Source organism: Chiroxiphia lanceolata, chromosome 7, assembly GCF_009829145.1.
Source record: "Chiroxiphia lanceolata isolate bChiLan1 chromosome 7, bChiLan1.pri, whole genome shotgun sequence".
NCBI lineage: Eukaryota > Metazoa > Chordata > Aves > Passeriformes > Pipridae > Chiroxiphia > Chiroxiphia lanceolata.
The window spans coordinates 27,490,364-27,777,234 of NC_045643.1; the positions used below are offsets into that span (position 1 = coordinate 27,490,364).

General features: G+C 43.6%; 1 protein-coding gene across 1 annotated transcript; it reads left to right on the forward strand.

The window, feature by feature from the left end:
• Window positions 1-14,079: 14,079 nt before the first annotated feature.
• Window positions 14,080-204,921, forward strand: GLI2 (GLI family zinc finger 2). The gene is made up of 14 exons (XM_032693839.1): window positions 14,080-14,160; window positions 63,810-63,972; window positions 137,972-138,077; window positions 163,077-163,279; window positions 164,965-165,156; window positions 175,588-175,789; window positions 177,881-178,094; window positions 179,625-179,738; window positions 183,159-183,290; window positions 186,899-187,048; window positions 190,456-190,620; window positions 195,016-195,297; window positions 198,390-198,726; window positions 199,779-204,921. Exons 2-14 carry the CDS (start codon window positions 63,840-63,842, stop codon window positions 202,133-202,135), a joined length of 4,587 nt encoding a protein of 1,528 aa, XP_032549730.1. The 5' UTR covers window positions 14,080-14,160; window positions 63,810-63,839; the 3' UTR covers window positions 202,136-204,921.
• The last annotated feature ends 81,950 nt before the right edge of the window (window positions 204,922-286,871 follow it).

Consider the following 286,871-nt stretch of genomic DNA (forward strand, 5'->3'; position numbering starts at 1 on the left):
CAAACTAACCAGATCTGACTAGACCTAAAGTCAGACTCTGAGCTCCCTTCTGAATACCCTGGCCACAGGGGAGGGAATTACCTGGTTGGTGATGTGTAAGAGAACTGAGAAGTGATTTGGTGCTACCTGGTTTTTTTTCCAGAGTCAGGCAAAAAAAAAAGCCCACCATCAGCAGCTGAAAGGCAATTCCAAAGATGCCAGAAATGCACATGATGGTCCACTGCAAACAACCAGTGTTACCACTAAACTTCTACAAATATGCTTACCATAAAGAAAAAGCTGGACACTTCTTTGGAAGTGCTGACCCTTATGGATTGTCCCTCCTAAACAACTCCCTCCAAAAGTAGTACCTTCCACAGCTACAGTGGTGTCTCCCACCCAAAAAAGTTGCTCTCTTCAGGGGTATCCTGGGAATTAGATTTCCTGTGCTTCAAAATGGTGGTATGTTCCCCAGGATGCTAATCAACAACATGTTGTACACCAGGTTCCTGCCATTCTGCATGCCAAAATATGGTAGGGGGTGTGTGGAAGTGGTGGGCATACTTTACTATTAGGAAAGAAGTTAGCAACATGTGCCCGGGTCTCTGTAAGCACTGGTCAGCATCACTTAGCTGCTGGCAGCAGAATGATACAGAATCCTGTGAGGAAACTTAGCTCTGCATATACATCTTAGGACTGCTCTGAAAACATGTGTAGTCTCTCTTGGTTCTATGAAATTTTGTTGTTGGGTAGCTAGAAGTTAACTTAGGCCGTGCTCAGTTATCAAATCAATGGCATACTGCATAGTGACTTCTAACAAAGTTCTGGCTAGTTGTATTGTAAATACACAAGAGCAGACACACTCATAAGTAATGTTATGAGCATCATATAAGGTATAAATACATGTTATATACACATGTTATACATTTATGGCCAGATCCACTGCCCTTGGGAGATTAAAATGCCAACCGAGGGTTATTTATCCATGGAGAATCTTGCCTGTGCATCTCCTACTTTCCTAAATAGGCCATCCACTCTTGCTAGGTTTGGAAAGATATTATTTTTAGCCCTCTCAGTGCCTGGTTAAGGTGCGATTTTAACTTTCCCACTAGATGGCAGATTGTCATAGTTGAAATCCTCATTCTTATCCGTTAATTGAGCATCGTCTACTTGCCAGCTTTGCAGTTGAACTGTTTCATGTACAGAGAAAACATTGTAAGAGTGTGATGCACTCTTCAACAATTTGTTTAGAATTTAACAAATTCGTTTATTTATTTATAGTTCCTACCTGACATCAGTCTGACATTTCAGTATCCCTACAGCAGGACGCATGGTTCCTGAGAGATGATGTGCATACAACAGATGTGTGCACTGTGCAGCTCCTCAGGACCTACACAGCTAATCCAGGGCTCCTCAGGAAGGAGTGTGTTGGCCAAACCATTCTTGTACAGACGTAGGATATGTGTGTTTTGGCTCTTTGGGATTTCTGGACACAGGGCATCTCAAAACGTCCAGCACTACGACACAAAAAAATACTTTTTCTCTCTGAATGCTAAAGGAATTGAACCTACTTTCTATAAGCTGGTAGCTCTCCAGGTTTCATATTCCAGAGTTTTTCAGTGCCCTTCTCCCTTGCAAGTGGAGAGTTCCCCTCACTAGAGCAGGTCTATGACTTCAAACAGTCCAAGCAGTAAATTCTGCAGTCCTGATGCTCCTGTGCTTGCATGAGGTTCTCCAGTTCCAGTTCAGGCTTCACAAGTCAAAGCAAACTATGCTATAACTGCCAGATTTTTCTTGTTTCACTCAAACCCATAAACTATTACAGATGACCTTGAGTCACAGGACACTTCAGTTGGGTCCAGGTTTTCTCCTCTGGAGAAATTCTGCGGGGGATGGGCTTGTGCTAGTGTCATTCACTGTGTTTAATGGACTTTTTCCTGCTTTACTTTGGTGTAAGATTGATCAGAGTTGGTCCTGGTAGCTTCCCTCTCACCAGTAACTAAGTCTGCTATAGTGCTGTCCTGGCTCTGCAGTCTGTGCTGAGGAAGTGGGTGAGCTGTTTAAGTGTCAAGGTCTCTCCATCTAAAACCGCAGCACAGATTTCTCATGCCCAGCTCAAACGCTGATGGCGATTTGAGCTCCATTAGCCACAAAGTAGCCACTGGCACCTGAAATTTCACTTCTAAAGAAGCACGTGTGATCTTTACATACAAAGGCTAATAGCAAATTACTCTTCTGGATGTGTTAGCTTTGTCATGTGCTGTTGCTTCAGCAGTGGGGGCCTTCTAACAATCCCAGAGAGGTGTGACGTACTCACACCTATCTGTATCTGTTTTCCTAACTCTAGTGCAAGTCTTTCAAACTTTAATTTGAGAGGATCAATGCTTCCTAATAGGTTTTCAAAGGCATGGAGCAACCTACCACTCTCCTGCGACCCAGGTAAGGACCTTGACATCTCACAGAGTTAATTGGAGCCTGTTACAGCTGGACTGACCTGTTGTACTGTGAAACAAAAAGGTCACCCAACTTCTTTTTTGGGGGAGGAATGATGCCTGGAACTGGCCATATCTTGAAAGGTGGTGATCTCACTTCTTCACACATCTAATTTGAATTACTGCTCTTGTGATGCATTAATGCTGATTGGACGCAATAATTAGGACAATCCTGGTGCCCCATGCTGCAGGGAGCTTTCTTACCTTTTACATGGTAATCTTTTCCTTGCATTTTGTAGATGTCAAGTTGCCAAAGCAATTCTCTGGGTTTGTTTGTTCTTTCCCTGCCTCGGGATCCTACTAGTTTGTCAATGTAAAAAGTGGATTTGCTGATCCATCCCTGGGGGAAGGTTTGGCTCTTCAGAGAGCTGTACAAGTCCAGCAAATACAGCCGTGTGGAAATACTTCATTTCCCCCAGATGTAGCCATTCCTTCAGGCTCCCAGCCTACTTAAAGCCCATTCCCATTTGTGTCCATCTGCAATTTGCTGCAGGTCTTTTGTTGCCAAATATTTTTTGACTACACGCAAACAGAAGGTCCCTAGAAACCATGTGAATTGATCTAATGGAAATCTGAAGACCTGTGGCAATGAAAAGCCCAGTTATATGGCAGTGACAGGTTTTCTGTGCATAAAAAGCCTGTAACTAAAAGTCCAATACTTCATAGACTGCAGAAGTGGGAGTTTTATATCATTTCCAGCTCACTAATAGTGTTGCCAACCCTCATGATTTTATCATGAGTCTCATGATATTCTTCTTAAAAGCTTAGTTTCTGGAGTCAGGCAATTACATGAGAATCTTTCTCTCTCTCTCTCTCTTTTTTTAACATTCTTTTCTTAGCAGCAAGTTTCTAACCCTGCTGCTTCCAAGGGGGGAAAAGAATAAAGAAGAAAAAAAAAAACAAAGCAAGCTTTAAAAGATGACCAATGTTTGTCCTGAAGACTCAAAAAGCTCAAGAGTGCAAACCAAAAGAGATACATAGATATTACTGTTTGCTTTTTTTTCTTTTTAATCTTGTGGGTTTGCTTAAAGCCAATCTTATGTCCAACTCATGATTTTTGAATGCCTGGGATTGGCAACCCTATTTTGACAGAACTAATGCCTATGTGTAGCACTGGAAGTTCTGTTGTGGTATTTATTTTTAGAAAAGCTATTTTAGCTCATTTGGCACATTCTTTATAGCTCCATCTACCTCGTGTAGTTAGACTCATGGGGCCAGATCCTTTGCTGGAGCAAATTAGAGCAAGACCCATGATTTAAACCATCTGGAGATCTAGCCCATGGTGCAGTCATCTGGCTTTACTGGCAAAGGGATACAAAATATAGTCCCAATAACATTTTTAAAAACTCTATAAAATGTGCCTAAAATAGTTTTTCATCGTTCTGGAGCAGATGTAGTATATACAGAGAACACAGGATGGAAAGCTTCGGAGGATTTTCCTGCTGCTTATCTGAGAGCATCCCCATAGCTCACTCCATCAGATCTGCCTCTTGTGGGTTTTGTACTCTTCCTATGCACTGCACCACAACTGAGCTGCTGCTTAACTGTGTCTGTGCTGGGTGCTACAAAATCATCTTTATACATGTGATTTCCATACCAGGGAGATACCTACTGTGCTTCCTTCTCTTCATAACCCTTTACACATTGCAGTGGAACCATGAAGTTTATCATGAATGAAGGAGCCCCTCAGAGAATAGCCCATATGGAAATATCTTTGTGCTGGGCTCTCAAAAACCCTCAGAGGTGAGACAAGGTCAGTGCTGCTCTGGAGTTGGATACCTCAAGGACCACAGAGGAGCTGCAGGAAGTGGGCTTGGTGACTCAGCTGGTGGCAATCCTCCTGCTGGTTCAGCATTGAGAACGATGCCCCAGCACGACGTGAGAAGGCAGTGTTTGCTTGGGCATCCTTTAGATGAAGTGCAAGGAGGGGCCTCTGACTGCTTTGTTTCTAAAAGATCTTACAAACCTTTTTTGTAGGAACAAAAATTGGTGTACCCTTTCAGGAAACTGAAACCGTCAAAGAAATGTGATTGCTGATTCAAACCTAGGGAAATGGATTTAAAAAAAATATATGTAACTACTTTCCAGCCCCTCTTCCAGATGTTCTGCAGTAAAAGTCCACACAGCATCATGCAGACCTCCTGAATGTCACTAAACCGTTCCACTTTGCTGGCTGTACTTCAGGAGGCTGAGTTCCCCTTGCTGAACTGTTAACAGTGTTAATTAGAGTTGTTCAAAGCTGCTCTTTGATTTCTGTGACTGTATTGTTGGCACCTGCGCTAGAAGCCTGTGAGCCCCTCTTCTACTTACTATTCAGTGATTCCAGTGACAATCACCAGAGAAAATCAAACATCAGTGCTCTGAGCCTCTGCTGTACCTTCTGCTCAGCTGTCTCCAGCTGAGTGTTTTGCAGCTTGCAGGAACTCTTCTCGAAGGTGGTTGTGGGAAGGTGACCACAGCTCAGCAGTTCAGTTGCAAATTGTGCAATCCCTGAACCACACTTGTGGCTGGAGCTATTCGCTCCCAGGAGAGTGTTGTATCTAGGATGGCCCATTTCCTCAGGGACTGTACCCTTGCAAGACCCAGGGCTCTCTGTGGTCTTCTGAACTGCAAGTTTTGTTTATTGTGGGCTTTCTCGTGGTTCTGCCTGCGTCATTCCTTGATTGAGTTATTCTCCTACAACACAGTTTGAGCTTTCTACTTTTTGACTACAGAGTATGCACTGTCTCAGGTTACATTAGCTCTAGCTTTTTACTGTGTTTGCTTTGTGTTTTTCTCTGGATTCATCCAGAACCTAATTAAATCACTTTGTCCTGAGCAGTTAACTCTTAAGAAAAGCTGGAGAAAATGGGCATTGGCCAGAGAGCATTTGGAAAGAACCAGAGGTGGTCTGTGCATAACACCCCTGGGGGGGTGAGGGACCCAACCCAGGCCAGTGGAAAGTGCTGTGCTGTAATACTTTGTAGACTCACTCTCTTGTCTTGGTCTCCAAAGGTGTCACACACTTCAGACTGTGACAGTCTGTGAAAGCCTAGGAAAAGGTTGGGCAAGGACAATCCTTCCAGGTGTACCTGATTACTTTTACCATGGTTTATTCTTGTGTGGTCAGAAGAGGAAAATGTAATTTAGTGGTGTAGAAAATGTTTGCTGGGTTAAGTGTGTTCATTTCAGAACACTGTGGTTTTCAGGCAAGTTGTGGGAGTGGTGTTGAGAGAAGTCTCAGGATTCAGCAAACTGTTGAGCTGTACCAGATCCCATGAGTTATCAGCCCAGTTCTGGGGGACACTAATGCTGCTTAGGGATGCTGCAACCAAATGACAGAAGGACTTTAAACAGTGTTCTTTCTGATATTTGGAACGTATTCATAAATCAGGACTACTGGGCTTTATTGAGTGGTTGTTAACATCTCCAGATGATCTTTGAAGAGAGGAATGTTGTTCTTTGCATTGATTACAATCTGCATGGTCAGTATGGAGGTGTTCATACCATAAACACCTGGCTGGGGTAAGCTCAGCTCCCCTTGGGGCTGCCTGGGTGGCTGGGGGAAAGCACAGCTCTCCAAAGAGGGATTCACAACAACAGGCTGACTTACATGCTCTGACATGGTTTGTGCACAAGTCTCTCCCTCTGCATTGATACACAAGAAGCCAAGAGCAGTAGATTAGATTCTCAGCCTGGTGCCCACATTTTTCTGTCATTCTTACCATGTTACATTTAGTATTTAGGTTGTATCATATCAACTCTGACAGCTGGAATTGAGAATTTTGCAGTGATGATAGAAGATTAATTGTCCTATTAAGAGGTCATATTACCAAAGAACCAGATTTACTCCTCATTTTTATATCAACATAATATAATGGGATTTTTTTTCTCCATGTTTGATGCTAAATAATTATTTGATTGCTGATTCTGAGGAAATCAAGGATTAATAAACTACAGTAGCCTAACCTCTATTCTCCTTGCATGTAAGACTGCTACTACAGTATATTTTGTAGCATTTGTTCACTCCAAATTTTGGAAGACATTAAGGATGGAATTTTTTTGGTCTTGGTTTGTTTATTAGTATAAATGTTGTAATCATCATTCTGTTTTGGAAAACTTTATTTGAATCCATGCATCAGAAACAATGGATTGAAATGAGTGAATGGTTAGGAGGTGGTAGAAATTAATTTCAGACTTTTGGTGAAAGTTTATATGGTCCTTGCTAGTCACCTTCTGTTAATGCCATTGTTCTATAAAGTTATTAACAGACCTAAATTGTCTTGGATTATTAAATAGCTACTGCACTTAAGACAAAGACACTTAATATTGCAGTGTGATTCTAATGTACAGAAGCTGCACGTTTATCCTGTGCATGGCTATGTGACGTAGTACATATATTACCTACCACTGAGGACTCTATCACATTTGCTTAGTCCATGAGACATGTACAGATCACCTCCTGTGTGTACAGCCAGCAGGATTTAGGCTCTGTTTTGGAAATGTCTGGGATCATTCTGGAAGAAAGAAATTATATCAGTGTTATAGAACTACCTATCTGTGCATTTTATCCTAAAAACCAATTGCAGAGAAAGAGAGAAGTGCTTTAGTTATGTGCAAAGGTTTGATGCTGTGTGCATTTCAATGGAGATAACTTTTGTCTCTGTGGATGTGTAACTTTATAGCATCAGTTCCCTAAGTATATGTAAAACCTATTCTGCTAGTAAACCACTTCTTGTGTAGTCAATATGCATATTTATTGGTAAAACATATGCACACTGTCATCTGTCAAATGTTTTACATGTTACCCAATTTCAAATGAGTAGAATAAAACAACTGCATTAGCCTGCATTATATTGGTAAAACATATTTATTCTCTTCTCACAAAAGGAAGTTCTGAAGCTCACCAGTGATTGTAGTGGTTCCTAGCACCAAACCCAATTAAATAGGGTGTAGAATCTTGCCACGGTGGCAGTTAGGTTTGTGTTCCTTTCATGCAGAGCACTAAGTAAAACATTAAGTTCAGCAGCAAATCTAGAGAAAAGGGGTATCCAAGCATTAATCATTCATTGCAATGCTTTATGAAAGAAATCTCAGTGAAAACAAAAGCAGGAAACTCAACTATTCTGAGAAGCACTTTGAGGTAGCACTAGTTTCAGCTGCCAGGTATTTGCACTATCAATCAAAATATATTTATTTATCCATTGAATCATATATTAAAAGTCTGGGCTATGCAGAATAAGAGGCAGAAGAGAAATATTGAATGTATACATACAAAAATACTGAAGCCTACACTTTCTAGAAATAATACATAAATGTCATTTGCTGACAGAAAAACAGATTGTTGTAAAAGGAACTCCAGCAATGACCTGATATCAGAATCACAATTTCCTGTGTCACAGGTTAGTGAGAAATTGCTTCTTTACAGCCTAACAATTCAAGGAATAATGACCTAACATTGTTCCACTGTGAATTGGGGCCAAGATATATATTTTTGCAGGTAGCAACAAATAAGAACAAACCTTTCAAAGAACTAGAATGCATAAATCCTAAAGCACACGGGAGAATTCACCAGTTTTGACATAAGCAATCTATAAACAATATAACCAATTTGAAATATATTACGTATGATTGCAAACGTTACTTGTCTCTTCAGCAAAACTCTGCTGGACCTCTGCGGGCAGTACATAGGAGGGCTGTTATTTAGGGATTTGGGGTCCTTCTGATGCCAGATGTTGGTGTCACTCATTTATCCAGCAAATGTAATGGATATTCACATTGGCTTGATAGAGTTTTCAGACACTTCATGCTGTTCAGGCAGCAGTTTCATACACCTGTGTCCACATTCTTTGCTCATCACCATAAGATGTTAGTCAAGATTTACAGTAAAGGATGTGTACTTTGGATGCCTTATTCGAGATAACTCACAGACATCTCATTTTCAAAGAAGGCAGACTATCTCTTAAAATTTGAATACTGAAAAATAGGAGCCCTTTCTGAAACTCTTAGGATTTATACAACTTTGACTATTGTTCTGAAACCCTTGGAGATGTTATCTTGAGAAAGGGGTCCTCAGTACACAACAAGTCTGAGATGTGGATGATATGGTCATATTCTATTTCTAATCCTTTTATTCCTTTACAACCTCCTAAAACTAGGACTAGCACAACAGTTCATGCTTTTGCTGAAATGCCATCTAGAAGATTTGTAATTCCTCCAAAAGACTTAGAAAAGTGATTTACAAAAGTAAATAAGGTGAGATGGTTTTGAATTATTTATATACCCTTAAATCAGGGCAGAAAAAAGAAGCTCTGGCAAAGGATTTCTTCATGAGACAGCATTATCTAGTAGACTGAATTTGGGTCTGTGAATTGGGATTTCCTTTACAGCTTTACCAGGGATTCTTTATCTGGCCTTGGATGAGATAAGTATTAGAAATCCTAATTAATACTTATAGAATTATAAAGGTTAAATGCATAAAGTTTTTTGGCTGGGGGAAAGCAAAAACTTTTACTAAAGTCACTGGCCACAACAGATAATGTTTCAGCAGTCTGACATCAGGGCAAATCAGTGCAAATAATTCATCAGTATATATACACTGATACACAGTGTGTACATGTAACGTAGTATAATGTGTGCAGCACCAGATTATACATTTTGTACTGACAGAGATTTCTATTTTTCTGCAAAACCTAACAAATTTTCTCTTCCTGGAGTAGAATGAAAAGTCTTCTCCTTAGTTTTCCCTCATGAAATATAAACATAGCTTCCAACAAATCTCATTAACTTCATATCAATGGCCGAGTTTTGCTTTCTGTATGTTGCTGTTGTTTGCAGTTCTTCACACGATGCCACTTACAGGTATCCCAGTTAGTATTGTGTGCATCCCACTCCCTGCTCTCTTCTCCTCCCTCTAAGAAGACAACAGACTTTGAGTAACCAAATCAACCCTGGGCAAGAAAACTGTTATCTGCCTCCTCATCAAATCAAGCATTTTGCTGGGGACAGATGAAGCCCAGAAGGAGCCCTTTTTCAAATTCCCAGGCAGGCAGAGCCCTGTGGCCCATCTCCTGGCTGGCAGAGGGGGCTGCAGTTAGAAGGGCAGGGAGAAGAAAAATAAAGAACTGGAAACTGCAAAGTCTCATGAGAAAAGACCATCCCTCAGAAGCTGCACATTTTGTTTTCACATCCATGCCAAAGAGCAATGCTTCTGCAGTGTCATTTGTTTTCCTTTCCCCACATAAGCATGATTTACTGCTGCTTTTCCACAACTGGAAACACTGTAAGAGACATAACACATCCCCGAGCTTTTCACATTAAACTTTCTGTAATTTGGGTGTTTGAGCTTGGAGTTGCTAGTCTCAGAGCAAACTGTGCTTTCTGTTTCAGACCTGAGTGAGGGAAGGGACCTCTGACCGTCCAACATCAGGCTGGGTCTGGCAAGAGTAGCCACAAGGGCGACACTTCTTGAAAACTGTGCAGACATGACAGACTCTGTGCATTTTGAAGAAGCTTCTGTCCTTCTGCTAAGACAGGTAATGGATGGCATGTATATCCTTAGTTCATGGTGAATGCCCGTTCAAATGGTTTGCTTATCATTTTACGAGCAGTAATTTCAGTGTATGTAGTCGTGTGTATAAGGTCTTGTTTTAGCGGGGCATTTCAATTTGTGTTTAAAGTTGAATAAGATCTTGCATGCTCTCTGAACTGAAAGGCAGGTTTCCAGGCTGGTTTTGCAGTAAATAAGAGTAGTGCCTCTTTTGCTGATGTAGCATGGAAGTATCGTTTTGTAATAATGGAAAAACCTTTGAGGAGTTTATGGTATTAACTAAATATTCATGATCCAATATAGATTAAACCTGGTAAGAACGGATCCTTCCAGTGCAACAACAACCAAAAAAAAAAAAACAAAAAACCAAAAAAACACAGCAACTATCAGGAAATTAGCATTGAAGTTATACTTTGGAGAGAGGAAAAATAAAATAAGGTTTAATCAAAATGTAGAATGCAGGAAGATGGCACCTGCCTTGAGAAACTTAACACTGAAGCTTTAAACAAGAAACAACACATACATGGAGGGAGATAGGAATCAGAGCTGCATATCATCCCCATGAGTATTGTCTCATTGTCTACCCACAGTTACGTTTTACCTCAGGTAACAGGGTGACTTTAAAAAAAATAAGGTAATGTACTGTGCCAAAAAATCTTTCCCATTCTCCTAGTAAAATTCTGAGCCAGCATTGCACATGACATTATTAATTCATTAAATATCATTGTGATTAATTATATGCAACAGATATGAGTTGCATTCAGGTTCAGTGCAACTTCATTGACCCCAGAGCTGGTACAGCTGTTTAAATCAGGGCAGAACTGCTCATGTACTACTTCCCACTTGGACTTAAACCAGACATCATAAAGATATGAGTTGCGTGAAACATGGTTTTAGGCCTCTCTCTCCTAGTGATCATCCCACATGTAATTATTTTCTACATTCAAAAAGAGAAACATATTTAAATGTGATTTTTTTTTCTGGTAGCTTTTACCTGTGAGTATCCTTTGGAATATTCAAATGGGCCTTTTAATTTATTATAAGGATCTATGAAGATTTATAGAAATAAGTCCTATAGACATGAACAGAGCAGAATGGAGCACCCCCATTGGTTTTTCAACAACTTTCTTTAAAGACACACTTTAATAAAAAATTACAGCTCTCTTTCAGAACTGTATTAAACATTTTAACAGCCACATTTGTGCCTTTTGAGGCTAGTCTAACTTCCAGATTTTTTCCATTGACCTAACAGAAGTGGGACAGATCCCAGACCTGGATCTAGCAATCCTGGACCTGGTGGTATGTCACTCTTTTATCATTGTGAGAGCTTTTTCTCTAAAATTGTGATTAAAAACCCCTCTTTCCTTAGTCCTGCACATTTTGGAATGTATCTTCTATATCCACATGCTCATGCTACAACAAGGTATAGTCAGTGCACGTTGTCAAATCTTTATATCCTTACTTGGTTTCATCCCTATCAAGTTGTACAAGAGCAGGAGGGAAGACCAGAGGGAAGATTTGCACTTTGACCCCTTGTTCATATTTTGGTTCTTTTATGTATACCAAATGTCAGTCATTCTGTCGTCTATTTAATCTCGGACACCTATGGAAGATTAAGAGAGGGCAGTTCAATGAGCAGAGCAGGAGAGAGAAGGACAGATGAGCTACAGCAGGCAGATAATGTAAAAGCCAACTCAAAGTTCTTAAAAAACTCCAGCCGTCATCCTTCAGACAAAAAGGAGGAGTTTCCATTCAGGCTTAAAAATTTCCATCTTCTAAAGGATTGACATGTGTGAATTCTAGAAGGGAAAACTGTCCTTCTTTACCTAACTCTGAGTTGATCCTTTAATGCTTCCTTCTTTTGATTTTCAATATGTTCTTAGCCAACAGTCTGGATTGTACATGTGTTTGTAACTGTGCAGCAGGAATTTAGAACATATCTAGTGTTAATTTTTTGCCAGCTTCTCTTTTTGATCCATCCAAAAACCTCTTATTTTAACCCATCTCCCAAGCTGCCAGGTCATCTTTCCCCAGTAAAGTAACCTGGGAATAAATGCAGGCTTTGTTTTTTGGAGATCAAAGACTTGTTTTGTTCCTACTTTTGGTAACCAAAGCCCCCTTTCCTTTGCATGGTGCTCGTCAGTAGTAGGTGCAATGAAACTCCTCTCAGCACAGAATTATCCACTTCCATAGGGTAAGGTTGTGCTGCTGTGCCAACACGGAGTGCATGTGTGCCATGGAGAGGGAAAGGGATTTTTTTGGATGAGAGAGTGGGTGCCCACTAATGCTAGACTTTGACCAAAAAAACATTCCAGTGTTGGCGGTCAGCAAAACAACTTGTTGTGTCGCAGTCCTCCCCAAGCTATCTGAATGGAATAAATGGGATTTGAGGAGCTAGTTGTCACCCTCAAATACCAGTCAAATACCAACCTTCTAATGCCATCCAAAAAAAAAGGAAAAAAGGACGTGTGCAAATTTTCAGACAAATTGGTAACAGGTTTTAGGATTAAAATTTTCGTATGGAGTGGTCCAGCCAGGTTGCTTTGCAGAGGCTAGAAGAGGAAGGTTTCTGAGTGGTTTATGCTCATTTTCCACTTGCCCGGACCTGGGTTGCGTGTCGGGCAAATCCACTGGCAAATGTTAACACTGCCCAAGGGACTGAAAGTGAAGCTGGGGGCTGATGTGGCATGCGGTTGCCATGGTACTGGCCATAATCCTGCCGGAGTCAGATACCCTGATGATACGGCGAGTTTGAGCTTGCTCTGGGGTACAGGCGCGGTGACCCTCCCCAACAACATCTGGTTGTGTTTTAAACTTTTGTTAAATTCCATAGCCAAAGAAACCAAAACAAATCGAAAAACAAGCCCAGCTTGGCCGAAGCCCAAGTTCAAAATGCTGCGTTTCTCATTGGTGCTACTGTTAACGCACCAGATCAGTGCAAAAACAAAACTACTTGGGGTGGGAGCGGGGCACTTCTTGGAGATTTTTCTTCCCCTCCTCGTAGCCTCGGTCCCAAACCACGAGGATTAACCTACATTATCGTGCTTCGGTGAGGTTGCTTATCGTGTTTTGGGAACAGTCTTTAATGAATGCTTTTCCCCCAAGATGTTCCTGGCGGGTAAAGCTGCCCGTGTGCGGGCGCTGGCTCCCGCAGGGATATGGCCGCGGTACGGGGATGTTCCGCGGAGCTCTGCTGCCCCTAGCCCTGCCGGGGCGGGGGCTTGAAAAGTCGCGCAAACTCCCGGGGAAAAAGCAAAATAACCACCAAAGTTGGAGGAAAACCACCCCCAGCTCCATCCCCGCCTCTGCGCGGGCGAATCTGCACAGGCCGAACTTCTGCTGTTCGGGGAGGAGGGCGGCTTTCCCCTAGGAAGGGGGATTTGCGTGGGTTCGCTGCAGATGCGCTCCAGCTGAGCGGAGTGCGGAGGGGCTGTCGGCTGCCGGCCCGCTCCCGGCTGGCACGGCGGGGCCGGGGCGGTGGAGCGGATCCCACCGCGCCCGCCAGAAAGCCCCACACCCAAAATGGTGCGGTTCGCCGTGGCGAGGGGGCGATCCGGGATGAAATAGGCTGGGGGTAGGAGAGAGAGAGAGAATCCGGAGCGGTGAGCTGCTCCCGCGCCGAAAGGATTGGAAGGCTTAGATTTCCCCTTTTTTTCTTAAAGGGCAGGGGAAAACAGACCCTTCAGCCAGTTGTCCTCTTATGTCAGGGCTTGAAAGCGCTCCAGCGTCTTCCTACAGGCTGCTCAACTTCATCCCGTGTGTATGCATGTGTGTGTGTATATATGTATATGTATATAAAGTACGTAAACGTGTGCGCACCGTGTCCCGCGGGCGGCCCGGGCTGATGGGCTGCAGGAGCCGCCCCGCAGCGCCCCGCACCTCTCACACCGCCCCCGGCCTTCCCCAGCCCTCCCTCCCCGCCCGCCTCCGCGGAGCTTCTCCGCGGCAGCAGCGGGGAAAACGCCGCGCCGCCGCCGGCATCCGCGGCAGCTTTTGGCGAGGAGCAGAGCGGAGCACGGGGGGGAGAGGCACAAAAGGGAAGGACGGAGGGAAGGTCCCTCCCACGCCCCCCTCCCCCAAGTTTATGATGGGGGTCCGGAGGAGCAGCGCTGCTCCGCGGCAACCGCTCGCCTGCTGAAAACTTGCTGCTCCGCTTTTCGGGTAAAGTTGCTGCTTATTGTGTCTTTTCATTGTGCTTTTTATTCTTTTTTTTTTTTTCTTCCTCTCTTCTACCGCTTTTGTCGGAGCTGCCCTGCGCGGGAGGGGGGGGGCGGAGGGGGGGACGGTGAGGGGGGCTACAAATTTGGTGAGGGTCTCTCCTCGCAGCGGGTGCCCGAGGGGGGCCCGTCCCATGTATTCCCCCCCCACCTCGCAGGTGAGCGGGGAGGATGCGGCCGCGCATGTGTCCGGTGTGCGCCCCCCTTTCCCCGTCCAGACCCCTCTGGGACTGTGCCTCCGTGGCCATTGTTTTTCCTGGGGGCTGCGGTGACAGTCCCAGCCGCGGGCCGCTGTCGGGACCGCCTTGCCCTGGGTCCCGGAGGACAGCAGGGCTCCCCAAAGCCAGCAGTGAGTTTGCCTTATTTAAAAAAAAAAAAAAGAAAAATTAAGTTACCCTCTCTCCTTCTTGTCATTCCCCCCCGGGAGGGGCAATCTTTCGACAAGTATATTTGCTGAGGAATTTAAAAAATTCCCTGCTGCAATTTGATCCCTGTGTGATGAGGAGCGGCTTGGAGAGACCCGGACTCCAATCCTATTAAGGACTTAGAGAGTTGAGAGTTTTTGCTCTGGACTCGGTGGCTTTAAAACAATCAGGGAGGAGGGGAGGGAGATGGGCTCATCTAGATGCCTTTTCTGCCTCAAGTGATTGCCATCATTTCCTGGGAAACCTGACTTTTCCCGCGCGAGGGTTTAGGATGATTTATCGGTGGTCCTGCTGCCGGCTTCTCCGATGTTTACGGGTTATTTATTTATTTATTTATTCATTTAGTTAACCTGGGCTTCAAAACTTCCCAGGCCGGGGCTTCGGCTCCGTCGCGGGTGCGGTGTGCGCAGTGATGTCCCCTGCGCGGGCCCGGGACACGGGAGGGCACCGGGCTCGGCCTCCCGGTGCATGTCCCGGGTGAGCAAATGTCCGGGGCGGGGGGGGGGCACCGCCGGCTGAGCCAGCGAAACTTGTGTCTGCCTAGAGCAGAACCCTCGCTTCTCGTACTGCTTCAGGTGCTGGAAAACTTTGTAGCATATAGAAATTAGCATTTTATTGGCGCATCGTGCTTATATTTTTACAGCCACAGGTAGAGGGACTAGTTGTAAAAACTTGTCCACCCCCTGCCAATCCCCTTCACTTTCTTTTTTAATTTTTTTTTTTTTTTTTTTTTTTGCAACTGAGGCTCTTGGGATGTACAAGAATTTGAAAGTAAGCGTTTGACTAGCATGTGCATAAAACGGCATTTAAACAAATATTGTATTGGCATTGCACTGTGGAGTTGATGCCAAAAAAGTAAAGCAAATAAGCCATGAAATTCAAAATACACAGAAGTGGAATAGACTGATTTGTTACAAGACCTGCTGATTTGATTTGTTTGTTCTAGCTGCCTTGCTTTAAGAAAAGCTTCGGAGATTTCGAGGTTTTTTGGGGGGGAGGTTGAGGGGTTTTTTGGTTTTTTTTGGTTTTTTTGTTCTAAACCTAATATACTTCACTAGAAAATAAGCTACATTCACCTGGAAAAGAGGATCCTGCTAAATAATTAAACAATTATTTATGTTCCTGGGCTATTTGAAATACAGAATTGCTGCATACAGGAACTACAGTTGGTGAATTGGTTTGGTTCAACTTTTCTGATGGGCGGATATGGTAATTTATATTTTGGCTGGAACTTGAGGAAATGTTGACACCTGTCAAACTTTGAATTGCAATGAAAATGTCATATTGAATGTTATTGCAAAACTGACAACTTTTAAGAAGTGAATGAAATTCATTATGGCTTTTCCACTGTAAACAACTCTTGGAAATTTGTCATTTGATTGAAAGCGTGACCTATCTGTAGCACTGAAAAGTGCCTGATTCACTGAAGATGAACTTGTTAATCTATGAGTATGTGTATATCTAGTCTCTGGTGTGTGTTTGTGAAAGAGCTGATCTTAAAAGCAAGGTGAGGTAAGATTCACTTGATCTTGAATGTTGTTATTGCTTAAAGTATGTGACTTTGAAGTGCCCAGAAATGCAACTGCTGTTCTTCAAAGGAAAACAGATATCGAGGACTGTTTCCAACTTCCTTTCAATGTCTTTTCTTTTTTTTTGTTTTCAGTGTGTCAAAGAGGATGTATACAGACGGACAAATACTATTTGTGTTAGGTCATTCAATTAAAGAAAAATTAGAGCCATTGACGAATTTGAACTAGATGCATATGTCAGTATAAATCTAGCATCATTTCACTGAAGCTGCTCCAGGTTATACTTGGATAAAAGAGAGCAGAACTTGACCTCAGATATCCAATGCATAGCAGCCTGCGTTCCCAAATGTCACACTGAACACTGAAGTCACATTTAGAAAAGACAGCCTTTTGGCTGCTTATATATAATGACCAGGATTTTTGTCATTGTTTTGAAAACCAGTTTAAACTTTTTATGTCAAAGAACCATTTTTGACTATGCTTTCTGTGATTCTGATGATCTTACAGGTTTATACCACAACTTCCCTTTCAGTGGCACAGTTGTATAGAAGCTGTACAGGCTCTGGGACTGTGTGATCAGAAAGGGTTATGTGATCACTACAGCGTTGAATGACTTGAAAATACGTTTTTCATGATCCCGATACTTTATTACTATTGAGAGAGTTTGAATTTTTCTAGTGAGTTTTCCAGTCCTCTGGCCCCATCTTTTTTATTTAAGGATATGGTAGAGCATCTGACCTAATAGAAACTACATTATCCTAATTTTCTGCTTCTCAGTATGGAGGACACTTGGTTAACTGCCTCCCCCTGTTTTCAGTGGCCTACTGTAAGCCAGTTGTTTGCCCTGTAGTCTGAAAGGTACACAGATACTTCATGCTTTTGTACTCTGAGAAGTGCTCTGTTCATAGTGAAGTTTCCAGTGCAGATTAGTGAAGGCAGTGGATTCAGTAAGCAGTCACCAAAATCTGTATATATTTGTGCAGCAAACACCTATCTATTGCCCCATCACAAAGCCTCCACTTAATAATCTGGCCAAGGATTTCAAGGCAGTGAGTTTTTTCAAAGAAGCTACTTAGGAACATTAGATGTGACTATAGCATCAAACTAATTAGTTGCCACTCTATTTCTATGAAGCTTCCAGGGCTTTATAGAAATGCGATATTTGCACTTCTCACTTGCTGCTAAGGCATTGAGGTTAAGCGGTCTCTGCTTTTTGTCCTCTTTTTTACTGATGGGAAAGATTCCAGGGCATTGTTCAAGAGCTGTACAAGCCCCTTATATACCTGGGTAAATATTTTAAACAGTTGCACATTTGGACAACTTGCCACAAAGCATTAAGTGGTATTTAGGGTTTACTTCAGCTCTGTTGCCAGGACCCTTTTAAAGAAAACCAAAACAACAGGAGGTATTTGGGAATTAATTAAAACAACACTAAATAAAAATAACAAAGAATGAATCCTGGTATGAGTGACGGCAAGAAGATGTTGTGTTAGCATGTAGGCAATACATGATTGCCTGTGCATATCTATGCATATGTACATACATTTGTGTGTATGCATGCAATATGCCCAGTTCTCGACCTGTGTTTACAGCAGATGCCATATCTGTGCACCATCTAGAAACTAACTGGTGTTTGATGTAGAAGTAATTCCCATTGGATCTTTCATGGTAAATCTTGATAGTTCAAGAGGCAAAATTGCAGGTTTCCCTTGTGAACAAGTGAGTGGAGTGGGTAATCAGATCTAATTTTCTACAGACCAGTTCCAGTTGGGAGTGAGTACATGTTAGATGTGTATAGTCCAGGAGAAGCCACAGAACTTTGCTTCATTCATAGTTCACTGCTGTAAAACCACACCCCATACCCTTTAACTTCCTGTAAACAAAATAAACCCAAATACACTAAAGCTGAAATGTGTTGCATGAAGGGAGCAGGAAAGTTGTCCTTTAATTCAGAAGTTTAGAGCTGTGAAAATTGTTTGGGATTTGTGAATATTGAGTACCACAGAAAAAAGAGGTCTTGGTGCCTGGAAATGGACACCCAAATGAGAAAAAAATTGAAAACAGGCTCCCTTGGGCTCCCATTGTAATGAGTGGAAGCGTTTCTGATACTGTCATGGGCACGACTGCCCAAATACATTAGTCAGTGGTGAATCTTTTCTCATCGTTTCATAATTATTTGCGATTGGCTGTCACCTTTCTGCAATTATAAATATTCTAAGAGGAAACAATACAAATTAGAATTGTAGGTACCAGGATCTTTGTACTGGATGTATTTCTTTTTACTTTCTAAGTGTTCTTTTTCATATGAAAAGAGTCTAGCAGCTTTATCCTTATTCAAGTCTTTTCTTTTTGTATCTGCTGGGGAGAAAACCATTAATTTTAAGGAATGGTGAGAGTAAGCCTTAAGCTGTCTTTGACATTTTAGTTTAACTTGAATAGGTTAATTTTTTTTTTTTTTAAAGAAAACAAGTTGGTGGGAAGTGTGTTTTAACTGTGAGCGCCCGATTTGGACCATTAGCATAAGAAAAAAAGTTTTAGTGCATTTACTATTGTATTGAATGAAGAGTTCCAACAGTCAGGGAAAAGAAAGTAAAAGGCTGTAAAGAAATGATGGTCTATTCAGATTATTCAGCAGCCCAGAGCTCTGGTCATCTGCCTCTGAAATCTGTGATCGGGATATCACTTTTATCTTCCTGTGCCTTTCTCTCGCCTTTTTCACATGTTCACTTTTGTAAAGGTTTATTGATCACGTTTTCTTCTCTGCAAATCTGTGGAAAATTTAATGAACCAAAAACAACTGAGAAATAAAAGGAACTTTTTATTCATTAGCCACTAGATTGAATTTTGTTCTATAGTCACTACCCTCTTGCCTCCCATGTGCCTCATTGTGTCACTTCTGCAGCAGTTACAGTACGTACAGTGGGGATGGCTGCATTATTAATTCTCTTCCAGAGAAAAGTTTGTTTAATGTTGTGAACTCATGGCAGCCCCAGCTCTGCTGCTTGGCTCTTCTCTGTCCTCCTGACATTCAGATTCTTGACTGTGATGCTTCTGTCACTAAATACCTTTAAGTGTGTATTCCGCAGAGCATTTACCTCTTCAAGAATGAAATGTATTTGCTGCCTAGCAATTAAACCCAAATTTAAATGATTGCAGATTAGTAGTAGTTATTTACAGTCCTGATTGTTTTGGTGCTGTGATCCTTGTTCATTACACATCTGCTTTGCCGTGGTGCTGCCCCAGAGCGCTTTGTGATGCAAATGCTTTTGTTAACTTACAAATAGTTTCAGTATCTAGATCATCTCAGGTGACATATTTAAGTCTCTTCTTTTTTCCCAGATGGACTTAAAAAGCTGTAATTAAATGTGGCTTCCAGTATGATTAAGCTTTGCTAACATTTTCCATGGAACGATTTACTTGAACTCTGGCACTTTCTGAACCTGTCACTAGAAGATTTTTCAATAAACGCCCCTTTTAACATTAATTTCATTTCATTTAGTGCAGCTTGTAAGTGTAGGAAAATGAGTTAAAATGAAGCGTATATCTGCCTGAGAGATTTCTTGGGTATTTCTTGATTCTAAAGAACTTTGCTGTTACTCTGTGTTAAATGCTAAGGTGTAAATCCCAGGGGAAAGAAAACCATAGAGTTCTGTAGAATAGTCCCAAATACTTTCCTAATGAATAGTAGCATCAATACTGATACTTTTAGGGGGTGAGCTAAAAGCTGCAAAAGGGAATCTGTACTTGAGCTTGTAATTTCAGCTACAGTAATGGCACATCTGTGACTGCATCTGTTTTTCTGTGCATGGAGTGACTCTCTGTTCTGTAGCAGTACACACCTGCAATCCTAAACTTGTCTGTAAACTAGAGAAAGGACTTTGTGGCCAGCACAATCAACCCTGCTGGGAGAATCTGGGCTTCTGTTTGAGGGGGGGAAAAAAAGGTAATAAAAAAGTCTTCCATCCTCTGTGAAATGTGGGATTTTAGTGTAGATAATTCCTTCGGATGAAACTAAGGAAATCTCTCCAGAGGAAGATACCTACTCTGGGATGCTCTGCTGCACAGTGGAAGCCAGTGTGGGTCCAGCCCCTCAGAGATGGACCCCTGTGGGTCCCTCACCCCTGCCGTGAGGTGGCAAGTACCCCACAACGGAGGACTGACTACCAGGTTCTTCCCAGGATCTGCAAGGGATGATCAACTGCACAGCTTAATTCCTGCAGTAGCAGTGGAAAAATTTCGAGTGTTACAAATGCAGTTCAGATGAGAGGAGATGCTGTAATATCACAGTGCTGTGGTTTATATTCATTACTGGGAGCTTTAAATATCCATCTTTGGAAGTTAAATCTTTTTTTTTTTAAAATGTCCTGTGTATTTAGTGATTATATTCTCTGCAAGCAAGTGGTTCAACTGGAAATTGTCTCACACTGTGTTAAGCAGTTTGATTCTGTTGCTAAAATTCATTGAAAACTCCTTGAAAACATCCCACCAATTTTTTTTTTTTTTTCAGCTTGGAAAGTGGCATCCCTGGCTAGAATCAGTATATTGCCCCCCTCCATGCTGACCTGTGGAGCTCTATTAGAGTCCTTTTATCACGCTGTCTTTAAAAGCAAGGTCTGTTGATTGCAACAGTGTTAAAAGAGCATCAGTTCCCAACACCAAGATCGCTCCTTTTCAGAGCAATCCTCAGCAATGCCTCTTTGTGCAGTAGACAATGCAATAAGTCAGACAGGACTTTCTGAGCCACCTCTATAAGGAACTGTAAGGGCTGCTGAAGTACACTTGTGTTAAGTTGAATTGATTGAAATTTAATGGCTGTTAGTAGCTATGAATGGTAATGATTTTCTAGAGTATCTTCACCATGCTTGACATTAATAACTGGAGAGTGTATATGTGTGATGCTAGTATGTTATTCATTTTTAAAGATGATTTCTCTCAGCCCTCTTTCCCATAATTTAGTTGTTTTGATGCTTCGGAAAAAAAATCTTGGGCTTCGAAGAGCACGTACATCTTGTCAACATAATTTTGTGCTCAAGATTTTTATTTTTTCCAATTCCAACATAAATCAGACTACAATATAGTGAGAGTGATGAATTTGTTTTACATGCCATCATGAATTAATGTTATGCAAATAGAAGCTTTACAGGTGCCATGATTTACTTAATAATTTCAAGTTCTAATATTTAAGCTCATTCATTATGTTTGAGTAAGAAAAAAAAAAACCACCACAGCATGTTCATATTTTAAAACATGAAATGTGAGATTTGTGTGCATTTGCTGTGTGTAGTTGCTGTGTAAGCACATTTGATAGCTAAGAAAGAATCAATCAGTGTTTGCATTCAGCATCCTATGCCTGTAGATGTTACAGAGACATTTCAAAGAGAATAATCAAATATTTGTGTGTAAGGAGAGGAAGATGGTGCTAAAACGTTCTATATGGACACAAAGAAGCAGAAAATTGCCAAAGCAAAGTTTTTTGGCCTTTCAAATTTGAGCAGGGTAGCACAATTTTGCTATGCAAAGTGGCCTTAATTTCATCCTGAGCTGTTTGCTACGAAGTGCTCCCAGACCTGCCACCTTTGCCGTATGGTGAGGATAAGCTGAGGAGCTGGTGAGAGCTATAGGCATCCTGGGTCAAAGGTGAATGCGAATGTGATCGCTGGGTTTTCAGGCTTTGATATAATTTTTAGTGTGCTTCCCAAAGGCTAAGGACAAAGGGGAGAAAGTTTGACACGTAAATACATCTTGAATCTCTGCAGATAAGAATAGATTTTGATTTTATTTCTCAAAAATTGAGGTCACTGTGGTCTGATGACAGGCTGAAAGCCCATCACTCAATTTTTTTTCTGTTTCTTACGTTTCTCTTTTTTTCTTTTCCTTTTTCCCCAAATGAACAGACAGAATCTTATTTTTTGATACATTGTACACGTTGAGTTAGTGACAGCATATTCAGGTTTTGAAGTTTGTGGCCCCAGGGTCAAGGTTTAGTTAGCACCAACACTCCCTGTCCAGGTAGTAAGAATTTTACTGATAATGCCACACAAGAATCAAAGCTCTTAAATTAGGTAACTTAGTGAATTAAAAGTGAATCTTTCCAAAATACATTTCCACCATGTGTTTCTGTGATTGCTACAGCCATTAGTTGTGGGAGTAGGCTCAAGAATTGGTCCTTGACCTCTTCAATCCCAGGAGACCACTGGCCAGGGAGCAGAGTGGTACTTGGCTTTTAGTAATTCCAACAACTTCTTCTTTTGCTCTGTGTTCTTGAGGAACTCAGAGGAGAGAAATTCATTCGGATGGGCTGTTCAAGCCAAGAATTTAGCTGGGTGTTAAAGGGCCACTTGGGAAGTGGCACATACTGTATGTACCGTGATCAAGTTAATTATGTTGCTTTGGCAACCCCAGCTTTGGTATTTCCTGACTAGGATTCGTTGATGGAGTCATATTCCAATATCTAGCGTCATCAACACTAAAATCTTTTACTAAATCAGGTCATTTTTGTAAAAAAAGTAGCCAGAGGATTTTTCTGAGAGTGTTAACAATTCATTGTTTTACAGGCTTTTAGTTGAAATAAGTTTCTGTTTAGAATTTTAAAGTATAATTCCATTGTAGGAAATACAGTAGCAATACAGTTGATTTTTCCAGTGGACTCCAAGTGATTGTTTTAGAATTCCTTTTGTGGAGAATTTCGGCATTTTGAGGTTTTATTTCAATTCACAATAAGTTAGATTTGGAAATCTTAAATTTTTTTTTAACTGCAGTAACTGTATTCCTAACTTTGCTCTTTGCTTCTGAGAACTATAAGGGAACATGGGGCCAAGCATAGTACCTATGTTACTGAACCATGTCCATGGCTAATTTTTTCGTCTTTGATTTATTGTGTGTGTTGTTGGGCTTTTTTCCCCATTTTCTTTAGAAAAAAGGGAACTAAAGAGAAAACATGGTACATATTGGGGTTGCATTATCTCAGCAAAGCACTTAATTACAGACTCTGCTACAGCATACTTAATCTCCATTTTCTATTTAAGAAAACGTTCTTACTTCTGCATTTTACTCCAAGGCCTCTGGCAGGGCTTGCTAAAATTTAAACTATGCTTTAGACTTCTTCTGAGAAATTCACTAGTGCTGCAGGTGAGTTCATCTCTCTGGGACAAAGCAAACAGGGGGAAGTGGGTGGTGAAAGGCAGGTCTGGATCTGTGTCAAGGGGACGGGGATGAAACGGGGCAGTGCTGGCAGCTGCTGGAGGTTGCACCATTCTCCCAGGAGTGTGCAGGATGAGGGATCCTCCTCTTCTGCTTTCCAGAGGGCATTTCCAAGGTACAGATGGCAGGATCTTTGCCAAGGCATTTGTTTCCTTTTATCTCTTCTCAGGGTAGAGAGACACCCTGGAGCCAGACTCCATCCAAGCTGTTGAAGGTGGGAGATGAGCAGGGCTTGCTTGGTAGAGGGGAACTCACTGACTGTGAGGTGGTGTTGCTCTCTGTTGCCCATTCTGGGCTGGCCCATTTTAGGTCACCTTGGGTTCCTCTGCACCATCTGATGGCTTGCCAGGGAGGCTCTGCCTCAGATTAGCCTGGAAACTTCTAGTGCATTGCATGCAGTCAGGTGACAATGTGCTCCAGCTTTCAGGCTGAAGGAAAGGGGCACAAAACAACTTGGGACCCCTAACCCTGGTCATCTTGGTGTATTCCTCCTTTGCTGTTGAAGAGGCAACTCTGCAGTCTAAGGCAACCTCCTGGTATCACTCTGTTCCCTCCTTCTGTCACTGCATTGGAATAACTAGTGCATTCATGGGGTTCACCAGAATCAGATCTTCATCGAAGTGTAGGAACCTCTGGTGGAAGTGAAGAAGGCAACCACTCAGGATGTCTTCTTCAAAGTGACTCTTCTTTCTTCAGACATCCTTTTCTCCAGGCGTGACACAACCTAGGTGCTGCCACCTGGGGCTGGCTGCATGCTAGCCCAGCTGTAAGGAAGGAGAGCAGTTGAGGGTTTTTTTTGCTGTTTTGGGTTTTTTTCCCCCCCCCCTTGCCATGTGTTGTTAGTTGCTAGGATGAGGTCTGTGCTCCTGGCGTGCCTTCTGGGTGTGCTAAACCACTTGCCCCACGAACCTCCCATGTAGGCTGGACCAGGAGTCCTTGGTGTAGCAGTTCAAAGAAAGTGCAGTGCTGCAGGTGCTCTTTTGCTGCCTGATTGCTTCAAATGTCACACCTACCCTCGGCTTAATGTCTGCGCTATTTCAACATCTCATGTGAGCTAATGGAATTTAGGCATCACCCCTTTCTCTCTCTCCCTGGAGGTTACAGATTTCCAGATACCCTTGAGATGGAGTTTTAAGGTCATCGGTGGCATTTTTAGGTCACAGAACTGCAAGACCTTGTCTTCTTGCCAGCTAATCAAGTGACTAATTAGTTCTTATATCGCTGCTGTTATCTTTTTCTCCAGCTTTGGTTCAGCTCTGCAGGATGAAGCCTGCAAGATGACATCTGAGAATTATTTGATTGGAAACTTAGAGACAGATATGGTCAAGAGACTCTATATGAGCAATCACTGGTGCCTGTTTTAGTCTGTGTACCTCAATTCATCCATGTATATTAAAGCATCTGTTAAAGCACAGTATTTAAAAACAGCCTTCCTATAAGCCTTTCTATGATTATGGCAGTGAAGGCACAAAATACACAGCACTTTTAATTCCACAGTAATTTCGATAATTTCTACAAGACTGTATTTTTAACAGAGTATACATATATTTTAGTTTATTTTGATGTACAAGTGTTTTTACATCAGGGCACTTTATCCTGCACCCTCTCAAATGCTCACAAATAGGAAATTGGGCAGTGCAAACCTCTGCGTGTATCACAACCACATTAACCCACTTTATTTCCCACTTTTCTCAGGTGTTGATGGCATCTGGTTGTGACAGATGCTTTCTGATAAAGCCTTCAGATCAACATGCCTTTGGAGACATCAGTGCTCTGTGTTGGTACTTGCAGACTGCTGTATCCAAATACTCTTCTTTAATTGTCTTATTAAGTAGAGAATTAAGCTCTGTGCTTTGACTGTTTTGGTGCCAGTGATTCTTATTGCAGGCTTTGGCACGGCACCACGTTGTGTTTTAAAGAGACAGCATCACTTTAATGATGTGGGAATTGAGTTGGAGGATAAAAATCCGCTGAGAAAATGGCTGACTGAAAGTACAGTACGTAAAATCTGATTTTATGTTCTTCCCCTCAGACTGTTAGGTGGGGGGTTTAGTTCAAATGCCTGCGATGATTTAAGAAATAAAAAGCAGAAATTCTCCCTGCTGCCAGACCACAGGCTCCTCAGCGCCAGACTTGCAGACGAATGTCACATGTTGCTGTATGTTTTGAAAGCATACCATGTGTTATTCTTTAGCTGTCTCAGTCTTCCCCCACAGCTATATCATCTTCTCCCTAGCCAATCTCACAGAAAAACTTCTAATGAAATAAATTTTCTTCTTCCCCCCATCCGGTGCAGACCTCAGGATGTGTTCCCCTGTACCTGTCACTCCACCTGAGGGTCTCTGCCTGCAACTGTGCAGAAGTGATTTTAATTTGACTTCATGTAACTCTGCCTCTTATGCTTTAAATCAGGCACTTTTGACACTGATATTGCAGCTTATGTTGTGCGTTAGGATCAAGAGCTCACAAATGACTAAACATATGGTTAAAACTTTTTTTTTCATGAAATATAATATGTTTCAGTTTAACTCAGCTGTGGGTCTAGATAACGAACCACCACAGCTTACCATTGGAATCATTGCATTTCCAGAAGCAACTTTTTACTCTTTATACTTTCTTGGATTAATGTTTCTTCCAGCTAATGACAGGACTGGACATGCAAACTAGATTAGAGCATAGTGTGAATAGTATGAGCTGAAAATGCTGGCATCTCACTTTATTGCCTACAAGGTTAAGCGGTTTACTGCGAGGTCACAAGAAGTAAACTGAAAGCAAATAGGCAAATTAATCCAGATCTCTTGGGTTCCTCCAGTGATGAGAGGGGCTCCCAGGGCATTTGCCTGTAAAATGTTCCTTTGAACTGTCCCCCTCCACTCTGCCTGTGCCCCCAACCTGCAGCAATGGAGCTTTCCCACTTACGGCCAACTTGCCTACAGATGGGAGGTCAGGGTCCAGCCACCTGTCAGGTACTGTGTGTCACCCCGGCAGCATGGCCACGGGATGTTACTCCTCCTCCTGATCTACGGTGCCAGGATGAATGTGGCAGAAGAGGTGGCAACAGCAGCCCAGCGCTGCAGCTCTCGTGAATGGCGAAGGCTGCTTTGCATTAGAGCTGCTCCCCAGGCCTGCCTTCCACAGGAGGTCTGCTCCTGATTTCAGCAGGGGTGGGAAGCAGCCAGCACTTTAGCTCAACATCTCTATTAAGTTCACTGCACAAAAAAAAAAAAGCTACTTGGGAAAGCCTGATGCTTGGGTTTCTGCAGAAAAGAGCGTTGAGTTGGTCTAGTGGTAGAACTGCAGATCACATCTCTGATAAGCAAGAAACTGCTGGGGAGTTACATTTGGATAAAGGGTAGATGTTGAGGGCTGGGAAGACCAGAACAGCTGGTGTGAGGGATCATATGTGCATCACACCTATGTGTGCTAGCTAGACCTCTGCTGAAAATTCATCATATTTCATTGTATTCTTTCTAGTTTTCCACTTTTTTGGTTTTGTTTTTCTTTTTTAAACACTGCCATGAGTGGGATTTATGCAATGCCTGTATCCAGCTGCACCTTGTAATTGTAGGTGGTGTTTCCACCAGCCTGGGACCTTAGATGCTGGGTGTGCCATCTGATGTCCTAGTTTGCAGCCATACTGACAACTGAATGAGTCTGCATACTTACCCTACTCAAAAGCTTAGATTTGAATCCGTGTTGAAATGCTGAATCACAGCCTGTGTCTTGAGTGTCGGCCTTGTAGTTCTCCCTTCAGTAGAAATGAAAGCTTTACTGGTTTTCTATGAAAACAATAATAGAAAGTTTGTGTTTTTCATTTAGGTGTAATTATGAGTGTGATGCTTGAAAGATGAGGTGTACTGTGTTCAGAAAAAAAGCTGGCAACATCCCATGCAAGCGCAGGGTTTCCACCAGGCTGTGTCTCTGACAGATAGGTTCAATAACTCCTGCTGTGCCTGGGCCCTCCTTCCTCACCAGTTCCTCATGTTTACTGGGCAACTGAAGTGCTCAAACCTGGCTCAGCACCAGCTGTATTGTACTGGCAGAAATATGGCTGGGACATGTAAGTGCCCGTGCTGGGCCCACCAGCCTAAGGGAGAGCGACTCCTGTGTCCTGACTGGTTGAAGTGTATACCTTGTGTCTATGGAGAGGAAGAAGATGCTCATCTCCCACCAGGGGTATCACAGGGGAGACTGCTGGAGAACAGGGGTGGATTAGGCTGCAGTGGGTTGGGGGGACCATATGGAATTGAGGTAGAAAGATATTGGAGTAGAGGGGAAGAATCACCTCCCTCAACCTGCTGGTCCCACTTCTTTTGTTCCAAAATGGGTGATTTTCTGGGCTGCAAACAAAAATTGCCAGGTCATGTTGAGCTTCTCATGAACCAACACCTCCAAGTGTTTCTCCTCAGGGCTGAGGCGAATCCATTCATTTCAATCCATTCTCTGCCCAGCCTGTGTTTATGCTTGAGATTGCCATGACTGAGGTGCAGGATCTTATTGTTGGGCTTGTTAAACTTTTATGAGGTTCACATAGGCCCATCCCTCAAGCCTGTCAAGGTCCCTCTGGATGGCATCCCTTCCCTCCAGCATGTTGACCGCACCACACAGCTTGGTGTTGTTGGCAAACTTACTGAAGATGCACTCAATGCCTCTGGCCATGTCACCAATAAAGATGTTAAATAGTGCTGATGCCAGTGCCAGCCCCAGAGGAATGCCAGTCGTCATTGGATTCCACTTGGGCATCGAGCTGTTGAATGCAACTCTTTGAGTGTGACCATCCAGCCAATTCCTTATCACTTGAGTGGTCCATCTGTCAAATCTGTCTCTCCAGTTTAGGGACAAAGATGTTGTGCAGGACAGTGTCAAATGCTCTGCACATGTCCAGGTAGATGGTGTCAGTCGCTCCTTTCTTGCCCATCAATGCTGTAACTCCATTGTAGGAGAACACCAAATTTGTCAGGGCTGATTTGTCCTTAGTGAAGCCATGCTGGCTGTCACCAATCACTCCTTAGTTTCCGTATGCCTTAGCCTAGTTTCCGGGAGGATCTGCTCCAAGATCTTGCCAGAAACAGAGATGAAACTAACTGGCCTGTAGTTGCCTGGGTCTTCCTTTTTAAAAATGGGGGTTATGTTTTCCCTTTTCCAGTCAGTGGGAACTTCATCAGACTGCCACAACTTCACAAATATGATAGATAGTGGCTTAGCCACTTCATCCGCCAGCTCCCTGAGGACACATGGCTTAGTTCCTTTGAAGTACCGGTATTTATATATATAAATTTATATATATAAATTTTGTAGATCTGGTACCCTCATTGAGAGCACACGGTTGCTCTGTATATCCCACATTCATAACAAAGAGCTAGTGAGTGATGACTGCTTTGTGAGATCATGTGTGTCCGAGATGGCTTTCTTGTGTGTTACTGTTTCCCTCTCATGTGAATCTCTGTGACCTGTTTGAACTAATGTGCTAGACATGGAGCTATGCCTTGAAACCATTCAGAGCTTGCATTAGAACAGAACAGCAGCTTACCCTGCAGGCATCCATAGACAGCCAGTAACACACATGTACTGTGCTTTGTCAGCATACAAGTATGCAGGGGCCCTTCGAGATATCTGCTATAAACTGGAAAGTTCCACCAGGTTTGGGACTTGCATTGCTGGGACAGACCTTTCCTTTGTAACATTGTCATGGTGGCACATGAGAAGCTACCTGAACCTGATCCCCTTGATTTATGAAAGAACTGGTTGTAAGTTTGGTTATTTCCCATGGGGCTTCTGAGAAAGCAATGCTTTCCCTGCCCTTTCCTTATCTGAGAGAGCCCTTCTTGTGGTCTGCAAAGATCACCTTACTTTTGGGGCATTTGTGGGACATGTATGTGTTACGGTTCTGGTTGGTAGCAATGCCTGCATGGATTATCTTAGAACTATTGCATTACTATGTAGGAAGTTCATAGAGCTTTTGCAGTCTGCTTTTTTAAGGGAGATCTTGGCCTTAAATTCATTATCTTTAGCAGAAGAGGCAGTGCCCCAATAAAAGAGAAGGCTGGCATGTGAAGTTATTAGCTCTCTGCTGCTAGACTTGTGGGCTAGCGCAAAACCACTTTTAGCTCGCAGCCAGCCACAGCATGTGGTGCCTCCTGGCTCATGTGTAGTTAAGGGACATGAAGGAGTCACAAAGAGATAGATGCCCAGACAACCTGGTGGCAGCTGGAGTAAATACTTTTGGGGAAAGAAGGGATGTAAGACACCAAACCTGTAAGAAACCAGTCTTCATTAGGTCTGCAACTCGTCTGACAACTCGTGCGCTTTTATTAACTTTTTATTACAGCAAAAGTGACTAGAATAGAAATAGTGTAGGTGCCAAGGGGATAAACAGTGAATTAAAAGGATTAAGGTCTGAACATTTTATTGCTTTTAGAAAGATGTTATTAGATTTACTAGCTTAAGTTAAATTTACATGACTGAATTACTTCTTAACTTAGTAATGAGTTTTGTGGGGAAAAAAACTTCTGTTTAGGTGTTTTAGAAGGACTTAATCCAGAATACATCATAACTCTTTAGGCCATTATGGAAGAGTAGAGCAGCTATCCTTTCTGTCATAAGATAAACGAGTGCTGACTGGGATTTGAGTCTTCTGGAAGTCAGTGTGACCTGCACTTTGTGTAGGAATTGATAGCAGCTCCAGCACATAAGATAGCAAGGGAACTATTCCCAGTGTTATGTTAGTTATATTGCCAACTGTGATAGTTTTGATTATTTCAGTTTTCATAAACTTTTGAGACACCTGATATGGTTTTTTTAAACACATAAAAGTCTTTGTTTTCTAAAGACAGCTCATGGCAAACTGATGACTGACAGTGGCAATTCTGCTTGAGATCATCTGCAATAAACTTCTCTCCTGATACCTGTCAAAATCATCAAGTCAAGCCAAACTCCAAGCTCCTGCACTTTATAAGGGTTCAGGGTTGCTGGCAGTTTGTGTGTTGGCTTCCTCTGAATCCACACTGCTTGTGTGTGGCTCTTTTTCCCCCCACAGCTCCTCACACAGCACACTTGCATATTGGACAGAGTCCAAATTTCCTCCCTCCTGGGGATTCCTTTGCTGTTAATTTAAGTGATGGCAAATGCAAACTTCTTGCCAGAGCTTGCTGTGTGTTTTTGGATGCTTTCTTTAGCTGTTCCCTGAGGGGTCAGCTTTTGTCCTTCCCCGTCATGCTTTCTGCTGTGGGGAGAGAGGCCTTAAACTGGAGCTCATCAGTCCCACCTGGCTTTGACTGCATCTCTGACGTGGCTTCGGGACCTCAGTGTCTTTCACAGTTTTGGAAGACTTTTGCTTTGCTGACGTCTGTACAGAGCTGGGCTTTATAATAACTTGAATGTATATGTAATCCTAAAAGCAGAAGGAATCATTCATGCCTATAGTAGAGTGTGTTTAAGTTCTTATTAGATGGTTGTCTGCAGCAGTGTGACTTGATGAATTTAGATACTTAGTGGAAGTTAAAATTAGGGAGGGAAATGACAATTTTTAATAGGTATACAAAATAGCTTTTTCTCTTCAAAAGTCATGTGGTGAAGACATGGTGTTAGTATGAGACAGAGTGAATGTGTTGAAGATAAGTGAATGTCCGTCTGCTGTAAGCCCAAACTGTAGATTTATGGGTCATCTTCTCGAACTGGGGATGTTCACTTAGATCAGAGCACAGTCTGGAAAAGCACTCAACGTCCTTCCAGGTAGACCAGCAGTAGCCAGGAAAGCTGAAAGGCAGGCAGCTCTTCTGTTTGAAGTCTTCTGTGCCTTTGCTCACTTCCCTCCATGGCATCTGCCCTTGTCACCGGAGGGGGCTTCATTGCCTGCCCCAGCCACAAGTTCTGCTGCCCAGAATTATTCTCCAGGGCCTTTGTCCTGCTGCATGGCTTGTACTTGCACAACTGAGAACTCATTTAGTTGTGGGTTTACCCCGTCAGCTATTTTCAGAAGTCCTTATTTGTCCAGACAGTTTTGCTGGAAGAGCTGTGCAGCAGGACATGTTCACAGGACGGGGAAGAACAACACTGCCTTTATGAAAACACAGGTGTTAGAGGAATGTAATCTGTTCATGCTTCATTTTACACATTTCAGAGTGTTTTCTGTGACCATCCAGGCTGTTTTAAAAGTCAGAGTATTTGATTTAGCACAGACGTATGTAACGCCAGTCAGTGCATAGGTGGGAAGGTCATGGTGCAGTGTCCCCTTTCCTGCTGGGTTGAAAGTCTCTGGTGGATTCATAGAAATGCTCTGTGATGGCACCTGGTAAACTAGTGGAAATGATGGTGAAGGAGTGCTCCATCATGACATCCTGGATGGAGTAATAAAACTGTCAAATCTGGAAGCAACATGGCTGGTGGACTCAGTGTTTGGCGAAGGTGATTTGTGCTTGCAAGCAGCAGCACATCACTTTAAAATGTGATACAAGTAGGAAGAACATCTAGACTATCTGGGGAAAAAAACCCCAGAGGAGTAACATCTCGGATGCAGCAACTATTGGGATACCAGGATCCGCCAGAATCAAAAGCTGAGCCTGAAGATCTTGCAAATGTGCTGCTTTTGGTAACCTAAAAAGACCACCAAAAAAAAAAAAAATGTTTGGTTGCTCGTCCTGTGCTGAGGCGGCAGCTGGGACTGAGGACATACACTGGTAACTGCAGGAAGTGTAATGCATTCAGGTCTGCTTCACTCCATTACAATAGAGATTGACAAATTGGAGAGAGTTCAGGAGAAAAAAAGAAGTAACAAGAGAGCTTGAGGGATTGACTTACAAGAGAAGACCGAAAGAGCTGAATATAGATAACTTGGCTAAAGGATGACAAATGGGGTGGTTGAGATATAAATCTACAAATATCTGAAGGGTGTAAACACCAAGGCTATGAAGAATTATTTAGAGTGGTACAATGGGGTGTAACTAGAAGTAATGGGATGAAATTTAAGAGAAGGCAAATTTCAGTTGAATAATGGGAGAAGCTTTTTGACAGTATGATGTATTAGACCATGGGATGCTCTTCCAGCAGTAGTCCTATTGCTCACTACTTAGGGCACAACCCTGTTTGCTAAGAAGCCAGAGTTTTCCAGAGTCTTTATTAAGGACAGTTTCAAATCATGCCTTTGGTGTTTTATGTATTTGATGCAGAGGCATGCAAACCATACATCAAAATTGCTGTGCCTCTCCACATGTGTACCACATCTGGGTGTGTGTAGCAACTCCTGGTATTGTGGCAGTGGAGGTGAGGGCAGGGGTGTGAGCAGCTCCTTGAGCCACAGCTCATCCCAGATGGCCTTGCTGGTATGGAAAGTTCAGCTGGGTCAGTAGTGTCTGCTCTTTGATCAGGACCTTCTTTTACCTCCCACACTTCTCCCCATCCGGATGTTGTAGTATTACCATTTGGGGGTTAGTTCAGTTATGGTCTGTGGAATAGGTATCAAAGTTATTCTGCAGCTCTGTGTAAAAAACCAAGAAATCTCCCACTTTGCTTCAAAGAAATCAGGACAAACAAGATCCCCTTGATGCACATGGTCTATAGTCTTTTATAAATCTACAATACTGTACCGTAGCTTTTTCTTTAGAAACTCCCATTTCTTCTCCTGCTTTTCACTTCACTTGAAATGCAAACTAAGGTCAGAGGATCACTTTCCTACTGGCAGAACACACTGCATTGTCTGTCATTTTAAAATGTCCTCCACAGTAACTGAGGAAAGGTTCATTTTTCTACTCTCTATCCTTAAGAGTAACTGTCTTGAATGCATTTTGCTTTTCCTTATCTAGAAGGGCAAATTAGAAAATTAGGTAAACTAGCTACGTAAATCAAGTTAGAGTATCTCAACTAAAATGGTAGTTTATCTTCGGCACAGGGAAGATGGCAGATTCATGTAATTAGAGAAACAAATGCAGCTGTAGCACTTAGCATACACTGGCAACTTGGCTATTCTGTTGAAGAACGGGAGGACAGAAAACTTTAAAGAACTGGCATTCTTGGAGCATAAATGAGACGAGCAGAAAGTGTCTTTTATAATTGTTTGTAAATGTGTTTCATGCTGCTTGTGCTGTCCCTGAAGAGGTCTGTGTCCATATGCTTCAGGGCAATTTCTGAGTTGTATCCTCTCTCAGTCTGTGGGAAGAATGAACTGCTGAAGGGTTTCATTCTCCTCTGCATGGGGATGAATATTTTCCTTGCTGAAAAATGCAGTTTTGGTCTCCTCAGAACTGGATTAATTTAGTGGATGCTTTTCATGGGGAATTTCATATGTGGGGAAATGTCAAAACAATTGTGTCTTCATTGCAGCCCTTCCCGTCACTGAGGGCTGTGGTGAGAGCACACTTCTGAGAGGAGAGCTTTGCTTTGAACCACTTTTCATATCCAGACCAAGAGTGGATGTGTGCTCAGGCCCCGTCGTCTCAGGAGAGCAGCATAACCACTAAGCTACCTCAAGTTTGCCACCTTAATCTAAGTGGTTTTTATTCAGCAGAAATAAATCATTTATGTCAGTATGACTCCAGAATTATTTTTAAAAATTGTTTGGTTTCACTACTGTACAGGAGTATCAATTATCCTCCCTACCTTATTTCTGAGGGCACTTTAAAAAGGAATTTTAATTATGCAGCTGGGGGTCACTAATAGCATTTGCAGGAGACGTCATTGGGTTTTTTTTTCCTGGAGATTGATTGATGATACTTTTGCACCTCTGTTAGCAGACTTAGGCCTTACTCATTTACAAGGCAGACTTTCCAGCCAGGTGCTCCTCAAGAGAACAGCACAAATGTGGTCAGGTTTCTTTTAATTTTTGTTTCAAACTTCTCTGAACCGCACTAGTGAAGTACATATTTTGCAAAGCCAAGCCTGGACCACACCAAGGGAAGTGTTTGGGGGAAAGGGTACCTCAGAATAAACCACAGCAAGTTTTGGGGTCACCATAGAAGTCCAGGCCACTTTCTGTACTGATGGAGGTCTTGGAGCATCCTCACAAACCATTGATATGTACTTGCAGCTTCCTGTTCCTCCTCTGTCCCCTTATAGGTGTGTCTGTACCACCCAGTTTCCAGGCTGGCATTTTAGAGCTAATCCTTCATGAAAGGGCTGTATTATGACATGGAGCATTTTGAGTATTCCCACCTTATTGGTCTGGGTTGATAACCTGCAGCTGAAGGGCCAGGAAGATGGGAGCCATGAAGTCCCAGCAGGAGCTGCAGTAGTTCAGCTCCCAGAAGCCCTGGCTTGCAAGAGCCAACCTGTGCAGTATGGCAGACTTTAAGGCACAGTAAGCACACTTTTATCAGTGCAAGAAAGAAAAGGTGTTGCGGTCCCTCCTTATCTGTTGAGGGCAATGAAAAATCTTGAGCCACCTTGTGCAGTGAAAGGATTAATTTGCTGTAGATGTTTGATTAATAAAGCAGTACTTTATCTCCTTACATTTCCCCCTAGTAATGGCAAAAGAGTTTCAGATGTGCATGGCCTTTCCTGCTCTCCTCCTGCTGTGAAATGGATGTCTCGCTGACTGCCACTCAAAAGGGCAGATCAGCACCCAAACCCTCCTTTTGGCAGGACTTGAGGAGAAGCCAAAATGGAGGGAGTCAGCCCAAGTGCAAGGAACACACCACTCTTCTGCTGCTGTATGAGAAAACACATAAGCGTGTGTGCATGAAAGCCAGGCAATGGAATTAGATTATTTTTACTTCAGCAGCATTTAAAGGCTGGAGAGTTTTTAGCTAATTGTACTGGGTAGTTGCACAGTTTCTCCACTGCCTTGTGTCTTTTCCAGGGCTTTTATTCGTCGTTATTCTCATACTAGTGCCCTGCCTTTATCTCCTCCAAGTCCTGCTCCTCAGCCTAGCACTGCAGGCCTCTGAGAATAATTGTTTATAATGTTCATTTAGCTTTCAGTGAAATCTCTTCCAGCTTTCAAAGAAAGCTCTTTAGTTTGGTCTGCATGGATGTAAACTTTCAACAGGAGAAATTCTATATGTTCCACTAATGACTTCACGATTCCAAGTGCTGCTGATGTGCTATAGTTCAGTATCCATGTAACTCCATGTAAAAACTGTGTGCTTTCTCTGATTTTGAATTTAAGCACTCCACAAGAGTGGATTTAGGCCTTCTATACTCGCAGCATATAGTAACAGCATATAGTAACAAAAATAACAAACTTATTTTTGTTTACATATAAATAAGATGCCTCTCCGCAAGATCTGTTGGAAGCCAAGTTTGGGGTTTTAAAAGGAATAAATAAGCAATGGAACAGTAATTCTGTCATAAGGTGCATTGTGTCAACAGAAGTTTATTTTATTTACCTCTTGGAATAGGAAGTGCTCTGACTTGTTAGCGTTTGTTGTTGCTTTCTGTCTTGTTGGGTGCTAACATGGTTCTCGGTGACTTTTGTGTTCTGTTTTCCCAAGAAAAGCATCATATCAGCTTCTTTTTACAGTTATTTTCCTTGGCAAAACTTAGCATTTTATTTATTGTTAGCTGCCATAGGCTACAGGTGAACTAGCTTATGCTTAGAGCTACATAGTTCACTCACTCACTTTGCACATTATTTAAAAAAATTGAGGAGATAGCACCAGCTATGATGGAAGCTTTTCCCTTGCCGCCGCCTTATTTCACAACAAATCCCGTAGTGACTGAAAGGCTGTTTGTTCTTTCCATCAGTACCCCTGCAAGGGTTTTCCACCCATACATCTCAAAGTGCTTTAAAGAAATGCTTGAGAATTATGTACCAGATGCTCATGTTAGGAAGCTGAATCACAGATGAACAGTCGGGGGTATCAGGACACTGGATAATAGTGTCTGAACCCTTGGCACTCTGTCCTGGGAATTAGACCACTGCTTCATGGTCCCCACCTGTGTCCCACTGAATCCTGCAGAAGTCAGAGATAGATGTTGCTTAAGGTCTTGGCCCCCTGCCAGCATTTCAGGATACTGTATTCTAATGCAGAACAAATTTCCCAGGATTTATTGGGATGTCCAGAAAATCAGCTGTCTTTGCAGTACGTCCACTCTGGATGAATCATTTCTTGTCACTTTTCTCTGACAAGATGAGAAACTGAATGGCCGTAACTCTGAGCTGTCCCTCGTGAGGGCCAGGAGAAAAGGGCAGTGCTGGAGCTGGACTCTCTTGGTGTGTGCTGAGGGGTGAGGTGCAGCTCCAGCACCTTTAAGCTAGCATCAGATAAGAAACTGATAAGGCAGGTTTAGCAATGTCCTGACAGCTCACTGATGAGGTCATGCAGCCTAGTACTGGATTGCCTTGGACTGGACAGCCCAGCCCAGAGGTGTCCAGTGTGTTCTATTCACAGCACAGCTGTGTCTGCAAATGACTTCCAGAGCTTGCAGGCTGGGGACTTTGACTAGGCTAAAACTCCCTTAGAAATGTAGAAATAAAGGTGAAATAATTAGCAACCAACCAGTGCTGGTCCTCTGAATCAGTCTACTTTTGTTATGGTTTACACTCATAAATCCTGATAACTGTTGTAGGGATGTGTATGTATGGGAGTGGGGAGAGGAGGAGAGAACTGCTGGTATTGATCAAACTGGATCTTAAACTCTGGTTTGTGTTGAGCCAGAAGGTCCTAATTATATATATGTAACATGCAGTGAAAAGCAACACAGGACTTGGGTAGACCATATGTCTAAGTGCTGCTTGGGATGATTGAGAGCTGCTGAACCAAGCTTTTAGATTTTGGAGATGTGGTTCAGGCACAGAATTGTGCTGGTGTCCCAAAACTTTCCTGGTTTTGAATAACATTTTTGTAACTGAGGTTTTGCAAGTATGAAGCCTGAAGCCAGCTTAAGGAAAGTTTATGATGTGAAAATTGAGTTTTCTCTAGTAAGCTGCAGTTTGTCAAAACAACAGCACACATTCCTGTTGGGCTACAATTTGGCAGGATGCAAGGACTTCATCTCTCCCTTTGAATATCCGAAGAAAATGGAAACCTGGCATTTTAATCGTGCATGGATTTCTACACATCCCTTTCAACAGCTGGGATAAGCTCCTCTGCTTTATCACACATTTCCCCTTGTGTTATGACTCACCACCTTCTCTCCAGGCAGTTCACATACAGAATTCTTCAGTCTTTGGAAGCTTGTGTGTTTGACTAAGAGGAGCAAAAAAGGTTGTAAAGGGGCTTGCCCAAGGATAAGATGGATCTCAAATCTGGTTGTCTGACAAGAATTGAATTGTCATATAATTGGAGCTAGTCCTAACTGATATTTCTGCTTTTGGGGGAAATATTTTGGGAAAATTCACTCTGTTTCCCAACAGAGCTCTTAAAAGTGTCTCACAGAAAGGAAATTCCATACGTTTTTTTTTACTCTGGAAGCAGAAAAAAAAAAAAGAACTGGTTTTAGCTGATTATTCCAAAATGAAAGAGAACAGCTGTCTGCCCTGACTCCCAGAGAAGAGGGCTTAAAGCCCCTTAAGCTTCATACAGAGCTTGAACTCATGGAGCTCACAAGCTTTCTGCTCCTGCCAGCAGACTGGGTCGGGCTTTCGGGCTCCCAGGTGCAGAAGGAACTCTGTGAGGTGGGGCTGCCTGGGAATGACAGAAGCTGGGGAGTTTGAGTGTCTCCCTGGATAGCTGGTGAGGGAAAAAAGCAGTGTTCTGACCCACCCCACAAGCAGTTACCTCAAACTGATGCACAGCCACAGACCTTTCCAGTGTAGACAACCTGATGTTTTCCACTGGAAGCCTCTTGTGACAAGAGGCTCCTGACCGTTGTTAGGTGTGTGTTGGTGTATATACAATGTTTAGCATATTGCTGATAAGGTTGTATAGAGCCATTAAGATTCAGAGTCTTGCTGGAGCAGAGCTCAGTTGTGGAGTTGCTTGGAAGGTCAGTTTTTGGATAGGAGCTAAATGGTGGTACCCAAGCAGTTGTCAGCAGGGGATCAATAAACATGAAATGTCTTGAGTTATTCCCTTTCTGTTTTGCGACCTCAGTATTTTAGAGCTTTCCCTTTATGAAACTCACCCCTGTGTGAATTTACTCACAGCTGTAAGAGCGATTTAGTTACACTCATTAGTGATGAAGCAAAGGTACATAGTAAAAATGAAAGGATAATACATCACCTACTGTATTTTGTTCCTGGGCTTGATGCATATGGAGCACTTTAAAGTATTGGTTGTTTTCAGATATAGTAGACATACTGTTGTGGGTTTTGGAAAACCTAAATGTCTAAGTAATAGGAGACCTCAGCCATGCGCTCCACTATTAAATCTTTTCTGAGAAGTATAGAAAAACGTGTTTGCTCTGTGTGTGTTTGTGTGAATTATGGGGTGCAGATCAGCAAAGTGCAAATTAGCAATCCTCTACTGTCATATCTCGACTCGCAATAGCAGAGTTCAGAAGTTCATTGCTTGGGGGACGCAACAAAAAAAATTAAGAAAATTTGCTCTGACTTATTTGTGCTTTTATGAAGACTGTCTGGAGCTGAATAACCCCTGGTGAACTTGTATCCTCCACCCCAGCTGCAGCCTTTCAGCTCCAACAAAGACCACTCACTAAATCCAGGAAATCGAGCGGCGCGTGGGTGAGTGGCTGACTCCGCATTCACACCCTGCCCGCGTTCCGGGGGGAGAGCCGCTCCGCCCCGGCCCTGCGAGCAAAACCCTCTGCGTGTGTGCCTGGAAAAAGTAATTCTTCACCATCCACAGAAAGCTGCTCGTTCCATTGAGTTTTTCCAGCAGTGCAGCTTTTTAGAAACCACAATAAAAACACGGGGCTGCAGGATGTTTTATTCTTTACATTCCTCTCTGCACAAAAAGGGGAGCCAAATGTTTTTCTGGAAGCAGGATTTCCAGCCATGAGCAGTGATTTAGGAGGGTGACAATATCAGTTTCCAAGAATGTTTCGTTTGGAAAACTTTGAGATTTACTTGAAACATCACCAATCTGTTTCCTCTGCTTTGATTACTCCGCTTCCATGTACATTTATTTAGCCACTGGCTGTTGTTCTTTTACCCTCGCAAAATCTGTTTTGATGCCCGAAACATCGTCTTCTTTGTTATGCTAAGGCGGGAGATAGAGCGGCATGCAGAGAGAGAGATAAAAGCAGTGTTGTTTTATGGATCCTACGCAGTGTACTTTGCAGGAACTTTAAAAATAATTTGCACAGTGCTCCTTGGGATAAATGTTCTCTAAGATCATTTACAAAACACGAACAAAAGAATATTAACAAAGACGAGTAAGCACAGATTTCCTCATTTCACAGGTGAAGAAACAAAGCTCTGGAAAACTTATTTGTTGCTACATGGTCTGGTCAGGGTTAAAAAGGGTGAGGCTCAACTTGAAGGGCCATCACGTCCATATGGCATGGAGTGAGATGGTAGTTTAAAGTGACTACGGAAAAGGTAGTTTAGTTGTTAGACTTGGCTGCTTGTGTAACATGGCATGTTGGGGATGTGTTTAGATGACAAGGAGTTCTATCACTGGGGTGTAAAAACAACCCAGAACCTCAACTGCCCCTGCCAGATGCTGCAATATTTTGTATTAGGGAACTTTATATTTTAAACAGAAATTTAAATTTTGTTGTTCTGGAAGATCAGAAGTTTCTTTGGGAACTTCAGCAGTGCTGTCTGAAATGAAGGAAGTGGGGCTGTTGAGCCAAGGGGGAGAAGATCCCCAAAGGAGCAGCTGGCATGGAGGAGTTCCTTGCTGGCCCTGGCACTGTCTGGTTCTCAGTTTTGTTAAAACCAATGATTAGTGGTTTAAAAATAGTTACAATAAAGCTTGTGAGAAGAGGTTAATGCAGAGTAGTTAGAGCTTTGCACATTTCTTCCTGACTGTGCTTTTCTCCAGCTGCTGCCTGGTGGCCTCTCTTGGGAGGCAGGCGACTTTCAGACTCACTGTACTTAGGGCAATGCTCGTGGCCTATGGAAGCTTTTCAGGGATGTTGTCAGAATGGGACTCAGAGCCCACATGTCCTGTCTGGAAACCACCATGAGCTCCACAGTGCAAGTGCCAGCCTTTGACAGGCTGAAAAGTTGTCCCAGGTGTTTCATGGAGGCACGTTCATGGGCCTTTCTGGCCCCTCCACTGCCACCAGGATTCCCCTGTCTCTGCTACTCATGTGAGAGGATGTATTTAGGATTTTTCCTCTGCAAGGTGTTGGTCAAAGGCAATTTAAGCTGATCCAGCTGTTACAATCCTGTTTCCATCTTTACCCCTCTGGCACTCATGTGATCATACAATATACACATTTAGATGCTGAAAACTGATCTTTTTTTCTTTTTTTTGTCTCAGAATCATGTTTTTGGCTGGATCAGTTCCCTGAACTGATTGACATGGTAATTGCATTAATGTGAGCACAGGAGAACGGGAGGGAAGATGGGGGCAGGCAGAACAATGGGATCACAGCATCCCAGGCTCAGTTTGGTGTAGACTGTCTCCTTGGTTGCTGGAACAGGCTGCATTTGTGATGGCTGGTGAGACATAAATTTGAAGATAACTTGTCCAGGAGAGTACAGCAAAAAAAAAATCCATTGATTGACATCCCAGGCCTGTATGTCAGCTACTACAGAGCCTAGATTTTATTTATTTTATTTGGTTTTAATCAGTTGGTTTTGCAGTGGTTTCAATTTACGTCATCTATGCTCAGTCTTGTTTCTGCAGAGTGATACTGCTTATCAGTAACTGGGCTTATTCTGCAGCTGGAGCTGCTTCAGGAGAAGAGCTGGTCCCCAGGGACTGGTCTGAGCAGATGTAGACCAAGAGTTTTGCAGCCTACAAACATCAGGCTGATGTTTTTTCCTTTTCTGACTGGACGTTTCTATGTTCTCATAACTGTAGGTAGAGTTACCTTTTCTTCAATTACCTACAGCATCAAGACAAAAATTACTTTGGTTTTCAGTGAACCAAAGTGGTCGGCTGGGTGATTTTTCTCCCTACTGTTTGCACAAGCATCCTGGGACACAGACTGACTGACTGTCCTGGCCTAGTCTGTCTTTGAGCTGCTCCCTGCATGCTTCTTACTGTGGTTCAGTCATGTGTCCCAATGGGCTTGACAGTAAACTGGAATCATCTGTCTTGCAAATGGTCTTGTCTTTAATTAGAAAATCTTTAATGTCTGCGAAGTCACATGTGGGTGCCAGAGTTTGCAGCTCTGTAATGTAAGTTCTGTTGCCTTGCTGGTTTTAGGCGTAAAGGTTTAAAAAAATAATCTCTTTAGCCTCAGGATAACAGTATCCATTGAACCCTGCTAGCAGATGTTCCACAGGCTAATTCTGGCCAACACCCTTCCTCCCCCCCATTCATATTTTTTCCTCCAGTGAAACACTGAAAAGGGTTTTCAATTAATTTTCTCATATTTATCCCCAATGGCTGTCTGTATGTGCAGACTATTTATTTTCACTGTCTCTGTACAAGTGCTAATGTGCTTTTTGTTGGTGATTTTTTTTTTTTTCTGTTTTTGTCCCGTAGTCAGGTATCCTGAGCCTTTTTTTCTCTGTGTCAAGCATTAGCTTGTTTTTCTACTACTTACATGCTCTTCCTGGCTGTAGCTTTTGCTGCCTGGCTGCTGCCACCAAGTTTTGTATATTGTGTGCTGGGTAGCACTGAGAGAGCAGTATGTGACCCCAAACTACAACCTCTTTCTGATGAGAGGGCTCTGTGGGAATGCTGTGACTGCAGCCAGTGCAGAAACCATGTAGGTTTCTTGGTGTACCCTCCAAATCTCTCTTCCATGTCCATCCTGTGTTATGGGAACCTATCTTGCTCCAGGCTTAGAAGGAGCCATGTCCAAGAGCAGGACTTTGAATGAGTTCTTTACAAATAAAACCCTTGAATATTTTTTCCAGTTTTGTAGGAACTAGAAAAGCATAACCATGATTCAGCTCATGTGGTTGTGGAGAAAAGACGTAGCCTAAGCCTGGATGGACCACAGGTGTTCTGTTTCCTTTGTCTTTCCTATAAATTATTTCTATATGTTGCAGCATCAGGAAAGGATGCTGCTTCTTTCCAGACTACTACTGGATACTCCCAACTCTGGGAAGCACTTTGTGGACAAAGCTTGCTGAGTTGTACAGAGAAGGCTATTAATGAAATAAAACAGCTTCATGAGAAGCAACACTTAGTGCTTTATCTGTGAAGGAATCAGTCTTTTATGAAAGACTTTGTGTTCCGCTGATTTATTTATTTATTTTTCCATTGAATGAGCAAGATTGTTTAAAAAAGGTGGTGGGGAAAGTCACTGGGGAAAAGCCCCCTCCTCTACTCACTCATCAATTCTTATAACATTAAAAAAATTAATTTAAATTACCACTTTCCTCAAAATGAAGTGTAAAGCTTTCATAGTTCTGTTGTTTAATTTCCCAACTGGATATGAAATTAAGAAAATTGTAATTGTTTGACCTCTCGCATTAGGGAGTCTAGGTATTTTTTCATCTGTTTCACAGGAGTACATCTATATGAGCATAATGGCTTCCCTAGAGGCTTCATCTCTTGTAAAATACAATCTAATGAATTAAAATATATCTCCTCTTCTTAGTGCTTTTTCACACTGTGACCTGCCATGGGTTTGAGTTCGGGGTGGCTCCTGTTGAATTGTCTGAAGGCTCTCAGCATACTTCCTCCTACTGAATTGTTCTTCCTGAAGTTTGCCCATTGATTACATCCTCTGGATTGGGTCGGTTGTCTTTCTTACACGGTTCACTAATTTTTCCTCACTAAGCATTGCTAATGTGCCTTCCACAAACTTGCAGCTTTTTAAGCTTTGGTCCAGGAACTTTTCCAAATTCAGCAAAAAAATACCAAAGAAGCTGGACTTTTTTTCCCCCTTTCTTTGTGTCCTTTGTTACTGATGAGGGCTGCAGATATTTAATACCATTTAAAGCCAGACAAAAAAACCCCCTCTCTTTTGGTGATTTCTCCAAAACACCAGTTGATTATTGTTGGCAAGGACATCACACTGGAAAGGACTAGCTGTTCTTTGTGGTTTTGAGGCCAAAATACTGCTGGGACTGTCCCTAGTGGCTGGGTGGAGCTCACTGGGTACCTGCCTGAGAGAGCAACAGTGTCACCACACAGCAGATGGACCTCTCTTGGTGGGGAGAGAATAGTTTGGCACCAAAGAATAAAGCTCTTCTCACCCAAGAATGAAAAAAAATATACTGAATATCACTGAGGAAGCAGCAAACATTGGTCTTGAGATCTCTGTGCTCTGTATATCTGATCAGATGTGTGTGAGATTTTTCAGGGGATCTAATAGACCGTCTTTTAGAGAATAGCTAGACATGTCAGAGTGTGGAGTAAGGTTGCATTTATTTTCAGGGCTCTTACAGAGAAATTTTTGTTCCAAAGTCAGCACTTAGACAGGTTTCCCACATAGGAATGGAGGCTGAGCTGACTCGCCATCAGAATAAGCATATTTTGGTCTTGAAGAAAAAAGGTGAGCAAACACCGTCCTCACTGATATATTTAGCTCATAGTGATTGTAAGGATGAGTTCAACTGGATCCACAATCCCTTGCTTAGCTCTCTCTTATTTCCCAAATGGGCCACACAAGTGGCCTCATGCACACCCATAGCAGCTGGTAAAACAGCTCCGCTTGCGTAATGGAAGAAGTTGGCAGGAGAGAACTGTCAGAAAGGTTTTGCCAGGATTTCATAGCAGAGAGGTGACTTTGTCAAGACCGCAAAAGAGTTAGTCCAGACCCAGTCAGAAGTCAGGACCTGCTCTGCCTCATTTCAGGTATTAGAAGCTCTGGTTTATGTAGCATGTGTATCTGAGTTTTTAATACATGAAAATCCTTGCATTCATTTCTCCAATCCCGATTGCTTTAGAAGGGGTGGAACTTCTCAGCGTGCCCCAAATAAGAGAGGGGCAGAAAGCAGAGGGTTGACTGTGGTTCAGGGTAAACCACTCCATCCCATGGGCTGGCAGAGGAGACTCGCAGATGTCGGTGCCCCTGGGAGCAGGGTGACGACCAGGGCTCTCCGTGCTGTGCTGCCAGACCGCACCGGTGTGTGAGCTTGCGGAGGGAGCGGGAATGGGAATGGAGCCGTGCCTGCGGCCGGCAGGCAGCTGCGAGGCTGGCAGCGGCGGCCAGCCCACTGACAGCATGGCTCTGGCACCACAAAGAATCAAGCCCTTTGTATCTAACCATCCAGACCTAATACACTGACATGGTCGTCATCAGATACAGTTGACACATGTTTAAATGGTGTATCTCTCTGCTTTGAACAAGTGGGAAAGTGTTCTTGGACTGCTTTGCTCTCCACATTTCTACGGAGTTTCCCACTGTCCATTTTCCATAGTTACTTACAGCAATTAACTGGAATCCAGGGCTGCGGCGGCTGCACGCATAGTCTCTCAAACCACACCTGTGGCTTTTTTGTGTCACATATAATTCATGACTGAGTGACGCTTCCTGCCTTGTCATCTTTAGTCCTGGATGAATGAATGGTGTAGCTAAATCAGCTTAGCGCCGAACTAAAGCGGTGGTTCATGTTTAGCTGTGGCTCTTGTACAAGTCGTGCAGAAACTTATTTGTGTTGGTACGGCTGGGTGTTCACTGGAGGCTCCAGCTCTTTTGATATCGGATCCACTCACAGCTTGCATGTCCTGCCTCAGCTTTATTTTCCCTTCCAGAGGCATAGATACTGCATGAATCACTGTGTCTTTGCAGAGGCTCCAATGGGCGAAGGTATTTGTGCTGAAACCTCACCAGGCTGTAATTAATCTGTAGACGAAAGGAAATGGTTTTGTGACAGCTAAATGAAGACCAAATAATGCAATGTGATGAAAGGTATGCGCAGCAGTCGGATTCAGGATCTGAAGTTATATGCATTTAGCTTTATGGTGAGCTGAAAAGTGTTTGAAAAAAGAATTACCTCAAGTCCCAGTTAGTAGCAGACAAAAGCAGAGGAAAACGTGCATGTAATTATATATTAATATACAGAAAACTTAACAGGGATTAAAAAAAATTGCACCCTGTTATTCAGTGTATTTGAAAACATTTGGGAAACTTACACATAAACTGCGAGTGCTGTACACAGAGAGGCACGTGCTTTCTGTGTTTGATCTGTGAGATTAGGGTATGTTCCAGTGAACAGGCTGTCTTTTCTTTGGGCTTTAGCTAAACATCTGATAACTTTTAAAAAAATATCACGGATTTTTGTAAATTAAGCTGAGGGGTTTTTTTGTTGGTTGGTTGGTTTGAGTTTTTTTCCCAGATTTGGATTGTTTTGGAGAAGGAAAGGAGTTGTTGATCATCTTGTTTGAAAGTTAAATGTTTCTGCAGTGAAAAGTTTGGGGGTTATTTTTTTGTTTATTTTTAAAGAAGGAAGTAATATTTTGAATTCATGTTTCAGCTTGTTCATCATCAGTTACACCTTTGATGCAGGTTCTCTCACATTACTTCAAGTGTAACTGGGATTGGTTTTAGCAAAAAGACACAGTGGTAAATGTGGCAGCTTCCCTGTAGTTTGGTGACTGTGACCTTTGGAATAGGCACTCTGAAATTGGTTGATGCTGAACATTTCAAGCAGCAGCAGCAGTGAATCCTTAGCTAACTGAGTGATCTTTGAGAGCACAGAGATTTCTCAACTCCACTTGTGTAGAATCACAGAATCCTAGAAATTTCAGGTGAGAGAGACCTGAGGGAGGTTCTAGTCCAACCTCCAGCCCCAATGGGGACCGTTGTCAACATCAGGTCAAGTTGGATGGGGCTTGTCTAGTGGAATCTTGCAAACCTCCAAGGTGTGTCAGCCTCTTAGGAGTGACCTGGTCCAGCATGACTTTCCCAGAGAAAACTTTTCTGAACACCCAGCCTGAACTTCCTAAGATGTGGTTTTGGGTTTGGGGGTTTTTTTAGTGGTTTTTTGTGTGTGTGGTTTTGGGTTTGGTTTTGTTTGTTTGTTTGTTTTGATGTTGTTTTGGGTTGGTTTTGGTTTTTTTGTGCTTGTTTTTGGGGTTTTTTTTACCACTACCAGGAAGGACTTGGCTCCGTCAGAGTTATAACTGTAGACTGTCATATATTTTCACTTTAAATCTAAGACTTTGATAATGAAATTGTAGTAAGACTATCTGTATTTGAGCTAAAACCACAACATTATTACAGAATTTTAATGAAATCTTAATTTCATTATGGCTATATCACGCCTATACCTTAGTAGCTTATAAGACTGTGATAGTATTGTTATTCTGACTGCGATTGTCATCTCTGTTCTTAATATGAACATACCATTTCAGGTTGCTATCCTTATTTTTGATAGCAGGAAGCAGCATTTTTTATGACTGGGCAGAGTTGGATACTGGTAGGAAAATTAGTTGAATTCTGTTATGACTTCAGCATCATCAACAAAATGATCAAGTACTGTAAATTTACATTATAATTATGATGTCAGACAGGAACAATATAACTTGGTTTTCAGGTTGACTGAGAATGTGCTCTGGGATTTTGGAGGGAATATATTCTTCTCATTTGGAAGCTGAATAAATCCTAACAGAAGTATTTCAAGAATATATTTGTAGTTCAGTGATGTTATACTCAGCAAGTATTTTATAATTAGCTCAGGTTTTAAGGCCAGAACATCTCATTTTGTTTCCTGTTTTATTTACTTGTCATAAATGAACTCAGGACTCTGCAACTTTTTTTCATTTCAATATCATTTGCAGCAATACTCCCTTTTGTCTGAGATGTGAATTATTCATTTAAGTAAGCAGGTTGTAGATAACTTGAATCTTGAGAATTGAACGTTGGAGGAAAAGCTGTTTTCTATACTTTGGTTAAGACATAGGATAGTATTTTTAAAAGAGTATAGTGAATTGACTGCTGAATTTCCTAGGGACACTCTGGAATACCTTGTATGTGCAGAGAAGGACCAGGTATCTAACTCCTCCTGGTTGCATAATATCTTTAAAATGTCTTGTCATGGACATCCAAAGTGCTCCACATGTGAATGATGGCAGTACCTGAGTCATAGTTTGTCTGCGTTGGAGAAGATGTCCAAAGCCATACAGGACCCTGGCTGCTTCTCCAAATTACCTGGAGGGAACTATTCCTCTTCAAACCAAATCTTTCTACCTCTAGTGATTTAGAGCTTCAGGAGGGCTTTGTCTGCAAGATCTTTCTGGTTCTTCCTTAGGGAAGGCCTCACTTGGTCCTACTCAGGGTTTTAGGGGTTCTTCAGGATGTGATGAAAGCAAAGGGCACAGTGATGTGCATAACAATGCCATCTCTCATACCCCAGTGGGTACGTGAACTCATCTACTGTGGCACGAAGCAATAGCTCTTACAACAGCAGCTGCTTTTGCTTCTGCTGGTGCTGGTGTCTGATACCAGTCACCTGCTTTTGAAATAGACAGCACCCACTACTGGAGCTGTGCATTCTGGCTGAGCAGCAGCATGGTTCTGTGGATTTGCTTTCTTACCTTCACGCCTCTCTTCTCCCCTTCCCCCACAGTTTCTACTACATTTTCTCTTGTAGACGGCAGTATAGGATCAGGCTGCTTTTCATTTCCATCACTTTTCCCTGCTGTGACTGAATCTGTTGCAATTAAATTTTAATTGAGATGCACACTGCTTAAATAGACACAAGACAGCTACAGCTATCGCTAATTAATTTTCTTCCAAAATGACAACATTTAATAATTATATTCCTTGTCACTTACATTATTTATACAAGTTTAACTCTGGGAATTTTTTTAAAGACACGTCAGCTGTGAAAGTGCTTTATGGTGTTAATCTCCTGTAAGGCAATTGTGATTAACTTCAGAAGTGGAAGTATGTTTATAGTGCATTTAGTAAAATAATATGTAGTTCTGCAAGTTGCAATAGAGGTATTTCTATTTCTATTAGAGATTGAGGTATTTCTACAATAAGGTAATAGTGTTTCTGGTTACAGTATTCAAATCTAGGGAAACCCTAATGATAATAATTTGTGCTCCTGTATCATCTTTGATCCGAGGATCTCTAAGTACTTTCTGCCTGTGATAAGCTCACACCTTCTGCAAAGATTCCTTCCCAGTTTCTCACTTCACCTGGCAGAGCACAAAGAGATCATCTACTGCCCCAGCTTGCAAAGTCCTTGCCGTCTGCTACCTCGCTCTAATACCAGGCAAAGAAAATAACCTTTTTGTATTTTAGTCTGAGGAATCCATCACTGGTTGCTGACAGACAGGGTGTTGGATGAGTGGGACCATTTGTCTGTTGCAGCGTGACAGTCCTGAGGCAGTGCTGTGACAATCTGGGGATTCTGTCTGTGCTTTTGATACATCATTGCTGCTTCATGGTATGACTTTGGTGTTTGTGGAGAGGTGCGTCACCAACCTCCAAACTTCAAACGTTCACCAAACCGGTAGAAATATCTTGGGACAGCTGTGAGGAGAATTTTTCCAGCCTCTCCTGCAGGGATGTAGAATGGTGATGCTCCCTCTGCAGAACAAAGGAGCTGACTGTGGAAGGTGAGATGCATCAGCCCTGGGGTTTTACTGACAAATCAGGAAACTTTGGGAATGACTGGAGTGTTGGAGAGCCTTTTTTTTTCTCAGTGAGGGTCCTGTCTAAGGTGAAAGTTTAAGCTGGAAGCTACAACAGAGGGATTTTGTGGGTCAGAGAAATAAACCTGAGAGGGCAGGACAGGTAAGACTTTGATCTCTCGAAGGACCCAAGACCAATAAAAGTCAAAACTAGATGCGAGAAGTGACTGCAAGTACCTGGGTGTGCATATTTTCTCTGCTAGCATAGAGTAACTCTTTAGAAATCTCCACACTTTTCTGGTTATCACTAGCAAAGTAAAACTGCTATGGGAACAGAGCTCTGGGAAAGTGTGTGTTTGCATTTATTAAGGGTGTTGGGAATTAGTACAGATACTGCAGAGCAGAAGGAGTTGGATGGTGCAACCCCATTCTGGGGAGACACAACAGAGAAATTTTCCAAGGATGGCATAGAAAGCAATTGTACTCTGTGCTGCTATGATCAAAGGAGGTTAAGATGATATTGATGTAGAGGGCTGATCAACAGGACACTTGGGGTGTCTCAGTCAAAGGAAATTTGATTAAATGTATTAAATGTGTATATAGTAAAACTCTCGTCTTGGACATACGGGTCTATCGTATAGTTTACCTCACATAAATTTCAGTGTCTTCTTGAGGGTAGTCATTTCAATTCCTTTTGTAGTGAATATGTAGCAAAAAAAGTACCTCCAGAACCTTTATATCTGTGTTAAGATGAATTTGAATGGCAAGCTGTCTATCTGGTCATCTGTCTATTCTCATGTATTTTCACAGCAGCAAAATTTCATTACAAAAAATTTTTTCATTGTCACTTTCTCCTCAACTTTGACAACAGCAGAAGAGACTAGGCAACAATTAGTGCTATTTCGGTGTCTGTGTCTGGTTTCCTGTGCAGTGTTGCACAGTGGCAGGATTAGATATGCCAGGGAACTGTATCCTGGATTTTTTAGAAGCAACAGAAACTTTTTGCACCTTTATTTTATCGCATCTCTGAGGAGGTCGTAGATTACTACTCTCTTCCTAAGCAGGTACTGCAGTTAATTATATACAGATTTTTGTGTTTATTGTGACCAAGAGTCACAGTTCTTGGCAAAGACGCAGATCTTGGTAGCACAGCAGGGTAGGACAATAGTGCATGCTGCCCGCTTTCTCCACAGTGGGCCTGTCCTGGGAGCCACGGTCTGCTCCATTGCACCTGAAGAGACAGGAATCATTCATTCCTCTAACAAATAGATCTCTTCCTCTGTATGTTTTCCCTGGTTATTTACACACCATGTTGTTTGCTTTGAGGTCTCGCATGCTCTATAATTTGCATGTGGTGCTGGAGTTGCTGATGGTTTGTTGCTTTGATTGCCAATTCTCACGGTCCTGAAAAATGCCTTTAGCTGCCAGTGCAGCTGAGTAGCTCTGGGCGCTGGAACCCAATATAGGTCTGGTAAAAGCTGGGAGAGTTTTCTGCATAAAGCATGATATGAGTGGTTGTGTCCAGGTCCCAACGTAAAGGCAGGGCAGAAGCCATGTGGCTTTGGGTCTATGTCATATCATTACACTGAGCAGCAAAAAGAAGGCCTAAACATTAATGAATGTTCACAGCTATCAGTCCTCTGCTCTAAAAACCTCAGCGGGGTGCAGTGATGAAAAGCCAACCCACCACGAGCTTCAGGTCTGTTTCTCTGAAGGCATCTTCCTGGTTATATTCATTAAATAAAGACCAATACTTGGCTACGAGAGTGCTGAGGGAAGACATCTACTGTTTTCTCAGTATGCCACTAATGATTTGGGGATGTCCAACAATTTTTGTTTTCAAAAGATACGTTTTTCTCTGTTGTTTTTAATTAACATTTTATAAGTTAGCAATAAACCTATGAAACTCTGAGTTTGCAGTGGGGATATTGGCTCCAAAACAGAAAGTGTGTTGAGCTGTTTCACTTACAATGCATAAAAGGCTGGGAAAAGCACAAGAGGACAAAGTGGTACCAAATGTTGGGTAGCTATGGATGTAGTTTTAGAGACAAGAAATTGTGTGGTCATCTATAGCTGGTGACAAGTCCACCATCCCTGTGCCTTCAGTTCTATGGAAGTCTGGGCTCAAATGAATGACTGTAGAGATGGGAAAGAACATATATTTAATTTCTTCGGTAGAGAAAAAGCTAACAGGCTTTTCAGTGCTAGGTTGTGACAGCAATTAGAACGAATACTTGAAGAAATGTTTCAGTATTTCTGGTGTATAATTCTGAATGTCAAGGTACCCTGACACAATGTGTTATGCAGAGGAAGGGTATATAGGAAGTATGATCTTTCTGTTAGTGAGGGACAAACGAGTTATGATAAATGAGTTATGCAAGTAATTATTCCCTTACAGGAGGAAAACTATAGTTAACTGTAGAACCCCGGTACTTCCAAAACCAGAACAGATGTGTTTGCTGGTTCCTGATTTTCCGAGGGGATCTGATTCTCATCTTGCAGACCTGTAATAAAACAGAATGCAGCCCAAGTCAGTAGTTTCACTGGAGAAAACTAGTTCTGAATGAGACTGGGAGTGGACAAATTTCTCTGGTCTGTATGACCAAACCCACTCAAAGAAAACATATTTAGGCCCTGATGGAAGCAAGTGCATATGCATTTGCTGAAGTCTTCCTAAAGCCAATGAGATTGAAAGCATAGTGTGGTAGGCTTTGATAGGCTTTGAAAGAGGAGACAATGGTTGAGGCAAAACAAAAGAGCATGCCATCAAAGGATGTAAAGCAAAGTGACAGGACCGAAGTGACAAGCTAGGAAAATGCTCTTTGCTCCCACATTCTGAATGGCTGTGAAATCAGCTTTGTACTCATTAGAGCCAATGTAAAGGAACTTGCTGTAAATGAAAATGAATGGCTTAGGAGCTGGTGTTTTGAGTTCAGCTGTGTAGGTGAGTGGCAGGAAGCTCAAGGAAGTGCCAAACTCTGAGACATTGTGCAGAAGGAAGAAGCAGGAGTCAGAGGTGGCCTAGTGGCAAAATCTTACAGTGAGATTGGAGGAACCTGAGGACCACCCCAGGTTTCAAACTTGAATAACAAAGAAGATGCTATGCTATCCACCTCTACAGCATTGCTACCATCTAACCGTGTCCAGACTGCTGTGAGAGAGATTTGAGAGACAGACTGAATTTCTTGTGTTATTGGAGGGAATTTGGTCTGAACTATGTCAATATGAGAGTAAAATGTAGGTATGATTTAGTGGAGAGAAATCCCAGAGGCACCTGAGTACAGAAGATTGGATACAGCTTAGCTGTGAATGAGGAGGAAGATGGAATGAGAGTTACAGACACAAGTGGGATTTTGTTTTTAGAGACAGGCAGACCAAGGCAGACCAGAAAAAAGAGAGAAGGGGCAAGGAGAGTAAGAAAAGTGGCTGTGACGTGGTTTAAAAGATGGTTGTGGAGGAGTGAGGTGATTAGAGGGAAAGAGGAGATTAAACTTTAGGATCAGAGAGGGAGTTGTTGATAGGCGGTAAAAGACTTATGTTGTTCTGACTGTCTTCTCTAGGAAGAACTCAACAAGCTTACATGCAGAAAAAAAGATACAGGGATAGAATATAATTATATGCATTAATAGGCAACAGAAATAATGTACAGTAACTGCAAGGTAAATAATAACTGTAATTAGCAGTACTAAAATATATATATGTGTGTATGTGTGTATACACACATACTCCTATAAAAGAGTTCTGTCCTAAAGAATTTATATTAATACTTTGTGTTTTGTCTTAAATTAGATAGTATCAGGGAACAAAAGCAAATAAGGAAGAAGTATTTACAGGGTCTTCTCAGGCTAGCCTTAATGATTTGAATCTTATGTAATGAAATAGTAAAAAGAATCTTTTTTGAGTGTATTGTCTGGTGGCCACATCAGTCACTGCCCCAAAGTCTGGTATAGCCCCTGGAAAGCTGTGGGGACCCAACAGGAGCACATGTAGTTTCCAGTGCTCAACCCCTGGCCTGGTTACCACCAAACATGGTTCTTCTGCTTCACTTGTTTCAACTGTGCAGCTGCATACGCACAACATGGTTCCTGAACTTTTCCTCTGAGCCATAGCAACCTGTCGACATTTGCTAAAGGTTCACTGCTGCCTTGTGTTTTGGTCCAGTAAGTTTTGTGGACCTGAGATGTCCTGGCATGTAAACCCAGCTTGTTTTGTATGTGAAGCAGACACTGCAGGGCAGCAGAGGACCAGACGTCCTCGTCTTTCCAGTCTCCTGTAGGCTGTGGAGACACGAATGCTGGGGTTGAGAAGGGAGGTTTTCCCCTTAGCTTTTATAACAAGGGAATGAAATAGATTACCATGTTATTTCTTTCCTTTTTTGGTGATGGCAGCTTCTTGCCAGACCAAGAAACCAAGTTAATTCTTTCAGGCTACAGAGTGAAAATTGCATGATATTCTGTTGGTGAATGGTTTTATAATCTATCAGCCATCAGAATACTTGTAGCAGAGTAGACATAACTGCATAGTGAGGAATGTATACTCGGCATCATTGGCAGGACATAAACACCTGAGAGTTTATCAGTGTTCTGGGAGATGTTTATTACTTGAGTCTGACTAAGTCCTTATCAGAAAAGAAAAAATTGAGAAGTTGGAAGGTAGAAGTTAGTTTGCTTGTCAGTAGAGGCAGGCATGGTAAAATTTAATCTTTATAAATGCAACTGTTTTGATCTGTGAAGGTATGGCAGATCAACCATTAATAACATACCGATTCATAGGTGCACAGAGGATCAAGGTGCTGATCTAGACACCACCAGAGGTGTTTCTCTGTAACACCATCAAGTACTTTCCTGTACTGAAACCCATCCACATCCCGTGATGAGTCTTAGACTATAACAAATCTTCTGGAAAAATATCTGAACAAAACGTTAGCTCTGCCATGCTACAGAGGCTGGCACCAGCGTGAGACTAGTGCTCTTTTCTGTTGAAACTTAGAGCCTTGTTTCTAATCTGAATTTCTCTAGTTTAACTTCTAGCTCTTACTCTTTGCAGTTGTTATTAGGTAACTGTAATTGGTTTAGCCATAGATTCTTTTCATGTCCCTTACCTCTATCAAAAGGCATGTGTTATCAAATTTTTACTGATTGTATGTGTATTAATTTTACTGATCAAGTCATCCTGCAAGTGCCTCTCTTTCATTTTTTGAGCTCTCTTTCATTTTTCTCATGTATGGCACTGGAGCCTTTGCAATTTTTATCTCTCTGCTTGGACTATTCCATTAAGTCAATTCAGGGTTAGGCAGAGAGGCCTTATAACCTCCCAAATTCTGTGTAGACAAACACACATTGCTTTAATTGTTTTAATACTGGCAACTTTCTTAGAGCTTGTCAGCCACTGTTTGCCCACCATAAAACTTCAAGTTGTCTCCAGTCAGTGTTTCTCAAAACACAGTCTTCATTTTAATCAGTTATTTTCCAGATGTGTGGCCTTGTATGTGGTTGCTTTAGAACCTATAATCTTTGTATAAAAGCCCATCTAAGGATGGAGAGCATGTCACTGGTACAAAGCAATCATCTTTATTTACCATGTCAACAGTCATTTGTCACTGACAGACTTCATGACTCTGTATTTGTTTCCAGTCACTGATACACAAAATGATTGTAGCTCTCCAACCATATGAATGTTTCCACCAGATTCAGTAATACTGGTCAGGATTAATTTGTGTATTAAATGAGCTATTCCACTTCTTGTTTATTACTCGTGTTCGTAGCATTAGAGTCTACACAATTAAGGAATCTCTTCTCTTTGAGTCCCTTGGTACCTTGATTAATTTTAGTCTTGACATCTTGATTTCTGGCTAAATGAGTGCTCATTTTCACCCTTGTCTTTTGTCATTAGCTTAATACCCTCCTGAATACTTTAGCCTGTCTCCTGAAAGACTTATTCCCTTCTACTGAAATGACAGTCAGCCACATCATACAGTCTCTTTTCTCTGTAGAAGATGGACTTGCACTGCTGAAAACTTTGGGGCTCTGCCATTCACCGCTTACTTGTTAAATTTTGGAAAAATATATAGCCTTGTAACTTGAGTCGCAGATCACAGAAATGAGTACTGTTCAAAGCATTGATTTCATTCTCCCACATATAAAATTCCTTGCAAGGATTTTTGGTCTTGAATTTTTCTTCACAAGCTTGGTTGTGTCCTTGCAGACTAGGCTGTGTTGTGGTTCATGAGTTCTAACTCCGTATCGTTCTCACCCCTCCTATTACAGCAACTGTCAGATATTTCAGCAGTTTTGGGGTTTTCAGATGCTCTGTTAGTTGTGAGCATAAAGGCTGAACTTGATGACCTCCATAGGTCCCTTCCAACCCTAAATACTCTTATGTTCCTCTCAGAAACTCTTCTCCCATTCTCATCTGGATGAATTTTTCTCCATTCTCTTGTTTATGAACTGCCAACCATTTTATGTGGTCTGCATCCTGCCTTCAGCTGGCAACTGTAGTCTTATAAAGACAATATGTGGAGTGGAATAAAGTGTGGAATAGCAGTTTGTGTGGTGTATGTGTTCTGCAGAGGAAAACGAGCCAACTGAAGTGTTGCTTTTTTGTTTTTAATTACATTCTTGTTTCCTTCCCAGGCTTCTCTCTTCTGCATACTTACACGTGTGCCTCTGGAGGGAGGATTCAATAGGCTGATGAACAGAACTGGAATGTTTAAAAATAAATTAAAATTTTGTAATGAAACATGTTCTGAAAGAACCTAGTTGCCATAGGGATTTTTGCAAGGATGCAGTCCTTCATCTTTCAATGGTCAAAATAAAGGTTTTTATTTCTTGAGCCAAATGAAAGGTTTCTTATCCAAGCTTTGGAGCCTGTTCAACGTCATCTGGATAGACTAGTCACTACAAAACAATATTACTCATCCCATCCCTACATAAAGCAAACCCCTTAAACTTCAGTGCATGTGGTTTGTATTTGGGGTTTCATTCATGAGAGTTGAAAGTGCCCAAAGTACTGCAGCACGGAAGTGAAACCCTGAGAGGATTCTCCTTCAGTCACCACCAGCCAACAAAACATTCCCTTCTGAAAACCTCCCTTGAATCTGATTTCAAGGCAGCTCTTTTCCTACTAGCCAAATCTCACACATTAACTCTTATCTGTTCTGTGGAATCTGCATGAACATCTCTGTTCAGAATCAGAGTTTCTGCCCCTCTCATAGTATGTGCAATTTATTTACTTAGAAGGTTTTACTCATAAACCTGATGAAAAGTCAATAGATTATTACTGATTTGCAATTAGAGTCTAATTTTGTTGTAAACAGTTTAATGGTCCTCCGCCCTGGTCTTAATACAGTCTTTTACCCACCCTGTTTAGCTGTAACCCACCCCGGCATAGCTGCCAAGCACCACAGATATTTTATCTGACATGTTAGTTATTAGCAGTTTCTGCTCTTGTTGGAGCATGAAGACTTGATGAAGGGGTTTTTTTTGTTTCTTCAATTTCTTTTTTTTTTTCTTTTCCTATTCTGTTGGGCAAAGATTTCCTAAAATGAACACAATACTACTTCATTAGATACGTGTGTGCACACATAGGTAACATTTGTCTTTTTGGTTTTGTTTTTGGAAAAAACCAGAAAATTCCATAACAGGAAACTGAAAACTTCTTTAGACTTATATCAAAAAAACAGAAAACACTTTGCCACAATTCTCTCACTTGCAACAAAACCAAACAAATAAACAAAACCCAGGTGAAGATTCAGGGACCAGTTATAATGGTGACGCATCACTTTTGAGCAATTTTTGTTTACCTGGTGGCATCCTCTCGTATTTTAGCAGCATGTTAATGCAGACTCTGAATGCAGGAGTGTCTTGATTATCTTCTTTGACATTTTTTCGCGTGTTGGAATTCGCTTAGTAGAAATTTTCTCATGATAAGACATGTAGGATTGGCTTTGTAAAAGTACAAGCATGACTTTGTTTTCCTGTTCTACCACAAAAAGCTTTCCTTCCAGCCCCCACTCCTCCATCTTCTCAGTTCTTCCAAAGTAAGAAACAAAGATAACTTCTGAGGGAAAGGAGGGAAAGTCAGGTACCCCAACCTGCATGTCTCGGCATGGACCAATGCCGATTGTGTGTCTGGCTTTGAGCTTTTATGTCTGTTTGTATGTTTTGATGATGTATTGTAATTGTTTATAATCCAGCACCTGAAAGATAATTTCTGTTCAAGGCTTTAAGGTTGGCAACTTGAAAATATACTCCGAGTGGGGAAACTATTCAAATTTATCTGGTATTTTATAAATTGGTCTCATTTGTAATGAAGCAGCAATATTAAAGTGACATTAGTGTTTGTGCAAAATAAGAAGAGCAGGCTAAACCTGAAGAATGGGTGAAATATGAGTTTCTTTATTCAATGCTTTTTCCTTTCTAATAAATGCAGCCCAGAAAGGAAATGGCTTTAGAAAGGGAAAACCCGTGTATGTTACAATAGACTGGCCTCAGTGTTGTCATCTGATGCCACAGAATGTCCTGGGATAGCCTGACCCATGGTTGACATTTCTGAAGGACGCATGTCTCCCACAGGTCCTTTGCCACATCTGTCAGCCCTGCCCAGGACCAGGGGTCCCAGAGGGCTGGGTGCCCCAGTGCAGACACCAGCATTACTGCCTTGTTGTCCAGGACACACCAGTGATTGGCCCCTGCTGGAAGGTCTCCAAGGAACATCCAGCCCCTGAATTCTAGTTGAGAAGCAAGTAGCTGAATACTTTACTTTCCACATGGTGATAATTTCTGATTGCCATCACTAACACTGCTGTCCTTGTTTGAAGGAAGGCTGAAGGAAGTGATAGGCTGTCAGTGTCAGTGTCAGTGTAAGGGGGCACAGCACTTGTGACTCTGAGGTATATCTGACATTGTTTCCTTGCACATATTTCCTTTTGCCTGGCACCATGTGAAGCAGTAGATTCTTTGTGTGCCTGGCCACAAAGTCTAGGTACTCCATCTACAAAGAGTGATAGACCATGCTGCAGGGCTGCATTCTTTGAAGCTGTTTTCAGGGCATATTTCTTCCACCAGAGACCCTTACATCTCAATTTATTTTTTTTCCCTGTGAGTTCCCTTAATGTTTTTTGTCTCTCTTCCCTCTATGCCCTGTCCTGTCCCTGCCATGTTAGATGTCATGTTGCGCCTTCCCCTGCACCAGTAGAGCATGGATCTCCATCTCCCATGGTACCAGCTCTGTCTGCAGTCTGTTTCTTCCTCTTTCCCATGCTTCTGTTCTCTCTTTCCACATGATTTGCCATTGCCTGTCTTGTGCCTGTACTTCCATTCACTCATACTCTTCAGTAAGTTTGTAAGGTTATCCCTCTATCCCCTTATTTCTTGTCTTCCAGGCTCTTCTCCATCTTGAGGGACGTCCTGCTCTTTCCACATCCACCCAGTCATCCTTGCAAACATCCCTCCTTCCCACCCTGCATTTTTCCTTTCTTTGCCTCCCTAGACAGAGTTATGTCTGGAATATCCCTGGAACCTCTGGAGCTGGTTGGAGGTGATGTTATTACAGAACAGAGAAACACTGCCAAGTACCAGGCAGTCCTGGGTGCCCTTTGACCCCTCACAGTAACACAGAGTGGCTTCTTCCTTATGCTTTTGGTTTGCTGTTGCCATATGGAAATGGCAGATGGTGTTGATCAGGAAGTTAATCTAGAAGCGTATCCGTTTCATGCCGTACGCAAAAGATTTGTTCATTAAACTTAGAAGTCTAATTTAAAGCCAATTAACAGAGTGATTTGAAGAGACTTGTTGTTTTTGAAGTTCAAAAGAGATTGTAAGTCTCTGATTTCAGCCTTTGTACATTCCAGAACCTGTATAACTATTGCAGTGTTGCCAACTCTACTGGTTTTTTTTGTCTCTCTCTCTCTTTTTTTTCTTTTCTTTTTTTCTTTTCATTTTTTTGAGTGATGGAACTTTTGCCATGGGCTGGAACTGTTTGGTGAAGCCTTGTTAACACCCAGCTTTCTTAGCAATTTTATCCTTACATTTGGGGTTGGGTGGGCAGAACTTGTGTGTGTTTCTATCCTCTTTGCTGAAAGTCAGCACAGCTCCCTCCTCCCTCCCTTTGGCAGCCTGGTATCACTCTTCTCTAAGCAGGAGTTGGGGAAGGAGGTATAAAAGCAGAATAAGCCCTGAGCAGCTCTGTGCCCTGCTAACACTGCTCCTGTCAGCACAGGTTTGTCTCTGCTTCCTTTCCTCCCTCCCCATGATGTCTCCCAGAAGCTGGTAGGGACCCACCACAGAAAGTTTCTCAAGGGGAAGGGGCAGGAGGGGCCCTGAGACAGACAGTGACTGCTCTATTCATGCATGCCCCAGCATACAGCTCTAATTTCCATGTGTAATCAACCCTGTAGGATTGGCCCAAGCAGACCATTCCTAAGAGCTGTCAAGATGGGAAACCTTGTGTCAAGAGGACCCCAAAAGTGATTAGTTCTGAATTAGTATTTATGCTGCTTTTACCTGTTTTTATTCTGTAAACACTTGTAGGTCCTTCAGCAACAGACAGCATGTTTGGATAGTCCTAACATTTAGTAGTGGCATGTGGACAGAGAAAACTTTCTTTAGTAATTTGAAGCTGTTGCTGATATAAAAGAAAATAGAGGGGTCAAGTTTTACTGTGGTATAGAGCCTATGACTTCACCGGGTTAACTGCTGCTACTTCCCTGTAATTGAGAACATAATTTGGCTCAAACCCTGGGAGACTGAAAAGGATCACAGCAGCCACTGTATTAAGCCAATGTTCAGAACAGTTGGCTCACACTGAATTTCATAAGTAGATCATGTATTCAGAAGGCTTTAAATGTATGACACAGTCCACTGCTGAAGAAGAGATGGTGGGAGTATCTCTTTGTTTATCTTAACTAGAGCAGCATGCCAGATATAGATATCAAGCCTGGGATTGTACCTACATGGGGGGGTGATGTGGCAGAACTGATCAACTATCTCCCTGTGGTTGTGTGAGAACAAACCTGGTGAGAGCTGTGCAAAGGCTGCCCTTGGTTATCCCAGCTCCCACTGGTCTTGCCAGGAGCCAGCAACATTGAAGCTGTATCCTGTCAAGATGGCTTCTGGAAGCATACTTTGGAAACCCCTTTCTGCTCCTTCCATGCGGCTACCAAGCTTGAAGGTGGCATTCAGGATTTGACCTGTGTCACAATGCTACTGGCAGTACCTGCCCTCTGCCAGAGAGGCTCACTCCCGTGGTGCTACTTAGCTGGGAGCAGAGATGGCCAAAATTGGTCATTCATTTTTCACAGGGAAAAAAAAAATGTTTCCTACCCTGTCTAGGGGAAGAGAAGGAGGTTTCCTGATGAAAGAACAATCCTGAAGAAGGAAATAATGCCTTTTCAAAAAAGGGTGTGTAGGGGGTATGGCTGATGAGTGTCTGTTTATTCCTATGCTTGCTAGCAGTCCTGCTCAGGCTGAAGCCCTCCAAAAAAGACAAGCATTTTGGGACAGCACTTTTGACCATTCCTCAAGCACTTAGTGGGAGGGATTGTTTTATTAGGAAAGTTTACAGCTTCTTGTTTTCCCTCAAAGGCAAATGTGACTTTGTTGTTTTTAATTCTGTTGGGATTTCTCCCTTTTAATATACAACACAGCTGTTAAAATAGCTGGGGTTGTCTAGGGCAAATCATATAGCACTTTCCTTGTTCAGATCTCAGATGGCTGCCTTTTTAGTGTCACTGCAGAATTATATTACAGGGCATATGAATAGTGCTGGTATTAGTGTCAAAATCAATTACCCAACCCTCCTCCTGCAGAGAAAGCTACAAACCTTAGGAACAATCTGAGTAATCCATTCTGGTTTCTAATTTTGAGTAATGACGGAGGGCAGAGAGTTGTGCTTGAATAAGTGCATAGGGTCTTTCTCCGTATAGTCACTCCTAAATGCATGCTCTTTACAGGAAAAAGCAGGCTCCCTGTGAAACCCTTTTTCATGCCAAATGGCTCGCTGCTAAGATTAATCTGTCATTGAATTTATAAATTCTGTGTGGCACAGAGCAGCAGAAAAAGTTTAGCATCGAACAGAAAGCAAAGTATGTATTGCTTAAAAAATGGATGTTGTGCTCTTGGATAGTGTGGATTGACTGCCTCCACCAATATATCTTCTTATACTGGTAATAAAAACACTTCCATAGCCTTGTGCCTCCAAGGATCTCAAAGCACTTTGCAAATAGGGCAAAGTACTATTTCCTATTTTATGGCTGTGGAAAGTAGCTGCAAGAGAGGAGTTAAGCTTTTTACCCAGGGACACAGAGAAGACTTTGGCAGATCCATGATGGGAACCTAAATCTCCAGAGTTCCAGCACTGTGTCCTGATCACACATTACACCAAAGCACTGCTGGGAAGTCTGCTGGTCACCAGCTCTCAGCCATTGTCTGTGAAATTGCAGAAGGTGGGATATGAAATCAGTGTTGGTGCTCCTTTGCTCGCTCATCTCTGTCTCAGTCTGTGGGTGAAGGTGCTGAGCAGAGCAGGATGTGGTGGGAAGGATGCTCGTGTCCTCCTAGGCTGGGATGATCAGCTCTGGTTGTGGCACACTGTGGAAGGAGAATGAATTTTGTCTACTGATGACTCGGGGAAAAGTTTGGAACCTCATCGTCAGCCTGATCTGCCCCAGGCACCTTTATGAAGCAAAAATAATTATAGACTTATTACCCTAAATCCTGTGAGATTAGAGAAGTTGCATTATTTATTTTTTTTCTAATCCAGTATTTGAGGATTTACCTGTTTAATACAACCACTTATTACAAACACTTGAATATTTTTTTTAATTCATAATTAATGCACCTGTAAAGACCAGTTTTTCAAATATGGGCCTGATCTCCTGTCACATTCCAGTTGGATAAATGACATATCTGAAAAACTGGGTCCCTACTGAGGTTTCTGTGGCAGGGATGTAGAGATTTTGCTTCAGGCACCTCTCTGGAAGAAAGCGTGGCTCTAACCTGCGTGTTTCACGGAACAATTTCTGTTACTAGTTCCTTCCTTCCCCTCGCTGGCTGCTGAGCTCTGCAGTGCCCCGAGCAAGATCCCTCACCCCTGGGGCTGCCCCCAGGGTCAGGGTAACCAGGGAAGGGGGATGGGGGTGTGAGGGACAGCGTCTGGTTTCAAACAAAAGTGCAAAGCCTTGAAAGGAGGGACTAAGAAGACACAGGTGGGGGGCTAGTAATAGAGCCTCTGAAGTTTATTTGCTTAACGAACAGAAGCCCAGGCTGTCAGACCTAGGTCAAATACTCCTCCAGTTCGAGTGTATTTATTTCATACGTGGTCTGTAACCCAACCTGATTCCTGGATTAAACCACTGTAAAGTCCTGGCCCCCAGGAGCCCATCCCGTGTTTGCCATCAAGCCCAGCACATGCCGGGGCAGGACCTTGAGGGGCCACCTTGGTATTCACTGGAGCCTAGTGTCATCAGTAAAGCCTATAATTGTGGGTCCTGTCATTTCTAATGGAAGCTTCACAATTTACAACTGCAAACTGTGACCGCAGATCCATCACTTAGTTGTCCCATTAATGCAAGCCATGCCTGGGGGCTCCTAGGATGAGCTGCTCGGGTCACAGCACACAGCCTTGGTGGGACACCATTCTGCCAGAGCTGCCACATCCACCACTCACCAGGTCCCTCTAGGGTGCCAGCAAGAGTGGGAGTTCCTGAAATCTTTGTGCTTTAAAGTTTTTAGGAGAGTTAACGTTTTAATCCAAGATGTTCAGGAGTCAGTCCTCTAGAGCGAAGGGAGAGAAGTTTGAGCTGGCACAGTGCAATAAAACTACCTGCACACACAAAGAAGTTTTCTAGTTTCCCAGACATTTTTTGCCTGATCCCATTAATTCTGGTGAGGTAAACAGCCAGTGTGCTCCAGAGTATCTCAGGAGCGGAAAAATTTGCATTTGAAAATTTGCATGTGAAAAATTGCAGATCTGCATTAAAATTAGAAAGGAAAGGAGGAATTAGCAGTGGGTTTTCCCAAGACTAGCCTGAGGCCAGTGCCAGGTAACTGTGCGGGTTCTATGATAGCAGGAGTCAGGTGGAGACATGTGAAACAAAACTAGTTAAAACGGAGTGAACAAAAGTATTTGCATTCAAAAACAAAGTATACCTCTTGGGATACTCATATGTTTGCTTTTGGGAGACCAGCTAAGTCTGAATCATGCAGAACAAATGGTCAAGCTAACAAACTTCAGGAGCTGCTATGTTTCATCGACCTAAGTTTAGAAAACCAGGTTATTTGTGCTTTGGTATCTTGTTTTGTATATCTTTCACAGAACTTATTTCACCATTTCTAATGGAGGTAAAGCTGTAGCTGATTTTCAGATGCAACTGGTCAGAATAGAAGAACTTCTTTGGGAGAGAGAGGAATCATGGCTGTTACCCTTCACCAGTGAGAACTGGATGGGCTCTGACAGACCTGCTGTGGCTTATCTGTAACCATTGTGGAAAAGTTCTGGTCAGGACACTGGTTCCAAACTAGCACACAGTGTAAGGGCCAGCTGTGGGAAAGTAAAAAACCACCTTAAATGTATGTTTCTCTATATTATATTGGAAATTTTTAGCTGACTGAGTTTTTTGTTATGATGGGCTAGGTCATGTATAGGATGGACAAATGGGATTTATACCTGGTTAATTTTTGCATCTGATCTATCTTGTCATCCTGGAAAGCGCTTTGGACTCATAAGCTTTATTGTGCAACCCAAGTTTATGTGGGGAAAATTGCTTTTTGATCCTGATCCTTTTAGGTCTGTGAGAACACCCATCCCTTCACATGGTTGTGCCCTTTGTGACTGTGACTGTTGTAGGGGCTGTGCCGCTGGAGTTAGAAACCCGGGAATTCTTTGTTGCTCGCCATTTACTTTTGAGCTCTGCCGAACCCTCTGCCGCTTCCTGGTGGAGCTGATTTTGCCTGTTTTGTGAGTGGTGACCAGAATCCGGTTTTGTTTTATGTCCTCTAGGGTTTCTGAGCTGGAAGATGCCCGTTTAAGATGGAAACCTCTGCTTCAACGGCTGCTGGGAAAAAAGAAGGAAAAGGTGCCGTTCTGGAGGGGAATGGCTTTACAGAGACGGGGAAGAAACCCACTCCTTTAGCAGCTGCGGGAGCGGCAGTGGCACAAGGAGGTACTTTATGTTTTCCACAATTTGAAAGCAGCAGGGGTGTTTTTCATTAGACTGTAAGAATTTAATAAGTATACTGGCATCTGTCTTCCTGTGAACACACTGAGTTTATTGGGGTTCTTGGCCGTCGGGGGTCAGAGGAACGGGAAGCTGTGTCACCGTGCAGCATCCGAACATCACTGCACCGAGACCGGTCACCGCCAGTCCCAGAGACTTGGGCCAGGCTGAGGCACAGGATGGGTGGTGAGAGGTGGCTGTCAGGGAGTTGGGGCATCCCATCAGTGCTTGCCACCATCTGACTGGTGCTGTGTGATGGTGGCAGCACAGTGCCCTCCACCTCTCCACCTGTGGAGATGAAGAATGACTAGTGAGGCTGGCTGGTGATGGAGAGCACCCTGTTACCGTGGTCAGGAAGGAGTGTCGTGTGCCAGCTGCGATCCTGCTAATGAGCTAAACAGACTGCACAGTCTTAGTAATTGCTGCGGGGATTTTGTGGTTAGGGAGGAATTTGGGAATGTCCAGACCTAATGCAAGAATGTTCACAAAGAAAAGCCCCCACTTGTGCCATTCCTGTTAATGTCAGAAACAGCTCAGGTCCTGATTTCTTTTTTCATCCATGTTTTAAGCAAGATTTTGGTCTTGCTGCTGTTGGAGTCAACTGGGAAGCTCTTGTGGACACCTGTAGGCATGGAGCTATTATTGGTGGATGTGCAGGGGGACATGTAGGGATGTTGCTCCTGCCTCCTCTTGCTCACTGTGGCAGGCAAAACACACATCCCTCTTTGGCCCATGTATGCTGGTGGATCTCCAAATGGGTGCCAGGGCCCATATGGTGGCACAGCTGTGGGCAAGGCTGTGCCTGCTGGCAAGGCACTGCAACTGCTCTTGCTGAGGACTGGGTGTCCTCTATGGACAGGGTATAAAGAGACAAACTTAGAAGGGGCTGCACCAGTTTGGATGTGAGAAGAGACATCTCAGCTGTGTAAACTTTGCAGGCAGCTTTTTTTTAACTCTTTAAAATATACGTTATTGCTAGCCCAATATTGCTACCTCAAAATGAACCTTTCCTCTCCCCTTCCCTCACTGCAGGGTGGTTTTTCATCACCTCAGGAGAACAGAATGACTCTTCTGAGAACTCTTCTGTTTCTTACCGAGCTCAGCTGGAGAGTCTGAGTTTTCTGTTGGCTGAGTTTTGAAGATACTTTCTAACCCAAATTGCTTAAATCTGCTTTATCTCTCCTTTTTCATAATCTTTGTGACTCAGTTTTCATTTCCCCATTGACCTGTGAAGATTCAGATGCACAGAATAAAGTAGTAGTGGCTAGATTATAATCTGTCAGATTAGTTCCTGTGTTAGATGAACTTTGTTAGGTTTTGTTAGCAAAAAGAAAGTTTTTCTTAAAAAGAACCAGAAAATGTTTTACAGAGTTGTTTGAAGGGAAAGACAGTTTCATGTCGCTGGATGGCTCTGAGGCACCTTCATCACAAGCACTGCACAAAGTGGCAGAAAGGAAAGCTTGCTAGGAAGCAGAAATAGGGAAAAGGCAGAGACAGCAGCCTGCAGAAGTGTGCCGTCCCCCAGCAGATCCCTGTTGAAGAAGCACAGGCTGTAGGAACTATTGATGCAGCGCACTTGAGGTATCATCTCAGTGGCTGGCAGACCTGAAGGGTTGATTGGCACCAACACAGTCCAAGCATGTGCTCAAACTCACAACCCATAGATGTGCTGTTTATTCATAAATGCCTTCTCCCCATTTGCCACTTGCCTTGGGAGTGCCTCCATTGAGGAAGCAGTCACCACATTTCCAGAGATCCAGTGGAAATAAGGATGCCTCGAGGTGGTGTCCCCATCAGCTCATGTGGCATCCCTGGAGACCTAATTGGTTTTTAAACGTCCAGTATAACATGTCCTGTTAGCAGTGTCCTCTCACCTTTGGAAAAAAAATTATTTATGGGCTCAGTATTTCTGCTTTTATTATGAGGAAGTGGAGAAGTAAGTTCAGGATTGTTTGAAGATGTCAGGAGAATTATGATGAAAGCATTGTGTAATGAGATGTAAAGAGTGAAATCTATGTCATGCTGTGAAAAGAAGTGCTCATAAATGACCCAAAATGGCCAACAGCGAAGCAGTGTGTGATTGGACACTGGCCCCAGGACTCTGCAGGTAATGCACATGCTTTTGTGGTTCGGCAGGCTTTCCTTTGAACTCTGATTTGAGACATAATACAGGCTCCTGAAAGGGGGCAGCATGCTTGTGCATGTGCTTGTAAGTAGAAAAAATAATACAAAGTTTTCTTCTAACATGAGTTAACTGCAAGGTATGATTTAGCAGGTGATAACAAAAAGTCTGGGTAGAGATGAGACTGTACTTACGTCGTATTCATGCTAATATAACGTTTGATTCCCTGAACTAGAGCAATTACTCATAACAGGCCAGAAATACACATATTAATGCTCTTATTTTTACAGAAGAAAGCAAAGGAGGCTTGGAGATTAATTAGGAAGTTCAGCTTAAGGAGGGGATCAGTTTTAAAGGGTGGGCCTCTGAGCTCCCCACCCTGCTTTGGGGCCATACAAACAAGTATTCATTCTCATCCAAGACAAACTCTTGATTTCATTTATTGCAGAAGTTTTACCCTTTGTACTAGCATATGAGAAAGTGGCAGTGAGGCTCAGCTAGCGCTGCAGATCGCCAAGCTGCTCTCAAGAGCCAAACAAATGTAATTCACAACACATTTCTTCTCCTTTATTCTACTGAGTCACACAGATGGAGTGCCAACACAGCATGTTTTGCATGTTTCTCAGATCGTAAGGCGCTTTTTTTCACTTGTAGAAATGATTAGATTCATAAGGTTTTATTTATAATTAAGGTAATTGAAGCAACAAACTGAATATTAGCTAAATAACTGAAGAATACTATTTAGTTATATTATTATTTAGACTACATTATCACAAGGTAATATGTTCCATCTCCACTTCTAGTTCCCCTGCTTTGGATATTTGTCCCAAATGTTTCCAGCCTCTAACAAATTAAGGTATGGGTGTAGGAAAAGAGATCAATATGGTTGATGCTGGCAGTGGAGAAGAGTCCTTTTGTACAAACAATCTGCATCCCATATTTCTATTCTTCTGAAGCTGCTGTTTTAGAGATCTTCTGTGACAGTTTTTTATAGTAACTCATTGATCAGATGTTCAGAAATTGGCCTCCCAGAAATGACATCAGGGAAATGTCTCCTAATTTTCTATTTTTCCATAAATCATGTTGGCCAAGGAATCAAAGCTCCTCTTTTCTGTTTCAGTAGGGGCACATATGTATGTGTGGCTGAGATGGAAACTATTTATAAATGGCAGTATGTAGGAGCTATAGACAAGTCAAATCTGCAGAAGAGGCTCTCAGTTTTGGTGTGTCCACTTCTAGAAGGGCAACTCATAACACTTCGAGTTTAGAGAACCCTTTTACTGAATGCAAAAGTGCACATTGCTGCATAGGGGAGGAGGCTTTGGAACAGAGCACCACATGAGTGAGACTGGGTTGTGTCCTCCAGGCTGGCACTGCAACATCCTGCATACCTGCATGCACAAGGAAGCCCCAGACACGTGGCTGGAAGGAAAATTTAAATGAGCCACTCTTTCAAAGGCAGAGATATTTAGGAAGATGGGTTTCTCATCTTATAATAAAAATTAAATACAGACTCTCCTAAATGCTAACTGCTTGACTTTAACAAGGCCCAGAATGCACCTTTCCCTCTCCACCCCACCCTCTGTATGACACAAGCACCAAGTTCCCAAATTGATGGTGTTTATGTTTGAAACATTTTTCTGATGTCTGGCTCTGTCAAGACTAATTTTAGCATTTCTAAAGCTGGGTAAAAATACAGCCTCATTACTTTGATGTCAGAGCATAGTTTACTATTAGTATATTCTGGGGTTTATCATTTTAGTCATGTTTAACACGGCTACAGCAGGCATGCACTATTAAATCTGGCTTATTTTACATTCCTGTCCGAAATTATTTATTTGGAACAATTTCCTCTCTATCAAAAGACACGGCTAATGCTGAGTTTTAATGTGTTATTTACACACAAAATAACCTATTTACAACTCAGTATCTGCCGCAGGGAGAATGAATGGGGCAGTGCTCCCTTCATCCTGTTGTATCTGAGTTTAACAATCTGGATTGCTAATAGAACCATTTATCACAGGGTGGTAATTTATTTTATGTTAGCTGCACAGGTCTCCCTGCCTCTGATCTATGGAAATACTTTGTATATAATGAAGTTCAACAAGTCATTTGGTGTAAACACGGGGAAGCCAAGCTTCAGAACTCGTAAGGTTGTTGTTGGTTTTTTTTTTTTCAGGAGGTAACGACTCTCCTCTTATATTAGAGCTTCAGCTGATGAAATACAGCTCTTTGCCCTGTGTGTGCTGCAAAGGCAGAGTATGGGGCTTTTTTGCAGTGGATCAGAGATTGGGATGGAGTTTGGTCACTTGATTTATGGGCTGGCAGGAATGCTCAGTTCTGCAGAAGTAGCACACTCAGCCCTTTCATAGGCAGAGGAGAAGGGCAGGGAGCACCTCCCATCACTCTCCAGAGGTCTTCTGTAAGCAAGCCCCAAGTGGCATTGGCAGGGAGTCCTTATGCAGTTCAGCTTATCTCAGTGCTAGATTATGGGAAGACCATGTAAATGAGGAGGAGGAAATGCCAGCATCCCAGCAGACCTCAGAGCACTGAAAAAATTTATAGTTTGTGTGGCCTGAGACTCAGACGAATTAGAATGAGAGCAGCCCCTATGAAGTCATCTTCTCTGTCCACCCTGGAAGGGCAGGGATCTTCTCCAAGGAATGTTTTTCATTCAGTTCACATTTTCCAGGAAAAGGAACATAACCAGTACAAGCACATTTTTAGCTTCCCTGCCTTGCATTGCTTTGCTGTATACAACTTAAAACGCTGAGAGATGTGTTTAACAGAAAAGCTGGGATAGGCTCCAGGAGGGAAGGGGGCAAGTGGCTAAAATTGAATAATGGGAAAATTCTGTAATTTAGACTACAAAATTCTCTTGACAGCCACTGTCTCTTCTTGTGTATCTACTGCGTATAGTTCAGTGGCCTGCACCTTGGGTAGGGCTTCAGTGCGACGCTGCCACAAGAGCAACAGCAATCAAGAACTGTACTTCTTCTCTGCCTGTTTCTGTCCTAAAACTAATTCTGTTGGGTCTTAAGGTGTATTCTTTGCTATCATAGGCCTTCAGAATGGACAGATTGCCTACAGGTCTCTCTTACATACTCACTTGTGTTCCTTTGGGCAGCTGGAATTCTCAGATGCTTAGACTGGTGCAATGCTGAGGCTGTTCCTCAGTCACAGGATATCAAGGACTGACTAGTTGCCAGCTTTGAATCATGCTGGTCACCTGACACCTGCACTTTGGGATCGTTTAGAAGGATCCATGTAGAGATGGATGAAGTTCAAGTCATGCTACACCAGTTTTATTTTCAATAAGCAGTATTTGGTGTGTGGACATTGCAGAGAGCACTCTGGGAGCAGCAGGTTTATTTCTTCATCTACATGTGGTGGAATTTTGATAATTAAGATTGGCACAAACTGCCACAAAAGCACCTTTTCTTCTGCTTGCCCTTTCTCCTCTATCCATGGTTTGCAATGCTAAGTCTCTCTAGTCCCTCCTTTAAAATACTCAGCAATACATCTTTGCCAGGTAACCCCTTGCTTTGCTTAAACAAGTGAAAGTTTGACTTGGAATCTGACTTCTTGGCCACTTGGGGATTTCTTTCCTCATGGGGAGACCCCTTTTCTGAGCCTGTATAGTGAGTTTCTCTGTGATAGCCAACCCTGTGGACAAAGGTGCCACTTCAGAGTGGATGACCATTAATGTTTACAGACTTTTTGGATGACGTTGTATAGCCCTTACATATGAAGCTAGAGTCCGTATCCCCAAAGGATTAGATAATGTAGCAGCTTTATGGTTGGACTCGATGATAATGGTCTTTTCGAACCTAAATGATTCTATGATTTATAGCATCAGCCAGTATTCCCTGATTGTGTACAGCTCCCCCAAACTGTCATACCAAGAGTTCCTATAATTTTAGCCCATTACAGACGCAGAGGTGCTTTGAAGACAGAGTAGTTTTATCTCATCCCTAACCACACTGCAGGCTTGCATGCCAAGTTGGAAAGCTTTTATGATTTTAAAATAGAAAAAGTTATTCTTTACAGGCTGGTTCTGGCACCAGTGATCCCAACCGTTAAGTACCACAGGAAAGACCTTCGTATTTTGTGAGTGTGTTATTATTACCATTAATAATAGCTGTAAGAATAATAGCTTCCACTTTTCTGTTTTGTAAGCTCCAAAAGTTTATTCTGGCAAGTACTGGTATGTCGTCTTTTCCATGGACCCAGCTTAGACTTCGTTAAAGTACCTGTCTGAGGGTAATTAAATATAACCTTTTTAACTGATGCTAAACTTACATATTGTGGATTGGTCGTTTATAATCAAGTAAGAAAATCCAGTAATGATAATGGATTATCTCCTGGACTCTCTCCTCTGCCAGCATGTCCCCATAGTTTGAATTTTTAGTACCTTTGGCAGCTTTTTACCTGAACATCTGTGAATTTGCACAGGTTTTGTAAATTAATTCTCCCAACACCATCCATTACCATGGCATTTGAGTCTGCCATATTCATGGAGGACCACAAATGGGACTTGTTTCGTCTGAAGTTGGCTACCTAAATGTCAGGTGTTGAGTTTGGGATCTATTTGCATTAGGGTGGAGTAAATTACATTGTGGAGATGCCCGCTTTATTCCCTTGAGGACTTCATGCCTGATTTAATGTTAGGGGGAAAAATGCCAGCCTTCCTAAACTTGCCAAAAATTGCAGAGTGAGGTTAAAGCAAGGAACCAAGGTGGGACTAGATTAATGCTTTAAAGCCTTTCATTCATGTTCATCAGTCCATAGACTGATGAGCAGTCTGAGAGCCCTGACTATCAGCTCTGAACTTAAATCTCACCCCATGGCTTCTCAGGTCGGAGGCAACCTCAACACCCAAGTGTGAACACAGCCAGGGGAACTGCTTCCCAGAGCTGCTCCAGGTTTACACCAGCACTGACAAAACTGGTGTTTAACAACCTGTTCAGAGAGATGGGAAATTTAAAATCCCCACTAAAAAGACAAGGGGAAAAAACCTAGTAAATTCTAAAGGCTACCAAAAGTTCCTAAAACTAACCCAAGTGGAGGAAGGCTATTAATGCAAAAGTAAATAATTGTGTTAAGGGAAGCAACTAGAGAGGCCAGTTGTGTAAATCACTTTAAGGGGAACAAGCCTTAGATAAAATCCATTCTTTTATCACATTGATTAAGTCTACCTTTTGGTGCTAAATAATTGATAGGGTTTGGCAGAGCGTTCCATGGCTGCCTACACAGAACAGTGGGACTGCTCTCGAGGTCAGGCGAGTGGCAGAGAAAAATGTTCCTTGAAATACTGTGCATCCAATACCAGCACCAAGAAACAGGGCATATACTCGCAGCACTACCTAAAGAGTTTCTGCATGGCCTTGAGAAGACATCCATATACCTTGGAGTGAAAGGAGGACTTGGCATTGTTCGTCACCTCGCTAAACTGCCCCTTATGAAACCAGGTGGTCTGTTTTCATGGTTTCATGTGGTGATGAGTGAGGTGCAGAGGCCTGGGAGAACACAGCCTGTTCCACTGCATTTATTGTTTTTTTTTTTAATTAGAGAAGATGAACTGAGCTATCTGGTGGCTTCTGGGAGCCTAGGTCCTGTGGGGGGTTCTCTTGCTTTGGTCAGCCTGAACACTGCTGGAACATTTCAGCCTCTCTCTACACATGAGCATCCTGACAAGACAGGGAGATGTCATTGCCCTCGTTCTGTAGGCAGGGAGCACAGAGGATTTTTTCCAAGGCCAGAGGGGCTTAAATGGGTTGAGCTGTTTCGAGAACTGGTGGTCTCTGCAACTTTGGAAGTTCACGTGTGGTGTACATCAGACATCCGTGGTAGTACAGAGGTCTTAGCCCAGGTTCCTTAGTTCACTCTGTCCAGTATCAAGTCCTTCCTCTCTCCATGATACACCATGTAATCATGGTCAAATGACTGAAATTCTCATGCCCATCTGCCAAACGGAGGCGTTGTTTCTTTCCCAAGAGGAGAGCTGAACACAAGTTGTCTATGCATCATACAGAGCTTTTGAGAACATCACGATGCAGCAGTCGGTTTCATTCCTTTTGATTGCATAAGGATATGAAAACCTTCAGTAGCACAAACACGATATTACTGAATTTAAACTAGTGTAGCGGTGCCTTCGACCAGAACCTAGCACAGTGGGCTCATAATTAGGGGCTACAATTTTTTCCAGAACCAAGTGGGACGTAAATTGCAGAAACCTTACATTCTGAAATAAATCAATATCCTGTGAATTCTGCGTGGGGGCTATCTTTGACAGGATCTTAATTGTAAAAACAGAGAATAAAACCTCAGCCAAAACTGTAAGTTTAGCTTTTGAAGAAATGACGGGGATACAGTATTTTCTTGCAAACTTCTTTAGGACTACGGTAAACTTGATTTTACATATGTTGGAAAATGACCTATACTGGGTGTTATACAACTCCCATCATGGTGTTGGGTTGAAATCATGGAAACCTTGCTGGAAAGAACTGAGTGAAGCTTTGGTCACATAGGCTGACTGAGTCTAAAATGAAAATAAATAAAAAAACATCAAGTGTGATCCCACACGAACACAAGAAGGGTTCCACACAAACTTGTCTGAAATCAATTCTGCCTTTTCTATAGTTTGTTAGAGAGCTCAGTGGGGTTTTTCTCCTCTTTTTTTCTACACCTCCTTCCTTCTCCTGGAATCCCACATCTTTTTAAGACCATTCCATTGCAAATGCTTCCAACTGTAAGTAAATTATAAATAAGAACGGGAGTATTTTAAGCAAAATATTTATATATACTGCCACCAATATCTGATTTTTAAAATACAGGAACATTTGCAGGGATTGAATGGTGCCATTTTGGCCAGAAAGCTGTTCTTTTCTGTTCTCTTACAGTGATCAGCTCCTCACTCTGACAGATTTTCAAAAAAAAGCACAGCTTGCAACAGATGCATCCTTAAGTAAACAGTTAAAGTAGATGTTTTGATGACTTCAGTTGTATTGATGTAAAAGATCAGTGTCTGACGTTCTTGAAAACTATCCAATAGAGAAGGTATCTTCCTGTAAGCCCCTGGCCCTGTGTGTGCTGCTTCAACAATAGTTTAATCATTTAAAGAAGGTGGAGATACTTAATGCACCTAATGAGATGCTCTGAGCCTAGAGAGAGTGGTAAGGGCACAGCACCCTTGACCCTGGAGCCAGAGCGTTGGATAATGTTTAGATTTTTTCCAAGTGAAATTTTTGTTCCATTTGTGAGGTGGAAAAATTATCTTTCTTGCCCAGTTTTTCTGCCTGAGGCTCACCTTGGTTTGTGTCTGTTCTTTGTGATGGGGGAACTAAGCAGCATCCTCTCCTATGTCCTGGCTGGCATGAATATCCATGTCCTGTGTGAATGCATGCAAAGTGCCTTCTTCGTCAGGCTAGAGGGTAAGCTAAACCTGTTCATGTCGTTTTGCAGGTACAGCTGGTGATGTTCTTTCTGAGGCATTTACAGCTACACTATAAAGTAAAAACAGAGAAACACTGAGGTGAGGACTTTAGGCATTGGTTTGCACATCCCATTTTAATGAGAGGAATTATTATGTGTTGTGGGAAGCTGATCCGACTCCCAGAGGCTGCTTGTGTGAAGATACCCAATTTTTTGGTGGCTCCCTACAGTGAGGGCACAGCACTGAGCCTGGAGAAAATTAGTTTCAGTTCCTGATGAAGTCCCGAACTTCCTTCATGATTTTGGGAAAGCTGTTTGACTTCCCTTCACTCCCTCATTTATATAATGAACCTGGGTTGTTCTTTGGGCCTTCAGGCCCATCCATCAGCATCTGGTTAGCATGTTTATGGCATCAGTCACACTGAAAAACTTAAGGGGTCAGACTGTGTGGAGATTGCCGTTCCCCGCTCCCCACTGCCTACAAGAGGGTGCTGCTGCTCTGGGCCCTGTCTTACAAGGGTGACCATGTTCATATGTCTTAGGTGTCAACTTGCTATTGTCAAGGGTGAGACAATAAAGCAGATTTGCAGGGTTGGGGAAGATAAGGTTAAGTTCTTATGGTGAAGGTATTTTCAATACTTATAGTGGAGAGACTGTTTGGGCATAAAGAGTTTGACTGTATTCCAAATGGCCATGCTGTGCTCTGGAGTAATAAAGTTTTTCCAGGTCCAGTTACCTGCAACTCAGCTGGAGAACATCATGTTAATAGCTGTGCAAATATTTTGTATCAAAACAAGAGAAAATTAATTTTCTCAGTTTAAAACAGTTTCCTGCATACATAATCTCTGGGTGAGCTCCAAGTACCTGGATGGAGTTTTGGACACACACCTGGATGAATTTGCAGAAACCATGGCGCGCTTCATGGTTTCACCCTGATCCAAGCAATAGACACCCGATAGACATTCATAGGCACTTATATTCACACAGACAAGCAACAGACAGTGGTCCTAGCAAAGTCCTATGTAATTAGGCTCTCAGGAAAGGTGTTATTCTGGGTGCCAAGTGATGAAAGGAGAATAAAATCACTGTCGTGGGGTGACAGCTTCAGAGAGAAACTTAGTTTCCTCTTTCCTTCCCATTAGCCTGCTGTGCACATGCACTCTCTAATGCTGTAATCAGCTGCAGAGGAGCTGCCAGTGCTTTTGCGTGGTGCAGTTTTTTCCCTTTGAAAACTCCAGAGGAACCTTTGTGTGCTGTTACAGAGACGTCCTTAAAACATCTTTACTGCAGAGTCCTGTATTTCAGCTGCTGCAGCAGTGACTCTTAAAATAAGTATGAGATGACTGAATGTGTGAAAAACATTTGCATCTATTTTTCTGAGCTCTGTGCATTCTGCATCACTTCTGCAAGAAAGCTAAAAGGGTTGAGAGTTTTGCAAATTTTTGTGCTGCTTTTAATTCTGCTCAGAACAATGTCTTAGCAGATGAAATAAGATCCAAGGCAATCTTTTGGTCACATAATCACTGACACTTGAAACAGACTGGATTTATATGTAGTTACTAAAAAATATATAGCAAAATTAAAGTCTCAGACACTGAGTTCATGTGCATTGGCCATTGTAAAGATAAGTAACGACTGTTATAAGAACACTTAAATGGTTACCTTTGGGACATAAAAGGGATCTTTGAAGACAGTAAGTCTTAATACAGAAATGTTTACTCATAAAAAATACATTTGGAATGGGGGAGGGGAACACATTTCCTATTAATGTGGGTTTTGCCTTTTATGGCAGGTTGTAGCAGGTCTTTAACCTCTGTAGCACTTGAGAGAGGATAGAAATGAACTTCTCTAAGTATCAACCCGAAGGGCCTTTCCTGCCTATATCTGCAATGTCTCTTGGAAAGATGGTTTTAGTTTATTCTTCCTTTCTGTGACCCAAATGAAAAACTGTTCTTTTCCAACTTCAAAACCTTCCAACAGTTAAGTCCTGAGGGCAGAATAGAAATGTCCTCCTGAATTTGCTTCACTTAACCTTGTTTTTTGAGGTATGGGACTGATGGCCGCCCAAACCATGCTCAGATATAGTGGGCATTTGAGGACAATGTCAGCTGAACAAGGTACAAGAACAGAAGAGGGAATTGGCCTTTGAATGCCATGTTTATAGATGTCACAAAGAAGGAATGATGTTTCTCTTACAAAGGGTGCGGGTGTGCCCAGCATTCCAAATCTGCCTCTGAGTGTAGATGAAGTGGGTGATGGCTCATGTCACCTCTGAGTTTTCTGGTAACAGTTCTGCAAGTAATTTTGAAATTCTTTTCCTAGGCAATTATTATGCTTCTGAGTGAGGCAAGAGAATATCAACAGTATTTGATCAGTGTGAACCCATAACTAGGGGGGGATGTGATTTCTGCTTCAAAGTTTTGCAAAATTGTTGCTTGGTGGGGTAGAATGCAAGGTGCCAGTGGTCTCAGAGTAGTAGAGAGAAGCTGAGAGTCCTTTATGGAAACTGTCAGATTATGGTCAAAACAGTTTACTCAGATACGGCAGTTCACAGAGCAGCAGAAGTAGCCTGGACCATTTGGGCAGGAGGAAGGCTGGGTTGTGCAGAGGGATTGGAAGGCCTTTGACCTGCTACTGTCCAGAGACATGAGGAACAGGAATGTAACAGCAGGGTTTGAACCAAAAGACATCATTTTGTGGGATCCTCAAGAGGAGAACTTGGTAGCAAAGGGAAAAGTTAGGAAGTGTTATGCACTTCTAGAAGCATAAAAACCCCCTGGCCTGGTGCAGAAAAAGACAAGGTAGAGAAGCCAGGAAAAAGTACATGTTGTTGTGAAGATAAGGTTATCAAGGTGAGACAACTGGATTTCTGATGAACCTTTTCTCTAAACCCATGGCCCAGTGCAAAATTAGCTCTTCATTAGCTCTTTACATGCCAGTGAAGGGCAGAACTATTGGTGGGCTTTGTTATTCTTATTCCAAAACATGATGCTCATCCAGGCAGTAATCCTTTAGGTAAGTAACAGAAATTAGGTTTTGAGTCACATACTGACCTGTCTTTGTAGTTAGTACAGCATGTTCTGGTCACGTAATGAGACAGAAGACAGATTAAATGAAAGACAGACAGGATTTTCATTCAGGAAATTGGTATGGTAATGACAGATATGGGGTCTTGGCATGTTTCAGATAGGCTTCATCTAGCCTCTTCAGGTAGGAGATACAAGCACTGCTCTCACTTATATTCACCCAGTCAAGCATGAGGAGGTAACAAGTTCTCCGGGGAGGCTGGTATTTAGTATCTGCCAGATGCCTGCTGGAGAATACTAATACAGATCCCAGATTTAGTGTGCCCTGGGAATGCAGATGGTTGGTAGCAACATGCCTGGCCCGACAACCACATTTCCCTTAGCTCCATGGCAAAGCTGCCTGGATTTTCATCCCCTGCTATTTGGATTGTAAAAGTGATGGCTTGGTCAAAGAAGCCTTTTACTGACTTCCTTGGGAGGAGGGTTAGCAGACAAGAGAGGGAATGATGCTGGGGTTTTGGTCAGGGTATCACACTGGTGCATAAGGGGAGCAACAACATGGATTGCACTGGATGTCACTTGGACCATTCTCTTGGGCAGGACAAGCCAAGTGCTGTGACGCAGCAAGTGCCACAGGCAAGGTTTGTGCTTGAGGAGAAGCTTCATCCGGCTCCCGCAGTGTGTGCATTCCCCTCCAAAGCAAGGGGAGAGGCGGGGTGGCAGTCCTTGTGGAGATCCCGCAGCTTGTCCTCAGGCTGAAGCAGGAAAAGAACTCCTAAGAGTTTTGCTTTCTTACCAAATAAAGGGAAGAAAAAAACCCTAAACCCCTGTGAGGCTCCATATAAATCAGGGCAATAAAACTGCCTGTGGTCACGATCAAATTATACGGTCTAAATCTATATAAAAGAACTGGAGCAGGTTCAGTCCAGCACTAATGTCCTTCTTGCTGTAAACAGTGAACGGGGGTGAGGAGGAAGACGGAGGGCAGGCACTGGGCTCCCAACACCAACACAGCAGGGAAACAATTTGCTGAGGTGGTTGAAGTACGTGTTTTCAGAATCTGTTTGTGTCCATAAGGATTTAAGAAAAGGATGTCATCTGCTTACTCGGTAACTTGTGTGTGGCCTACAAGTGGTTTCAGATACTTGGCCAAAACCAAATAATCTCTCCTTTTAGGAAATTTGAAAAGTATGTGTGCATCCCAAAAAAGAACAGAGATTTGCTCTGATGTCCCATGCTCCTGCCACAATGCCTTGTGTAATTGTGGCACTGTGTGTTGTCGAGGTGCGTAGAGAGAAATATTGCTGAGCCCTCTCTGCTAGAAACAGAGACCAGATATTATGATTTGGGCTTTCATGAGACTCTAAGTTAATAGATTATTTTTAATGGGAGAAAAGGATACCAGGGTATGTCGTATATCTTTAGAATTCAGCCGAATGCTGCAGAAATGTCCATATTAGGACATAGTACTTACTAGAAGTGAAATAACAGAACTAGTGAGCTTTCACATTATGAATAACTTGGAGATGAAGTTGAAATTTCTGATCTGTAGGAGTTTTTTAAACTGAAGGCTTTGGCTTCTTTTCTGAGTACCCTGGTCACGCTGACAAGTTTATAAATCTCTGGTGTTTGACTAATATCCCAGGGATCTGCACTGTCCTACTCAAAAGTGGTAGCTGCCTTCAGTATTAATTAAGGGCTGTATTAGGGAAGAGCAGAGGGAGCCAGAGGGGTCTTTCAGGTCCAGCAGCTGCTGCTTTTGGAGGAAATGAGCAGAGACTGTACACGCGCAGCCTGAAAGCCAGTGGGACTCCCCACGACTGCACAGCAGCTGTGCGGGGCCACCAGAAGGTGCGAAGGACTCATGGACTTGGGGAGAGAAACATTAAATCTCCTGGGACAAGGCAGGGGAGAAAGCTGGTAAGCTAAAAGCAGTAGCAGGTTTAGGCACAATCCATTGAAGACCACTGCAGGCTTAGATGAAGGAAATGGCACCAAGAAATTTGATAACCTGTTATATTTATGTAGCACATTTCATCCTCAAAGCATTTTGCGAACTTAATGATGTGCAAACTATGCACACACGTATCCTTTCATCTGCCAACCACTGTAGCTGCCTTCAGTGTGAAGCTGATGATGACTGCTTTGCCATCACAGCAGTATAGGACAGCAAGTGGAAAATGCCTGAAGTGCAGGCAGATTTAGGGAGGCAAAACTTAACCTTTGGGCAAGACAAAGGGATTGAGAACAGTTGCGCTGGTAAAGTGCATGGATGGCAATATCTTCTGTGGGTACGGTCAGTCAGTGATTAATCTCTTAGAGATCCCAACAGATAGAGCTCTCTTTAGGGAAAGCTGGAAAATCCACCTTAGTTGTCTGGAGATCTGGTACTAGCTTTCCTTAGTGCCACTTGGCAGTCTCCCACCTCAGAAAGTACTTGCTGACTCTCAGCAAGTGAGCTCACGTGAGCTGCTTTCCACCTGAGGCCCATTGGGATCAAATAACAAAGTTCTATGGATGGCATTGTGATGTCATCCATTTCTTAAATTTTTCCACTTAATGGCATTCTTGTCTCAAAGGAAGGGTGTTTATTTTTAAAAAGGGTCAATAAGTGAGAACTAGAGATCTTGGGCAATGCAAAAGTTAATAGCATTTCAAAGTTGTCATGAAAGAAAAAAAGAAAGCCACGCCAGCACCTTTGCCCCTGTTACCATCCCAAGGAAGTTCTGCATTTTCAGGCATGGTAGTTTTCAATGTCACCCGCCCTGTAAGAGTTTTGGTGTGCTGTCTAATCCCCCAACTTAATGAGTTCTGCAGGGATGCACCATGATAACTAAAGATCATTTACCTGAATTGCTTTTTAATTTCTGGAATGGGAAGCTGCTTGTGCAGCAGGATAATTACATTATAATTTACAGCAATCCAAAATCAATAAATTTAGTCATATTGGGATAGAGAAGGAGGATGAAAAATTCCACCACCGTTAAATTATTTCACACTCTATACTTGATGTTCCAAGAACTCAATAATAAACTTTGGGGGTTGGGAGAGACGATTGGAGAATTACTGGCTTAGTGAGGCTGGTCAGTAAATCAGCTTTGTCCAGTGATTTCTGTAGCGAAATAACACATGGTGTGTTTGCAGAAGAGGGCAAATACAGCAGATAATGTCCTCTTTCTGATTTATTTTAATTCCAGAGTATTGAAGGAGAGAAAATGCTTTGTGCTCTCTGGCCCCTTTTTCCAGTGGGGAAAAGCTGATGAACCATAGCCAGCTGCAAGGTAAACCTAGGCGTCTACCTGAGCTTTGCTCCCTGCCTGAATGTGACAGTTGGAGTTGAATAATTATTGGGATGAGCCACTAAGGGAGCTAGTGGGGTTTCAAGCTCTTGATGTCCTTATCAAGATGAGACTGGAAGCTTTTCTGCAAGTTAGCATTTTTGCCATGTATAAACCATTTGGCTTATTGCTGGGAGAGGTTAATGTAAGCCCATGACTTGTCTTGTAAGAATGGGCAATGTGGCGTGTTTCCTGAGCTTCCCTGTCCAGGAAGGACCACACAAGGGATGGTTTTTATCTTCTGGAGAGTGTTCAAAACTCAGCAGTGCTCTGGCTGCTGGAAATACTAAGGGAGGAGGGATGATCTTGCAAAGAGAAGGTTGGTCTCAGGACATTTACATCTGCTTCCAGCACCTCTTTGTTTCAAACCAAGCCCTGGCAACACCAGAGCTAATGTAGCCTGTCTTTGGGCCTCCAAATCACCAGCATCCACAGTGCTCCATGTTTTCAAAGGTCCACCTAGGAGTCAGGTTTAGTTCTGGCCGGTGGGAGGAATGGCAAATAGACACAGCTAGCCCAGACACACCCCTGCTTGATTTAAGAGAAATATTATTTGAGCAGACAGTTCAAAGGAGTTCAGTTGGGCTCATGGAGATTGGAGCTGTGGTTTTGGTTTGTTTTTTTTTTTTTTTTTCTATTTTCTTTCAAAGAAAGCTTCCTGGTTGTATTAAATCCTGCCCGTGTCTTCACTGAGGTATGGTCTGCTGAATTCATCTCACAGGAAGATGTATTAGGTGTTTCTGGACTTCCCTGGCTCAAGCTGGCTCAATTTTTATTTTTCCTGTGAAACCACAGAAAAGCTGTCGATGCTGCACCCAAAAAAGGATGTTGTATGAAAAGGAAATCACTTTGTCTCTTGCATTTGAGGAGGATTATGATCTGGCATGACCTCATTATGGGTTAGGCGAGGATATTTCTGGAAATACTAATTAAATACTTTTTCCATCCCTTGTGCCCTTGTAGCAAGTGTAGACTTTATAACAAGGAAAAGGGGGGAAAAAAAGCTGTCTGCAAGGAATTTTTTTCAAGTTCTTTCTCCAGTCAAATGAAGGAACAGTCATGGTAGCAATGTTAGAAGCTATTAAACAAAGTTTTCTTAGTTGTGATGAACTAGGGGAAAATAATTATCTGAAATTAGACAGTAAAGCTGAGATTCTCCAGATGCTTTTATCTATGCCTGACTTCAGGAGTCTGAATAATTCTTGTAATTTCAGCAAGATCACTGTGGATTGCTGAAAACATCCTTCTTTCTACAGGTTTTTTTTTACTTTAATTATTTCCCCCACATCCAGTGGTTCAGTGAGCACAAGCACTAGTGCACAGCCCCACAGACCATCCCATTGGCAACAGCTGGTGGTGAGCTGTGGCACGAGCTGTAAATCTGTTACGTTGGCACAGTCAGGGAAGAAATTACATGGCACCATGTCCTAACGTATTTATTAATGGATATTCTCCTGTTATTTCTTTTGATGGTGTTCTCCTCCATTTAGAGGTAAGCCTCTAAATGGCTTACTCATTTTTCTCTAAGAGACGTATCCTCAACTTGCAGCATTTCAGTGAGTTTTAGCAGCTCCAAATCCTGCCCTGACCGTCTGAGCTGTTTCCTATTGAGATCAGTGGGAGTCTTCCACTCAACTTCAATGGAAGTTGGACTTGGCCACTGACAAAATGTCTTTTAAAATTGCCTTCAGCAAATAAGCTTGTAAATGTTAGCACTAAAATAGCAACGTGCAGGCCCAAATACGTCTGTATTGAAAACACATGCTGTCAGATAAAAATGTGTTCTTGCAAAACCTTCAGAAATCATCATCACGTGGAGGCTGTAAAGGTGGGGGGTTTTTTAAATTGTGTATTTAGCACTTTGGTTCTCTAACCCGTTGTGTGGCACTTTACATAGGGTTGAGTCTAACGAGGCAAACACTGGACTTCTCTGAAAGAGCAGTCGGTGGCTTTTGTTTCCGGTTATTGTTCTAAATCCAGAAATATGGTTCTTTTTCTTGTGAATGTGAGATTTTGTCCAAATTGCAATATTCCACTGGTATTTAACAATATCCAGTCCTGCATTTTGTTTGAAGTCTGGTTGCCCCCGTGGATATGAAACAGGACGGCTGTATTGTAGCCAAAAGAGCAAAATGGACATTTCCTCATGGTAACTTCAGGAATTGCTTCTTGAGCTGCAAGTGGACAGCTTTACATTGAAACATCACAAATGGAGAGAAGATGTGGGGGAATTGCCCACATTTTTACACTTTTTCTCCCTTTGTCCTTCACAGTGGTTAAGGTAAATGAAAGCTGTGGTTAGGGTGGCGTGGGGCAGCTGATGAGTGGACCATGGCTTGTCTGTCATCAGCATTCTCAAGTGCTGTGCTTGAGAGTGATGGTTAAGGCAAATGGAACTGGGTGATGGCTTAAATGCCTGTTGTAAATTGTCAAGTCCCAGGAGTGGATTGATAACAGATAACTTGATTCAAGACAAAGCAGGGGCAGCTGTGGAAATAGTAATTCCATCAGCCATCCCAAGCCCTGCTGCCTCTGCCTGCCAAAGAGCCAGTGACACCCGGCCTTTGGCAGAGGGAATTCAAAAGATTTTTGTCAGGGCTCATCTGAGATGACTTGTATAACCATCTCCATCCTCCAGATTCAAGTCAGTTTGAAAAGTCCTCCCAGCCACACAGGTGATGGAAACTCTTTTGTTTCCATTATTTCTAGATCTCTTATCAGAAGTCTTTCCAGGGGTCAAAATCAAAGCTCTTCCTATAGAGTCTATTAAAATGAATTGAACCTGACTGCCTCAAACAGAAAAATTTTTGGCAGGGTAAACCATCTGGGGGAGCTAATGGAAGCTGGAACTCAACAGATAAAACATTAAGATGGGCTGGAGTTTGCCAAGACAAGCAGTTGCACTTTTTCAGACCATGTACTTGCCTCCCATGGGATATACTCGTATCAGACCTTGATGGTCCCTGTGTGTAGTGGCAGAAGCACGTTTTTGGTGCTGTTGGTTTGGTGTGACCCCCCTTTCCTCTTGTGGGAGGACTGTTCAAAGAAAATCTTCTGTTAGTCAGAAGTTTTTTTGTTATTTTGTGTTGGCACTTGTGTTATCTCAAAGAGGCCTCTCCAGCATCATCTGCGTCAACAAAGTACTCCAGTGGAGAGCACAGTTTATACCAACAGAAGGTCTCCTCCAGCTCAAACCCATTCCCCAACCCAGCACAGACTACACAGGAAAATTATATTTTCCTGCTCCCTCCATTTTTATTTTTTTTTTTACTTTTTTGGGGGAGTTGTTTGTGGTTTGTTGGGGGTTTTTTTGTTGTTGTTGGTTTGGCTTTTGTTTTGTTTTGGGCCAGTGCATCTGTCTGTGCTCAGGACTTTAGGAGGATAGAGCAGGATATGGAGGAAAGGTACTAGAACCCATCCTCCTACAAGGGAGCTGAAGACACTTGCAGTGCTTTGCAAATTTGATGCTGAGTGGCCAGCCCAGCCCATCATCTTAGAGGGAAGAAGCACGCAGAGGTATCTGCACAGAGATCTGTGCATGATACAACATTTTTGGCTTTGCAAGAGAAGAGGCCCCATTCTTCCATTTAGCATAGGAGGCTTTTGAAAAGCTCCGACCTTCTTCCTCTCAAACTCCTGAGCCGAAGTAGGGCTATTCCTTTGGGTAAGTGCACTTGTAGGATAAAGGTGCAGATGGTTCAGGTCCTAGTCACTGCTGTTGCAACGTGCTGTGAGACTAAAGCACAGCTTGGCACAGCCACTGAGCTCAAGCCGATTATGCGAAAAAGTAACACATGAGCAAATTCAGGGTGAGGCAGAAAACCAGTATGGGATTTAAAAATCTCAGCCCTGTTATTAATTTCTCTGGAAAAGGTGAATTAATGATTCTACTTTTAATTCATTAGTATATAGGCTAAGAATATGTTGGCTCTGAAAGAAAATTATAAAGTAAAGGGGAAGCTGTAATAAAATCTCCCTCCTCCTCCTCTTAAAAAAATGTTTTGCACAAAGACAATTCACTGATTAGAAATGAAAGTTGTAGTCCCGTGGGGCCAGGTTGGAATTACTGCATACCACTTGTCTTTGAAATCAAGGCCTCCAACCTTCTTAATGTCCAGGTGGGGAATTCCGGTGGCTTTACTCTAATCCAGGCAAATCTGAAATCCAACCCTGTTGGGAGGAAACAATGTGGGAAACAGATTCATCTTGATCTCGGCTTTGTGCCTTGGAAAACGATTAAGACCAACTGTTAAGCAGCTCCCGATAGAGTTCACAAACCTGCCGGCCTCTGTGTGACACAGATTTCTCAGTTCAGGCTTCACCCCCTAAAATAACAGATGGAACTGATCCGGTTAAGCTACAAAGTGGGTTTTCGTTATTCCCCAGTTGTTAAAATATTATTTCTGTAATTGCAAATGATTTTTAATCTGATTGCTTTGCTGCAATTAATTTTTTTAACTTTCCATAGTTACTTTAAAAAATCAAACCCAAACAATTTAGTGCTGCTGACAGGCAGCCACACTGACTTATGTGAGAGTGATGTCCTGAGACACTAAATCCCGTGCAGCGCTGCGGAGGTCACACACATGGTCCTATCAAACTCACGCAGTGGGGTTCCTTCTATACCCTTTTTCCTGTCCCAATCTCGGTCAAGATAACTGGTTTTATAGCAGCTTTTGAGGGTTTCAAAGTGATTTAGAAAATCAAGTCCTTTGAGGTAGAAAAGTATTCATGTTCTGCACATAAATAGAAGGGGGAAGCAGAAAAGCTGCTCTTTGTTAAAGCTTATTTTGGCAAATCCATGAAGAAAACCAAGGACTCGCAAGTCCATTTAGTGATACAGTTGTTAAGAAAATGTCCTCCAGGGAACTTTCTTCGCTAAGATCTCAGACCTGGTGAAGGCTGGAAGAACATCCTGGCCTTGCAGAAAATGAACCTTAGAAAGTGTCGAGGTCTTTATTCTCCTGTAACACTGGTTAAGGGAGGGTTGTAAGAAAATAATAACTAAACAGTAATGTAATCTTTGTTGTTTTTCTTATATTCATTGCATGTGGTTACAATCAACACCCATGGGTAGAAAAACTTGTTGCTGGTTTGATTCTTGGGTAATTTTGCAAGTAGTTACTAGCAGATTTATAAAGTTTGGCACCAGGCTGTGCTGTTTAAGGGTGGGATTTCAAAAGCTTCCAGTGGAATTTGGAGCACAGATCCCTCCATTTCTTCCCTGCAGATAGACATTTTATTCTTTATAGGGGATTTATCATTATTGCAGTTTTGCCAGGAATTTAGCAGCAAATTTTGTTTAACACCATTCCTCAGCATTCCCTTACTTAAAAGACATGGACACTTCCGTTCTTCTCCCTTCCTTTTTAGACAGCCTGTCCAATAGGTGATTTTTAAAAATGTGATTAAATATGCAGTGTCGTGCACCTCTTTTACACTATGTCAAGGATAAAGGGATTGATTCTGCTTTTTTTTCTCTATTGGAAATATTTCACTAAAACCCTCTGTGTGTGTGTGTGTGTATGTGTGCGTGCGTGTGTGTGTGTGTATGTGCATGTGCATGTGCTGGCCACCCACCCCGCTCCATCCTGTAGGTATAAAGGTTGTCTCTTGCTAGGACCAATAGGTGCTAACAAACCAGAATAATAGAATCTTAGAATCAGTAACCAATCAAGAAATGGTTTGGGTTGAAAGGGACCTTAAAGATGATCTAGTTCCAAACCCTCTGCCACATGCAGAGATACCTTCCACTAGACCAGGTTGCTCAAAGCCCTGTCCAACCTGGCCTTGAACACTTCAAGGGATGGGGCAGCCACCACTTCTCTGAAAGTCCCTTTCAGCCTTAAAATTGGGGTAGAAAGTTTTGTCACTTTATCATGGGGGAGTGTTTCTCTCACTGGTGGGTTTCCTCGAGGTCAGGTTTGTTTTCCTCTTTATCAGCCCCATTTCCTCCAAAGGTTGCCCCATTTCACCCTTTGGAGGCTGCCCAGACACCACACATTTCAGCTGAAACTGGAGCTTTCTGTTTTGCATGATGGCTTGAGGAGTCATTTGCAGACCCATTCCCAGTGCCCAGCAGGGATGAGCAGGGTAAAGCCTCACACTGATCTGATTTAGGGTGGCGGCCGGGCTGCAGGGGGCCCTGACCCCCCTTGCTTCTCCTCTGCAGGACTCCAAGCCCCTCTGTCACCAAATAGCATCCCTACTCCTGTAAGCATCAATACTCTGCTTTCAGTGCACCCTGCAGAGTTCAATGATATTTAAGCATGTAATTGAAGTTGCATTTGAGTGCAAAAGTTGGGCTGAATGGGGAAGTCAGTGTAAAAAATAAACACTCTAAAATTGTGACTGATTTTGCTCTTCACCTTTGCAATTTTGTGGAGTTGCTTGCAGTTAAGAATGGGTATTTCCTTCTTCTTACATGCTGGGAATGCAGTAAAAAACTGAAGAGCATAAAAGGGAGCTCTGTTAGCACCAAGCCAGAAGCCCGGTCATATAGTTGAGGAAAAATTGGAAAGAGTTTGAGAAAAATTCACGTCTGTAACAGAGTAGGTTTTCATGTAGCAATATACATATTTAATTTATGCTTGCAGCGACAGCAGTTGTATGTGCAAAAGCAGGCATGCAATTACATGTCCAGTACTGCTTGGGATTCCAGGACTTAAGAAAGAAGCGATTATGATCATGGATGAGTTATACTGTAACGGCTCTTCGTGTTGTATAAGGAGCATCTGTGTGCCATATTATGCACATGTGAAACTATTTTTATTATATTAATTTGATTTCCATGGGAGATTGCATAGTAACCATTTGCGTTTAATGGCTGCATAGAAATTTGTCTTGCAAAGAGTTCACTGTTTATGTACATGGTTCTTGATAAGGCAGAAGGTAGCGAGATGGTTGGCATTTACACACTTAAGAGCTAGTATTTGTACAATGAGAAATCCAGTTGGCTTGCCCCAGAGGCATTGCCCCCTGAGATTTTCATTGTAATTACAAGCATGCAACTTACCAATTATTCTATTCAGGTACGTTTCTTAATGAATAACAAATTTGTTTTGATAAGAGCTGGTCCTCTGTTCACTGATTTTATGAGAGAATGATTGGAGAAGATCAGCTGTGAAGGAACTTTTGCAGTTGCCAGTGTGAGATCGCTGCTTCTCTTTATTTATTTATTTATCTGTTTTGAACAGTCATTTCCTCTTAGACTTCTCCCCGTGATAAAACTCACTTTTCACAGATTGTAATTTCCTGCTTTTCCTGGTTCTTCTAAGGCTTAGGAAACTATGGTTCAGCAGTTCAACCTGCTATATTGAGCCACCTCCTTAAAAAAAGGGATGCACAAGACCTTGCCTCAGAGGCAGTGGAGTATTTAAACTTCTCCCTTTTCCAGATTCATCCTTTAACTTTGTCATTTACTGTCAATGGTGCTATCCATTCAGATGCAGTCAGGTCTTTTATGACTTCTCCTGAAGTCTTGTCCACACTAATTTCTTATGACAGAAGGTTCTCCTGAGGAGCCACTTGTTAAAATCCCTTAGTTTGCTAGCAGTAGTGAGTGGAGTGTTATAGCTGACCGTCTGGATTTCCAGTGGAGACTTCAGACAGTGTTGCATCTCAACAACCACCTTTGCTTCTGACTGTTTTTTCTGAGGCAGTTTCTGGTTTTGAGATTGCCTCTGACACAACTAGAAATTTTTTAATTTCAAAAAAAACTTGGGAGGAGGGTGCATGGATGATCAACTCTTCATGGTTTTCATTCTTTGCAACGCAATAGCGAGATAAAGAAATTACATGGGGAGAGATGGATTCTAAATAATTATGTTGATTCAGTACACAGAGATATGCCAAACCTTGCCGCAGAGGTACTGCTGCTCTGTTTTATGTGGCTTTTACATGTTATAGAGGGAGCCCCAAGAATACCATAACAGGCTTTCAGAGTCTTCCAAGGGCCATATCCTACCAGTCCCCTTCCACAAGAAGTGCTCAAGGGGAAAGGTGAGAACAGAAGGCTGCTGAGGATTGCAGAGAAAATTCATGTACCTTAACAGAATGTAAGATTTTTTGGTAAAGAGTTTAAGGTTATTTTTGAGACTGGTAAAATGGATGTTCTTCTCTGAGTTTTGTTAACAGAATATTTAAAGTGTAGGGGTAGTCCAGCGTTGATATATATCTCCTTTGTGGGGCTTTTCCCATGCTTTTTCAGGCTCTGGGTTTAATAATAGTAATGTTCTTCTCATATATTTTAGATAATGGTCATCATATTTTCTTGTCTCCTTAGAGACACTGTGAAAATTAATTAGCTAGTGTTTATAAAGGAGGACACTCAGATCCTGTTACTCTGACTAATTACTCTCTGAATACCTGTATTGATTTATAGCAGGAGTGCTCCCAGGATGGGATGATGTTTTGCAGGGAGAAGAGCATCTGTGTCTGGCCAGAAATGCCTTGGGGTGACATGCTCCTGATTACCCAGCCAGCTCTGACAAGTATATTGACAAATGCCTGATACTTAAATATGTCACCTTACCTTCTCCAGGCTCTGCAGGATGCATTTATTGCAACTATTATCCCCATGGTTTGTTAGACCAAATAAAACATGACTTGAGGGGGAAGTCCCCACGTTTCAGGGTCTGAACATTGGGGAAGACAGTATCTACTGTAGGCTAATATATTTTTGAGTGCGTGTGTTTGGGTGCATAGATAATGTTTGTACATGTCAGATCAGGAGAAATGTATTTCAGTATGGTTTGGTTTTTTCCTGATCTAACAAGTACAAACTTCAATTGGTTGTAAAAGCACCATTTTGTAATTGTATTTAATAAGGAGACGGCTTGGAGCCAAGCACCCGGAGATCCCAGCCCTGCTGGGTTTGAGAAGGAAGCAGGTCTTGGTCAGGGCTCTGCGGTGCGGACACATCCTTTCCCTGTACTCCATCCTGGCCAGGGCTCTGGCACCCACTCTGGGTGACAGGTACGACAGCTCCAGCTTTATTTTCTGGCCAGAGAAACCAGGGTTTTGGGCAAAAACTAGACCAGACGAACATGAGCTGAAAAGAAAAATCTAATGACTAAATAACCATGAAGTTCAGTGGATCCTTGAGTTTAGCATTTAAACCCATTATTCAGATAGCAGCAGCAGTTGAGCTTTAGTGGCCTAGACTGCAAAATCCACACCAGCACTGTGCAGAATTACTCTGTCCCGAAGCCAAACTACCACGCTTTAGCTTGCTGCCCAAACAAAAGGCAGCTTGTCACAACCACCTTGTGGCTATTGGTACAGATGAGCAGCTTCTCCTAGTGAAGGACAAAAGCCATACACTTGCTCCAAGGGGCTGGAGAGCAATCACCAGTCAGTGGTGTAAAGAGTGGGCTGTTAGCCATGGACATCCCCTGTTTCCTGGCTTGCAGTGCTCCAGATCACGGTCCAGACTGGAAAGCAAGAAGACCAGCTCCTCTACCTGACTTGTATCTCATCCTTCTCCTATCACCAGCCTCTGAAACGAAGGAGAGTTTATCTCAGGCCAGGTATGAAGTGAAGGATACACATTTCTGCCTGCTATGACTCAGAAGCAAAGTAGCAGCTTTGGTTTGGCAGAGGTGGAGCTGGGTATATGTTGCAGCCCAAGCATAATAAAGGTCTGGAGGGTGTAAGTGGGGAAAACCATTCACAGTCCTGACTTGGCAGAGCTCTTTAAAAAGAGCTCTTTGCCCCAAGCCACAGAGTCTCCCAAATCTCGGTTGGTTCCCAGAATTCAGACACCAGTGTTCCTACAAGAAATGAACACACACAGTTCGTTTTAATAAGGATAGAATTGGCAGCTGCGTGGAATATTAGTTGAAAGAACATAACAGACATGGTAGAGGGAATCTTTAAGCTGCTAAGAGTGACTACAGGGATATCCTGTCAGTCTTAGAGTCTTTTTCCTTTGCCTTCTTCCAAACAGTCATGCAGCAGAAATGTGTAATTCCAAGGAGGTGAACATGTGAATAGCCTTTCAGTGGGATAGTGCTGCTCTTGAGGCTTTCACCACTTCCTAGATTGCATTAAGGGATGTGCTTTGCTGCAGCTTTTGATATCTTTGCTTCTGTAGACTCTTTCCATGTCTGAATATATCCTGAGTGTTGTGACCTTTCAGCACAGCGTGTTTTTTGTGTGACTCTTGTGATATTGCCTCGTTTAACAGTAATGTGGCATCATCTCAGCTTCGCAGCCTCAAGGGTCAGATGTTGTGATGACTCAGTTTCAGCAGGGACAGTACTGCTCACCATTATGGAAGTTTGTTCCTGCAGAAACTCCTTGAGTGTGTGTGCGCACACATATATTTTCATGTTTTACTCTTTAAGCAGCCTGAAATCTTTGTGGATCCCTGACTAGTTGAAGGGAAAGTGTAGATGTGACTCAGTTCTAATTTTCTTTGGGGCTTAATGGCTTTGCCTGTTGGAGTAAGATATATATTGTAACAGAAAGGCCTTGGATGAGGTACTATTTCTGTGCTGCTGAGCAGAGAAGCTTTACTGAAACCACGTAAAATGTGTTTGGGGCACACTGGTGGTGATGTACAAATGAACAAACTTAAGGCTGGAGAGGTTAAGATCATGGCATTAGAGGAAGAACCTGAAAACTATAAGTTTCAGCCCATTTGACAGCTTCGAAGAGAAGAAATCAAAGTTACTGGTTCTCCTGATTTGTCCCCTAAGCACAACCACTCATGTACTGCTACAGCAAAGTGTCTTCATTGGAGGTGGTCCCCTATGTTGCCTGGGTAAACCACTGAGGATTAAACCACAACAAAATATCCTCGTCACTAAGTCTGCAGATCTGGAGGGGAAAGAAGTGAGAGATAGAAACAATGGATGTTTTTTGCTGGTTGCCAAGATTTATAATGATGATTACGATGATGATGAGTAGCTGAAGGAATGTTGCTCACATTGTAAACCACTGATCTCCTGACACTCATCAGCAGAATTTCAGCTCTCAGATATTTCAGTGCTGGGGTGTTTTCTATCCTTATTCAAGTGGTTTATTTAATACAGCTGCAGACAAACCCCCAGCATGGTGGCTTCCAGCGGCAGAGCCTGTGATCCCCCTTCCCAGGCCTCCCCTTGAGGGGCTGCCACGCTGAGAGCCCAGTGTGGAGAGGAGGAGAAAAGGTTGATGTCACCATGCAACATGTCTTGTTTATCTTTTATTTATTGCAGGTGTTTATACAGGGCAGGTCTCTCTGCTCCCAGCTCACAACTTTGCACCAGTGGCGGCTGCTGCTTGCCAGGTAGAGGCAGGAGAAAGGCAAAGGAAGGGGCATGAATAATGCAGCACAACATATTTATCGACATTGTCAAGTTGAGCCTCAGATCAAGTTTAGTGGGTAAAGAAGAGGCTTTGAATTCCTGCCGTACTACACATTAAGATTCAGATAACTTGATTTTGTAAAATAAGTGAGTCCGAGAGGCTGAAACACAGAAAGTCTGTGTACGAAATGCAGCTGGTTTTTTTTCTTTCTTCCCCCCCCCCCCCCCCCCCCCACTTCTCGTGTCACTAATGTGGGATTTGATGCGAGATGGAAATTGCCTGAAAAAGATCAGCTGGCCGTGAACACATGCCTCCTTTCTCCGCTGCACATCTCTCCCACGCTGCAGGACTGCTGCTGCGTGCGTGGAAAGCTCGTTCTTGTGCCTTCCTAGTCCTTATGTAAAATTTTGGCACTTTGATATGTACCATTGTTTGTAATTGTCTAGGCAAAACTATTCCAGTAAGTATGTGAGGGGTACAGCGCAGCTCTGGGAGATGACCATCTTGCTCCAGCAGTGGTGGAGCAGCCCCTCCTGCATCCCCGTCCTCACAGCAGCGTGGGCTTCCCTCATTGCGCTGGTCAGCTGCAGGAATGGTGCAGACTGCTCAGGCTTAGAGAACAGTGATTTATCTGTTTATTTATTTATCTGTTATGTGTTAGAACACTGGACTTAGACCTCAAGAGTTATGTTCTGTCACAAACTACTCCAGTTGTTTTGAATGTGTCATTAGGGCTGGGATTTCCTTAAAGTAGGCGGCAGCGGTTCAACTTTTCTGCTGTTTGAAAAGAATGATAGTAAGTCATGAAGAACATCAAGGGGTGGGGAGGAAAGAAGTGGAGAGCAAGTTAAATTGGCACTGAATACTTCAGAACGCCCCTACCCTTCATGTTCCTATTTTCATCCCTGTGTGACATTTTCTTACAGCGCAGAGCCTTGAAATGTAAACCATCCATAGCTGCAGTGTCTTTGCAACCCTGTGGAAACAAATAACTTATTTCAATATATCAAAAATCGAGTATATTTTTATATGCACAAGAGTGTATGTAATATTTTAATATGAGTTGCTGGTAACCTAGATTGCCCTTCTGTTTTGGGTCCTGGACACCAACAACCCTATGCCCTACCTTTTGATGTTACTCCTTGGCTTGTCCCCTGCATCTGGGGAGGCAGATGCTTGTCCTGTGCTCTGAGGTTAGGAATTCATCTGCAGCTGCTTGCCCACAGGTAGTCAGTCATTCCTTAAGGCATAATTCAGGAGACATTTATTGATTGTTATTACTTTTGGCTGCAAATAGTAATTGCAGATGAAAAAAATCACCAAACTAGCAAAGCTAGGTAGAAGGCAGACTGGCCTTTGTGTGATGTGAGATACTTACAGACTTATAGCCTCTGTTTTTTAAATGTCTGTGCAAGGACACCCTGTTGTGTGTATGTGTGTGTGAAATTAAAATGGGATTGTTATTCAGACTGCATTTTAAGTGCCTAACCTCTCCATTTTGAAGACATCCTTCTGCTTTGTGGGAAAGCTCATACTCCTTCAATTGTATTTTTCACTGGTGGGGGGAGAAGTCCACAGGGAGTTTTGTGGACAGTTCACACTGTCAACTCAGCATTTTTGCATACTCAAAAAACATAAGTCTTCACAGTCAAAAAAAAAAAAAGGAAAGAAAAAAAAGAGTCCCTGAAGAAATGATCTCAATTCTTAGCAATTTTTTTTAAAATTTAAATATGAAGGGTCTGAGATTTATTTTTTTTATTCAAACAAATAAATATTTTCCAGAAAGCAAACATAATTTCACTCTGTCTACTGCACACAAGGGAAAGAGATAAATGATTACTTGACCCCAGGACAACACGATGCTCTTTTTTTTCCGTTGTCTGGTTGTGGTGCAGGAATGTGCAATCTGCAATCAGAACTGGCAGATGCACAACTTTTGTTTGTAAAACTGACTTCATTATTCCTGCTGTAGGGGTGGGCTGGACGAAGATGTTTGGGATGCTGACAGTTTCTGGCCTTCCTGTTGAATCATCCGTATATTTGGCCTGGACTGAAGGAGTAGTAGCGTCACTAAGCTCAGATCCAGGGTCTTGGGAATCAGAGAGCAGCCAGCATGTTTTAACGATAGCTTTTTAGCATGAGTTCTCATTATCTCAGCATTATCATGGTTTTACTTCACCCCGTCCCTCCATTTTATTTTGACATCTGCTGAGACTACAAACGTTTTTGGACCGGGGTCATCTCCTCACAGCACATGCAAAGAGTAGAGCGGAGATGTTTTTTTGCTGGATCTTTACATAGCACTATCACATTACAAATAACTATGATCTAATGTTATATATCACCCTGGAGCTAAAAATCCCAGCCGCCCACCAGTACTTAGCTATATTTTACTTCTGATGGCTTGTGCAGTGCTGCACCTCCTGCTTGTATCACACTAATGACTGTCTTCCCTTATTTACCTTCTCAGATGCCTACCCTAGTCTGAAGCGATTCCCTTAAGGCTAAGAGAAAGGCACTGGGGAAAAAAATGATGTGCGATTATGTAATTAAAGCCTGTATTAATTTATGCAAGGTAGTCTGAGCAGCCGAAACTTTTGCATTTCTTCTGGAGTTCTTGAATCAATCTTCTTATTTGTCTAGTAGGAAAAACTTTTTTTTCAGTATTTCCCAAAGTGAAATTTCTTTGTTCTTTTAGTAGAAAATGCCAGTTCCACTATTCCCAAAAATGATTTTTCTGTTTCCTTTGCAACCACCCTTGGGATTTGAACCACAGACCTACAGCACTGTAACAGAGGTCTCTATCGTGTGCTAATTAAAAGAATTAAAACCAAAGTTAGACAGAAGGGGAAAGCAGCAGCTTGAGGCCAGGTGTTAAAAAGGGGGTTTGAGGCAGGGACACATCACATCCCTACCACAGCAATCCCCAGCTGATCATACTGTCACTGACCTTCTCCATTTGTTGCCTGTTCCCTTCAAAGTCTCAGCTGGAAACTTTCCCAGTGCTGTGGGACTGGCTTTCTCCTTCTCTCTCTCTGCTATTATTTATCCTCCTAACTGTGTAAAATGTTTTGGCCTGTAGTTTCTGTGGAGGATGCTATGCAGAATAAAATTGGTGCTGTAGATACAAAATTGTGATCTGTAATTTGTATTTTCTCCCCTGTATAACTCAAGTTTATTAAATAATGATGTGGCTGAATGTGGTTCTTAATATCAAATAGACAATGCAATTTGTTTTTATAATTTCCTTTTGTTTATCCCTCTTTATTACTTCTCATCTCACATGGAGGCACAGAACATTTGATTTGTGGTTTTTTGAGCATAATAACAGTGGGTCAGAGACAAGGGAGTTGGAGAGAAGGTTTAGCAGGTGTGATTTGAGTGTCTGTGACTCAAAGTGACCAGCAAACTCCCTGGGGAAAGTTTACTATCTGTGAATCTCATTAGTCTGTTTATTTTATTTTACCTTCCTAGTGTTTGGTTATTGCTAACACTTAGAAATCTTGCACTTCTGAATCTTGTTGGCTTGAGACCTAAAGCACCGAACAGCTCATTACTATAGCAAAGCTCAACTCCTTTGTGTCTCGTGACACTTCAACAGCTCAGTGACCTGGGTGGTGGCCCCAGCAAGGCCTCTGATCCTGCCTTTTTGTTAGTATAAAGAGAAAAAGAAAAAAGAAAAAAAAAAGACATTAAAATTAAAGTCTCATGACTGTAATGAAAAGGTTATTTCCCCTTCTTTTGCAAGTTAAGTTCTGTGCAATTGCAGCTCACTTTGTCCTGTCCATCTTGTAGTCTCATTAGCTGCTGGGCCACAGAGGAATTGAGGAGAGAGAGTTGGGGGTTTTATCTGCATGCCGTTCCAGTGTGGAAGATTCAATGAGATGATGGCTTGTCATTTTTTATTAATGAGTTGGAGCCTGATTCATTATAGATGTGTGGAATGAGCTCGGTGTGGCTGGAGGGGGAGGGGAGGGACTCTGCCAATGAAGAGATCCCCTCAACGTGGGTCTTTTCCTGCTTAGTCTTAAGCAAACTGGCTTACCAGTGCTGCTTGCCATTGTGTTGCAGGGCAGCTGAGTTATTGTGTGGCTCCAGTTTCCCACTGCCCAAGACCACATTTCAACATATGACAAGTAACCGCAAAGGAGAAACAAGTATTTAGAGATGCTCAACAATTAGACATTACTAAGAAGTTTCTAAGGCACTGTCCCTCAGTGTCTGGCTTTCTGGCAGGTTGGTGGCTGACAAAGTCTTCCAAAGTTTCTGTTTGAGGGTGCAGATTGGCATGGTGGATTAAATCATGTTCTCGCCAATGGAAGCAAATAGCTGTGTGTCCTTCAGTCCTTCCTTGAATGCTGATGACATGAGTCATATGTATTGTGTGTATATATAAATATATATGTTAAAAAATTATATACATATTTTTATCAAAAGCCATGTGGTCAGAAAAAAAAACCATTTGTGTTCAGCAGGAGTTGAGTGCTGGGAAGGTTGAGGGCAGGTGACACTCTTACCCTTGCCAATCCCGAATTCCCTTGAGTAGAAGTGGTCACTGACACTTTGAGGACCCTCCCTCCTCCCAGCCATGCCACCAGAGGAAACCCCTCTTGGCAGGCACAGGCAGAGGTAGGGTTATCCCCTGCAGCTGCTACCCCTTCACTGGCAGCTCCCGGCTCCGGCGGCTGCACCCACAGGCTGTGCCCATGGTGCCCCTGAGTGACCACACATGCCTCCGTGAGATGCTTCCGAGGGGGGAGAAGGAATTTGGGTAGCAAGAGCTATTGAATGTTAGAAAACAGGATTAAATACTTAAAGAGTATTTAAGCCCAGTTTAAAGAGTGTTTAAACCAGCTTAAAAAGCCCAGCACAGGCTCTTCTTGCACAAACTTAATGAATTCTGTTTCTGGTGCTTCTGTATTTCTGCCTATTGCTAGAAGAAGCCCTTAAAAGCTGCAAGAGGGGCTCCTCTCTCACACTCTTTGTGTTATTTCTATGGACCATAGAAGTGCAAGTAAATATCCCAGCTTTTGGAAGTGTCTGTGACAATAATCTGACCTTTTCAAGAGTCATAAAATTGAGGCAGAATGGGCATCATTTAGCTTGCCTGTTGCATTGTGTTTATTATGTCTTTAAATTTGTAAGCTCTGTGCTCTTTTCAGAGATAGGTAACCATTCAGCATTAATCTCGGTTCAGACTGTCAGAGAGAGCCATGCAGTTGCAGTTGTCTCTTCTTAATCTAAAGCAAAGGTCATGCAGATGAAAGTTGTCTGGCTGCTCTTTGTATACAGAAAAACATAAATTCTGTGTGTTTGGCAGTGGTCTCCCTCTGGGAAGGTGTGGTGTGTACCCCTGTGCCATGCTGCTGCGCTGACTGGCGCAAGTTTCTTCTCTGTGTCAAACCACCAACTGAGAGCGAATAAGGAAATATTCTTGAGTGTCTTAGAGGATCATTAATTTAATAGCTCTTGTTGAATAAGGGAAATTTTTCCTGCTTTGCATTTACACTTGCCTCTAGATAAATTCTGGCCGAGGTTATGTTCTGGTGATCTGCAGAGGACAGAACACGCTGTTTTTCCAGTCTTGTTATTTATAACCATGCAGTGTGGTTCAGATATTTTAGAGGTAGCTGCACAACTGGGTACACATGGAAATAAAGATATGCTGCTCCTGTCTTTGGTGAGAGCTTTCTTTTCCAGCATTTTTTCAGAACCCACAAGTATTTTGAAATGGTTGGGTGTACTATATAGAAACTTAAATATAAACTCAGCATACTGTTTGTTATTCTCTGTTTGCAAGAAAAATAAAAGATCAAACTGTCCTTGCAGTAAAAGTGCAGTCTTGAAAGGGTTAATGCAACAAACAGGCCTAAAGGAATCTTTTCCCCTTGTAAAATATGCAGCTGTAGTGACAGCAGTATTCCCAGAGTCAAGTTATCTTTTACATTAGTGAATGTTGTTCCTAAAGCTTTAGCTGGGGTAATAAATGATTCATGGTAACCACACCTTTGTGCACAGCCGTCCACTTGATGTTCAGTCCATATGCAACTTCAAGAAGCCTTGTGCAGGAGCTCCACGGCTGCAGTTCAGCAGCTTTCTCCCAGTAACTGTGACAGGGGGAAAGGCATTTGAGTAACAAATGGTAAGTCGAAGGGAAAGGTTTCTCTTCTGCCTCTTAAAGTGTAAATTAGCAGTGTTTGTTTGTGTTTTCTGTGCAACCTAAGTTTGATGCATGCTCCTGAGAGTCTGGATGTGGAGAGGAGGCTAAGGAGGAGGCGGCTGAGTCTATTCTCTTTGGAAAAGAGGAAGATAGGAAGGGAACTTTAAAAGTTCTGTGTGTCAGTTCTTCGAGCACATCCCCAACATGCTACTAATGAGACCTCCCAGTACATATGTACTGCAAGAACCCCTTGCAGAGATGCTCCAAGTCAGATGACTTTCAGAGCTGGGCTGGAGAGCGGATCTCCCACTCCCTTGCCTTCTGCTCTTGCTGTTAAATGACTGAGAGTCTGGGCTTCTCTCAGACCTTCCATGCCCATATGCAGCTATGGACCCAGGCTCCTCCTTCTAGGAGAAGGTGACTGACCCAAATGGCTTCTCAGCTCTGGGTTTTGGAAAGTTCAGTCCCTATCACCTCTGTAGTTTGCCCTGCTGGGTTAGTAATTCAACAGTTAGTTATGTGTCTTGATATGGCATGTTAGATGCGTTAACTTGACCTGACCAAAAGCACATGGTCGGTGCTAAAACCGGTTAAGCTACTGGCACAGTTATTTATAGATGCACATCCAGAGGGTTCTTCATCTGATCTGGAGGATGGATCTGTGAAATGGTCAGGAAAATTGCTTTTGGAGGATTCTTTCCACAGATGGAAAGGAAATAACAAGAAGTTACACATACAAGAGATGAATCCTATCTTTACTCTTCCTGATTGCATTTATGCAGGTGAAGAGATCAGGGCAGGACATTTTCTCTGGCCCTGTAGGCCAGTTTGACAACACTGCTCATGTCCACGCAGCTACATTGCCTTCCTCCCAAAGCAAAGTGTTCTTGTGTGTGCCACATCCTGGAAACAGCCCCAAGCCAGTGTTCCCCTCCTAGATGTGCCCTGGGCACTGCCTCCTGGGCACAGCAAGGGAGGGTAGTTGCTGTCAGTCAAACACAGGACCCCAATAGTTCCCTGGTGGGACTACAGCCCCACTGGTACTTCTCCTAGGGAGATGGCTGAGGGGGTAACCGTACGATTTTGAGACCCTGTGATTAGTAAAGATAAATTTGTCCAAGCAGTAGGACTCATGCAAGATTAAAAAAAAATAAAAATTGAAGAGTTGTCCCATTGGGAGAAACAAAGTAGGCGTGAGGTTTGACCCAATTAGAGAGTGGCTATTGCTAACAGACCATTATTGCAGGGCACTGGACAATGACGTATAACACTCATTGTGTTCTGAGATCCAAGGAGAAGTGAGTGGAAAGAGGAGGTATTGAAAAGCAGTTTTGGACTAGCCTGAGAAGTTTCTCATAAGTTATGAGAGGAACCTAGAATTAGTCAGGACAGCAGACATCTAGGAATGACAAATAATAATGAAGGGAATTTGTCCCAGTTCATTGAGTTTTCTTCACAGAATTATGTGGGGGACATTTTTTTTTTTGATCTTGAGTTGACTTCCAAACAGTCTTCATCTCATTCCTCTTACGACTGTCCCCTGCGTGAGCATGAAACGTTGTGCCGAATGTACAGCTGACTTTCCCAGAGCCTCCTTTCAGGGTGCCACAGCTCTCTGGAGCAGCAAGCGTAATGTATTGGAGACCTGCGTTTTATGTATCTCCCTCTCCAGCAGTTCATGAATAGTAAGCACAGTGGTTTTTACAAGGACAGATATGGAATAGTCTCCATTGCATTTGAGTAGAAAGCGCAGCATACAATTGACATAGCTCAGTCTTGGGCATTTGCTGGTTTAAAAGAAAAAACAATTTCCAACAATTGAGGGTTCTTTTCTTACCAGACCAATCACAAACTTTTGAAGCATGAAATGAATTTCAGTGGTCCTTGCCAATAAGCTTCTTTCTCTGATATTGGTTTTTATGAAATGGCTATAATCTTTGTAGGTAATGAATGAAAGCTACACTATGAAGTCCCACCTAACATTCTTCTTCTTGATTTATGGTGTATTGGTCAAAATAGTAAGCTGATAATGATTGCGAAATAGTGATAAATCACTATGGGATGATGTATCAGAAACAACAGAAAATGTTCTGGAGGAAGAAACTTGGAGCCAGTTGGGGAGCAGCTGGGTGTTCTGCAGATATGAAAGATACCAGGGAATCCACAAAAATACAAATTAAAATGCTCTCTCCCTTTGTTTCTGTCAAGATTGGGCTGTTCCTTCTGTATGAAATGAGCTCAAGACATTTATGATGAATTAAGGTTCCCACACCCCCAGTGTATCAAATCTAATTAGAAAGTGCTGGTGGAAATCAATTTAGGCCAAAATCCTGGCTGGATCTGAAGTTGAGATCTGGACATGATCATTCCATTTTGTGCAATTCTGCAGAACACTGGTATTTAGATCTCACTCCTGCCAAAAACAAAAATGACCCTTGTGGATAAATTTGTGTGAATGAGCAATTTTCTGAAGATGAAGCAAAGTAATTACTGTCTTATATTGCCTGAGCTTCTACATAATGCACCTTTTTTCTCTCCATCAGATGTGTTCAGACAGTCTGTATTTTTTTTGTTGGCATCATATAATCGTTATACATTCTGACTCAGATGTGCTTTATCTAATGATATGCCAATAGATAAAATAACAGATGGAGCAAAATCACTCCTGCCTAAATGTAGTTTGAGGAGACCATGATATCTCCTGAGAACCAAAAAGTTACCCAATCTCTTGGGAACTTGACCTATCCCAAACAGATCTTCTGAGAAAGGTTTCGGGTTGAATTCTCCGTGTTGTCTTGTCTCGTAATAGAAACTTTCTTTGGACTTGGTGCTAATCATACCAATGAGCCAGCTCTGATTGGTACTAGCTTGCAAAAGGCCTCTTTTGTTCTTGTTAGAGTATCTAACCTCTAAATCTATTTAATACCCTTTCCCTGGTTGTCCATCATTATGACACATGATTTTCCAAAGGATTTACTATTAGTTAGCAGCACAGGGCTTTCTCCCTGGGGTAGCAGCTACTTGCAGTGAAGAAAATGCATGTTCGATGTAGCAATTTGTCTTTTTTTATATATTTATTATAAGAGTAAATGAGTTATTGTGGGGGACTTCAATATTATTGCAAATTAGGTGCTACAAGCCAAGCCATGCACATTTGTTATGTTTCCAGGCATACACAGCATGCATAGCAGTTCAAAAATCAGCAGTCATATTATATCTAGGCCTTTTCCTGGGCAGCTGCTACTTTGCAGGTATTTTTGTAGTGTGACTGTTCCATAACTCTGCTTACTTCAAATGAAGGGAGGGGGGAATCTGTCACAAAAGTGATTGCTATAAAAAACGTTTTGATGAGCATGAAGGCATGAATTATAAAATCTCTCAAGATTTACTTTCAAAAGTAGGTATGGGCTAATGAATATACAGAGAGCATTGCTTGTCGTATATTCCTTCTATAGTAGTAATTTATTAACTGGGTTTTTTTTTCACTTGCACCTTTCTGGATGTACTTGTGAGCTGGAAACTTATCAAAATTATAAATTACTCCTTTATTCAGAAAAGTGTACAGAATTGAGCAAAGCACACAGAATCAGATTCTACCTGACCTCTGCTTCAACAAGGGGCTTAAATTAATTGCTGAACTTCAAATCAGCAGAATTAGTGCAATGTTTTGGTTTTAGCAGCTTGCCAAAGCTGGGGTCTCTGTGGTGGGGATGGAGAGAAGAGAGTTCTGCCCCAGGTCAAGTTTCTGAGTTTCTGGTTTGGGGGAAAACAGACTCTCACTAGAAAAATCTCTTTTCATGTCATTTCATCTCACAAGGATGCAGAAATGGACAACCAGGCAAGAGACCCATGTTCAGATCCACTGCTTCCCAAATTGAGCCCTTTTTTCTAGTTTAGCCATCAGCCTAATCCTGGATTTAGAGACTAATCTGGATTCAAACTTAGTTTCTTTTGATGTTTCTGCAGGACGGGTGGTGTCTGGTGGGAGGTGAAAGCACCCTGTGTGCAAAACAGTAAGGAAAAAAATTCTGAAAATCTCCTTGGCTCCAACAGCTTTCAAAAGAGAGAAATTGATAAGAACGAGGAACCCTTCTGCATCTTTTCTCTTCTAATTTTTCTTTTTTTTTTCCCTGAGAGAGCCCAATGTGTCATGTTTCGTGTAACACTGCTTATATTCATCATAGGTGACCTGGATCATTTGTACTGGTGGTTTATAGTCTCTCGACATGCATTGTTTTCTCTAGCTTGAAATATAGCACATTAATGAGGTATGTATCTGTTCAGATGTACGCAGTCAGCTCATGAAAGATGCTTTGGTAGCACTTCAACTAGTTTGTCAACAGCTAGCATTTTGGCAGCTGCAGAGAAAAAAGCATCCCAAATTCATACAAGAAACTAAGAAAATCTGACGTTAAACTTTTGTGAGCCATGTTTACACATGCTGGAGCTAACTGTGTAATTAGGCACATTGTAACCTCCCTAATCCAAGCTCCAGTGAATTAGCTATCATTTTACAATTAAATGCGCATCCACTTCTGATGTGCCTGTATCAATACTTCTCTTCCCTCTATACTGGGAATGGACTGCAGCTGGTGTAGCTGACAGAGTGAAAAGGCACAGCAATGCTACAAACTAGCACCAGGGTTGCATGCTCACAGCAGTTCATGTTGAAGAGTCAAGGATGGGTATGTTTGGTGAGAGAAACCAAGGATGCTGGCAGCATGATGGGACAGCCTGGGAAGCTGGTGCCTGTGTTGCTGCTGCAGCTGGACCAGGTTGTGACCTCCAGCATGGGAGATTCACACTAGCTTTTGGTGTGTGTGAGATGGCCCATGCAAGCTGTCTGTTCCTCTTGCTTGGGAAACCCCCCGTGTGTCCTGTGCTCTCCCGTTGAGCATGAGCAGCCAGTTTTTGGCAGTGCCCAGCCTGGTGCTCTGCGGCAGCAGCTCCCTGTCTGCTGGTTGCTCACTAGTTCTGATATTTGTGATCTGCTGCAGTGGCATCCTTGCTCTTCCTTATTACAAAAAGGGTTCTCTTTTTACTATTTTCCTGTGTAAGATCTGGAGTTGTTTGGTGGTGAGAACGGAATTACTGGGAGGTGCTGGGAGTCCTAAAATTAGCTCTTTATTTGGCCCCAGGTTACTGCTTCATGTGTGCATGCTTTAGCAGTGCCTTGGAAAGCTGCTAGAATACCAGTTTATAGCCATTGACTTCAGTAAGCATTGGACTAGGACCTATTTGCAACACGATATTAGATCCACAGGAGCATTGGGAACAATTTGGGTTGTGTTCCCAGTTACCAAGGCAAGCTGGAAAGACCTTTCAGACAAATTTGGGAAGGAGAAAACATTATTGCTAATTCTCCATCAGACAAAGAGAAGAAAAAGAATTTCCGTACTGAGAATTTGTGATGGTTAAGTAATTGTGGAGTACAGTTCTATCACTGCACATGAATGTAACTTTTTCTTATTAATAAACAATCATCCTTAAAGCTCAGTCTCAGTTTGGCAGAAATTATTTTATTTGCATTTTATTGCCCTGTGTATTAATGGATTATGGATACCAATCTGGAGTGACATCTTAAGGACAAAGAACACAAAAGAACTACATCTTGAAATCTATCTAAACTTGAAAAGTTCAAGTCTCAAGAGACAAAACTCTGTTATAAGTATTCCTGTTGAGTAGTAACAAGTCGTCCCATTAAGCAGTAGCTAGAAATCAGCATGTCTCCGAGACAGCCCAGCAACATTTATTCAGAGACCGATTTGTGGGTGAGATGAGCGGCAGTGCCTTTGTAGTTTGCTCTGAAATACTTATCCCCCTAACATCCCTCTGAGCTCCTGGGTTTCCAGAGACCAGGGCTGCCTCTTAATCTTTGTTTGCATTCACCTCTCAAAGATCAGTATTTTCTCATTACAAATTGCTGTGCTTTTTAAATGACAATAAAGGTAACTTTTAGCCCAGAGATTGAGCCAGTTGTTTGGTTTAACTGAATTAGTGGTGTATATTTAGAGGCTTTCTGATTCAAAAGAGTTTGTGTATATACATTCTTAGGAGAATCTTTGCTGTCAGGGACCTTTTTTCCTTGTATAGAGACTCTTTATCAGAATCATGCAGTATACTTTGAAGGAGCTGAGACCATAAGAAGTTTCTCCCAGCTGTACAGAAATCTTTATTGCCTTTAATCATTTAGTATTCCACAGAAATAGTATTGTCGTCATCTTTTTTTTTTCCCCATGCACCACTCTGATATAAATGCATCTTTTATGTTCACAGATTTGGCCAAACAAGTATGTTATTTCAGCTACTTTTCATTAACAACTTGGGGTATTTTAGCTGTGCAGTAGCTTTTTCATTGTGTTTCTATGCTACTTTACTATTGAATGAAATTTAATACATTGCTTAAAATTAGCGGTGAGGAATGTTACCCTCTCATCAGTTCACTGCTATGAGGCTTGCTTAAAGATTTTAACAAAGAAAATATTCTTTACTCTTGAAATGCTTTGCAGTTCTACCCAGGCTGCTCAAAATAAACATTGTTTTTGAACCAAACTCTTCCCTCCTACCCGCCCCCCCCTTCCAAAACAAACAAAATATCTTCAGTGGCCATCAGATAGAAATTTGACCCTAATTACATGCTTTGTCTATTCATGCCATGTAGTAGGGGTCCAAAGAGTGATAGTTTGAAACTGAATGCACTTTAACGTAGCATCAGATGCTGGCAAAAGTACCCAGCATGTGTGTTGAAAGGTATAATGAGAGTTATGTGCTCTTGTAAGCTACAATTTGCATATGTGAAGTGAGGTGGGATTTTTTTTTTCTGTAGTGATTAGCTCCTCTGAGACAAGCCCAGAAATCCTTACTCAGCTGTAACTCCTGATGCTCGGTCATTGTTCCTATATTCATAGTATAAATGAACTTTTTTGCATTAGTTGAGTTTTTAAAGACTATTGCATTTCCTACACCACTGTGGGATTCGGTCTCTGGGGCAAATCTCTAGCGCTCAGCACTGCAGTTTTACTTGTCACCTCCTGCTCCAGAATCAGGATGGTGAATTTCGGGGATGGGAAGGTGTCCCTTGGAGCAGCTACCCACTTCTTTCTTGTTAAGCCACCAGACTATTGCTCACACTCCTGGGCACTTCTCTGGGAGGTCTGGGAAGCCAGGTGACTTCCACTCTGTCAGTGGCTGGATAACTTCAGCCCCCAAAGTACCTGGAAAAGGGTCTGCCCAGTCCAGGCTCTGCTCAATGAGATCTACTCTAGAAATGGCAAAGCATAGGTGCGGTGGTGGTTCCACTGGGGTCAACTGAAGGAGCAACTTAATAGATATAAACATATGGTAGCAGTGAGGATATTAATTTACCTATGGCTTTGCTAATGTCTGTGTACACCCAATTGGGGTCAGTTGGTGGCTTGCACCTGAAAGGTGCTGCAGGTTGGTGCTGGTGTGTAATTCCCCTCGTGAAAATGTGAATCACTCAGCAGAAGGATTTTTGCACTTACCTGGGTTTTTATGACCTTGTTGCACTGTCTTAGCTTTCATGTCCCAGCTCCTTTTACTAAGCTCGTTAAGCCATACTAAGGTCGTTTCCTTCCGTAACTCAGCGCCTCTTCTGAAACCCAAATTAAAATGAGTAACATTAATTTTGTTTCATTTCCCTTTGATGGTTCTTTTTTGTTTGTTTGTTTCCTTATTTTGAATTCAGTTTATGACTTTGGTTTCTCTGATGTATAGGAAAATGTTATGGTAGTCCTGCACAGACATTACTTCTAGTCAGCGACCTAAAACAAAACAAGAGGGAGAGAGAAAAAGGAGGATATTGTCTTAGTTACAGAACAGCTAGTTTGTATTGAAAAAGGGACTAACTCTTAAAGAATGCACTGTAATTTGTATTGTAGATCTAATTTGTGTGAGGCTTAAGTGCAGCCATGCGTGTGTTTGCAAAAACTAAAGCTTTGAGATGTGGGAAGAGATAGAATTTAGTTTTTAATTTGTGCAAACATTTTAATCTCCCTCTCACAGAAGACTTGTCAAACCTCTTCACGCCCAGAATGTTTAATTATTCAGACAGAGCTTTTTTAATGGGTCCAAGGTAAGCAGGGACAAACTTGCAAGTGAAAATCACATCCTTGACCTCTGTCTGTTTTTTGACCAAACCTGCACTTTCCACCTCCATCACAAGAGCTACCAAACAAAAGTGCTGTGGTGAATCCTGTGTGGTCTATAAGCGATGTCAACTGTGGTTTCTGAAGGAGGCATGAGCATGCATCCCTACCTATCTCATCTATAAATGACTTTTAATAAAGTGAAGGTATTATAAATACAGTCAGGGAACCAGCATTATTGTTGGATCCTAGAATGTGAAGGAAGAAATTAATTAGTTCAGCAGGCATTCAATACCTACAGGGAGCCTACAAGAAAGATGGGAGAAGGACTTCCTATCAAGTACAGGATGTAGTGGTTTTAAACTGGAAGGCAGTATGCTTATAATGAACCTGAGGAAGAAATATTTTATGATGAAGGGGGTGAGGCACTGAAACAGGTTGCCCAGTGCAGCTGTGGATGCCCCATCACTAGAAGTGTTCAAGGCCAGGTTGGATGGGGCTTTGTGCAACCTGGTCTAGTAAAGATGGCAGGTGTGTTGGATTAGCATATTTTTGAAGGTTCCTTCTAACACAAACCATTCTAGCTCTGTGATTATAGGTTGTCTGGCTTGAAGCAGGTATGCTGAATGTTTCAGCAGCATGAGACACAAGCTGTCTGAAAACAATATGGGGTCTCAAGCTGGTCTTTGAAAATCTCTTAAAAAGCTCTCTGTGAGTGTGCTGAGACTCTATTACACCCTCTTCAACCCACTCTAAGAAGATACAGATTTGGAGTGTGGCTTGCCCTAAAGGCGTTCTCCCAGACAATTTGGATGCTGTGCTCCTGGTAATACTGAATGGTGTGCCATAAACAGGCTATTTTATATTTTGCACACACCCAATCATCCATGGCTTCCTGCTTGGGAACTGTGGTATTTGGACACTTTAGCAGCAGCAAAGAGATGTAAACACATTTACACTCGTTAAGGCAAGGCCAGAAGAATGTTGGTCCATCCCCACTAAGAATGTAATAACTTGCTCACTAGCACAGGTTCAGCTCATGTGCTGAGGTGGTTTCTGGAGTATCCCAGACTGGTGGCTGCATCCCAAGGAAGATCCCTGATGTTGGAGCTGTCTGAAGGTTGGGCCAATTGCAAGGCCATTGCTGCTTTCTTCTTTCTTCTGCTCTGTTGTATGTTTGAGGGATGATGTTGGTCACAGTTTATTCCCGGCATAATGTTTATTTCTCAAACTAACCATTGGGTTGCCAATTTCACTGTTCATGATGAAAATGTGAGCAGAAATATGTTGAAACCCACCATCAGGATCTGCTTGGGCCTATTATTTCATAATTAGCTCTGATGCTTTTGGCCCAGCTGCTTAGGAATCGGCTCTAATCGTCTCACAAAGCCAAATTTCTGGGTTTTTCTTGGTTCTGGCATTGCTCCTGCAGTAATATTATGGTGTCTGGCTCCAGTGATGCTTACAGTGGGTTTGTATGACCGAGTGCTCAGGGAGGAGCAATCATACCTAGACTGTCCTTAAATACAGACTTCAGTAGAGTACCTCACAGTGCTTTTGGCTGACAGTGTTAGTTCTATGTCTGCAGCATAGCAGTCTTGCTTTGTATGGGAGTCAATATTTCTGTACCCTCGTGTAAGTGCCAGCAGGCACCACTTTACAGGCACTTTACTGTAGTATCAGTGCTCAGCACTGAAGATTTCCAGAGTGCTCCAGAATAAGCTCCAATTGGCTAAGAATACAGGGATTGAAATCAGACTCTGTGTGCTTATTAGTTAATCTAATGATTGATTTTTAGTGCATTTTGAGGGTATGTGTGGGTTTTTTACAAGAGGTAACTTGCTATTGCAGCTCCAGTCTTAGTGGCCTTAGAGGACTTTTACACACATTTTGCAATGGATCTTTGAAGGCAATGACTCACAAGTGGGTTTGGCCTGACTCCATGGAAAAGTGATTTTGATTCCTTCCAACAAGGGGCACCGCAGCCAGTCTGTGTCAGCCAGCACATGCTTTTTTCTCCTTCTGTATTCATATATCCCGTGAACCCATGACAAATCTGAGCATGTGTGTGGCAGTGTTTTTCTTTTCTAAGCTAAAAAATGTAGTAGTGATGGTCCGAGTCAAGCCAAACCTAAGCACTTAGATACTCTGGGAATGTTCCCATTATAACAGATAGGAAAACTTCCATTGCACAGAAGGGATTTTGCAAATCCAAGTGAAAAGCAACTAATAGAAAGCTCATTAGAATATAATCATTAATTCTTGAGCTAAATTAACAAGGTTAAATATAATTTAGTGAGTTTCTCAGTGTAGGTCTGCCTGATCCATTAGCAGGAGTTTAAAACAAACACACTGTGACAACCACATTTCTTAAGAGCTGCATCAGAAGTGCTTTGGTGGAAGGTCAGCCCTGGATCGGTGATATTTTGGGCTACCCCATGCTCCTGGGACCACTTTCAGTGTTTAACATGCAATGAATAAATAAGCACTCTGGAACCCTATTTCTCGTTTTCTTTGTTTTTTCTTCCCCCAAGTGTGAAAGGCTCTGAGAAACAATATTGGCAGCAGGAACACCTTGTGCAGATGAGAAGAAAAACCGCTCTTCTGACTTGAGCTGACTCCCGCTAATTACGTGACTGGAGATGGACCTTTAGGGAATCTGCCCCCTGGCATTGTTCTGGACAATCCCCATCAAATTAGGGCCAGTCAGGCCAAATGCAAAGAGAGTGGCGATTACCGAGATTATTTTCTTTTTAAACTTACTCCTTAGCTCTACTTTGCTGGGTGTTGGTTTTCAAAAGGGCCTTATAATAAATGTGGGCCATCTATATATAGCCCAACTTTTGTTCGTTTGCACAGTTCAGAAAGCCTACTGTTTGAGGTTAGCCTTGAGTAAACTTGTACCATTTACTTTGGAGCATTTCAAAGGGAACAAAAACACAAATCATGATGAGGCTAATAAGAAGTTTGGGTGTTTAGTTTAAATGTGTACACAGCAATCATTGTAGAGGAAGTCCTTCTCTTTGGGAGTACATTATTATTAAGCAGCATTGCTGTTTGCCTGGTTTTGTCTGGTCCGCAATTTGCATTCACTTGATGGATTGCCAGGGTCGGAGGTGCACTACTTGGGAAACGCTGAAGTGCCGTCTCAGCAAACTCTTAAGAGGAAAGGAACACTAATACAAGCATTTGCCCAAACTCCTTGAGTCTTCTTAGGCTTCCTTAGGCTGTGCTAGATCAATATGACAGTTTGCTAAGAAGCTTTGGACATGCATTCACAAACTCTCTCTATTGGCTTTCTTGGCATGTTATTCAGGAGGTAGTTGCTAGTGAAACATGTCTGCTACCAGCACAGAAGATTTATACATGCATTTTCTTCTCCTGCTAAGTGATTTATTTACTGGCAATAATGCCTTGCAGAGCTGCTTGGTCCAGTTTGCAGAACTCATTATGTCGACCCTCAACAATCTATAGATGAATGGGATTTCTCTCGGTTTCCCCCTCCCCATCCCTTTTTTTAAACAGTGGTCACATGGCTCCAATCCTCCTGTTCAGTGGAGTGAGATGATCCCAAGCTGATGAACATTTCTTTCCATACTATGCACAGAGGTAAGTCCTCTTGTGCCACCTGTCTCAGAGCAATGAGGGATTTGCTTGTTTGCTTCCTTTAATTGTAGTCATTTGCTTTCTGACTGCTTACTGTCGGTTGCTTGCAAATGGATGGGCTTTATGATAGCCAATTTATACAGCTTATTTCCCGTGATCTACAATCCCTGCAAAATAGAGCAAAAATGTAATATTGCAAAAGTTTTTAGTAGGAAAAACTTTGTACTAGCCTATACTCACAGAGCACTTAAATCTCTTGTCCTTGGACTGCCAGAATCTCACGCTGGTGCTTCTCAACCTTCGCATTAACAGCTGGCTTTAATTCCTACCTCTCCTGAGCACTTGGTGAGATTCAGTCCTTTTGCTTCCCTGGTGAAGGATGGGAAATCAGCTGCTCTGATAGCTCTCGCTGTCAATCCCCTCAGCTGGGGAGGTGATGTGGAGGTGAAAGGTGACCAGATTATTCTGTGAAGCGCTAGTGGTGCTCCTCGTGTCATGTACAGGAGACATGGAGGCTGTCTGAGCCCAGATGCGCCAGGTGTTCAGCTTCCCCTCAAAGCCCTGTGGTCCTTCATGCCAGGGAGATGCTGGCCCAGCTGTGGCAGGGCAGAACTCCCAGCATCTACCATGACTGCGAGCAGTGGGGCCTCTCCATCCACTATGCACTGAGTTTTCAGTGGAAAGTGCAATTCAAGATTTGGGTCATGCCATCCTTTTGGGAAATGGGATCCTCCCACTTCACTCGAGTCTTTGTTTAGAGAGCTCCCCAGCACTTTTGGCATCGTCCCCTTCCCCAAATGCCTGAACAGATATATGATTCCTTGGACATGTGATTTAAAAATGTTCCAGGGCATCTTAAACTGTTTCGCATTTTATTAACCCTGCCAAGTTCTGAGCACACCTTGAATAAATTCATAGTTGGTGGTTGTGGCATATGTACCTTGGCTACCGTGGGTGGATAAAAAATGTTTTATACCCTCGAGGAGCAGCGAAAGTGTGAGTGAGCTCCATGCAGTAAGGGGAGTGAAAAAGTTGGATTAAATCATGTCTGTCTGCCTGTGGTTGAACTAGCAATGAGGCATTTTCAATCAGAGGTCAGGCCTGTGGTCACATTTCTGCTTCAGTTTTTGCTTGCCGTAATTTTCCCTCATACCAGATTCTCTGTGAAACTCCAGAAGGACCGAGACACACTCTGTGTCTGACCTTTTGGGGCAGAATTTTTCAGACAGTCCCGTTTCAATTGTACTCACTGCCAGAGCATGCAGGAAGGAAGCGACATGTGTTAGTCATACGCCCTGGTGTGTGTTTAGCATCCAATTTGTGTACAGTCCAGGAATAGCCCGTCATAATTCTGCAAAGCTGGACTCACGCTTAGATGTTTTGATGTTTGGGCTAGGAGGGGATTTCTTCATACATGAAACAGGTTTTCAGCACTCGGTAGGATCAATACCTCCCCCCAGGGAGCTCAGGCAGTGAAAATATTTTTGTAATAGATGCCGGAGCTCAACCTGTGCACAGGCGTCTTGGGCTGCATGAGTGCATTTCAAAGCTGAAGTTTACCTGCCTTTACCCACCCAAGCCAGACCCACCACGAGGGCACACTGCCCCAGCTCCACACACACATCACGGCCCAGGACAGCTCATGTACGCTGGTTCAGGGGAGCATGTGCCACAAAAGGCAGATTGTGAGAGGTGTGGGAAGAGTCTGAGTGTGCTCGCTTTACCAGCCTTTGGAAAGAGTGCTGGGAGCAGCTGTGCCAGGTTTGACATCTTGAAACAACATTAATTAAAAGTAACTTTTTAATCCTTGAGGGAAGAGAAACCAGAAGTGACAGTCTCCTGGCTACAGCCCTCCAGTTTTAATCCCAGTTTTGACTTTTTGCCTGGGATCGACAAGCCACAGAGAACAAAAACATATTTTGAAAGTTTCTTTCAAGGCAGATGAATGTTAATCATGAGGGTGGGATTTTTGGTTCGTTGTTTTTGGGTTTTGGGGGTTTTTTGACTGCTTCCAGTCTGAAGGAGGTGGAACAGCAGAGTGTCTCACTTTTAATGGATATCATTGGGCTCCTTTATCTAGGACAGTATTGCTGCTCTTCAGCAGTCACAGTCATACGTTCTGTCTGGCTGTTTTTGGGACGTCAGACTGCTGTGCAGGATGGCCAGTCCTTTGTATCAAATGAGTATGGTGCTAGGAAGGTCTTTATGAAGGGTCATTAACTGTAGTACTCTGTGGTGGGAGGGACTGGGACTAGCCACTATTTGTGTATCCTTGCAAATGGACTATTTGAAGCCAAAGGGCGAGTAGAATGATGCAAGGGAGGTTGAGATGCTGTTTCTCTTCTTGCTGCAAAATACCACACTGTTTTCCCTCTAACACAATGTGCTAGTCAGTAATCTGCTCCCTCACAACGCCTTGGCCTATTAATAACTGGGAATGCTTCAGCAGACCTTCTCTTCTCAGCTACCTGTTAGAGCAGCAAGCCTAGGATTTCCAAATAACCCATCGATCCAAAAATGTGCGTGTGCAATACCACAATTAACATTCCAAGTGCCTTGCATTAAGCATCTCTATATGTGTCTTGAAGGAAACCTCTGAGAGATTGTCTTTTATGGAGGAGTTATAAGAGATTTCTTATGGCTGAGTTCACCTATAGAAAATACAGAATTGTAAGTCTATGTAGTTCAAGAAAGAAACTGAATTAGCCAGACCCAGACAAGAATAAGTTAACAGTACTCACTAAGGAACCTTGAGTGGAATTAGAAAAGAGAAAAATAGCCTGCTGATAAAAACAAAGGCCTAAAAACTCGAAGAAACGTTTCCTTCCCCCATGCCCATCTAATCAGTCCAGGACAGAGCTTGACCAGGAGTAGGAGCGAACGTGGGATTTACTTGATGTCAGTGGTGTATATCCTCCTTCCCTTCTTTATTTGACCCTCTTTTAGAGGAATGTTTAGCAAAGCTGTTTATTTTGCATAAACCCAAGTAATAATGTGGCCCTGGGTGACAGGACCTGAATGAAGATGACAGCAGTTTGATTTAACGATTAGCCACCTGACCCGATAGCACCTCTGGAATCTCAACTGCAGAATAAATTCCCATTCTTCCCACATGGGCTGCATGTTAATCACGGGAAGAAAAGGAAAGGGTGGTTGCAATAGGGCCATTGTTCCTGGGGGCGAAGGCTTGAAAAGAAACTGCCCGTCCCTGCCTGCTTTGTGCTGGCTTCACGCTGAGTCTTGGACACTCAAGTTTCTTTTACTGCTTCTGTATCCCCTCTCTGGCTAAATACTGGTTTTCAATGGGGCAGATTCAGTCGAGTTCATTCACCGAGGGACTTGCTTTTCCCCTGAATTATCGCTATATAGTTTCTAATATTTGTTTCAGCTTAAAATTGGTGCTCACAGCACAGGAGTCTATTTGCAGAGTTAGCAGAGCAAGTCACTAAGGGATCCCTGCTTTTTCCAAACGTTCCCTAAAGCAGCTTAGCAAAGTGGTAGGGCTTTGTTTTGAGGGAAACCAATTTGGGGAAAATCTTGCTGTGCTTTTTGTTTCCTTCCTCCCCTCCCCCTGCCCTCCCAACTCTTTCAAAGCCCTTGCATTAAGCACGGTTGCAATGGTACAACCCTCAACTTAGCGGGCTAATATTCACTTACAGTTCAGCCTGCCAGCTTGGTAGCACAGGGAGAGATGTGGCAAAGGGGAATTAAAAAATGATTGCAAAGTCAATGGTTTAAAGAGTAATTACAGAGTCATTAAAGGTTATTACAGGGAAATGTTCAGCTGAGCGGCGATTAGCATTCCTGATACCTCAGGTTCACCATGGTGTGAGGACACAAGTGAGATGAGTTGTTGAGGTCTCTGCTGTGAGGGGATGGAAGTGGCACCCAGCCCTGCAGCTCCTCTGGGGCTGGCAGCCTGCCACCACAGCCAGGCACTCACTGCCCACCTCCTGCCTCCCCCAAGGCCACTGGCTCAGCTATTAGCTGCACCAAACCAATCCTAACCAGCTCCAAACTATGCACTGCCATGCTCTGTCCCAGAGCACCACTTGCTCAGGTTAGTTTGTGGCTGCTGATCCCATCCAGCCATTCAGAGCTGCTTCAGTCGTGTGCATGCAAAAACCTTCAGGTGCTGCCAGGATTCAGCTCTCACACAACAGGAGTGGTAGAGGGTTGCATATGACCATTCACACCTGCAAATAATTTTTGAGGTTAAAACTCCCAGCAGACAAATGCTTAAAGCATAAACCTGAGCATTGCCCTTGAATGGTCATCAGGATGTACTTATATGTGTCACCCCAGTGCCCAGAGCTGCTGGGATCTGGGATGCTGTTCCTGACATGGATAGGCCTTTCTCTGCCCCATTAGGAAGCGGGAAAAGCCTAGTGTCCCTCTGTACTGTAATTGTGAAAGCCTTGAGGAGCATCAAGAGCAAACAGGGCTATCTCTTGTGTGTTTGCATTTGTTCATATGGAGTGAAAAAACCCCACAAATCAAACTCAGGTCTGTTGTGTCAGTGCGAGAAGAGTGAAACATTGGCCACAGGCCTTGATGTTTTATCATGGAGAAGACCAAGTTACTATTTAAACAGATAAAACACGTAAGTAAAATAAAACTAAGTATTAATGACAGTATTAGCAAATTATAAATATTTAGGTACAAAGCAGGTACCGCTCTCATTGCTCAGGCACTTGGCTTCTGGTCTATGCTGCTGTTTGGATTTTCTTTTGAGCCTTGAAAAGGGCATTAATATGTTGCCAGGAAATATTATTTCCAAGGTAAATTTAAAAAAAAGAAACAGGCAGAGCAACCCAGCTGGAGCCTTTGGGATATGCAGAGGCAAACCCCACCAGAGCCCGGCGCTCGGACAGGAATGTGCTTGAAGGGGAGCAGTGGATGAATGCATCCAAAGCATGTCTCTGGAGACAGTGAGGAAGACTCAGACTTCCTTGTTGGGTAACATAAAATGGGATTTGTTTTCAAGGTTAAAAAGAGATGTATTTTTAAAAAAATCAAGGATGATAAGAAACTACATTTTCCCCTCTGAGGGAAAAAAACACTTAGTTTGCTTACCAAGTGACACCTCAAGAGGAAAACACTGGTACCCTTTCACCGTGCCACTGCCTGTGTGTCTCCCTTGGATGGACAGACCAGGCACGTCCCGCCAGCCCAACAGGCTTCCCTGGAGACCACAAGCCATCCAAGGAGGGAGGCTGTGCTCTGAGCCTGTCCAGACAGCTGGTATTCATTTATGTTTTACAAGAAAGCCTCTTACTGCAAATAGCTTTTGCAGATCTCTAAGATGTCGGAGCAGCCCAGGGAGGGAGGCTACGCTTTTGGCTGTGTGGGGCTTACTTCCACAGCACTGCTCCACACCAGCTTCCATGTTCCCCCCCCTCAGATCCATCCTGGTGTTCTGCTGCTGGGGGGATTTTCACTCCAACGTGACCAAAGCTTATCCAAACACATTCCATTAATTCTGTTCATTTAATTTTTCTTGTAGGCAGCTTGCACCCTTTCTTTATAAATCCTGTGATATCTGAGATGGGGAGCAGTGGAAGCAATAGTTTGTATATTGGGATGTTGAGGCTCAATAGGGGCAGAGAGATAGCCAGGCGTCATAGGTGGAGCATGGTGCATGATAACTGCTCTGCATCTGAGCTAGTGGCACATCTGAGGCTGTCAGTTCTGTCAAAGTATATCAGGAATTGAAGTGGAACCTCTTCCTCTTGGTACAAAAGAGCTCCCAGATCAAGAGCTGGTTTGGGACCAGGAGTTGGGGATTTGCAGCACGCTGTGTATGCAAGAGGCTACCCTTTAGCAAGCAAAGTAGCAAAAGAGAAGGACCCCTGGCTGCTGCAAGCATCTGGGATGATTCCTCATGTTTTTTATTCTCCCACTGATGGAAAGACAGGCAGCCATTGGTTAGCTGTTACATTTAGCTGCACGAAAGACATTGCAGGTAAAAAAGACCTGACTCAAGCGTTGCCATTAATGCCAGGCTGGTTGATTCCAGCCTCCCCCCTGCTTCCACATGCTGCCAGGCTGTGGCAGAGAGGGGTCTCCATGAAACTAGCACAGGAGCAGCAGCAGCAGCTTAGGTCAAGGTCTGTCTACCTCCGACTCCAGCTTTGGGAGGGGGAGCTCTCAGTTGCAGAGCAGGTGTGCAAGCAGCTTCCCAGTGGTGTTCTCACAGTCTCACAAACCCGGCAGTTCAAGGACTGGCTGATCTGCAGGTGGCATCACGGGATTTTTCTTCTGTGAATTTGTAGTCATTTTCTGAAATGATATACCCATTTAGTGCGAGCACCATCCGACAACAAGGAGTGCCACAGACAGGCTTGGAACTGTGCCTTTGATTGCTATAGCCAGTGTCCTCTCCATGTTATTTGGTGGCTCGCAGGTTTTCCATGAAAAGAGATTGTAAACTAGCAAACCTGTAGTGCTGTCTTCATCCCAGCCACAACCTGCTGAACTTCCTTTAGTAGAGGTTTTCTTTTTTTTTTTTTGCAAACTGATGACTTTTTTTTTGCAAACTGAGAGTCTGCTCACTCTCTGCATTGAGCCTCATCGCAGTGACAGAGCTTTGTGATCCTGATCTCCTCTAGGATCTCTGAGGAGAATTCAGGCTCTACTGTCTTTTCTGTTGGCTGCTAATGGTATGGAGCCCTGTATTCATAGTGAGCCAAATGTATAGCTTCATGGTGGGAGTCCTTTCTGCATGGTTTACCCTTTCTGTTTGTGTTTTCATTGCAGGGAACTTGCAGTCCCTCCCTCAGATCTATCCTCCAAGGAGCAGTATGTTTTACCTTAGAAACAAGATGCAAACACAGGGTCGTGTTCCCTGCGTAGTTAGTAACGCTGGTGATGCTCAGTGCACTGTGCAAAATGCCTGGGGCCATACAGAGCTGCTTTGTGCGGACCTGAGACCTGCTGGCTGTCCACTTTTACTTTGAAAATATTTTGCATGAGTGACGGTGCATGGGGAAAATGGAGGAGCTGGAGGAAGGGCAGGAGCCAGGTATATTTGGGCAGGGGCTCACCACATCTCTGCCAGCTCAGCCCCATCTTTTTCCTTCTCTCGCCATTGCCTGTCCTGCCTACCTGGCGGCAGCAGCGGGGCTGGGAACGCACACAGGCGCCAGTGGGAATCTGCAGCCCCTCTTTGAGTTCGACCTACCCAGGCTCTGAACACGGGTCTCCATGGGTGAGTGATCAGTGCCTTAAACAATCGCACTATGCTCTCCCGGCATCTAATTACCAGGACAAAACAGTGCGTAATAATAGATATTGCAGAATAGCTTATTCTCTTGGAGGATTTGATCCAAACCCCAATGAAGTTGGTGGAAAGACTCCCATTGATTTCAATAGACTTTAAGTTAGGCTGTTAACATGCAGTTGTCTGCTTTGCTGTTAGCTGCAATACTCTTTTCCCAGACTTTTTCATTTAAAAGATCTCAATTTCATAAATGATTTACTCAGAGCAAAGAAGTGCCATCCTTTTCAGAGCGACCCTCCCTCTATCTTTTATTGTGATGCTGCTTGCTAGAAAATAACATTGCTTTTAAATATCACCTAGTTTAGCTGTAGCAATGACAACTGATAATTGCTTGCGTTTTTTTATTTTCCAGTAAGTAAAGCTGTGCAGGAGTTTGTCCTAATATCATACCATTTCAGGAGCCTGGCAAAACATTTTATTTGCTTCCTCCTCTGAAAGCACACATGAGGGCTGACATATACACTACAACACTGTTCTCCTGTGCTTTCACTCCTTGTGGCTTCAGTCTCATTAACATTGCTGCATGTAAAAGACTGCTAAGACTCTTTTTGTAAACTGAAAGTTTTTTCATGAGTATCAGGAAAATATTTTTATATAAACTGGTGGAGAAACAGTGAAAATTGTTATAATTTGTATTACATACATATTTTTAAAAACATGTAATGGTTTAAAATCCTTATGGTCCAGTGGGCTTCCACCACCACACACTGCTCTAGGAAAAAATGCTTGTGTCCACTTAACACAACCATGTCCCTTAAAATGGACCATTTTCTTCAGGAAACTAAAATTTAAAAAGGAGATGATGTTTCCTTGCTACTTTTTCTTTTGACTCTGATTAGCAAGAGGATGTGAGATACCATGACTTGGCTGAAGGCTCAAAGCACAGGGAGTGAACCTCAGAAGCTCTGAGACAGACACAACCTTGACCATCAGGGAGAAGATGTTGGGAGGAATGGTGCACATCTAGTAGGGAGAGTGCTTTGGGGTATCTCAGGGTGGTGCAGATGTGCCCAAGAACAGCGGTGATGTGCCTAAGAGATAGAGAAAGGGTTTGATGGGGGAACTGGTAAGTGCTGACACCCTCAGAGCTGGGAAACCCCTAAGGAAGCAACTGCAGAGAAGCCTAGAGATGGAAGTGGGACACCTGTTGTCATCCTGTTTAGGGTGATGATAGAGAGGCCAGAAATTAAGCAAAAAGAAAATACTGAGAGAAGGACATTCAGAGCTGTCCCAGGGGAGGGTGCCTGGGAGAGAAAAACCAGTGGGTTAGCATCAGTGTGGGTTGTGCAGCTGCTGAGCACAGTCCTGTCCCAAACCCAGATTTTCATGAGCTACCAAAAATGCAGTAAGAAAGTCAGTACCAGGTGGGAAGATTTCATTGCCTCTGTTACCTGCTGGGCCAAGGAGGAGGAGGTACAGGCGCAATGATCCCTCTTTGACCCCTGCAGTGGAGCTCTTCCCAACTCAACAGGCAATATTGGGCTGTGTATAAACTTTAAACTACAGCTGTCCTTGCACATGAATGTACAGGTGCCTGGGTGGTGTTTTCTGTCTGGTGGGCAGACAAACCCGAGGGTCAAGCTGCACTGAGCACCACACTCAGGCTGACATGCCAAGTCCAAGAAAAACAGCATGCTTTGCTGCCAAGAAAGAGACACCTAAATTTGTCTTCAAACTGCAGAGATTTGGAGCAGGATCCCGGCAAGGGGAAGCTGGTTCGTCATGGTTCAGATGATTATTCAAAATGCATGAAATTTACGTGGAATTTCCTTAATCTGCCTTTATAGGAAAATTCCTTTCCCATTTCCTGAGGGCAGGCCCATATTGTTGAAGGCAGCATTCTTTAACAGGGGGATATCATTTATTATAAAGGATCACAGGTCAAAGTATCTTAACCCAGATCAAGGGCAAGGTCTGTGGGGACTGCCTGGAGCCTTCCGTGGTAACTCACAATAAAGAGCCAATTATAGAGCAAGCGGCTGACACCAAACCCACGCTGTGGCTGCAGACGGCGAGTGCACCTACTTGGGTTTGCATCCTGTGATGGGAGAAATTACTGCAGGTTGAAGTTCTTGAGCTGGATGACCATGGCTAGCAGGCTAATTATGCCTTTCCAGAAAGAGATCCATATTGCTTAACACTCACTGTATTTTTCTCAGTAGTTTAACCTTGATATCTTTCCTGGGATTAGAGAGTGATGAAAGGTTGAATTATTTGTCTCTGAACTCCCACCGCGAGCGGTCTTGACTGCATCTGTTCAAGTTCCTGGTTTCTCAATATTGGTATTGCATGGGATGCTCTGAGGGCATTAGGCACTAAGATTGTATCATTCTAAACTGCTTCTATTCTCTTGGGATACAGTTTGCTGTTTTGAAAGAGTCAGCAGCCCAGGGGAAAAAAAGAATAGACAGGTACGGAATCCCATATAATTAAAAATTAAGAGGTTTACATGTGCATAGATTTCTATCTGATGTTTTTTGAAGCCATTTGCAAGCAGTGGTATAGTTCTTAAAAGATTGTTGTAAAATTAAGACAGCCTTTTTTTTTTTTCCCATTCTACTGCTGGGGAAACTGAGGCACAGCTTGGAAGGGAAACCTCTCAAAGTTATTAAATAAGAAGACACATCTCTGGCTCAGGACCTGAGGTGGGAAATTGCCTGGGGGGAGTACTCTGGAGTATTGTGGTATACATCTTCTGACCTGGAGGTCTTCTCTGGGAGATGGACACTGCTGGAGGTGGGACACCATGAGCCTTGTCTGACCTGGTGGGGCAGCTTGCAGGTTCTTAGGTAGTGCTTGGTGTTGCAGCTTCTTGAAAGGAGGTTGGGGGGAGGAGGAGGAGACTGAATGTGCCATCCTCTTCCAAGTAGTAAAATCTGTTTATTGTGCTGTTTTGGAAAGCCAAACAAAAATCATAGGCCTGTGTTTCATTCCTGCTTTTTGTGTACACTTTTGACACGTCCAGCTGATTGGCCAAGCCAGGTGTTTGTGGGCACAGCCCTGGTGCTTGGAGAGCTCTGCAGGGGAGTGAAGGCTGCAAGAGGTTAGCAATGCGTGGGATGTCTAGGGCTGCTCTAAGTGCCAGGCTGTGCTAGGAGGTACTGTAACTTCTCCCTATGTCATTAAGGCTTATCTTTGCCACAGACAGTGATTGGAAAAGGCTTTTTGCAAGGCTGAACTGTAAGCAATGAAACTTGCATTCTGATAGAGGCATAGTGCACTTAGCTAATAAAAATAGCCTTGGTGTCAAAAGGTTTCAGTAAATGTGGCTAAAGATATTAGCAGTCACTGTGTTCGCCTTTCATTTCTCTATAGACCCAGGATGAGGTGAGGTGATAAAAATGGGCAGTTTGTTTCCACTGGGAGCCAGAGTCACAGAACTTTACTTAGGATGCTGAGGGAGCAGTCCTGATGTTTCTCAATGCAGATCATCTCTCTGCTCTTTTCCCTCCTTGACAGACCAAATATGCTCCCAGCTATGATGGGTTCGGTCTCAAGTGTCCTGGTTTGGGCATCAGAGCTACTTTTTCCTCTTGACCCAGGGTGCAGGGTTGGAGCACAGAGGATGTGCCTGACATGGATGGATGGAGACCTGGCCCTGCCTTTCTCACCACTTCTGCATGACTAGGCTGAGATGCTGATGTTGTTTTGCTTAAAAGTTCAGGCTATGAAAAGAGAGATAACTGCACTGTGATGAAGATGAGAACACACACCATTGCTTTCCTGAATTGAGAGCTGTTTTCCAAAGCCCGAATCTGCCATTCAGCCCCAGCTGCAGCTCAGTTTAGTCAGTGGAACTGTTTGCTCACTCTGGTGTTACTGGACATAAGTAAGTGTAGCAAAACTTGACTTACAACTAATAAATTAAGAGCATTTTATGACCAGACACTGATAAAAAAAGAAACATCATGTAGTTGGAGATGATCAACAGTTAATGTCCCTGATTTGCCCAGCTACTAACAGATTTCTTTTTATGTCTTTTGAGTCAGAGGAAAATATATTAATCAGTCTACCTGCATTTCCCAGTTGTATGCAACCACATGGTGTTTGCCAGGAGAGTTGATAGGGCAGCTGTGGTTACAACAGTTCAGTAATAATAATTAGCACTTGTATGTACTTTCAAAACTGTGTTTGGCAATTCTTTTGGGCTGTGGATGTGGCTTTCACTGATACTAGATGAGACAAAGTCAAGAGAAGATAAGAGAAGAATGCATCCTGAGACCTGGAAAAAAACCAGTAATCTGGAAAACTGTTGTGCCCACAAACTCATTTGCTGGCCAGCCAGTTCACTGAAAATCTTATAGGGATAAGTGTGAATAATTAATCATGCCATAGGCATTTGTGGCCTTTGGCATTCAAGTAATAGTTTAGAAAGGTGGCTGCAATAACCTGTTGTCCCCTTCCTTCACATTGTAGCTTCCCCTGCTCTGTTTCTTCTTCCTCTTCTTCTCTATTCTTAACTAAGTGAACATGTCAGGATCAGTACCAACTGATTCCTGGAGAAGTATAATAAGTCCCTGTGATGAACCCACCAGCATGGTTAGGTGTGCCATCACCTCCACCAGTTGTGGCTTTGACAACCCAAACGATGCCAATACTGGTTTATCTGGGTACTTTCTTTCCTTCTTCTTCCTCAGCAACCCCAGTGATGTTTCAAGGTACTGATGCCTACCTCCACTGTTGTTCCCTGAGGAACAAAGTCAGTCTTCTTGTGGTGTGGTTTCTTTGTCTCCCAAGTCCATGACCCAGATCTCTTCTCCTTTTGAGCACGCACAGGTTGTTGCTTACGAGTGAAGAGTTGTGAAATCAGGATTGGTGATGGGAAAATGCTCATTTAGGTGTTCAAAGGCATCTGATGCTGGAGCTTTGCTGCACAAAGGAGGATGCTGATGATGCTCCCTGGCAGTGGGTGTCCCATCTGAGGGACATGTCTAGTTCTTGTGGGGGCTGGGTGAAGGAAATCATCCTCAGACTAGGAGCCAGGAAAACGAGCCTCAGGGAGAGTGCTGACCACTGCCAGTGAGGTGGCACAGGTGACCTGACATGTGATGACATGAGCATGGAGACTAAGGCACTGCAGCTTCCTCAGCTGTCGATCCAGCCTCATTCATATGCATTAGGAATTCGCTTGTAATTTTCAGGAGGATAAGTGGAAAAGTTCCTCTAAAACGACTCTCAGCAGAAGAGTCGCCAGCTCAGAGGAGCGCTCATGTAGGCCATACTTGAGTTATCAAACCCAACAGCTAGAGGCAAATGTCAGCTTATCATAACTGCTCTGTAAACAGAAATCATCGCATAATCTTTTGTCTCAGCCATCACATTCAGGTGACAGCCCAGGAAGCCTATTAGCAAATGCCAACACGCCTACCACACTGGGGCGAGTTACGTGCCTGGGTTAAACACTGCGACGGGAGCATGGAGCCTCAGCAGGGAAACAGCAGTGAGTCACCTGAAGTCAGAGAAGTGCTAAGTGATTTTCTCGTGGGAAAAACTGAGATCTAGCATCAATGGAATTGAAAACCTCTTCTTTTTTTTTTTTCCCCTTTAAAGTTTCTCATTGAAAATATCATGCATGATAAAAGAGGGGCACAGAAAGAGGATGCTTATACCTATACCACTCTGGATGGGTGTATTACAGTCTGAATTTTGCAGTGGGAAGATAAATTATAGAAGTAACCTGAGCCAAATGAATACCAGAGCTGGGAGTAAAATTGCAAGAATTACAGTACATACTTCAAAGTAAAGTGCTTGTACTAATAGCCTGATAGCAGTACCTGTTTCAAAGTTAGAAGTGTGTTGTCAGTAAAACATAGTGTTCACAGATGTTTTGATCTGCCAGTACTGCATTTTTGAAGAACTTAATATTCCCATTTCTGCTCTTGCCCTAGTTTGGGGGCCCAGCACACAAGTGGTTGTGTAGAGCCAATCCTGGATCTACACATGGAGCTCCAAGCAGTGGCTCAAAGCAAATTCAAGGGTCTTCACCAAGCCTCTCTTACCAGGATGTCTGGCTGCTTTTTCTGAAAGCGCTGAAAGTGAGAGAGAAGTCCAATATGATGCTATATCCATTATGCTATGGCTTTTCAACTCAAAGCCAGTGCTAATGTTGCTTTCAGCAGATGATGAATTAATAAATTAAACCCTATCTGAAGTTGTTTGCCATAGGAAGTTCCCCAACTTGCAGATCTCCCAAAGTAGTTTGAAGTTATCAACACACATCAGCCGGGCTCTGAATTGAGAGTGGGGAAACAGCTCCATTTTCTGCTCACTGAGGACAGGTGCTGATAGAGGGACATGCTGCAGAATCACCCAACTTGGAAGTGTAATGAGGTCTTTTACACATGGGGAATTTGCTATCAGTGCTAAATAGAGTTTAAAAAAAAAAAAAGGAATGCATTCACTACAAATTAATAAAACTATCCAAATTTATAGAAAACATGAGCTTCCAGGGACTTGTGTCACATTTTGAGGTCCTTTCTTTTTGTGCATCATTTAAGGTTAGATATTTTTTAATAAGAGAGCATCTTCAAAATTGATTGGGTGGGGGAGGGGTTGTGGTGATCAGTGCAGATGTAATTTGGTTAATTGAGGCTTAGCTTAAGACTGTGAATAACTTTAGTCTCCCACATTGTCACTTCTAACCCAAGAGAAAGGGTTTGCACAGGTTGTCTTAAATAATAAACTGCACATAAATGAAGCAACACAGATTTTGTGGTTTGATCTGGCCAAAGTAATCTGCTTCGTTACCCAAAGTTGTGAGATAGATTGACTGGCTGAATTAATATGAGGAGTGATATGGCATATTTGAACTCTTGTCAGTCATTTTATTCTGCTTTTTCCCAGCAGTAAAATGGATTTGTTCTGAAACCTGGAAAAGAAAGAAATAAACTTGGCAGATACAGCCATTTTATGATTTATTCTGAGTTTGTAGTCTGATCCAAAAGCCACTGAAGTCTACAGAAATCTTTTGGGGGATTTCAAAAGGAATCTCATCAGACCCTTGATTAATATGCTGGGGAGTTGGGGGGCACATGTTTGGGGCCAAGGGAGTCTTGCAGATCTAATCCCCTTTTTTCCAAGGGTTTGCATTCTCTTGGTGTACATCCTTTCATGCAAGTCTCTCAGTGTTCCCTGAACCATATGTATTTGGATTAAAAGGTAATATGAGAAGTGCTAGGAAAAGCTGGAGCCAATTCCCATTTTATTGCAGGAAGGCCTCTAAGTGATGTGAGAAGGGACAGTGTGTCTGACATCTGGGGCTGTGGGAATGTTACTTAGCGGTTAAAATAGAGATGGGGCTTTCTTGTCAGTCCTGTTCCCCCCGTGTCCAAACTCTTGTGCTCGTGTGCCAACTCTGAGCAGATTTGGGGGTGGGAAGGAAGCGGGGGACGAAGAAGGAGAGGTTTGGATCGTGTGATCTTCTAGCACAAGCCCCTCTGTGAGAGATGCTCAGCAGGCGGGTGGCTCATCTCAAGGTGGGGGTGGAACAAGGCAAGTCGCAAAGCCTTGTGCTCTGGTGCTCTTTGCATCTCGGTTTCATGAGGCAATGTAAGTGTGTGTGACCTTAATCAAGCCGATTAACCCTGCTGAAGCATCTGGAAATGAAGATGAAAAATAATTGTAGTAGAATTTAGCATTCAACATCTTTTAACTTTAAAGCTATCTGCAGTCTTTCCTAGACTGGAAAATTTCCAGGGTTTTGGGGGGTTTTTTGGATGGGAAAGGCCACTATGTGATGCATGGAAACTAAACAGGCTTTGCATCTTGATTTATTCCCAGTCTTATTATTGTGTGACAGGATCAGTTATCTCTCAAGGGGTGGTATTAATTAATGTTTACAAAACATTTGCAGTTCTTGGGGAAAAATGCATCACAGAACTGTGTTATTACTTAAGCTATTTATTAGATGTCACCCTAGGTGTGAAACCCCCTCCTTGTAGTTGCAACCATGTTTCAGTGTACATTGTGTGCTTCCAAAATCTTTTTGGAAGAGCTTGTCTTTTAAAACCTTATTATTTTTGGTTTTTTTTTTTTACTCCCCTTAAAGTGGGAGGGAATCACAGATGATCTTTCACATGATTCTTCCAACACCCAGTCATACATCAGCAGAGACTTAAAGATAATAAACTTTTTGTTTCAGGCAATTACTTAATCTCGACAAACTCCTGTGTTAAGCAGGGCTATTAACTGAGCAGACCATAAATCAGCGTGTTGCCAGGTGGGTGAGTCTCCTGAACTGCAATCACTCTTCAGGACCTTCCAGAGACCCCTTACAGTCTTAAGCACCCTCATTACACAAGCAGCATGCTAACAACCAGCACTTTGCATGAGCTGCCCGGAAAATCTGCTGCAAACTGCACTGGGACCATTTTTAATACCAGTCGGAAAATTTTCATAGCGAGGCAGGATGATACATGGGAGTTATTAACCTGCACCAAAACCACAGCTGGGTAAAACAGATAACTTCCTCACCCCTCTCGTCATCAGACCTTCTGCTTGGTTAAGAGCAGCAGGCTGCCTTATGCCTGGTTAAAAGAAGCTCGTGCAGTATTCTCTCAGTCTTTATCGACTAAGAGTGCTTTGGGCACTGGTGTCCTGAAGCATAAAAGCTCCCAAAACTCTTCATTGAAAGCTATCAAGGTGCTTATCACCTGAGTATAAGTGCAAGAAAAAATACCCAGCACTGCAATTTTATCACAACTAATAGAGAACAGACACATTTTCTTCCATTTCTGGAAAGAAATTTGGTCAAAGTGCACAGCAGACTCTGCATGGGTTTTTTTCCAGACTCGATTTGTTCAATTTTATAAATAAAGAAGTAGATCTTTCATACGAAGGGGGAATTTTTCAAGCCATTGCCTATAGGAACAGCTTGATTTCAGTTTGTTTTAGTGCCTGGAGGAGCATATGCATAAAGAAAGCAAACTCACTCCTGTGGTTTGGATTGGAGAGGCTGGAAATGCCAGCACTGAGTTTGAAGCACAGCCTTGTCCTGAAAGATTGAGCAAGTCTTTTTAACACGAGGCAGTACAGGTGTCCCCATGATGGCAGCAGGCAGCCCTGCAATGGGAGAGACCGTTCAGGTAGGTCTGTGATCAGGGCGGGCTGGCGTGCCCTTTCTTGTTGGCATTGGCACCTGAGCTTTCACAGGATTTAGGCATCTGCTTGGGAGTTTTTGTTCTCCAAGGCAGCTTTCCAACTCCTGCAAGTTGCACTGGCTGGTTGAGCAGACAGCTCATGGAGTGCTACCTGATGGATTTGGGGAAATGTGTTTAGTTTGCAATGGCCAGTCATCCCAGCTACTCTATACATGTAGAAGCAGCCATGCCCCCCGGGACCAGCACCTGGGAAGTTGGGCTGTGAGTATCAGCCCTTGAGAAGAGGTAAGCTGTCTTTCAGTGAGATGCACTTCTCCATCCAGTCAGCCCTGCAGTCACACAGAAACATCCTGGCCACCATAATGGAGAGTGCTGTGTGGTGGGGACAAGTGGCCGAGGGAGGTCAAAATTAATGCTTTCAGTGGCAGCTTGGGTTGGAAGTGGTCTCTGAACAGCAGCATTTTGCTTTTTCTTCATCAGCAATCTCATGGTAAACTGGTTCAGGGAGTTGATCCAGCCAAAACCCTGTGCAGTAAAATTTTAGGTGATTAGTTTTTCAACTGGATGAACTCCCTGAGCTGGCTCAGAGTGTGATTCATGAGTGCCAGTGCCACCTCCAGGGAGAGGTGTGAATGTGTGGCTGGGGGCGTGAATGCTAAAAGACATTTCCATCTGTAGACCTGATCCTTGGGATGCAACTTGGGATGACGCTCCTCAATGAAGTTTTATTTGCATGAATGGAGGGTGCACGGTCAGGGCTCTGCTAGATTTGCTATCGGATGAGAATTGTCATTCAGAGAGCACTGTGTGATAGCTCATGTGCTCTCCTTCCTTCACTCACTACTTTGCCCTTTGGTACTCCAGCAGTCTCATTTCCAAGCTGAGGCTTCTGCACTGTCCCTCCACGTCTCACCAACACAGATCCTGGGCTTGGTCAGGTCGGATGCAACTGAAGTCAGCAGTGTTGTCTGATGCTCCTACTGCCTTCAGGTCATAAATGCCAGTTAGTACTTTCTCCCATAAAACCTCAATCTAATGTTGCAATATACAAATTAGCCTTGTATTTTAGGTGATCAGAAACAGTTGCACTTTTGAGAACCAAGGGAAACTCCTTTGGAAGCTTGGAAGGAAAACTGCTCAGATGTAAAATAAGCTCCAGGAGCACCTGAGCTGTATTGAGCAACATGTTCAGCTGCCTGTGAATTCATGCTCTGGTTCTCTGCTCCCAGAGTCTCTACTGCGGGAGGCGGGACTACTGTCAGGACCATGTCTGCACATGCATTGAATGCATTTCTCTTTCTTTTGGGTACCCAAAAAAAGAAACACATGGGGCATCTCTCACAGCCAGGTACTGGGGACCAAGGGAGAAATTCAGGGTATATTAGGGAATACTCCAGGCACTCAGCAGTCAGATGAGGTTCACACAATCTTGTTTCACCAACTGTTTTAAAGTGATGTGGCTTCCACTATGAAATGAGCTTTACTGTGAAATAGGCAGAGTTTGCCATTCATTGGCCTGGTCCCAGAGCAGTCGGGGCAAATCCTCTTGGCCCATTTGTTTTGGAAATTGCTGAATCAACTGGAGGTGCAAGCAGTTGCTGACTCCAGGATGCTGCTGGGTTCTCAGGAAGCAGGATGACTACAATTTGTAAAAGACTTCTCTCCTTAAACTTCTCTCTCCTTTTATTCTGTGAACATGGCTTTCTTAGGGGATCCATAATTTTTCATAGAAGTCTTTGACAAACTGATTTTTCTCCTACTGCCTGTCCAAGCAGGCACAAGCTGAACCACCAATCTGGTCTGCCCCACTTCCCTGCCTGCCCCTTGTGTGCTGGGATTTCTTCCTTGCTGGTTGGGATTTTTTTTTCTTTTTTTTTTCTTCTTTCCATTCTCTGTCAGCAGCTGTTGGGAGAGCAAGCCCCAAGATTCATCGGGTCCTTCGAGCTTATTGGGCTGTATCTTTTCTCAACAAAGCGGCAGTGGCCACGCTTTCTTACAGGAGTTACATCATATAGCAGCTTGCTCAAAAAGCAAACTGCCTTTTATTTGCTTGTACTACCTTTCTCCCTTTAGAATTGCAGCCACAGCCAAACCACAATGTAGCCTCAGATCTGAGTCAGTCTAGAGGGCTTCTTTACTCTTTCTTTTTTTCCCCCCTCTTTTTGTTTTTTTCTTTCCCTCCTCTGCTTTCTGGAGGAGTTGGCACAATTCTGTGTTATTAGGACATAACTAGAATAAGTTAGCTTGTTCTAGTGGAATTTCCTGTCTGATTTTAATTTCCCCCTCTTTTTTTTTCTCCCCTCAAAGTGAGACAGAAAAGCTTTTTAATTGCACTGCCGTAGGTTGGCCTTTCGGGATATTATTATTCTTATTAAGTACTTCCTGTTGGGAGGTGGCACATGAGTAGAAATAACAAGGATCTTGGTGCAGTCAGGGCTTGTGGCCTCTTTGTTTGTTAATAACTGTCAGATTGGCAGCATCCTCAAAACAAATCTTGGCCTGACAGCCTGACAATTAAGTGATTTTAAAGACTCTCAATATTTACAACTCACCTGTGGAATTAATAAACTGCATTAGGCCTTTTGGGTTTCTTTTCTGCCATTTAGTGGTCATATGTTCCGGTCCAGCTAATAAAAATCTAGCACTAGTGGAAAAGTCTCGCTCTGGAAATGCTTAGCATGGAGATAGTAACTCCTGATCAGGTATGGTGGGGTAGACTGGTATGCCCCAGGTGGGATTGGCCTCCTGCAACTTCTCCAGCAGTAACGTGTGAGTGCAGCAGGTTTCCATGTGCCATTGCACTGCTGATGTTTCAGATTTTACTGTGGCACAAAGAGTTCACTGCTTATTTAACAGAAAATGGAAGCAAAAACTCTCAGCAGTCTCTTTCAGAAACTTCCTGTGTTGGCAGATATTCTTGCAATAAAGTCAAGGCATTTCAAGTTCATCACTTCTGTGTTCTTCTTGTAGTCTATAATAGATCTTAAACCATCTTAATCTCCTCTGTACTGCTTCTGACAGCAGCTACAGGTACCTGGAAAATGTTTTCTGATGGAAAACTGTTTTACCTTAAACTTTCCCCTAAATTCCGACTATTTTGGATTGAAGAAGATGGCTGGTGACAGTGAAGCTGATCAAGAGACTTTTCTAATACTGCTCTTCGGAAAGCCATCAGAGCTCTGGTGTTTGGACACCCCACTGCGAGACTTCCTCCTGCTTGTGTGGTTCCCCCTGGCTGTAGGAGAGCTCTGCTTTCATCTTATTTACCCTTCCCAGTGGTACAAAGAATTAATGGTTTGTCCCCCTAAGGCTGCTGCATATCAATAACCTGAAACCCCCAGGAATTCTTGTAGAATAATAGATAATGCATTCATTCACAGATGCCCATCTGAATGTTTGAAAATACTTCTACAGACCTGAATATGTTCATTCCCCCACCATCACCATTTTAAAGTTTTCGGAAGTTTTTGGATATTTACAAAAGCAAATCCAGAACTTTCCATGTGGGTTGTCAGCAGGCTTCAGAAAGTTTCTGTTTTCTCATTGAGAAGCAAAGTGCCCCATTTTTGGTCACACATGAAGGGTGCTGTAAAGCCAGCTGCTGTATGGGAGCACGTTGAAGAGTTTCCTGGTGTCCTTGTGTCTCTGCCACCAGCAGCTGTCCCCACGCCTTTGGTGGATGAGGCAAAAAGCCCCTCATGCCATGTTTTGGAGATGGTAGATAGCAACTGAGGAATATCAGGGTTTGATTTCTTAACAACAATTCTGTGTTCTTATAGAAAATGTCAATGAACTGTTAAATTTTTAATGTAACTTTTCCATGTAGGGGTAGAGGCCATTTTTAGCCTTGCTGTAATTGTTCCATCTCTTTTGCCCAGGAAAAGACTGACAGGTTTAATGCCCTTACCAAAGGTCAGGCAGTACACAGGAGAGAGCTGAGTGGAGCTGCCAGGAGCTTCAGGATGGGTTAGACATTGAGGTGAACAAGAATATCCTCCTTCCATTAGGGGCTGAGTTCATTTAAGTGCACTGCCTCCTTCTAGGGGTGGGGAGGAACTTTATGGGCAAATTCCTTCAGTGTTGTTTCGAGTTGGCCACAGGGCTGCGGGGGGAGCTCACTGATCTAATCTCGCCCCATCCCAGCTGCAAGAGCCAACTCGCTCCGCAGATGCCTGCCTGCCTTCCCTGCTTTTGGACACAGCCTGTGGCTCAGCAGTGCTGCCCAAACGCAAAAACAGTGGCCAGGCTGAAACGTGTTCCCAGTCTGCATGGCCACCAGAACAATGTTTTGCCTGCCATATGCCAACACTGACTGTGTCCTAGGTGGGGGCTGCATAAGGGCAGCCCTCAACATTTTCAAAAGACTTATGTTTGTTCTTCCACCTGAACTGAAGCAGTAGAATAAACTTTGTAAGTGGATAAACCCCTCTGGGCTGTCCCCAAGAGGATGGATGGTTGTTGTTGATCGTATTCAAGGCGGTTTCCTCTGGGATGCCAAAGAGGGGCAACCTTCCATTTGCAGTGTCTGATAGAGATGTTTGCTGTGTCTCATGGATTTTATAATGGCATTTATTATGCAGGTAACCCTGGGAATGGGCTTTATTCTCCATAAAGTAAGTACTGCATCCACATGGGCATTCAAAGTCTGTGCCTGCAGGGACCTGGGCAGAGAAATCAACAGCTCCTGGGTCATTCTGTGGTAGTGAGATGCATGCGAGGGCTCCAGCAGTACTGGAGTGGAGAGGCAAGCGTTCTCAGTGTGGTCCTCTGCTCCTCACTGCACCTCAATTTCTCTGAGTGTGAAGTCACACCATCTCTGTCATTCAGGTGCTTTGAGATGTCAGTACAATAATGCTTTTCCAAGGCTTTTTTTGGGGGTGATTTTATTGCTGAAGAGCAATGTATTTTTATTATTTTTTGTTTAATTTTCACAAATCTGCATCCCAGCAAGGCCCCTTCTCCTTTCAACTCTCCTACAAGGTATTTACCATTACTTGACCTGTTTGTCCCACAGAAGTTAGTTGTGTGATCTTTATTTCTTACCTGGATGGGAAGCTTGGTTTGTTATACCCAACCACAGTTAAATTAAGCACGTTGCCTTCTCTAACATTCTGCACACGTTGTCTGAAAAAATAGTTTTGTAAATCAGGCTAACACCATCTTTCTGCATTAGTTTTGTTAGAAGAAGAGAAAACTGGTTCCCCATCCCTCTGGATGGAAACAGCTTTTCAAAATGGTCTATAGTGCTTTGGGCAGGAGAGGCTCCCGCAGGTGAGCTGGTGGGAGCCTGCCTCCATTTTTTCTTGGTGTAATGTTCACAGTGGGCCAAAATGAGTGTTTCCTATTATTCTACCTGTGTGGTTCCTCTTTTATTTTTGTCAAAGCCACTGAGCAGGTAGTAAAACAACAGAACAATTAACCAATAATAAATGAAGTATGCTGTATGAAAACCAAACCAAATGCTAACAAGCCAAACAAAAGGAAAGCAGGCATAGTACAGCCCTGTTTATAGTGCTGTCTGCTGGAATCATTATACACGTTGATATAATAATACTGAGCACTTAATTACCACATCATTTTTAAAGTGCTGTATAAACATTAACCAAACCTCTGAGGTAGGGAGGTATTATTATCTCCATTTTAAAGAAGGGAAATTCTGACAAAGCGAGATTACTCGGTAATTTAATGTTGTGAAGACAGGCAGGTGACGGGGCAGGAGAAGAGGTTGCGGCTCCATGGCCAGTCTGCTGCAATTTTGGAGAGAGAAAAGCAGAGCTGCTGAAGCTCCTCAGATGGGTTTTTGAGAAATGCATGGTGCTGCCATTCAGGGAAGGCAGATACTCCCCCAGACACATCTCTCTGCTTAGAAAATTCTCAGATTGGTGTAATTGGCAACCACATAAATATCCTTTTTTGAGGAAGGCACGCAGTTGGTGTATTTTGCAAAGTATTTAAACATTAAAGTGAATCTCTCAAAGGGGGACTCGCGGGGGACTAAGAGGCAACTACTGTAACCTTGTGTGTCTGCTGCTCCCCCTCCTCCCTGTATCTATCTGAGTGGTGGTTCTGGGAATGGCTGTCCTTGCAAAGCCCTTAATATTCTGTGTGGTGGTATATGACTTCATCCGAGGAGAATCCCACAGACGCATCAACGTGATCTGCTCTGTCATGTTTCTGTGACCCAATTTTCCCTGTTCTTTGTCTCAGACCTTCCCTGACCCCAGGCCTATTATCCCTTCCAATAATTCACCCAGACCATTATTAATGGTGCATTAACTTTGGCTGCGCTTTCAGTGAAGATGTTTTTCTTGTGCTCATTCATTCGCTCAGCTCACTTAAACAGCTAGATCATTATTCTAGGGACGTCACACAAACACAAAAACATCTCCCTTGCCGACACCTACAGTCCTGCAGCATTTTGCCAGAGGGGCGGCCATCCAAATACAACACTGAAACGCCCAGGATGGACTATCAAAGGGAGTCAAGTAGCCACACACACACTCAGTTGCTTGAGGCTGGATTTGCCTCCGCTGCTCACATGCTGAGGCTGTCCAGGGATGCTCAGAACCCAACAACCCCAGGAGAGCTCTGATGTGAGGAGAATGACCACAGAAAAGCTGGGGAGCAAAGCATGGGCCTGTCTTTGCTGTTTCACAACCACTATACTCATAGGATGCCAAAATACATCCCTTTAAATGTATGCTGTGGATGAGTAAAATTGAGACTTTGAAAAGTGTAATAAAAAAAACGAATACTGCTTAAAATTTCTTTCTCACTTGATGCTTTGGGCTTCTCTGGGGGATGACTGAGTGAACAACACTTCATGTTTGTTGTACCTTAACCTTGTTCTTGAGAAGAGAGTGAGGTTTGGACATCCAGGAGAAAGTGTAGGCAGCAAGAAGGGCCTTTGCTCTGGAGACTGGGAAAACTAGGAAAAGCCTCCTCCCATGTTAAAGGCTTCCCTGTAGTGCAGACAGCAGTTACTTCCCTATTATCATTTTCAAAGAAGCTGGACCTGGGAGAAAAAAAAAAAAAAGAGGCAAAAGCTGTTGTAAGCTGCTGTGTCTCACCAGCAGCATCCCACCTTCCCCAATAAAAGGGGTGTGCCCAGTGACAGCGCAACGCTGCTGCTGTGGAACCACTGGTGAACTCTCACCAACATCTTCTGGGACATCCCTTTCTCTTTTTTTTCTGTGTCAGCTGCTTGTGCACAGTTGCTAATGACATCGCAGTGACAGGAGTGTGTGAACTGTTGTCTGGAAAAGTTTTTCTCCCACTAACACAAATCCATCCAGTACCCTGGGGCTCTGAAGCCTTTTAGAGATAAAGTTGCAATTTCTGCCTGCTGCGATTGAGATTCACTGGGTAACCTGCTCTTGTTTGACTGTTAGACTTGCCCAAGTTATTCTGCATTACCCTGTTTCAGCCGCTGTCGAGTAAAAAAACAGGACTGTGTTTCAAATACATGTTTGCTTCCCTTCCTAAGGAGAAGCAAAGCTCTGTTAGTCTTTGCAAGGTAGCTTGTGATCCCTTTATGAAAGGTGTGTTCCATGCATCACTAACCCCATAGGAAATAAAGCCAAAATGCATCTCAAAAAGTCAGTATTTGTGTTTCCTCTTTTATAAGATGGTAATTTTTTAGGGTTGTTTCTGCAAATATGTTGAGAAAAGCACTACAGGTACTGAATTATCTAGATAATGATCTTTTACTTTTTTCCTCAAAAAATTACTTTCCTTGTTGATTGTAAAAATGCTTATACACTATTTCTGATGGCAAAGAAACCCACTTAGAGCCTTGACTGCTTGTTCCCAGAGAAGACTGTTGGACATTGCTAAGAAAACCATATTTTTTTTGCCCACATGGTGTCCTGTGCAACTTTCATGTACTTCAGATAAAGCAAGGGGAGCCCAGAATATATTTGGTGGTACCAAGGGTGTGTGTGGGGGCACTTCTCAGCATTTCTTCCCAAACAGTCTTGCTGCAGCACCCCAGTTGCAAGAGCCAACAGTGGACATTCTTTAAATCCTTTCTCAAGACCTTTCTGAATTTTTTTTGTAAAAGCAAACTTCAAATGGAACCCAATTCAGCACTGGGGGGGGGGGGGGGGGGCGGGGGGGGGGGGGGAGTGTGATGTGTGTCTGATTTCTTTTCTTTTTCCATAATTTTATTTTATTTTATACATAATCACATGAGTAAGCCGAAGTATTTGGAATAGAAAAAGCTTACTTGACCCTTCCTAATTTTCTTTTTTGGGCAGCTAAAAAAGAGGTTCTTCTGTGAGTGATGTCAAAACGGTTCCTTTGCTTGCTGTACAAACCCATATGTGCAGTCTGTGTTTCTCTTGAAGCACAGGTTTATCTGTGGAGATAATCAAAAGCCTGCATCATCCTCAAAAAATGCCTGTTTCTGATGCCTCCCACCCTGATTCCTGGGATTTTCGGCAAAGGGACATCCCCTTTAAACCTGCGCTTCTGCCTCATATCTTTTCTCTTTGAAGCCAGAGGGTTGGCTGGCCTTTGAATAGACGAGGATGAGAATACAGCAGTGGGAGGTCTGTGTCTTGCTCATAAACCTTGGCCAGAAAATCAGCTCCAACAAGTGGGGACAGGTAGCAGCGTCTTTCCCCTTATCAAATGGCACAGTGGAGCAGACACATTCCTGCAGGATCTGCGGCGGGTTGGAAGGTGGGGCCTTCTGACTGTGCCTCGCCTTTCTGCCGCCGTGCTTCACCCTGGGAGCTGCGTGCCTCCGACTTGTTGTAGAACTGCGTTATTTCTAAAGAAAACACCCTGTTTTCTCATTGTCCCTTCCCCTTGGGTGCTGGTTTTGATGTGTTCTTCAGTTTCTCTTCCTTCAGCAGGAACCAGAGGAAGTGTTTATCCGTGGCTCCAGTGCTTGGGACTTCTGGGGGATGCCCTGTTGTGCCTTCGTGCCTCAGTGTATTGTACTACATGGTTTGGTGTTACCCGACTTTCCTGGGGGACAGCTTTCCCCAGGCCTCCTGCTAAAACCTTCCTCCCTCTTGTGTAAAACAATCATCATTAATGCTAATTGGGCAGCTTTGGGGTTAAATCTGCAAAGATTGCTTGGGTTTGGTAAATCCTCTGCCACTGCAAAGCAGATAATGCTAAACAAAAGATCGCCTTGATTAGATTAAAGTTGGCAAATTCATTGCCCTAATCATCATATTACCCTTCCTGTGGCTATTCAGGAATACATCACCGTAACTTACTTGAAGTAATTGAATATAATTGTCTTTTTAACTCCTATGTGTAAAACATCCATCTTTGTTAACGGCATGTGTTCCTGTCCTGCTGCCAGCTCTCAGTCCTCTTCTGGAGGGGTGGGAACAAGAAGCAGAGCCAGGCTGACGTTTATGAATTGGTAGTTGATTGCCTATAAAACCACTCATTATTTCTGACCAAGCACCTGGAAGAGAATAAAAAGGAACAGCACCAGCCACTGGATCCTGTAGGCTTGGCTGATGCTCCCAGGCAGGGAAGCAGAAGGGAAGTTGTGAACTGGAACATTGCAAAGGGACGTCACAAAAAACAACCCTTCCCCTCACCATTAGTGGCAGCCGAGCACAGGGCACATGGTGGGGTTGGAAATGGGAGTGTGAAACAGATGCCCAAGGCAGAGGTATTACTGACCCTCCCATGGACCAAATAGGTTGAAATGCTAAAAACAAACCCACGGTGTCAGTGAGAGGGAGGAAGTTCATGGAAATTTTTCTCCCGTTAATAAGCAGAGGTGTGAGGGGGAGATGTCATTTTTATATCAATAGATAGCTAGGAAAGGAGGCCAGGCAGCAAACAGTCTGTGTTTTTTATTTCCCAGCTTTCCTGAGTGGCAGGGAAAGACTCTTTTAGCACAAAAATTTCCAATATTATCTCAGCAATCAATCATGTACAAATGCACAGTTACAAAGTAAAACATAACTGGCCTGGCTTTTAAGATATTCAGTTTGACCTGGTTTTAGTAGTTTTATCATTATTAATAAATTAAACTGCTCTAGGGAATGGGCCATAGGATTAGGATATGATTCTCTGTATCAGTAAAACTCAACTACAATGGCAAATACAGTTTCAGCCCATGTCAGTTCACAATTTCCTGCACTTTGGGGGCTAACTCAGCCCTGGACCTGTCCGTTACTGGCAGAGCGGCCACCCTGTTTTGGGAGGTTGTTAAACTTCACCTATAGGGATGCCATGAGCAGGGCTGTGAGTTGATCCCAGGACCACAGAAGTGATGCTGCTCCTTTGGGTTTATTTGTATGGCATAAATATGGGGTGAGCGCTGCAGGAAGCCCAGCCTAGGGGCTCAGGCTGGAAGAGATGTTGTCTGCCATTGGATGTCTGTGTAGGGCCAGTTGATTTTGTGACCATGCTTTGTATGTGACGATGTAAAAGCTCCTGGGGACAGCAGTGTCCCCAGGGAAGAGGACAGTAGCTTTAGGTTGTCTGCCAGCCTGGGCAGCAGTTTCAGCTGAGCATGACTCGGGGAGACCAGAGGCTTTACTGTGCTGCGGGAGCAGGGGATGGTGTGTGACAGCTCAACTGTGGTGTATTTTTGACCTGGAAAAACACTAGTTACCTCTTAAAATGAAGACTCCTTACAAGTGTCCTTACGTAACAGATCATCCCTACTCAGAATGGTTAAAGGGTGAATCTTCCTCCTGCCAAAGCAAATCCTAAAGGATGCGAGTTCATTCTTCCCCTGAGCTGCTTTTGGAAGAGGAGGGGAGGGGAGCAGAAGTGGGGGAGGTGGTTAACAGTTACTCTACTGTGTCCTGACATTAGGCGAGCTGCAAAAATGCTCCCAGTGTATCAGGTAGTGTGAAGTGCCAGCCCTTTGCTGGAGCACAGAGAGCAAGTCTGCTGCAGAACCTTAAATACTTTCCATCCCGACTACCTTCGCTTAACGCCTTTCAGCAGAGTTGGCAGGAAGGTTGTTTTTGTGTAGTCTCTCACCTCTCCCGGCAGCCTGGCTGACGGCGCCTGTGCTGCACTGTGCTCAGGGATTGTACGTTGCAATGGGAGTAGGAGCCTCAGATCCTCTGGCTGATATGCTGGGAAAGGCGTATATGAGGATTACACGCAGGCTTTGCGTGACGGACCCGAGAGGAGCACATCCCCACCGGACGGAGTCAGAGTAGCTCTGTTGCGGCTGGAGTCACAGATGCAAAAGGCTGACTTCTAAGTCTTTCATAGAAAAAGAGTTTGGCGCTTACTGGAGTTTGCTGAGCATCAGCGAGAGATTTGGCCCAAGCCTTGACACTTTGGTTTTGGATGGTGCTTCCCCACTCTACAGAGAGATGGTACCTGTCGCGGAGGCAAGTCACAGTGAAATATGGAGCACAGACTGGGTTTTGAAATGCTCACTTAGGAGGTTGGTTTTGTGTTGCTTTTAGTCTCCAGTTAGACAGAAAGGCCAAGAAACCAGAGAAGGAATGGGAAAACCTGCAACGATATTAAGTTATGCTTAGCGAAGAACTTCTGTCTGTTTGTAAAGGCAGAGCAAGACCAGCATTTTATCTTTAAGCCATTTGCCGCCACAAATCTAGAAAGGGGCATCTTTACAGATGCGCTGAGCCCTATCAGAGGGTGATTGTACGATGTCGCTATTGCGGTTGTATGGTATTGCTGTCGAGGCTCTGCTAATTGTATTTCTTTAGCTTCTGTAATTTTATCAGGAAGGGCCCAGGCAACCAGGCAGCGTTGCTGGGGGTGGCGAGGAGAAATAACCTGATGAATTTTCCATCTGCTCAACTCACTCAAATATTCTTGCTGTTAACTTTTGGGGTCAATAATAAATATTAAAACCTGTAGATTTAATAAGTCAATGTAGGTGTTCGGTGCCTTTTGAGACCACTTTATCTTTCCATCAAAGATGAAACAAGCTTCTCAAATGAATAAAAAATAGGGCCTCAAGTGATTACAAGTGAGAGCAATTTGGGCTTCTCTCTCAGAATCTGGCAGTAGGCGCTTTTGAGCCTCTTCTGACTGCCTAGACGTTCTGCATTAGCACCGCTCTTGCTGTTATATTTTTAGGTAAATATTTTCAACTTGTGTGTACAGACCTTCAGGAACAGTGTTTGCTGCCACTCCAGGCTTGAGGGACGATGCAGGTCTGGATCCCACCAGGCTCTGTTGAGTCTGATTTGCGTTGCAAGTCTAGTTTTCCTTGGTGCTTGCTATAATCTCCTCAAGTTCAAAGAGCGCTTAGCTGCTTGTCTTTGTCAAAAACCCTGTTGGAGATCTTTTATGTCGAAGATGTAGGATTTCTCCGCATGACTTTGATTATTTATTCATTCCACTTCTCTGGTGTATGATAGCGCTGATATCATGAAGACCCCTTGTCTTGCACTGCTCTTGCTCTGAAATTCATGGAGATTTAGTGCCTTTGAAATTGTTTTAAAAGGGAAGGAAAAGTTTTTGAAGTCCCTTTTTTTTTCTTCTATTCCCCATAACAGTGCCGCAGCACATTTTTCCGGCCTTCCACGCTCCTTTGCCAATTGACATGCGCCACCAGGAAGGACGATACCATTACGAACCTCACTCTATCCACGCTATCCATGGGTAAGTCTTGCACCTCCACTCCCATGCTTTGCTAAAGTGTCAGCCACATGCAGTATGCAGAATCCCACTGCTAAAGTCCCAGGGACTTATTGCCCTTCTGGCAAGCTGGCCGTACTGGCCACCCTCCACCTCATTGTCCCCATCCAGTGACAATACTGACCTCTCTGGCAAGAATGCTTTACAGCTCTGTTAAGCCTGCAGAAGTGCCCTATAGCAGCAGGATGGGAGTACAGGGCTTCTTTGTTGTTATCCAGCTCAGGTCCCAGGAACAGGCTTGACTTGTGTTTTTGCACCCGCCGTGTTTCTCACATCATGCCTTGCCTGGGTCATTTCTGTCACCGTCTTGGCAAAGGCCCAAGCACCGGTCCCTCCCTTTGGAGACCTTGTGTACCATTCCTCCCTGCCTACCAGCTGTGAGGACAGTAGCAAAAGGCTGCCAGGAATGCCATGATTCAGTTTGATTTCACTGGACAACGTCCCAAATGGGCTGGGCAGTGTTTTCTAAAATGTGGTAAGAAGCCAGGTTCTCATGTGGGTGTCCACTCCAGAGGGGCAGGACTCTGGGTTTTGGTAGTGGCCTTCTCATGAAAGCTTTGCCTCCCCAGGGCACCTGATGGGCAGCAAGCACAGGTGCCGGTCAGGGTCAGGGCCTGTACCCTGAGAGGGTGATTCATGGTTAATCTCCTCATCCAGGACATGACAGGTCAATAGTCCTTGATGTCTTGAAGGAGATGTTTACAGAGAGATCTGGGTTCATCTCCTGTAAGCTTTGAGCAGGGCAAGGAAAATGGAGCCAGCAGAGATGTGAGCAGAGGTTGTAATGACCATGTGGCTGGAAGGGTTTCTTCTTGTCTCTGAAATGCACCATCCCCGTGAGAGATGAGGAGCAATGTAATGGGGTTGGTGGTCCCACAGCCATCCCAAAATCCTTCAACCCGCAGCTGTAATGCAGGGCCCAGACATCTGCTGAGGGCACTTGGTGTAGGAGAACCAGTAAGGACTGGAAACCTTTTGTAAGTAGAACAAGGGAAGAACAACTAGGACTCATCACTTACAAAACTCTCCTTTGGTCCTCTGGAGTCCTACTGTGGCTTCACTGTCTGGCCAGGGTCAGTGCTCACCCAGCTTTGCTGCAGCTACTTGTACTTTTTCTGGATAGGTGTGAGCAGGGGAACAGTCCCTCGGCAGCAAGTAATGCAGACAGCAGCAGCCAGGAGATCTGTGGAGTACCACAGCTACCAGAGCTTTATTCCGCTTCCAAAATACTGCAGGAAATAAATGATAGGGCACTCCCCTGGATCCTAGCAGAAGACAAGTCATTGTCGTTTTGGCTGTCAGTCAGTTTGACTGGATGTTTAAAGGGGCAGAGCAGCTCCTTACATACAGAGTGCAAAAGAGGAATGACAAAGCAGGTTGGTAACATGGGACTTGGGAGGAATAAGGGAGATGAATGAAATAGTTCTGATCTTGCATGCAAGTACATGCAAAAATTGTAGAAAAAGATAGAATAATAAAACAGCATAATGGGAGATAGTTAATAAACCAGACCTCTGGCTAATAAAGCAAGTACTGACTTCTGAAAGGGGTAATATTAAAATCAGTGGTTAGAAGAGAGAGTAGCAGATGTTCTGATGTTTGTCACACGTTATTTGTGTGCTCAGTGCTCCCCTTCACTCCTCATGAGAAGCACTGGATGCACTTTATCTATGCTGGGGCTTCACAGCAGTTTTTTTTCTCCAAAATGGAACTAAGAGCTTGCCAGCTGATGCTATGTACCTGTGAATCGTATTCCCAGTAATGGGAACCAGTACTTTATTTTATCTTTTTGAAGTTTTCCAGGTCTCAACCCTGGCCAATGTATAGCACTGGCAGATCAGGCTTTAGTTCATCTGCACCAATATTAATAATCTGTTGTGTTAGCAGTGATCACATTTGTCTATCAGTGGACCAAATGTCCTCCTTAGTATTTGGGTACAGTTACTGGCAAATAACTATTTGCAAACAACTATTGCCTTTCTTCTTTGTGATTCCTCACCTTCCCAGCAGCTCCTCTCACAAAACCAACTTGCAAGGTACTGGAGAGAAAACTTGGTTGTGCGTCTTAGAAGAGGAAACATAATCTTCTTTGCAACTACCTGGGCACTGCCCTGAAAGGTGCCTTTGTGGCTGGTGAAGCACCAAAGCTGAGCAGCCAAGTACTTCTTGGCTGTGGTTGTTTTTTAGGGTGAAGGGAGCGCCACTTCTGTTTGGCTGTTTTCCAAATGCCCTGTGCTGTGGCACAACCACATTGGGAAAATTCTCAGCAGCTCTGGAGTTAGTCTCTCAATCATTTTTCCTCTTTAAATTTTATCTGCAACTGTCTTAACCTCATGTCCTGCCCTTTACTGCTCTAGTTTTTATTCTTCTTTTCTTCTGTCTTTCTTCTCTCTCATCCAGTCTCTGGAGGTCATAACATAGCACTCACGCTCCTTGCTGGAGGATCTCCAATGTGAAATCATCCAGAACACAGTGGTAGAGCTGGGCTAGAACATACTTAGTGGTTGCATGGCTCGTATTCGGTAGAGTGGGTGGACTTTGCGGAGACAGTTGAGCCTCCAGAAATTGTACTCCATCTGATGGTGCAGAAATCAATCCTTCTTGTTTTAAAAGTAGACAACACGTAAAAAAAAAAAAGAAAAAAGAGTACATACATTTTTTTCACTCTAGAAAATTGTGGCAAATGTTTGGAAGAAAAATTGTGTCACTGCGTTTTGGCTTTATGATTAATGTGATCGGTGCCTGACAGAGAGTCCCCAATTCATCAAGTCCATATTCTAGCCGTCTGCTGTCTTGACGGTACCGAATTTATCTAATTATGTGAACATTGCACAGTAAATTAAGTGCAGTCTCATTTGTTGCTAACTATGGGGTCTTATTATCTGCCTGCTGCATTATGTCAAAGGTTTGCTTCCTGATTGCTCGATGTGACATGTCAGTGCATTCCCCTTCATCACTGTTTGCATTTGGCCTAATGAGAACATATATTATTTTTCTTAACTGGAGGGAACTCCAGTTGCAAGGCTCTCTTGAGCAGGACCACCTGTGGGACCCTTTTCTTGGGAACGTAGATAAGAATGTGGAAAACTCAAGTAATAAAAGACCCGTGTGCCAAGATGGGCCTGAAAGACTTGCTGCATTTCTCTTCAGTGTTGTCATTCCTTCTGTCTCAGTGATATCGCTGTTAAGTAGCATGACAAATAATTTTTGGGACTTGAGTCTTCTTCCAAATCACTGAGGATTTATTATGTACATCCAGAAGCAGATTTTGTTGGTGTTTCCTTGAAGTATACTTTTGAGATTTTTTTCAGGGTGTTCCAGTGTTTCTGCAGTCCTTAGGATGACCTGTTTTTCTGTACGACCTCTGTTGTTTTTACTTATTTGGTGGTGTATTTTTGGACATCTTTCATTTTTGGACTTTTTTTTTGGCATCAATAATAGTTTGACAGAATCATGGTGCTTGCTTGGCTTGTCTAGAAAAATAAGGTACCTCATTCAAATGATCCTTGAGCTCTCTGCAGGCTCTGTGGAAGAGCAGTGGTGGGTGTTACATTTGTTTTCTGTGTGCAGCTTTTATTGATTTGTCAGAATTTCACTCGTTACCACTGGTTGTAGATAGAACATAGGTCCCTCCCTATTGGAGGGAAAGTCATAAGCCAGGGTGTGTCTGCAGGTCCAAAGCTGAACCAGAGAAATTCACTTTATAAGATTGAACAGGTTCTTTTCAAACAAAAAGGATACTTTGTGTTTTAGTGAACTTCTTCAGAAAAACCCTATTCCACTGGGGCCTGGTCTCTGCAATAACTCCCATCTACTTTAAACTAAGGGGACTCAGTGTCAACTTTGCAAGACCAAGCCCTTGACTCCAGAGGAAAGCTGCTGGCAGATATCGGAGGTGATTACTGATAGCTCCCTTCCACTCCCCACTATTTGGTGTGCTCAGCTACACTCAACTTTTTTTTTAAAGCACAACAAAAATAGCTAAAAACTACTTAGCTCAGCTTAAAAGTCCCTGCCAAAGCAAGAGCCTTCAGGGCTAACCCTTGTAAACAGCATGCCTAGGCTTGACTCAGCAAGCAGCTTTTTAACAGTAGCTCCTAAACTGTGGTTAAAACCCATCAGGCATTACGCAGTGTAACAAACAAAAGCAACCTTGTTTTTCTACCAACATCCTGGTTTTAGGATGCAGTTCTGACATTATTTATTAACAAAATATTGTTGTTGCTCTTCTGTCCACAAATAAAAATAGTAAAAAAAACCCCATAGCTGATAATCACAAATTCCATGGCTTTCATGAGGACTGAATTGTCCCGAAGACCTAAACATAGAGAAGATTCCATCTCCATGATAACGTGGAGTTGCCCTTAATTTCCCTCTGGTAGGGATTTTATCTCATTTAATCAGGGATCTTCTTCCATTTCCCTGAGATCTTATTATATTACAGATTTTCCCTGATATCCAGCCTACACTTTTTTTCTTTATCTGATCCTATTACCCCTCCTTGTTGAAGTTTGTTTTGTTTTTACTGCGTTAAAAATTACAGAATATCTTTTCAGGACCAGTTCCAATGCTCCCAAGCTGTTTAGGCAGAGTAATTCACAGGCAGGCAAGGTGACTGTTGAACTTTTCATCATAACAAGACCATGTCTCAAGTGTTTACAAATTTGCCAAATTTAATGTTGAGCCCAAGATTTTCCATGTTGAATATCTGTTTCAGACTGGTTTGCTCTTTCCTTTGTTGTTTTTTGTGAGATTCAGCCAAGGGAGGCCAAGTGAGGTTAAGGGAAAATATGTTGTTTAGCCATACAAAAAATAATCATCATCATCTTATAACTGCTTTTAGAAACACCAGTGTCTCTTACTTCAGAGTTGGAATTTGTTATTGTCACAGATGTGCCTTTTGCTGTTCCCATTCTACAAAAACACACACAAACCCCCATCAATTTTGCCGGATAGAAATCCTTTGAAAAATCTCCCTTCCAATGCACGCAGTGAAGGCATGTTGCAGTTTTGCAGTGAAATTTTCCAAGTGCCCTGTGGCCCTGACCACGCTTCAGACGAGCCTTGCAAGGGCTTACCTGATGGTGCTCCTCATTTTCTGTGGGGGCCTCTTTGTCATCCCCTCCACACAGGGGATTTATGGCTCCATGGCAGAGAGGAGCTGTTTGCACCGCTCTTGGAGCCGCTTTTGTATATCATTGGGCATGCATACAGTGCTTTCAGTTAGCCTCCATGGGACACAGCTCCCACGAGGCGGCAGCTGGGATCCTGTCAGGCAGTTTGGGATGGGACCCCTGGTAGTGGTTGTTCCTGCAGCAAGGATGCCACTCGTCTGAGCCACAGAATGTACACACCAATAAAACCTGTGTGTTTTCATATTTACTTTGCTACTGGAGTAGAAAATCTTTGGCAGGCCGTGATTGATGGTTCTGTGCTGCTTAGGAGACAGAGCGAGCTCCCTTCGGAGTCAAAGCAAACAGCTGCTCAGAGAGGCCTTCTTATGTGTTTTGCAAAGTTTTACGACTTTCACCAAATAGATACATTGCTCATTTGGGAAACAGGTTTGGGGGCTCCCACATCCAATTTATTTTGTCCTCTTCTTTCCCACATGCTTATTTTATTTATTTAAGAAAATAAGAATGTGTGAGTTTTCAGTGGTTTGCAGAGGCTGGTCCCCTCCAGAAGGCTGGTTCAAACCTCTGTAATTAGCAGGAGTGTGTAGCATACACACTTTGGTAGCATACATGAGGTGATTTGGGGGATTGTCATTACCAGGATTAATACTTGATGGTCACTTGATCCATCTCCAGGAGACCACAGATTAAATACTGGGCTGCTGCTGTCATGCTTTGGGAGCTGGAAAAATTACTTTAATTCCATCTGTGCTTTATTTTTCCCGTCTCTAAAATGCCATCATGGTAATATTTGGCCTTCTGATGTCTTGAGAGCTAAGCAAAGTCAGGTAGTCTGCGACTCCTTTGGCTTCCAGATTGGGCTTGTAGCATGTTTTCAGACATCAGGAAGGAAGTCCACAGCTCTGCCTACCTGTGCAGAAACTGAGAAGGTACACACTTAGCATGTTCTGGCCTCACTGGGAGGACAGGCTGATCAGGTCTTTTGAAAATGGGGCAGACATAATCCAAAACACTCATCAGGGATAGAATGTTTCTGTAGGCTTTTCCAATCTGATAAAGTATTCTACAGAAAAAAAACAACCAACTAAACAAAACAAACAAACAAACAAACAAACAAAACCAACAAAAAACCAAACCAAACAAAAACCAAAACAACAACAACAAAAAAAACAACCAAACCAACCAAACACAAAACCCCTCAGCTTTCTCTTTTGAACCCTGTTAACAGTTTTCAAGCATATTCCATTATGGGAGAAGTCTGCACGTCTATGCCATTCCTTAAATTCAGGGTATTTTCGTCATGTGTGTTCAGTTAAACAGCCGTCAGAATAATTTGAATGACTCAAACCTGAAGTCCAGAGTGACTTCAGGGTTCAGAGTCACTAAACTATAAATGAAACACAGGTCGGACTTAGAAACATTTGGGCTGGATTCAGATGCTGAACGCTGGTGACATCGAACTGGAGTGAAGGGCCTCGGTGAGCTCAGATGGAGTTGTGCCCACTAGTACTTAGTGAAGATCTGGGCCACCAAGTTGCTGGTGCTGTGAAAAACTGCAGCTCTAATTTAACCTAATCACCACCAGAAGTGTAAAAATGGCTAAGATGTTTTAGTATTGAGAACAAAAGCATGATCTTTGAGGTCTTTTGTGTAAACCTCTGGCATGTGTTCATTTAATATGATGTCACTCTATAATCCACCATTGCTTTTAAATGTCATTCTCAGAGCTTCATGTCAGCGAGTCTTAAGTGATAATCCCTTTGCTTACCTCACTTTATAGTAGATTAAAAGTGACTTCATGCTTCCACCTTATCCGCTGTTAAGCTTGTGCTTTAGAAAAAAAATTATTTGAACTCACTTCTCCTGCTGCTTTCTAAAGAGTTTCTAAACAGAGTGTGTGTGTCTTTCAGAAGCTATCTCAATAGGATTGCCCGTTCTCCATTGCTTTCAGCATCTGTGAAAATGGATAAATGTTCAGTGCCAACTTCCTGCCCTTTTAAACTCCAGTGTTCTGAATTTGTTTCTCAAGTTTTCTCTCAACTAAATGGAGACCACTGCCCCTCCTGGCCTCTTCTTTTTCTTAATCCTAAATAAATCCCCTCTCTAGATGACATTTCACCTCTCACCAGCTTCTTACAGTCATGAAGATGAGATGATGAAACCTGTTGCCGTGTTTTGCTTCTCTGTAGCACATTCTCTTGTGCAGCACAGGAGTGTGTGGGTTCCCCCTTTCTGGTCTTGTATCTCTTGGTTGAACTTTTACTCTATCCTGTAGCAAATCCTTTCTCAGTATATAAAGCTCTCCATACAGTTCACCTTTCTGGTCCACCCTCCGTTTTTTCTCTCCCTGAATTTCACCCTCCTGCTCCTAGCACACCTCCTTGTGTAACACATCCCACCAGATATTTGCTGCATGTTGTCATATCCTTCCTCCCTTCTCTGGCCAGGCTGCAGCCTGCAGCATATAGTTGAATATCAGTCTACTCAGCCTCCTCATTTTCACTGCATTTCTCTGAAATCCTTCCAGTGTGTGTGAAGATAAATGGCCAAACCTCATCCATCCCATTGGCCTGTGGAATGAAGCCTGTGGCACATCCCTTTTCAGGTGCTAGTTAATCTGTATTCCCAGCTATCAGTGGCCTAGGGAAACAAATCACACAAGGTACTGAGAGATAAAAACTGATGGTAGGAATGCTGGCTTGTGATACTGGCAGAAAAAATGTAGGATTTTTATTGTCCATACAGAGCGGAAATTTTCAGATCTCATCCAAAAGTTCCCCCCACGCAGCAAAGAGCAGAGAAGTCAATTTACCCTGGATGGATGAAGGACTGAGTCAACTCTGCTGGGATTAGAACATGTGGTTCGAGGGATCCTAGGTATTTTGGGTCTGATTCTCAGACCACCCAGATGGCTGGGGGAAAGTTAAAAAAAATAATACTAATAAAAAAAAGGACCCTATTTGGCAGAACTCTGGATTTGCGTACCCTGCGTGGAGCTGACGCCGTACAGACACATCTGCAACAAACCAAAGGGCAGAACTGGGTGCTGTTACTCTGGCAAATCTCAGATCTGCACAGCACTCCTGCAGGAGTGTGTGCATTTAAGTGGGCTTTCTAAATCCCTGGCTTTGACACTAAACCACGTATGTGTGTTCTTCTTCTGTGCGCCAGACCATTTTGAGAATTTGTGATTTTACACAATTTTCTGCCTTAGAGGCTTTTCTTTCCCATTCTTTTATGTTTCACCAGTGATATTAAATAGACAACTAACAGATAAAATTTAGAGCATTCTCAAGGGTCAAATTTTTAAAGGTGTCTGTGTTATTTTAGATCATAAATCTCATTGTATTGGGTCTGGCTAACAATATTTGAGAGTGGGTGTTGTAGGTTTCCAAATACTGTTGACTCTTAGAGCTGGCTTGTCGAGTGCTAGTAATGCAAAACCTCAGTGGGTTTTTCAAACATCACAGTTTATGTCAAACTCCTTCAGCCTCCATTGAAACTCAGGACACTAAAGCCAACTCTAGTAAAGGAGTTAAGTACGTAAAATTAATAGAATGGATGGAGTGTACTTAAAAAACACAAAACATGTTAATGAGATGGCTTGTGCATGCTTGGAATCCTGCAAGCATGTCCAGGTTACACAGTTTCTGTAGGACCAATGGGTGTGTTTTCTGCCTCGTCTCCTCTCTTTTGTTGGAGCATGCACATGGCAAATCTTGTGGGAGGATGTGCTATGGAAAAAAAACATATTCAAGGTTTAGATGATATCAGCTGGCCGGGCTTCGCTTCAAGAGCAAGTTTACTGCATTCCTTGCACTCTGTTGGTGCGTGTGGGGTTGGTTTTTGATAGAATTGATAGTGGTAGCTGATAGTGAATCAGGAGAATGTGAGCCTTTTGATGATTTTTTTAAGCTGATACTTGGGGGGGGACACCTTAGAGCATGGTAGGAGCTATGGCATGAACTGATGATGCAGAGGGTCACACAGAAAGTAGTCTAGGCTAGAGAACCATTTTAAAGCCTCTTCCTATTTAGGAAAACATGTAAGTATATGCTTAATTAGAAATACCTGTTTAGGTCTGTTGACTTCATTTTCACATACTGTCCTGAAGAGAGGTGTACTTCTGAAGATACCATAGAATAGAAGTGGTACTAAATCCTGCTTGTGTATTTCTGCTGTAAAAATAGTTCATATTAGCAATTTTTCTTGTGCCGATCTGAACCTGGCTGTTGATTTCAGACCTGTTACAGTAATGGATTATTTGCTGGCATTTTCATGAAAGGCTTCACTTCAGTTGTGTTTCTTTAGATAATTTTTGCAAAGTAGAAGTCAAGGTCCAATGAAGAGGGACTCTAGAGCTGTGGTAGTTACTTCCCCATAGTATTGCTGGGAGTCCAGCATCATTACAGAGATCCCAAAACTGGAGTCGAACAGGCCAATTTGGAGGAGCCTAACCACCAAGCTACTGTGTGGACAAAATGTCCCGGTGTTTGCTTCCTAGGAAGAGCAAATTTACAAGGAATTGTCAGTGTTCGAGGTGCTCCGTTGGTCGGGTTAGACTGTGTTGGTCCTGCTTGTTTGAAAAGACCCTCAGGGAGCCAATCATGTTTTTAGTTCTTTGGGAGTAACTGAAATGAGATCTTTGCTGCTGTATTACCCTGATCACAAGGCACGCATTTTGTGATGGCATCTCTTGGGGATCACAGTACAGCATGAGAATTAGTTTGTTGTAGGAACCATGTCAGGGTGAATAATTCTATAATCGGTAGACCAGTGAGAAAGATTTTGCAGTTTGTTCCCAGGGGAGAAATTATATAAAAGTTATTTCTAGTTTTTCCTTTTTTTCCTAGTCCTCCAGCCCAGCTGATGTCTCTGTAAGAAGTATTGCTAGGAACTGAGGAACACTGGGTATCTGCAAAGTTTTATCCAGTACGTGTTAATGCTTAGTTATTACCTTTTTGTATATTGTTTCCAGTAGAAGTCTCTAAACAGGGAAGTAGTCATAATGAAATCAGTGTCAGCAGACCCCAAACCACTTTATTCACTTGAAAAAATAGTAAAGTTCCAACATCCAAATAGATTTCTGTCCATCTTTGGAAAAGGTATTGTACATGCACACATAACCAAACCATTTTTTAGGCTAAGTTAGAGAAATTCAAACCCTCCCTCGGGGGATGTGATGACCAGAATGTAAGAGACTAAAATGGAATTTAGCCAGTTTTAAAACCACGTCTTTTAAGAGTTCCACAGGACCTTTACAGAGGACAAATACACTGACCTTTTGGGCTATAGGAGATAGGAATGACAACCACTTCATATTCCTCACCAGAGCATCATCACATGGTGTTTCCTAATGATTCAGAGGGAAAGGCACTCTCCCACCAACACCACTTCCTCTGTGTCCTGGGATTTTCTTTACAAGTCATCAATTCAAGGCTTGGCTGGGTCTTGACCTCTCTTGGCATGTGAGATCTAAACCTGGTATGACTCCAGACTTCCCTCGACCACGTCTGGTTTGAATCCTGTCAGTGCCCAGACGAGCGTTACCACAAGAATAAGAAACTCTTCAAAGAGTTGTTTGTTTGTTTGTTTGTTTTATGAGCAAGCTTCTGCCAAATGTGAAGAAAGTAGGAGCTCTGTGAGCTGTAACTTCTTTGCCTTCAAGTCCTGATGTGCTGATGGACCACAGGATCCTATCATCCTGTTGTCTCCTTGCTTGCAGAGCAGGATTCACATTTCTGGTGAATGGTGTGACAGTTTCTGATAAGTATGGATGGTGAGCAGACTTACGCTTTTCTGCACAGATGTCACATTGCTTCGGGTGCAGCATACTGGGTGAATGACCTTTCCCAGGGTGACTCAGTGAGTAAATAGCACAAACTGAGGGATAGAAAATTCCTTGAGGTGCCTTGCACTGAAGAGTAGATTGTGCTTCCTCCTAAGATCTTGCACTAGGTGCAGTGGTTTCCTATCCCTTCATTTGGTTTTTGACTACTGCCAAACTGGCCTTTTTCCAGGATCTGGTTGCTGTGATTGACTTAATTGCTTTGTGTTTCATAAACCCAACCCCAACCCTTCCAGCCTCGTGTTCATTGGTGGCTTTTTTCCCAGGTAGGGCAATTTTGTGGTTCACATGCTCACGAGTGAAATTGCTGCAATCTGTGAATTTTCAGAGCAGTAAGGATTTGTGCGTACATGTGTTGCATGTGTGTAGTCTTCCTTACTTACCAGTGCAAGGTCTCAGTCTAATCTCCTCCTCCTGTTATCATCCTCACTGGGTGAAAGCTAGGTTGAAAGTTAATCTCCTTGCTGACAGTGCATCATGGTCTGCACTCCCCTGATCAAATTTAAGTTTCAATTGAAAGAACCACTGGCATCCAGGAACAAATATTTGATTAAAATGAAGCTGTAGACTTTTAGAAGTTGTTCTTCGAGTCTGAAGTAGAAGATAGAGATGGTGTAGCCAGGAAATCTGGTAAAAATCCATGGGTACAATAGCATGGGCTGCATTTGATGTTAATTTTTGGCTCATGAAACTTTTCTCCTGTATCACTGAACAGCAGAATGAGAGCTTTCAAGTGGGACTTTTGTAATTAAAAGTTTATCTCGTACCAATAGGTCCTTATAACTCTTCTTGCACTTGCTCTGTCCCTCAGACGCTCTATGACTGATCTTAGAAAATGGCCTGTGCATTCTTGTACCTTTTTTTTGTTGGCTAGAAGCTCTTTTATAGCAGGTATGAATGGTTGATTAATCCTTACAGCTTTCATGAGTACCAAATGTGTACTGCATGCTGGGTAAGAGAAATTATTTTCCTATTAGATTATGAACAGCTTTAAAACGTGTACTGTAATGTGATGTGCACAGAGGGAATTGTGAATCTTAGCAGTTCAGATCTGGATAGCTGGATTTCCTTGGTTACTAATAACACTACAGATTATTTAAACTGTAAAATATTTCAAAAATTCACATTATTTTCACCTTTTACATCCTTTGCTTATTTTAACAATCAAGCAGCAGATACAACTAAACAAAAAAACCCCAAAACATGCAAAATATAGGAGCTTAAGCCCTATTTTCAAAGTAAACTCTGAGACAGAAATATTTGATATCAAAATCCCATCAGCAACCTACTCCTGCAACTATGTGGGAGCTTACACCCCACTGAAGTCACTTTGGGCTGCAAAAGATACTTGAAGGTGCAAAAAGGTGACTGATGGGTCTTTCAAAAGCTGCTACCACATGGAAAACCTCACTGCTGGGATTTCAGCTTAGCTTTGATTTCCAGGCTTGGTTTGTTTGCCACTATGTTGTCTAAAACAGGTAAAGCAGTCCACTGCAACTGAGCAGTTCTGATTTCTCATTTCCAGACCACAGTACAATGGCCCTGTGTTTGCTTTTTCAAAAACCAGAGACAAATGTTTAAATAATATTTTGTGCTAAATTATTAAAATTGCTGCAAATGTTTTCATTAAAATTTGAGTATGTTTAATATCCCTTCTCTTGAATTTTAAATAGAACCAATACTTGGTGACTTAATTATCCAGCAATATCTCTTTTTTTAGTTTTTTGCCTTATATTAATAAAATGAGTGTATTTACATAGTTCCAACCTAAGCACATCTCATTTTACTGAATAAGTGCATCATTTAAAGGGCACACAATGTTAGCACCTTTTGGCTCACCTGAGGCTTTACGTCATGCAAAGTGCTGAATCCCATAATGAACTTTATCCTATGCAAAAAATAAATCACTTTCTCTATCCTTCCTTATAAAATGTTCAGAAAAACCCCACAACTCTCTAGTCATTTCAAACTGTCCCCATTGCATTGAGGTTTCATTCAGACTACCGAGAGTACCATCTCAGACAGACTTTGGCTGCTGTTGTGGAAAGCAATGGCTATAACCTGTGAGCTGAGCACCTGCAGTTGACCATTCAAAGACAGCAGCTGTCTCTTCCTTGGCTCTGCATAGTTTGAGAGTGTGCAGAAACGGGGCTGGAGGTCTCATCCCTCTCACCTTTAAATGCCACAAGAGGAACATGAAGTGGTGTTTGGTGAGATGCAAGGAGGGTGATTTTTGAGATTGTGGAGTGATGAGGATCCTCCTCTTTCTCCTTCTGGGTCAGCAGTATGGACAATCACCAGAACTGTGAGCGTGAGTAGGATGTCTGGGGGCCTTTGCCAGCACTGATGCTGTAAAAAAACCCCCTGCTTTTCAGGCAGCACCCCAAATCCAGCTGCAATTCCCTGGAAAGGGGAGGGTAAAGAGTGGCTGTGCGACAGATCTAATATTGATGTGAGGCCCTATGCAGGCAGAGAGGCAGCAGAGAGCAGTGGCCAGGGCAAATGAGGCCACGGCACAGCCCTAAGGGCAGAAGGTACTGCAGGGGGGTGGCTTGGTGATGAGCTGTCTGTTCTCAGACCTCCTCTCCTGCCAGGCTGGAGAGCACCAGACCCACTGGACACCAGCACAGCCACGGCGGATGCGCAAGGGTGGCTTCTTTGACCTCGAAAGGCCATGTGTGTGTGTACATCACTCTCCAGCTACGATGACAACGGCTCTTTGAAATGCTTTTCTGCATTTGCATTTACAAAAGCTGGATAAGCCTTTTTTAAAAAAAAATCTGATAAGTAGCAGGCAATTGAATTAACCACTGTTGACTGTATTGCTGTCTCTTAACAAACTCCATCTGTATGGTCTCCCTTTGTAGACACAATTTTATAACTTAATTTCCCTACCAAAACGTCAGTGTTTACTTAGTAAGAAATCTGTTCTTTGTCAGCTTAAAACAGTGATTTCTTTATTACCACTCTGCGCAAGGAATGACAGCACGGAGTTGGCACTGGAGCAAGTCTGGTTGAGTCTACAGCGTTGTAATGGAAACAGGGTGAACTGAGGGTCAAGTATAATGGGATTTGTATACAGAAATGTGTCTGCATAAGGAATAGCTGCATGAGATAAGAGAATGAAAGATGAGGCCTGCAGGTCTCCCATTGCAGAGTGTTGGGAAGGAGGTATTGCTGTAGGTATACAGGGCTGCTGACATGGGAGATGGGGTTACCTCTGCGCCGACGTAGAGGAGTTGCCTAAAACACACATGCATCCAGCACTAGCTGACGTCAGTGAATGTTGGATGGATTGGGACGGTGGTCAGGAATTACTCTAAGAATGTTTTGTGTTTAATTTTTATTGATTTTGAGAAGCATGGGTCGATGAGGGGTTTTCAAGCTGTTACGGTCTATGGCCTCCCTAAAAATTTTCTAGCAGTGTTGTTAAATGTGGTATAGTGAATTTGGCTCATAAAAAGAGGCTTGCAGGGGTTTTTTTATACTGTCTTTCACAGCCCCTGAAGGAGCTTTAGTGATTCCCAAGGGTTTTGCAAACCACAGGTTGAAAAGCACTAGTGTAAACTTTCAGCAGTAAACAGCTGGGGAACATCAGATCCCTATTCCTTCCTTGATAAATGTGTTCTATTTTCCTGTGCCATTGAAAAAATGGAAGAATAGGAGAGCAGCTGTAGTCAGTGACACCAACAGACCTGGGAGCAAAAGAGTGTTGGAAGAAAGGTTTTTCGGGTGCTTACGTGGCGGATGAGATATAAAACACCTCATCTTTTTTACCGTGAGATGATGATTGGGGGGGGTGGGGGAAGCATCCTGGCTCCTTTGAAGCATGTCGAAGTTGTACAGTGCAGTGAGCAGTGCTGGGGTTTTGCCATAAGGCTGGGCTTCTGTTTATTGCATTTGCTTTCTCCTGCTGTTGAGGCTTTCTCAGTCTTACATTTCAGGCTAGAGCTGGTAGAGAAATGCCGGTTGGTTATTGCAGTCACCTGGAGAGAGACTCTGCTTTCTCTGAACTGTGTTCATCTTTTCCCTATGGGAAATTAAATCCTAGCTGGATGTTACCCAGATTTTTAAAACATTTGTGTTTCATTCAGATTTACTTTCTTTTTAATGATAAAAAAATAGAAAAGAAAAAAAATAGGTTAAAATTAGAAGAAATTAAAGTTGAAGTGCTGATTTATTGTTAATTTTCTTATTTTGTACAGAAAACTCTAGACACTTCCAAGCGAAAAGCTTGTTTGGAATAAAAAGGGTTTATTCCCTGCACTCGTATCAGTGAAAAACTTTTACCTAGTTCTGCTCTTCACCATATAATTGCTTGCTTTTCAGCATACTTGTAGCAAAGGAAAGGCTGGTTAGATCAGCCAGGCTGCTGGATCAGATCTTACATTACATCTTGAGCTCTTTGAGTGCCATTAGCATTTCCTTTTAGAAGTGAAGAAATATTGACAGTTTCGTAGGTTATCTCGCATTTTACTGCACGTTAGGGCACTTCAAAGTCTTTATGTAGTGATGAGAAGTGTCATGAAGTAGATGTGAAAAGGGCCTTTGGTCCAACTAAACCTGTCAGCAAGAAGATTTAGGGCAGATGGTTATTATTAGAAATCAATGTATTTATTATATATTGTTCAGGAATATTTCCCTTTGGAGGTTACCGTGAGTGCTGTTGCTGTTTAAAATGTGTCAAATGCCAGTAAAATTAATTCCTGCAAAAAACCCAGGGAGCCCCAACCAAAAGCTTTGTTATTATGGGAATGCATGTCTTTTTCTCCTTTGTACTGTGATGCACCAGAGGCAGATACCTGGCGTGTGTGTGTGTGTGTGAGATGTATTTCTGTGCAGCTATCACAATCCTATATACAGACAGAGCTCCTCTGACTGCTGTGTCTGGAAAGGCTTTGTAGAGATCTGTGCTGTACCTGTTCCCATTTTGTTTTATTCCCCTTTGTAAAGGGGCTTTTTGGCTTTTTGGTTACTTCCAGTTAGTTACGGCAGCTTGCTGCTGCTTAGAGCAAGCACATCATCTGTCCAAAGCCTGAACACCAGCGGTTTTCCCTGGTACTTTAGAAAAGAGAAGCAGGACATTGCAGGTTTTTGTAATTAATTGGATGTAGGTTTTTGTTCCTTGGTGTCTTGTTTAGCTATAGGATTTAAGTTCTAGGACCTTGGATTATGGGAAGAGGGCATTCCCAATAGAAAAGAAGCATATTAGCAGAAGCATTAATGCTGGAAGTCACCGTCCTGGAACAAAGATTCATTTTCCATTCACCCCGTGATTTACAGCACATTCCAACCAAGTGATTTGGCTATGGTCTTCTGGCATAACATTGTTTGCCCTTTCCCTGACATTTTGCATATAAAGAAAAGTTATGAGCTTCTTGGGCATTCAAGGTACCAGGAAATACAGGAGTCTACCTAATTTGTTAACATGAAATTATAGATGTCAGACATAGACTCTGTTAGTTAACATTGGTTAGAGTAATGCTGCAGCCAGTTGATTGTATTACAGTCATGATGAAGAGGAATGGTCTTTTTTTGCTTTTCTGGGATATGACGGGTATGGAGCCAAGGCAGACTTAAAGTGTGATGAATGAATAAGCATTTTCTATGGTTTGCCTGACTCTTCCATGAGCTCCATTGCTGTGGTGTTGCTGCCACTGACTTGCTCTCTCCTCAATGGGTTAGTGCTGGCATAACATGAAAAGAGACTTTTCAGAAGTACTATAGGAATAGTCTTTTAAATGTTAAACCCTTCTGTAGCACTTGGATGTTATTACCTTTTAAGGGAGAGAAGCTGCCACCCAAAAGTAGCATAGGAAGAAGACGCTGGGCAGGGATCAAAAATTCAGATTTCTTCCCCACAAACATGCACTTCCCGTTTGTTTTCCCAAGCCCAGTGTCTTCACAGCTGCAAGCAAAGTATTCACTTGAAAGTGCTAATATCCTCAACATGTGTCCCAAGGGAAGACAATCAGATGCAGAGAAATGGCTGTCACATCTGACACATCTCTCCAACACCCATTTCCCGCATCCCCACACCAATGTTCAATCCTCTCAGATCTCCCTCAGATCTGCCCTCAGGATCTGGTCCATGTCTGCACCTCTCTGCATCTCTTTCCCCGCTGCTTCCCTCCTTGCTTGCTCCTCCAGCTTACCATGCCACTGCCCAGCTTTCATCCCCTCCCAGCCCTGAGCCTGCAGTGTTTTGATGCCCCAGCTCTTGAATTTAGTGACTACTGGAATCAAATTCTCATGCCTGTTGGTTTCAACCTGAAGCTCACATGCCTCCAGGTTTGCACTGCTCCTTAGCTTTGTCACTGAACTCCTTTACTGGCTCCTGCACTTCTATCCATGCTTTCCTTTATGCCTTTTCTCTCACTTTCCTTCCCTCTCTCCCCCTCAGCTACCTTCCTTGAAGTTCCCCTTCTTAAAATATCCTGCTTCTCTGAAGGCTTTCATCATTAATCTCTCAAGAAACTATCTTAGAGAGACTCATCTGCTGTGCTTTGATTTATTCGTTGTGTGGTTTTTTGGCGAGTATCTCACAAGAACTGAGCTGGTCATCCTTCTACCTCCATTGCTAAAGGAAAGCTTGTGTGAAAAGGTGGGCTTTCAGAACTTAAATTAAAAGATCATGTAAGTAAGATAATTGGATAAAAAAGGATATTAGGATCTGAAACAGAATGTTTACTTGCTTTGATGTGCTTTGGGAACATATGTCTGCACCGTGGGTTGTGTGGCTGATTAAGTATAAAACAATCTAAGAAAAAATCACCACTATTAAGCTTAAATCAAAGATCTCTCCCCAAGACACTAATTTGATTTGGGTTTGAAGGTCCCATATCAACCCTAATTTCTACCTTTGATGTCTTGCTTCTTTGTATGTTGTATAGTGGAGGGCAACCTTACTTATAAAAATTTGCATTTTTTTCCATTTTAAAAGCAAATATTGATATTGTTGTTGTGTTGCAGTTGTGGCTACAAATGTCAGCCAAAACTAGACCTGTGTTGTGGTAAATGCAGCATAAATACAATAAGAAACCATATGTGGTTAGGAGAGCTTTTAATCTGAGAACTAATTCCTATACTCAAGCTCTCAACTTTGCTCCCTCCAGAAGTTGCCCTTGTCCCCTGAGGCTGCCAACAACCTGTGAGCTCAAAAACTTTGTTAACTTATGGTGGAACTTAGATGAAAAAAAGTTTCAAGCTCTAAACCAAAACACTTTTGATTTCATTGATTAAAAAATAATACTCATATATCAGGTGAAATCAAATCTTTTGTTTGATTGGTTCTTGTGTTTAGATATTTTAGACGGAGGATTGAAGTCAGGTATGTTTGAAAATGGAATGGTCTTTCAAAAGGAAAAATTAAAGACTTTTACCTTTTTTTTTTTTCACTTTTGAAACAAAAAAATTCTTGTTCTTGCCTGGAACAAATATTTTAAGTTTCCCTCCTACACTAGAAGTTACATTAAGTCTTGAATATGTCTTTCTAAGGGATGGAAAAAAATTATGCTAAGAAATTGTACCTGCCTTAGGTTATGATACTGTGTAGATGAAAAACAGAGGAGTCACACTGGAGACCTGTTCTTGTTGCTCCTGTCATCAGAGGCAGTTTCCTTTGGCTTCACTGGTGCAAGATTAGAGTTTATATCATGACAACTACTATTGCCAGTGGATTCAGAGTGGGATTTTTTGTACCTAAATGCTTTTCAAAGCACTGCCCAAACCATAAATTCACAAATAAGGCATTTCGTATTCAGGGATCTGTGTCTGTTAAGGTCCAATGGAATTACCACAGTTATGTAATCTGACACCTCTTTAACTTCTACAATGGGAGAAATTACTATTTCATGCTATTAAAACTTCAAACCTTGCAGTGAACTTGGAGCACTTTTAGAAAAACATCCATTTTTGTCATACAGTCTTGCTGAATTTACCAGTTTCGTTCATAAACTCATCCAATGGGAACTTGCCCTTGCTGTTAAAAAATATCTTTTTAAACAGATTTTTTTATTGTTAAAAATCTTTTTTAAAATTACTTTTTATGCTTCCTGTGCCTCAAAGACATGTTTGAGGGGAAAAGAGAAAATAGAAACTGCATGAACCATACCCATTAAATTTCTGTAGGCAAGCTGTAACAATTTTTGTCCAGATTCACAGTCTTCATAACAGCTTCTTATAAGTAAGAGCATTAATTGCTGAATTAGCAAAGATAGGTCTGATATGCTATATATTCATCTTTGTGAGTATGAGAAAAAAATTATTAACCTTATTTTAGAGCTGAGAAGATCCAGGGAAAAAAAAATAAAATTACTTGTGCTGAGCATCCTGGCAGGGGCAGGGTCTGGGAGTTATCAGTGATGTCTCTTGAGTCCCCATCCCCATCTCTTTGTAGTGGGACACATAAGCTGGCGTCTTCAATTCGACAGCCTTATATTCAAGCAGCAGGTCGCTTTACTGGATAATTATCAGCTTGTTGCAGTGCTGGGAGAGCTGGGAAGCACGAGTGATTCCCCATCGCCTCATTACCAGGCTGCCCTGCGCTCCCTGGCAGTGGCTGGGGGGAGAGAGGCAGCTACACGGCAGCTCTGTGCTGCTCCTTCCATACATCCTCTGCTCTCAGAGCTGAAAAAATGGGAGGGAGGGGAATCTTTGTGAGTGATCAAATGCCATGTGAATTTGATAGTCGTGGCCCAGGTTTGACCTCTGAAAGGTACCTTGTTTTGAGGGACCTCATGGGGTTTGATCCTGAGGGTACCGCACAACTGTTGCGACCTCTCACCCTTCCTGTTGTAAGGGACTTTAAATCAGAAATAAACAGATGTGAAGTTGAGGGGCTGGTGAGAGCTGTTTAGACTGAATCATTTAGCATGAATCCTGAGGCACTTAAGGTTTCCTGTTGAATACAGCTTTGGCATCCCATACATACAGTGTCTGCCATGAGAGCAGCCCATTTTTGGGGCGTCTGTACGGCTCCCCTCCATCTCCTTCAAACATTAGGTGATATTCTGGGTACACAGTACTTGGAAAACTAGACCAGGAAGTTCTATTTAAAACAAAACAAAAGCAAAAGTTTTTATGTGGAGTTTAGACAGGATTGTTGGCTTTAAAAGCTTTTTCTCTTGTAAGAAAACTCTACCAGGCTATGATACCCCGCTCCATGAGTAACTCTGTTTCTCACTTCCATGTCTGTTTTACAGCTATGCGTTTTTTTATTGTACAACAAAACAATTGCCTTCAAGTGTCCATATTCCATTAAGCATATGGAAAAGTATTCAGCCCTTTGTTTTCAGCTGAATAAATTTATTTGTCACTTAAGTATTAATTTAGACTAGTCATGGGACATTAGTGCTGGTTAATTGTCCCCATTTTTCTGGGGTTTATTTAACTGATGGAGGTTATTTCAGAAATGTGCAACTCTTTTAACTGTTACATTCACTGCTGAGTGCCCCTTGCAGAGATTCCAGACTCACATGCAGCAGCCGCGAGATGTTACCACATCTCCACCGTGCAAGATTTTGGGATTGCTGGTGCATGTCCACAGAGGGAGAGCAGGATGAGAAAAACTCACCCCAAGGCCCTGTTTGTAGCAGCCTGCACTGGTTTTGCCAGTCCCTGAGGTTTTGCCTTCCCAGGAGCCCCAGTTCATCAGAGACAAGGCTGCTCCTCCACAATGGGACCACGAGGATTCTTTCTCAGCACTGCATCCAGCTGTGATCATCGCACGCAGCACACACACACCTCCTGTGAGCAGTGGCATCAAAGACAAGCAACTGCCAAGCCCCAAGGGCACACACAGGGACACAGTGGTCTGCCTCACTAAAACCACAGCCTGATGTCTTTTTGCCTTGGTTTTCAAAGGAAAACTGCCGGGTCCTTCCCCCAGACTTTGGGATGAGACTGCGGAGCTTCAGATGAGCTGTCACTCCTTTCAGAAAAACCAAAGTGGCAGGAAAATTAAGCAGATCTCTTTTCCCCAGTGGAAGAACCATTAAGGAGCAACCAGGTCCTGGGAAACCACCGAAGTGGTCCCACCAGCAGTATGTGACATGTCTCAGATGCTGGTATCTCTCCTTTTGCTGATTGTGCTTCTCCACTGCCACATGTTACCACTGCCCGACAGTTCTGCTCTGCAGGCAGCTGGAGCCAGGTAAATCGTGGAAGGATTTCTACTCTCCAAGGGGAGTCATCCACTGCCCAGGTGGACCTACAGACCTGCTCTGTAAAGCCTTTAGCGGCTTGCATGCATCCAGCATCACCATGAGGCTCTGCAGCCCTTAGGTGGGATCAGGTAATGTCTCCCACACCTCAGTGTCTCCCTCTGTTAGAGAGCAGCGAAGGAAAAGCCTCTCCTGGGTGGGGAAGGAAATGAATCCAGGCTCACGTGCTTTGTCAGAGATGCAAATTGCTCTACAAGTCCTGGGCATTAATTATAGAGCCTGGGTTTCTTGCTGGAGCCACAGGGAAAACAGGCCCCTGGCTCACGTTAAATTTAATGGCGTTTGGACACCCAATTCCCTTAGCCTATTTGAAAACCAGAATCCCACTTTCTAGAGAAATATATGTGGTCAGGTGAAATCCTTCATCCTACTGCAGATGGCACCGTTTTTACAGCACTGTTTTCAGCAAAGCCAGGAGCTCTCCCCCAGGTGCTGGGGTGTTTTCCTCATGCCATCATCCGTGGGATCCAGGAAGAAAGATGGGAGTGATATGGATAGCAGAGGTCTGGGCAGGGAGCTCTGTGGACAGGCTGAGAAGTGCAGCTCTGGCACCACGGCTTCATTGCACGGGCTGGTTCACAACACCAAGCTGAAAACAGGGTATGGGGCATGTTCCACTTGCCCTGGATGTGAGCTGGGCATGGGGTCAGAGTTGCCTTCTCCCAGCACTGCTTCGTCTCTCTTCCACTGCCTCTAAAGAGCAGCATCTGATGGTTCTCTGCCAGAAGCAGACCTGTGAGGCTACCGCTGCCTCTCACCGTATTGTTGCAATGCCAGTGCAATAGCTCAGTGTGGGACTTAGGGTTTAGATAAGAAATAATGCAACTGGGAGTAGGAAAAGCAGGAAAAAATCAAACTTTTGGGGAGTTAGGAGCAGAGGATCCCTCTGGCTGAGTGAGTTGTTCCTGGTAGACAGCTACTGGAAGCCATGTTATTTTGGGATGTGCTGTACCATGGGATGGTGTTTTGCTAGAATTGTAGGTGTACAAAAGTGATCCCTGCCTCGGAGGGCTCACAGGAGCCAGACCTGGATGAGAGTATGGCTGTCATAGTCCACAGATGGAGCAATGAGCAAGGATGGGCTTTAAGCAGAACCACAAGGAGCAGCCTGCTCTCCAGCTCAGTCTTTGTGCACAGGGCCAACCTCATGTTCAAACACCAGCTGCATGCATTTTGGGGGAATTCTTGATCTTTTTCCCAGTGTTACCTCTTTGGACAGGGTGGGGTTTTCCTGTTCTGAGGGACTCCAGCATTTCTGCCCAATTTAGCACAGAGAAAATGAACAGCAAACCCTTCATATTGTTATACGCATTTTAGATGTCGGCCTCACAGTTTGATCAGCAGAGGCTCCGAAGGCTCGTAAACCTGGTAATACATAGTTCCAAGACTGCATCAAAGAAGTTCACAACCCTTTTGGGAGAAGCTGTGAGTACTGATGAAAGAGGGAACTTATTGTATATGTAAGAAAACTTCTTTCATGGCTTATGTATTAAGGCAGGCTCTGTGGCCCAGGGAAGATTGGGACTGCTTTTAATTTACATCGCCCCTCACTTATATTAAGTCTTCGTCAGAAGAAAAATTAGTCAGATGTTTTCTTAATGACATCATTTTTTTTAATCCCGTTTCATTTTTTCCAGATGAGGCGGTGGAGATTATTAGAAATGAATTGAAACTAAATCTGGAACAGAGACTTTGATTCACTTCTCCCTCCTCCCTGGTAGAAATAAATTGGTCGGCTCCGTGCTCGGCCGGCTTTATTAGCAGCCTCGACAGAAACCAGCCCTGGCGGCCTCGGCTGCAGCTTTCCGAGCTTGCCGCCGCCACAGCTGACATCATGGCGAGAGGCACCAGAGAGTGACTTTGGTCACCCTATAATTTTGGTAGCAGAAGGCCATGGCGATGCAGGTGGGGAGGTTACGAGGTCTGAAACAGCCATGCCATCATCAGTTTGTCTTTCAGTGTCATAAAAGAAAACAGGGTCGATGCTGGTGGGTTTTCCTCTAGCTAAACCCTGGCCTGGGTCCGATGAGTGCCTGTGTCGGTGGCTGTGCGTCTCGGCAAGTTCTTTATATCTGATAGGTTTTCGCTGCCTGGTATTTTCACACCAGCGAGCCACAAGAGTATATTGCTACAGGAAAGTACTTTGAACTATAAATATTTCAGAAGGCATTTAATTTACTACCCATCAGCAGAAAGTGTTCAAAAAGCCACAAGGTTTACTAATTTATCAGAAAGACAGAGAAACACACGGAAGATCAAACAAAGGCAAACATGCTCATTAAACTGCTGAATAAGTCTGCAAAGCCTGTATTACATTTCTGTGTGGTTTTGTTGATATGCAAGAATTACAGATAAATTAAAATGCACCTGAACTGTTGATAAGACAGGGTGGGACTGTGATCCTGAGGTGCAGGAGGCATGTCTAAACAGCTGAGATCATCGTGTTTGTGGTTGTCTGTGCATGGAGAGACAGATCTTACATGCATAATATAATATGCATACAATGGCACATTTGGATAGTCTTAGGGAAGGACCTTTCTAATAACCTCCCTTAGATCAGCCCATGTTCCAGATCCCTGACCTCCAAATCCCTGTTGTCTCCCGTGCTTAGGGTGCAGCCCTTGGGGTGCACATCCATCTCTCTCTGCTTTGCTAGAGCACCCAGCCAGGGACAAATCCCGTCCCTACTGTGACCTGTGTGTCAACAACAGCTCTGCTTCCAGCAGTCTGTGAGTACAGAGAGAGCTAATACAAAGCAGATTTTGCTCTTTTGTTTTGCCTAATGACAGCTCTGCCTCTTTTGGTGTCTAGCTCAGATTTTCTGCTTCTCCAGTCAGGGCGAGTAACTTTTTCTCCTGTCCTTGCACCCTCTGCAGTTTGTCTAAGAGGCTGGAAGGTATCAGTAGGACACGTGGCTGGGAGAAGTCCGCTGACTTTCTTTTCCATCCTGGTTCACCCTTCAAAAAACTGCTTAAGCACTGAAACATGCATGTGACTTTTTTTTGTTACCTGCTGAATCCCTCAGCATGCAGGGATCTTCTTTCTCAGGTAGCGCTTGGCCCAAGGAAGATCTGAGAGATTTAAGAGAGTTGGCCCCTAGAAAGCATGCAGTAAAACCTCTCATGAACTTTTACCCTCTGAACCTTACCAGCAGCCTGTCAAGGAGGTTTGTGCTAGCCATGATGGACGCAGGAGGGGAGGGCTGCTTTGCTGGCACTGGCCAAGCTGCACGTGCTGGGCTGAGCAAAGCACAGCTCAAGATCACATAAATTCTCCTTGCGCCATTTGCATCCTTGCACAGGCAGCCCTGTTCGGGGCTTTGTCTGCACATGGCAGCACTAAACAGCTGGATACCCAGGGGCAGTGGGTAGCTTGCAGACCTCCAGTTTGCCTCGAATATCTTTGTGTAGCCAGCATCCCCATGCAAGGAGAGGGGTGGGACCTCTAGCATGGGGTGTGTTCCATGCTGCCTGTGTGTGCAGGCACTGCCTGAAGCAGCTCGTGCTTGTTTTCACAGCAGCCCATTTGGGGTGAGCCACCTTGCGTACATACGTGTTTAGTGCAATACAGGTGCTTGTCTGTGGGAAACTTGGGGACTTCAGGCTCTGTGTGTGCCAAGAGGGGATGTTCTTCCCACTATGTGCTTGAACTCCTCTCTCGTGGGCAAAGGCAGTGGGGCAGGACAGAGAAGGGTGGCAGGCAGCTATGCCCGCCCCGAGTGTCTGTGCGTGACAGCGTGTTTCTGTTTTCTTCCCAGGCCTCCTCCTTTGAGCGGCAGTCCCGTCATCTCCGACATCTCCCTCATCCGCTTGTCTCCACACCCAGCTGGGCCTGGCGAGTCGCCCTTCAGCCCACCACACCCGTACGTGGCACCCCACATGGAGCATTACCTCCGCTCTGTCCACGGCAGCCCCACGCTCTCCGTCATCTCTGCTGCCAGGGGCCTCAGCCCCGCCGACGGTAAGGCACTGTGCTACTGGTACTGCAGTGATTTTGTAGCTCATCAGTACTGAAATTCCCTAAAACTGGGGGATTTACAGCTGCAAAGGCTCTGCAGCTGCTCTCTGAAGTGGGAGAGCTGTCTCTCTTTCTTTTTGTGTTTTTTTTTCCCCCCTTTAACTACACATTTGTTTTGCATCATCGCACTGAGAAAGCAGAGCGTGAGAATAGCTATTACTGCTGGATCATATTATAAATATTTTGCTTAAAGTACGTTCCTTTCTGCAGCACTCTCGTCTCTCTTATGAGCTTCCCTGATCTTACATCTCTACTGGGAGCCCTGCTTCCCCCAAAGAGGGTCACAGTTGCTCTGGCTGCCTGGTCTGTCTGGGACTGACATTGCAGAGGAGGCAACGCCAGCTGGGTTATCCCCTGTGGGCTTTATATCTGTGGTCAGGGTGGCTCTAGAGTGAAGGAGAAGGGCCATACTTTTTTCCTTCTTACTCTGAAGCTGCCCTGCAGCTTTTGGGGAAGGCAAGGGTGTGTGGGGAGCTGGCACTGGGTGCAGGCAGAGGCAATCATGCTCTTTGAGCCCCATCAGACCTTGTGATGGGGAGCTGGTGACAAAAATGTCCAGGCCAGGAAAGGGGAAAATGCACAACACTGCTTGCACTTGGCGAGGTATAAGTCATGCCCTGCTTCATCAGAAGAGCTTCATTACATGGTTGCAGGTGGCTGGCTCAGTGCCCAGGGAGCAGCTGAGGTTTGGGGACCTCGTCTCTGTGCACCCAGCAAACCCCAACATCTCCTGGCTCCTGAGCTGCTGCAGGGGCAGGCAGCCCTTTGCTGCTGCAAAGCAAAGTGCACCAGAGAGCAACAAGGCCCCTGGATTAGTGCCTGGCAGCATAAAACCATCTTCTGTGGCTAAAAAAACATCTCTAGAGTGATGGGGACATGCATGTGTCTTCTTCCCTCCCCTAAAACGTCATCTGAACTCTCAGCCTCCCGCCCCAGAGAGGTCTGAGGGCTGGTGTGCGTGTGCTCTGCCTCGTCCTCTCCTTCCAAAGCCAGTTTCATTGTTTGCTGTGGAATAAAGGCATTGTGTTTGGGGTTGCTTTTCTTTTTCTTTTCCTTTTTTTTTTTTTTTTTTGTTTAAGGCAGTGGTAAATAAGTTAATGGGGCAAGCGGGTGGGGAGGCAGGTTTGAAAAATTACAGCTGGGAGAAAGTGAGTGTAATTGGCTTTGGCAGCCAAAATGGTTTTATGCTGCCAGACACTAAACCTAGTTCTATGCATTAGACCTTGGCTTTAATTTCCTCACGCTGCTATCGGGAACTGGGCTGCATTTGTCTTTCCTTTCTAATAGGCAGGGATGTTAATGCTGACAGGGTTACTGCTGCCGGCAAGCTGGGCCCTCTCCCCCCTCCCAGGGGTGCTGGCTGCGTCCGAACGGGAGGATTATTAGAAGGGGGAACGAGAGATTGTTTATAAATTTGCGGAAATAGAGGAATGCAGAGGCCCCAGCTTAGTCTCTTTTGTCCGCAGAAGCACGCCCAAGCACACGTCACGAGAGCCCTACACAGAGCCGTGTGGCTGGGACTGGCGGGGGTACGGGGGGAGACAGGGCCTCCAACGTCAGCACCAAGGTCTAACATAGCAGTGGGAACCTTCTCCCCATGTTTTTCTCCTCGCCTGCGGCTCCAACAGTGGCTCATGAGCACCTGAAGGAACGAGGTCTCTTCGGGCTGCCCCCACCACCACCGGGAGCCAACCCCGCCGACTACTACCACCAAATGACGCTGATGGCCGGCCACCCAAACCCCTACGGGGACCTCCTCATGCAGGGCGGGGGAGCAGCCAGCACAGCACACCTCCACGATTACCTCAGCCCCGTTGATGGTGAGTAGCAGTTTGGATCCTCCCTGGCATGACTGAAATTTTGGGATAGATGGATGAGGCTGCCCTCCAGGTGGAGGTTGCTATATGGGGTCACTCTGCCCTGCTGAAAACCATGGGTGGTGCACTATAATTTTGGGCTTGAAAGGTCACCTGTTTCCAAAATATACATAAAATACATACATCATGGTCTCTTACAGACGGTGGCATGTTTGCTGCATGGCTGCTGGTCCAGTGAGGAGGGCATTGCTGCTGTCCTGCTGCGTTGACCATGGGTGACCCTTGGGGGCAAGCTCCAGCTCCAGCTCCCCATCCCACCCAATGTTTAGCCTGGTTGGTGTCTGGGGAAAAGGAGGGCCATTTCCATGCATAGTCATGCTAGGCACAGTGGACCTGTCACCTTTGTTGGGACCTCCCAGGTCCCCAGGGAGAAAAAATATGTTAACAGGGAACCGTGGTGGAGAGAATATGTTAGTACTTTGTGGGAGGAAAAAATGTGGGAATGTGGTATTTGTGCTAGTATTGAGTGTTATAAACCCAGAAAGCTCTTGCTTCTGGCTAAATGAAGAAGAAATAGAATCATGTTAGGCACTGTGGTGCTGAGTCACCCCTGTGACCTGACTGCTGCCCTGGTGAGATGCGTAAAATCTATCTGGAAGCTTATCTGAGGTTCAAATGATTTTTAGAGCTGTTAGAAATGTCTTTACTTTCACTTTATGCTGCATCTTGTGAGAAGTGGGGTTATACAGATACTACAGAGGGCAGTTTGGGGATTATTTCTGCTGCAAGAAAGAGAAGTCTCAGCTCAACTTTCAGATCCAGCTTCTGTTTCCTGGGATGCCTTTGGATTTGCCTGTGGACCATTATAATTTTTGGAGTGGAGATCTGCATCGTTTCATTACCGCTTCAAAGTTTCTGTTGTTGAGCTTTTAAGATGAAAGACTTTGTGGTCTTGCTACTTCATAAAGTGACTGGTTTAGAATGATAAAAGCTGTTCTGGCTGTTCAGTGATGGGGGCTTACAGATATTTCTAATGAAAAAACAGTTTCTTGTCTGCAGCTGCTGTGGAAGTTTTACCTGAACAGTAATTTTCTGCTGCGAATTTTTAGATTAATCGGCAATTTGAATCCCACTCTGAAAGGGAGGACATGTGCTCCTTGGTACCATCCTACCCTCTAACACCCACAATATATCCTGGGCTTCTCTGCTGCAAAGCAGCTGGTCAGTAAAACTGCTCTGTCTTCCTTCTAAAGGGTTAATGCCTGTGGTTATAGCAAATGGGTGCAAACCGCCCTGCCAAGTTATCCTTGGGCTTATGAAGAAGACTCCTTCCTCCTTCCCTCCTTATTAGTCCATCTCTGACCAGCAGTGCCTCACTGTAGTGCCAGATAAACAACCAGGAAGGGAAGCAATCACAACTGTTTTTGTGGTAACGTAGGCTGGCTCTCAGCGCACCAAGATGTTTCATCCTCTGGCTTGCTGAAGATCAGTCTTTATCTGAGGTACTGAGATGCTCCCCTTGGCAGAAGACTCTCGTACTGTTTGCCTTCTCCTGAAAACAACACTAGAGTGAATCATGTATCAAAGATTCTCAGTTTCATGCAGCCGAGCTCATAACTGTGATTCACTGCAGAGCCAGGACTCACCAAGCATTTATGATGATCCTTTGGTAAAGCTTTGCTGATGAGTAACTGGAAAGCATTTTCTGGGCCGTCACATGTTCTGCTTGAGATGAAAACTTTCAAACACCGTGAGAATGTGACATGAGACACCAGAAGGCTACTTTTTAAGAATGTGTAAAAGAGCAGCAGCCCAGTGCCAGCTCTCTGGTCTACGTGTTTGGGTTTATCCATCAGCCGGAGAAAAGAGAGAACTGTGCATTATTAAGACAGAAAGTAAAATAGATGGCTCTGAAATGCTGGCTGAGGAGCCAGCATCTCCTTCTCTTTTTAGAAAGTTATTTAAAAAATTTAAATCAGCAGGGCCTAAGTAAATAGTTGAACAGATAATTTAATAAAACAGCCTCTTATGGTGTTTTTCTGAGACAGGAATATCAGTAGCATGCATAAAACCCCAGTGAGTCACCACCTCACTGAGTCTGTCATTCAGAGAGCCCTTTTATTCTCAGGGAGCCCCAGAACACTGGAACCTTACAAGAATTCGTTTGCAGCATTGTCACACACCTGTGATAACACTGGCACCTGTGAAAGAAAAAGCAGCAGATAAGCATATATTAAACCTGGCCTATTCAGTGTCACAACACCTCCAAACATCTGCAGGTTTGTGGGAGGCCTAGACACTGGGTATGTTCTTCCACAGACACAGTCTTTCTGGTTGCTGTAGTTGTGTTTCTTGGAGGATTTCTCAATGCCTTCATGGTTTTTGTCTTGTGTATTTTATCCCATCACATGTCTAGGGTCAAGAAAAGTAATAGGATATAAATGTTGTCTGGAGCTTGTTGGTGCCAAACCTGTGCCACGTCTTCTGTGTTCAAATGCTGACTGAGCTAGAGTACCCAGAGCTGCATCTTTTGCAGGGTTTTCAGTGTGCAGCTAGAAGTAGTTACACCCCTAAAGCAGACCAGAGTTAAGTTTTACACACCAGACTGCTAGGGTATTGAAGCCAGTTCCAGTGGAGACTAAACAACCCTTCAGTTATTTCTCCCATTTCATTTCCTCACCCAAAGGGGACTCAAAATCCAAGAGTGGAGTTTGAATCCAAGCTTAAACCTGGTTTTTGGAAAGCCTACACTTTAAAATCAAAAGTTAATCACTTTCCAGTGTCACAGCATTGCTGATGGGGTAAGTTTGAGACAAACTTACAGGTTCTGTTCACCAGATCAAAACAATCTTTTGCATTTCTATTCTAGAAGTGCTGCTACATGGTGGATTATTCCAGGTGATGGAGTGATTGCACAAGAGCATCCCTGAGGCAGTAAAGACTGGTGGGGAGCACAGATGACCCTGGAGATGACTACAACTTTCTAATCGTGTTTAGTACATCCAGATATTTTTTGCCCCTAAGCAGGGGGGTTCCTGTGATTACCCTCTGCCCTTCAGGAGGTGCCATTTTCTCTCAAGAGGATTCTATCCAGAGTGACTCTATGCTGGTACTGTTATAGCCCTGTACCTCAAAAGATTTCAAAGTGCTGTACAAAGCAAAGCCATTACATCACTGGAGACCCCAAAGAGAAAGAAGATCAAATGATCAGTGAGCATAACGGTGGCAGCTTTAGGAAAAAGATCCAGATCTTTGGAATAAGACTCTATGGCCAGGGTGGGAAGTAGAGATCATCTTTAAATCCATCACTTTGCACAGCATTGAAAGTGTGATTGGGTTGTCCATGCTGAATCAGGGAATGCGGAACAAATATCTTGAGTCCAACTTAGATCCAGGTGGTGCTGCACAGAGGTAGTCCTTCCAGGTCAGGAAGGCTGCATAGATGTGTTTGTGCAACCTTACAGTTAGCAATAGCAGGGATGACCCTGCAGTGCTGTCACTGAATTTGTCCAGTTCCTGGAGCTAGAGGGAGGATCCCTACCCTGTTTCTCACTGCCTGGTGCTAGGCAGTCACAAATGTCTTGATTCACAACCAGCTGTAACTGTAACTGTAACTGGGAAAAGGCTTTGTTCAGCACAGCACAGCCAGCAGGCCAGCAGTTGGCACAGTTGCCTGGGATGTGGGCAAATCATCAAGCAGGACTTTATTTCCCCAAATCAAACAGTGATTCAACTTCACCGGCCTCTTTCAGTCAGTGTTGTTGGAGCCTTTCTACTTGAAGGCAATGATTTAGTAGTCAGCAGGGTAAGAAGCAGGGCTGGCGGTGCAGCCTGGTGGCAACTGCAGTCAGTGGGCACATGTCTGTGAGAGGTGAGCTCAGGACTGTCTTCGGCAGGTCCATGCTCCATCAGGACGAATGGAGAGAGCCCAGCTTCATGGTGACCTAGGAAGGAAGTGCCTTGCCTGAGGCTGGAGGGACCAGCAGCTCTGGGTTTGCAGGCTGGATGTGCCAGACTGCAGATGACTTCCCAAACAAGCCAGCTGTTGGCTACTCTGGGCAGACGGCGCGCCCTGTAGTCACTTCCTTAAAAAACTCTCAAAGACCTATTTTTTTGTTGTTTTCTTTGTCCCAGCATAGAATGGAAACTTGCTGAAATCTCAGAAAAGGTTCAGAGAATGGGAAACAATTTCCCACCCATTTCTAGCCAGCAATGCTATTTTTCTCCCCAGAAAAATATGTACAGAAGAGAGAAGAAGTCCCAGAGCATCCCATAAGTGCTGTGTCTGGAATCCTGCTGCACTCTGGTTTCTAAAGAATTCAATTTACATATGCAAGTTGGGTCGACTAAACAGTTACCTTGTGGATTGGGAGTAGAAGAATGCAGCCTTGTCTTTCAGCGAGGATTTGAGGGAAGCATTAGTATTCCTTGAACTGCAAAGTTGATCGGCCTGGGGAGGAAAGAAAGAAGGGTCCCAGGACAGCGTCTGGTGCCAGAACAAATGTCCAGCATCTGCTGCAGTCTGAAAAAGAGGTGTGTTGCCTCTGCAGAAAGAGACAGGGGAATAAGGAACTGGTTACGCAGAGTGTTTGTAGTTTATTGCTGCTGCTTATTGATTAAGGGACCATTCTGTGTTTTTATACTACTCTTGGATTTAATTTGATGATGGGAGGAGGGGTATATTTCTGTACACTTAGGATGGAGTTTTGTTGGTCAGTGGTCAGGAAGAGGGACATTTTTGATAACACTGTATTTATCCTGGAGCTGGGCCAGGGGATGCAGGGGGAGCTGTGGCTCTGGCTGGGTTTCTGTGGGGTGGGGGGTGATGGTGAGCCATCTGCAGCCCATGTGCCTTACAGACTCATCCCTTTGGGAGCAGATTTCCCCGATGACCCTCTGCAGTCGAGATCACAGCAACATGCTTGTCTGTAAAGACTTGCCAGAGATTTCCATACCCTGAAGGAGCCTTGAAGGAGCTCCTACTGAGTGCCTGGTGTTTCCTCTCAGGAGGGCTTTGCTACGACTATATCTACTGTGTCATGAGGTCTGAAATCTCCCTCCAGAAAAATTGTCTCTTGTAGTATCCCTCTCATGACCCACAGTTACAGTAAGTGGTCAGAGTGGGAACCTCTGCTCCCACCTCGCAGATGAGTAAGGATCTCATTCTGCCCCTGTGCAAAACAGCACAGGACTCAGTCCACAAGCTGCTGCATGTGTAAAAGCTGACCATTTGGTCATCACTGACCTGTTCTGGATTAATCTAAATTTGGGAAGAGTATTCCAGTTTCTGAGCAACTTGTGGATGTGATAATTCATAGACACTATAGGAAACTGCCAAGGATACTTTTACCTTCTAACTAAGAAATCTGGACTTTCCTCTGAGCTCTAGGCTGGCTGGAGGACTGGGCTGGAACATTTGACAGACACAGCCAGCTTCACTTGAAAATTCAGCCTTGAATTCTTGATAATTTAGAAATGAGCTATTTAAACACGCATACCCCAGGAGAGAAATGGCTTTTGGTTGTGAGCTGTGGCATTTACATTTATCCTGCAAAGATAGTGCTGCTATAAAGTCAAGTTTTTTCTACTGAAAAGTTATTTCAGGCAGTTTTAAAAGATTTCTTAAAGTATGTGGATTATATTTATTCTCTAGGTAGACCTGAGCCTGTGACAGTCAATGTGTCTGGATCTGTATATGAAATAGTAAGGAAAGGCCAGTGCAAAACAGTTAACACTGTAAAATGTATCTGGCATTGACTTTTTGTAAGGCAAGGCAGCAGGGTCAAAAGCCTATGGTAAATTTTTTATTGTCCTTCATGAGCTGCCATCCACAATGCTGCCACCAATGCCAGGAGCTTTGGACTCAACCTTTACTGTACCCTTCCAATCACCAATTCTCTTCTCCTCCTTCTGAGAGAGAAGGGGACAGTCTTTTGGCTTCAAAGTTCCTATGTCTTACTTCAGGCCAAAGGATATTTCTGTTGTTATTTGAAATCTGAAAGCAGTTTGAATTCTAAGAAGGTGTCTTTACATTTTGCAAAAACGAAATCAGATTTTTTCCATTCAGAGCTAATTTGTTTGATATACACCCTAATAAATAAAAACCAAGATGCTAGAATGTCCAAAAAATGACTGCATCAACATCCCATGTTTTCAAAGTGGGAAAGAATTAGTCTGAAAGTAAGATGAGATATCTCAAACAGGTGTGTCTCTAGGTCAGCTTAGTAAACTCATTCCATCTTCTAAAGTCCATGAAAGCATCTGCTAGTTTTAATAAATGTTCTTTCAAGATGAGAGGTAGAAGTAGCAGAGCAAATTGGTACAGTAACAGCCACCACCCACCCTGGAGATGTTGTAAATGTGTTTGACTGGAAATACTGTCCAACACCAAAGGAGGCAGCGATACAGAGATTTCATGGAGTTATCTTTTTTCTTGTTTTGCTGTGTGGGCTTTGGCTCATCGCTTCTTTGTGGACCTGGGTGAGAAAAAAGAGGTTTTCCCATCTCTCAGTAACTGAGGGAAAGAAACTGAAGGTAAGAAGCATCTATATCTGAGGTAGAGAGGCACAGAGAAATTAATTTTAAAAGCTGAAACATTGATAGAGGAGTGGACTTAATTTTGAAACTATGTCCTACTTTTATTTCAATGTGTGACTGTTTAAAATTCATGTTAGCCTATAAAGATTTTAGATTTTTGAACAAAACACCTTTTAAAAAATCAGAAAAAATACCTTTTTTTTTTTTTCCTTTCAAAAGTGTTGATGGGGGGTACTCTGACAGTTTGGGAATTTCCCTCAACATATTTTCCAAACATCAAAAATTTCTTGAAACTGCCCCTGTTCATTTCGAGAAGCTAGCATTTTTGAAGGGGAGAGGAGAGAGGAAGTGTTAGTGGTAAATGTTTGCGAAGCTCTCCATCTCTGTATCTGAAAAATGGACCCCACCTTTGCTTACTTCTCTGGGCACAGTCCCTGCTGAAGTTGTGTGTGCTTTTTCCTTTGAAACATCACTGGACCTCAGGCAACAGAGGATTTTGCTTACGTGCCCAAGTGGGTGTCAGTCAGCCCATACTGAACACCTTGCCTATGTGTACAGCTACAGTAATGTTTACCCATGCTGCTGCCTGGTATCATTTGACACTCATGCTCAGTGTCCTCAGATCAGGAGATTAGGTCAGGCCAATTTTATTATTAAGAACAATCCCAGTGCTGCTAGTCTGATTTAGAATAATAATTTTGAAAATATCTTCTTTTTGTAAGTGCACTAGTGTGGATTTCTTCATGTGTTTAAACTGCTTTTCTGTTTCCCAGATGCTTCCCTTCCCAGGCACCTTGGGCAGACTGTCATTAAGAAGAGAGGAATTGTTCATCCATAGCATGATTTGAGGTCACAGCTTTCCCTGGAAGCCTGCAAGACCTAGGAGGCTTTTGTGTAAAGGACGAGCCTAACCTATTGGATCTACTGTCAAACATTTTAGATAGTCCATGGTACTTGCAAGATCTGAATTAGAGTGGACACTAATGCAATGCATATTACTGGATTTGGGCTGGAGAATTCCCAGGCCAGCTTGAAAATCTGACAGTTTCCTGCAGAGTTTTACATGGGGGAAAAAAGATGTACCTGTGAGCAGTGGGGAGGGGTGCCCACGTTGGCTGCACTGCCAAAACCTAGGTTTCTGTTGGATATCGGAACTTCTTCCCTCTGCAAATTAATGGCAACCAATGGCTGAACCAGCACTGTGGACATAAATCATGTGAAGGAACAGCGAGAAATGAGTACAAGGCTTTTCTTTCTATTTAGTAATTTATCAAGGGAAGTGGCACATTAATAAACAGATCTCCCTTGAGGTGTGGGAGTAACAGAGATAAATATGACTGTCAAATCTGGCCTGCTTCCTTCTGTTAGAGAAGGAGGAGACTGTGGGAATGCAAATGTAGGAAACAATATCTATATCTGGAAAGACGCATATTATTTGTAGGACAGAAACACTGGCAACTCATCTGAGATGGGGCCTCATTGCACCTGGTGCAGTATGTACAGAATAAAGCACAAACCCTCTCTCTCTAAAGGAACTCATCTGAATAGATGACACTGAGAAATAGGGACACTGAAAGAAGCAGCAATTTGCTCGAGGAGGGTATGACTGGGGAGGAAACAGCACCCAGGTCTTTCCGGGTTGTGGCACATGTATCGAATCAAGATGCCTTATGGCCAGAGGAGGGAAAAACAGAAAGTTTAATTAGTTCAAACCAGTTACATTAATGCATGAATATATTGCAGATAGAGGACAGTTTTGACCATTATGATCTAGACTCAAGCAACCTTCACGTTGCTTGTTCTAGGGCTCTGGGAGGGTTCAGATTTCATAGACCAGATGTGAAGGTTGAGAATTCTGCACTCCAGCCTTTGCTGAGGGAAGGTCATTTGCTCATTTTGGTTTTGTGTCCATAGTGCTTCTGCAAAGTGTCTGCATCTTTTCCAGCTTCCATGGAAGTGCCACTCATCATGACACATGGGGCTGAGGTCTTCCAGCTGCAAGCACTAGGAAGGTTTCAGCCTAGTCCCTCCAAATCATGTAACATCTTTAACATTCGAGAGGTGGTTTTTATAGGCTACTGCTCTTTCTGTTTGCTACCTGATCCTTGAGTCATGTTTTCTCTTATCTCCCTGCCCGTGAGGCTGCAAAATATAGTTATACAAAATATTATAAGAAGAGTGTGTTAAATATATATGCAACAATTTGATTTTTAGGAGAAATTCTCAATAATATCAGTATTTCAGTAAAGGTATTGCATGTAGCAACTCTTGATGGTGTAGGACAAAAGTCACAAGAATGCTTGGTTCAAGTACCAACTTAGCCTTGGACTTCCAGTGGGACCTTGGGACTGTTTATCTTGTGCAATGAGGGACATTATGGGTAGTAAGAGGATGGTGGTACTAAACCCCATTGATTACACATCACCCAGGCATGTTAATGACAGAGCCACTTAGGTGCACGGGTGAGTCATGTGGAGACTGGGAGACTGCAACTCAGCCACCGGTCTCAGGGAAATGTTGACACAAACTTCTGTGAGCCAACACAAATCAAGCTGGCAGGATATATTTTCTCTCCTTCACCCTCATTCAACCTCTCACATGCCAGGACTGTCATCAGGATGGAAAGTTTATGCTCTTGCAAAGTGCCAGGCTTGTATTTGGTGATATGCAACCAAAATCAGTGCCTCCGAACAACTAGAGGAAAATAGCTCATATTGCCTGGCTGGGCAATTTAGTGTTTTATTCAAAGTGTTTAATAGAATAAACCCATAGGAAGCTCTCTGGGGAGACCACTACTGGAAAAGTCAGGTGGTGATGCAGCGCTGTGCTCATCAAGGGAAGGAGATGGAGAGGCTGAGCTCTCCTGCACCCTTGGGTGGATGGCAGGAATTACCAGCCAGGTCCCATGACCAAGTGCTGTGTTTTACCCTGAGAAACTTTTTTTTTTTAAATAGACAACCTAAACTCTGCTCACTTTGGAGGGATGACTCATTCCAAGCAGGGATAGGGTTCAGGCAGGTTTTGGATCTGGTACCCTGGAGAATGTATTGAACATTCTGGTACTAGAGAATGTTGTGATATTGGCCCATCTGCAACTCCCATCCATGCCACCCCAGAGATTTGAAGGTGGGTCAGGCCTGGGCAGAGTTTCCTCTGGATGAAGTCAGTCATTCCAGTTACAAGTGCCGATGCACTGAGGGATGCCAAATTTTTACAGTAGTAACTCGTCATGTATTGCAGATCCACAAACGGGACTGGCAGGGTTGGAAATGACTTCATGCCTGAATGATTGACAATGGCTAATAGGGCCCAGGCACTGGCAGGTCCCCTCAGAGGGGGAGAATTTGAACTTTGTGCCTGAGCTGCCAAATTGGTTTTCTTAAAACTCTTAATTTACTTTTGGGGTTTCTGGAGCCTTGCCTCCTTCATTAATTGGATGGTCAGCATTGTGCTGGTGCTTGTTTGGTTTCCGTTCCCTCTGCACACAAGCACACACACCATTTGCAATGGTTGCCCCGGCTCGGATGTGCGGCTCTTCTGGCCCGCTGCTCCTGTCACCGAGTCAACAGGGACGGCTGGGCTCATGGAAACCTTGCAGGGACGTTTCCCTTTTAATTTTAAGTTAATTTAGTGCCTGTGAAAGGGAGTGATGGACAGGCTTCTGTATCCTCCAGAGACAGCGAAGCAAGGGGGCATTCATGGCACTGCCTGACCCCTGTCATTCAGCACCCAGAGGAGAGGAAACATCCCATCAAAGTGCAGCTGATCCCTGCGCTGCTCCTGGCTCCTGAACATCCCACAGCAGTCATGAGTGCAGCAGTTCTCAGGACTTCCAGCCCACCTGCAGGAAGGGAGCAGCCTACTGGTTTTGTCTGACAAAATCTCTCTTTCTCGCAGTGTCCCGGTTTTCGAGCCCACGGGTGACTCCAAGGTTAAGCCGAAAACGAGCCCTGTCTATCTCCCCACTGTCTGATGCCAGCATTGATCTCCAGACAATGATCAGGACCTCCCCAAACTCTCTCGTGGCATATATCAACAACTCCAGAAGCAGTTCAGCGGCGAGTGGCTCCTACGGCCATTTATCTGCTGGGACAATCAGGTAAAGCTTTGAAATGGCTTTGTTCAGCTGAGGAACCATCCCTACAAAAAAAGGGATGATCCTCCAGCAAGGGAGACCTTCCCTTCCTTGCAACCTCTGCTTTTGTACATCAGGGCTGTGTAGTGTAGTAAATCAAAGCCCCCATCTGGTTTTGCACGTGGAAGGGCATTTTGTGACATATGGGGTGGGTTTTTTTGGCTGAATTGGGATTATTGGTTACCACGTTTCCAGCAATTACAGTATGATCATGCCTCCCTGCAAGCAGAAACAGATAATAAATTAATCTAAATGCTCATTGTGAGCAGTCGGACTGGTTAAGAAACACTCTGATTTAAGAGATTGCCCTGAAGTATTCTCCAAATTATTGGCCCACATTCTTAGAAAAAATGTTGTCTGGGTGGATTGAAGAGCATAATTCTAAAAATATAGTTAAAACAAATCTAAACCCTCAAGTAAAGTTTTCTTCAAATCCTAATTAAAAAGCCCTTACATTAGGCTGCTGACTGTTGTCAATTCCTGCTACGATTGCTTCACCCAAGTTTCACAATGTTATTATTCTTTTTATTACTTAACTGTTAAAAATATTAGATTTAATTAACACTGATGTTGCAAAGCAAGGGTTATAAAGATTATGCACTCCTAAAACTTGTGGGGGAAAACAGAGATATTGCTATTAGTAATTCTAACAGTGATTTTGTAAGTTACTGTATCCAGCAGCATCATTTAAAATCAAACTGTAATGTTTGACTGTAAAGCCAAACATAATGCTGATTTAAACAAATTTCAACTCCTTGTCTGGTAATAATTTTTTTTCTAGTCTTTTTACGTGTTGTCATCAACTGGATACCTCTAAGCATCTCAGCTTATACTCAGATTTTAAGGGTAGTGTCTGGTATTTTCAACAAACCAGTAGAGTGCAAAGACTGACCCAATAGTCAATTGTTGGCCTCCAAGGGAATAATCAACTAATAATAATAAAGAATTTGAAACCGTTATTGGTGTTTTAAAAGTATATCCTAAATGTCAGGAATTTTAAAGTGGGTTACCTATATAACAGGATAACTGCTAGAAATTTGGGGTGAAAAGACTTTTTTGTTATTATTTTAGCAATGTGTTAGAGGCTGGAATGAAATCCTCTCTGTAAAAGCAAAATTGGCAATGAAGCATGGGGCTTAATTATGGCCCCATTTTCTGAGCTTTCACACCTTGGGCAGTTTTAGTGGTGTGAGAGAAAATACCATGAGGGTAAACGTTCAGGGCAGTCACCTCTTAAAGGTGGTAAATAATCAGTTTTTGGGCTGAGAATCCTTGGTTCATGAATCCCCGGCTTAGAGTACCCACAGAGCATCTCCTGTGCTTCTCTGCCTCTGCCCAGGCGACTTGGCCCTGGGGGTGAACCCCTTTTTTCCAAAAGCAGAGCTTTGTTTGTCTCACACCTGTTGCCCCACTTATCTCCCAGGCAACCAGGGGCTAGTGGTGTTCCTGGTCACCACTGACCTAGATTGGAGATGAACCAGTGACCTACATAGGAAGGGTGACATACTTCAGCAGTCCCCTGAGCCAGCACTCCCCTCACCTGAATGCAGAGTAAATTGCATGGTTTTGGACTATGTTAAGTGGATACTTATTCATCCCTGCTGTAATCTGTGCCAAGTGAACCAGGTGATGCTGGTTTTTCATATCCAGGTTAGCATAACCCCAAGGTTGCGAGTCTGCAAAATAGATCTGTCTGGGAAAACCCAGGAACCTCAGGGGCTGCAAAGCCAGATGTATCCAAATCCCATCCTCTTCTGCACTCCCTGACAAGGGCTTTTGTTGTTTTTTTTCACATAAGAAGCAAAGAAATTACAAAGTCTTAGTTGTGTTGGGTCAAAATGATTCACCAGTTTGTTGAGGTACACGCGAGACAAATCACACCTTTGCAGTAAAGCAGGCTGTCAGGCTTATTGTGATATTGAAGGCATCTAGCTGGGGCATCACAGCCTGTCTCCTGGAGTCTTCAGGAAGCCAAACTTGAATCAGGCACTAGCTAAAGTGACAAATATTGTTAAAAATAACTGCTCATCATTTTTCTTTCTCTTATTGCTGCAGTCCGGCATTCAGCTTCCCCCACCCCCTTAACCCTGTGACGTACCAGCAGATCCTGACCCAACAAAGAGGCCTGAGCTCAGCCTTCGGACACACTCCTCCCCTGATCCAACCGTCCCCGACCTTCCCCCCGCGGCAGCACATGGCAGTGATCTCAGTCAACCCACCACCAACACAGATCAGCAACAACAGCAACTGCATCTCTGACTCCAGCCAGGTAGGAACAGCTATCCTGGTCCTCCAAATGAGCACTGCCCTTCATGGTGGCTGTGGGAGTTTTACCCATTCTCTTTTTACTCATACTAGCCCGTTATGTTGCTTTTTCTTTTTCCTGGCTACTGTTTCTGAACTAGTCACAGCCAAATTTTGCATCCACGTCCCTTCCTTGCACAAACACGTACCTACCCATGCAGAAACCAAAGGCCTTGATCCAGCAAGTGTTGAACATGATATGCAAAGTCATCTCAGGCAGGAAATCTCCTTGAACATGTGCCATGTCCTATTGAAATCGAGAGAATTCAGCACATGCTGTAGTGTTTTCCAAGATAAGTACCTGAGCACTTTGAATTAAACTCCATCAGTACCTTCACCAATTCCTCCTCCCTTTTTTGCACTGATGTGAACTATGCCAGTGGTCTTTAACAAATAAATGCATCCTACATAGAACTTCTTCACATTTTACTTACTGTTCCTTTTTTTTTGATAGCTTCTGTCTCAGTGTATCCCTGCTGTTGATTTTTACTGTTAAATTTTGCAAAACTAGGGGGCCAGATTTTGAAAACTAGGAATGCCATGATGTGTGTGAAATCCCACACCTCAAAAGCATCCTTACAAATACCTGTGAGCTCACCCAGGCACATATATGTGTACACAAGCCCTCCACATGCGCTGGATTAGTGAATATGTCTAACACATTCTTAATCATTTTTCTTTTCCACTTACATTACTTCAAAGTTTAAATTGCAGTCGCTTTTCTCCCAAGAGACTTATTTCACCTTATTTCACACCCATTTCAAATTGTTGTTTTAGTTGTATCATACTGAACTTTTCAGACTGGTTTATTGTTTTAGGGTTTCTCATGGTTCCTGCACTGCAAATTCTGTTTGTTATTGCAGGTTATTTGATTGATTGTTTTTTTTTTCTTCTTACAAACTGGCTACCAAAATAATGTGGCTGGCAGGAGTTCTGCCTCTGTTTAATAATTTGCAGGACCAATCTTGAGCAATTAGCAAGAGTATTGAAAATATTAATGTTCCAATTTTATGCACATACAATGGGATGTTTTTGCTCCTGAAGTTGTTCTCATTTTTTAAGAGCTTAGAAAAATACACACATAGTGTTTTATGCACTCAGCATGCCAGAGCCCTCATACATAACCAGAGCCCCCTGCTCCCCCCTGGAATTCATTTTCTCAACAAATCATTTCATCACACTGAGAAATAAAATTGTGGCTTGGGTGGGGGTTGTATAAGGCTTGGGTGGCTTTCACATGGATTGGATTGTTCTGAAACAGTGCAGCAGTGGTGAGGCCAAGCTCACTGGTGAGCAAAAAATGGGGCTGCGCTTCACTCTTCTTCCCGCTCTTCCATCCCTCTGCCTTGCACAAACGCACACGGGCTGGTTTTCATATGAAACCCAGGGCAACAGGCCAGTACCCTGTTGTCCCCTGCCACTCCTGAAGTTCATGCTGCTGCCTGTCTCTCATTCCAAACCCCAGTGCCATATCTTGCCTGGTTTTCTTTCCTAGAGCAAGCAAAGCAGCGAGTCGGCCGTGAGCAGCACCGTCAATCCAGTAATTAACAAGCGCAGCAAAGTCAAGACTGAAGTCGAGGGCTTGCCCCCAGTGTCCCCAAACACACAGGTAACCTCCCTGGTGTGAGTCATGTTGTGTGGCCGAGACAGCTGGGTCTTGTCTTTGGGAATGATACTCTTGGCACCTTATGCTGCAGCTGGAAGCAAGGCAGCAAAGTCTACCAGGCAAGCGGGTGTCTCCTGGAGTGTGAAGCCTAGAAAGGTACAGGGCAGAGCTGCAGTGATTGAGTGAAATATTCAATGGGTGCCTGGGACTCAGCTTGCTGTTACTGTACTAGGATAGAAAAAAAAAGAAGAGAGGAAATATACCAAGTGTGATAATTTAAAAATCACATCTTGAGTTTTCTGTGCTGCAAAGCAATGAGTGTTAGTGTCTCAGAGCAAACATAGATTATGAGGGAAGCTTGCATGTAGGTAGAAGGCTTGCAAAAAAAGGACAACTTCTTGATTCAACAAGGAATTGCTCCTAGAAACATCCTTTACGCTGGTGACACAACATTTGACACCAAGAAGGGCCCAAAGGCCTTTGCTTTCTTTCTGGAGCTCTGTGATTGCAAACTGTTTAATGGCTGACAGTATCCATCTGACCGTTCTTTATCACAACTGTAAACTATCAGGAGTGCTCTGGGCACTTCATTTTCATGAAATATTAGACCGTGTTATTGTCAAGCGAATGGAAGAGTTGATGACAAATTTCTCCTTCTGCCCTGGTTCAGGAGCAGGTCTCAGCATGATGCATGGGGACAGCAACGTGTGCAGTCATCAGGGGGCTGGTAAAATTGATGAAGATAGCATATCAGGGAAAGATAAACATGCTGTAGTCAGCACGATTAGGGCAAAGAGGCACCTCTCTGGAGCTTTGAGTTTAGGAGTGCATCTACACACTGCTGCAAAATCACAAGCCCCGAAAAACCAATCCGGCCACCACCCGGGCTACTAGGGCAACGTGTTTATTTCTTGCAGCAAATGAAAAAATATTTGAAAGCTATTAACTACTTTATCAAAGCATGTGTAGCAGAGGAGCTGTGGGACAGACATCCGCTAGCTCAATGGCTGTCGTCCTCTGTTCTCTGCTCCAGTGCAAAGCGATGTGCACCCAGCCTCAGGGAGTGCTTGGACAGTGGCAGCCTGGCTCACCCCTGCAGCCCTGCCCCAGAGTTTAATCCACTGGGTCTTATAGGCACTGAAATTAGCACTGAAAGAAGCGGGAGAGTAGTTTAAAGTGGTGAAAGGAGATTTGATTGGAATAGCTAGGTGAAATTAAGAGTAGGAAAATGCACGCTGATCATCTAATAGTTCCTAATGAGGCAATATGTGAAGTAATACCCCAGGGGAAATGTAGGCTCCACGTCTTGCAGCATTTCAGTATGGACTGGGAAATCACTAGAAAGTACCGTGTAAGAGACAGCCCATTCTTGGCAAGGAGGACAGGTTAAAAAGCTGAATGTAGTGGGTGTCTCCTCTTTGGTCTAAGCAACAGCAATTCATTAAATTTGGGAATTCCTTTTCTGCAGGAGACTGTGCTGAAAAGTTGTGTTACAGTCAATTAGGTATTGACTGATTCATTTTTTGCCGACTATAAAGCTCATCCTTCCTAAAAAAAAAGCATGTATGTGTATGTTTTGTTTTGGAAATGCTGCATTGGAAACGCCTCATGTGAATTGTTGTTTGGGTGTTCAAAATCCTTGGCCAGACAGTATCTCCAATAATGGCTTGTACTCTAAAAAAATGCAACCCAGACAAGATTTGTGGGACACAGTAGAGCACCAGGCATGAGTGACCTGAGTTACTGAGCTCTTACAATGCCACAAGAGCTCCAGTCCAAGATTCAGATTAGCATTGAACTAGCCGGAAATAAAACAAGTCAATCCTCTTCAACAAATGAAATGGTTTCAATTCCATTTTTACAACAGAAGGTATAAAATTTTGGCAAAATAAGATTTTTAGTAGAAAATTACAGTTTTCTAGGGACTACACTTTGCATGAAGACAAACGTTTCAACAAAAAATAATGCTCATAACTCAACCACATAGGAATTGCAGGAAAAAGAAGCTGCTATTTGAACTTTCTCAGACTGTTGCTATGGGCTCTCATATAGTTTGAATCTCCAGAAGTCTGTCTGTAAATTACTACAGTTTCCTGTCCCAAAAGCCACCTTGCAATACTTCTTTTTTTAAATTAAGAGCTAATTAAAACAAATCTCTTCCTCGCCATATCTAAACTTTTGAATCAAAAAGTCATAGCTGGCATGTATGTCATGAGCTAGTTAATGAAAATTGTTGAACTTTGGTACAGTATGTCTCACTTTCCAAACCATATAATGCCATTAAGTCATTAATCACTGCAGCTCCTCAGAAAGTGTTGGTGGGGAAGGAGATGGCAGCCAGATAGAGTTGTTTGGGCAGGCCGGAGACAGTTTGAGATGGGTCCAACTGGAGAGTCAGATCACGAGGAACAGTGTCTGTTGTGGTTAGTCATCCCAGATGCTCCTGTGTAAAGCTGTCCTGCAGGTGGGATGTTTTGTTCTAGGCAATAGTAGTAATTGGGAGGAAAGAGAATGAAGGAGGACAAAATATGCAGGGTTTTGTCTTGCTAAATTCTAACCCAATATTGGCTGCTGATTGCCTTGTCTCTAGTGCAAGTGTCTGATGCATGCAGAGCTGACAGTTGTCCTTACTCTGAATTGTACTAATTATGTTGTGTGTTACACTATTGTGTAGTTGCCCATGCTTTAATCCTCTTAGCAGCCATAACAAAAATATTCTGTGCTTCATTTAGCACTGAGGAGTTGGCTAGACAGAGAAGTTAAGGATAGAGCTCACAGCGTGCTCAGCATTAAAGAAACTCATTTATGAGTAGAGAGTTCCTGGAGCTCTGTTCTGCAACCCCAGCCTTCACTGGGTCTTGCTCAAGCTTCCCAAATTTCATTCTCAGAGAAGTGCTTTGAGAGCTCATCACTTTGTCCCTGTGGAGCATCCTGCAGGCATAAATCTTTGGGTAAGGATTAGGTATCATTTTCTCATCTACTAAAAGATGCAGAAAACAGAAACCCTCTCCCCAGCCCATGTCAGGTAGTGTGGTAACCACTAGGCTCTGAGCCCTCTGTGGTTTCTTCATGCTCATGTTTCCCCACTTTGCCCAGATCAGAAATTTTGGTCCAGCAAAGAACACAACCAAAGGTCAAGAGCCATCATTTTCCTTTCTCCAGCCTTTCCTGAGACTACCCACAGCCTGGCTGAATCCAGGCATTGCTGTGGTGATGGCTTCAGGATGTTTCATGTTTTGTCATTAACTCTGATCCACTTCTACCAAAACTCTATAACTCTTTATTTCACAGTAATCATGGATGTTATGTAGCCAAAATGAGCATGGTTTTGTGATCAGTTGATACCTGACCTGTAATCTATGAGTAATGGAGGAATTAAGATGAAAGAAGTTCACTTATACAATGCACTGTTGTGTGTTGCAGGAGCATCTGACAGACCTGAAAGACGATCTAGATAAGGATGAATGTAAACAGGAGCCTGAGGTGATTTATGAGACTAACTGTCACTGGGAAGGGTGCACAAAGGAATATGACACTCAAGAGCAGCTCGTCCATGTGAGTAATGGTTGAGAGGAAACCCCAGCGATAAATTTGGGTTTCTGTGCACTTGTCCTCATATTTTATCACTAGCTGCTGTACAGCCAGAGCTCACCCTGGGAGCTACTAAAGGTGCAAATCAGAGATACGGTGTGTAAACACTGCCAAAGCAGGTCGCTGCTCCCCGAAGAGTTCAGCTGAGAGAAGCCTCTCATAGATTATGTGATATTGCTCCCTTCTCAGCTGCTGAGGCTGCAGTTTCAGTCTCCCTTGTGTATGGCCCAACAGCAGAAGGCTCTGTGCAGAAGGGCCTGATCAGAAAATGGGGAAGAGGGCTGAGCCCTTCCCTCTTCACTGGCCATATTCACTGAGCTTTCCCATGTAGCTACTTCAGCACTGGGTCAGGGATTGTCTCTGCTGTCCCCAGTCCTAGTCCAGACCATGAAAGCCTTTTATGCTGCTGTGACATGACCTGTGGGGCCATATCATTTAAAGGCTCTTGACCTACTCAGCTCATCCCTCACACAAAAATAGAGCACTCTAGAGTTTGGAGACAGGCTTCAATGTCTCCATCAGTCTGAAATACAGAAAGTGGGTTGATTTTCTAAAACTTGGGAAACGGCGCTTCCATAATCACAGTGGTGTCCCCAAACCAGTGTCAAAACTGCTCTCTGAAGGATCCACAAACCAAATCATTAATCAGATTTTCAGTTCTAATTAATTCCAAGAACCTTTTGTACGCTTTACTTCATCTGGGAATCCACCGTTTGGTTTTCTTTGGCTTCTGGGGTCAACAAATCCCTCATACTCAGAGAAAGTGCCTGTGAAATCAGACATTACCTGTGTCTAAGCCCCATCCAGCCCAGTACCCTGCCAGTCATTATTTTGGGTCTCTGCTGTGAGCCCTCTTTATGAAGCCAGCCCCTATCTGCAGGGAATTCACCAACCTAGCAACCTTAGACCTGTTGCTTGCAGCTAAGTGTTGGATTGGACAAATTTTGCAACAGGAGCTGCTACCTTCTCCTTTTCCTTCAGCCTTTTGCTGCTTGTCTTAGCCAGGCTCCCAGTCTGCCAGCAGCCACCGATGTGCAACTCACATGTAGCCCTCTTCCTGCTCTCACCCTTTTTTATATATCTTCTTTTTACATATGTTTAGATGCCACCAAGTAGGCATCAGTACCGTTTGCCCAAGTTCTGCAGACAAACATTATCTTAGCCCAGAAGGACCACACTCTAAATTATAATGTTGGACACATGCTCTTCTTCCGTCTAAGGCTAGTGCCTGCCCACCTCTGCCAGAAGTCACTGGTTCAGTGCAACAAGTCCTTGAGTACAGGAAGATTTGGAAATGGTTTTCAAGGCCAAATGAGTGATAAGGTGCTTAATGGGCTGCACATTGCATGCCATGGGGTGTTGCTTTTCTGGGGTTAAACCACAGCAGCCCTGTCAGATGGGCTGAGCTCACATTTGTCCAGCAGTTTTTCTGTGTTTCCCTCTCAGATGTAAGAAAAACTACCTCTGCCCAGAGCAAACTGCAGAGCACCAGGCAGCTCAGCAAAAATTTGTTTCCAGAAAACAAACCAAAGAAAAACATTGAATGAAATATCCAAGATCCTAAATTTGGACGGTTATAAAAATGGAGGCTTCTGTACTATGATTACTAGCAATGTGGGGTTGTGGATTTGGGATGCCCAAAATACACATGGAAATGAAATACAGATGTTGTGGGCCAACTTCTGAGAAGATGGCATCTCATCATGCATGGAAAAACTCTAGTTTGTGTGCAGACAAAAGTACCTGGGCGAGCAGGGTCTGTTCCCCACAGACAGTGCACAGTGTGCTTGTGGGAGAAGTGAGTGTCAACAGGGAGCTGCAGGAGTGAGGATATATTTTTGCAAGCACAACTGCTGCTCCCAACTTCAAAGGTCACACTCAATTTGAGAGAAGTTTGAGAGAAGCCCAGGCAAACCTCCAGCCAGGTGGGGGCTATGGAGCTGTAGCTGAAGTGGGTTGAGTTGTGCAACTGCTCCTCCACCACGTGATGGGAAGCAGATGTTGCCCAGACAGTGCCCTTTCCATAAATGTTCTTCCTCTGGCCCAAGCAAGTCCAAATGGGCAAGCCTGTGCTCTCTCCCACTACTAGCACTGCCTTGTGTAGTCTTAGTTGCAAGTCAGACTCCCACACAAACAGAGCCTGGAGACATATCTTCCCAGTCTGGTCTGGGCATGGTTTAGCATGTCCATGGGTCTCCTGGGAGGTTCACCAGTTTTCCACAATCTGAGGCTAAAATCTCACACCAATGCTATGTAATAAAACCAGAACCATAGGCAGCAGAACTCCAAACCCATACTAAACCTCTCCCAAATGCAGCCTCCCCCAACTCTCCCAGCATGTAGCTTTGGCTCTCAGTTTTTACCAGTAGTGCCCGAGAGACCAGCTGAGCCCTACACACCTCCTCTTGTCCCTGGGTAGAACTGGGACCCTAGGCAGAAGGTCCCTGACCCCAGGATTGGATCACAGCACACAGAACACTGAGGCTGGATTTGGCTGGGACTGAGAAGGCTGATGATTCTGTTTTAATGTACTTTTGTGTCCTCACATTGCCTCACCACCCCGAGAAAATCTCATCCCAAGCTGCAAAATGTGTGCCTGGCCTTGGCCAGGGGGACAAAGGCGGGGGCTGGAAAAAATCTCAGCACAAAAAAAGCCAAAACCCAAACCCAAAGTGGTTTATTTTAGGATTTCCTGTCAGTGACTGTCTACTGAAAACACAGGAGCGAGGACAGGCATTATTTTTGGCAGTGAGACCCCATTCAGAGAGACAAGGCCGCCGCGGGAACAGCGCTGCCGACAGACTGGTCTCTGGCTCTGCTTATTTTCAGCAGAGCTTCATCTGCCCTGAGCTGGGAAAAAGCAACTCTTCCTCCCAGGGTGGACGAAGGCACCATTCTGGGTCTGGCTTTTCAACACCCCAGCACAGGATTTCATGGACCAGAGTAATTAGCAGTAATTGATGCAGCCGAGCTTTCGCTGGCACATAGCTCGCAGATGCTGTCATTTCCTACCAGCCACCAGCGCTGGACAGCAGGTGGATGTCTTGGGGCCAGCATATGGGCTGGTTTGCAAGTAGACTTAGAAACATAGAATCATTCAGCTTGGAAAAGACCTTTAAGATCACTAAACCCAACTGAGGCTTGTCTCCTCCTGTCCACCAGCCTCCAGCAGCTCCCCAGGAAAGTGTCCCAGCTGCATAAATGCAGCACAGCAGGGTTCAGCAGAGGCAAAACTTACCCTGTCATCCCCCTCAACAGTGACATCAAGCAGCTGAGGGGGACACTGAGAGGACTCCTCTTTCCCTGGCACTGTGGGTCCCCATTGCATTTGCAAACCTCCCATTTATAGCTGCTTTGGAGCTAGTGTGCTGAGTGCTGTGCACCTTCTGCAGGACACACCAGACCACAGTGTTGGATCCTTTGTCCCTGGTGTTATCTGTGCACCTGGCACCCAGGTGCAATGCCTGACCGCAAGCACTGGGTACGGAACATCTGGCTTTTGGAGCACTGTGTGTGCTTCGCTGGCATCAGCTCTTCCAGGCGTGACCTGCTTTTCCTTTCTCTCCTACCAGCACATCAACAATGATCACATCCATGGGGAGAAGAAGGAGTTTGTCTGCCGCTGGCAGGACTGCACACGGGAGCAGAAGCCCTTCAAGGCTCAGTATATGTTGGTGGTGCACATGCGAAGGCACACAGGAGAGAAGCCACACAAGTGCACGGTGAGCTGGCAGGGACACATGGTCCATCTCACTTGGCAAGTGGGATGCGGGACTTTGGTGGTCACAAAAATTTGTGTGCAGACATAGACATGGCTTCAAGTAGGGCTCTAGCAGGGTACCCACTGGCACCCGGCTCAGAACCAGTCCTGGGTTACAGCTACTTGCAGGTTAGACCCTTGGGACAGGACAAGAGGTCAAGGAGTATGGTGGAGATGCTAGTGGGCAAAACTGCATTTCCTTGGAAAAAATGGTTTCAGACGTACCAGAGAGATCTAAAGCAACTCAGGACAAGTCACTTAAGGTGGAAATCCAGACAACTTAGTTGCCTACATCAAGGAAAGAAATCCAGTAATGCCACACTGTGGGGAACCACCTAGCCTTGGTCACGTCTAACTGGACATCACCCACTACTGCTTCTGGGACTGCGAGTTTCCCTCACCGGCATACCCAAGCATACACACAAGCCTCCTTCCAGCCTGGGGATCTAGGCCAACACCTCCTGCTTCTGCTCTCTTAATCCAGAGGTGAAGTCAACCCTGTGTGCTTAAATCCCAAGAGGAGCCCAGTCCCCAGACTTTCTGCGTACCAGCAGCACTGTCTAGTGTTAAACACTGCCTGAGGAAGAGATTGGGGTACTATTTTGTATCTCAGCCCTGTGGATACATGGGATAGCTGGGCTTTTGTCCTGCTCAACCTCAAGACATTAAAGCTGATATCTGCCCTCACAGCTGGAGTCTCCCACCCCACTGCTGCCTGAAGTAGGGCAGCCCAGGATGCCTGATGGGGGGCACAAGGGGGAAGCAAGATATGAAGTTTAGTGGCTGCGGTCAACTGGTGGGAGAGGAGAGGTGTTTACAATCTCCCTCCTCATATGTTTGAGCCCTTTTTCCTCCTGAAGGTCATCCATGTCTTTTGATACCCTCTGCTCTCTGCCTTCTCCTCCTGCCAGCTTTTCATACCTCCTCTGCTGTCAGCATTACACTGTTCCTCTCCCTAGAGTCTCAGGGATGAGTTTCTGCTCACCAGATGTCTAAGCTCTCCTCCTGTATCTTCCTGCTCTTCTACTCCATTAGCTACTTCCAGCCCTGCTCCCTCCCTGGCTGTGCCCCAGCTCCTGCTTACAAATATCAGGATATGTATGATTTGCTTGCTGCATGACTCCTTTATCAATCTCCCAGCCCTGCATTCGTTTAATTTAGAGCATAAGCTCCCCTGGGGCGCAGGGCCATGTCCTTTGTTTTAATCTTCTAAAGCACTTTACCCAGTCTAGTGCTTTACCAATCTTCCTTAAAAGTATCAAGAAGTATTGATTGTTAGTGCACTACAGAGTGAGGACTGAGGGAGAGTCTAGCCCCGTCCTTGCAGGTAGAGGGACTTGGAAGACAAACAGCATCAGTGACTGCATCCTCTTCGGTGCTGTGATGGAGCAGGAAAAAGCACTGCTGCACAATCCTTCTTTCAAGCCTCAGTTGTGTCACACTGAAACAGTGGCAAGGCTGGGTGTATTTGGGTTTCAAGTCATCCTCTGCCTCCTGAAGAACTACAGTCCCTCCATGTGCAATATGTCGCAGCAACTCTCCCTGAAGTGGAGTACCACCTCTTTCCAATTGCCTGGGATACATGGCAGCTCTGCAGACAGTGCCTCTCTGTGGCAGAGCATTCCTTATCCATGTCTGGCAGTGATTTTTCAAAGTACCGTTTGTTCCAGACAAGAAGTTTGTGGTGTACATAAAGCTACAGATGAGCCCAGTTGCAGCCTGGGATTTGGTCAAGGATTATTTCAACAGATGACAGCCAGAACTCCCACTGACATAATCAAATCCACACGTAAGAGTGGGAACAACTGCTTTGAACATGCACAGGCTGCTTTGCTGAGAAACTCTTATTTGAAAATGTGGCCTTAGAACTTTTGCTCTTTATAACTGCATTTTTGTGTCAGTATCCAGCAAAACCAGAATGGACGCATGAGTTGCTTCATGCTGAGTTCCCTTTGTTTTCCAGCAAGAGGAATGATATATTTCAATAACTGTAAGCAACTTGAGTTACAAAGGATTGTTTGCACAGGGCAAGAGAAGAAAGGGATATGCTGTGCTACCTCAAAGTTGTGGCACGTTCTATGGGACAAATGGGCTAATGAAAGTTGTCTGGGGAAGAGGAACTGGATCATCCTACCCTGACAAAACTGTGGAAGGAATCAGCTCTTGCAGGATGTTCCTACTGTCCTTGAAGAGATCTGGATATCTCAAGAGCAGAGCAAGTTTGCCTTATGTCCACTGTCCCTATGCTAGACCTTAAAGGGAAGCTTAAGTAATACTACTTATGTTCCAGCACAACAAAGTTATATGGGATCAGCCTGTGGCCACATGCTTCCTGGGTGTCATGGGCTGCATGTTTGCCTCACTTCCTGCAGTGCAGGCAGGTCCTGTACATGTGGAGCACAAGGAGACAGGTACTGTTGCTATTGCATGCAGTTGCCATTTTTCAGACCTCCAGACATGTAGGACCACTCAGCTGCCCATGGGAAATCAGACACTGAGCATGACCTGTCCTGGTATGGCACCAGTTTCTTCACTGGCCAAGACTCAGAGCAATGTGAAGTTCTGTCAGATCTGGACTGAACTTGGTTTGAGGTGAAATCCTCCCATTCTGGGACAGGGCAGGTGCAGGGAGGAAGGGAGGAGCCTCCAGCCCAGCCAGAGTGGAGGGTGGCAGGACTTACATCACCCGAAGCCCCACCACGTCTCCCAAGCTTGCTCTTTCTCGTTGTGTGGGCAGCTGGTTTCCTTCCAGGAGGAAGGTTCCTGGCCTGTTTTGTCATCCAAAAATCCATCTGTCTTCAAGACTGAGTCTTGTTTTTTAAACTAGTAATGTCAGACAGCCTGACCACAGCATCCTCCTAGAGTAGACCCAGGCTGTAATTTGGGAAACTTCAAAGCTTGCTAGATTTCTGCTTTTGTGTTAGGGAACGGTCTGCCCTTTCCAGTGCTGGTGCTAGTGAAGTTGCAAGGCTGATCAAACTGTCGAGTAGCTGTCAGTTCCCTAGGTGGGAAGGAGGGGGCCTCTGTTTCTGAGCGTGTTAGCTGCAGAGGGGTGGCAGGAGGGGCTAAGAGAGCTCTGGGAGGAGTGGAGGGGTGTTTAACCCTGCTGGAAAAAAGAGTCTCTTGTTGAAATGTCAGGTGGGTACCCAACAAGGAGCAGCACCTTAAATATGACTCACTGCTAAAACTCTCAGCCTGCCTAGGGAAGCAAATTCTCCCAACAAAGTGGATGTTGTTCCCTAAAACACAAGCCCTTTAAAGGGAAGGAAAAAAAGAAAGAATGAGAAACAGATGAGAAGGGTTTAGGCAGGGGGAAAATCAAATTTTTCTGGTTAATTAATCACTCCTCTTGTGTTTTTTTTATTTTAGTTTGAAGGCTGCTCCAAAGCCTATTCCCGCCTGGAGAACTTAAAGACACACCTGAGGTCCCACACTGGAGAAAAACCCTATGTCTGTGAACATGAAGGCTGCAATAAAGCCTTTTCCAATGCCTCAGACAGAGCCAAGCACCAGAACAGGACGCATTCCAATGAGGTAAGCCCGGGCTCACCGCAGCTCAACGGAGGGCTTTTTTTAAATTTTGCTGACAATAAACATACACTTTACACACTGGACTCATGTAAAAAGAAACTTACTGTAATGAGAGGTTTTTCTTATTTTTTAATGGGATTTATTTTGCTGGAGAGCCAGACCACATTAGCTTTATATTTATGAAACCATGTTTAAAATCATAAACAGATGTTGAAGTATGCAAACTTTTTAATCGACTTTGGATATTAAAACAAGCATTTTCCAAATCTGTAATTTTTAATAGCATAGATAGTATTGTACAGTTGTGCATGTGGTGTTTAATATTACTGTGGAGCAGACTTGTAGTAATATAACAGCTACCTTGGATCCTGATGCTCTGGAAATAATACTCCCTCCATCGTTTGATGTACAATGATAGAGCACAATGCAATGCTTTGTTAACCTTGGATAATTAAGACCCACTATTAGTAGTTGTGGAGCAGAGGAAATTGCCTTTATTGTAACGCATGTGATGGTCTGTTGCAATCAACCACAGCCGAGGATTGAAATTTATATTACCACTAATTAGCTGACAGGGGAAGAAAAAACAACACTCTAAAGTTCTAATAGTGTTTTCAGCCATGAAGAATTCAGTCTATAGCCTAATTTGCAACAGTTAAATATAGACTATTGGAGAATGGAACGCAGTTGCCACGGTTGACAGCTTTTTGAAGTGATGCTGTGTCTACAAAGGGCTTGTTGGGAGTGTTTTTATCTCTGGCTTATCAGTCAGTGATAACCAAAGTGCTGTGGGTTTCAGAGATTCTGTTGGAGTCAGAATAAGGACTCAAAGTCTAGAATGCCCTTCCATGCTGTGTGATGCTGAGACAGACCCAGTGAATGACCAGGATCCCAGTGTTGCTTGAATTGGTTTGGTTATGAACCCAAACATCAGGATTGTCCTCCACCAACAAGCCACTTCTTCAGCAGGACACAAGTTAAAATTAACCCATATGCACACTTACACTGTGTAGTTGGCGTTATTTTAAGGCTACACTGACCTTGAGGCCAGGAGGGACCAAAAAGACATGCAGCGTTTCGTCTGCTCAGCAACCTGCATTCCCAGTAAATGGCGTTTGACTACAACATCATTTGCTCTATGTTAAAGATTCTTCCCTGGAAAGGTAGGCAGTTGTGATTTAATCTCACATTTCAAGTACTGGCAGTTGCTCATTCTCCAGTCCTGGATACTTCCTCTGCCTTCCTCCAGCGCTGGATCCAGTGTCCCTTTCATTGTTGCTTTCATCGTAGCTCTGAACTCTACAGTAAGCTGCTCTTCGTATTCTTGCCCATAAACTGAATCAAGCTCCTGAAGATTCGCATTTCTGCAGCATTTTTTCCTGCCCTTAAAAGAGATTAGCATCTCTCTTCAATTCCTAAAGATTCTCATGTGAGTGGATCAAGAGTGCTGGGTACAGACTCATACAGCCCAGTTTGTGCACACCGAAGCGATATGTGAGGCCATAGATCACTTGAGCTCAGGTCCCTAGAGCTTAACCAGGATCCTTCCTAGGCAGGGCAGAGTTTCCTGTCTGTTGAGCCTGATAATGAATTTTCATTTTGGCTGTGTTATTAAATGTAATTTCTCCAGTGGGTTCAGTTTCCCAAATGATCCAGATTAGGAGCTGCACTGGATCTGGGATGACTCCTCACTGCATCTGAGCAGAGAGCTTGGACATACTTAAAGTCTGTTCTTTTGAATTCCCTTTGTGCATGAAGGGGAGGCTGTAGGGCAGGAGTATCCAACTTCATGTCTGTTGTGGACTGTGATCTAATATGCTGACACTTGGCACAACAAGTGTTGTTACTTTCAACAACACAAATTTAAGACTCAGATAACAGATAGAGATTTTATCCTCTGCTGTTGCTTCCCCTGGAGGATGCCATAGCCTTCTCAGGTGCAGAAACAGCACAGCCGCTAGTGGAGGATTTGTACCAGACCAGCTGACCTTACCACGGGAACTACATGGCACTGCATGATCTTACATTTTGCGATCATGCTCCCTCCTGAACTGCTGTTCAGCCCTCCTTGATGCAGTACAGACATGCCCCAAGACTTGTGGGAGTTCTGTAGGCTGCATATAATAGCTCTCTGAGCTATTTGACATCCTCTTTTTGGGGAACATATAACATGATCCTTTGCAACAGATGGAATCCCTCATGGCAAAGCTCATCACATTGGGCAGCAAGCCCAGGTGAGGGTCCTGCATCCAGCTGTGGCCATGACCACTGGGTTAGCAAACTGCACTGAGACCTTGGCTCACAAAACCACACAAACGCAAAGCAGAAGTTTGTGGCTGTGTGTATTTCCCATTACCCACTGGTAACTCTATTGTGGTTCCTAGCTAGCTACCTTCTAAATATTTCCTCTGCTTGCAGTGTTTACTTGGAATACACCACAGTCTCAGATCAGTCATAAAAGTCTCCTCTAAGGGGGAAGTTCCACATTCCCTGTATTTGTCACTATCATTGTGTGACAGGATGTAGGTGTATAGTCCAAACATGCTGAAGTCCAAGGCTGGGGATATATTACCACACTGGCTTTTGTTTGATTGTTGAAATGTCATAGACACTATTTAATTTTAAATTTTCAGTCACTATTTGAATTCCTTCAGGGGATACCTTAAAAGTTACTCTTGAGAAAAGGGCTTTCATCCCAGTGCATACATGAAAGAGTGGCATGAGTTTATGGCCAGCCAAAGGCTCAGAATGACATTTTCTGCAACTCAAGCTGAACAGGAGTAAAATGCAGAAATTCGGTTCTGCTTAGTGCTTGGGGAATTCTCCAGTTCCCCCACCCTAATGAGTATTACCTTGTATGTGCATGGGAGTAGGAGGGAGGCATCTGAGATCTAAACTGTTGACCTCACTAGGGCATACGCTGCATTAGGTGTCAGAATCTGGATAACCCAGGGGATAGATGAAGACATGCCAACAAAACAGCAGTTGTGCTCAGTTCAGTTGCAGGATGTACGGCCTGACAAAGAGAATGATTGAATCCCCTTAGGTGGAGTGTCTGCTGTCCAAGCAATAGTGATTACATTACCCTAATTGCTGGGATCTGAAAAATCAGAACTATTGAGCCTAAAAGATCTTTGAGCTGTTTATGTACAGGGATTTTTGTAGCGTGTGTAGTGGGGGTTGTGTTCTTTGGAATATAGTTTAATAGCAGCAATAATATTTCTATACTGTTGTCTAAAAGGTTGCATGAGATTTTTAAGCAAACTATTTTACTTTTTGTGCTTTGGCTTATCCAGCTTTAAAATATAATAAATATTTACCTCAGTGGAGTGTAATAAAGATTTAGCTGGTTTGAGAGATGTGCCAAGATCAGTCAGGACGAATGCTTTTGAATAAAAAACGGGGGTTTAGTGTTTTTCAAGTGATTGCACTGGTTTTCTGCAAAGAATATATGCTCCTTTATATTTTTTCACTGAAGTTCCTGAACAAAATTACAAAACAGATTTAAAAAGGAATGGTCATTTTGAGTAGCCTTGAAACAACATCTATCTGTTTTTTCTCATGGATCTATCCCAGTGCGTTGGCAGAAAAATACGTAGAGTAGTTGTGAGGCTGAAAGCAGAACTTGTGATGAATTCAGAGCTTCCAGCGCAGCAGCACCAGCTCAAACAACTGCAGCGCTAATACACTTCGGAATTGGAAATTCAATAAAATGAAAAAAGTTAAAAGAAGAAAAGTATCTGTTTGCTGACTTCTGTTTTCAGAAAGATGGCTTCATCCTTGTTTTCCTGTGGCAATCAATGATTCATGAATTCAGGACTAGAGTGCTATCATCTGAAAAAAACATTGCATGCCTGTGGTTTGTTTTGCACAATAACAGATTTCAAGGTGACAGGTGCTGGAGTGGTATGATAGATTGAGTAGGATGAATCCAGTCTGGCTGGGATTCACTGGAATTCCATCAACCAGAAGGGAAGGTTTCAGACATTTTCTTGGGGTAGGCCCCACCTTAGCAGAGAGAATGTATTATACCTACTCCCCTACATCACCTCCCTCCCATCCTTAATCAGGAAACATTCCTGTGGCCACCCAAGCAAATACATACATAGGAAAGTAATATTAGGGAAAGTATTTCATGATTTCTTAGCTGTCCTTTAATCCAGAACATGAAAACAAGAAGTTTAGCCAACATGAAATAACTGGCCAAGTCTGTGTGGATCAGCAGCAGCCCATATATCACATCTTCAATATCTCAGTCTTACAGAATCCTGTGGAGCAGATGCTCCCCATTTTGCTGCTGCCTGCTGCTATACTCATTGTATTTTCTTGGCCCATACACTGTACCTGGAATATTTGGACTTATTCTAAATATAACCCAAGCTTTGCTTGTATTGACAGAAACCCTACGTCTGTAAGATTCCTGGCTGCACGAAGCGCTACACGGACCCCAGTTCCCTCAGGAAACACGTCAAGACAGTGCACGGGCCTGACGCTCACGTCACAAAGAAGCAACGCAATGATGTTCACCCAAGGCCGCCTCCGCTCAAGGAAAATGGGGACAATGAGGCGAGCGCCAAGCAGAGCAGCAAGGTTTCAGAGGAGAGCCCTGAGGCCAACAGCACCACGAGGAGCATGGAGGATTGCTTACAAGTCAAAACAATAAAAACGGAGAATTCTGTGGTAAGAGCAGTTGCTCTTGGCAGAAATGACGTGGTCCCAAATCTCTCTGGTGCAATGGGGGCATGAAGCATTTGTATGCCATTTATGTCTCTGGGTAGGTGCCCTTCACCATTCCTGTTCAAGTCCAGAAATGAAGCTGCAGGTCAGGGCACAATCCAGTACATTTTGCACCTTCCTACCCAGCGTCATGAATTCCTGCCCTCGTAGTCATGGGGGCCGTGTGATGCCCAGTGCTCAGCTTGGCCTTCCTGTGCTGTGAAACTGGATAAAACTCAAGTGTTGTGGTCAAATGAGCTCTACCTACCTCACCAGTTTAAATTGAGCAACAGTCATTAGGGCACAGATTGATCATCTATCTGAATACTTCTAGAAGCAGAGGTCCTGTTTTAAGCAATCCCTTTTCTCCTCCTCCCTACACCCTTCACTGTTTTCTTTTCAGGCTGCTGCTGCTGCACAGCAGTTTTGCTGGCTCAACTCTGTTGTAAGCTGTCTTGAGAAGCCAGTAGGGATAAAAGTAGTTGTTTTGGTTTTGTTGGGTATCTTAAAGCAAGTTCAATTCCTTGGTTCTGTCCACTATACACAGAAGCACAAAGTCACTGGGGTTGACAGGGATCTTGAGATCATCTGGTCCAACCTTCCTGATCAGTCAGGGTTGGCTAGAGCAGATTGCTCAGGAGTACACACGGTCAATACATGGCTCCCAGCTGCCACAGAAGATTGTAGTGGGATGATGGGGCAGGAGAGAGAAAGTAGGAATAAACATGAGAGCAATGCTGTGGCCCACATAGTACAGGCTTTCAGCCAACCATGATCATGCTTTACAGCCCCAGGAGTGGCCACCAGCTGAACCAAAGACCATTTATCAGCCTTCTTGCCATTACAGCAGCTCCACTGGTACTAAAGAGCTGTATATAGTGCTGGGTTCAAACACATTCAAGCCTCTTCCATCCCATACAGGTAGCCCAGGGCTGGTGAAGGAGATGGAGCGTTGCAACACAGAGACCACTTTTGATGTTTCTTTTCACCTTTGAACCCAAAGTTCTGATCTTCTGCACCAGCTCAGAGTGGGACAGGGTATGGGCTGGATACAGCAGAAAAGACCTTCACCTGCAGAGGAGTGTATATTCTCCAAGCTTCTCACCAGAGCTGAAAAGACTTTGAGCTCCAAAATATATTTTTTCTTGATTTGAATCCAGGCTAAAAGATTGTTATTGCTATGAAAAAAAGCATGCCCTGGAGCTACAAAGATTTTTCAAAAGGGTTAGGGGGATGGTTGTTGAAAAAATTACTAATGCGCAGCATTTTTTCAGTTAGGAAAAAATTGAGTATTTTCACATCCAAAGTGTCTCTAATTGACTAAAGAAACAGTTACTGTGATGAGACTCTGTATTGTGTTACAAAAAACTGAGTGTGAGAACCACTGGATAGAATGACCTCTCTCCAGTACTCTTCTTCCATGTGTTTTGATGGTGTTTTCCTATGAAAACACGAACACAATGACAGCTCCCCACCCTGTTTCTCCTGAAAGTATGGGGTTGTTTTCCTAATGCTTTGTGCTCCCAGGGTTCCAGCCAAGCCATCTTGCTGGCAGCAGGGCTATGGGTCAGATGTTTTTCTTTGCTGTCCCTATCCAGCACTGGATACTTCACTTGTGCACATCTAACAGGTGGTGTCTGATCTGGTGGGCTCACCTCCAATTCCTGTTTCCTGGTTAAGGTCGGGGTGGTGGGAGGGGCGAGATGCCTCACTGGTTCCCATCACTCCCAGACCCCTTGTTTTGACCCATCTTTGGTCTCACCCCAAACCCATGGAAACAGGTGAAAAGTCTCTTCTAGGGATTTTTATCTGGGCCTCCAAAGAGGGAAGGCAGGGAACATGGGGTATGGGAGTGGGGGAAATGTTGGCAATTTGTACTGTATTCTGCATTTCCCTCTTCCTCCTTTTACTAACGTGGCCTTTTTTGTTAATGATGTCTTTGTCCTAACAACCTGTTCTTTATTCCCACTTACCCTTCCTTACTCTACCTTCCTAAGGACAGTCGGTACTAAGGTGAGCAAAGATATCCTTTTTTATTAAAATAGCTGTATAAAGCATGGTCTCCTGTAGATCTCCTGTCTCCATTTAACCCCTCCAGGGTGGAGGTGGAGGCATGCAGGGCAATGGGGAGGGATAGGGGATATTTGCTTGAGCACAGAAAGGGGGAGGACATGGTGCCCAATGATCCCCCTTGCCAGCCTTTTCCAATCATCACGATTTACCGTTAAATCCTGGGATTACAATCTACCATCTGGATTGATGGGCAGTCAGAGCCAGTCAGCCTGCCTGTGGGGTCTGCTATGGAGCAAAGTACAACACTGCAGCACCCTGCATTCCCACCTTGGCCTGGGGCAGAGTACATTGCCTTTTCAGCACTTCCATTTTTTGCTGGAGCATGGGCCTGGAGCAGAGAGCCAGGCATCCTGTTTGGTAGGAGCAGTAGCTACCTCAGAGCAAGTTCAGACCGTATAGTGTTTGCTGCAAAGTAACTACTCAATGTGAAATGCAATTCCTAATGTAAATAAAATAAATATTTATGGTGCTTATCTGCCTTATCTGCAAGTGGGAGTTTGCAAACAGTGAACCAGGTTTTTATCTGGCTAGGAAGTTTGTCAGCTAACCTGATTATATGTTAGGGTGTTTTAAAGACAGAAAGACGTGGTGTCTGAAATACCTAGGCCTTGTTCCCATGTTAGATAAGCCAGTGTTTGCTGCAATATACCTTACACAACCAGATAACATGCTGCTTTTCTTCGAGAAACATCCATCCTTACTCTTTTGGAGGAAGAGCATTTGATTTCTCTCCACCTTCCAGTTGAACCCACCATAGTTTTTCCAGCTGTGGAGTGCTGTCCTGACCTCCTCTCACAGGGAAGGGGTGCCTGCCTTCTTGTAAAGCTGAGATCCTACAGCAGGGAAGGGTAACAAGAGAGGGGAGAGCCTGGGACAAGAGCTTACCTAGGCCCCAGGACTAACACTGGGAATGTTGGGCTCCTGATTTTTTTCCATCCATGTTTTCACCTACCCAACTTTTTCTCCTCTTTTCCTTCCCCAAGATGTGTCAGTCCAGTCCTGGTGGCCAGTCGTCATGCAGCAGTGAGCCGTCACCCCTTGACAGCACCAACAACAATGACAGTGGAGTAGAAATGAACATACACAGCGGGGGAAGTCTGGGAGATCTGACGGCGTTGGATGACAACGCTCCTGTTGTGGACTCAACGGTCTCTTCTGGTAATTCAGCAGTCAGCCTGCAGCTAAGGAAACACATGACGACAATGCAACGACTTGAACAGCTCAAGAAAGAGAAACTCAAGACAGTTAAGGATTCCTGCTCATGGGTGAGCCCAGCTCCACAAGCCAGAAACACCAAGCTGCCTCCCATCTCAGGAAACGGTAAGTCCTGTGCCTGGAACATGTCTTGTAGGAACACTCCAGAGTTTGACTCTGGCTTCATAACCAAGAGTCTGCCCTGGAGGAATGAGGGTCATATTTCATTGCCTCTGAGTCAGCCCTTGCTAGATAAAGATGTCAGGTAAAATGGACAGCTTGAGTGTAAACGCAGCCATCTGGTCATGTGCAACAGAAACCCAGATGCTCAGTTCTACAGAGCTGTGAAGGGAGGCAGAGGTGTAGGTGTCCTTGTTTCTGGGCTTGCCCAGGACCCAGACACAGCTGTTCTCGTTGTCCCAGTGACAGCCGCAAGACTGCTTGCATTTCTGTCAGCAATAACAGTCCCCCAAGGGCTAATGTGCCTCCTGGGAGACCAGTGGAGCACAACAGCAATCCAGAGAAGACCTCCTTCCCTAATCTTGCTCTGACAGGCCTTTTGTGACTTCGAGAAATCCTAGCTATTGCTTCCAACTTCATATGCCAGTTTCCCACTGGCCGACAATTCCTGGTAAAAGTATCTCTATGATCCCTACAGTGTTCCTCTTAACTTTGCCAGGAAGTCCCAAGGCATAGTGTCTGGGTTATAATAGACCTCACAGCTTAGTATATTGGAGCTTTTTGGGTTACTCTTGGAAGAGACTTTGAATGTGAACTTTTGGGCTGTCGACCTCCTATCCCTGACTGTGCATCTGTCCCAGAGAGCAGCTGTGGTTGTGGCTACATGCTGTCCCTGTGGCACTGTTCACAGCAGTCCTACTTTTTTCCTACTGAGAAGCCCATGTGGAGACATTCCCTCTTGAGTATTGGGGCATACATGTTACAAAGACTGTCCAGCAGGGACTTCTTAACTTCTCTCCACAGCCTTCTTGCTCTTTTTGCATGGACATAGAGCTGAAGATGAAGCTTTGAATTCACTAGCAGCAATGAAATTCACTATCACTCCCATGAAATATTTGAGGGTGTCTTTGTGGGTCTGTATTCTGTCACCAGGAACACTACCAAGTGAAATTTCTCAGCTAACTAAACCTTTTCCTTCCCTACAACCTTTCTCTCAGGCTCTGTTCTAGAAAACAGTGGTGGTTCTTCTGCTACGCTGCCTAATCCCAGAATAATGGAGCTGTCTGTCAATGAGGTTACAATGCTGAACCAGCTCAACGAGCGCCGTGACAGTACAACAAGCACCGTCAGCTCTGCCTACACCGTCAGCCGCAGGTCATCAGGGATCTCCCCGTACTTCTCCAGCCGCCGTTCCAGTGAGGCTTCACACCTCGGGCACCGTCCCAATAACACCAGCTCTGCCGACTCCTATGACCCAATTTCGACAGACGCCTCCCGCCGGTCGAGCGAGGCGAGCCAGTGCAGTGGGATGCCAGGTCTGCTGAACCTCACACCAGCTCAGCACTACAGGCTGAAAGCCAAGTACGCTGCTGCCACAGGGGGCCCTCCTCCGACACCCCTGCCGAACATGGAGAGAATGACACTGAAGAACAGGATCTCACTTATGGATGGACCAGACCCCACCTTGCCCTCCATCCGCCTCCCACCAGGCCCCAGGCGTTGCAGTGATGGTAACACCTATGGTTACCCATCAGCTCCAGCATTTCCCCATGAGGTGCAGGGCAACTGCATGAGACGGGCAAGCGACCCAGTGAGGAGACCTGCCGGAGATCCCCAGGCCCTCCCACGAGTTCACCGGTTCAACAGCACCAACAGCATGAACCCCTTCCATCCTCCACACCCCACAGACAGGAGGAGTTTTGGTCTCCAGAGCTACGGGCGCTCAGATGGGAGCCTACCCCGGCACATCTACTCACCCCGACCACTGAGCATCAGTGAAAACATCGCCATGGAAACCATGTCGGGGGAGACAGAGGCGCCCATTGGAGACGATGACATTGTGCTGCCGGATGATGTGGTACAGTACATCAAATCCCAGAGCAATGGGGCAGCGGCCGAGAGCACTTCCATGGGGTACAGCAATGAGATGCAGAACTTCCAGGGAAGTGGGAAGCTGCAGCCTCCAGCTTTGCCCAGCCAGCGCAGAATGGCAGTGGCTGAGGCAAGCATGAGCCACTTGGGACCCATGATGGCAGAGTGTTCCATGAGTTTTGATACTTCCTCAGACATGAATAAAAATAACATGCCTGTCCAGTGGAATGAAGTCAGCTCAGGTACAGTTGATATCATGTCCAATCAGTCGAAGCAGCAGTTTTCACAAGGGAACTTAGCGGTGGTGCAGCAGAAGCAGAACTTTGATCAATACCAGAACTACAACCAGCAGCAAATACAGCTGCCAGACAACGGTATGAATGTAACACAGCAGAGCTTTATGCAAAGAAATGTGGGCATGGATGGGCAGAGGCTAAATTGTATGCAGCTGCGGCAGCAGCCGATGAGCCTAGGCCCCAGTATGAACCCTGATGTGGGCTTGCACACAGGGTACAACCAACCTCATCAGATGCTGAGTCCCACTGCAATCAGTGGCAACCCAAATCAGATCTCTCCTAATTGTAGCAACATGGCAGCAAAGTCTGGACCCCACCTTCACCCTCAGCAAATGGACATGACGACCGACCCTTCTTTGATGGTCAGGAGCAACAGTGAGCGCCCAGTGCTGGGACAGGTCATGCATGAACCGAGTCAGCAGAATTATTCATCTCAGCCAAGCCACCTGAACTTCCCCATGGCTCAAGAGACCTTCCATCAGCCCATCATGGCCTCCAATCAGCCCAGCTTTGAGCCTCAGCAGAGCATGATGGGTTCAGCTGCTCAGGCATATCCACCCGGTATGATGCAACCTCGTCCTCCGCCTGAGCCGAACCCGGGCAGCAGACCCCGAGGCCTCCGCACCATCCAGCAGCTGGGGTACATGAGAACTCCCCATCCTACGAACACCACCAGCCCAGGCCAGGAGACAACAGAGGCCATGCATAAAAGAACCAGTGACATGTTGCTAGCACCCGCCCAGCAGTGCGCAGAGGGCACAAGGGAGAACAATTTGATGTACTATTACGGTCAAATCCACATGTATGAGCAGAACAGCAGCTTCGATAATCACGCAGACTGCCGAGTCAGGCAGCAGCAGTGCACACTGAACAGCAAGCCAGCCACTCTGCCTTCCCCAGGCGCAAACCAGGTGTCCAGCACGGTGGACTCTCAAGGTCTTGAGCCGCCCCAGATAGATTTTGATGCCATCATGGATGATGGGGACCATTCGAGCCTGATGTCGGGAACCCTGAGCCCCAGCATCCTGCAGAACCTCTCCCAGAACTCCTCTCGCCTGACGACTCCACGAAACTCTCTGACACTGCCCAGCATACCTGCAGGGATAAGCAATATGGCAATAGGTGATATGAGCTCCATGCTAACCACGCTGGCGGAAGAGAGTAAATTTCTAAACATGATGTCATAACAGTAAAGCACAAGGCCTTAGTGCTATCCAAGGAGCTCTGCGTGAAACAGTTTTATGAATGTGCTTTTCAAAAATAATCTGTTTCAATAGAGTAGGGTTTTTTATAAGTACTAAATATATTAAAGGGATTCAAAACAAAAATTTTAAAAAGTCTTTGTACAGAATTATGTAAACTATATCTAGGCAGTTCAGCACCACAGGGGTGCACCTCTAGTATTATTTTTTTGACTTGGTTTCCCAGAGCACTGAATGGTATCACCACCAAGCTAGGAAACAGCATGAGGATGGTTAGAGATGAAAGACTCCCTTCCCAGAAGCCCTGTAAATAGCACTCCCCATTGTTTTCCATTAGTTACATTTGCAAAAAAATTCCGTTTTCAACCTGCCCCAGAAAGAAATGGGAGGATGCAGTTTTGATTAGAATAAAAGCCATACTATGTATTCTACTCTGATGAGAGTAGGGTTTAGTTATGTCTCCAAACAAGCCCTCTGCCAGCAGTATTGTTTTATACCATAAATGCCTTTGTACCTTGCAAAGAGCGACGATTCCAAACGGCTTCTCAGCAAAGTGCCTTACCATGCTTTCTTGTTAAGTAGCCAAGGCCTCTCTTCCTTTAAAAATCAAATATAGTGTATTGCCAGAAGCGTATATAAAATGTACATTTATAAAAACATAGTGGTGTTTCTGAGAAAACATTGGAAAGACACATTGATGAGACACATAAAAGGTGAATGCACACTTTGATCAGATGTGTTTACAACGTGGTTTATATCATGTGCAGAGTGGAGCAAAGGCCTGGGAACAGCAATCACTGGGAAATAATCCCCTGTGGCAGGAAGGCTCTGGCATGCGGACTGACACACATGCATAACTTTTGCACCTTCTGAGCACAGTGAGTTTCTGCGAGAGCCCCACATGCATCTTTAATGTCTTGTATCCCTGTGCAGCTTTGCAACAGCTTCATTCTCTGTTGGGTTTTGCATGCTGAGGCACTCATATAAACAAGTGATGGTGATGGGAGAGAATTTTATGATTGTGTCAGCCCAATGTGGCAGCACTGGGGGAGCTGATTTATCTGGCCAGGGTTTGTCTGTGTGATGTACTCAGTGCAGGGTTCTACCTGGGCTCCATGCACACAACAGGCACGTGGCTGCATTGATGTGGGGCCAAACATGAGCTAATACACCCTTTCCCACAAGCAGGCTTGTTGGCATGCACCCAGTGCTATATTAACATGTTCCACAGCACGAAAAGAGCTGCTGTATCCAAAAAATACACCATGGTCAACCTGGATTGTTCCTTTGACTAGTAGACTGTACCTGCAGCCTACAGTGTAGACATACATCTGGATAGTCTCAAAACAGGTCTTTGAGTCAGAATAGTAGCTTGGTCAGTGAGAATCTCTTGGAAGTGTCCTTGGGGAAAAGATGGGAGGAGCAAGACCTCCTAAAGCCAAATCCTCCACCAAAATATAACTGCTTGTAATAATGATCAGCTGTTTCCAGGATGGTCCCACCTGGCACTGAAGTTAATCTTAGTTGCATTATTTATTTTAGCTGTCATTAGACAAAAGGGTAGAAGCAATGGGGTGCATGTACTTGGGAGGAGGCCTTGTTTAGCTTCTGACTGCATTGGACAAGGACAACGTTTCTCTTCCTGCTCTCATAGCCTCAAATACTTTGTACCCCGTATGTTGAAGGGCAGGGAACAATTGTAACATCCCCCCAAGGTTCTTACAGTTTGACTGGGCAAGCAGCTGCAGAACTTCACTCTTTCGTTCCCATCTCCCCATCATATCAGTGTGATGTTCTCACTTGCATCTGATTCCGTCCCCTCATGGGACCAGGACAGCCCTATAAAGGTGATTTCTGGTGTCTTTTCTTTTGCACAAATGGATGTCAGGATCACTCTTCCCAGCATGACCAGGGGCTGACATGACAATGCCATGTGCTACCTCCAGGCAAACTTTGTGTTATCAGATACACGGCAGTGCATCTGGCAGCCATCCTTGGCAGTGGTGGATTGGTAGCCCTGAGTATGGCTGGTGCAGGGAGATGCTTCTCAGCATCCTGCATTCTCACCTCTCTTCATCCCAAATGCAGAGGGTACACACAGGATGCTCTCACCACCACCCTTCACCCCTCAGTGACTGCTGCTGATGTCCAGAGTGCATGAGGACAGGAAAGCAAAGCAAGGTGCCTGGCTGTTTATTTGTGTCTCCTGTGAAAGTTGTGTTTAAAGGGATTATTTTATAGTCTGCTGTATATATTCTCCTGCAGTTACTGACCTTGCCCTTGCCTTTGCATTTATGGAAAAAGGGCAGTAAATGTTTTAGGACGTTGTGTGTTGTCCTGGATGCTTGGAGTACAACTGGGCATCCCTTATGCTGAGATGGATCAGGCTTTCGTGTGTCCATCAACTGCTAATCTGATTTTTTTAACAGCTGCATAGGGCAACAGTGGCTACTGAGTCCCTCCTCACAGATATCTCATTAGCAAAAGTTCAAATACAAAAGCAAAACCAAATCTCCAATGACTTGAGATTTTTTGGACTTTCCAGTGGTGGTCTTCCTTCATTTACAGAAAAAGTATTATAATAACCATTCCAGCACTGTATATATTATGTATAGAAGACATCATTACTAAAAGTACTGTAGGTGAATCGTTCTGTCAAATTTATATCTTAAGAACATTTTTAGCTGTTTTCTACATCATAAGAATGGAGGTAACATGCTGAACCCTGTATATAAACCTTTTGTACATTAAAAAGTAATTTTTTTTCATAATTCATTGTGTCTGCTGTTATTTCTTTTTATTGGTAATGGTGGTTGGTCTTGGTCTGTCATTGCCACACCAACACAGTCAGTTGGACTCTGGTGGTTGCTTAGAAACAGCTGGTGAGCAACTGGACAGGCCTGGTGTGTCACAGCACAGATGTGCAATGGTCTTACCTTGAAGAGCTTCCAGTCAACAATGAGATTGAGGTGGCAGGAAGAGAGGCAGCAAGGCCAGGGTGTGCTGCCAGCACAGTCCTGCTGCCCAGGTGCCTTTCGCTGGCCTCTTAGTAAAGGTGATTTGAAGGAAAACGTCAGTGTAACAAGGACAGCACAAGAGAGGGGTTCAGAGCAAGGGCTGCAGAAATTTGGCAACTAGAAGATTTACAGTAAAAATGGCTTGTTGACTGTCTTGGTCAGTGTCCAAAAGGAGACAGAAATAGGACAGATCAGCAGAACTGTGATGGGCCATGACAGTGACAAATTGAATACTGGGTTTGGAGAAAGGAGAAATTAATCTGTGCATTATGTATGTGATGGGAAGCCATGATATGGTGAGCAACAGATACATCAGTCGGGATCCAGTTAGAGCCTCATCCAACTCACTGATGAGAAAGATTTAATTTGGCTGCAGCAAGAGCTAGTTCAGCTGCTGGAGAGACTGATTTGCAATTTGATTTTGTACGGGTGGGTTGGTGTGGTCTGGGCTAGATCTTAAAGGGAGGTTGAGGAGACTGTTCACAGGTGATCCTTATGGGCACAGCAGTCACTTTGGAATGAAAGTCAGTTGTTGGGCAAAGCAGCTGCGCAGTGAATCACACTTGGTGCAAATGAACAAGCAGTTTCATGCAGAAGCAACTGAAAGGGATGCACTCCTTTTCCTCTGTGCAGGATCCCTGCTGAGTTGGATGGAAGAATCAGGTACATTTGGGACAAATCCTTACCCTCTTATGAGGGTTCCTTCATGGTCCGCAGCAAGAGATTGGCATATCCTTCTTGGGAAACTAATCTTTTCTGGTTTAGACATGTAGGGTGCGGTGACTTTCCTTTGGAAGACATGTGTCACTCTCCTCATTGATTACAGAGAAACCCCCAGTAGCCAGCTTAGATTCCTTCTCCAGTGGGTGAGGTGAATCCCGTGCTGCTGTCAATCTCTTACGCAGATCTAGTCACCCTCAGCATGATCTGAGGTTGAGTCATTGAATGTGTTAATGATCCTGTTAGTCTGTAAATTCACTGGATAAATACCATGCCCCTCTGTACTGTCCAAGAATTACAGAAATCACAATAAAAAAATGCATTAATATTATTAAAAGGAAATTGTTCAGAGCTTTTCTTTTGGCAAAAGGCTTTGGAGACTCAGATCAGCTCCTACTGCTTTTCTACTTCAAACACTTAAAATGGGTTTCTAATCTAAATCAAATGCTGCTTTTAGCTGGTGTTTCACTTCAGAGTTCAATCAGGGCACACCTCTGCCTTTGTGAGAACATATTTATTACTTTAACTGGGCTAAGATTTCTGAGGAGCCCACCTGAGGTCATGTACCAGCATGTGCATTTTTACTGCTTCACCATTCTGGAATAAACAAGGATCGAAAGGCTCGTTGCTCCAATTGTAAGCAGGTAATAACCCTTCTGCAACAAATGTTTATAAGCCAGAGCTTGGAGTTTATACTTCTGTGGCAGCTGCATAATATTCAATTAACCTTCTTTTTAATCAATCATATCCCTTATGAAAACAAACCATTCTACCAGGTCTGATTCTGATCCTCTGTGGTGAGTGTTAACTTCACTCCACTCCCAAAACCAGTAGGAGCATAGAAGGAGTAAGATCCCAGTCTGGATAAAGCCATCACAGCTCTTTAATATTGCACTAATATCTCAGGTTTTCCTGGAGGGGAGAAAAAGCCCATAAAAGCTACTGTTGCTGGATCTGATTGCACTTACTGAATACGGAGTCATTCCGATGGCTCTTTATTGCATTGGTCTCAGTAGGGATGACATAGGAGCTCTTGTTCTTTACGAGCTGTTGGATCTACTTGGAAGAGCCTACGTGTTGTAAATAAATGGTGTGTTTTATAATATTGGAAGGACAATTTATGACCAAGCAAGGCCTCTTGCAGACAGCTATTTAACTTGTAAGTAAAATGACCTAACACTTAAGAAATTCAGAAGCTACAAAACAGCCTATGTTGTGGCCAATACACTTATTTCTATTTGATTTATGCTTCATGTAAAACTTGAAATGGCTATATTAAATATGTTTGGTGTAAAAATAAAATTAAAAAAAGAACAAAGCAATGTTTTCACATATGCTGAAGGTTTGTGACTACTGTAGCTTCCTCCAATTGTACCAGCACCTCTGATTCATTACACAGGTCCTTTTCCCTCCCTGTTTCCATTTTCCCTGCACTGACCTGTCAGGCAGATATGTAGGGGGCATGGTGGCATGCCTGCTGTCAACTTTGAAAGAGCTGCTGCATTCAGCTGCAGTGGACTTGCTGGAAACATCCCTCCATGTATCAGTTGCTTACCAAAAAGCAAATTCTGTGGCTATTCTGTCTGTCAGAGGCTGTTTTGCTATCACACCTTTACCACGATTTGTAGGGTGGTATCAGCAAGGAGCAACAGCATGACAACACCATGAAAGGCAGCTCTTACACCAAGAAACAGGAAATGGGGCTACATTAAGTCTTTGGTCTATATTGCTCTGTCTAGCCTTAACTCTTATTAGGTACAGCCCAGGCTAATCTTCATAGAGAAAGGATTTTTAAGGAAGGACTTTGAAGAAGCAGCTTGGTCTGATCCTCTGAATGTCTTCTAAAGGACTCTCTCCCTTTCTCTCTCCATTCAATATAAAATCATATAGATAAAGACAACCTTCACGACTGCCTCCTCTCTCCCCTGTCACTATGCCTTTTCTGTTCCTCTTTGGGAAGGACCACAGAGTGCTCTGCCCATAGAAACGTCGTCTCTGCCAGGCTTTGAAAGACAGACAGTTGCATTTTTTGACTCAGGAGCATGAGGAACAGCTTTCCTGACACCTGCAGAGTGAATCATGCAGAAGAAGAGCACACATTTCACAGCTGGATGTTGGCCAAAGCACCAAGGTTCGTGCTACAGTGTGGTGGTAGTGGTTAAAATAGATCAAATGAAATTAGGAGAGTAGCGGGGAAGGAAGCAAAACTCTGGACAGAGTAGGGCTAATTTTCTTCATGGCTTTATGTCTCCCAGTGTGTCTCCCATCTGGGAGTTTCAGGGGCCATGAGGCGTTACTTGGCATCACAAAAACAAAACAAAGAAGTGAAGCTTATGAGGGTATAAGAGAGATCTATTTTTGAAGAATAGATCTGTAGAGCTTCACAGCTTCTGGAACAAAAGCAGCATTTTTAACTCTGTTACCTCTTTTTCCCCCTGCTTGGTTGAGCAGTCGTGCAAGCAACCGTCACCTGAAAGAGCCGCGTGATGGTGGCACAGCAGTCATGCAGCACTTGAGGGGCTTCAGCCACCTGCTCGGATGGAAACGACCATGGCAGTGACAGCGACCGGGGAACACAGCTGGGACAGATTCGCAGAAAGCTTGGAAAGGCGAAGCAGCCCCAGGCCTAGAGTCTGTAGGTGGGCTGCTCCACCCTTTGGCAGCACCAGCATCCTGCCCTTGGCTGCAGACCTTGGAGCAAAGGCGCTCCCAGGCTCTGCGGCTCAGCCAAGCTGCAAGAAACAAACGTGCTTCTCCCTTTCTGCCCACTGTTACTGTATAGCAAGAACTTGGTAATCTCCAGGTGGCTTTATTGGGCCCATTTCCCAACTGGCAAAGCAGCCCTCTGAGAAGGTACCTGGCTGATGCACCTACCCATCTGATTGGCATCTGAGCAAAGTGTCTCCACTGACTGAAAACTGATGGATTTTTTTTTTTTTTTTGAGCAGAATGTCTTGATGTGAATCGTTTAACCTCTGTGTCACTCATCAATAATGACGATAAGTGAAATTCGATGAAATGCACAGAGGATTAAACATCACTCCAGGCACACTGAAAGTGGGCGGTGTTACCATATCTGGGAGATCTTAGGGAGGGGTGAGAAAATGGATTTTGCTCTGCAGTCCAAGAGGCTGAACCCCCTGTAGCACCAGCACCAGCTGAGAAGGGTGCTCCAAATGGTGATCCTAATCAATTCCTGCAGGCCAGTGAATTTCTTTTGTAAGCAGCCATCCAAGAAACAAACAGGTCTCACCTTGCTTGAGGAGCTCTCTGGAAATGATTGCTTGTCTTAGCAATGTCAGGAGATTTGTCAGAGAATATGAAAAATGTTTTCAGGGAATAGAAACTGGGGCTGAGCCAGGTGAAGGTTTCTACTTAATTGGAAAAAAAAAATAAATCCCAGCATTTCCATCATTAACTGGAAATAAGTGGGAGCATTTTTAACAGATCAGTAGTGGTCTATGTGTTGAAAGCACCAATGATACCAAAGTATTTGAGAAGGCTTTTCTTAGAGACGAGAACCAGCTTTGTGGTCATTGGACACCTACAAAAAAATGGTCTGTAATTCCCCAAATTACAAGGGAAATTTAAAATCTGAACCCATTCAAAAGCTATTCCAAAATTTAACACATACTTATAGTACATCAACAACTTTATCCTAAAAACCTTCCAAATCTAAACCTTGAATTTACAAGAGGATGGGGCTGAGACATGACTTCTAAAGTAGTCTTGTAAAAAGTGACATCAAAAGGATTTTCAGTTAAATTATTATCTGTGCATTTCTTAAAAAATGTTTTAACTGTCATTTACATTTAAAAAAAAAAAAAAAGAAAAATTTAGTATGCAAAGAGCCGGGCTGGTTTCATCATGGATGAATCAGTACCAAGAAAGTTAAGTCTCCAAGGAGCCACAAGGAGCTGTTTTCCACCCCTGCTCTTTCTGCAAAGTTGTTCCACTTGTAAGACTTTGAGATTGGGCAAATCTCACAAAAGACAAAGGTGTAAAATAAAGTAAGGGGTTGAGAGCCTTTTAGTTTAGCATCGTCTCTGCTTATAACCGGAAAAGCCACATTGTTAGTGGTGTTTAAAATTATTCTGGGTAACACACCAAGCGTTGTACTGTGTTGCAATTAGATTAGCTGAGGTAAAACATCTTTCCCAGCCCTTATTTCGGTGCTGACACAAGGTCCTTCAGGCAAAGCACTGGTCCACAGGTGTTTCAACAGATTCAGCAAGGCTTACAAATGGCTCATTTGGGACCACAGCTGGTGAACAAAGAGGGTATTTTCTCCCCTCAGAATAAACCCCATCGATAGAGAGGAGGAGGTTTATTTATTTTAAGATAGTTCGAACACCTTTACTGCTACTGAGAAAAGACATTACCATTTTTTGAATAAAAATAACTGTAGAACCATCAGGGGATTATGATAGTGAAGTTGGTCTTGTGCACATGCATCAGTGTTCTCTATTACATTAAATGAAAACTACTTAAATTCAAAAAAAAAAAAAAAATCCTCAAATGAACAAAACTGGGTATCATGACAAAACCCAAAGAAGATTCTCCTCCAGCACAGATAGTGCCAGTGAGGCAGAATTATTTACCTTATTAGCTATGTTACCACAGGGCTATTCTGTCACATGTGAGGACCCAAAGGAGGATGCTTGGGCTGTGTGAAGAATGGAAAAATAGATGACATGCAGAAAAATCATATTTTAACGATGTTACGAAGGAGAAAAGTGAGTAGAGGGATGGGGATAGAGGTCCAACCTCTGAGACATTCTGCCAACAGGAATGTTACCCTGGGGTCCTCCCTTGGCAAACAGTCATCCCTTCCCATCTTCTCCAGGGTGGCCAGTCAAGCTCCTCCTGCATTTTGTGGCTATATCTGCGGAGGGGTTCTCCTCACTCTCCCTGTGCCTTTCACCTCTGCACCTCATGCTGCTGCATCCCTTTCATCTGACTAAACTTCTGCCCTGTCAGCAGCACCAGCTCCCCTCCAGGGGTTTTGCCATTACACAGTGTTCTGCTAGGAGCATTTATTGCACCTGGCCCATAGAATTAAGCCAAAGAAGGTCTTGAGGGCAGACCTGAGTGGTAAGTTTTTTTTTTGGTGGTGGTTTGTTTTTCCTTAAGACATCAAATTTTGAGCCTACCATTTCTCACAGCTAAAGAAATCACAGAACAACAGCACTCATGATCAGAACCAGGCCAAAGGCTGAAACCTTGGCTGAGAAATATCTCAATGACCTCAAGGAAGGATTTATCTCCTTCTGCTCCCAGAGCAGTTTTTGCTGGAGACGGATGAACACAGTAGCTTAGTGGAGCTGCAAGATGGGTCCACGTTGCTCCTTACCTAGGTGTGCCCAGCTGTATATGATCCAGAATACTCCTGTAGACAGGCAGCAGGATGAGGAAGGCACAGGGATGCTGATCTGGCATAGAGAGGAGACCAAAATGTGGCCTCTTTGTCTCTATTACCCCATATTCCTGGGGCTTCAGGGCATTTGCTCTGGGCAGTACATGACACTTTTTAGAAGGAAACTTGCTCTGGCCCAGTACCAATGACACTGGCATGGGCTGCTCTCACCGCACTGGTAGGGCTGATATTTGTGACACCCTGAAAGGGAGGAGTGAAGCTACTCATTATGGACCAGTGGTGAAAGATGTGGGTCTGGTCTGGTCAAAGAGACACAAACACGCTGATCTCTGTTGAAAATAATTTCTCAGTGCTCAGGCCTGGAAATTTTCTGTTCAAAATAACCTGTTTGCTCTTAGAAGCTCCCTTAGTTCAACCTCTGCCTCATAAAAAAACCTGCTGCTTCCTTCAAGAGTTGCCTGGGTTTTTTTGGGGTTTCCCTTGTTTTGGGGTTGAGTGTTTGTTTTGTATAAACATATAAACAAAAATAACATATAATGTTACTTTTCTTTCAGGGGAAACTTCCCTTTTACAAGGGAAATAGCCGTTGTCCAAGCTGGACAACCAACAGTGGTAAAAGAACAAACCAACTTAATTTAGGTTCAGGGCTAAAACAATACCAGTTAGAGGTGAGTGCCTTCAATGGAGAAGCCAGAGCTTTCCTTCCATATCTATGACTGCAGAAGTCCAGATCAGAACATGAAATTCTTGTGAAGAATGTTGCAGCTATTGAGAAAAGTCTTTTCTTTTTCACTGGAAGTTGAGAGAGACAATCATGATCACCATAAAATCAGAGAATCATCTATGTTGGAAAAGACCTCAAAGATCATAAAGTCCAAACATTAAACTAACATGGCCAAGTCCACCACGAAACCATGTCTCTAAGCACGACATCTACATATTTTTTGAATTCTTCCAGGGATGGTGATTCCACCACTTCCCTGGGAAGCCTATTCCAATGCTTGACCACCCTTTCCGTGAAGAAATTTTTTCCTAATATCCTATATAAACCTCACATGAAATGCAACAGAAAGCAGTCAAAGAAGCAGGAGCAGGTCTGAACTTAGTGCCTTAGAAATGACAAGTTGCATCAACTGAAGGACCACTAAGACATACAGCACAACACATGACAACAGGCTCCATCCACCTGCAGCCCTCACAGTGTGCTCAGGGTCACAAACAATGAGGGATCACTTGGTATGTGCTCCATGTGTCAGGAAGCAAGAGATGAAGCAAGTCAGTGTGTACCCCAGTAACATGGGACATTTAAAAGACCGTATGAATATATTGCAGGCACGATGACTCTTTGGATAGGGTTTTTTGGCACCCGTAGGAGATTCTTTTTTTGTTTTGCAATGTATGGGATGAGACAATGTGGGTACCATCGAGGCTTAATCTCATTTAAAAGTTTATTTTAATGAAGTCACAATAAGGCCTCCAGCTGGAAAGGTTATTTATTAACCTCTTATTTACAAATTGAGCATTGTAATTTAATATTAACCCACATGTCAGAAAATAATGAGACAAACTACAGGGAAAATTGCATTCCATATTGCAAAAGACCCATTTTATTTATAATGACCAGGATTACAAGTCATGCCAACATTGATGGATCATACTTTAAAAATCTTGATAGCTCATTCATTTCTATAATTATATTTATTACAAATTAAATAAGTTGCGGACACCCTTGATATACAAAGAGACAAAATTAATTTGTGAATCAGTATTAATCTGTCATCAAACTAAATGAACTCCTTTCTGGCAGTCTACCGAATATAATGTACTGTACCAGACTTTTCATGATCCTCAGGACATGAAACAAGTGGAAGTGCAAGTGCAAGCTGTTGAAGGAACACCTTTTTGACTTGGATGCATGTAATTTCTCACTATGGCTTTTAAAATCAAGAGATAAGACCGCAACAGAAAACTTTCTTGGCCGATTCCTGGAAATCAAAACAATGGGGCAAAAGCCTGCCATGCACCGTGGCAGCAGTGCTGTGTCACTCATGGGTGTCAGTCCAAGCAGTGCAGGTGATGCTGGCTCCCCTCACCTGAGGGAAAGGGGGACTGTTCAGATGTTCCTGGATGAGATTACAGACCTTAATGCTCAACAACTGCCACTGTGGTTAGCCAAAATGTGTGCCCATCTGCTCTGGGGTTTTGTGCCTGTAGACAAGGAGTTCTGCCAGCTTCAGAGGAACTCAGGCTTTCCTCCAAGGATAAATCTGGAGGCAATAAAAAAAAAAAAAAAGGACAAAGGCTTAATGATGCAGGTTAGAGCACATTGTCCCAGTGGATACAAGCAAAGTGCAGTAAGAGGGGTGGTGGCTGCATGTCCGCTTGCCTACACCATTCCCATCCCAGCATCATCCTCAGAGTCAGTGCTGACAAACTAACGCTTGGACTGTTCCTCTTCTAAATAGGACATGACTCATCTAAGGCAGCAGAAGTGCTTGCTTGTCTCTCTGTTGAGCAGGGAATCATCCCTGTGTTTGCAGTCTTATTATTTTTAAATTTCTGTATTTTCTTATCCTCCCTCCCCTTGAGTTGATCGTCATCAACTCCCCTTGAGTTCATCATCTGAAAGGAAAATTTTCGACTCCAGAAGGTTGGACCCTAAAATTGGCCAAAACACACTGAACTCCCCTGCCATAGTCTGCTATCTCTCCATGTCATTTAGCAGCTAGGACCAACTAATAAAGTGCAAGATGTAGAAATGTCATTCAGAGTTACCTATCCGTAACTAAATAACTTTGTAATGAATGAAAGGCCATTTTGAGCTGCTGCCTTGAAGACTAACTCCATCTCCATAAAGAAAGAAATATGACTTAAGAAAAGACAGCCCGCATGTGGCATTAACAAACCCTCTTTGTGTTTCTGTAAGAAAGACTGACACCAGTAACTAGTGTGCTTGCATCATCTTCACCTTATTTTTCTATAAAACTGATTACTCCATCTCAAAATATTCCTACAACTTTAGGTCTGCTTGCAGGGAGCTGGTGGGCCCCTTCTCTAGGAAACAGAGACCTGAAAAGGTGTTTCTGAGCTAAAGAACAGGACCTGGTTTAGTAATATAACAGTAATTGATTCTGACTGTTCATAAAGGAAAAACTCAGTATTACCAGAAGAAATGATTTATAAATCTTTATATGACAGTGTTTTTCCATTCACCTTTTTTGGAGCATTTCCTTCCAGAGATGTTAAGCCCATACATTACTATTTAAAGAGCTTAATTCAACCCAGGCAATAATGACCCATAAATATTCATGATTTTGTTTTAACATTAAAATAACATCTGTTTCAAAACATCTGCAATCTGTTTTCAATGCTTCGGTAACATTTAAATTAACTGTAACTAATACAATAAACCACTATTAGGGATAATGATAATGAAGGATGCCCTATTAAGAGACATGAACAACATGGAACTGAATGAAAAACAAAACAAGGGGTGGAGGGGATGAACCCAACAGTCAGATACCAAAGCTCCTTGGAACTTAAATCCAACATTATGGGAGAGTTTCCTGTGTGTAGGACTATTGTTTAACCATCTCAGCTGCTGTGTTTCAGCTCCGCTTGGGTCTTGTTCAAATTTCCACTGCTAGAGCAGTAATTTATGGTGCAGGCAGTGTGACTACTTTTAACACCGGGGTGGAAGGGAGACTCATTCTCTCCAGCTGAAGGGGCCCGCAAAGTAATTCTGAGCTGGGAAAGCCAGACACAGTGCCCAGGGCTCTCCCACCAGATGTGGTTCACAAGCCTGTTAACCTTCTGCCTGCCAGAGTGTTGTCCCAATCCCTGGTGAGTGCCGATACCCGGTCAGTGCGCTCACGTCTGCTGCTGTGCTCCAGGCCATGGAGCTAACCCAAATGATTAACTTCCCCCCAAAAAGGGATATTGTTCTCTGCTATGATTTCTCCTGTTTTTCTCCCTGTGGTCAAGGCAGATGACATCACTGCACATCTGTATATCATTGCAAGGCTGAAGGTGAAGGTCAGGCGTGTGACGGCGCTGCGAAGAAAGGTTCTCATCCGCTGCCGGCGGCTGCCAGTGGGCTGACACTTGGCACCTGCTTCCATGAGACCTACACATGAACCTCGCACCCACAGCCCCTGGCTGGAAAGTTTTGCTTTCATAGAAAGTCTTGATGGGTCACCAATCATAAATCAATGTGTTTAAAAATTATATTTAGGGGTTTTGTGGTTTGTTTAGGTTTTTTTTAAGCCGCCCTTCCTCTTTACTTCTCCCACTCCCTGACAAAAATCCAGAAGTCGATTCTAATCTCCTGGACAAAATGCAAAAGGCAAAGGAGTACAGCAGCTGGTTTTTCTCTTATCTGATGATTTCTTTTAAAATAAATTCTATGTTAATATATATTTTTTTTGTCGAAAAAAAAACAGGACTTGCCACATATCAGTACAACCCTGATGCAATTAAAGCAGCTGTTTACATTGTCATAGTGCCTTTTTACCCCCAAATCCCCAGGCAATCTAAAGAGTCCATTGCATAGGTACAAATAGCTCCAGGAATAACCCCAAGGCTGTTCATCCTTGTTGGCCCGTGCATTGCACCCCTGGCATAAACCCTGCACTCTGGCTGTGCTCCCAGCTCCTGGCACTTGCTGGACCTGATCCTGGCAGGCCACCATGGAGTTGTGTCTCTATGCCTTTCCAGCAATGGCAGTAGCCCGTGGAAAACAGAGCATAAATCCAAACCATTTAAAGTGTGATTAAGACTTCCCCTGATTACTGCTCTGCTTGATATTGAATGCTTCGGCTGTCGGTGATTTATTGAAGTAATATATAATATGCTGCATTGAGTTAACAGTCCCCATCAAGCACAATCTAGCTGAATTAAAAAAAAAAAAAAAAAAAGGAGAGTCAGAGAGAGAGGATGTACTCTAAGAGGAAATCTCCCTGGATTTAAAGGAAATTGAAATATGTGCATGGTAATCTGTGTCCAAAGCTTTTAGCACTTTAAAAAGTGCCAGTTGCTAATACCACTGGCTAAAATCAGTGTTGCTTCAATCGCTAATGGTCCCAATGCCATCCTTACCCACTCCTTCCCTCCACCACCACCAAATGGCTCCTTCACCTACTTTTGCTTTTTTTTTTTTTATTTTATTCCAGAGTAAAGATCACCATCAGCACCAAATCAGAATAGAGGAGGTGAAACTTGAGGTAACTATAGTCTGAAAGGGAATAAACTAGGGCTGCCATTAGAAAAAAAAAAAAAAAAAAAGAGGAGGAAATAGCATTATAAGCACTCAGTATAGTTCCAGTGTTTTAAGTGCTTTAACTTTAATAACAGAAGTAGCTGTTAGTTATGCAGGGAAGAGGTTTATTTATTTTCATGTATGATATTTAATGTATTATTGCTCCTTTAGGATCTGATTCAATGAGATATCTCCACAGTGCGCTTATTTTAAGGTGTCATCTTCAATTAACACTGATCTCAAGCACAAGTCTTCCAAAATTAGATGGCCTTATAATCTTAAAAATTATAAAATTATAAATCAAAGGTTTAATTTGACATTTTCTTTTGGGGATCCATGCCTCCAAGTTGTTCGATGCTTTTTTTTTTTCCCCTCATGAAGGCATAAACTTTGGAAATAGCTTTTTAAAACCAGCAACAATGAAAGTAGATACTTTCACACAAGCACCCTTAGTCCACAGCCCGGGGCATACGCAAAACCCCTGTAATGCCCAGAAATCATGAACTTTTCAGTGCACTAGCCAAACTTCAGCTCATCAAACATGGCACCTGAAAAATGCGCATGGGATTTGGTTTGGCTTCGTTCAACCCTGATACTGCTGAGAAGGACTTTGCTTCAGCTCTGATGTTCTTGCACAAAAGTTGCAGAGGTTTTTTCTGCACTTGCAGTCAGTGTGTGATGGAGATCAGTGCCCATGTGCATTTCTCTCACAGAGACAGGAGACACGGCAACATTCTTGGCATTATCCTGGCTTAAATGGCAAAGAGCAAGACTTCAGCTCATGTCTTTAGCTGTTCTTCATTCCTCTGGATGCCAGAGAGGTGTACTCCATGGTGACTGCAAGGACACACAATCCCTGGAACAGGGTTCCTTCCGTACTCTCAGCTGAGACCCCAAACACACTGCCACCAGCAGAACTACAAGAGAAGTCCTATTTACCCTCTCAGCCCGGGGATGCAGTCTCTCTGGCTGGGGAGTTGGTACATGCACATTTGGCTGGGGGCTTGAGCACTCACTGAGCTCATGGAGACGCAGAGTTTGGCTGTTGAGCTCTAACATCTGCAAAGTACACACTGACAAACAAATTTATTTTTCTTCTGCAATTAACATAGGTGCATTTTGATGGGACCAGTGAAAGCCCAGCCCTGACCTGAGGGTAGGCACATGCCAACTGTTGAGGTCTTGCTCCAAGGCCCAGGAGCCCTAGAGACTCTCTGGAAAATGTCTGTGAGAATATTTTAGCCTGGGCATCATATTTTCCCTTAACCTCACTCTTAGAAATGTCATTATCATTTTAGCTTGAAACTTTCCAAGCCTAATTCAGCCCAAGGCACAGACTCTTGAAGGTCTGGCAAAGTTGTAGACTGCTGGGTCTTCAAACGGAAAGACTCAAGGCAGCCTTGCAGAGAGGTTGGAGGTCCCAGCTCCGCTGATGAGCTGCGACACTACCTGCCTCTTGAAACCCAGAGAGGCATCACCAGCCCAGAGCCTGGATATTACGATCCTCAATATTGCAGCAGCAAAACTATTGCTATTTCTCAGCCCAATAAAGCAAAAAATGCATATGCAATAAATTGCCTTTTTTTGTTGTTTTTTCCACAGTTTGATTATCCGTCATGATAAGACATTAGTTAAAGCAGTGGTGACACTGTCTAATCATTCTTGTGAAATATAGACTTCTTTCTCTACTTCAGACAGAGCCGACATTAATACACATTTATGCAAAGCAGAGCTGGAGCTGTCAGGGGCTAATCTTTACAAGTATGATAAATGATGTTTATTTTCAGTGATGGAACGAAACACCCGGGCTGACAATAATTGTAATAAAAAGGACAGATCAACTTCTATAAAGTGATTGAATTACCAGTCTATTGCATTAATGCCTGATCTTGGCTCTGTCATAAACCTGCTTTAGGTTACCAACGACTGTGCATTAGGAAACATCCACCTTCAAATAGACACCCTGCCCTTGACCTGTGGGAATGCAGGGGACTCACTGCTGGATGTAGGATTTGGTCAACCTTACTTAACCTTTGTTTACAATAAAGTAATGTTTCCTCTGCTCAGGCCAAAAAAAGAAGCAACTTGTGTCTCTCAAGCCTTGCAAAAAAGTTTCAAAACCTCACAGCTGCATATGCCTCCTCCACACACACATACTGCCCAAGCACCCACATGCAGGGATGTTGCTGCTCATGCCTGCAATGCAGGTCAAATTAAACCTACATCCCCAAGGGCCAACACAAGAACTGTGGGTTGGCAGAGCCCCCTCGATGCAAAAAAATGGAAAGAGGTTAAACTTCCCCACCTCTCTGGGTAAACAGCAGTGTCCTGCAATGGGTAGGGCTTGATGCAATCCAGAGCTGCGGAGAAAAATTGTAAAAGTGTGTCAGACGAGTGGATCAAAAACCCACGTCCCTTGTGCAGCCAAACCAGACTCTGGCCCAGACATGGACAGGAGACATCCTCCTCATCTCCAGCAAAGACAAATGACTAAGAGGTAGCCTTGGAGGACAGAGCTCTCTTTACCTTGATCTTTAGTTTTGCAGAGAAGGACATTTTAATAAAATATGGGCTCCAGAAAGCCCATAATATATCTTACCTTTATCTGTGGGTTTTGCTGAGTGGGTGCTACCACTGTGATTGCCCTGGCTGTGACATGCAGCTATAAAAAAAAAAAAAGGAACTTGAAGTCCATTCATCCATGGGATGACCAAATCTCTCATGAATAACTGGATCAATTGATTGCTTTGTAATTAACTCTGTCATAGGAAATAAACACATCTTCAGTTTTCAGAATGGGACAGGTGCTGTGGGAAAAAGAAGGAAAGAGATAAATAGAACGAAAGAGTGAGAAGTTATATCTGTGTATGTTTATACAAGCATTCATGCATCTATTGCCCTGTGTTTACCTCCAACTAGGATTTCTGACACAGGACTAAAAGCTGAATAGGAAAGGTAAAATTGGAGTTCATTAAAAATTCCTTACAGAACGGTATTGTGGAAACACTTCCTTTCAGGTCAATTGAAATATTTGTTTGCATTTTTGGATTATTTCTTTTATAGGTTTTCCATTGATTATGTATATATTTAGTGTATATTTCATATTTTGACTATTCCATGTTTTTTTATTCCAGTCCAGATTTGAATAGTACTATTCTGTTTTATAATTCATTTGGCATTATTTCATGTAAGAATTTGTACTCTGGTATACATTAATGCACAGTGGTGCCAAAGAGAAGTCATTTTAGACTGAAAATTTGAAATGTCCCATTCTGACAGCTGACTGCTGACTGCTCTGAGTTTATTGAAATGAGTTACTCTGATTTTTTTTCCCTAAACATAAGTTTGTCCAAATTGACACACTCCCGTGGGGTAGCTCAATTTTAGCAGAGCAGCGCTTTCTGACAGCAGACACTAAGCAGGAAACTTTCAACCCTTCTCAGTTGTGTGTATTTGTCTGTATATGAGTGTGTGTGCTGTGCCACAGGGCAGGACCCCACAGGGACTGGGAGTTGATGACCATGGCTGGGCAGCCGGAGCACTGATCACAGCCCAGACAACTATTTCCTCCTGCCCAGCTGATGCTGGAAGGGTGATGATACTCCTGAAGATCCTAACAGAGGGAGTCATGATTTTGAAGCAATATAAAAAAAAAAATAAATAGAGCTGATCTAGAGAGTTTGCTGGCTTTATTTAAGAGTATCTCCTGTATGAATTTTTTCATTAAATAAACTTCATTTCACCTGGATCTGTCTGTTCCCAGCACTGCCATTACAAGGTCACAGTAGTCAGAAATGCGACAGTCCAATGTGCAGTGCAGCTCCTATGTGCAAACCTGGGAACATCTGGTGGGAAGCCAACTGATGTGGCAGGTTCCTGAGATGGTCCTTCAGCCATGGGGAGAGAGGAGAGAGATGAGTAGCTGGACATGTTCATTCAACGGTGCTGTGCAGGGGTCTCAAGGTTGGAAGCAGTTCTGACGGATGGATTGGGGATGACACATACATGAGTGCAAATATCCCCTGTCCTGCTACTGGAAAGTGCAATGAAAGCTGCTACCCCAAGTCCTTTCTCTCCCTCCCATTTCCTGCTCTGAGCACTGAGATTTTCTGAATATTCCACTGTTTTCATTATTAAAAGTGGGTTACATGCAATGGATGTGCATCTCATAAAGAGTGCAGGAACCTCTAAATTACATCATACCCCAATTTTACACATCACATAACACTATATATTCTCCAGGGTGAACTATTGTCAGAGGGAAAATCAACCTCATTTGCAGATAAAGTTTTTTTTTCCTAGACAGCAGTGAGAAAAGATCCAGCACAAACCCCGGACTGTCCTGCACTGCCTGTGTCTACATTTTGATGGCAGAAGGGCTTGGGGGCTCAGTCAGAACAGTTTTAGCTGCTTCTGTCATGTCGCACACATCAAAAAGACATGTAGGTGTTTGTCGTCCCATCATCCGATAATGTCAGCAAGACACTGGCACCTCAAAGTATTTGCTGACCCCAAATATACTAGAATTCATGAGCCAGCTGTGCAAAGTGCACGTTTCAGCTAAAAGAAAGAAAAAAAATATTTATTTTCAAAATATTTGAAATTTTCCTCTATCTGGCCTTAGCTCAGTGATTCCGAATGCACTGCAGACTGCAGAGAAAGCCCTTGATGGACATGGGGGCAGCAGCAGCCAGGTTATTGCTCCCACAGCTCTGCCCAAAGCAGCCTGACCCACTTACACTGCATATGTTGCTGATCCAAACAGACTTGGGTGGGTTTTGCCTGGGGGAAGAAGGGGGCACTTGGATAAGCTGCTCTGCCAGCAGTGATGCAATGACCCTGGGCAAGGGAATAAAGAATCATAGAATATGCTGAGTCGGAAAGGATCCATGAGGATCATCAAGTCCAGCTCCTGGCCCTGCACAGAGCAACAGTGTGAGGCTGGGGGAGAGCAAGGCCAGGGTGCTGGGTTATGGTGCAGTTGCTCAGAGGGATTGCATAGTGGAGGGGTCACATGTGGGGCTTTTGCTGGGACTGCAACAGCAAGGAAAGAGGTTTCTGACACTTGAGAGCATCAAAAGGCAGTGCTATGATAAAAAACTGTGTGAACAGCAGGAACATTTCTTTAATAAGTCTCCAGACAGATAAATCACAGCTTAAGGAGAAATTGCGGTGCTATTTATTAGTCATTTGTGCATGATTTGCTCACACCATTGGTAGTGGAATTTCTTTTTTGGGTATTTAATTTTCATCACAAGTGATTTGTGTGCTGCACAGCAGTTTGTACTGACACCAGTGCCCTGCAGCACACAGGCACCTGTAACCAACCACCTACAGACGGCTCCAGTCTCCAAGAAAAGTGCTGATGGTGACCTCCTAAAGGAGATACCCCAGTGGTTAAATGCATCAGCTTTCATGTATATCTTTCTTATTTTTCAGAGCTCTTAGGTTTCCTTGTGTGGCTGAGCTATAGCCACCATGTAGCACACGGTCCTTTGAGCTGGATTTCTTATTTCCAGCCATTTCCACATCCCAGCTTCTCACTGGGAAACAACATGCTGGATGGTAATGGGTGACAAGGCACAGAATGAGAGAATTAAAAAGTGTGGTGTAAAGGAAAACAGAAATCATTAAACACACACAGTCACTTTCTAGAAGAGTGAGGTAAGTTAAATGCCACCCCAATCCATACCTGCTGTTAATCTAAGGGGTTAAGTCAAAGTTGGCTTTTCTCCTTGTACATAATATCCAGCAATACAATAATGGTAGGACTAAAGTGACATTGTAGAAACTCTAGAGCAATTACTGTTGTACAGGAGAGATCTTGCTATTTGAGACTTCTCCATAGCAAATATTCCCAGGTTTTGGAGAGATAATTAGCTGTCTCTCAGAGATATTCATTGTGGAACCTAATGGTTGGTTTGATGGTATATATTACTGGGCAATTTTTACATTTCCACTAGCAAGAGGTAGCAAAGCAAGATCTTGCATGGTTGCCAGAAGCTTTCCAGCTCTCCAGGACTAGCAATAGCAAAGACTACTTTGAATAGCTTAACTAACCTATAAATTAAAAATTATATCCAACTCTTGTTTTTCTGATAGTTCAAGACACATTCACTTCTTCATTCAAAGCCCCACTTAGCAGAAACAGCTGTAAACCAAAGGGTTTGGACTTTGGAAGCCATTACCTGAGAAGAATGAGGAACCCCAGACTAAGGCACTGCCATCATGTAAAATCCATTTTTAATCTTACTCAGACACACAGAAAAATTCAGTCCCTAGTCTACTCCCTGCCCAAGTCCTTGAACCTGCAAGAAAGACTAGCAGATGTTCATTAGTGCATTGGTAACTAGAGAATTAGAGGTACTTGTCTGGTCTGTATGTGATGAACAAATGCTGTAAAATTTCTACTGGGGAATAGTACTTTTGGTTTGGGGCCAACTGGACGCCCTCAAAAATGGTATGTGAGGGGTGGGGGAGTTATGGTCAGCAGTTCCACTTTGTTGTTCCTGTTATTATTAGTTTTAATTGTAAGTGTGAGTTACCAAACACCTGCAGGTATCTACCCCCCTACATTACAAATAGCAAATATTTGGGTGAGATTAATGGTTTTCTTGAGGTTTAATAAAGATTTGGCTGTGCATGGATATAATGTCCTCCTGCTGCCTGACACCACAAGAGCCTGCACATCAGTTATCCTGCAGACCAACAACCAAGAAGAGTAAAGTTCACATAGGAGCACTACAAACACCTACACCACTTGAGGTCGTAACACACTTCCCATACTCTTCTTCAGGTTTGCACTTAACCTGGTAAGTTCAGAATGTTTTCCTTCCCTGAAAATACTCCTCCAGAGCCTGATACCACCACCAACTCCTCCAAAATCCAGCAGATATCCCCTACCCCCTGGGTAGCTGTCACTTGCACCAGCTAGTCTCTTTTAAAAGGAAAGAGATACTTCCTTAAGCATTGAACTATGCTGTGTTTCCCAGGCAGGCCTAGGACTGCAAACAAGGTAACACTGCAAAGAAATCTCCTGAACTGTGCAAGGGAACAAAGGTTTGATGATGGAGAAACTGCTTCACTTTGAAAAACTCAAATGTTTAAGCACTTCTTGGTAAAGTAATTCAAAATTGCGATGCTGGCCCAGCAGGGAAAAAGCCAGTGCTTCTCCCAAGGCAGCTGTCTGAGCCAGAACTCTCTCTGTATGTGGGAGTGAGAAGCTCCATTCGGTCTGTTAGCAGAAAAAGAACTGAAAGTGATCTCTTGGAAGCTGTCTCCACATACACAGGCATGCAGACACAGAGACACGCACACACACAGAGCTCTGATATGTGGGTCTAACTTAATTATGTTATGCTTGAGAATGATGCCTGACAAAACTGTACTCCACAAAGGAGAACTTGGTTTCCCAGAGTAAAATAAAGCAGATAGCGGCCACATCTGGATTTTTTCTCACTCTCACATCACTCTGCAATTCCTGGTTAGAGCCGGGATCCCCCCGAGAGACGCTTTTCTTACGGTATTTCTAGCTGGGACTGGATGTACCACAAATCTCATGAGAAGGTCTTTCCTTCCAAGATTCATGAGCTGGAGGCTCATGAAACACAGATAGTTCAGGGAAGTGTGTGACTGTGTGGATGCTCTCCAAGTTCTTGGCTGTTTAGGGGGTCCAGTAGCACTCACAGTGATACAGGGGCCCATCTCACCCCCTTCCCACCAACATAGACACTGCCTGGAAAGCTTGTCACTTCAAAAAATTTAAAAGAGGGACAAGAAGTCCTGCTGTGTCAGAGCAGGCAGGGTTAGAAGTCTACCTGACTGCTTTGGGGCCATACAGCAGGCATCTCAAAACTGCTGCTCTAGCTAGTAACACACCAAGAGGAGAGGGACACCGTAAAATCACCCAACTGCTAATTTCCATTTCCAGGGGACACTGGTCCATGTTGGGAGGTGAGCAATGTCCAGTGAGAGCCTCAGACCTCTTGCAAGAAAAAAACCCTCAGGCCAACACAAGCCTTTCGCTCCAATCAATTCTGGTCTAATCCACCTCCATAACACACATATTTCTCTGTGCTTGGCTTTGGAGTTTTCTGAAAAGGTACAAAACAAACAGTTTGGAAGGCATTTATTTGATCATGGGATATTTAGGATCCCAGTTCCCTATCCATAAAAATGAGGGAGAGAGAAGTAACAGCATCTCCTGGCTTCCCTGGGACCTTATGAAGATTAATATACTAAAGAACGAAGTGCGTCAAGATTCTCCAAAGGAAAAGCCAGTAAGAAGGTCAGTATAGCACTGTGGAGGAGTGTGTTTCAACACAAGGTTTGTTTATTCCATGTTGTTCCTGTCCGGGGGAGATTTGAAGGTTCAAATTAAAGCAGAATAAGTGCAACTCTCTCCGTGCTCCAGAGGGGACTGCTCAGTGTGAGACCATATAGGAATGCTCTCAGGAATAGGAGGTTTGAACACTACTGTGAAAACTGTGGTGAAGAAGAAATAAAACCTACTGAATTCTCCGAGAAGCCTTTACTGCCAATCACTCAGTGATCTCCTCATGGGCAGAGGCTGGTGGATGCAGACTTCCCTGCTCTTTGACCCAAATGCAAAGCCTGGAGCCACACAGTTTAAAAGGGCTCAGCTACCAAGTGTCAAATCTATCCCTCCTCTGCCTGTCTCTGTGGCTTCAGGATAGCTCACGTTGAGACCCCAAAACCCAGCAGGCACCTCGTACAAATCTTGGCACAAACCTGCAGGGTTAGAGACCCCTTTGCTATGTAGTCCTGCTCCTGAAGCACACAACCCTCCTTCCTTTCACTTCATCATGCTTCAAACCTGAAGACTTGTAGCTCTGTCTGTCCTGAAGGAATTCTCACTCTAACAGTGTGTTTTGGCACAGTATGTGCTGGCCAGGGTCACATCACATGGGAACTGTGGTCTCACATTTTATCACTGGACAGTGGGGCTTCCAGGACCTTTCCTTTTCACACGAGGCAGCCACTATTCAAGAAGCGTGGAGCCAGTTGGGAACTGAATGCCCTTCAGTTCATTCTGCAGCATCTTGCTGCATGTTTATTTTCCTTCTGGACCCATGAGAATCATATTCATGAAAGGGGACCTTTCTCTCCAGGGAAGTTAATACTGTGTATTCAGGCTTCCTTCAACTGACAAAAGAAAAAAAGCCTAAAATTCAAGTCCACCATCTCCTGGGCTCTATTAGGAAATGTCTACCATTATCATGAGCCTCTCTGAAGAAAACTGAAATATTTCTATTTAAGCACTCATCCTGGATATCTCAGCACAGGACACACTGCCTCTGCATCCTCATGCCGTGAAAGCACCTCAAGGCTGCAGGAACCTTGTAAAGTTTTTACAGGTACCTTTAGATTCAAACACATCACTGGGACTTTCTCTCAGCTGGGTTAGTTCTTTCATCACACCCCATCCCAATCAAGACTAGTGTGCTTAGGAAATCCACTGCATGAAAAATGTAGGCATCTGAGTCAGTATTATGCATCCCAGTGCAGTGCTGAGGTCATAAGCACTCCACAATGAGAACAGCCCTCACCGCTCAGCTGCACAGCTTCTATTCATCCAGTTTGCCCAGAAGAGCTAGAGAGAGTCCCTGCTTAAATGCCATCAATGTAGCCATTTAGACTTCAGATAATTCAAAGAAACAGTCAGTTCTTCCACCCTCCTCTGAATTAAAGAAGTGTGCAAGTATAAATCCAGGCAGAACACTTGAGAGATGGGATCCTGACACACTCCCAGTCTGCAGCACCTGTCATAGTTCCTCCTTTGAACAATTATTTTAGATAGGGCAAAAAATTCCTGAGGTGAAATGTGATACACCAGAGGCAGGGGAGAGTGTGGGATGCTAAGGCTGGTGCGTTGCTCCCTGCCTCAGCTTCTCCTTGGGGGTCCAGCTCTGAACTCCCACAAAGGAGCCTGGAAAGCTCAAACTAAAGCAAGCAGGTACCAAAAATTCAAGCCAGTCTTTGGTCTAGCAGTAATCAACGTCCTGGGTGCTGACCCATTATTGCATCTGCCACTTTGCCTGGACCCGCTGAGTCTGAACCTCAAGGAAGATTTGGATAATGGGGAAGGGCACAGAGAAAATGAGTGCAAGGGTAGAGGATAGATCAGGAAATACTGATATCTGAGTACAGGTGTAGGAGTGGGCTTCAGATCTGCAATAAACTGTAGTCCAAAGGAAAAACACTTTTCCTGCACAGGGTGTATTGCACAAGAAGTCAGGGGCATCGAGTGTAGAAAAAAAAAAAGACTCAGGTTAGACAGCAAGCAAATCTCTGTAAGGATAATGGAAATGCAGACTGTGGAGAAGCTGCATAACCTTCCCCATTAGAGCCCTTTAAGAACTGGTCAGATGAATAAATACCTGTCTAGCAGGAGCCACGTGTATTTGATCCTGCCTTCAAGCATGACCTCTTCAAGCCTCTGCCACTCCTCTGATCTTCCAGAGTGTGTTGAAGGAGCCCACGCACACCAGTCACTGGAGCTGCTGTGAATCCCAGCCCTAGGCTGTCACTGGGAATGCTGGAGATCTCAATTGGAAACCACTTTCTTGAGGTGGCAAGACTCCTCCTGCCAACCTGCCCATCTCTCTGTCCAGGCTGGATAGGAATCCTACCTTGGAATAACTCACGTGCCTGGCTAGAAATGCTATTAATGCAGACACATCTGACTTGTGGCAAGGGCAAAAAGGGGAGATACAGGGAGTTAACCTCAGTGGAAAATACTAGAAGTGCTGTCACAAGTATGCAGGCAGTGCAGACTCGTGGGTGAAACTCACCATCTCCATGATGGGTGATCCCTTGCAATCAATATGAACACTTCCCCCGTCCCTCTTTCTTTTTATTAGACTCAGCCCATTTCAAACCATATTTTCTAAGAACGATCAGTAAAGGATCATAAAATACCCACAGATGTCAAAACAAATGTGCCACCAGTGCCTGGTGCAGCAGTGACAGCGGCTGGTGATGAGCAGGACACAGTGCTTGCTGGGGGGCTGTCACCCATACCCTGCTCAGCACCCTGTCTGCTCCCCACCTCTCCCCCAGCCCTCTGCAGCAGCCTCGCTCCTGCATTTGGATCTGCTAGAGTCTCGCCTTTAAAAGAGGTCTTTGGCTTTATAAGACCCCTCTTCCCTCTTGCTTAGCTGTGAGAAGCGGGAGGACTTCCAGCCAAGCTCTTCTCTACCACCTAGTGGGAAACCAAATTTTTCCCACCACGGTGAGCACAGTGCTGAGTGGGATCTCTGGTGTGATCCTGAGCAAGCCCTTTGCAGCCCATACACACTAGGGACATCCCAACAGCCCCAAGGACCAGAGCAGCACTGGGATACTGGGTCCCTTCCTCACTCTTAGCAGAACCGTGGCTTAGGGGTCAGAGAGGCATGTTTGAGAAATTTTCCCCCTCCAGTATTCACTTTTTCTGCTGCAATTAGGGACTATTCAAGCCTATTTTCCAGTCAATCACCAAGAAAAAGGGCACCTAAATTTGCAGCATCTCAATTCCTCTCAATGCAGCACCCACATACGCACAAATAAAGCTGAATTTTCCACTTGTGCACAAATTCTTCATGTTTCCCTGCCTCCATCCACCCCAAACAAGGTTTGGACATGACCTACAAGGCCCCAAGCTGTCCACAGCCTCCAGAACTGTGCTGACCCCACAGCACCTGAGCACCAGCCATCGGCATCCAGCTCTGTGGCAATGCTCGGAGGAGCGGGGCTCTGGCCAAACTCTGGTGCAGGTAATTGCAGTCTGTGCACTTAAATTCCCCCTGCAGATACAGCCGCCTTCATTTCCTGTCCTAAACTGCAGGGTAGTGTTGCAGCGTGTTGTTAAACAGCTGCCATGCGCTACCCAGAGGGACTTGTATTTCGATGGTGGTTGGGTTTGGCACACTTCATGGATGGTGAGGAAACAGGCAAGAAGGGCACTGGGTTAGGCTGCTGCTTTCCTCCCCACTTCCCCAGCATGGTTTAGGCATTGCTGGCTCTCTATGCTCTTTCTCACGTTGCCAAAATCTGGACACGACCTTCCCCTTTTCCAGTAAGTGAGCGCCAATGGGGAAAGCTCGGCTTTCCTCCAACAGCTGCCGAATGGGAGGAGGCAAAGGGTTAATGGTGCAGCCGCCGAGGGAGGGTTCTCCTTGCAAACTGGAGACCCTTGCAAGTTTTATGGGGAAGGCTGATGGGGGTGGAGGGACACGGCGGGGGAAGAGAATTTGCTTTATGGCTTTGACAGGAACTCCCATCATGGTATAATTATGGAAGCGAGAAGTCTGCATGTAATGAAGACCATATGCCGTGTTAAAACACACATGCACAAATATTAGGCTCCCGTGAGGCCTGCGGGGGAGCTGGGGAGGGGATCAGGAAGGGGTGGGGGACCCAGCCCTCCCCCAAGTCTCCTCACAGATTTTCCAGCCCAGTCACAGCCAGGGCAGCAGGGATGAGGAGTGGCTGCGGAGCCTGGTGCAGCTGAACAGGGCTTGTTTGGGGTGAGAAACATCCGGTTTAAACAAAATTGATTGTAAGAAAGAACCCCAGTGCCAAAACAAGGGTTTTCACCCTGTGTTGCTGCAGACAGCCCCTTAGAGCAAGGTTTCCTTTAGCAACAGTTTTTCTCCAGGTCCTGCTACAATTTTTCCCTTTCCTTTCAAAGTGTGCCCTCCTTGCTGCTCTTCCCTCAGTGGAAAACATCTGCATGCAGCTGCCTGTGGAGGCAACCAGCCCTCCTCCTCACCCAATCCAGCTGTGCTGGTGGGAGCAGAAGGAGCCACACGACATCCCTAAGCAGCTCCTGGGCTGGGAAGGATGACTTCAGCAAGCACCAAGGCCACCCAGCTGGTGTTTGAAGTTCCCATGCCATCCTCTCCAACACCCTTCCTGAGCTTTATAAAGTGAAACTTTCTTGACTATGACACATTAATCTCTCCTCTCCGGATCTCTCATGTTTTCTGCCTCACATCTCCAAATCCCTCTCTTTATGGATCCTTTTGGCTTCTTTGAGGCTGTTTCTTCCTTTGCTGGTTACATGCTTTCAGGATTATCTTCTTCCCAGCTCACTTTCTGTATCTGTCAACCTGCAGGTCCCTGTGACACCCGGGCTCCCTCACCCCCATGCCCAAACTGCCAGCCCACCAGCACACACTCACCTTAGCACACTCAACTACCCACCATGCAGTTTTTCTCCATATTAACCTTCATGTGAATGGGCACACATGAAGCTGTCCTTCACAAGTCTTAAACCCCTTTACAATGTCTATCCCCTAGCTTTGTCCATCCTTTTCCCTGCTGACAGAATAGACTCTGACCTCGCACAGATGATCCTGTTTTTCCCCCGCTCTGGACCATTTTCTCCCTGCTGGTGGTAGCTTAACTGGGAGTCCCAGTTAGAGCTGCGTTGCACTAGCCTAGTTTGCTCTTCCAAGTATTTTGCCAGTAAAAAAAGGAGGTGTTGCTGCTGTGTATGAGGGCTGGAGTTGAGAGCTGTGTAGAAGGTGCTGTGGGCAGCGATGCTGCTCTCCTTGCCAAGCAACATGAACAGTGTCCAGCTGCAGGTCTGGCTAGGGTCAGCAGGGGAATGCAAGGGTATGGGAAAGCAAAACTGACTAGCTCAACATAAGCTCTCCTTGCATAAAAGGAGGGAAAAATACATCCATCTGCCTCTCTGGTGGAAAAGAGAGGTAACAGGAAAAATCCCATTCCCTGTGGAAGAAATACCAAGTGTAACAGTAGATTATTCCAACTGCTTTCACTGGGACTGGCAACATGCAGGAGAAGGGAGCCCATAAATTGTATTTGCCTTATTTTTCATACAGCCTCCATTAAAACATTCTTTTCATTCATCTATATATACAGTGTTGTGTGTCCTCCTAAAAAAAGTAGCTGCTTTCCACCACCCAAAGCTGTTGCTATAGACTCACTACAAACACAGGGTTTGGGACCACAACTCCCACAGCATTGTGGGGCAGTATTAGAAAAAAATCACCCTCTCCGGAGGTGAAGAGTTTGCATTTCCCAGGCATGCGAAGGGGATCCACCAAGGCTACACCATAGAAAACGGCTAGAAGAATGCTGCTGCCAAATGCACTGCACAGATACATTTTATGATGTATCTGTCCTCTTCATTTTATCAAAGTTCCTCCCACATGTTTCCCATCAGCATCTGCTTTGAGGCAAAGCAACCATTGAGCATTCAGTGGCAGGACTAAAATTTTTAATTGTTGCTTTGATTAAAAGTATCCCTCACCACAGTGGCTAAAGGATGCTAATACTCGGGGCTCATCCTCCCCAGCGCTTACTACCCACATGCTGGAAACCCTCCCCTCTGCTGCCTCTCTGTGTGATGAGAAACAGAACCATCCCCAGACAGGCCCAACCAGCCCAGCTGCAATGCAGTGAATTTTCTAGGGCTTCTGCAAATTTCTACATCCATTCTTACAGGGCAGATCTGTCACATGGAGGTGAGTCACAGGTGCAGTGCCACTGGCCTCCCTCTGCTGGGGACAGCAGAGCAAGGAACAACCTCTTCTGTTCCCGGTGTCTGCTGCGATCCGTGATTCCCGTCATGCACAGTGTGTCATTTCCCATGAGTACCTGCCTGTTTCTGCCATCTGCCATGATTTATAGAAAATGGGCAGTGATTAATAGCCCAGTCAATGCCGAGTGAAGCCATTTTCTTTCATTTACCTGCTCCTTGACCTCCCCGCACAGTCCCAGACAGGGGCTGGGAAAGTGTATTAATCATGCACTTAAAATATATTTAAAAGGAGAGATTGGCTGGGAGCTTGGTGGTATTTATGGAGTCATTTTCTACAGAGGGTGCAAGCTAATTGCCAGATAAAACAAATGGGCTCTTTGAAATGGAAATGAGTCACTTGGAGGTACTCAATGTTTGGTCTTTGAGTGATGCCCCAAACCCACACTCCTCCTTGGGCTCTCTGTCACCTACCTGAGTACAAGTCTGGCAGCTGCAGCTTTCAGACACAAAGGATGGGGGATGACGCACCAGTCTGAAGTGTGATCACAGTACTAAGAGGTCTTTTTTACCAGAGAGGTCTCTGCTCCCACTGTAGCATGGTCACGGCAGCAGGGCAGAGGGCTGCAGGGGTACAGAGAGATCCTGCCAGGCTACAGTGCACCTGAAGAGTTTCTGCAACAGAGGAAGGAGATCTGGGGGAAAGATCTTGATTTCCTATGACACAAGCTGTATCCACAGAGGATATGGAGGCATTTGGCCCCTATCTGGACCCACAATATGAACAGTCAGTAGGTGTGCTCCACATCACCCCTCCAGACACCAGGCAGGCTTTCCACACCATTTTTACAAGCTCTGAGTAGCAGGACTGACTCTAGGGCTCCTCTTCTCCCAGCAGGACCCCAAGATAACTCCTTGGGGTTAAGTGTTAGTGTCTTTTGCTTCACCAGTCCCAGGATGGGAGCCCCTGTTCCCCTCTGTCCTCTGCTGCACAGACCCATGATGCCATATCTTGGAGTGGCACTCCACAGAATCACAAAATGGGTAAGGTTGGAAGGGACTACAGTGGGTCATCTGGGCCAACCTCCCTGCTGAAGCAGGCTCATCCTAGAGCACGTGGCACAGGTTTGTGTCCAGATGGTTCTCAAGTATCTCCAGTGAGGGAGACTCTTCAACCTCTCTGGGCAACCTGTTCCAGTGCTCAGTCACCCACATAGTGAAGAAGTTCTTCCTCATGTTCAGGTGGAGTTTCATTTTCTTTCCTTTGTACTACAGCCCTGGGACAGCACCACACGCACCATGTCTGGCTCTGTATGGCCTTCTGGAAAATGCCACTATGCCATGGGCCCCTAAGGACAGCTGGGGTTGATAGCAATAAAACAAAAATCCCCTGTCAAGCTGAACAAAATTATTGAATTATTCTCACCAGCTGGAGACCAAAGGTTTGTTGACAACTTAATTAACTGTATTTGTAATGAATTTTTGGCCACATGCAACAGACTAATTATCAAAGCAAACATTAATCTGTTTCTAGGCACATCAAAGTATTGAGAGCAAAAAATACTTGCGTGAGTCTCAGATAAAATTCTTTGCACTAATTCTAACATAATTAAAATTATGTTGGGGCTAAGGTAATTATGCCAGGTGCTTATGTGGCATAACAGTGTAATACAAGGCAGTGCTTATTTTTACCTAAAGTCAATCAGCAAAGTCCTCAAACAAATGTAACATTTATTAAGTGCACTTTCAAGGGAGAGAAAACAGCACCACTTTTAAGCTCAGTTAAGGCATTTTAAACAGTTCACTAAAGCCAGATGAGATAAGCCACCTACATTACCTGTATTATCTGAGCTTTTCCCAGCAATAACTATACATGAGTTTTAAACGGCCTTTGCAGCATTTCCAGCTGCCTCTGTGCAATAAGTGATGGTCTGCTTTTTCTTTCCTTCAGAGTGCTGGTCTGAACTTGATGACTGAGAGATGGAGCAGACTGTATCAACCTATCATTTCCTGAGGGATGTCCTTCTCAAGAACAGGGTGCATGACAGGAAGAAAGAGAAGAGCAGAAGAAGGGAAAGGGACCTGCTATCTTTCCGGAGTGTGCTGTGGCAGGACACCTCTTTGCTCTAGAGAGGGTGACACTATGACACAAGGTTGGCACCTCTACCACAGGAGGTGACAATGTCTGAACACACCCCAAAAGCCCCAGAGAGCAAAGAGAATCATAGACCACCCCTGTTAGTTCCATATCCTCTGCCCAACCCTGCAAAAGTGGCTGTTTCAGCCATCTCCATGGCTGTAGAGGTACCAGCTGCACGTCATCAAACAACTGCCTGCAGTGCAATGCACCAGCTAAGCCTGCGCATGAGAAAATGACCAAAAGGCAAGGTTATTCCCAGGTCCCACCTGCCATCTGTGCTGAGAGTTACTTCTGCTGTCACAGGAGGTGACCTAGTTTCAGGGAGCAGGTCCCAGCGATGTTACCCACCACAAACTCCTGTCCCTGGGACCAGCACACCTGCGCTGCTGTGACCCAGGACCTCATGGTGTGGGCCATACAAAGAGTCCATGGTGACCCACAAAATCATTCAGCTGATGAGCTGAGAAGGCAAGTTGTCTGGCTGAAAAAAAAAAAAAAAAAGAAAAAAAAGCTGCCTTAGCCTTAGGTCTGTATCACCAAACTGCAGAGATATGGCTCCAGAGGTCTCCGACTTGCTTCATGCCTTTGTGCATGCTTACCTGATGGTCTGGCCCATCACGATGAATCTGCAGCACTTGTCACTTCATGCTGGTATTCCCATTAAGAAGTTTTTAACTCTTCCTCACTGGTGTGTGAATGTGAACTTCATGCCCTGCCCTCCAGTGATGGGCAGAGCTGGATACCTTCATGGGCACAGTAGCCTCATGGATACCCATCTGGTACCTGATCCCCCTCACAATCTAAAATGAGGAGGGTTTCCTCTGTGTGGGTTGTACTAGGCTGGAGCCTTCAGCAGCTGTTAAAATTGCCCATTCCTGCCAAAACATGGTGCTCAGCTCCCTCCTTGCCCACCACGCTGGGTAAACAGCCGCAAGGCCACAGGGATTGATGCTACACCACCACTCAGTAACTGTAGCTGTGCGGAGCACCCAGTCCCAACATCATCCCTGCTGCAGATGTCAGGACAGATGTTGCTGTTTTTCCAGCTACCAAAATCATCTCCTTTCCATGGTCTTTGGAGACATTTGCCAGCAGAAAGGTTGCCTTTGAACAGATTTCTGCGGAGGTATTACTTCATTAATCAAATAATTTCTTGACACAAAACACCAAGGACCTGCCGAGGGTGCAAGGCCAGAGAATGGTGCCGTGCCAAGTGGCTCCAAGGGGCTGCCCAGTGGCATTTCCACAGACACACAGCTTTGAGGAAACTCTTAATCTTTCTGTTTGATTTCAGAGCTTAAAAAAATTAAATGGTAAGTTTGGAGCAATGACAAAAACAACTCCTTCCAGCCCTGTTTTTCCCGCTATCACTGTCATGCTGGTAAGGTTGCAGTGATGAACCCAAACCTGACTGGTGGGTTTGTCCCCATCTCTGCAGATGTAGTCACCCCAAAAAAACACAGGCACATCTCAACACACTCAGCTCCTCTGAACACCCAGCTAGGCTAGAGCCACCTAAACCCACCCTAAATAACTTGCTCTCTGTGACTCACAGAGGCTGGGGCACAACTAGAACCCCTCTTACTTTTCAGGCTTTTGTACCAAACCACTCTGGAGTTAAAGCACTATTTCATTTTCTGACTGGACCAGACCTCTGATTTCATATTTTACAGCTTTTTTGCCTCCACAAATAACAGAGCATCAGACTAAACAGAGACAGAGATTAAGAGGCATGTGAATGAGCAGAGAAGAGGTTTTCAGGGACTAAGATCTTTGATGTTCACGGTCTCAGCAGGTGGGTTGCTGAGAAGACTTGTTGCTCAGCTTCCCATCAAGAGAGATGAGGAACTATTTATGGGTAGCAAGAGCTCTAGAAACAGCTCCCTTTTTGGTACCTGTATTAGCTGGTTTACTCTACACAAGACAACTAACTTTACACCAAGAAAAATAGAACGATATCACGTATCAAGGTCCTCAAAATGTGAAAGAGCTATAGAGAGTCTCTAGAGACTTATTCCATAGTGGTGGAGATTAGCCTGGAATTACTCAGGAGATAAGTTCTGCTGTTTGGCCACATAAGTAACCAACTAGCTAATTGCCCTGATGTGTCTGATGGATGGGATGGAGGAAAGCCTGGTCATTAAGTCTGTGTGCAGAACAGAGCTGTAAGAGCCTTTCCTCTCCCTGACTCTCTGGCTGAAGAGTGTTGGCATTTGTTCAACGTGAGTAGATGAAGCCAAGTCAGAACACTCAGCAGACTCCAGTGCAGTGCTGCTCCTCAATGCCCAATTGCCCAAAAGACAACTCCCACGTTCCTCAAGTTTCTGAGCAGCTTTATGTTTGGGGTTTTTTTTAAAAACCTTCAAAGCTCCTACAGGATTAGCGCTTGGCTTAACCTCTGGCAGAACTAACAGATGCTTTGGGTGCTGGAAAGATTTTAGAGCTTTGTCCTTGGTCTCTCAGCAGAGGCCAGGACCTTTATATTCGTGTCACCTCCCAGCCAGAGTTGGTGGGGGTGCTCCTTAGTAGCAGCCTGCAGAGAGTGGAGAGGAGTAGTGTATAGATGTTACGCTCAACATCTGGAGCAGCTCAGATAAAAACACAGCTGGGGAGGAAGGCAAGCTTTTGAGGTATGGGGAAAAACATTAGCTAGGGGAGTGGCAGGCTACCAATTGGTATGCATATCTTCTGCTCAGGTTGCTCTCAACAAAGCAGCAAAGTACTTTTCATTAGTTGTCCAAAGAAAATCAAGATAGCTGTTCAGCATACCGCTTTTTAACTGCTTGCAAAAACAAATGGTCTGGGTACCTTTACTGTGGTAACTCAGCAGCTCCACATAGTTTTTGGGCTTTTCTGGTTTTTTTATCCTGACAAAACTTTCTTGAGATTAGGGGGTATTAACCCCATTTTAGTGACAGGAAATAGAGACAAAAAGAGTCCAGGTGTCTAAAGGTTTCTTATCGCTGGTGTAGAGGAAGTTATTCAGCATCAGTTAAAGGGTGCATGGACACCCCTCTGTATTTTAAGAAGTTATAATTACTCCAAAATCTGGATCTGAGCATGGAGTGGTTTAATTTTAGAAGATATATTTGTAATCTTTACAACATTACCTTTTCAGTTTATGAAACATTAACAGACCACTGAAATTTTTCCACTGTCCAGAGGGGAACTTATCTGAAAATCTTGGGGGAGAAGGGCTTGAAAGAAGATGAAATTTAAGAAAAAAGTAAATCCATGAACATTTTCCATTTGCTACAAAGACTTTTGGCCTTTCCCAGAAGAAAATAGTGATCTCGTGTTATTCCCAAATTATTCCAATCACCCTGAAAATCATGGGATTTGCTTATTTAACTAAAAACTATAAGAATGGGAGAAAAGAAAGTCTAATTTCAGCCTCTACACCAGTCCCTGCCACTAGCTGCCCCCTTTCGAGGCCATACATGAAGAAAAGGGGTCAGGTGGGCTGACCCACCAAAGTTGGGTGGGCTTCCTAGCCAGGATGGACCAGTCGCTCCATCCCTGGGTCCCAGGCATATTCCCAGAGCAGCAACCAGCTCTCTGTGGGCTCTGAGGGTGCCCTGGACCTCCTCAGCTCCAGCGTACCTCAGAGCACCAAACTGCTGACGACACCAAAAGCTGCCGTGGGCCTGGGAGGGATCTTGGTGGGGTGGGAGCAAGAGCTGGGTTTTTCCTTCAGCTGAATCAGAGTTCAAACTTTTTTGCCTAACGCCCCTTGCGGTAAGCAAGCAAATCGAAGACTAATCCTTGTTCCAGGGAGGAAAACCGCTGCCAGCCCCCGCAGCCGCGCTCCGGGATGAGCCCAGCGACAGCAGGTGGAGCTGCTCGATCGCTAGTGGGACCTACTACAGCTCCGGCTGCTGCTAGCGGGAAGAAATATTCACTTTTAAGAGGAGCTGGGAAGTCTCAGGTCAATGTGGCCTTTTGTAGCTCCCCCTCATTGTAACAAATCAAGAAAGGGAAATGTTTGCTTCAAATGTAGGCTGGGAGGGGTCAGAGCCCGCTGATTTTTGCAGAGGAGACAGATGCTCTGAGGTTGGGATGTGATGTTCAGCTCCTGGCCCCACTACCCCTACAGGCTTCATGTGCAGCCTTGCCTACATCACTCATGGAGACACCATTTTCCGGAGAACTTAGGCAATTGCCAAGCAAATGGACTCTGAAGAATCTCAGTCCCTACTCCCTCCCTTCCCCTGGCAGTCGCCCAGGATACCTGTCATCCTAATGCCTCGTGCAAAAGCTTTCCAAGATAACTAACAATGTCCTTCTGCTTGTAACAAAAAGTTAGACCCACAGTTTACCTAGGGGATTTGGGGACACCTGGGGCTTCCTCCCAGGGCACAGTTGGGGTTTGCCAACTCTGAGCCCCCTGAACGAAGAGCTCTGGTGCCACCCTAGTGGGTGCTCCAGAGGTGCTTTTTTGTTGCCTTGCTAGACTATAAAACTCCCCGGCAAATATGAGGAAAGAGATTGATGGAAGTCTGCCAGGGTCAGCAAGGCCAGGCTGACCTTGTAACAGATTCATTCATCCCCTTACCACATGCTCAACACACCAGTGCCCCAGGTTGGGAGGATTTTTATAGAAGAAATAAAGCAATAACTTAAGTGTAATAAGCTCACCCACAACCCTCCTCAGCTTAATTTTTAACTGTGAGAGTGACAATCAACCAACAGAACAAAATGCCTACAGGGAACAGGTGGATTTGACATCCTCAACGGATCAGATTTGTGTCCTCCTGTGGGATTTTTCAGGGGTGGCAAACTTTCTCCCTGGGGCAGGCCTGGCTGACACCCCAACGCCTGACATGGGCATACTTCAAAGATTTTTAAAAGAAACCCATTTAAAGATAAGCTGTATGCATGCCATTAGATTTAACTCACTGCTTCTGCAAAAACTGCAATGCAGTTACATGTACACTAAGCTGAGCTATCACACCATCCTAAGAGTCTCAGCGGAGGGCTGGATCCCACCCTGAACTATCAGCAGCCCTACACACCCTGGGAAGTTTGGATGAAGCCGTTCTGCAGGCCGGGTCCAGTCTATTCCAATTATCATCTAATTTACGGAGGAGTTTTTGGCTCAGGGCACATGGGAGCCAACATATGACTGTAAAGGCTCCTTCTCGCTTTCACATCTCTGGAGTGCTTCTGCCACACAGTAACAGTAGGAAACTAGCTGTTTTCTCCACAAGCGTAACCACAGCTTAACAGTGCACGAAACACGTAGGAACAAAAATAAAAGCATGTTCTAACCATGTTGCAGCTATTGTTCTTCCACAGAATTTTCATCTCGTGGCAATTTCTGAGGGAGTTGAAGTCTTTGTGGTTTCTTGCATTTAGGGGGAAAGGAAGATCAAAGCACAACACTCTGAGTTTTGGCCTGGGTGACACTGTCCCCAGATGACTTGGTGGCATGTGACATTGTAGACTGCAAAACAGGCTTTAACAAGGCAAGATGCACAAGCAGCTCAGAGCTGGCTGCCCCACCATGAGGCTGAGCAGTAGGATGAGGTGGGTAGAGGCACCTGAGCCCTCCACAGGGTTTGGTGGATGAGACTGTGTCCCGGGTAAGGGCAGCACAATGTCCTACAAAGCCCATCCTTTGAGACTTCTACCCTGTTGTATGCCAGTATCATCTGCTCTGGGACATGCAGTCCCTTCACACCCCAGGTCAGCTCCCGCTCCCCAAGAAAGATAGATTAAAAAAAATAATTCTTGATGGAAAACAACCTAGAAGCTTCTGGGCTGTCAGAGTGGGTGTCTCATGGTGCCCTGCCCACCTACACAAGCTGTAGGCATCCAGCTTCTGAAGGAGCAGTGCACAGTGACCAAGGAGCCTCTCAGCCTCGTGAGGCAGAGCACATATGGCATGGGGTCAGCAGAGGAACGGCATGCTCCCACCTATCTTTGCAAACCCACCTGCCCACCCTGCAGCACTGTGCCCACCTACAAGCCCTACAAACCCTGCAAGCCCCCAAGCAACCTGACATAAGATCAAAGTGAGCCTTGATTAGAGCAGGGAGTTGGACCGGGGACTTTCCAGCCTAATTTACTCTGTGTGCCATGGGAGGTCATCCCAGGCCACCACTACCTCTTCCTATGTACTTGTCATAGAGGCTAAATCACCCAGTGCTGCAAACCTTGACACAGAGGCTCTGCAGGCAGATTTCTCCTGATATTTAGCTTATCCCTTTTGCCAACTCAGCTGGTACAGATCACCCCCAGAGCTGGCACAAGATCTAGAAGAGCCCATGCATCACTGCTGACTCAAAAGCAGCCTTCCCATGATTTCTCCATTTGTGTCAAACCAGCAGAACAAACCCACACGTCCCAGCAACATTTTGCTACAAATGACCAAGACAATGAGAAAGTCCAGTGCTTAACCCCTGAACCCCTGTTAAGTTTGCAAGACTGGAGCCTGAGGGACATCAAGACCTTTCATACAGCAGCTTCAAGAAGCAAAGCAGAACTTTGAGCCTGGGAACTTTGATCTCTTTGGTAAACAAGCAGGCAGGGATTGGGAGACTGGAGAAAGACTCCTCTAACATCCTGGTCTGCCAATAGAATGAAAGAATAGGCTGTACTTTTAAGAACTTTGCATGTTTTATGACATTATTGTCTGTAAACCCTCTTAGTTTCCTTAGTAATCAGAAAACCGACTCCTTTAATAGAAAACATGGTGTACTCGCCACAAGAGCAGAGAATGAAAATTGGTCTCCTATGCAAATAGTTCAATTATAATCAAGCACAAACACTGAAAAAGGTCAGGTTCCCAAAAGGATGTATGTTTACATTATAAATAAGGAACTGGGAAATGGGAACAATATGACAGTTTTACTAGTTGGGAGCTGTGACTCCCTAAGGTAAACTGCAGTTTCACAAGGGGTCTCAAGGTGTGACAAACTCCCAGTGGTGGTACTATGCTGCTTTTTTTCATGAAAAACAGCAAAAGGTTTATTCTTTTTCACAAAAGCATGTGGCTGACAGGGTCTCCTACTTTAATTCATCCTTGATGTTTGCGTAGTTGACCTGAAATCAGCACAAACAGAAGAAAGTAGAATTTGCCACTTAAACTCTTCCACTGAAGATAGAATTGTATCTAAGATAGGTCCACATCCTCAGAGATGAGGATAAATCAGTTCCTTTTAACTGTTTTTTAACTCCTTTTGGTCCCCAGTCATGGATTGTTAGTACTGACTTCAAGTCATTGGAGCTTTTTTGCAGTAACAAAATCAAAACCACTAAATATTTTACTATTTATAAGTAATCTGTTACAGGCGAGTAATGGAGTCCTACTATAGCTTTGAATTAATGTATAACTGAAATAATGGCTAGCCTAGTGCTGGTTTACATCCGGGAAGGCTTTAGGCAAAAGCAGGGCCTGATGTGGATGGTTGAATAATACAATATAATGAAAGAGAGCCTAACACAAGAAGGAAAGCAAGCCTAGTATAGGGAATTATAAATATAAGACAGGAAACACATAAGGCAATATAAGAAAGCTTTTTATAAGCAAAGACTAAAATTTCCCTCTGTCACCTCCCAGGAGGTGCCTCAAGTTTTGAGGGCTGCAGGCTAAGCTCATAATGCACCTCCAACTTCCACCTGCAGGAAGAGGTTGAGGCTGGAGATGATCTGCCACAAATACTATCTGAGTGTAAAGCATTCCTCAAAAGAAACACCAAAATGAGGTCATGTGCCCAGCAATGAGTAATGACTTCTATACCTCTCTGAGTGTAAGAATGGAACTCTCCTGTAATCATCCAGGCTTACTCTAATGCACCCACTTGGAGTAGATGCTCCCAGACAGAAAGCAGTACCCATATTCCCCCTGGCCCACCATGCATGCTCAGCTGATCAAAAAACACTGTTGGAGAGATCTTTCAGGAATGTCTTTCCTTCTCCATTTTGAGCTGGAAAACTGGAATCTCAAAGGAAGCACCTTTGCAACCGCTTTACAGATGGAAAAAGTGAGAGACAGAGAAAACAAGAATCTTCACTTCACTTTTGATACACTGAGCTGGATGTGTTCACTGATTTCAGTGTTTGTTCAGGAAAAATCCATGTAAGGAAAAACTGTCATACAAATATATGTAACCAGTACTGAGTGACAGAAGGAGCCCATATGAGTCAGTGGTCTCTAACTCCTGAATCAACTCAATTAATCAGCATAATCAGCAGACTTCCAGATCACTAAAATCACACTAAGTATTGCAAACTTTCATGAATACTCCCAAAGCCGAACATAATTCCCACTTCCAAACAAGCCCAACCAGACATACAGTGCCTACTACCTAAGACTAAGCTGCCAATAACATTGTTCTTTTACCTGACCTTAAGAGTTCAAGGTATTTTAAGCTACAGGAGAAGTTTGGCCCAGATATGTCCCTACTCCCAAATGCATGTTCAGCTTGTAGCTTGGAGTGACTGCAAAGATAAAAGGACACAGAGCCATATGCCAGCAAGGCTCTGCACCTCCTCTCCTCTCCCTGGTCATCACACACACTGCTGAAGTTTGAGTGTCCCATCAGCTGCATCTGGCACATCAGATCAGATGGTTCTTCACCCAGATACAAATGTCAGAAAGGAGGGGGAGCACACAAGGCCAAAAATGACCTATTGGAAATGTAGGGTGGTGGGACAGGCCTGGGAATGCAGGAAAAACTCAAGCACTGAAAATACCCAGAAGAAGAAAGGAGATGACCTGAAAGGCTGAGTAATAAAATGCTTTTTCTCCTCAGAGTCTAAAGGAGAACAAAGAGTCAGACAGAAACAAACAATCCTGCTCCAACCAAAAGCGGGATTAGGAACTGCTTCCAAGAGGAAGGACCCACCAGCAAATTCAAAGAGATTCAGCAAGAATAACAGAGCAGGATCTAGGTGACAGGACTTGATGATCCTTGTGGGTCCCTTCCAAATCAGGATATTCTATGATTGACAGCAGTTGTTTACTGTGTGCTCGTACAAACTTCAGGAGGGCTCTATTTACTTCTCCTCTTCTGCACATTACCTAATGCTGCTGTGCAGCATTTAATAGCTGCAGTCCCAGATCCCTGGAGGTGACTGCACACCAGCAGGGTGAATGAATGCATACAGCACATTAGATGCATACCTCTCTGTCTATACATCAACCACTGATCCAGGCTGGCTACAGAACAGCATCTGTGTAACACTCGTGCCAGTGCTGCACGACCATTTTAGAAGTTTGAGTGAAGAAAAGCACAGATGTTTTCCAAAACCCTTCAGGACATTATGACTGTTACCAACAGCTGGGCAGGCTTTCCCATGGTAACATCACAGCAGACAGTAATGCAGAAGTAAAGGAAAAGCTGGGGCCTGAGCTGAGCTGCCAGCATTCCAGTAAGAAATGTTATTTCAATAAGGAGAACAAAAGCAGATGCTATTTCTGAGCAGAGCAGAATCCTTCCCCACCAATTCTTCACAAGCTGCTTGAATTTTCTACCATATCTCCCATCATATATGAAGTTATTTTTCCATGTGATTTTAGCTAGTCACAATATTCACATTTAAAAAAAAAAAAAAAAAGAGGAAAAGAAAAGAAAAAGAAAGGGCAGGCTTAGGTGCTTCTTGCACCCAGGCCTACCTGTGTGACTGCAGTCACTTGGTCACCACCTGTAGTGGGAAGTTCATAGTCCTCGGTGGGCCCTCCACCAGAGAGAGCAGTGGGGGTGCTGGAGTCAGGATCCAGCTGGGAAGCCCAGGGAAGGGAACCTGTTGCTCTTGCATTATAGTCACGTGGCTCACAAGCAGCAAAGCCATTCTGCAAACGCTAATATTGTTTTCTCACACTGCCTCTCCATCTCAAAGACAAAGGCTTGCCAATATGAGTGTGTTTGTTGAAATGAGCCAAGACCTCAAAAAACTTCCCTCCAGCCACACAATATATGAGGATAAAAGTGGCCCCTCTCAAACAGGTCTTCGGCATTCAGAGGACTGCACAATGTTTTGCCACATGGTTTGAACAAGTTTGTTTCAAGAGGTGTGCAGAACAAGGAGGGGCAGGTACTAATGGGCTTAGCACTTTGCATGAACAGGTGTAATTAAAGAGTGAAAGCCAAAGTATATCTCAGTGCCACATATTAACACAGTATTTTCAGAAGCTCTGCGATTGTACCCATGGAAAAAAAAATCACAAGAAGAAGAAATTACGTTGAGCAGTGCAAACCTATATTGTCACAGCTTCTTTCCAACTAAGAAAAAGACATCATAGGGAGTCAGTGCACAATAAAGCCTTTTGTTTCTTTCTTTTTTTGTAATTAAGTCTGTCTTACAAACAAACAAAAAATGGAGATTGGCTGGATTTGTGGGAGAGTAACACAGGGAACCCAGAGCTACATACTGCAGCTGGAAATCACTCTTTCTGTGTTTTTCTATCCTTCTCTTTTTCAACTGCTCAGTCAGGCCCTATGTGCAGCATCTTAATGAAAATATTCATGTTTTTATTGTACATATTGTGCTAGAATCTAGGAGTCCTCCATCACAGGCAGTGTCCTCACTGGGATCACTGCTGTGGAAATGTGGAAGCACAAACCAGTCCCTGACCACTTTTGAGGTAAAAGCTATTCAATGTGAAAAGCTCTGGAATGCCACCCCATTTCCTATGGAGCACAGTTGGAAATAAACTGTGTTCCTTATCTCTAATACATGAGATCCACAGGCAGAGCACATATGTCAAGCCAGTAGAGCTGCTTTTCTGGTCACACCACGTCTCTCTGAGGTTTGGTCCACTGTCCAAAGTGCTTCTATTCTCTGTTTTAATTGACAAAAATGCAAAGAGTGCCTCGGGCTCCATTTGTACCAAACTGCAAAGCAATTCAGTTATAGTTTAACTGCTGCTTGAAAAGAGGTCAAGAGGTGAAGACTACAAGCCAAGAAGTCCTCCAGCAAGCACGTGGTTATTGGGTGCACCACATAAAATCAGCTATGCCATCTCTATGCATAACCTTATGATTCATCACGTGCAGAAGCCTTTGGAATCCATAGAGGACAGCTATTGTCCCTGGAAATACCAGCTAAATTGGGTCAGAATGTGATGACTTTTGTTGTATTCACTAGGTGCTTTCTCCCACCAGATGTGGTACTGGGCATCCCAAATTTTGACCCAAAATAAGCTGAGCTGGCAAGTCAAAGCTTGCATTCCCTCAGCTGAAAGACATCACTTGCTTTCACTCTGTCAGGGCTTTTGGAACTCTAAAAGTCTTCTCAGGCATCCGAGATACAACTTTACAAACTGCAACATCCCTCTCCCTATTCTCTACAAGCAGGGAAAAACCTTGTTGTTTCACACAGGTCCCAGAACACGTTATTCACCCTGAAAAGCACAGAAGACATCCAACAAGCAAGAGTTGAAGCAGTGAGGCACCTGATGTTGTGAATGTGATCTTGTTAAAGGGGAAAGGCACCATGAGTGGCATTTCCTAAAGCAGGGCACTGTCCAGAGAAAGCATAGTACTCACTACAGCGCAAGTGACCTGGGTAAAAGTGGGGCAAGCAGATGTGGAAATGTGGTGATACTTCCACAGGACGCCATCCAGCAAGGGACATGTGCTGTCCTCATTCAGCTATAGCTGACAAGGGGACATTGAAAATGCTGAAGCTGTGAGAGTCAAGGCTTCATCTTTTATCTGATCTCACACTTCTGTCACCTCAGTATCTTAGCACAATCTCAAACTTTTCTCAGTAAACAGTTCCACAGAGCAGCAATGGTATGTGCTAACTCTTTCCATTTGCCCTTCGTATTTCCCCGAGTTGCAGGCGATTTCCCATTCAGGGAGGCTGTGGAGGCCTTGCCTTGAAGCCTAGGGGAGGCTCCCCAGAGGATACGACCAAGCACAGAATGTTTTTCTCTCTCTCCTTTTCCCCCGTGGTCATGGTTCTGCCCTGCCCTTCCCATCCCTCAGCCCAGTTAGACAAGTCAGACAGTCTCCGTTCTGACCTTGCTCTGTCTCCCTCCCCCCCTGCATATTGCCTTTCAGTATTTACCATGGCACAACAAAAGGGCATGTCTCCAGAAAAACTCTGTGCCTGACCCATACCTGCCCGTGGATCCTTCTGAGAACCAATTTTCAGACTTGGGTGTAGATATTTCAGTAGGCTCATGGTGTTCATGTGGCCTTCATCCGCAAGATTCCCCAATGAGCCTACAATCCTTTCTACTTCCTGGGATCCATGGAAAATAATGGGGATTTGACATTTATATCTGGATTGTTTACAAGATACTTCTGCATCTTTGAAGAACTATTGAGCTTGGGAAGTAGCTGTCAATCTAAATAACGTAGCTGGAAGATTTCTCCATCCACCCATCTGCAAACATCTGGGCAGATCTTCAGCTGGTGTAAAACTGTGTAGTTGTGCTCAGTTACTCCAACCGGGAATCTGGCACATATGTATTATAGCTCCTTCAATATTAAAAACACATTCTCTTTTTATGTGAGTGCAAATATTTATGTGATATTCTTTGGACAATTTTATTATTTTTGGTGCAGATCAGCATTCCCCGAAGAGATGGGTAAGTAAAATGGTTGCAGCAGTTATGCTTTATTCAGTCCCTGGCTTCTCTGTTTCTTCTGATTCTTGTTTGCATCATTGTTTTAATGATGTGAAGGGTACATGAAAAAATCCATGTATGGGAAAGGAACTGACAGAGGACCAAAAGCTGTTTACAGATGAAATGTAAAGTACTTAATGGGGTTAATGTCAGCAGAGCCAAATAAGGCCAGTTGAATTACACGGGTGTCATTCTTGAGTTGAAAACAGACTTTATACATTTCTAAATCTTATGTGCCAGGTCACTATATTGGAATACATCCATTACCACTGAGATAATGGATATATGCTTATTTACATCAGAGGATGAATTGGCCACTTATCTATATAGGGAAATGTATTCACCTCCCTGAGATTACCCCACAAATTTATCTTTAGAATTAGGTCACATGAAATTGAATTTAAAATATTTGTGTCACTGTAATATTCCAGTTGCTCTAAGGACAAGATCCATACTCTAATGGTCTTCTGCAGCACCTCTGTCCCACAGTCACTTGGGTGTCTGGGGAATCTTTATTTCCCCAGCTGTGAACTTCTCCCTCAGAAGATTTTTCTCCTGACTTTCATTGCTTCTTACATTATTTGATGACCATCCCTTGAACACTAGGGCAGACTTGCTTGATGACTTCTGAATCTTGACTGCAGTTCATCACTGCTTTTCACAATGGTTGCTGAAACAGCTCCACGTTAACTACTATATAAATCTTCTATTTCCCTTGAACACAGACAGTTTGGAATCTTCTTCTGTGTGACTAGAGAGGTTTTCCTTCCCATCAGTCACACTAGATAAGTTATTAAAAACAGTACTTTTAATAAATCCCAGAAAGCTATGTATTTCCTGTACATGTGTGGCTAGCAAAAAAGGCTCCTTTTCAGCAGTGCCACATGCAAAGCTTCTGTCATCTGCCAAGGAAACTATACCTGCATTCAAAGCAGCAGAAATGAGTGAACTAAAAGAAGAACCTGTGCATATTTCCTTTAGCAACCAACCTCCAGCAGCTTCAGAAAATTTACTAGGAATGAGATTTCCACACATTTTTACAGCCCACAGGATTCCTCTGTCAGCATTAGAAAAAATCCTATTGCAAAAACTCTCTCCATCTTGTCTTGTCTGCCTACAGAATGAGCTGGCTAAGAAATGCAGTTTACTTGGTCTGTTGCAACATCTGGAAGTCATATTGACAATCCAAGCAAATGAGAGCTGGACACCAGCAAGTTATGGACAGAACGAACGTATCTGGTCAACCCTCTCCCAGACACTGCATTATCATGAGGGGAGATAAATGGAGTCCAACAGGGAAATGCAGGTGCAAGTAAAGGGTAATGTAGGTACACTCACCTTCATAATTTCAAAGGTCCTGACTTTAATTTGTATTTAGAAGTAAATCTGAAAATTCGTAGTAATCAATACATACATTTCCATCCAGGAGGTTAAGGAAGATATAGAGAAATGCTGTCAGAAACAATTTGTTAGGTAATAAGTCCTAAACTTTATTTTTAGCTCGTCAGCTGAGTTAAAGAATGGTCCACTCCACAGGGAGACTTTACCACCCTAGTAGGCTACACTGAAGTTCCTGGTGACAGCATCATGCCTTGCAAATAAAGCTCTGCTTGTACATGGCATTTCTTCCATAGTGTCTACTGACTGGCAGAATTTCCATATTTTCATGCTGCCTCTTTTTCCAGCTCAGCATCACACCAAGCTCCAACCTGAGCCTCATCTTGATGTACCACACTGGCACCAATCAGGATAACTGCTTGTTATCAGCAGTTCTCACTTGATGTCATCTATATTACATCACCAAGGAAGTGTAGCTGGGCTTGTCCTATTGTCTGCTTTTGGAGGCCACCAGAGCAGTGTTAAACACAGCTGCCAGGTCTAGGATGCTGGCATGCTCCAAAAGGGCTCATAAATTCTGCCTGACCATACGATGTGCAGTTCATTGCACAGATGGCATTGGTGGAATATCTCTTGAATGCACCAAACATTTGTAAATAGCAAGTCCATGCCTTGAAGCTATTCAACAAATTGGAATACATTGTTGTTTTTTTGACCTTAAACTGGTGTGAAGTTTAATGCAACATTGTTCCCAAACTCTGTGTGATAACCTCTGAAATAAACTCTTGGTTCGCTAATGCAGTTTTGCAGCTTTTCACTAAATGTGCCGTTTGCCATTGTCCTGTTCCCTAGTGTCTCCAGGGAGTGTGTGGCTGCTCCAGGCAAGGACAGTTGGCAGAGTGAAGGCGGAAGAAACTGATCCGGTTAGGTATGTCACATCCCACTGGTGTGAGGCAGGTAGCGAAGACCCCCAGATCCTCTGCAGCAGATAGCAGCATTGATTAATGTAAATACATTGCCAGGAAAGTGAATGCCTGTGGTTAGGTGGCACAGAGTTTGACCTGGTAGAGGTCAAAACCTGCACCTAGGACTGGAAGACTCTACCTGATACCCTGTCTCCAAATCAGCTCTTCCAACAGCTCTTACAGGAGGTAGTGCAAAGCCAAACCCTGAGACAAGACTCAGATTTAATACAAATTGCATCCAGTGTGCTTCACCATCCCTATGCCCTGCTACCTGCCCTCTCATGTTCCCAAGGAGTCTCCCAGAAACATTAGTGCGCTGGTGGCAGCTCCCAGGTCCTTCTTTCCTGGGCTAAGTTAAAAAGGGGACAGGACCTACCTCAGGAAGTAATAAATTTCCTCCTAGAAAGAATCATAGAATGGTTTGGGTTGGAAGGGACCTTAACGATCACCTAGTCCAACTCCTCTGCCATGGACAGGGACCCCTTCCACTTGATCAGGTGGCTCAAAGTCCCATCCAACCTGATCCCAAACACTTCCAGGGGATAGGGCATCTACCACTTCTCTGGGCAACCTGTTCCAGTGCCTCACCACCCTCATAGTGAAGAATTTCTTCCGAACATCTAACCTAAACCTGCCCTGTTTTAGTTTAAGATGCCACTCGTCCCTGCTTTCTACTTGGACATTGAGCCATTGACTGCAATTTTTTGAGTGCAACCATCTAGTCAATTCCCTGTCCATTGAGTGGTCCATCTATCAGATCCATATCTCTTCAGTTTAGAGACAAGAATGATGCGTGGGACAGTGTCAAATACTTTGCATGAGTCCAGGTAGATGGTGTCAGTTGCTCTTTCCTTATCCAGCAACTCAATTACTCTGTTGTATGAGACCACCAAATTTTCAGGGCTGATTTGTCCTTAGTGAAGCCATGTTGGCTGTCATCAATCACCTCCTTAATTTCCATGTGCCTAGTTTCCTGGTGGATCTGCTCCATGATCTTTCCAGAAACGGAGACTGACTGCCTGTAGTTCGCTGGGTCTTCCTTTTTTTCCTTTTTAAAAATGGGGGTTATATATTCTGGTTTTGAGTCAGTGGGAACTTTACAAGACTGCCACGACATTTCAAATAAGATGAAAAGTCTCTTAGCCACTTCATCCACCAATTTCCTCAGAATCTGCAGATGTGTCTAATCAGGTCTCATGGACTTGTGCACCTTAGATCACTATAGTGAGGACCAGGTTGATTGTAGGGCATTTGTCTTCTGCCTGAATATAGTTTGGGGTTCCAGATATGTGTCAATGGCTTTTAGGGTGTTGGAGACATAAATCTGACTGAAGTGATGGCATGCAAATTTGGGATTAGAAACCAGATCCTGCTCCTCAAATGCTGTCTCTGAATCAGAATGGAGAGCAGCATTTGGACAGGAGAGCAGACATGCCCTGTGCAGACTTTCACTGGAAAATGAACTACATCAAAGTGATTGATTTACAGTAAAAAGTTTTTTCTTTGTGCAACTGTGGTCACGGAATAGAAAAGTACTTCATTCCTGTAGATCTTACAGAAAGATTATTGTTGCTTATAAAGAGTCCCTATAAACTCCTAAGGCTGGACAGTGCAGACAAGTGGCACTGATCATCTTTATATCTGTTGATCCTATATTTTACCAAGACCACTATGTTCTAGGTAGGGAATATTTTAAATTTTTCATACCCAGAGGCACTAAGGAGCTGATTTAAAGGCAGATCCGGGCCCCCAGCCCATGGCCCAAACTGCAGGAATTTTAAAGGCATCATTCCATGTCAGTTACCTAGGTCTAGTTACTGCACTGAATTCAATTCAGGTCCCATTTCAGGAGCCCACCTAGAGTTGAATGTGTGCCAGACATTCAACCTATGCACTGAAGAGATCAAAGAGCAAGTACTGCATGGGGAACAGGCTGGTCTTGATTTGACATAAACAGTTGTAGAGCTTTGTTGAAAACTACAACCATGCAAGTATTTCATTTGTTTTTACCCTTGGCTGTTATCATCCCTCTGGAGCTGGCTGAAGCAGCACCAGGTCAGTTGGTTCCAGTCTAACCTTTCATAGGGGAGAGGAAGAAGGAGGGATCACTTGTTTGCACTGTTAAGCAAAGCCAATCTTTCTATCACCATCTGCCCTTCTCTTTTGCTAGACGGTTTTAAAAAAAAAAAAAAAAGAATAGCTAGGAAGGGGGAAAAAAAACATACCCCACTCAGCCTGCCTCCACTGCATAGCTGTCCTAATCAAAGGTTAAAAATGAACTTGGGCCAATGAGATGGAAATAGAAAATAAACATGCAGAAGCATCTGAGATTTACTACTCAGATAGGACTATTTTCCATAGGATTTGACTAAGAATTCCTGGCAGAGGAATGGAAGGCAAATCTGTCCTTTGAATGGAATGGGGATTTTCAGGTCTTTCTCTGTCTAAGTGCAGGCATGTGCAGTTTTCTGTGGATGTGAGCAAATATAAATACCATGTTCAGCAGTCAAAGGTTCAACGTTAAGCTTGCTGTTTTCAGAGGATCTGAGTTTTAAACAAAGCCCATAAAGAGAGCAGGAGCCTTCCTTGACTCAAAAACCTGGTCCAAAAGCCCAAGGAAGCAGAGTGTCCTCAGAGTATGGATGATCTGTTCATTCTGAGTATGAGAGTTTTCACTGAAATTCATTAGGAAGTTTGCAAAGAACACTGCAATAATTAGGGCCAAAAGGTGCAAATTTCCTTCCCCCCCTCCATTTCAGCTAAACAACTCCAGGCCTTAGCAAATTCCAGCTCTGAAGCCCAAACACTCAGGAGATCTCTCTCAGGACTCATAAACATACACTGCTGTCGGTATATGCCAAACCCATTTTCATGCAAGAACTGTTGTCACTAGAGCAGTGAGTCTTTCCCAGTCTGGGAACACCATACATCCCTAATTGACATGTTACACAGACAGGACATCCTTAATTGAACCCCATATAATTAACTGTGCTTCTCATGCCACTCCAGGTACCTGAGCAAGATCTCTGCAAGATGTTTTTCTAAGAGATGTGGATGTACCCATCTGCTCCAGGCTAGCTTGGGTACCTCCAAAAACCCTGCAGAGCGCAGACTGATCTTGTTCCCACACACCTTCAAAGAGAAGAGACATTCCATTGACTCAGCCAGCCACATGCAATATAAAAGCCCTGAAGTTTTTTAAGTCTACGTGAATACATCAGTCAATTTATCTAAAAGTTAAGCAGATGGACAAGAAGAAGATGGCTTCAAACTCAACATAAAATCTGTGTTAGTGTACGGTAGGCAAGTTGCTTCCCCCCCCCCCATGATTCCCATAAGAAACAACCCATAACATTGTCTGTGAGGACCCGCTGGCACAGTACTGACCTGTTTATTGAAGTCAATCTTACAGCTGTAAAATGGAAAGTAACCTTGGATGTGGACTCCCACACAGGAAGTCCTGATCCCTAATTTTGGTCCACTGAATGGTATCTCCAAAATAGCCACCCCACACTAAGCCCTGCAGTAGGTACAGAGCAAATACAGAGTAGGAGACAACCTCTGTCTTTCTAAGCAGCTCCCATGACCTATATAAACAATCAGGGGAGCAGGGCCTGGCCATTGCCTGGCACTGCTCTGTTCCCAGCTGGCAAATTCACTGCTGGTCTTCCCATAACTACATGTTCCAACACTGACATCACACGAGGAGTACTGGTGTGAGGACAGTTTGTTGTGTCCCTTGTTCCCCTAAAATAATGTTTCTAATGCATCCATTCTGCTTTTCCCTGTGACTTTCCATATGACTCCTGTGGAGGACAGGGATGAGGGTTTGGGTGGAGTGCTGCTGAGGGGGGCAGTAGCTCATGGGCCAGGAATGGGTCACAAGAATCCCCCAATTCCCTGGTCCCTCCTGGTTTTGCACCTCTGTGAATAATACAGGCTATTTTGTGTTGGGGAGACTGAGGAAAACCACTTCCTCCAGTGAAATCTGGGGACAGGAAAGTCATGTTGCAGTGTAGAGCTGCTACCCCACAGGATATTCTAAAAAGTATCCAGTGTTGGAAGGAAACCTGTGAAAAACCAGGAAAACACTAAATTGTCAAGAGAAGGCTCCACATTCTAAGCTGACTGCAGCTTCATTTAAGCACAAAGACCAAGTCCTCAACTGGTGTTAACTAGTGAGGTCAAGTAATATTATCCATTTATCTAACCAAGTTCAGTATATTCCTCAGGACCGCATCATGCTTGGCAATAGCCTCCCTGTCCTATATGCGCTCTCAACTAGCACAACCCGTGTACAAAGATGAGATTTCCAGCCAGAGCATTGTCTGAAGTTTGAGATTTGGAGGTGGCTCAGCAAGTGAAATATCCCACATGATTTCAATTCACAGCAGTGGTCAAAAGCAGAGCTGTGCACACTGGCTGTGCCTGAGGAAATCCAGAAAAAACAGAGCAATCAAACCAGACCTTGTTGAGATCAGCAGAGGGAGGCTGTGGCTCAGTCTTTTACAGTGCATGTGCTATGTGGCCATCTGGGTACACCAAGTAAAGAGAGGGTGGGAGGGAGAGAGTGATTGGATGCTTTTGGTTGAGCCATGAAAAGTCTTCTACTGTGTTATCTCCTTCCCTCGATGTATTTAAATTCTTAATATGGTTGATCCTATCAAATTGCTCAATGGGGTAAAAAAACTTCCTATTTTCATTACACAGTTGCATCACAGATTCACAATGTGTCTTCATATACAGCACTTAGCAATGTTTTTGGGTGACACTGGGTCAGGAAGTATATGGCCATATGCTTCGGAGGTGCATTACCTCATCTACAACAGCTATCCCATGCTGACCCCAAAATATTTATCTATCCATAATCACTACTTTCTACTAAGATTGCAAGCTTTTGGATAGACAGAGATCAACTTTGTCCTCCCCAACAGTATTTTCTTTGCTGTCAGCTCAGCAGAGGCAGCAAAGGGATTTTTCTGCATGGCTAGGAAGCCTGACAGAAGGAAAAAAGCCTTTCAGTATATGTCAAAGTATCGAGTAAAGAAGGTCAGTATCACAGTTCCTGATTGACAGATGGGAAAATCTGAGAAAGAGAGGTTGTGCCTGTGTTGAAAGAGCAGGTTTGAGCAGTACAGGCTCCCATTTGCTTGCCTGTGCTTGTCTTTAGAAAGCCCAGCTGGCTTTGCCTGGGGGCACAGTCAGCTGCTGTGTGTGCCTGGGTGGATGAGATCATGCATGCCCTGGATGATGCCTGAGGCATGGGTCACTGGCTGGTTGTGCAGCAAATGAGGATGGCCTGAAGGCACACACTGCCAAGCAGAAAGCTCAGACATCCCCCAGGCCACTTCTCAGAGCTGAGAGAGGGACTACAGACTCCAGGTCCTGTTTTGTCTATATCCTTCAGTCTTCTATAGGCATTCAAAATATCCCCCAGTTCATCTAGAGAGGTTTTATTTTCAAGACACTGATATTCAGTGTGAGGATAGTGGTTCTTCAACTGCAAAAACGTGGTTCAGAGTATCCAGCAGCTGTGATAGTGACATTTTCATCAATACACCAAGTGACATACAGAGTGCAAAGCAGGGGATGGGTGCTAAAAGGGTAAATATACAGAGAGTCTCTTTTTCTCTGTAAAAGCCAAACCTCAAGATATGTGTATTGTGTAACAATGGGATTTAGAGTAACAACCAGGATTTACCTAAAAGCTCTTTTGCTTTTCCTTGTTTTCTAATGATACCATGCCTAACACTGCATTATGTGCTACAGGATATGATGGTAAAAATTGGGCCATAGTGTAAATTAACATGTTCCAAGTGCTAGAAAGGGCAAAGATGACAAGTGTCTGCTGGATATGCTACAAAGAATTGTTCTGATCATAACGACTGTGGATTTGCTGTACAGGCTTTGAAGGCACATGAGAAATCAGAGTCAACCAGACTTCAGTCCTACCTGTGTTAGTGCATAGTGCTAGAGCAAAGGTACCAGTGCCACTAAGAAACTAATGCTATGGTAAAGCAGACATTTCATGCAAGTCATTAAGTCCTATTTTCTTGATATAAAGTGCTAGAAATATGTTTATAATAACACTGATGTCAGATGTGCTACAGGGCTTGAAAGTTCGTTTGGTGTGAACAGCTTATTCCTTGGACGGGTTCTCTCGTTGGATGAATCACTCTGAACAAGAAGTCCTAATCATCCACCCTAAATCAGATAATGTTCTTCACCTGGTTGCAACCACATGCTAGCACTTTCTCATACTGAAATCATCAAACTACCAGTGATTCACTCACTACTGTAACTGGTACACATCCAAGTACAGAGGTTTCTCTGATTCAATTTAATATCCAAGAAAATCAAAGAAGAAAATTATTCCTAATTTAGAAGGACAGTTATCAGGACAGTATTCACTTAATTAGAACAAAACTATCTAAGTTTTACTGGAAGAAATAAGTCTTCTTTCTCCTTCACCAGTGTGTCCGCCACTATTTCATCCACAAAGATGCCGGCATTTTATTTAATTTTGGGTAAATCTCAAGGGAGTGGGTTAAACAATCCAAAACCTGAAAAGCTACTTGACCTTCTAAAGTCTGCAAGGTCTGGTACCAAATACTTAGTTGTTTAAATTTCCAGCCAAAAGCAGACACACAAAGACCTAAAGAGATGAAAAACAAGGTGGTGAAGGGCATGCATTAGTCACTGGAATTGATTACCCTGCTGACTGTATAAGGCTGCAGAAGTCAACAGCCACCATTTCTCCTCATGTGACAATCAAAGTGAGATTTGCACACTAGAAGACATGGGTGTAATGGCTACCAAAGGGCTTTTCCAATTGGTTTCTACCCTAGCTTTGTTTTCCAAGCCAACTCCACCTTTTTTTGGAAATTGCTCACAACTTTCTTTAAGGATTCCTTTGGGAGATGAAGTTTTCTAGGCTAAGATTCAACCCAAAAGGTTTTAATTTTAGCCAAATTGATTTGACCATTTTTGAGTGGTGAAGGAATGGAAGAAAATACTTTCTCCATATGTTCCAGACAGAGGAGTACATTTGTTGAGAAGACAGAATCCTTGAGGAGACAGAGGGGGAGAGGGGGTAAATATCTCTAAAGGATAAAAATATTTCCAGACACAACACCACCATGAGCTAAGCCCCAACCTTGCGTCAAAGAACACAGCAGCCATGGCATTTGCGTTCACACCAGCTGAGTATCTGGCCCATAGGAATGGAGAAGAGAGCTTTCCATTAAAATTTTGGATGGGATGCACCAGAATCCAGACATGGAAAAACCCTTGTACATTAACCCCCTTCTTGCTCTTTCTCAGGACTAAAAGACAGCATAGTCCAATGCATAAAGAAGACAATTGGCTACAAACCTTACCTGAATGTAATGAGTCCCTACAGTGAGATCTCTGCCCAGACCTTCAGCAAGACTCAAGATCATGCAGGGATCTGGGCTCATTAACTCCAAGGGATTGCTAATTGCTGTGTGCTCCTGGCAAGTCAGCTGCTGAACCTCCCTGGGTCAGACCAAGCCACCCATATCTCCACCTGTCACCTCTTAGTTAAAGACAATAGGAAAACCAGGAATAAAATTAACAAAGTCAGTGGTGAACCACACTTAGAATTAGAGTTGCCAAAGCTTAGCCATTCCACAGTATGAGGGAAAGATAAATCTTAAGACTGTCAGCTTCCAGTTCTGACTGTGGAAGCCCATGGATCTATACCACAAGACAATCTATGCTGCGGTGCTACCTTAGCCAGAATTCATAGGGCTTGAGGCATGTCATGTGAATAAGAGTGCCAGTTGTCACAAGAACCCAGTTGCACAGCATGAAGCCCAGAAAATCAAAATCATAGTTTATTTCTTAACTTACTCTCAGTAGAGGCTCTAAGGTTTGCACGTTCTTGTTGTTATGCTCCAAGTCCAAGACGCTCCAGTTTCCTCAGGTTCCAAAGAGATTTTATCAAGAAATTGCATGTAGCTGTGGATAAATGAGACATGAGACCCTGGAGTCACAAGCAGCACACTCACTTTTATTTAATAATAACACCATTATTAAATACCTGCGTCCTAGGTACCTCATCAAGGTTGCTAGGTGTTATGCAAAAGTATGAATTCTCTTCCTCAGAGTTTACAGTCTATGAAGATGAATAGCAAAAAAATGGAGAAACTAGGCAAGGACATAAACAGAGATTTTTATAATTCAATATCACTTTGAAGTGTGGAAATCTATAGGTATACTAACAAGTACCTATGAGTTGAAAACCTATAGGTATACTAATTATTACCTATGAATTAACTGCCTCTGTGCACACACACACCTTCCCCCTTGGCTGTCACTAGTCTACTGGTTCTTTACATTAGTATTTATTATAGATGTAGACCTTGGAGAGAAAAAAAAGTGGTTTTGTTCTCTGTTTCATATGGTCTCCTTTGAAAGTCTGCCATTGAGTTCTGCTGGACACACGCCCCCTAGAAGTGCATGAGCACAGCTGGAGGACACTGAGAATACTCATAAGTATTTGATAGGATACAGGTGAGTAGGAGATAGAAGGCTATGTATTGAAGGGGGAAAAAAAAGCAAAGTCTGAAAGGCAAGCCTGAGACTCCCACACCTGGTACAGGTAGACAGAGAAAAGTAATAATGGAAAAGAAGTGCAAATGGCTATAACAACAGCATTATAAATCAGCAGCTTTTCCTAGTGGTGATCTGGCTTCCATACCTTTAAAAGTAGTAGTCTGTGGGAGGTTAGACAAAAAAAGGAATGCTAGCAGAAGGCTGAGAAGGAAGACGAAGATGAGAAAAAGATGGGAGAGCACTTTCAACATAATGGGTTATATGTTGTAGTAGAAAAGAATCGCTTAAGCCAAGCAGTAGCCATTTGATAGCCAGGAAAATGGTAGAAAACCAATAGGATGGTATTTTAATTTTGAGAAAAATTTAACAGTAGCTGGTTGGTGATGATTAATAACCCATTTATATTCCATGCCATGGACACCTGGAGAGATGACTGTCGGTAGTAAGATAAGATTAGTCTATTCTAAAAATTTCTCCGATATAACTATATCAGCATGAAGAAATGAGTGCAGACAGCTTACAAAAGCCCTCATGCTGGGACAGTTTAGCCTGAGTAATACAACTCATCCAAACAAAAGGCTTTTTTACCCTCTTGCTTTTTACACAGGAACACTTTGCTTAGCCAGCAAAGCTCCACTGGATTTGAACATATCTAACTATTGCTGGTCCACAGCCTATGTAGGTTCTTAGAAAATACACCTATCTCATGTCCAACCCTGCAACAGGATTGGCAGAGTGACATTCTAAGAGAGGTTGCCTGTATTGCAACCTGCTAATTTACCTGCTATTGTCAAATCTCGGTGGTTAAAGACATGAGTTACACCCTCTAAGAGCAGTATTTTTGGGTTAGACATCATGAGGGTTTAAAAACATGTTAGGTAATAAACACTGTGCTTCTTTTTTAACTGCCTTTTGTTTAGCATTGTCAGTTGTGTGTGTTAGAACTGTGATTACAAATAAAGCTGATTTTTTTCACCCTGGGAACTGCAGCCAGAGCCAGGTGTGTAGAATTAGCTCATTGTATCCCCAGAGCAACATTGCAATGTGAACCCGTGGCACCAGCTACAGTCTGCTTGGCAAGCCACCCCTCGAGGTCCAGACAATGGCATTGGCCACACAAGGAAGTGACCCCGAATCTGAATGTGGTACAGCCATGCTTTGCCAAAGATTAGAGGATTCTAATTCAATTCAGTCATGGTTATAAATTCTCTTTCATTTAATTTAACAGTATATTTAATTTTGGTTCAGAATAAGCATATTGACTTTCAGACAAGCATCACGGTGCTGAGGTACAGTGGGCAGTACTTTGCTGCTTCTAAAGTTCTTCACTCTTGTGAGACAGAACCTGTCTCTATACCAAAATGAGCAGGAGACTTCTGTGCCCTTGCTGCGAGGTCTGGGCTGTAGATTGGTGAGGAAGTCCCTGAGTTTCAACATAAGGAATACAATAACCAGGAAAAGGAAACGGCAGAAAAGCAAGCCCCAAGCAGAGGAAAAGAAATCAGTAAGTTACTGTAGTAACTGTGACTCTTGAGCACATGTTCTCTGAGGACCTCAAAAGTCTTTTGAAGAAACTGGTTACCATGAAGTTTTGTGGGCTACTCCCTGAAAAGGGAAGAGAAATGGAACCCATGAGTGTTTCTGCTTACTTGATGATGGTGCACATTCATCTCCACCGCCTGTTTCCTATTCCACCAACATCAGGGATTGTGTTGACCACAGAGCTGCTGAGAGCAATCCTAATATTCAACTGAGATGTGCAGAAAATCTTCTCTGTTTGGATTTTAAGACTTCACCAGAAGGGAGCAGAAGAGCTCCAAGCAATGCATGTACTGGATGCAGTGTTGTCCTGCACAGAGCTGGCTTTGCTGTCCGTGCATGGTAGCCAACAGCTGCAAGATTAAGCAAGCTTACCAACGTCACCTCATGCCTTGGGAAATTGTAGCTTTGCAGTTTTCTCTATATGTGCACATTGTGTACCTATAACCACACCAGCCCATGGAGACAGCAAAAGTTGTCCGTTTCCTTTCCCACTGCTGATATACTTCCAGTTTACAAATACATGTACATAGAAGAGTTCAACTTCATGTAGAAAGAACATTAATTAAGTCCAGTTTCACATACTTTTCTAAAAATGGAACTGTATCTATGCTTACTAGTAGGACAGGTTAAAACCAAAATAAAAATCTCTCCTTTGCTACTGACTTGGATATATTGGTCCCAGTAACAAATTTTCAGTCAAGGATTGAAAAATCAAGTCTTAACTGACCACCATGAAAAGGATAGCAAGGAGGAGGCTAATTCAAATTGGTATCTAGTTAAGAACAATATTTCAGAACAGCTTTCACAAATAAAACGGAACAGCAGGCACAGAAAACCAAGGTTTTGCCTTGTGCAGAAGAGTTTCCTAGACAGCAGTTCACAAGGCCCTGTCCTGGACACAAGTTGCTGTCTAGCACACAGTTGCAGAAGCAGTCCTGTGGCAGGTTTTGTAACTGGTTTCTTGGAAGACCAACATTAACAAAACATTCAGTGTAAATATGCAAGTCTTTAACTGCTTAGAGGCCTGCTCTTACAGCAGACCTTTCTCTGACAGCAGCTCCCCTCGGGTTGTCTCTCTCTACACCACCACTGGAGAGTCAGTGCCTTACACATGACCTTGACAAACTGGTATCAGAGGAAAGAAAGGTCTGATATTTCACATCTGTCCCAATGTCAGAGTCACAGTCCCTGGAAAGGCTTAGAACCATGGATTTTTCTCAAAATTCTCCTATCGCCTATTGTAATCACACTAGTGGACATGGTAGGTGAGAAACTTTGGACACCTAACACAGGAGTTTTGTTGTACAGTCTGACTACACCTGCAGGTTCAAGACCTGAGTTTGAATAGCATTTTCTCATTAACTGAAGCCAGTTACGGAGTTAAGCAGAAGTAGCTAACCTGCATGCGTTTCCTCTCAAATCCAAGAGGAAACATCCCCATTGAGTCCAGCAGGAGCAGCCATGAACATTTGCTGTCCATCTGCCCATCTTCACTGCCTGGCTCACTGTTAGTGCTGCCAGAGTTCACCTGGAGCACATGAGCGCTCCTTAAGCTGTTCCAGTGCAAGACCAGCAAGCTCAGGGCACACCATTTCCATCAGATTAAACAGACAGATGATCCCTTCAGAGAGGAGTGGCTCACACTTCCCAGAGCATGTTATGGTCCATCTGCTAGAGAGCACTGTGACCACTGGCTTGGATCAAACAGGTTCAGCAGCAGCTCTGAGCTGGCCCAGCTGATTTTGCCCAACATGAAGGAAGGCAGAATCACATCTGCTACCAAGGTGGAAGAAAATAGCAACACAACAAATGGTGATAGGCTGGTGGTGACCAGAGAAGGAGATATTTGTCCCCAACCAAGAGAGCCAACTCGGCACCAAAGTGACCAAGGAGTTGCACAAGGTCTGGGGTCTGGTGGGCCAAGGGAGTCCACTCACAACAGAGCTGTGGGTCAGCCAGGCACAGGTAACACCCAAAATTGACTGGACATGGTCAGTAACCCTGTGGGCTGAGCAATGGATCCCGTTTATCCCTCAGACTCAAAGCAGAGTAGGAACTCATTAGATTTTCCTAGCAGGTGGGCTATATACACAGAAAACTGGGTGTTGACATTTACAGGACCCAGAATTGACTTCTGTTTATTTCTATACACAAAGAACAAAACATTTAGGTACTCTTCCATCTAAAATAACTTTGCTCTTGTCTTTTTGACTCAACCGTCCAAGAATGAGGGCCGTGTGTGACCAGAAGAGGGGAAATGCTTAGAAATCCATCTTGTTCAACTGTTGCTGTTCCTTGCTGACATTTAACCCAGACAATGTGAGCACCACCCTCAGTTACACCCAGCTGGGCTCAGTGACTTCACTGGGAAGCCATGGTGCAGCACAGCTGTAGCCAACAGCAAAACCAGCTCAAGTATTTCTCTATGAAGAATGAGATTGTTTGCTAGACTAATTCCTTACTCAGTATATTTTGGGTGAAAGTAAACTTTGCTGCACCTCTCCTGCTCCCCTGGGTAAGAGCACAGGGTGGAAGAGATGGGAACACAGACTCCCCTCTCCTGGCTCTGTTCCAGGGACAGCTCTCACCTCTGCTCTGACATTCTTGTGGCTTTGCAGGACCTTGCAAGCTGGAGATGAAAGAAATCTGAAAACCTGTCTATTGTAGCTCCTATCACTCACCTTCCAAAATATCCCCTTCAAAAGGTGATAGTGAATCAGACAGGGGAGCTTAGGGAGGACATAGGAGGTCCCATGCAAAAGGGGCAGGGACTCAGACTGCCTCTCTGCTGATCAAGTTACATTGTTTCAGTGCTTCAAACATGAAAATCTCTGAAATCAATCAGTGTGGCTGAAACACTGACCCAAACCAAGACATGCCCTGGCTGAAAAGTGAGATGCAGCCCTAGGTGGGGGATGAAAGCAGAAGAAGGGTCATCTCCCCACCAGCCATCTCCAGCCAGGAGAGAGCTGAGACCAGCTTAGCACTTGCCAAAAAGAGAGCTCTGAGCGCAGTGCAAGACCCACAAATTCACATGTTGGAGGGAGAAAACCTATCTGCCCCTCCAGCTCTGTGACTGCACACCTCCCTACACCACCCCAGCCCTGGTGTTCCTCCAGGAATCCTTCCACTGTGAGAGGGATTTGGTTCTTGCGGTGACAACCTGACTCTCCACATGTCCAAATCCTGACTCTGGCTGTGAGTCACCCCCACTGCCTTTGCTGTGCCCATTGCAAGGGCAGTCTCCTCGTGATGACGCATCCAACACCCTGCACAGAGCAGCTCCCAGCCAGGACCTTCAGACAGCAAAGCCAGAGCTCCTTATAAGTAACAGCTGGTTTGCTCACTTTACCACTGGAAACCCTGTTTTCAATTCTGGCCAGCCTTGCACTGCTCAGTTTATGTACACAGGGCAGAGCACGCCTGAGCGCCAGATCTCTGCGTGTGTTTCAGCCTCCCCTGTCCAACAAGTGTCTCCCCTCTCAAAATCTAGAAATAAATTAAGAAATTTAGCAGCCAGAATGTCCCAGTAATTGATTAAGCAGGGACATTTGCACAACTTCCCCTGGAAAGTCTATGTTGATGGCTGCAGTAGACTGATGGGCTGGAATGCCAGAAACAGACGGCGAGGAGACGATAGGGTCCAGGTGATGCAGCAGCCACAGCAAGACTCAGCAGGAGATGGGCTGTCCTTCTGCAACAGAAGGCTGTTCCCCCTGTTAGCACGTCAGCCCCAAGCTTCAGGGATTTAGTGCCAGCCAGGCTCAGCAGGCTGTGGGAGTCCTACCATCATGGGAAGCAGGAAAATAAAGAATCGTTGTGTTCACTTGCAGGCGTGGGTCATTGCAAAGCAAATGCAAACCTTATGCCTCAATGTCCTTACATACATGTTTAAAAGAACACAGTATGCTTATAAAAGGGCTGAATCTCCAGCCCTAACCTATAAGTGACAAACAAAAATCCATCAAGATTGATGAGCTGGTTTTTTTGCAGTGTTTGGCACATCTGACATTACACTGGACTTTGAAAAGCCCCTCAAGAGCAAGAACCAATAAATATCTAGAATAAATACAGCCAAATAGAAGCTCAGACACCCAACTGTTCGTTTGCATGGGCACGTCCTGTACTCAGAAATGTGGTAAGCTTTCAAGTCAAATTCCTGGAAAGATTAGCCTAATGCATAACTCACAGATCCCACAGGTCATTAGGAGAAGACTCTAATGCAACACCTTCCGAGCAGTCCATGGGAGCAGTCCATGTGCATGCTGGCAAGGCAGCTTCTTGCACATATTTTTTGGAGACAAAAATCTATTTAGCTGGTCATTGGGTCATTTCAGCTTCAGAGACATCACCCAGCCACAGACAGCATCCACCCAGCGCTTCAGGGTTACAAGGAACAGAGAAACCTAATGCTGCTGCTAAAAAATGGGTTAGTGAATTGATTCATTTGTAGGAATAACATGCCTCATGACACACCTTTTACTGGTTCCAATGGAGGGCATAAGGGCACACGTGTAACGGCCAGCACAGCGCGTGGGCTATTTAATGATATGTCCTGCAAAGAAAGCTCTCCATTGCCAACTTACATCATTACTGAAAAAAATACATGAAATTCCCTGAAACAGCCTACTTGAAGGCATCTGGAGGTGAACAGGTCATTTTCAGTATTAGCAATTTGTTCCTCTAATAAATTTCAGAAGGGGAATTGCTGCAGAGGCTGCTGAAAAGCAGGGTCACAGAGAGCCAAAACAGGGGGAGCAAGGGAAGGAGGGATGGAGTGACTGATGTGGTCCCTCTTGGAATGGTCAAGAGGGACCATTTTCAGGCAGGCTCCAACCTCCAAGCTCAGAAACCACCCTATTTCTCTCATGCTGAAGAAAACAGAGGTCTATGGACTGATATCTGTTGCCAATAATTTATCCGAACCACCCAGATGCCTGACTCACCTTTAAATGAGCAAACTTCTCAGTTTTGAGACCAGTTCTGTTCCTCAGCCATGCCTTGGCCACCCACTGGTCCCTGCCTGGTTGAAACTGCAAAAATGCTTCATAACTAACAGCAATTATCATTCTGGTTTCATCATTGCTTTTCCAAGCAGCTTCTGTCTCTGGTGTTTGGAAACAATGCTCAAGGCTACCAGCACCAGATCAATAATTCATCTGGGAACAAACAACTGAGATGAAGGAAAATGGTCAAGGGGGGACCTTTTTGCCAAGGGAAGGTTTTCCACCCCATGATAGGAACCAGAAACATTCGTGAGAACACGGGCACAGAGAACAGAGCATGAAGAGGGGAGGCCAGACACACTGCAAAGGGAATCGCACTGATGAACATTGCTACATTTTGCTGACATTAGTGCTCCTCACCAACTTGTGCTGCAGTCAGCTGAGAGCACAAGACCCTTGTAGCCATGGAGGTATCCTATATAAATCCCAGAAAGGAAGCTGATGTAATTTTTATAAGGAAGCCCAGCTCCTAAAGTTCATGGGCTGGGATACCCAGAGTTATGTGAGGCAGTTTCAAGGGTTTAAGAGAAGCATTTATTGAAGACCAAAGGAGTGCTGGGGTTTTCTACAGCTTTTAACAGGGAGAGATGGGTTCTGTGTGTGCATAGCAGTTGCTAGGAGGGAGGAAGGGAGTGAGGAGGCCAGACATGACAGCGTTCTCAGGGACAGATGGCATTAGGGGTGCACACATTCCTCACTGTGTTTCCCAGCCCTGTGCTCTCACTGCTTTCCAGCAGGATGGCTATATTCATCCATGTGGCCTGCAGGTTCAGCACTGGCAGTTGTCTGAGCACTCTGAGTGCTCTGGGTATATCTACTCTCCTTCCATGGGTTTTATCTACCAATATAAATTAATTATTTACACCTTTTCTGCAAATGCTTCTCTAAATACAGTTCATCAAGTATTTAGTTTTCTGATTTTCTGAGCCTGATCCATTGTCAGTGAAACTTTCTTCTACCCAAGAGTCCAGTAAAGGGTTTGGAAATCAGAGCAGAGAGGCAGGACCTTGTTGAAAACACAGCTTTGCAGCTCTTAGCCTCTTGCAGAGGGCAGACCCCAATACTGCACACCTCATCCATATCCATGTGTATCCACAGGGGTGAAACCTGTGTTAGCATAGATCTGTGTTGATAGGTGTTAATGTCCACTGAGAACACCAGTAGTACACATTCCCTATATTCCACCTCAGGAGCTGCTTCACTTCCTCACCTCAAGTTCAGTTTCAGACAATCTTGCTTGGCACGCCTGGGAAGGTGAGTAGCATGTGCCATTTCTATACAACAAGAAATTACCTTGCCATCCCAGGCATACCCAAGAATGATGTAAACTTGGATTTTGTTTCCACTTGCAACACTTTGGAACAATGTACACTCGCCCATTATAATGAATTAATTAATGTCCACTCATACACCACTCATCCAAATGCTTCCAAAATACTTTTTACATGTTCTTGTTTCCTCCCCATGTTCTGGGTATTAAGCCAGTACATAAGTGGATATTTTACCAAATAGATGATTGAGTGTGTTTGCCAAGAGGTGGAGCACAAAATACTGTCCATCTGTAACACTATTACCCAAAGACTCAGATTTTGATAAGGATTCAGCCCAATATTTGTGCTGGGCTGATGTCTCATAGAAAGTTCAGCGTGGATCTCTCCGTCACGTATCCCCATCTGCACTGCAAGGCACATCCCTCTCCAAAAGAAGGGAAAATATCATAAAACATACATGTGCATCTACTGTCCCAGAAGGGATTAAAGGAACCACCATGGAGGGAAATGCTCAGATATTATGAAGAATATAGTGACATAAAACCTGCTGAATGTAGCAGAAAGGAATTATCACCAAGCATCATCGAGCATCAAACTTCAAGCATCTATCCTAGTATGTACTTGGATCTTTTCCCAGCAAACACTGGGGTGAGGTATAATGAACTTCACAAATGGCATGGCTGCAAACACTGCTACACTGATAATTCAGAGGAATTAAAACCAAAGGAACCATGTTGCTTGCCAGTTCTCTTTCTATTTATTGAAATGGTTTCTTCTGCTTAAATCAGTCCCTTGGTATGACTAGAACACATTTCAGCAGTTATCAAGAGGCAGATAAACAATGCCATCCCATAGTAGTTTGGTTATTCACCTTCCCATTAAAAGTTATCCTTTATTTTTAAGTTCCAGTATCCCTCTTCAGCAACTCTTCATGTTGCTGCTCTTTCCAGAGAAATGGCATGCTGCTCTCGCTTCTGCTACTGCTCAGGGTGACAAAGTCAGCCTGTCCTGATGTGAGTTAAAAAGACAGAGAGAGTTTCTTACATCTCTTACTGTAAAAAGAGGCTTCTCCCAGTATCCCTTTTGGGGCACTTTTCTGTGCCCCGTTCATATCTTTTTTAAATTTCTTTAAAAAGCTTTAGAGGTGAAGGAACTATGCCAGTGTCAGTCTCACCTATACCTGATGAAATACAGCAGAACAGGCAAATGAATGAGAGAACTAAAAGCTACAACTCTACTGAAATTTCAGTCACATACTCAACACTTCACCACCACTGAAATGCAGCCAACTTCCAAAAGTACTATTGGTGCTTTAAAACTACACTTCAAATACACACCTATTGCACTACAAAGAGCACAGTAAGATAAAATAAAATATAACACAGCATAATAAAATATAATTACTAGTACTGCAGAGGTTAATATCCCCACATTTATAAAAAGTGCCTTTTTCAATCTTCAATCCTTTACAACCACTTAATTTTATTATAGTGCCACTATATCTGTGCTGCTGCACATGATTCAGTCTCTCACACAGCCATGTACAAGAGATTATGTTTTGGTTATATTTTAACTGAGGTAAAAATACAAGTCGTGTGGATCTTTCATACACGGTAGTATCTTGTTTGTGTAATGTAATTGAAGTGCACTCTGAGAGCTCATATGCCTGTTAAAGATGTCTTTGGTCAGTAGAATTGGACTACTGGTAACGAATTGGTTATTAAAATCACTCTGGATGTCTATAGCACAAGCCACATTAGATCACAAAACCACAAGAACAATTTTTCTAGGTCGCAGATAAATATATTTGAAACAACTGTTGGTTCTGCCCTCAAAAATGTTTGCAAATTCCTTAAGTATCTCATAAAATCTGTATTTCTCAGACTGCCCTGGCACGGATTTCAAGTTTGCGCTTCGTATCATCGCTGAGGAGTTCATAAAAAGCAGACTTCTAAACTGGACATGCTTTTTCACTATCAGCCACACAGTATGTGATCCTAAAGGCATTGCAGTTTTTCCATGAGTCCGCCTAAGAACCAAATCAAATAACTCACAGCTTGTAGCTAGATCAGAAATTAAAGACAAGCAGGAGCAACAACCAGACTGACAACTTGCTAATCCAAACAAGATGATCTGATCATATTACAGGAAAGGTTTTTCTGCAAGCTCCTGCAAGAATAAGGGAGTTCATTGCTATTTCAGATACTCTGTAGAAACACCAACCTTCAGCTAGATTTGTAATTGTCCCTCAGTGTAAAAATTACTGTCAGCATGCATAAGTGATAGGGCAAAGCTGGGAACTCAAACTTCAGACCACCTTTGCTGGGGAAATTTATGTCGTCTTATACAGCCCATGTAAGGAGAAGCCTGTATGAGTGTGAGCACATGGGTGCAAATCATGGAGTTGTCTGAAAAGATGACTGGCCAGATCTATAGCCAATTCATGTTTTCTCAGAACAACTTAGAATCTCTTTAAATGGGGCACATATGAAATTCTGTTCATGGGTGTTTAAAAACTTGAAATTAGGACAGAGGAAATCTATGTTTCACAGAGGAATTCAATGCTCTAATAGAGATTGTATATTGTTGAATATATTGATTTTCAAATATAGATAGAACTTTTTAAAAAATGATTGGCAGCCCATTGTAAAACAGGCACTGATAAAGGATAGAAGACAATATTTTCTAGACAGTGTCCTCATCTGCACACTGCATGTCTTATCTCCAAAAAGCAAGACAGAGGAATTACAGCAATAAACTCTCAGTTACCATATCTCTGTGTGAATAATTTCTATATTGTCACTAAAAGAGCAGAAATTGATATAAAACTGAACAAATTATCAAAACAGCTCTAAAATGTGGTTGATATTTGTGTAGGTATTTGACTGTTGAAAAGTGAGTCAAGATTATTTACAGAGTTATGTAAATGAAAATACTACCTATATGTATGGATTTGCACATATGTGTGCATTATGTTTGTCATGAAAAATACACTCAGAATTTCTTCAGCTATGTTGGTTTGAATGGATGCCATTCCCCTCTCACCATCCATTCTAAAAAGCATTCCTTGGTTTCAAAACTGTAATGTGTTTTATGGAAAACTAGCTACAACCAGCTCAAACAGGTTGAAATTTATGCCCTTTCTATCAGCAATCAGTCTCTTGCAAGGAAACTCAAGGGGAAATGATCCTTGACACACTACTCTGGGTGGCTATGAAAGTCCTTCTACTTGTACACTAATCCTGACAGTGACAATAAGTAGATACTATTTGCCAATAACACTGATTGCCATCAGTCTGGGCTTACTATACTTTCACACATATAAACTGCATCTCAGATAACCCACATATAAAAGTATGAGCAGTTGAAATGTGTCCTCAGTTCACCTCAGCATTAACTACCTCCCACAAAAAGCTGGAGGTGAAGGCAAGTGCCAGTTGAGGGGATCAGGCAGCACAGTGATGCAGCTTCCCCTCATGTTGCACTTAAGTGCATGTGGTCTCTCCTACTGCTAAGTCACAGGGACTTTTCTACAGGTGACATGTGGATTTGTATGTTGCTACTTTAAAATACCCGTAAGATAAAAATGAGGTTTCCCAATGACGTATCTCTAGTTGGACACGCAAAATCCTCAGTCACTTGTCACTTTAGACAGCTTCCAACAAGTAACCACACACCAGTGAAGATAAGGAAGATGCAGGAGTGACAACATGCTGGTTTAGGTGGACACGGCAGTACCCTCTCGCAGCCACACGGCGGGGTTGGCTGCAGCAGGCAGGAAGCACAGCAAGCTGCACTGACTTGCTGAATCAGAATCGTAGTCATTTAGTTTGGAAAAGACCTTTAAGGTTATTGAGTCCAACCATTTACCCAGTCCTGCCAAGTCCACCACTAAACCATGTCCCTAATCGCCACATCTGCATGGCTTTTAAATACCTCCAGGGGTAGTGACTCAACTGAAATGTCATGCCAGGCATTTCCAGAAACGCTAATCTCCAGAAACTAGTCCAAAGCCTGGCAGAAGTCCTGCTACCAGGGCTTTTTTCAAGGAAGAATCTTATCTGCATGCATGTTTACAAGAATATCACTAACTGAAGTTAGAAATTAGGAGCCCACCGGATCATTCAGTCCAGGCCCCCACTATTTCTGTCAACTGTAGGAAAGTCTCTTTCAGAGGTTAAACCAAGGGGATGGACGTGACTGTCCATCCCCATCCTTTGCAAATGTACTTTGTTCAACACAGCCACAATGTACAAACAAGTCGTGTTCCTTCACCTTCCTTGTACCTTTTCATTTTTCTGATTGTCCCAGGTATGCTTCTCTGCCTCTCCTGGTTTTAGCTAATTTTCTTTAATTGAAAGCCACCAGTGATGTAAACCAGAACTACAGAGGAATTGCTGCACACCAGCGGAGCAAAACAACAGCCAGAAGTGTGTATATTTAGCAGGTCCCAGAAAAAAAGAAGAGAAACCTAACTCTACTGTATTTACAAAGCATAGGAATAAGTGTTCCTCAGAGGTGGTGTGTTCCCTGAGTCCTGCATCCCCACCATGAAGGTCCCCTGTCTTCTGCAAATAGGTGCTGAATTTGTCCCAGAGCGTGGTGCCCACAGCCCTACACAGTTGCTGATTATGCTACCAGCCATTTTCAGCAGCAAAGGGTCCTACAGCGCTGTAACAAAATACAGAGGACCTATCATAATAAGCCATTGATGTAGTTCATGGTTCACAGGGATGGGACACAGTTTTATTGCAACCAGGATAATCTACATGTTATCATCTGCATAACATGCCCACTGCAAGAGACAAAGAGAAACATGAAGTGTCTTGAGGTGACGAGTGATGCAGGGAAATTGTGCATCCAGAAAGGAAACTGAAATCTAGCCCGCAAAAGTGTCCAGCAGTCTGAGTAGGCAAATCTTGAGAAACAGTTGAAGACAGCTCACAAAGCATCAGCCATCCAGTACCACGCAGGAGCATAAAACTAAGATTTATCCAGACACAGAAAAATGAGACCCATTCATTCCCACCTTGGAGCAGCAGCAAAAGTGGAGACAAGTGGCTTCTGTGTTATAATAACAGCAATGCCAACACGCTGAAACAGGGAAAGCAGCTTTGGCTTACAGGTAAAAACTATTGCAGCCTCGTGAACTATAAAACGCCCTATTGATCTATATTGCCAAATATTGCCCACAGTTCGATAGAGATTACGCGCTCTGCAGACTGTGGGACGAATGTGGGGAACTGAAGAACAGGTTTGACAAAAGCAGAGAGGAGCAGAGGCCAGAGAGACTGTGTATAAGAGCTCTATCAAGAAAAAAGTTGTCTGATCTCAGGACAAATGGTGACCACACTTGCCAGAGTTACTGCTGAGAATTAGACACTAATTAAAGCACAGTCAGGTCATGATGGCATTTTCCCATCAGTTCAAGGTGAAGGTTGCAGTAACAGGCAGGGTTTTGTTAAAAAGGACCAACAAGGGGCTCGATAACATTACAGGAAAATATTGGTGAAAGAATCTACAAATGTTATTTGAGATTTAAAAATTACATTAAAAGTCCCAAACCCTTTTGATTGCCCTTAAACAAGCAGTGACATGGGCAACATTAGTAAAGTTTGCAGCACAGACAAAGGCTTCATACTGGTAGAATAAGAAACATTTTCCTTCCTAGAGCAATGAATGCGCAGTTCTTTGAATTTAGTGAGAAAGTAATCTGTATTTTTATTCTCACTTCTTTGAGCTGGAGATAACACAGCCAAAGCAACTATTTTATGCCAGGTATATTTTTGCTGGACACAGTTCATCTGACATAGGGATGGCAGTCACATAGGTTATAGCTCTGCTGGGTTTTAAATACCTTAAGGGGTTGTTTTGACAAATAACTGCTTGACCACTTTTAAGCAAGCCACTTAAAAACATTTTTAAAATAATATAAAATGACTCCAGAAATGATTTTCACTGATGCACATTTAACCCTGTTAAGGTACATGCCAACCACATTAAAACCTGCAAACATTTTATGTAACAGAAAGCTGAAAATAAAAATGCCTGGAATGGCAGAATCTGAGACCAAAGGAAATTAGTATTTTCAAGCATATTAAGAAAGCTAAACAAGAAGCCTGCCTGAAATGAGGCTGCAGGAATGCCCCCACTTCACCAGCATCACACTGACCCATCCGAGAAGGAAAACAAACAGGTAGATCACCTGCAGCTTCGCAGCTGCAGATCACCTGCAGCATTGAGAGAAGAAAATTGTGGGCACATCTCTGCCTTGCAGAAAAGAGAGGAATACACTTCTGGAGGATTGGGCTTAACTAATTCAATCTCCAGCATTTAAAAGTTGGTCATCAGTGTAAGCCTGTCACCTAGATTCCTTCTTCATACCAATGGGATTGACTCCAAATGGATGTGGAGACCTGAAGCAGGCTGGAGTAGTTACTCCCTGCAGGCTGATCACAGTGGGGTATTAAACCACTAGCTTAGACAAGATACTTGATTTTTGGATGGCTACAGATGACTCCTAAGCACAGATTGCCATTTTGCCTGGAAAGGTTTCAGTACCAGGCACCACAGAGCAGTTGGAGGACCAAGCACTGCCTGATCTACTGAAATTGGGACTCATTTTTCTTTCCTGGGTAATACCACAGCTTCCTACAGGTCAACGCATCCAGGTCTTCTTCACACGGAAGCCCAGACTGCTCATGTCAAGATCTTGCCTCTGCCAGGCTTTGAGGCACAGCAAAATCAGGCACTGGCTCTTGCCGTCACAGCAAAACTACTTTTGGTCCCATGCTGTTCCTGAGTCACTGCCTATTTTAAGCATTTCAGTTTCTCAGGCAAGGGACATGGTATTTTTCTAGAAGGTAAAGTCATGTGGAGTTGCATTGTTGAATAGTGAGGGTTTCTTTCGATGGTATCTGCCCATAGTGACTCCTGAGTCCTGTTCAGCTTAGCTAAAGTTATCATCTGACTACATCCAAAATATCTTAAATCCATCTTCAAGGAAAGGTTTGTTCTGAGCACTGACAATGTCTGTTTCATAAATGTCTTCTAGAAAAGGCAGAGTATAGTAAATCTCATAAAAAATAGGAATCATTTAACAACTCTGGATCTTAAGAAAAAGACCCAGTTAAATCAGCATACTAGGTAACAGCATTACACTGTCTCATCTCAGCAGATGCTGCCATCCACCAGAGGCAATATCTGCATTCTCGAGTCAAAAAATCAGCATGTGTTTCTCTCTGAAGGCATGAGTCTTATGTCTCATTCCTCTTACCAACCACTAATGTCTTCCTTACTGTTAGAAGAAGCTTATTCTCCTTGCACACATCAAGATTTTCCCTGTTATTTTCCCTTCAGGAAGGCTTCACTGCTTCTGTATGTTGAGCTACTTTCTCTCCTTGGTTTTCATTGATGTCAAAAATCACATCAGCAGATACTCTCATACCAATAATTCAGATCATTGTTTTGCCTGGTTATACATTGCTATAATACTTAGTTTCCGTGCTTAGGTCCCACAATCAGGTTCACTGTCAGTAGACTTTCCTTTCCCCATTCCTGGTGTCTTTTATGAGCTTCTCTAATTTCATTGCTCTCTTGAAGAAGCAGGGTTTCTGGATCAATAATTTTCCATTTTTGGAAGCTCTCCAATTAATATTTTGTTATTTCTTGTGGTGTCCTTGTGACTACATTGAGATGCTATTCTTAAAAGAGTTTTAGACTGTTTTATTCTTCCCCTCCTGGGAAGAGAACATACACTCATAATTCACATCATCTTGAATACATTCTTGACAGCACTGCACACATTTCCAGCACTTTCCTCCATGGTAGCTTGTTTGCATTGTCCAAGGATACATCCCATAACACTATGCATTATCCCCACCTTTGTCAGTGCTACAGTCAGTCCACAAAACCAGAAGTGGCACAGTAACTCTTGCTTGCTATAGAGAGAGACAATTTATTACCCTAATGGTTTTAATATTCTACCGCAGAAGCTTTACATCTTCTGCTGTGCCTGGAGAATTGGGTTTGAAGCTCAGATGACTTACCAGATCTGAATGTGCTGTGCCATTCTTAGATCTAAACAAAGACCTTCTCTAAACACCCCAAGAGGGAGCTGTCAGAGGCTGTAAGTTGCCATGGCTTTTGGAAACTAGTGGTGCAGCTTCACCAGCTGGTATTCAAGATAACTTCATCAATTGATGAGGCAAATAATCCATACAGTCGTCTCTCTTTTTGAAATGGTTCTATCACTTTATTATATTTTTTAATTTCTGTCTACACTTCTGCTCCTAATGTTAATCTTCAAGCTTCCAACTGAACTGCTCTCAGTTTTTCAGTATCAAACCATTTTTGGTAACACTAACAATTTTTCTTTGCTGGTCTAGGTACTTGGCTTATGCCCCTTCACTATTACCAGATTTAGTTTTGTTGTTATGTTGCAACTGGTGGTTAATGTCATATGTTAAACATTCCTTTCTAATTAGCTTCTACTTTAAAGACATGCAACAAAAAGAAATCTTTAATTTTCTAAGCACATACTACCAGGCAAAATTAACATGCATCATGGTCTTTGCGTCTTAAGTGAGAGTGTTGTGTTTATGGCCAAAATACCAACAAAGTTATGACACAGCCTAGGTGATTACAACATAAAAGCTTGCCCACTGATGCCATAGGCTGTATTTCTTTAGCTTATAAATCACCCCCCTCCCTGAACCCAGGCAAAAGAAAACAAAAAAACAGAGAGAAAAATACAGATAAAGACAAAGACAAGATGAGATGAAGGAAAGGAAAGTCTTCTGCTACAGCCAGAACACTCCTTTTCAACAGGTAAAGCCACTGGTCCTGTCCATTCTCCTTCCTTTTTTAGAAATATAGTGAGATTGAGGGTCATGGATTTCTTTTCCAACTTTTAAACTTGGTGAGCCAACATCTGACATGCCAGTGAGAGCCCCACTGAAGATGACTCATACATATTGCTAAATCCCAGGTCACACCCAGCTCCCTGACCTGTCTTCATCTGACCCCATCAAAGCGGAACATGAAAAAAGACACAGAATCCTAAAGAAAACTTTATTCTCCACCTTATTCTAAGCACTGCAGTCCTGCAAATTTACATTGGGCATTTGGAGCAGAAAAGTCTTAAAATAAAAAGAAAAGTCTTTCCTCAAGAACATCAGGGCTTTCATATAACCACAAAATGTTTACTTTCCTGTGATTACTTTGTGCAACTCTGAATTGGAGCTCCCTATCCCAGAGTAAGTCGTGGTTGACCACAGCTCTCCTCATGGATATAAGATCCTGTAAATGAGGAAATTACTCAGAGGCCTTCAAGATAAAGTTGTAATATACTCAAGTATTTTACACACGTATCCTTCCCAAAACAGATCTCCATGCATAAGAGCTGAGCATCACCATGACTGCTTTTAAGCAAACTCAGTGTTCAAAAGAGTTAGACATGATTTCAGCACCTGCAGTAACTGCACCTTTGAGATGCATGTCTGTTTTCTCCATCCCAAACTCCACAAGAAGAGAAAAAGGTATTTGAGCAGGTGACTCAGTCAGGTCAAGGAGGGGCATCAAAGGCTGAGCGTTTTTAGCATCACGTGAAAATTTTCTTCAGAGTTTGGGAGCCTAGAGCATCTCAAAGAATTACAGACATGAGACATAATGATCCACTACTGTTATAAACCTGACCAGCTAAATCCCAGCCAGACTGCATTTAAGATCTCTGAATGCCTTGCTGTTTGCTTTCCTAGATCTTCTGTGCCTTTTGTCCAGTCTGTCTGCTGTCCTCCGAGACAACGATGCTTTGCAGAGACATCAGCAGATGTCCGAAGGCACTCATGCAAACCTTGTTATTTTGCTACACAAAACTGTCAGTGAGAAAGAGACAGCTGACCTCTTCAAATTTCAGTGTTCAATTTAATACTGATGATCATAAGGTTGCTCAAGTTATCTGGTATGCTTTGTCACATCTGTAAGTCCTGCAAGCAAAGGACAAGCAGGAACCAGGCAGCATTCAGTCTACATGAAGATGGATGGGAGCCAGGAAATCTGGATCCAATCCATGCAGTACATGTCTCATGGATATATATGTCTTTTATTAAGAGTCACATAAGGTGGCTAGACAAGATAATTTGATATCTGCCTTTTTTGTTTCCTGCAATAGCTTTTTTGAGGTGTCATCAGTGTTGCCTCTTGCACAACCCACACTTTGCTTTCTTCTTTTCCATGTTTAAGGAGCAGGTAGGCCTTAAACAGTGCTCTTCACGTGGTGCTAGACTGCAGACCTGCAAGAGGAGACTGTGGAAGCAGTGGGTGCCAGACTCTGCCCCAACAGGCAGTACCCAGAGTCACTCCAAGTCATCTCTGAGATGCTGCAGTGATGAGAACACAATGACCAGGTTGGACAGAAAGAAGAGAAAGTCACCAGGCCAACACACATGGCAAAAGTCTGCAACACCAGCACAGGTGCATGAACCAGAGCCAGTTGGAAACATGAGCAAATCCTTGCAGGAAAGCAGACAAGCACTCTACCACCACCGCTCATAAAGGGCAAAGCAGAGGCAGGGAGGTTAAGTAGTTTACTTAAGCTATGGAGCAGAGCCTAGTTGGGCATTCTGGAGCTTCACTCAAGCCACTGTTAGACCAGCAGCTTTCAAATAATCATTCCCATAAACTCCTTCTGTGGTGATATTTCTGAACAATACCAGGGAACATTCCACCATAAATTGTGCTGTGTTCCAGTTTCCACATTATAGCTATGATGTAACTCAGTAACACTTTGTCCCATCAAGCCCAACAACAATAGATTTAATCAGAACATTTGTCTCAGAGAGACAATGGGGAGTTCTGATTAATCTGGCACCAAACTCTGGCAGGGATTTTTTTTTTTTCTAAATGCTTGCCCTTGGCAGCTCTTCAGCCTGCAATGTGCCAAGCCTGTGCCTGCCAGGAGAACTGTGAAAATGTCCCATGACATTTGACATGCAAACAACATACTTCATTTCAGAAATGTAACATTTCTACAGAAGTGCAAGGAGGAAGATGCTGTTCCCCAGACATCCCACCAGCCAACCACATGAGCATCGAGGACATCAGACCACAGAGGACATCAGACCACAGTTAGATGCAGAGGGCCTGTCCTATGAGACCTTGCTGGTGGATATTGAACAGCAGGCACCAGGCTCTCAAAAGAGGGAAGGGGACAAGGGTAGTACTGCAGCACTGCTCTGCAATGGCTTTGTTGGCACCTTTTTCATCCTTGCTCAGACCACAAAACCTCTATGGTTTTATGCAACCCTCTGGAGAGTTGCACAAAGTGGAGAGGCCCCTTCATGTAGAACAGTAGCAGATGGGAGCCCAGGTGAGAAGTCAAAGCACATCAAAGCAATCACTCTAGTACAGTGATTGGCAGACATCACAGTCAGTCATCAAAGGTACAGGGGCACAAGCTACAGCCCTGCATGATTACAAGCAAGGGCAGAGTTCCATTCTGCTTCTCTGCATATTTCTGCAAAGATTGGGGTTGTGATAGGACAGTGTAACCAAGATGACAAACCATCCTAAAAACTTGCATGGCTCTTGATAACACTGGTAGTAAGTCTCACTGCTGCATCCAAGCAGCAAATGGCACCAAGTAATTCCCTCAGGTCTGCAGGGTGGGAGAAAGTGTTTTTCAGTTTGGGCTTAGGGGATATCCTGCACTGTCCCCTCATGCAGCCCTCTTTGCTCACAACCCATCCCAGACAGCTTCCTCCCTGGCTTGCATGCGGACAGCACCCCTATATCTTCCATGCAGTGCCTGCCTCCCTAGCACTGCAGTTCCAAAAAACCCCTTCCATAAGGGGCCAAACTATATCAAGTCTGAGTCTCAGACTAGTCCTGAAGTGGATTGCTGCTGGGTAGTAATGTTTAGGAGTTGAAAATGTAATGACAGTGTCTATCTCAAACTAGCCCTTGGCATTTGCAATCTAAGAAAGTTTGACAGAGGTTGGAGGGGATATGAAAAAAAAAAAAAAAAAGAAAACAGTGAATAGGAAAGAAGAAATGGAGTAACCAAAGCCTGCAACAAGGTCCCAAAGCAGCTATCAGCTTCCAGCTCTTGCTCCATCCTTCTGCCTCCAGCTCAGCTTTGCTATGGTTGCTTTCTCTGCAGTAGCACAAAGGAAAGAGGCCAGCAGTGCTAGTGGAGATTTGGGTCCAGAGAAAGCCCTTGCCCAGGGCTTACAATCAGAACAACTATAAATAACATTTTAGCGTGGCATCTTCTGCAAATTCTTTTTTTCCCCACCAAAAAATAACAAGGCAACTTCTCCAAAATCCAAGACCAGACAAGATTCCAGGTTGCCTCGTTTTCACCAACACACCCACTTCCACCCTCGTCCTTTTGCCTTTTTTATGTTTGGCACGAGGGGTACTTCTGCAGTTAAAAAGTTCTTGTGTATGCTGATGGAATTGAAGGAACTTTCTCTGGATGGATGTAGTCAGACAGAGAAGCTTGAGGGTTGTTTATGAACATGCCACTCATCTTGACCAGATCCTGCCTCTCATTCATTTCAAGAAAAAATGTTTGTTTTGTTATAAATCTTGATTTGATTTTTGGGACATGAAATGCCCACCCCTGCCAAGAAAAAATGCTACATTCTGCATGTCACCACTATGTGCTTCTCAAAGCTTCTCAAGAGCCTGATGTTGTGAAATAAACTGATCAATTTATATTAAGGCCATATTTTTATCATGCCAAGACTTGTAACGGAAGGAATCTGTGCATGGAAAAATACATTAAAAATGACTGAGAGTTACTAAAAAAGCCACCAAAACAGTCACTGCTCAAAGCACGTAAGCCACCACCTTCTTTACTCTATAATTTATCCAAAAATCCCTCACATTCTTATGACAGTTATATTATTGTTGCATTCACCACCAAAATACATTCCTGAATCTCAGAATTCATTTAAATAGCTCTCAAAAAATACAGGCAGATCACGAAGTGTGCAACCAGGAATAATAAAAATAAAAAAGTGAAAAACACCTTCTCTTGAGCTCTCTTCAAGGGCCTTAAGATATCAAGTGGAAACTCTCTTGTTTTTTAAGGACCTTCATTATTTGTTCATTACAGGAATTGTATTCCTCCCATGGAGAAATACAAATGTTTATAGGCCAGAGTTTTTGGAGCTATGCAATAATTAGAGTTTTTCCTGCAAGCTCATGAGGCATTGGAATATCCTGGAGATACTCAAATTTAAAATGTAATAAAATCTTCTCCACATGGTTGCAGAGAGATTTGACAAGCAGACAGAAGACCTAGCTGTACAGACAATTATCTTCCAATATCATTTGGAAGCCATTCAGGACCTAGAAATAGTGTACATACACCATAGTTCTGTTTCCCTACCATCAGTAGACTAATCCATCTACAATTACATTTCCAATCAATATTACCCACATTCGTAATTCATGGAGACTAATGTCACATGTAGCCTCTTAGTTTTAAAATATCCCTATGATTAACAATGGTTTTCATTGGCTTCAATTGCTCCGTATCTTCATTAGAGATGGTTTCAAACCAGATTTTTGATGCCTCAGTTTTGGGGTCATGCACTGTGTGGACCTTGAGTCTATCTTTTTCAATAAGACTTATAGAAATGGAGTTCAGGGTAGAGCAGCCTTTCATACAGGGGCTATTTACACCTACAAGTTTGGTTCAGGCCTGAAAAGAATTTTTCCTCGGCTTGAGCATGGCACATTTACCACAAGTAAACCATGTGGTGAAAAGGATGTCTGCAGTTGTAAGGAAACAGGCCCTTCTCAGTGGATAGAGCAGAGATGTAGAAAGAGGAACAGATTAGCATAGCCTAAAACACAGTCCCATTGACCAGACAAGAAGGGTTTATAACTCTCAGATAGTTCTCCCAGAAACTATTCACAACAGAAGCCATGTCCAGTTACCACTTTCTCATCAGAGGCTTGCAAATATCCTACAGCTACAGGAAACCAGGGCCCAAAGCCAGTGATCCCCAGGCTCATCTTGATATCTTATTTACCTCACTCTCTTTAATATAAGATATTTGAAGTTCTACCTCCAGATTTACTCTTTCCATATGCATTTTTTTCAGGTCTAGTAGGTTTAATTATTTCCAGACCTTGCAGCAAAAAGCAGAATGCTGAAAGAAACCTAAAACATATGATCAGAACATTTTTTCCTTAAAACAGTATGAATAATCCATTACAATTATTTATGTCTTTGGATTGAGTCAAAGTAAGAGAACAAGTATGTAATAAATGACATCTTGATGTATTTTAGTATACCACTGAACTGCGTCAATGAAATTACTTTTAGCTTGTTCAGATGAGGTTCCTGACAAATCTTATCAGAATTGTTGCTGAATACAAGCCAAAGTTGGTATTGTTTGTATTTTGAGTTGCAGATTGCAAAACACTGAAAGTGTTTTGAGTAACTCTTGAAGACAACTAAAAGAACAAAAGTTTTGAGAAAACAGTAGGGGTTGTGATGGTCCAAGAGCAGAGACAAGGCAATGCCTGTAAGGAGAAGACAGTATCACTGAACTGCTCTTTTGTACCTGAAAACCTACTGATTTCTTCCAAATATAACAGCCAGCTTAACAAAAGATGATGTGTTTACCCACAAAATTTGCCCTGGTGATCTGATTTACCCACAAAATTTGCCCTGATTACCTGTACCTTCTACCTACAATCCTTTCCATCCCTTCAAGGCATCCAGTTGCTTTAGGTCAAGTAGGATATGAGTGAAATTCAAGTGATGACCTATTGAGAATTAAGATGTATAACAATAACAACTCTCATAGTATTTATAAACACTTTAGATGTCATCACAAATCATAGCATGTGCCTGCATCCCTTGCATAGCCAGAAATCATCAAACTGACTGGTCCGGTTTTCAACTTTGAGTTTGCTCTCACATGATAACTGAAACCACTCTTTGCTCTACCAGAAAGTTTGATGATATAGTACATTCTTCCAGGAAAAAAAAGGTCCCTAATAAATTCTCATTCATTAGTCTTCCAGAAAAATATTCTTTGCATTCAGCAAGCAATTACATTCATACTAAAACAAGATAAGGGTAAATTTTTCAGTTCCGAAAGACCATTTTCCAAATCTGGTGGGATTAGCAGCTTTCTCCTTCACTTCTGAAAACCTAAAATTTCTCTACCACTGCCCGTATTCAAAAATGACAAGGACGGATTTCTGTCCTTGCAATAAGCATTTGGCCCCTGCAAAGAGCAAAAAGGCCTGTGAGCAGCCTAAAGCAAACTAGCTCATTCATTCCTAAGAAATGGCCAGCACATTAAGGAAAATTTGCACTGCTCTAAGTTCAAAGCAATGAAGTGAATCTGTCTTCCCATACATCACTCACCTCTCCCAAACGAAGCAACAGGCTGGTGGCTTCCCATTTTGCTGCAAAAACAACTAGCCATCAAGGAGGACTACAGACATCAGGACTAAATAAAAATGACAATTCATGCTGCCCTGCAGAATGACAGGCACTCTGGCTTTGGGTTTTTTCCAGTTAATACCTAAAAAAACAAAAACAAAAAAAACAAACCAAAAAGAAACCCTGCAGTGCAAGGATTTGGTCTGTGCATCAATTTTTTCACTTTTGCCAAGTCACCACATCTCCCAGTTTGTATTTGTGCAGTGCCGAATCCCATGTGAAACAAATTTTGCCACAGCAGGGCTACCTGTGATGATTAACCAGTGCATGCACCAAGTCTCCACTGCTGTCATGCTGTCTTGCATGCAGCCATAACTCATCTTGAAAGAGCAGTTCTGATTCAAACCTTATGGAAGAAGTTGCACACAAGAAGTTAAGCAAAATTAGTAGCGCTGGCATTTGTGTGTCATAGCAGGTAGAAGACTTCTATGCACTCCATGAACTTTAGTAAAATGACATCTTGAATTCTTTAACACGTTGTTTTTGGTTAAAAGAAAAACCCACACCAAGCTGTTTTGCAGCTTTATTCCTAAAAAATCCATGACACAATGTCTGTTGTTGTAGAGAAAAATGAGAGCTCTTTGTGTGATGTTTCCTGGCTTGAGCAGTCCTAAAGCTTTACATAGTGTGATGTTTTGAGAGGGCTAACAAAGTCATTGAGAGACACCGAGGGCTTTGGCTGTTTTCTGGCTTTCTCTCAAAGGAAAATAGAGTATGGATTTGTTTGTCTTTTAAGGAGCTGTACTTAGTGGAAGCATGAAAACAGGGAGACCTCCACTGGGTGATCAAACAGTAGTCTGTATCAAGGAGTGATGCTGCTCACACCGCTTTTTAAAGTAAGTGCAAGTGCAAGAAGCTGGGGCTGCACGTCCTCACACCATGTGCTGCACTTGCAGCAGGAAGATGCAAGCAGCTCTGGATCCGTGGTGCTGCCTGCTCTCTCAATAGACTTTTGTTCTGTTTCTCTATGGGCTTGTGGTTTTTTAAGATACCTTTGCTAGTTAATTGCTTCATCCCAAGCTGAGGATTTCGGTCAAATACACAAGATGTTTGATGAGCTCAACTTCCCTGTGGAGCAGCAAAAATTTAAGGTTAGTCTGAGCCTTTGCAGGGCACAGCCAAGCCATACACTCCAGCCTTGCCTTCTGATGGGCTTCAGCAGCCTGGGAGGAAGGTATTCAGAATCAGATCAGACAACTGACTCTGCTTAAAACACTTTTCTTAAAGTGCTCACCCCTCTGACAATGCAGCTTCACCACCACCCATGCCAGAGACACCGGGGAGATGAGATGACGGGACTAAGAGGGCAGCCACAGCTTTGTGGTAGGAAAGGGGTGAAGTTAAACCATCAAGGGGTTAGTCCCAGAGGATGGAGGAGATGCTAATACATGGAGAAGTGGGCCCTCATTCAAACTCCCCTGAAAAACTAAACCAGACCCCCACAAACTACCACAACTTTGTTGCTGACCTCTCTGGTATTGTCTGAAGGACAAGACACACATTTCACTCAAGACTGCTACCATCATACTTGAATACACATTTTCTTTCCCCAGGCACTTCAAACACGTTGTCTTGGGCCAATATATTCACTGTTGTAGTCATGAAATTAATCAGATCAGGAAATTTTCCTGAGTTAAGACCAGTAATTTATTTCTAATCTGGAGTAATCACTGTGCAGGCACTGGCACACGGCACAAGCAGCACACCACAGCCTAGGCAGATTGGTTTCAGGATGCAGGGCAGGAATATATTGTGGGTCAGTGCTGCAGACAGACATCTCCTGGTGCAAGAGCCCACCCCCAAGCTCATCATAAACAAGCTCATCCCAATCTAAGAATTTCAGGATCAACAGCAGGAGTAGGGCAAATCCCATGTAGGAAAACTGAAAGAAAAAGGGCAGGGGGAGGGGGAAGGAGAAATGCTGTGGAAGGGGAAGCCATGTAGCAGGTATTTTCTGGTCTTACCTACAACTGTGTAGTGAGTAGCCATTAACACACGAATCCCTAAGACTGTCCAGCCAGACAACACCTTAACCCAGGCAGTGTGCCAGACCAGGGAGGGGGAAAGGTTTGCTTCAGTCAGCTAAGCAGTGAAGAGCAGGCTTTCTACAATGTCTACATGAGGATTTTACCTCTTGATAGTTCACAAGATCACAAAGTCTTTGAAGACATGCGAAGCACAGACTGGAAATGTCAGAGCACCAGCCGGTGGCCCTTACCTTCCCTGTGTGTCAAGATGAAATATTGTTCCTGTCCGCGCAGGGCCGGGAGTCCCACCTCTGAGCTTTAAATCTCCTGTGACAGTGGGAACTGGTGAAGTTGGGGCTCCCTGCTCCTTGTCCCAGGGACATCCCTGGCTGTTTTCCCATGTGGAGGGCCCAGTTTGTACAGAGTGATATGCTGTAACCTCTTGGTGCTGATCCAGCACTCTTACAGCTTCTCTTAGAGGGCACTAACCTCTATGCTTGACCGTCATCCAAACACACTCTTTGCACCACACTTTTATCTGCCCGGCTGGTAATTGCACCAAAGGAGGCTCTTGGAAAAATATCAGCAGTAACACTTTCTCCGTCACTTGTCATTGTTCTCCCATGATTCAAACAGCTTCAAATGACAGGTTTGAAAAATGGCCAGGGGTTGTAAAGTGTGGGAATGGAAAGTTCCTGAATGCTGGCAAATGCTTATCAACCCCCGCATTGTAATATCAGTAACCAAGTGGCAACAGAGCTGTGCCAAATTAGGTGGAAAAGGAGCATACACAAAGAAAGATCAATAGATCTAAAGGCAGAATTTCTGTGAACATGAGTACTCCTGAATAATTTCACCCACTATTTGCTACAGCAGGAGTTTCTCTTCAGTAGCATCTCTAAGTGTTGTTCCAGTGGCTCTCAAGGAAGCTGATACAAACATCCAAGCTTTTCAGCTGCAGGACAACATATACTTCATCCAATTTTGCAGCTTTTCAGCAAAACCAATCCAATATCTCAGTCATAGTTTGTTGGGGAAAATATTTTACCAACCCATGAACTCTTTGTATCTGCTTAGGAATATCAGAGTGCTCAGCTTCAAAGAGAAATGTTGTTGGGTATCAGGTGCTACACGATGCTACAGAAAAATTTTATTCAAGAACATATAGTGAGTATGTGAGAACTGACCAGTTCTGCAAAACATATTATTATTCCATGGACTTCCATTGAAGTCATGCTCATGGTTACAGTATGTGCAAACCTCAAACATCAAGCAATCATACCCTGCCCACCTTCTCCCTGCAGTAAAGAGAGCTTAGCCATGCTTCACTAGTGCAGCGAATTCAGTTCATAGGATTCTGACAGAGTAAAACTATTTTCACACTACAGAATTTCCTTTTCCAGAAAGATTCTGTGGGAGAAAGAGATCATCGATCCCCCAAAAGTCCATCCGAGTATTACAAAAGTGTAAAAAAATTTCTGCTCTTTTGTCAGTGACTTTTGCACGAATGAGGACATCTTCACCATGCATGGCTGACTGTCACACACTAAGAAAAGTCATCCTTAATAACATTAAATTTCCCCAGACAAACACAGTGCCTTCCTAAGTGCTCTCAAAGGTACTCCATTAAAAATATAAAAAGAAATCAAACATATCACAGACTAGTTAGTAAAGGTTGGGCTTAAACCTAATGCTAAGTTCCTATTAACCCTACAGATCTCAACTGAACTGGTCCTTGGGATGCTGCAAGCATAGTCAGGAGACATTCAGATCTATCCAACCTAATGCCTTCTTCCACGGGTCTTGTGGATGTCCGTGCCCTGTGCCAGGCACAGCTACTGCAAAGTCTATAAGGATAGCCCTGCATTCTGGTCTCATTCCTTCTGAAAGCAAAATGCTTAAAAATATGATCTGAGACTGGGTTTTAAAAAGTGCTCTCGTGTGTGTAATACCCATATCTTATGCCACTGACTTCAGCCGTATAAGGTATGCTGCACAGTCTTGAGCCCACAGGTAAGTCATTTCTCTACAAGTCCAAAATAGCATCCAGGAACCAAATAGCATGGAGGTGCCCAAATAATTTAGAGGCTCTAAGTTTAAACCTCCTTTGTTTAGTTTCCCCTCACAGAACAAGGCAAAGAGTACCTCCTGGCCTCCTTGGGCTCTTGAGAAGAACCCGGGACATGGGGAGAGATCTCACAGCAATGCCAGCAGAGCAACTAATAATTTGGCTAAGAGGGACACACAGGGATCCAAGGTACAAGAACAGCTCAACAAGCCCATTTGCCCAAAATTCAAGTAAAATGAGTGATGTTCTCTAGGTTTTCTGTATTATTTCTTAGCTGAAGGCACAAGGGACCCTCATACTGTCCAAAACCAGCCTTCCTAGGCCAGGACTAGCAGCATGCACCACTGCAAACATGGCAGGTTCTTTGGCCAAGCCATTAGGTCAGGTACCTGTTCTGAAGGCAGTTTGTATAGTCAAAGCAGTGAGAACAAAGCGTACAGGCTAAACAACTTGATAAACAAAAATGTACCTTAGGCAATGGGTGTTCTACCCTGCTCTGCTGCCCTTAATTTACTGAGGTGAACAATGAATTAAATAATACTTTGCCAAGGAAAAAAAAAGTCTGTGTCAGAACATCTCATTTTGGAAATGAGGCAGGAGTATTTTTGCATAGCAAAACCTAAATTTACTGTTTGTTGGATCACAGTTTTGAAGTGGTATTTTCACCCTAAATATGGTTTACTCAAGAAAAAAAATACCAGCTACAAAACAGAAAGATTTCTTCTCTTTCTCGAAAGCTGTATCATACACAGGCAGATTGTTTGAGGGAAGTTTAAAAATGAAATTCCACAGAAGCACTTACTACTGCAGACCATGGTATCCACAGATCCTCAGTAATGTTGGCAGGGACTACTCACAGTGGCAAATGTGTCAATTAAGATTTTAAATAAAGAAAAACATGAAATATATAACCATTTTTATTATCCTCATCAGATTAGTATGCCATTTTCCACATTTTAGATCTTTCAAAGGTCAAAACCTTTCTAAGGTGTGTCTCACATCCATTTGAGTGTGTTGCATTTATAGCTGGGCTCTTCAGTGTGAAGCCCATGGTCACAACTCAGATGATTTAGGAAACTGCCAAAGCACCCTCTAGAATTTCCCCCTTTTTGAAGGAATGCAAGACAATCCTTCAAAGGAAAGGTATGAAGGCACCACATAATGCATCTTGTACTTACAGCTTATGAACAGGTTCAGTTTGTAAGATCTATCTTGTTTCTGGGCAGAAAGTCCTGCCAGTTGCAGCCTCCTCATCCAAAAGAAGAAGCACTGAAAGGAAAATAGCTTGCATCTTCATTTACTTCAAGGCTGTAACTTAAGGATCAGCATCTCTTATTTGCTGACTCCACAGCCGTTTCTCCTCCTGTTTGTGTGTTGTTTCACCATGTACAAAAAAAAAAAGCCAAGGTAATGCAACCTCTCACATTCAAGTTACATGGGACACCAAAGCAAGCAAACAGAGCTGGGAATTTGCGAACACAGCCAACCACACTAGAACCTGGTTTGGAGATTGAATGCATTCACAGAACAGGCTCCCTAAGCTGCTCAAAATGCAGACTACACTGCCTTGCACCACAGCACATGTGGAGTAAGATGGCATCCATGCAGTATGGAGAAGCTAATCCATTGCAGTTTCACCCCAACATAAAGCCCACTAGACCCCTCACACTGCCAATCCCATTCATTCCTTTGAAGCAGTGCTGTTAGCAAGCAAAACCTTAAATTTTAAGTGGTCAGCTCCATTGTGACATGTTACATGTTAGCTGGAAAACACATCACCATAAGAACTGCCGAACTTAGTAGAAAGTGTTTGCCAAGTTATATTCTTTCTATTCGCTGGGGAAAATTGTTAAGTAAACAAATATATCCCAATTTAAATTTTAAATAGGCATTCTTAAGGGATGAACTGAAAGATAATCATGGCTTGGCACACCTGTGTTATTTTACTTTTCTTCCACCCAACACTGGAAAGACAAAAAGCTTTTCTTAGTGAGGGTATTCATAGATTATCTGAGGCAAGAATGGAGTATTATGATCTCTGGCTGGATTTCCCGGCTAGCACCAGCCATGGGCTTCCCCTTGCTGACCCTGCACAACACCAAACAGCCTTTGGACTGGTCCAGCTTTGAGAAAGGTCTGGGCCAGATGACTTTTGAAGACTCCTTCCACACTAAATTATTTTATGAGCTTATGAGTTTATAGCCTTTGTTACAATCACAGGTTGACGTCAATCACACATTCTGGCAAGATGGTGAAACCTGATACTAAGGCTGGGAGCAAGTTTCATCCATAATGCCAGTTTTCATGAGTAATTATCTCATTGAATGCAAAATCACCAGCCTGTAATTAATTTAATTGCATCCTTCTGCAGCTCCCAGCAATGCCAAGCACTACACAACCAGCACTGAGCTGGTAATTCCTTAAACACCCACAGGTAAGCCACATTGGGAGGGATCAGCACAGTTTACAGCTGCAAGCAATACTGCTGGCTATACCAAGACTTTGGGCTTTATGATTTGGGGTCTGAAAATTACTTGTCTGCGTGCCTGTTTCTATCCCCTAGACAGCTTAGACAAGATGACTTTTGCTCTGAATCACTCAGAACTTGCCTCATTTACACAACCAGAATAGGCAAAACCTCAAGGTACGCAGATCCTTAAGGAGCAAGGCAGAAAGAGCAGGTGGATCACCACTCACTAGAAAGAGACCATCAGGATCACTAGACGTTCCCATCACAAAACTTTTCCAAACTATGCCATTAACCTCATTCCTAAGGAAGCAGCACCCATTGCTACAACAGCAAAGCCTTGTATCACAGCTGACATGAACTGGGCGCTGACAGCCCTGATGAAATGAGAGAGAAGGACAGAGAGGTGGGGAAAATACTGTAAGGGTGG

Coding starts and splice junctions, on each gene's coding strand:
- GLI2 (XM_032693839.1), top strand. CDS start 63,840: ATGGAAACCTCTGCTTCAACGGCTGCTGGGAAAAAAGAAGGAAAAGGT. Junction 179,739..183,158: donor CAGTGTCCCCAAACACACAG/GTAACCTCCCTG, acceptor TGTGTGTTGCAG/GAGCATCTGACAGACCTGAA. Junction 198,727..199,778: donor GCCTCCCATCTCAGGAAACG/GTAAGTCCTGTG, acceptor CCTTTCTCTCAG/GCTCTGTTCTAGAAAACAGT.